The sequence below is a fragment of the Esox lucius genome, chromosome 2 (assembly GCF_011004845.1).
Source record: "Esox lucius isolate fEsoLuc1 chromosome 2, fEsoLuc1.pri, whole genome shotgun sequence".
Classification (NCBI taxonomy): domain Eukaryota; kingdom Metazoa; phylum Chordata; class Actinopteri; order Esociformes; family Esocidae; genus Esox; species Esox lucius.
The window spans coordinates 12,965,772-13,254,129 of record NC_047570.1 but is presented as its reverse complement, the minus strand read 5'-3'; the positions used below and the strand labels follow the sequence as shown (position 1 = coordinate 13,254,129).

Sequence of the window (288,358 nt, the reverse complement as noted above, 5' to 3'; positions counted from 1 at the left end):
CATATATGCATCATATATCCATAGCTGAAACAAATGCTGCATGGACAGTTTTCCCTGTCCGATGGTGCACTCATGTAGACAAAGTGAATGAAATGAATTTAATTAATGACCCTCAGGTACTATATTTTCAGTGCTAATATTGGCACACTTGCCAAATACCCTTGCTGTTTTTCATTCAAATTATTCGCAAAAAACAAACCTTTAATTGAAGTAAAATTATTGAACAAAATAAATGTGAAATGAATTAAATATTCAAAGCAAAATGTGCCACAATAATTGGCACTCCAAGAAATTGGCACCCTAGAAAGGGTATTCTAATTCATATTTTAGGATGTTAAGTTAACCTGAGTGATTAGGAATATGTAAGGGGTAAGCTATGCCTTCTTGTTTCTCTGGGGTATGAATATAACGTCACACAGTGGTGAAGTTCCCAGAGAATGCAGTAATAAAATAAAAGCTACAAAATCTGTTGAGCTGCAGAAAATCAGGAAATGGCTATAAGAAAATAGCTCAATGGTTGAAAATGCCCATTTCCACTACCAGGGCAATAATTAAGGATTTTAAAGCAACTGGAGATGTTCAAAATCGGCCTGGAAGAGGAAATGTGTCTATATTGACCCCACAAACATTGAAGAGGATAGTTTGAGTGGCCAGCGAATCTCCAAGGATCACAGCTGAATAATTCTTGATTTGGTCCTGTGGTCTGTCATTATTTATGAGTCCTGAGTTGTCACAGGTCAGTATCACAGACAGCGCACTTTGTGCACAACTCCTCCCAGTCAGCTCAAAAGAAGTTGGAACTTTATCTGTGAAATTATGAAGTATAAAAAATAAATAAGTTACCCGCCAGAATAGCGTCTGCAGTGTTCATCAAAAGAACATGCTACAAATCTTGGTGCTTTAACTCGGGATTTTGAGAGGAAACTTTGTACACAAGTTGAAAATCACAAGTCTAATATAAAATCACCCACCTCGTCCAGACGTTTAGAAAGGATGCATTCAATCAAGGAGAACAATGGAAGAAGCGGTGGGGAAATCCAGAAGAAAAAGAGGTATAGTTCAAATCTCATTCACTAAACTGATGTCAAAGATTGACGATGTCCCACAGAGTGCTGTTCCATATTTTGATATACTTGAGGAGCACTGGGACATAATTGCAGAAAAGGAAAAGCATTTCTGTGGAACTGGACCAAGAAGTTGAGGCTTACATGAAGAGATGCAAGAGGTTATGGATTATATGGATGAAATTAAACTTTGGAATACAAGAATGAGAAGGATCCTGAATAAAATATCTAGAGAAGATGAGGCCAGATGGAAGAATTTGGTCGTTTTTAGTACAGATGCCATCTGCAATAGTGGTAATAAAACGTATTATATAATCTTGAATTGGTCTGATTGGTCTGAACATTGAGAAACCAGGTTCATCGGGCCAGAGTTTGTTGTTATTTATGAGTCCTCATTTGTCACAGGCCAGAACCTCGGACAGCGCACTTTGCACACAGCAACTCTCAGCCCACATCAGCTCAAAGGAAATTGGAACTTTCCTTTGAGCTGATGTGGAGGAATAGATGCAAGAGAAATGGTGTATCAGAAAGATTTGGCGTGGGTGGATGTCTGTCTGCCTTGCACTATGAACCAAAGGCCTATTATTGTTTCTCTGTGAAATTATAAGTATAAAAAACAAATAAGTTGGCCACATTTTTCATTCAAAAGAACATACCACAAAGTCTCCAAAACTACGATCAGACGCCACCTACATAACCACAAGTTGTTTGGGAAGGTTGTCAAAAAACTAACCATTTGCTAAACGTTGCTAGAAATTTCAATGGTACCAGATTCTATGGACAGATGATGCCAAATAAGAGCATTTTGGAAACAAACACCAGAGGTGGGTTTGGCGTAGACAGAAAGCCATACACAAAAGTACCTCATCCCCAATGTGAAGTATGGTGGTGGATCTTTGATGTTGTAGAGCTGTTTTTTTTCCAATGGCCCTGGACAAATTGTTAGGATACATGATATCATGGACTCAATCAAGTAACAACAGATATTAAATCAAAACCTGACTGCCTCTGCCAGGAAGATTGAACTATGGTCATGGCTTTATCTTCCAGCAGGACAATGATCCAAAGCACACCTCAAAATCAATACAAAAATGGTTCACTAACAACAGAATCAAGGTTTTGCCCTGCCCATCCCAGTTGCCTGACTTAAACCCCATAAAAAACCTGTGGGATGAGCTGAAGAAGAGAGTCCAAAAGCGTGGATCTCGGAAGAGTTTCTGTATTGAGGGATGGATGGTCTCAGATCCCTTACCATGGGGTCTCCATCCTCATTGCTCATTATACTATAGGAGAAGATGCTGTTATCTGGGAAAAAGGAAGTTGCACAACGTTACAAATGTTACATTTGAGAATTTTTGTTTTGTTTTAGGATAATAATGTATTTTTTCTCGGTCAAATCGGGTGGTCGTAGTGAGCTTCCAAATTTGGCCACTTTGGAGGCTTATTACAGCGCCACCGTGAAACTGATGTGTATGGCTTTACGTCAGAAGTTGTGACTCTTGGGTGCCTAACATAAAAACCGGACATTGCTGCTATTATAGTTATTCAAGACTTTTTCTATCAAAAATTGTCACTATTCAAAAATTGTCACTATTCAAAAATTGTCACTCACTATTCAACAATGGCAAAAAATTTACTTTTTTGCTTCGGTAGGAAGCAATAATTTCCTCAGTACTCATCATAAATTTGCTGTAACTGGGAAAATATCACACTAATAAGCAAAGAATATCAACAAATATACAAACACAGATATACATGCATTTGTGCTTTGATCTGAAATTAAGCTTTTTTATCATTTTGTCTTGTTCTCTGTTATCATAATGGTATGGGAATAATAATGCATCTTATTTAACGTTTTTGAATGCCTGGTCAATGAACAGCTAACCCAAGTTGAAAGTGTTTTAACTGCAGTTCAGTCTGGTAATGAATGTATGTTAGCATTCCTAAATATTCCCCTCATTGATTTCAGTGTAATATAATCCTCTTCCAAGGCAATCTGGATTAAAAAAAAAAATCACGGACTATGTAAAATTGTACTGTTACAGCATCTAATTGATTAAAGAGGCTAATTATATTTTTGGCTAATTTCCCCAAGTAGGGGACACATTGAGGGTGTATACTAATGGGGCAAACTTCCAAAAAAATTATAGATGATGCATCCCTGCATGTGCTGTTATTTCTTCATCCTAGCAGCCCTGGGAGAGTTGTGCAGCTGCGCACATAGGATAGAAACTTGCTCACAATTATTTTCAAACATGCTGAATATATGCAGCCTCAAATCGGCCATTAAAGCCCCATCAGTATGAAATACAGTAAAGTCCTAAAGTATTTTGACATTGACAAACAGACCAGAGGTAGCAGAACAAAGTGCTTGTGTATGGATGTAGGGTAAAGCATTGCCTGAAGGTGGGTTGGGACAATTCCCTTGCTGCTCCGTAGGCAGACACCATGGTCTGGTTGTGGATAGAGCATCAAGGTTGCTTTTTTACATTCATTATACACAAACATCAAAATTGCCAGTGGAGTCATATATTTAAGTCCCTTTATTTCCAAATGTTATTTAGCCAACAATTGTTTTACAATGTCCTTACTTTTTTTGCAATTTCAATTGCTATTTGATAACACCTGCATGTATAAAAACAATACTTAATAATAAAACCTTTTTGGCCTTCACTGCTATTTCCCAATTAGATTTTAGAAAGCGTTTGTAAAAAAATTTAAGTAGATTATATGAAAAACCTGTCTTAATTTTTAAGGAATGCATACCGAGAATATTTAAGGATTGGGCAAAATCTATGGACAGACAATAAATATTGTTGGCAATCATTGCTTGTTTTGTGCCAAGGCCCTGTTTCCCGAACCTGCTGTGGATGCCAGGCCAGATCATGACAGTGTGGATGGGATTACAGAGTATGGTAGTTTAGTAGTAATGTTAAGCCTAGCCTTATTACCTGATCCATTGGGTTTCTCACCCTTACAATGCAGGGTCTAGCCAGATTTAATTCAGTACCCAACTGCAAACTTTGTTTCGCTCAAAACTGAAGCAAGCTCACTGCCACATAGTCGGTTACTATGGAAACATTTGTCAGTGGCTTAAAATTTGAATTTGTCTGAAGGTCAAAAAGTTTGGCTCAGTGGCACACAATTTAATTCAAGAGCTTTTCTTTGCTTCTTTGAAAGTATAGTTTTGCTTTGTGCGTAGTTGGTTTTAAAGAACCCCAACATTTTTCATAATCAAAGTCATGTAAAATCCCATACCAGTGATCAAAGGCCCCTGACAGTGAAGATATTGCATCGTCTTTGTCATGGGAGGGCTGGGCTGGGAGGGCATTACTTATCTTATAACACTCTAGCAACTTGTGACAGGCCATGTGTGAATCTGTAAGCTGACCGAGGTGGACCGTTGAACCGGCATTTTCTTCAATACATTGGATGTGTTTATTCCCTGGTTAAGCAAGCAAGAAGCCATGTGGTTTGGTGGAGCATGTTATGAAGGAAGCATGTCATAATCTTCACCTTTCCCAAGCCTGCTGGAAGATGTCTGGATTTTTAGGTGAACTGAAACTTGAATTGTTTGTTGATTATATGGAACATTTTATAAGCATTACATATAGGCTTGCCATTGTTTTTTTATTCACACTGATGACTGTGTTGTGTAATAAAAGCACAAAATATATTTGATCATTAATTCCATACCATTACGGTTTGTGAGACAAAAATGCTACCCTCTGCCTGTTGGGTCCTTAGCTAATTCAAGCTTTTCTTTTCACAAAACATTATCATGCTGGCATGAAAAGCTATTTACCTAACTCACTTTTCAGCAAGGGCTAGAAATGGCTAGTAAACCAATTTGTGCTTGTTCTATAATTACATTTTTAACAGAAGTAATCAGCTTTAACTAGGTTAATAACTCACCATTCAGCTTTGATTTTAAAATAAGCATAACTATTCACAAACGCTTGTGCCTGTCAATGCAATAGATTTAACCTCTGAGTGGTTTTAACAACCCTGGGTTTTTTCAAAATGCCATCATATTCTTAGAAGGGCTAGGTGATTTTACTCTGGATTTATCTTAATGTAGATACTGAACTATATTTGGAACTGCAAAATACAGTATGTGGTAGTAAAATAGCCTATATATTACAGCTATGCCAAGACAAAATGAGAACGGCCAGAGAGCGGCCTGTCCACTGGTCAAAGAAGTGTGTGTATTAGAGCATTGCCTGGAAGCTTCCTCTACTCTCCCAAGCCCTTAGTATATACTGCCCAGTGAACCTCAGACTAGTTTGGCTTGATTTCCAAGGCCAGCAGCTTAATCCCCGGACCCTCCAGTCCAGAAACGGACATGAGCAGCATTATGGTGGACTGCTGATCCTTATTAGTGCATCGCACAGACATGTGGTGAAAATCAGGTAATTTAAGAAAGATTACTTTTTTAAGCCTTTGGTTTTTCATTATTTTCTCTGGGATTCACAGTGCAAGTGTGGAGTGCATTTCTTTTCCCCTTCTTCGGGCACAATGTCCCCCAAAAGCTCCTCATTCAGCTCAGCTGCAGCTACTAATCCACATCTTTATTTTTGTTTATCTGTCTTTTTCTTTAAATGTGAAAAAGATCTTGTCTCATGCATTTATAATTTCTTTCCAAGCCTTCAGAAGTTCCAAATGAGGGCAGAGTATTTTTTTTCCACTGTGATCATTTGCATAACTAATCTGGTATTTACATTCATCAATTGGTTCATTAATTAGGTCAGTGATCAAAGCTGTAGTTCTCTATCACTGTGCAAAAAACCCACAAAAAACATTTTGCTGGCACAATGATTTGGCTCTGCACATGAATAAAGTAAAAAAAAGGGACTTTCACCCAAGAAGACCTAATGTGTAATCTTGTATGGTGAGCCAGTGTGGTGAGCGAGATGCTGCACTCTAATGTAATTCAACAACATCATTATAAAATTAAAGCTGCAAGCAACATTTAGTGGGTATCAGCATTGAAGCTACTATTAGCCAGATTACACATTTCTTTAAATTTATATCCATAGTTGCAAGCAATATGACATTTATGTTTTTTCCTTTCCTATAGTACCACCATGTGGCCAACTTGAAGCATCATTTACACAAAGCAAAATCAAAACCCTGATCATGTGTACCAAATGTAATCTCACTGAGTGACAAAGATCAATAGGTATTGTGTTCTACCTATTATACCACCACTGTTTGGCCAAACTGAATGTACTTGCACGTCCTGAAAACTACTGCAGTGTAACATTTACCTCCAATGGTATTATAATACAATTATAATTACAAGTCTTCCCCAGCACAGAGCATATTAATGAATTCAACGATCAGCTTGTTGTAAGATAATGATGAGGTCAGAAGGGATAGTCATTATCATTTTCAAAAGGTATGTTTAATTCAGTATGTGTAATAACACCAATCAATAAGCAAACTATTTCTCTTAGAATTGTCAAATGTTTATGATCAAAAGACTATTACAGGTGGCACCAATAATACCAATATCTTTCCATATTTCCATTTTTTTGGAACATATCCCCCCTATACGTACTGTAAAAATATGTTGACTTTGGTAGGGCATGGGCATATTGCCTACGTACCCATGTGTTATTGTTTTTAGATTTCATATTAATTAAACTGCCATGTCTACAATTTAAAGGTATAATTGATAAATTTAGCCCTCAGTTAGAAGTGGAACTGTAGAAATTAAATGAAAAAAGAGAAATGAAAACAGAGAAATTACTTAATTACTGAGAATGGATTATCTACTGAGGCTTGAACACCCAACACCCTCTCTATCAAAGGCACATTTTTAAAAGCTAAAGCATTTGTTAAAATTTGAATGTTACAAGAATTATTTAAGGCCAACTAACGCTAGCATAGACTGAGGCACTTCAAGCTATTATTTTCAAATAAATAATCATGGCAGCGTTGCATTTCACTAAATATTTGCTTATATTAGCAAGTCATGGTACAAATGAAAACACAGAATAAACTTAACAACATGAGCATACATTAGCTAGGCTTGAAAGCATGACACTATCTCCACAAGGTCAAGTTATTATTAGCTAAACCATATGTCATAATGTTCATGTCAACAGAATGATTTTAGATGGACTAACGTTATCTTAAACTGAGGTTAAACATATTTCTGTTAGCTAACGTTACTACTTTATATTAGATAATGTTCTCTATATTAAATGAAGCTCTAACCATTTATCAAAATAGGAATTTAGTTTCATCTATAATTTCCCCCACATAGTTTTCCCTTTGAAAATGTCTCATCTCATCTCTCATCTCATCTTCATCCGCTTATCCGGTATCGGGTCGCGGGGACAGCAGCTCCAGCAGGGGACCCCAAACTTCCCTTTCCAGAGCCACATTTGCCAGCTCTGACTGGGGGATACCGAGGCGTTCCCAGGCCAGTGTCAAAATATAATCTCTCCATCTACTCCTGGGCCTACCCCGAGGTCTCCTCCCAGCTGGACGTTCCTGGAACACCTCCCTAGGGAGACGTCCTGGGGGCATCCTTACCAGATGCCCGAACAACCTCAACTGGCTCCTTTCGATGCAAAGGAGCAGTGACTCTACTCTGAGTTCCTCACGAATGGCTGAGCTTCTCACCTTAACCCTAAAGGAGAAGCCAGCCACCCTTCTGAGAAAACCCATTTCAGCCGCTTGTACTCGTGATCTAGTTCTTTCGGTCATGACCCAGGCTTCATGACCATAGGTGAGGGTAGGAACGAAAATTGACCGGTATATCGAGAGCTTTGCCTTCCGGCTCAGCTCTCTTTTCGTCACAACGGTGCGGTAAAGCGAATGCAATATCGCCCCCGCTGCTCCGATTCTCTGGCCAATCTCCCACTCCATTGTCCCCTCACTCGCGAACAAGACCCCGAGATACCTGAACTCCTTTACTTGGGGTAACGTCTCATTCCCTACCCGGAGGAGGCACTCCATCGGTTTCCTGCTGAGAACCATTGCCTCAGATTTAGAGGTGCTAATTTTCATCCCAACCGCTTCGCACTCGGCTGCGAACCGGTCCAGTGAGTGCTGAAGGTCACAGACCGATGATGCCATCAGGACCACATCATCCGCAAAAAGCAGCAATGAGATCCCCAGCCCACCGAACTGCAACCTCTCCCCACCCCGACTACGCCTCGATATCCTGTCCATAAAAGTTACAAACAGGATTGGTGACAATGTAGCCTACACAATCCAAACTATAAACACACTGCAGACCTTTATTCTGAAGGCAACATATGAAAATCGGAAGTCTTATTGTTGCTGCCAAGTGTAGATAACTAAGTCCATATACCATAGATTAATCCCCTCTTGAAAGTCATTAGCCCCTGACCAACTTATGTACATCTAAATGGCCGCTACATTCATCTACTACCTTGCTGGTTAAAACAAACAATTACCTGGTTACAGTCCTAACTTGCTTACCTGTCAAGTAGGTAAGTAGTAACCAAAACAAACGTGTTGGACAGGCATTAGATTTCCAAAGTGGGTCACTTTATCCTACTTAACAATAACAATTAGTAACTTGATCATGATTGATGTAAAGCTAATAATTCTAGCATGTATCTAATCCTATGGGCTATAAGGCTATTGTCATTCGACGTAACCATCCCATATTCACAGTGACAGTGGAATGAAGCAATTTAACAAGAGGCTTACAACACTAGTAATTACAGAAACATGAATACATGGCGAATGAAACCATCAAGGATGTACTGTACCGTTATTCAGTATGACAGGATGCAGCAACACAAATAGACTTCGCAAAGCCCAAATCAATGACATTACAGGTACCAAAGAAATAAGAACGTACTCACAACAACAATGTTCCTTTGACGCTGTAAGCCAGGTGTACATTTACGTGATCGATTGAAAGTGGAACACAAATACATTTCTTCTCCTCCATTGTGTGTTAAAAAGACAACAGGGCTTCGTACAAATCTAAACAACAAATCTAACAGAAGGCACTGCATCTAACAATTTAAACCTCACTAAAGAAAGTTAAAATAAATCATTGTCCTAACTAGTTTTATCTCAGTTAGATAGCTGGCTCTCTGATAACACCACCTGAAAAATGTGCACTTAGGCAAGCTAGAAGACTGCTACATGCCAAACGACAGGCTCATTATGGCAAACTCAAAATCTGATTGGTTGAAGAATATGACAATCAACAAACTCCTCCACATTTGCTTCAACAAAAGATGGGATTAACTCGAAATTCTATAGGTCCCACCCGGAGATTTTCACCCGAAGACAGCACATGTGCAAAATCTGATTGGATAAAAGCTCTGATTTATCTGAGCTGCACTGGAAACAGCACAACCGAGGGAGAGAATTTTCTGATTCTGATATCACTAGGCCACCAAAAAAGGCCTCTGGTCAGCAGCAGTTTCGAAAAATATCTTACTCTATACCAAATAATAACTTTATCAAGTCGTCAATGTTTTGTAATTATTAACTAGCGTGTCATTAATGACCATTTCTGAAATTTCCAACGTAGTTAAAAAATACAACCCCATTCCCAATTGTCGTCTACCTTACTATTTAGTTCAATTGCATTATATTTCTTATATATTTTTTATTGATGTTGTTTACCTTCCGGTAAAGAAAAAAGACTGATCAACATAACATTACATGATGTCTGGTCTGCCGTACATATGGTATTTCACGATTTGCAACTTGTCTGATGAAGATGACAAGATGAGTGACTCAGAGACGGGAATCAAGATTTGAACTTCCGGACAGATTGGTGAATCATCTTGTCCAACCATCTTTGATCGCAGAGACATTTGGTCCCAGAATTGGTAATGAAAACAAAAATGGCTGGGCATGTAAAAAGTAATTAGCCAAACAAGCTCAACATAACCAACATAAATCATGTAAATAAAGGCATTATTAACACACAAACCATTGTCTGCTGGTTACCATATGTTTTATTGATAAGACAAGTGGAGTGATCCTCAGGAAAATAACACATCTTAGAAGGTTGCTCAATAAATATTCAGTATACTCTTTAACAGTAATTCTGCCCTAAATAGTTTCAAAATATAATTTTAACCAGTTGAAATCAGAATACTGATCCATGTCTTATAAGCAACATGGTGTTTATGGGTTGCTGCGGTGGCAATTTATGTTGTTATAATATACAATTCTGGAATTGTCAGTGCATACTGAAATAATAAGCATTAAGAAATCACAGGGGGGCCTTCAGCGATATTTCAAAATGTACTTGTGAAAAGGTTTAAATATGTCATTTGATGCTATAGTAGCGTTTGAAGCATTTTTCACAAATTCAGAATTGCTGGAAAAACCATTAAGCCTGACTTAATGGGTCCCAATTGAAAATATGTTCCTTTAGAGGAGATGGACTTATACACCTCTTTTCAATATGTTATTTTAAACATGGTGAGCGTGGTGAGCTTGCAAATGTGGGGAACCTCAAAAGCGCAACCATGTGGTTGATAAAAACATCTTTGCAGTCATTATTGTTGTATTATCTTTGTTAACATACGTACCAAGAAGAATCATTATAGAATCATTATAATTATAATGAGTCACATGACATTGGGGAGGGAAAATGGCTAATTGGGCCCAATTTGGACATTTTCACTTAGGGGTGTACTCACTTTTGTTGCCAGCGGTTTAGACATTAATAGCTGTGTGTTGTGTTATTTTGAGGGGACAGCAAATTTGCACTGTTATACAAGCTGTACACTCACTACTTTACATTGTAGCAAAGTCTCATTTGTTCAGTGTTGTCAGATGAAAAAATATACTCAAACATTTACAAAAATGTGAGGGGTGTACTCACTTTTGTGAGATACTGGACAAACCAAGTAGAATTATTATACCATAATTCTTGTAGAAGATGTGTCTATATATGTGCAAAACCACGCCCCCTCACATGTTCATTAGTCAATAGCATCCATGTTTTTTGTCATAGTGGTCTGGCAGATATAACTTTTGAAGACCATGGTCCCTAGATGCCAAAGTACATTGGACATTTGCTGCCAGAGTATTTTTTTTTTGTGTTTTTCAAAATATCCAAAATGGCGGTAAATCCATCAAGGCAGACTTTATGGGTCTCAATGGCAAAAAAAATTATCAGGAGGAAATTTTCAAGACTCTAGGTCATAAGGGGTGGGCGTAGTGAGCTTGCAAAAAGTGCAACTTTGGAGGCTTGTGACAGCGCCACCATTAAGCCGACATGCAGGCCACTGCACCAGAAGTTGCAGCCCTTGGCCCTTTACTACCATAAACATTTGGGCATCTTTAAGCCCTTTTATCTCACAGGAATTTGCAAAAACCAACCTTTTTTGCCGGAATAATAATAATAATAATAACAATAATAATAATGAACCGGAACAAACACAATAGGGTTTCACCAGGGAACTGCGGAAACCTTAACTAGTTTTAAAGAAGTAAGGAATGAAAAAAGGTAAAAACCTCCTCTCTCCCCGAGCCATCTCTGGGATGGCGGCAGCAGAGTTGGGTCACCCACGCCATCTACTGGTGAAGATAAGACGACGTTTTAACCGTCAGTAATGACCCCCTTTGGGAGCACCAGGGGGCCTGGGAAACCGACTCTCCTCTAACAGACTGGATTTCAGTCCTCTGGTTCACACTTACAGTAGGTATGATCCACCAGCACTGGGCCTAACTCCATTACTCATCTGAGACAAATCCAGGCCCTGGGAGGGACCCACTATACACCATCCCACTCTCCAAACCCTTTGTCAGGGGGGATGTGTCATTTGTCTGGCTTCCGCATTCAGCTGACCTCTTTTCTGACAGAATGTGTGTGTGCCTTTGTGTTTTACTGCTGACTCTCGTATTGTACACCATGGAGCAGATAGGGAAACCGGGGCCTCTATCCAGCCCGCTCGCTCCCCAGCCACCGCTTTCTCCTCCACTAGCTTTGGTACATCTTAGTATGCTTCGCTCAAGAGGAACAAACCCAGTTGAAAAGGATTGGGGGAAAAAAGATGCTGACCATATGGTTTCCTTCCCCCCCTCTGAGCAATTTAGAATCCGCAGCTGAAGAAGTGTGATCAGTTTGATAGGCATGAGTGCATTGAATGTTGTCCTGCTTTATTGCAACCATTGAAATGTGTTGTGCCCCAGTGAGTTCAGTGTTCTACTACAGCAGCATGTTCACTGTCAACACGCCACATACACGCCTCAAGATAAAGGCCCCGTAAACAAATACATCGTCTACGCTTGTTTTGTGGAGTCCCCGTGGTAGTCAATCCATAATAGATGTAAAACTTTCATACTCCGTTTCTACCAGTAACTTACACGCGCACCACAAAAACAGCTACCACCGCTAGAAGTCTATCTCCACATTTTTCAATGCACATAATGACATCTGCTTGTGAATGATTCCTGATCCATACATACACTCCGATCCTTTTGTATGATTCATGTCATGTCGATACAGTCCAATCCTTTTGTATATGATTCATGATGTCTTCATACACTCCAATCCTTTTGTATATGATTCATGATGTCTCCATACACTCCAATCCTTTTGTATATGATTCCTGATCTGCCCATACACTACAGTCTTTAGCATGAGAACGTTTGCATACAGAGCTTTATGTTGGGTCAGTAGTGCTGGGAACATTTTACTGCTTGTTTATTAGCCATGCTCAAGGTCTCTATTGTGTCCCCTATTAGCTAAAACATTCCCCACCTACCTTCCATCTCCAGAGTGAATATGGAGCCACTGGCCCTGAGCAGCAGTATGCAACAGACTCCCAATTAATCAACTTTGACTCCTAGAATTCCTCAAGCCTCCTGCTTGTCCCCAGGGACCCAGGCAAGGAGCGTTAGCTTGTGGTCGCCCGCTCCCCATCCCTGCTCCGCTCTCCATCCCTGCTCCGCTCCCCATCCCTGCTCCGCTCCCCATCCCTGCTCCGCTCCCCATCCCTGCTCCGCTCCCCATCCCTGCTCCGCTCCCCATCCATGCTCCGCTCCCCATCCCTGCTCCGCTCCCCATCCCTGCTCCGCTCCCGTCCTCAGCACCAACCATGATTCATCTCCAGAACAGAGGCCGTTTCTCACAGCAGACATCGTTCATAACGGCACTGATACATGCATCACACGGTTACAGATGTTACAAACGCCTCAGCGCTGAATGGGATTTCATTTACTGCACAGTCATCCTACCCACCGATTGACACGACTTAGCCCCTGTGATGCTAGTGTGACACAGCACAGCATGGGGGTTGGATTACTCAGAGCCAGAGTTGAGCCTATACATTTTATTCATAGCAGTCACCCTAAATATGAAGGGCCAATCCAGACATAACGAAGCATGACTTTACATTGCTTTCAGAAGCAAAGAGGGCCTTGTTAATGGGCGTCTCCGCTTATTGCTCCCCTCTCCCAGAACCACCTGCTCTTCTCTGGGCTCAGCCTCCATTGTCCCAGGTGGCAAACACAGATTATTAACAGTCTGAGACAGTCTAACTGACAGCACAGTGAGGACAGTATCCACGCCCGAATCTCTGAAGTTGGCGAAAAGAGACCAGTCTTGTTTAGGTTTGAACATCCACGCAAATCTGAACTCCATTTCCTTATCTGGGACCGTATGTTTTTGACAGATGAATTGTGCAACCCCATATAGATGTCACCCACATGCAATGGATATCATCCATTACCAAATTAACACATATAGAGTATATGTAATGTATTTATGATTATAAAAGCTTTAGGAAGAGGTATTAGATTAATTAATGACAAACGGGATCAAAAGGCCAAAGGATTGCGAGTTGACCATGTTAAATTGTGTAACTCTGCTTTTACATGTCATGGTCTCTTCATCCGGCATTGTGTGGTTTTGGGGTAAGAGCCAGCAGGCATGACAGGAAAAGGCAAGTACTGCCCTGTGTTGGTCCAAAGAGCCAGACAGACAGGCCGTGTCATCACAGAGCCAGACAGACCAGCCATGTGATCACAGAGCCAGACAGACCAGCCGTGTGATCACACAGCCAGACAGACCAACCGTGTGATCACAGAGCCAGACAGACAGGCAGTGTGATCACAGACCCAGACAGACCAGCTGTGTGATCACAGAGCCAGACAGACCAGCCATGTGATCACAGAGCCAGACAGACCAGCCGTGTGATCACAGATCCAGACAGACAGGCTGTGTGATCACAGAGCAGCAGGGTCTGTTTTCTCTCTCCGGAGGCTTAATTATGACCATGTCACTGCACAAGGTTGTGCCCTCTCATTCTTATGTGGGCAGCTGCAGTGTAATTGCCTGGTGTTGCTTTTATCAACTTGTTTCGGATCTGTCCTTGGTTGCTTCTGCTCTGTGTTACGAGACGAGAGAGGGACGAGAGTGTATCCTCTTCTTTTTTTTTTGCTCCTCTTCCAGGTTTGCAACACTGATGCAGCTGTTAATGGCCACAATAAGTGCTGCGCTGCTGGTTTTGTGGATGAAGCAGGAAGAGTCCTCTGAGAGCCAGGTTATGTCAAGCTATGTCACTTGAGGCCCTTTCCTAGAACAATTGATATTCTGTCTAGTGCTTTGAGCACTGTAAGTATGCTATTGGCTTGTCGAAAATTGGTTTTCGGGAACAATAATCTTCGTCTGATACTTTGATCAGGTCCTCTACTAGAAATAAGGTCCTGTTTTAGGATGGGGCCTGTGTGGTTGTTTCTGAGTGCTGTCTATTGATTATTTTAGAGGCTTATTTCATTTCTTGGAAGAGGCCTTTCGATTTACAACACAGGAGCACCACGTAACTATCTGTAAGGCTATTTTAGTGTCCAGTACATTTTTATGGGACTGTATCATGTTATGAAAAGGTGCATGTGTGTGTCTATATCAGAGAGATGGAGCAGCAGCGTGGCTGGATATCTGGGGGTGTATAGGAGTTGTAAATAAGAGCAAAGGATGACAGCGATGCACCTCACTGTAATAAGTAAACAGATCACAGGGCCATATGATTTATTGCCGGGTTGGGATGACATTTCTTGCCGTGGCAGGCAGGATGAGGAGTCAGAGTCGTGTGTTGTGTTTAGGTTTTTATGGTAGGGATGAAAGCTGCATTCTTATTCTTCCATTCTTCAGGGGACAAAGGTCACTCCTCGTATCTCTCCAGTGGAGAATCCTGCCGCTTGGGTTGAGAGGCCTGGGAGTGAATACAACTGGAGAATCAGGTGGGGTGTGGGGGCGGTCTAGATTAAGATCAGAGAAGTTGGGGTGGCTGGGGAAGGGCAGCTTCATTAACACCTGAGATTTGGGGCAGCAGCTTGGTGAAGAATGTAGACTGTTTATTTAGATTTTTTTCTTCAGATTATCAGTAAAATGTCATTTCATGTCGTACCTTTGGTATACAGCCTATTACTACACTGTGCAGCCAATAAGCATTAAATATTCAAATTACCATCTGAGTAAGCAATACAACACTAGGGGATGTGGTGTGTGGCCAATATACCACTGCTAAGACTTGCTGATAGGCATGGTGCATCACGGAATGCCTGGACACAAGGCTTAGCCTTATATTGGCAATACTTTTACAAACCACTGAGATGCCTTAACTGCTTATAAACTGAATTAGATTGGTGACCAACTGAAGTAGGTCAGTGAAAACTGATGGCAACCCTGTGTTATATGGCTTTAAAATTGAGTGCAGTTTGACTGATAGCTGTGGTTTTTGAGACTGACATCACATCACTTTGTACTGCTCTAGTTGTTTTGGTAACCAGTTTACAAGTACATAATAAAAATTGAGGAAACCGAAAAATGACAAGGATGTCGAAATGTACTGCATGTCAAAGCCACAAACAGCGTTCTTATTTCAATTAAACAAATCCCGGCGGGGGGGATGAAATCAATAGGTCAATAGCAAAGCCAATCACAATGCTGGCTTTGGCCATCATTCAACTAAGGTGGAGTTATTTTAGATAATTATTTTTGTAGGATTTCCACTCTGATGCCCTGCTTGAAGGGAAGACTACAGCAGTTTCCTCATTGGAGCCTCAGAAAAGAGAACAGATATGAGTGGGCTGAGCAGGAACTGCCCTCCTGACAGCAAAATGACCAGAGGTGGCTAAACGCAGACCTTGGATAGAGCTGTTGGGTTTGAGTGTTGCCTGAAGTTCTCTCTTCGCTGCTCAGTTGGCAAACCCCATGATCTTGTAGTAGATGTGGGCATCATCTGGGTCAAGCCAAGGTTCTTTGCACTCTGGGATGGAGACACCATTGAACGATCAAGACTAATTGAGCACTGTGGAAATCTTGACAAACATGAGCTTGAGGTGATGTGCTGACATCCAAGCAGAGATGTCATCCAGGCCTGCGGAGAAATAGTTGACTGTGAGGATACAAACGCGCCGAGTGACTTAGTGTAGACAGAAAAGAAAGAAGAGGGGATATACAACCAAGCCCTGGGTGACATCAGCAGTGATCACCCTGCACGGATACATGTTTCTCTCCACTTCACCTTGTAGGAGCAGACTGCCAGGCCAGATGCAATCCAAGAGTATACAGAGCCTGAGATGTCTAACACTGAGTGGTTGGATGTAATATTTGGCGATTCAGTCCATGACCCTGGCTGGTCTTGCTGTCACAAAAAGCATGCGGTCATCCTAACCTTCTCATCTAATCCTAAGGTCCTCATTATCATTTCTTTTAGGCCAACACCACCCTTAGTTGTTCTTCAAATTGAGTGGAACTCATGTCTTTTACAGTTGGGTAGTGTGGACTATAATAAATATGAATCACTTGTTCATCAGCGTCCAGTGACTGAGGCAGTATAATCTGGATGCCCTTAGGGTCACTCAGTCAAACATTCAGCCGGATGCGGACTAATAGGATTGGCCATTACATGATTTTGGAGCCTAAGTGAGTCATTGTGCTGTTACTCATTCTGTTACTCATTCTGTTACTCATTCTCAGGCCATGTTCTCCAACCTATTCCGGTAGCGTTACATAGTCATGCGAGATGCAGTGCAGCACGCCGCAAGATTGGAACTATAGCATAGTCATATAGCATAGTCATATAGCACAGTCATATAGCACAGACATATAGCATAGTCATATAGCATAGATGCCTGTAGGTTGCGTGTGTCTGTGAGGTAGTATTTTGCAGTTTGCGAACTATTTCCCCTTTTGGAACAAGTCTTTTCAGTGAACTAAGTGTACTGAAATATCTCTCAAAAATGTTAAAAAGTGAATAATTTAGTGTGCAACAGGATGTCACGTGATTCAGGCTGCTGGTGAAGTAATTTTTTATTTATTTTTAATAATATTTTATTACAAATGTACAAAGGTTGTCAGATTTTGCCTTTATTATTTCCCATTCCTCCCTCCCTCCTTTTCGTAATAATTCAGCTACATTAGATTCATAATACACCTTTAAATTACATTACAATGTTTAAGTGTTCTCATTACTTATACCTTTTGATAAGAATAAAATGTAATTTGGAAACATGTATTTACTGTCACAAGCACCTTCTGTAGGATAATATTTTCACTGTAGCCCAGCTGAAGTGCCTATAGACCTACACCAGCATTACGGAGTGGTTATGAGGTGTGCCGTGAGTTTAGTTCTTTAGGTTCATTCCATTGAGATAATGTTTTGGAGTGGAAACCGCCTTTTGTGTGCTATTACCGACATTTTGGAAGTCACAATATCACTAAAGAGATGGAATTAACCAATTAGAAGAAGAAGAAGAAAAACATGCTAAACAAACCATTAAGTTAGATTGAAATCTGAAAAAAGAACTGAACTGAATGGTACTAACGATTTTGCAGATTTGGAATGGCCATCACTGCTGTGAAGGTGTCCGATGAGAAGGAGAGAAAGGACGGAGAATCATCCTACTGGAGGACTGTCTGATTCACAACGGAGAATGTTAGTATGCAGACAGCATCTAATGCCGCAGCAGAGCTACAGTGTCATACTCTCCCCTCGCTCAGTCATATTACTCTATATTTTATTGAAGAGAAATGGAAACGCACCACTTCCATATGATTGAAGTATACCGGCAGCCAGCAAGCACTCTAATGCTGTAGAGAAGTGAATTCAAAGTGGGTTAACCAGTGGTTATATGTATATCCAAAATATTGTTCACTGCAGTACATAGATGAACACTGGTCTATATATGAGTGCATTGATGGGTGGGGTAAAGTGCGTATGAGTGCATTGATGGGTGGGGTACAGGACTTCAGTGCATTGATGGGTGGGGTACAGGACTTCAGTGCATTGATGGGTGGGGTACAGGACTTATGAGTGCCCTGATGGGTGGGGTACAAGATGTATGATAGCATTGATCGGAGGGGTACAAGATGTATGACAGCATTGATGGGTGGGGTACAAGACTATGAGTATAGACCTAATGCCTTTTTCAGAGCAGCTGATTAACGGCCAATACATTAATTGCTGGTCAACTTTCCGACTATTACAGTGTCTTGCATTAAACCTTTACCTACATGGGCTGCCACTAGGTGGCACCAATGTGTAGGTTTCTCCTTTTTGTAATTGTAAGGTTAATGCCAATATAAGAGTCCATTGTCCTGATGATTAACAAAAACAAACAATATAAATGTGGCTGTTAGAGAACAATTTGCATTGTTGATCATCTGATTCTGGGTCAATGGATGAAATTCTTTCTCAGCTTGGTGAAAGAATTGAATGTGAAACTGTCTCTAAAGCCCTCCACAGACATGAGCAAACAAATGTGTTTCCTAATAGAGCCACTAGTCAGTGTAAAGTACTGTTAAGTACTGTTAAGCACTGCCATTACTGTTGTGCCTCCAAAGACTGATACACACTCTGCTATTCTTTATCTTCATATGCATTTGCTGTAATGAATAATGGTAACAGACAGGACTATCTGATGATGGTGCTGAATTGAATGTCAGCTTCTCCGGTAAAGTTCTGTGTGATACATTTGTTACAATAAGTCAGTCAAACATTTGTGTGCGAGTCACATTTGTGACTCACTAAAAATATATCACAGCACAGCAAAACAAATACCCCTCAGAAAACGCCCCCACCGTAATAGCAATATGTTATTCTGTTACAACATAATATGATCTTCCATTGGCCTGTTGCCATCCCTGTGAATTCTACTGTATGTACGCCTTCAGGGATAATGATAATATAGTAAACAGGGTTACTGTATTGTGGTGTAGAAGAATAGAAAAGGAGTGTGCAGACTCTCCATTGGCCATTGTGTTTGACTGGACCCAGCGCGACCTCCAAGCCTCTCCTCAGATCAGGTCGGAAATGGAGAAAGGACATGGCCCCTGTCTGCTCTCTGTGTGTATGTCTGGTGAAGTGGAAATGCAGCCAGGCTTTATCCGTGTTCCATGTGCTGTCAGGAAATGCCTGGGAAGTGTTTTAACCTGCCCATCTTAATCCCAACCTGCCCATCTTAATGCCAGACCTCAATCAGACGGCCAAGAACAAATATTCCAGCCGCTTTGGCTTCACATAGCATGTGGGTTTGCACATTTCCCTTCAACACCCTCCCAGGCATACTAACTGCTGTACATCATTGACAAATACAGAGCTATGGTATTTAGTCTCTAAAGAACATTTAGGTATTTATTGGTGTAATCAATTTTCTTATCATGCCGACACTGTTTTGTTAGGTGACATTAGACATTGATGAAAAGTCCAATCTCAGGATATTCATAACTTGCTGCCTGAAGTACAGTGTGTAAATGCAGTCTCAGTGTATGATATGAAATACATGCATCATTGCTGTGAGTGAAAGTGAGGGGTCTGTGTGGATGTTTATGAGCCAATGGACTTCTTTGTCCATACAGCAATTTGGGATTGGGGGTTTTGCTGAGGGGGTGAGTGAAGGGCGTGAGGTTTCTTAGTTTCTGTGCTCACACTCCTGATCCCTGACCTTAAAGGAGACTGAGTTTAAAGTGGGAATTTCAGGAAGAAGCTCCACATTCAACACATGACTTAAATAAATAAAATGTTTCAAATATCCAAAGGGAAAGCAGCCAATTCTGCTTCTAGTTTAACTGGAATTTTGTCAAATGTATGTGGTTTAATATCTTTTAGGAAAGAAGAAGCGATATTTGTTGCTTATTTCTTGTTATTTCCATATTTCTGAGCCAATACTGTAGGCTAGTTTGAGTAATAATGGGCTGAACTCTGCAAACCAAATGAATAATTATAATTAGTCAGGGTGTATAGAAGGCTTTGTAGCAACACCACCCCACTGAAGATAAAGAGAAAGAAAATAGTTGTATAGCTGTTCTCTTATCAGTGAAAACCCCCTAATGAAGTTTGAACCAGGGCTGTATTAGATCAATCACTGTCACAAACGACTGCTCAATATGTGTGTGTGTGTGTGTGTGTTTCCATGTGTGCGAATATGTGCATGTCTGTGGGTTTGTGTGTGACCAAGTCAGAGCATATATCTGTGTCTACAACTACAAACCCTTAATGCTGTCCCTGACAAGTAGACATTCCTGTGTTATGTCATAATGAAATAAGAGAGTGATGCCATTTCTGCTTTTGAACATGAACAAGGCGACACCTTATCTTAACCCCTCCTCCACGTTTACTGAATTGGTTCAACAGTTCCAAAGAGCACCTCCCCCTACAGCTTTTTAAAGTCTAGACAAGACCCCAGTTTGGAAGATTACGGTGTGTTCTTTAGAAAGCCTCCAATGGTACGATTTTGTCCACATAGGAGAAGACTCTGTCCATCCGTAGGTTCATGTGTCTGTCTCTCCCTGGTTATTCTGATAATAGACTCAACAAGGATCTTGTTAGTGATCCATTTACAAGGCACCGTCTCTTTGTTGTTGAGCAGAATCAACCTGCAGCAATCTCAGGTTCCAAATTCACATGATAAGTGTCTACTAGCTCTTCATAACCCTTCAGTCAGCCTGGACTTTGTTGTGTTATTGTCTGGAGAGTGTAATGGAAGAGGAGGAGAGGGAGCCAGTGGGAGAGGAGGGTGTCTCGGGGGTTTGCAGACAACAGCACACCAAACATCTGCAAGGATGACTCCCTGGGGAAGGGCTGTGGATGTCTGGAGCTAATTGAACCGGCTGCTTCATCAAATTTACAGGCTCCACTTGCTTTCAGAAACACATGACAACGGAATTCTCCTTTAGTCTATTTTCTCTCTCTCTCTCTCCCTTCCTCCTTTGTCACGTTTTCTCCTCTGTGTTCTGTGTGATTTAGATTACATGGCAAGTCATCATAGCAAGTGTTGGCTAACTGTGCAGGTGTTGAGCGTTTGAGCGTCGCATTGAGGCGAGGAACCACTTGCTATGCCAGTCACTCTCCTGGACATTTCCCCCGTCCATGACACCGCTTATTAGTATTCCAGTGTGGAGCCGGAGTCCGGGGCTCACCTTAGTCATTAGAGAGACCCGTGGGGCTGTATGCATTCTAATCTTTGATTTTGATTTGCTGTTGTGCCCGTTTCCTTCCCTTGAGCCCATACCACACGTACGAAAGGTCACCATCCGACGGAACCCTATCTCAAATTAGAAAATGACATCGGAGGCAGGGGGCTGCGGGTCACAATATCTCAAGGAGAGGGCCAGAAAAACACAGGCGATAAACCCGGCTTTGGGTTCATTCACAACTGGTGAGGGGAGGACCACCAGTGTACTCCTCTATTCATCTGTCCAGAGAATGGTTCCACTGGGACATGTGTGCGGCACGCGGGGAAGCACATCGGGGGTTGCAACCGATGGGACACGTCGAGTTCATGTGAAGTGCTCTGGTGGAAAGCAGAAGGTCAGGGACCTTCGCACAAACATGGCGGACCTAATTGCTTGAGGGCATATGGACCTGCGTGTGTTTCCCGCGTGTCTCCGTCAGTACCTCGCAGATGCCTTCGTAGCACAGGAACACCCTCAACAGCCTCTGCCATCGAACGATATTTAACGTACGATAATTATACTTCTGAGCTGCTGCGAACTGTCCATCACCGGGATCTCCGGAATCAGCCAAACTCTGAAAACAAAAATGCAATGACACCTGCACTTCTAGTGTAAGAGCAGCTCTACCCTTCACTGATTCAGGTGACGTGTTCTGCATTCCTAGGGCTCCCCGCTCCCCCTGCCTGTAAGTCTGAAAGCTCCACTTTCCTCTGAGAGATTCCTGCCTGGGCTACAGGTAGGTTTCATGTGGTTTGCGTCAGTTCAGAGGAGAAGGTCACATGATAATCTAATAGAAACAGCCTCTCGACTGTTCTCTGGGTGCAGTTTCTTACAGCCAGGGAACAACAAGCACCGGGGCCAGTGTTTCAGGTGGATACAACCATGCAGTGATTATTGTACACCTGGAGCACAAGTCAATCCAAACTGATAACCAGATTGTCCGTATTGATTGAACTGGGCCTGAGGCCTCGCTCATTAGTTCAACTAAGAGATGCGGACCAGCAGATGAAAAAAGGGCTAGCTTGATTGGTTGGTTTCTACATCCAACCGCTAATCAGATGTTACAAGCAGAACAAAGATAATGTAAAGTACAAACAGACCAACACATGCGTCTTGACAGACAGGCAATCTTCAAAGTATCATTTTGTTAATCTTGTGTAACGTTGCCGAGCTGATCTTTGTGAGTATTGACAAAACCAAAAGTAAACAGTCTGATGGCGGTGGGCGTTTGTTTGTTCACCGTTGTGCTTCATGTAGAGACAGGAAAACATTCTGCATGTGCCTCACGCCTTGTCACTGAATGCCATAGGAATGTAATGGAAAACAAGTGGGTTCACTTCAAAGACGACCGCCTCTCACCCAGTACTGTATGAGCATATTATCTTCCAGCAGCCAGCCTTCCTCAGCTGCAGTATTGCCACAGTGGACATGGAGAAGTTAAAGTTCGGATTAGAAGTGGAAGTATCTAAACAAAGCTGTTCTTTCTTCTGAGCTGGCTACAAACAAATGGACAGCAATATTTATCACTGAAGGAGTCTTCAAATCAGCTGTACAACAATAAGTACTGCAGCTTCTTGTTACAAAATTTTTGTCAATAAACTAACTGGAGTTTTCATTACATAGCGACAATTTTACAAATGGTTAATGTTCTCAGTTCAACTTCCAGGAGGGACAGGACGAAAGAGATGCAGGAGGAGAAGGAAACATAATTTTAACAAAACTGTACTGTTACAGTTTCTTTACACATTTGTACTGGAATGACTAGGATAAAATTGTGAGCCCACACTGAGCAAATAGCGTACTTGAAGAGAGGCCAATAAAATATAACACTCGTAATTAATTTAGTGTAGACTAATGAAATAGAGCCATAAAACAATGGCTCACCCAGGTCATACTTCAAGAAAGTAAATATACTGTACATCTGAAATCCAGAATATATTTATATATGTATATACAGGTTTGATTATACAGAGGCTCTCAAAATACGCCCCCCTTGAATTTTCTACCTTACACATTACACAAAATTTTATCAAAAAGGATTTAATGAGGTGTTTCTGAAACTGATCAACACAAAAAAAGTCTATAATGTAAAAAAGAAAATTAAATCTCTTCAAATTGCTGTAAATTACATATATAAAACAGTTACATTTTTATTACACATATTGAACATTCAGTCAATATGTGGTACATTTGGCAGCAACTGCAGCCATGAATCCATTTGCTGAATCACTACCCGCTTTGTACAACTGGACACAGCAATTTCTGTCCATTTCTCTTTGCAAAATTGCTCAAGCTCCATCAAGCTGGATGAGGACCTACGGTGAACAGCAATTCTCAACGCTTTTTTTAAGGACATATCTGTATTTTGCTTGGTTCATCCTTCATCCTCAGTTCTGACCAGTCTCCCGGTCCCTGGTGTTGAAAAGCCCCATAAGGCTGCCTGCACCATGTTTTATAGTAGTGATGGTGTGCAAGGCTGATATATGCAGCTTTAGGATTGTGCCAAACATAGTGCTTAGCAATGAGGCCAAAAACCTCTATTTGGGTCTCATCAGAGTATACAATCTTCTTTCACTTGGTCTCAGTCTCCCACATGCCTTCTGTCCAACTCTAGCCAAGTTTGTTTCAAAAACAGCCCTCTTTTTGCCACTATCCCATGAAGACCACATTTGTGAAACACCCAGGCTATAATTGCAGTATGCACAGTGTCTCCCAGCTCAGTCGTGGAAGACCTTAACTCCTTTAGAGTTGCCAGAGGCCTCTTGCCTACCTCTCTGACTAGAGTCCTTCTCATATGGATACTCCATTTTTGAGAGTGGCCTGTTCTAGACAGATTCTCAGTGCGCCATATTCTCTCCATTTCTTAATAAGGGACTTTACTGTACTCCAATTCAATGCCTAAATCCTATCCCCGATTGGTGCATTTAATTAACCTGATTCTGGATTTGCTTTGAATGTTCCTTTGTCTTCATGGTGTAGTTTTTGTATGATTTGTACTTAGAGCAGGACCTCCCAAAGACATTTGAGTATATTTAACCTCATGTGAAACATCTAAACTGTACATAGGGAGACTCAATTCAAGTAATTACATGTTTTATAAAGGCAATTGGTTACACAATGGCTGATTCACGTTTATCATAGCGAAAGGGTTTGGAATTTTATGCCATCAGTTATATTCAGTTTTAAATTTATAATACATTTCTATCAATTTTCAGAAAATATTTGGCACTTTGGCACTCTGGACATTTTCAGTTGACCAGTTGCAAATCTCCTAATTAAATATTGTTGATTTCCTGTCTCAATACATTTGAGGAGCACTGTACCTGTGTCCTGTTGAACTTCCCAGGGTTCTCCTTTCTCAGTGGGGCAACAGCTCCCTCAGGTTTTCCCAGCACACAGCCACACCGTCCCCTTAGATCAATGCTTTCTTTCACTGTTCTTCACAAAGTACACAGTGTTTCCACGAGACATGACACAGCCGGTGCAAAGCAAGCCACCTCTTTCTGTCTCTGTTGCTATAGCTCAAACCAAATCTCCACGGAATGTTTCAAAGATGGGATTTTAGGGCACTCGCTCTGTCTCCTGGGTTCGCTATTGAAACACAACAATTGAAGTGAATCTCCTGGGATAATTCTATAAAGAAAAATAGAGGGGTAGAAAACATCAAGCTGAATTCAAACTGTAATGATATGAAATAAAACTGTGGAAGCAAAAGGACAAAATCAAGCCAATGTACATGGGGCAACTGCCTATGTTTTAAACAAGAAACCAGGCAAGCCTAGTTCAGCCGGCCGCAATAGAAAGTGTCGCCGTCTCGAGATTCAAACCCAGGTCACCCACATGAAAGGCTGTGTCGTTAACCACTACACCACAGAGCTGCATGTTTGCACAGTATCAGTACAGCCTCTTGTGTCTATCCTGAACAAATGCTCTTTTGCCACCTGCTGTTTTAACAGTAATATGGCCATTCGGGAAGGACATATATAGTATATATATGAAGGATATAGTTAAACTAACTAACATTTCTCACTAAGTTTACCTCCACCACAAATAGCTTCTGTGTATGCCGTTTGCCACTGGCCGCTTGAACAGCATATTAGCCATTAATAAGCTTTACCGGTATCTACTAACTTACTGGAATAGTCATAAGAATTGAGCAATTGCTAGCGAGTCTGCCAAAGCTATTTCATTTCATGGCATAAGAACATATTTTTTTCTTTCATGGCAAAATTACTTTTTTCTTTCATTCGTGAATGACATTGATACAATAACTATCAATAAAGGTGACGATAACTAACTTTTTCATCAAGTGAAAAGACTAAAGAATTGTAAAATCTACCAGAGATAATTAATAAATGTTGTTGCTCTCAATACATTCGAACTAAGGACTACCACATGAGATGCACTCTCTTTAACCACTATGTCACGGCATTACATGTTTCAGCAGTCACTAGACTCCATTGAGGATTGAGTTAAACTAACTAAGGTTTCTTATTAAGTTTACTTCCAGTATAGCGTCTATGAACTGTGTGGCTTTTTGCAATTGCTAGTGAGACTGAAGAACTTTTCCATGCCAGAAACAGTCGCAATATAACCATCAGTCACTCACTCACTCAGTAAAAGACATTCGCTCTTCTTGGCCGGCGGTCCGGCAAAAACACAAGCTATAGTGCTAGCATGTTGAGGCAGTGGCATGGAGTCTGTCAATACAGGAACATTGCACTATTTACGGAGTGTTGGTTGTGAATTTTTTTTTTATCATATCCCAACCATCCTTTGGATTACAGGTCAAAAATGAACAACTGTTTCGTAAAGAATCATAAAATGAAAGATAAAAAAAACAAAAAAACATAAGATTTACTTCATAAAATTCATTGTAAAAAGGTATTATTCAGAATATTCAATGCACCTTCCTTTCACATAAAATGGAGCACAAACATTTTCCCCATAGGTGCATTTCTGAAATTAAATAAGCAGAGAATTAGTAGTACTAAACACTCTAGAAGAAAACAGCAGAGATTTGGCAGAAATCGTAAGTACTGCAGTTTTAACAGCGAACATATAACCAGATGCGTTCTGCCTCTCAACTTGGCCATAAATGAGCGTTTGTGTCAGCAGCAGCACAGCAGTTTCGCCGGCTGTTAACTAACAAGGACTAAATTGAGGGTAATTGCCTCCAAACCTGTAATACCTTTTTCAGTGACTGAAAGGTAGTTGACATTTCAGCAACCTACGATACACTAGCTGCACAGTAAATAATAAACCACTCATATCAAACTATTAGAGATCAACTGTGATGCACCCCAGAGCGGGGAGAGCAGCACGGCGGCTGTGCTCCATGTTCCGCACTGTTCAGCAGTTTATCCACATCCAAATGGGGAGCATGCCTGCCTGTGTACTCCCTCTTGACTCTTGACCACTTGCCATTGAAAGCAACATCAGTGTGCTGCTAAAAGCTTCCTCTACTCACTGACTGGGCTCTAACAGTGATCCTCTGACTGCAACACACAGGAATATCTTACAATATTCCTGTACTTAACAATGCTTCAACAGTTTGAGCCAATCAAAATGCTTGCGTGGTCCCATCTATGGCATTTAAAGGTTGCCGTGGAGAGAGCCAATGGTAAGTTTCTTAATTATGTGACTCTCACCCCCAGGGACATCGCAAGGTATCCTGGGCCCCCTAAACAGAATTGCAATGCTTGGCCGTCTGCTCACACCGCGAGCATCACACAGACGACAGCAGGACAGGCCTCAACCTGTGACCACCTAGTTGCTGGTCAAGTCAATGGTAACATTTGGAGACGGTTTAGATTACATTTAGTTTATATTTCCAATCTAAGACACATTTCAGGGTAATCAATTTTCTTTTTTTAACTAGAACAAGCTTTAGGGAGGAGTGAGGTTCTCTTAGCTATTCCTTTTGATTAGTTAGCTTTTCAGAACAATTGGATTACATGCCATGTAGAAGAGTTAGACAATATGAACAAATATTAGCAGCTAGCCTAGCTAAAAAACCACAACATATGTAGCAGTAACGTGGTACAAGATTGCTGTTCGTCTGCAGTTCTCTCTAAAGCCCTTTGTAATATCAACGAAATTCTTTAAAAAACACTGCTTGCACCTTTCAATATTCTGCTCTGGTAAATGATGATACATTATGAGATGTTGCATTCTAAATAATATCACAGCCGACTATGAAACTCATTGTTATAGTGATTTTAGGAAATAGCCTACAATGTTTACGGATAACAAAACATAATTTGCCTATTAACAAACTGAACAAATCGTTATCTGCAAGGTCACACACTGACCTGAGACAAAACCACACCCATCTAGTTTTAGACGGGTCCTACTCACACATTATTTTTGTCTTCTCAGAAATCAGTCAAAAATGTTTAGGCCTTCTTCAACCACATCCATTCATAATGAGCTTGTTCTTCACTGCTATTCCCTAGATTAACTGGCCTTGGCTCATTCCCCATAATATTCTACTATAGATTCCTTTAAAACATGTTCAAGTTTAAATTGATTTGCCTACAATCAATTTTCAAACAGCATCTGTGCTGTCTACATCTATCCTACAAGCCCTTGTCCTCAATTTGGTGATATTGCTCATTGGTCACCACTGATATTAAATATTTTTTCCCTATTGTCTCTCCTAAGTTTGCACTAGTTGCTATACAGGCTAGTGCTGAGTAAAACCAAGTGGCACCTGGGATTGTGCTGTATACAGTACAGTACCACATTAATGCTCTTTACAGGAACCTTGTGGCCCACCCAATCCCAGGAGGAGCTCCTCCTACATTTCCTCATCCTCTAAATCATTACCAGAATGCTGCTTTTTGCTAGGCTTGTCCCAGATATCTGTGTGCTGTCTTGCCAACTCCTCATTGGCATTGACCGGAGCATATGGATAGACAACAAAAACCAATCAGGAACTAGGCTAGCTCTTCACAGATTGTTGGCCTGACTTTCAGAAAATACTAAAAACATGAATTTGAAAAACTAAACAATACATCAGCTTTTTCCTGGGTCCTGTTTCAGAGATGAGGGGAGTTCGCTGATCCCAGCTGGTTAATTTAAACCTATGATCCTGTCTATGGAGGAATGTTGTTCTTTCTTTGGTCTGTGGCACATTCTGACCGCTGCCCACAACAGCACTTGCCAACACAAACACCTTTGAAAAAGCAGATTTTGATGACAGAAACTTTTTCATATTTCTCTCTCACTAGGTTTCATCCTAACTGATGACAGATTTTCATGGAAGTATTCAAAAATTTTCCTGAAGAAAATATTAGCATTTTCCCACCAGAGATATGTTTCTACCAAACTGAACGTGTGTGATGATATATTGCACTTAAAAATAAAGCTTCTGCTTATGTTTTAATGTGCTTTATAAGCATGTAAATGTCAACAACATGGAATCGTTTACTGTATGTAATGTAAATGTAACATTAGCAGATGTAATGCAGTAGTACTCTATTTCACCACTAGAGAACAAGATCGAATTAACACCAAAAAATGATATCTGAATTAGACAGGTGTCACGTCCTGGCTATGCCCCTAGCCATCTCTGCGCTGGGCTCGGGGCATAGTCAGGACAGGACAGGAGGTGGCACATCTAGCCACCTCCAATCCTTTTGGTCTCCCCAATTGGAGGCAGGTGTCGGTCGTTGCCTCCAATGCGCCTGTGTCCTTCCACACCCCAGCACATGACACCAGGGTTTCCTCAAGTTGACCATGAAGGACTTTCAATTTATACGTTTGTTGGTAGCCTATGTACAGGAAGAGGGAACTATGAGAAGAACATCAAGCTTATCACAGTGCACTTTCCCCACCTAGTTAAGTTTATCATAACCTCTTTCATCTGTTTAGGGTTAGGTTAATCTTCTTAAATTGTATTGAAAGGACAACACAACATCACCATTAAGATATTTCCTTGTCCCAGTTAACTAGTTTCAATGATAATAAAGTATCGCACCATAGAAAATTGTCTACATTCATGAAATTGTATTGACATTTCCTGTTTACATCAGACCGGTCATGACATGTTCAATGCATCAGGTTATTAATCTGCTTGAAATAGTTGGATGGAAATCTTGATTCTCTCTCTCATTTCAGAAGCAGATCAGAGCAATGTTCATCCACATGTTTGTAATGGGTTTAACGATTATTTCTCTTAGAAACAGGTTGTGTTAGTTTGATTACAACCTTAGTACAAACATACAAAGGAACATGCCTTTTTATTCACAACTTTGTCTATATTGTTTCTCTACAATATAATTCAGTGGGGGTAGTGTCAGACCAGCACCCCCAGTTTGATATGTGAGCTCTGTGTGGGTGTATTGTGCATTATACTGGTCATTGGGGAGGTGTTGGGTCAAGTGGGGTTGGGAGGGGAGCTATAAGAAAGAACCCTGTTGCTAATTGACCTCAGTTTGATTGCATAGTTTTTCACTGGGTGGCACTTCTTTCCAATAATGAGTACAACCACATGTACTGTGAGAGGATTGTTTGTAAATACAAAAATACTTTATAACCTGAAGGATAATCCCACCATACCAGGAACAATATATACAGAATACTGTAAAGGGATTGCTAACAATAACTGGTCTCCCATCGACTATTGAATCAGAATTGCAGAATATTGTCTTGTTTTTATGCACCCTACTACCCATTTCAGTAGAGGGGAATTCTGATAAAAGGGATGGGTTTAACCCCTTAACCGGGTCTATTTAGTTACTTAACCCAGCATTGAGTAATCTTTAGGACCATTAACAAAAGCATAAATAACAATAAATGAATAAATAATATACTGATTTTTTAGTCTTAGTCATTCTCTTTTATCTAGTGGTGATAGTATTTTGATAGTACAGCCGGTCATACCTTAAACTGTAGTAGCTGTTGTTGATACACTTCACAGATTATCAAAACTAGCATTGCATAGAAACATTTTAATCTACTACAGACTGACAAACTAAGCAATATTTTTATGTCAACAGATATAGAGGTAGAGTAGCTAACTTGTGTAGCTTAGTAGCTAGCTACTATAGCATTTCACTGTTGCATCTGGCACATTTGACAAATAACATTCGATCTGCTAGCTACATTGAACATAATAAGGCAAACTGACAGCCAGCCATTCCAAACACTTAGTGTTGACTGTTAACATTCGTCACAGTGTTGTGCAAGTGCAATCAGCTAATATTGACAGCCTCTTAACATTGGCCAATGTTGTAGTACCTACACGCTAACATATGTTGGTTTTCATTTAGCATTTTCTATACAGTTGAGTATTAACTGCTTTTTAGAAGTAAGCATGAGGAACAATACAGTATACAGCTTCTCAGCTAGTTCTTCTAAATTATAAAATGGCACATTGTTGTCCTTACCCTGCCAGTAAAATGCGCAAATATTGCTAATGGATGGGATTTGTGGGAAGTACCAGGGAAACTCAATGCATGGATTTCTGTCAAAACTTGCAATATAGACTGCTGACAGTGTAAGGTAACCAATGTACCATTTTGTATTTTTACTCTCCCTTTAAAACCTGGGAACAATTGGTATGTGATCCACCAAGATAGCTCCAGCATAACTCGCTAAACCTGGTTGCCAATTACTTTCTCAAATATGATTTGTTCCCTGTTTGAACAAAGTTTTCATGTTTAAACGCCTTTTAAAAAGAAAGGAAAAAAGTCTAGACACCTGTGTGTATGAACCCAGGCCTTGTTACATGCATCTCTATTTCTTCAGAATAATTAGAAGAATTTGGGCAAAAGAAAGTGAGTGCGATATAAATCTAAGTGCTTTGCAGATGGAGATGTTGACTCTGGAAGCCATACGGAGCAAGTCCTGGCTCCAGCAGCCAGTCCAAACAGATCTAGCACTAGGGCCATGTGGGACCTCTCCTTTAAAAAAAGAAAGTTTGAGTGCTTTTTTTTCACAGTCTATTGTAAGCAATCAGAGAAGCAAATAGAAGGCTGCAGTTGAGACGCACAGACAGGCACTCCTCTCCAGAAGGCTGAGTGAGTGCAATGTTCATTCCACTGACAGTCACAGAGCAGCCAAACATCCAGGAAGACGGGGCATTTTCTCACAGGACTAACAGATACAAGCACCACCAGCAGGGCCTCTGAAGCCCACTCTCTACAAGCCCAGTATGACTGCTCCTGGACTCAGACTCAGCCTCTAGCCCGCTATAAGGACCTGTGAATGGAAAGAACCACTGGCTACCCTCCTGCTATCCTGTTATCTAGACACTCACACCTCGTGTTTCTACACACCCCCTGAAGAGGACTCAGGCTACAGGTGGTTGGTTGTTTTTGAGCTGCTCTCGTTTGGCTTCTCCATTTGGCGGTGGGTTTGAGGCATTTTTAGAGCCATGATGATGCTCCCTTTTGTTGTGGGGAGTTTGGTTTGGGTGCTACTGGGCTCTGGATGGGCTCAGGTTCAGGATCAGACTCAGGCTTCCACCCCCTGGAGACAGATGATACAGTGGGAGAACAACGGCCGGAGGTTCAGCTTGCTCAACAGTGGGGCAGAGTACGTACCTGCCGGATCTCAGGACCAAGAGAGAAGTCACCGGGTGGTGGTGGCAGACTCTCGTTCCCGTACCCCTCGCAGACCACAGGGAGGGAACGTACGCAGGCAGGCCCCCTCCAGAGGTGGATCAGAGACCGTAAGGGGACAGACCAGACATCCCTTTGGCTTCGGGCAGGTGCCTGACAACTGGCGACAGGGCTCGGTGGGGACAGGCTCCACCAGCACCCGCTTCAGGCCATCCACGGGGTCGTCTTCATCGTCCTCATCGTCTTCATCCTTCTCATCAAGCTACAACATCCCCGTCCAACCCTACCCGCAGTTTCCTTTCCCTCAGCAGCCCTCCTACCAGTTACCCTATGACCCCAGTGTGGTTGAGGGAGCAGGTCGGGGCTACGCAGAACCACCCTTCCAGAGAGCCACAGGCGGAGGCTACAGTGCTGGTGCTGGAGGATATGTCGGTGGCGGCGGGGGATATGCTGGAGTCAGTTATGGAGCCGGTGCTGGCCTGGCACCTGTGGTTCCGCGCTCCCCCCAGGACTATGGCGAGGACGGCTATCGTTACTACCCGCCCTATGGCTACGGGCCCAACCCTGGTGCCCCTGTCCAACCAGCTGTGCCAGCCCGGGCTGCCCAGCCACCCTTCTCAGACGGCCTGGACCGCAGATACACACACAGTCTGTACAATGGAGGAGAGGACTCCGCTGCCGCCGCAGACACTGCGCCCGCTGCCCAGGACAGGACAGGAGCCGTGGCTCAGGCTCCAGTGCGAAGCCCCCAGTACGAGCAGTTCCCTCCGTTTGGAAGACCCCAGGTTCAGCCACAACCTGCGGCGCCAGTGAGAAACCCCAACACAGCAGTGGAGAACCCCAGTGTGAATGTCGGAAGTGTCTACCGGCCAGAACAGAGAGGTATGCTAACGTGTCTCATGTGTTCTAATGTGGTTCTTTGTCCATCCTTTGTCAATCCAAATGTTCATGGCATGTATTTAATGAATGTCACTCTTTTTGGTCCAAGGTAAACTAAAGAGAGTTGTACCCTTCTGTGTACAATAGTCTCCTTTATTAGCCAGTTTGATGTGGGAAGTGAAACACACTCATGTTAAGCACAAAGAAACCCTGTATGCCACCACAACCATATCCTAATGTTAGTTCTGTGGGGTCAGATCCAACCTTTCCCTTCAGTTGAATGACAGGAAACGAGAAGGGAATCTGGCTCCTCTCCTCTGCTCTTCTCCTGTGTGTTTCCTGGCAGTGGAGGACAGAACCCTCACCACCTGACTCCTCAGCTATGTGGCTCTGCAGCTGGATAATACTGGTTCCCAGAGGTTTTTCATTACCTCTCAGATTAAAAATAAGTAAAGGCAAATCCCGTTAACTATCCAGAACAGTATTATTATTTAGTCACTCAACGTTTTACTTTTGAATTTATCAAACAAAAGGAAACTACATCGAAGGATGGTCGTTCTTTTCCCATTCCCTCTCAGGAATTATTGAAACCAGGTGCTGAGAAAGTCTTGCCAATGTTGTAAGCACACAGTGCTCACTGTGTTATAGCGTGGGGAGTAGTATTCTGCTGGAAAAGGATTGGCTCTTGGGAAGGCCTGGGTGTAGAACCTGGGAATAGAGGTGACCTCAGTGTAGAAGCTGGCTGGAGGAGGGCTACTCAGGCCTGGGTGAGTCGATGTTATAGAGTGGGGGGATGTCTATCCCACTCCCAGAGAGAAAGCACCAGAAAGGGGGTGGAGTGGAAAGTCCCTGTAACACATGGGGTCCATTGCCTCAGGAAATAATAAAAAAAGAAAAATTAGTATGCGCTTGGGGAGGGAGGGAGCATCAATGAGCAATTTAAAACACACTGTTTCGTTAAATCCACAAGTAATTGATGGACTCAGTTCTGGAAGCCAGTCACATGATTGGGGGTTGGGATTAGGGGCGGAGGTAGAGAGTGGATTCTGACTTCAATATAGGATCCCAAAATTATCATTGTGAAAAATATGTATTTAGAATAATACAAGCTGTGTGTCAAAAGGTGACACAATCATCAACACTTGTGTGGAAGTTTTCCTCTGTTTCTTTGAGCTGCTAGGAGCTTCTATGGCCTAGGGCTGTAGTGTTATAATATTTACTTATGGGACTATATTATATACATCACATGCAACCCACCTGACACCATAACTGTTATTTTGCTATATGCAAATGGGTGTAAAAACCTGGTTGAACCATGTATTGTAAACATTATGGTTATTATAGTTTTTGGTGTATTTTGTAATAAAGACTGTACTTGACAGAACATGACTTCACAGAAATACCATGTCAATCATGTGTCATTCATAGTTGGTTGAATTATCTGTGTATACTGGAGGAATACCATTTCACTATTGGTGATATGGTTTAATTTTGCAGATGTGGGCTTTCCCTTTGTTATTTCCTTTGATGCTAGTGTATTTAGTGGCATATTTGAGTGTAAAGTACGGGGGTTGATTGGATTTTCTCTTGAGAGTGGCTTCACACAGTGCTATTTTACTAAGTGATGTGCTTATTTAAGTGACACACTAACAACAATCAAGCCTTCAGTAATATCAAATCTTTTGGTGCTCATATTTCTCTAGATAAAAGCAGGAGGTCTTGGTTGATAAAGTATGCACACCGCTCAGAAAAATTATGGGAATACACAAATCACACATCGGGTCTCGATAAAGGAAATATATTTAAGATCAAAATCTTCACTGTACATTGTGTAATTCGTTGTGAACAAAATGATGTAACAATGGTCAGTGGAAACCTAAATCACCACCCAATTGAGGGCTGGATTCTAACTCCCACTGAAAATCAAAGTAAACAATTTAAATCACAGTCTGTTCCAACTTGCGTGAATTTCATCACGACAACTCACAATGTAACTCAGTAGAGTGTATGACCCCCACGTGCCTGAATGCACTCCAGCCAATGTCTGGGCATGCTCCTGATGAGACGGCGGATGGCGTCCTGGGGAAACTCCTCCCAGACCTGGATCAGGGAGCTCCTGGACAGTCTGTGCTACTTGGCGGTGTTGGATGCATGATACATAACGTCCCAGAGGTTCTCAATTGGATTCAGGTCTGGGGAACGTAAGGGCCAGTCAATGGCATCAATGCCTTCATCATCCAGGAATTGCCTACACACTCTGGCCACATGAGGTCGGGCATTGTCCTGCACCACGAGGAAACCAGGGCCCGCTGCACCAGAGTAACGTCTGATGATGGTTCTGAGGATTTCATCCCAGTACCCAACAGCAGTCAGGGTACTATTGGCTCACATTTGGAGGTCTGTGCGACCCTCCAAGGATATGCCTCCCAAGACCATCACCGACCCACCGCCTAACCGGTCATGCTTGATGATGTTGCAGGCAAAACTTCTTGCGACGGCATGTATGGATGTGCCATCCTGGAGGAGCTGGACTACCTGTGCAACCTGAATGGGCTGCAAGTACCGCCTCATGATACCAGTAATGACAAGGACACTAACAAAATGCAAAACTGGAGAAGAATCAGTCATGAAGGATAAAGAGAGAGACATTTTCTGTGGCCACCACCTGCAAAACCATTCCCTTTTTCGGGGTTGTTTTGCTGTTGCATCTCCAGTGCACCTTCATTTGCACCAAAACCAGTGACATTGATTCACAATCACTTATGCTAACTGATCTGATTGATGTCCCTGAGGTTTAATTGACTTGGTGTTATACTGTGATGATTACGTGTTCCCTGAATTATTTTGAGCAGTGTAGTATGACCTACCTAACATAAAATTACCAGATGTTGTAGGGACACCTGAAGAGGTTGGTCACTGGCCACTCAGTCCATTGTTACATTACATGCGGCATCTCCTGTTGACGGGGAATATGTTCCATGAATGCTACTGTCATTTTTAAGGAATGAAGGGATGACTTGCTGAAAAAAGCACAAGTCCCTCTCCTGCTGTGGACTTAACACTAAGATAGATAGCGCCATTCATTTATGCGGAGAAATGTTGGCGTTCCTACTGATATGCAAGGTTACAGCAAGCTATGCATGTTCTGTGGTGTGAAACATCCCATTGCATAAATGGGGTGTGATGTATGGACTTAACAGACTTGCTGAATGAATAGCAGTGTACTGATCATGTGAAAGTGCAGACAATTGTTAAAAGTCAAAAGAGTCTTGAAGATTGAAAATCCCAAAGTGAGTGCTATTGATTGTCATGACAGATCTTTAAACTGCATAAGAACCACAGAGAGAAAATATGATTAGAAACAAAGGTTCAGAAACATATTCCAGAAGAGGGAGGCAAGCTTTTTGCATATCTGCTGAGATGGACAAACTGCTGCATAGTCGCTTTCACAAAGGGTTCTGAGATGAATCAGAAACTTATTGAAGAAGTAAGGAGAGGTACACTAGCACATAACATGGTTGCTCTTCACATATGAATGACCTACTGATCCCGCTTCTCCGAAGTGCTTTATTAGGTAAGGGAAGAGTAAGATACATTTTAAGACAGGCTGTTCCCTCGAGTGTTCTGATGTCATCAGCTGTCACTCCAGTTGATGCTGCAACCTTAGAAGCTAACAGTGAAATGTATATTGGGAAAAAAGGAGTGAATGGTTTGAAAACTGAGATGAATTGTCAGAGGTTTGCTGATGTCACCACAGGTAAGCCTGACATGCCCACTCAGAAATCTGTTTCCGTTGTCAAAGGCAGAAGAAAGAACTCTGATTTAGCTCAAGGTCCTACCAACGATGAAAGCAGATTAAGTATTTTGTTATAAATGCAGGGAGGATTAACACTTGGAAGAGAAAGAGGAGACAAAGAAAACCTGTGGAAAAAAGTAATGAGGTTTCTTTCAGAAGTCCTCTAATGAGGTTTCTTTTCAGAAGTTCTCATTTCTACCTGAGAACTTCTGTCTGTCTGTCAACTCTTGTCTCTTGGCAACCTTGCCCCTATGGTTGGGGCATGTCCTGCTCAGCCCAGTTGCTCTTCTGTCCTGGGAACCCAATGGTGAAACCCGGTTTCCCCCTGAAGCTAGGACAAATGAGTCACTGCCAATTTTCAGAACATTTCAGAAAACTACCTTTTAAAAAAAGTATCTAAAATAGATTTGCTGCCCCCAACTGTCTATAGCAGAAGTACTTAAGTAATGTGAACTTACTACTACTGGGTTTTGTGGTTTTCTAACCTAGCTGTCTTGAATGAATGCTATGAGTATAAATCGCTCTAGATTCGATTTTACTGCTAGATTAGATTGACTGCTAATTTACTAAAACATTTTTTTTTATAAATGTGCTCCATACCAGTAAATACCTCCTGATAAAACAGGCATTGCAATAAAAAGCAAAGCAGTTTGGAAAAATTAGCTAACATTATCCCCTTTTCACTCTTGTTCCAAAACTGCTTAATTCCTTTTGATGCTGTGTAATAGATCATCATTGACTTTGATTGTGGGACATTAAATGACTGATCTCACAAGTTTAGCCATTTTACAATCTAACTTTTATGGGATAAACTAGATCAAGGATCATCAGCTAGATTCAGCAACCTAAAGATTTTACTTAATCTCAGATAAGCCCAAAATAATTAAATAATTAAAAAAATATATACAGTTCCAGTGATCCAGTGAAAGGAATGTGATGTACAATTTCAAGAAAATACATTAGGAAGGAACTGGCAAGATACAGCATATTTGCTCTAGTGCCCCACTTAGAATATGATACTGCTTGAAATGCTTTCAAGAACTGATCAGCTTTTGGTTCAGACACACTTTATCCCCCTCAAAGAGAACCAATTTCGAGTTTCTGAAGATTAGGAGGCCAGAGAACAACAAAGGCTTTGCCGGGTGACGAGCAGAAAACAGGAGAAGGATGAGGGAGTAGAATCTGCCTCTGCGTTTCACACAGGCCTTAAAGTTTTGACAGGGTCTGCCACAGGAAGCTTCCAGTGGCCTGTAAGTCTGCCTCAAAAAGACAAGACAAATAGGATGTGTACACTGTGCTGGGAAAGGCAGTCTCATCTCCCTGTTAAATAGGCAGAAGGGATAGGAAGCTTCCGCTGTAGAATTCCTATAAACAACTCGTAATGAAGGCCTCGTAGGCAACATGAAGTGTGGAAATAAAAAACCCAACATAGTGAGTACCACTTCCTCAAAATGAAATATATTTTATGTTATGTTTAAGGAGACCGTAGTCATGTAAAATTTATCTGTAAGATATTTGGTATTGTAATTTTGTCCAGCAAACTCTCTGGGCATTCTGGCAGAAGTGTCTGGGAATTAAACTAGTGCTGCCGTTGATTGCTGTCAGGAGTCAAATGAACAAAGGAGAATCAACAATTACCTTTTCCAAAGATAATGCTTTGGGCATTTATGCTCTATTAGATAGACAATGGGCAAAGATAGAGGAGATTTTTGCTGAAAAATAGTTTTTGCTGAAATAGCAGTGGGTTGGATTTAAACACTTACTGCCCAATACATGAGCACTGGAAGCAGTGGCTAAGACTGACATTGGCCATGAAAACATGTCTACAATATGACTGACAAATTAGGTTTCAAAGTGATGGTTTTGTAGCGTGGCCAATCTTAAAACAATTTTTTTAAAGAAATTGGGGGCTGTGATGGGTTTGGTTTAAATGTAAAATTGTTGCAGCAATTTTCCTAGCTTCCGCATGGACAATATATTGAAAATACACACCTGTCATGAAAGATGATAATTTCTCACACAAAACACTATTGAGTAATATGGTTTTATTCTGCAAAACATTTCAAAAGTTTCAAAAGTATCCTACAATCATTATTTCTCGGCAATGATCCTTTTTCTGTTATGTGACAATGTTGGCACAAACCTTTTGAAGGATCTTGGATCATTCCTCCATGCAGTGAGATCAAGATCCTTGATAGTCTAAGGTTTGCACTGGTAAAATGCCCTCTTCAACCACCTTACCATTTGTATTCAAGCAGGATACTGGGACGGTCTTTATGAAACATTGATATTGTGGTCCTGCAACCTTTTTCTGTGGGGAGATTTTGATGTTTGTTGGGATCATTAACTTGTTCGAACGTTCATCCATTACCATGTCTCAATCTCCTTGTAGAGGCAACCATGTTTGTCATTCTCCTGGTAGAAGCAACCATGTTTTGGGGTAAAATATCCTGGTAAATAGGCATTGATCATAACAAGAGTCACTTGCCCACCAATAGCAAAACAGTCCCAAAGTATCAATGGCCTGTGAGTATCAGGTGCTTTTCCTTGGATGCTGTCCCCTTTTTTCACCAAACATGCCGTTGGTGAAACATTTTGTTTTGAAGAAATTATTGTGTTGAAGTAAAAGTATATGCCCCCCCTGTTAAAATATGGCTAACTGTTCGTGTTTGCCTTGACTTTGCTCAGTTTCATGAAGGTGCTAATACTTTTTGAGTTGACTGTAACAGGAATGCCACCCATAAATCTGGCTGGCGCCACTATCCTAGGACACATATTAAAAAACGCATCAGGATAAGATAAACAAATGGGAGTTCTGAACCACACATTGTGTGACATTATACAGAATTCCAAGCTAGCTTGCTGTTACCTTTTTAATACCTGAGAATAAATCAATGGCACTAATGGTCTGTCCTGCACCACTAACCTAGGACACAGGGTAAATAAGGGTTGGTTGAATATGTTATACTGCATGCAGGATATGCAATAGAAATGTGAATTGCAAACTACATGTTGCTTAATGTTAGGTAGACTTCCATGCAAGCGAGTTGTTATCTAGTTTGCTGCTAAGGCTTATTCCTGCTATTTCCCTGGAGGGCTGAAACCAGCTAGAATGTATTAGCTAAAATACAAGCGGTATGTAATATGTAAGCCTTTAAGCTTTACCTAATGGGTAAGATATGTTATAGGGAATATGTTTCATGGTAATAATTTAGCTGTCTAAAAATGTTTTAATTTATGTACTGTAAACTGTACAGTGGTATAGCTAATAAATCAAGCTGTCAAGCTAAACTGCTTCTTATATAAAATTTGTCACTGCAAGTATACACTTCTATATACCTGGTTATGCAAATTAGATGACATTATTCTGGTGATTTAAAAACAGGCAGACTTGACAAAAAAGAAGTTTGGAAAATAAATGTTGATACATTATATGTAATGGCATCTGACGTACCGTAACATATTATACTAATTGGGGTGTCTCAGATTTACATACTATGTTTCATCTAATCCTGAGACCCCTGGGTTGCATTGGGCAAACAGAATCCATCTGTTTCCTAGTTGCTCAAATTCTACATAGTTCACTCTGTATTGAATAATTATGTCATTTAAATTGCTGTGAAATATGTTTCAAATATGAAAAATAAAGCTTTAATAAGCTGGTTGTCCAAAAAGAAACTTAAACATAATGGGTCACTATTATAATAGACATTGCTGAATATTCAGTTTCTCTTGTCAATTTCCATATGTAGAAGAACCGAATATTCTTTGAATGTCCATTATAAAACATACTTACAACTTATCCTTGCTGGATGACAGTTGGTTTAAATGCAAACTTGCTGCAGCAATTAATCTACCTGTAGAATGTATTCTACATACTGATCCCTTTTATTGCTGCGCCAAGAACATATTGAAATTGAAAACCTGTCATGACAGATGATAGAAATGTTACATTGGTGAATATCTTTTAGAAACTGAATAATCCTTATGCTGCATGGTATACTACAGTCCAGGCTTTGATGTGATATCATGACTCATGGAGAAATGTTATGTAGTAAAAAAAGACATTTATATTTTGGTAGCAGTGTTTGATATTTGATATTTTAGTGTTTTCAAATGAGTACACTTTAATTGGAGAAGTCATTATTTGCATTCTGATGCTCTTTAAGTGCATGTGTGGCCTTTAAGGTGGGGGGAAGGGTAAGCAATTCTAGTGACCCGTTCTGGCATGCCCTTTACTAAAAATGGGACAGACATTAGCTCAGACATTTCAATACTACTTTTTTGTTTATTCCTCTGTTTTTCTAACAGAGTTGGACTCCAGCTCAGTTTAGGAGCAGCAGGGGGGATGGGATTGTTGTTGTTTTATCTCAGCGTGTTGCTCTCTCATTTCCTCTCCCTCGCTGGCTTGTATGAATAAATGTTGATTATCAGAGTACTACCTGCAACAAATATTCAGTATATAAACTTTGCATTCTGTGGCAAAAAAAGCTCAGTATTCTGTTTAACATGATTTAATGCTTAGCATTATCCCCTCCAGAAATGAAGTCTGAATGCATTTTTCATGCCGAAGGTTAACATGGAGTGACAGGTTCATATAAGGATTAGTGTCATAAAACATCACATCATAGAAAGAGACCACAGAGTTTTTACATAATTATGTCCCTGTGTATATCACCCATGTTTTCACTTTCAGATTCAGGTTGGGGGGAGAATATTTGTAATAATATATGAACAATTTCTCTATACTGGATTTCATGTTCTTTGGCATTATTCAGGTTTTTTGTATACACTGATACACAAATCAGAATCCACCCAGCATAACAGTTCCCTAATGACTTATCAGTAGGGAGGTAGAACTAATTCCTCTAATTGGTGATTTCTGACCACAGAATAATGTCCCACCTGTCTGAATATGTCACGATTTATATTGTAACATGTGGTCAACTCTACGACACTACAAAGAGGTCAAATGTTACTCTATGAGCTCAGAAGCCTGCTGGTTTAATCTTTCACCTGATCTTTCGTCTCACACACCCGCTGTCCCAGGTCTAAAGCAGTCATTGATTAGACTGGTTCAAGGAAAATGCATTGCAGCTGGTTTCAAGGTCCATATATAAATGTGAGGGTTATACTGCATTTGTATCAAAGCGCTGATAATTAAACAATGCAGAGGAATTAGAAATAGCTGATACAGTGGATATGAAACTTCTACACACCCCTGTGATGCAAAAGAATGAGGCAAAGCTAAATCATGTCAGATCTTTTTCCAGTTTTAATGTAACCTATAATGTGAACAATTCAATTGAAAAACAAACTGAAATCTTCGAGGGGTAAAAATTAAAAATAAACACCTTAAAATAACCTGGTTGCATAAGTGTGCACACCCTCTTATAACTGGGGAAGTGGCTGTGTTCAGAATTAACCAATCACATTCACAATTCATGTTCAATAGAAGTCATTACACACTTGCCATCATTTAAAGTTACTATAACTAATCACAAATAAAGTTCAGCTGTTTTCCTGACATTTTCTTAGTTGCATCTCAGAGCAAAAGCCATGGTCCGCAAAGAGCATCAGAGGGATCTCACTGTTGAAAGATATCAGTCAGGAGAAGGGTACAAAATGGTTTCCAAAGCATTAGCTATACAATGGAACACAGTAAAGACAGTCATCATCAAGTGGAGAAAATATGGCACAACAGAGACATTACCAAGAACTGGACGTCCCTCCAAAATTGATGAAAAGACAAGAATAAAACTTGTCAGGGAGGCTTACAAGAGGCCTACAGCAACATTAAAGGAACTGCAGGAATTTATGGCAAGTACTGGCTGTGTGCTACATCTGACAACAATCTCCCTTATTCTTCATATGAATGGGCTATGGGGTAGGGTGGCAAGACGGAAGCCTTTTCTTACAAAGAAAAACATCCAAGCCTGGCTGAAGTTTGCAAAAACAAACAAAGTCCCCCAAAAGCACGTGGGAAACTGAGTTATGATCTGATGAAACCAAGGTTGAACTTTTTGGCCATTATTCCAAAAGGTATGTTTGGCGCAAAAACAACTCTGCACATCACCCAAAGAACACCATACCCACCGTGAAGCATGGTGGTGGCAGCATCATGCTTTGGGGCTGTTTTTCTTCAGCTGGAACTGGGTCCTTATTCAGGGTGGAGGGAATTATGAACTGTTTCAAATACCAGGCAATTTTGGCACAAATCCTTTAGCCGTCCATTAGAAAGCTGAAGATGAAGAGGAAGTTCACCTTACAGCACGACATCGACCCAAAGCACACGTCCAAATCCACAAAAGCCTGGCTTCACCAGAAGAAGATTAATGTTTTGGAATGGCTCAGCCAGAGCCCAGACCTGAATCCAACTGAACATCTGTGGGGTGATCTGAAGAGGGCTGTGCACAGGAGATGTCCTCGCAATCTGAAAGATTTGAAGCGATTTGGCAAAGAGGAGTCAAGATGTGCCATGCTAATAGACCCCTACCCAAAAAGACTGAGTGTTGTAATAAAATCAAAAGGTGCTTTAACAAAGTATTTGTTTAAGGGTGTGCACACTTATGTAACCAGGTTATTGTGAGTTTTTTATTATTCCCCCTCAAAGATTTCAGTTTGTTTTTCAATTGAATTGTTAATGTTAAAGGTCACATTAAAGGTGGAAAAAGTTCTGACATGAGTTATCTTTGTTTCATTCTTTTACATCACAAGAACCTGGCATTTTAACAGGGAGTGAATACTTTTTATATCCACTGTAAATAGACGAAAAGCTGTGCAGTTTTATTTGATGAATGACTTCACTGACTGGTGCTCCACAGCAATGCTCTATATTCTGTCCAAAGGAGGAAGCAGACCTCCAAAAGTTGACATTGGCTTCAAGGTACTGTACTGACATGATTGAATAAATTGCTGCTGAAGGATACAATGTGTTGAGCCAAGTGTATTGTTCTAGGTTTGCCAGACCTGGTTCCTGATCCAAACTATGTGCAGGCATCCACGTACATCCAGAGGGCTCACATGTACTCTCTCCGCTGTGCTGCAGAGGAGAAATGCTTGGCAAGGTAAGAGATAACTGTCTGTTTTTGCTTTGAATCACAAGATCATATAATAATGTTACTCATAGCCACTCTGCATACCTTCATGACATGAAAGATTATCACCACTTTTTTTAAGCCAGTACACACATTCTGAAGAACAGTCTGTCTCTTCCAGTTAGAACAGATTGAAAGATTCCATTTACCAGGGCTGCCCAACCCTTTTCCAGCAGAACAACCAACCTGTAGGATTTGTCTTCAAGCCCAGTTGTGACTAACCTGATTTAGCCTTTTATCTAGCTAATTATCAGAATCAATGTCTAGACAGGGGTTGGAGAGAAAATTCACAAGAACAGTGTTGTGCAGCCCTGGAATGTGCCATATTAGGGAATTTTCAGCCTAAATGTCTAAGCTGTTGATATTTCCCATATCAGACTGTTTTAGCCATCGGCTTGGTAAATTTAAAGAGATTATGTAAGTAGCGTATTGGGTGGAGTAACTGACCAGTAGCCGAAAAGTTGCTAGAATAAATAAAGCCAGCAAAGTGAAAATGGTGTTTTACTCTCCATTGGCAGGGCAGTTAACCCTAACGGCTTCCCAGGTCTTTATGTAAATGTCTTAATAATAAAAAATATATAATAATTCTGATGCTCATTATGAATAATGCAATTTCTGTTTTGGCAGTGTGGTTTGAAGTGGTATTTACAAATGTTTGTCCTCAATTTCCCCTTTTCATATAAATAAATCGAAAATGGGTTTTTACCGACATGTGTCTGGCCACATTTCCAAGAAGAGGCTTTGAAACACTTTATTTGAAGGGGTGTGCATAAGAGTCACATGACTCTGGCAAGATACTGTCTTAGCCATGACATGACACATGAAGGAATCATTATGAACATTTATGAATGTTGTCATTGGGTGTCATTCGGTTGATTATGTCATTTTTTATGCAAGGTTGACTTTGTTTGGGATGTCTTCCTTATGACAACTTGACATTAACTGAGACAACATCACCTGTCAATGTCTTTGTTATGACAACTTGATATTAACCACGACAACATTAGATTAGATTCAACTTTATTGTAATTGAACAAGTACAGTACAATGAAATTGAAGGAGTAGGGTAGCATGTGCAACTGAAATGTAGGGATAGCAGCAATGAGGTTCCCGAGGTAGACATGTACCTGTAACAGCTGGAAACTTTGCAAGGCAGTGTCCGAGTCCAGTAGTACAAAGGGTGGGTGTGGTTAGTGATGGGTCACCTAGCTCAGCAGGGTTACAGCAGATGGAAAGAAAGTGTTCCTGAGCCTGCTGGTGCGGGAATGAAGAGACCTGTACCACCTGCCTGATGGAAGGAGGGCAAACAGTTTGTGGCATGGATGTGAAGGGTCTCTGATGATGCTGCACACCCTGTGCAGACACCGCTTGTGCTGGAGGTCTACGATGGCCGGGAGCTGGGTACCAGTGATGTGCTGGGCGGTTTACACCACCCGTTGCAGGGCCTTCCAGTCGGCTACGGCGCAACAGCCAAACCATGCTGTGGCGTAGTTAGTCAGAAACATAACCTGTCATGAACATGTCATCGCAGGCCTGATTATCAAACTTGAAGAAACTATTCTGATTTATGTGTTAGCATTAAATACAAATGTCATATGTGGTTGGTTTTGACATTGATTGTCATGAGACCATTATAATTGTGTCATGAATATTTTCCTTGACCTCAACTACAGTGGTACAATTTGGACTTGTCATAAAGATGTCATGACATGTTATAACACTGTCAAATGCATTCATAACAGTGTCATGAACATTTTTCTTGACCTCAAGTTAAGTGGTACAAATTGGACTTGTCATTAAGATGTCATGACGTGTTATAACACTGTCAAAGGCATTCATAACAGTGACATGAATATTTGTCTTGATCTCAGGTACATTGATACAATTTGGACTTGTCATTAAGATGTAATTAAATCTGTCAAATGCTTTTAAATACCTTAACAAAAGCAAGACATTTCCTTTATTGTTCTTGCACAACTAATGTTTCCTAAAAATAAATACTTTCAACAATCCTACTTTGGTAACACTTTGCGTGTACATGAACAACCATTAACAAATGCAGTAGTTATCTTGAATGAACATTGATGAACAATGATGAACAAGACATGAACAAACAATGATAACCCTTACTTTATTAATGGTTTAAAAATGCATTAAATAATAGAGTGTAGTGTCATTTGTTCATGTCTTGGACACAGGAACATTTTTTGTAAGAACACACAGTTTGTACTGTAAATTTTTAAGGTTGATACAGGACATCCATTCATGTACAGTACTTAGTTCTTTGCATGAACAATAGCCTAAGTAATATAAACTATTCTAAATATGATTAGATTAAAAACATTATTTATAAAGTAGGCTAGATTGTGATAATTCGAACAAATTTCCTTCATGTTAACACAAATAGAACATGGCTGAGCAAGTTAGCAAAGTGCTACCCGGAACTGATAAACACTTGAATGGAGCTAGCATACAGCTAACTGGAGCCAGTTAATAATCAACCAAAGCCAGCTAAAAACAAGGAATTAGCTAATCGTCAATGATCCAAACACCTGCGTGTTCTGGATATTATCTCTTGAATAATGTATATTACTTAGCCTATTGTTCATGCAAACCACTAGTTACATGTATGGATGTCCTGCATTAACATTAACAAAATTACAGTACAAAATATGTTCCTGCAAAAAACTTTGATATTAACTTGACTTATTTTTTCACATCATGGAAAAGTCTGCTCAAGACATTATTATAATGGTGTATGGCTAACCAGTGGTGCCACTCCATCATTTTGAGGTGAATCTTCAGTGACTCACGTGTGCAATTCTCTATTTACTGTCATGTTGTCATAAAAAGACACTGACAGTCTCAGTTGTCTCAGTTAAGGTCAAGTTTTCATAACAAAGACATTGACAGGATATTTTGTCTCAGTTAATGTCAAGTTGTCTTAACAAAGACATCCCAAACAATGTCAACCTTGCATAAAAAATTACATAATCAACAAAATGACACCTAATTACAACATTCATAAACATTCAAAATTATTCCTTCATGTGTCATGTCATGGTTATGACAGTATCATGACTGTTTCATGTCACTCTTATGCACAAATAAAGTGTTACCAAGGTTTTTAAATTTTTATTCAGTTAAGCTGCATTATTTCCCATTTGGGACTCAATACACAGTAAAACAATAATAACCTAAAAATCTCCTTGGGAACTGTCCGTAAATGGTTCTCTGAGAGGCTAAGTCAACGGCCACAGAACACACCTCGGCACTGACCCAGGATGGGACGGGTACAGTAGAGTTACCCAGAGTGCCAAAAGGCATAGCATGAGTGTTACGGCAGTGGACTGTGTTGTCCCAATGGCTCTGTTGTTGTTACAGTATGCCTTCCCATCTCAAGCACAACCATTCCTCGAAGCCCTCTGTTATTTCCTCTCAGTGTTCACAGCAATCATGGATTTTTTTTGTGAAATGTGCCTGCGATACACTCTGATGTCAACAATAGTCATAAGATGAATACCCAAGGTCTTTCCTGATACTTTGAAGTGCATGTTATTATTTTCATTTTTTTAATATTAGATGTGTTGGATCTCTCTGCACATAATATGCCTGTCCGCTACAAAGCTGTCTTTGCTATAAGATTTGTAACATGTGCGCTAAGCTATGTACAATAATCACTGTACTCTGTAGTTTGAATTATTTATCAACATGCTCCTTCCCTCCAGCTTTTTTCAAGCCTGCTCAATTCTGTCTAGTTCCAGGAACACACTGTGAGACCGTGGTATTAAAAACTGACTGGAACAACCCTTGGGAGACTAGTTCTCTGTAGCCATCTGTACTTTCCTTCGCTCACTGCTGTTCCTTACTTTGTTTTCGTCTCCCCACAGCACTGCCTACAGCGCTGAGACTACAGACTATGACGTCAGAGTATTGCTTCGATTCCCACAGAGGGTTAAGAACCAGGGGACAGCCGACTTCCTGCCCAACCGACCCCGACACACCTGGGAGTGGCATAGCTGCCATCAGTGAGTAACCAGATTCTCCCTTATAATAAACAACTGGTTGATATTCTAGGAGGAACAAGAGTCTTCCCTAAAACAAACAACTGGTTGATATTCTAGGAGGAACCAGAGTCTTCCCTAAAACAAACAACTGGTTGATATTCTAGAAGTGATCTAGTTTCTCCCCTATAATAAAGTACTTGTTGATATTCATCTTTAATATCCATCTTTGTATGCTAAACTGTAAGATATTTGCTTTTGAGGATGAATCATTTTTGTGTTCAAGTAACACTTAATGCTTGCTGGATAGTATATTTGGGTTGAAATACTTTGGTTAAGAGAGGTCAACACGTTCACATTCACTTTTTTAGGCGGGTGACATCATGGCTTTACTTCATACAGTCTGTCATGACATCATTGATATGTTTGGACGCCTTCTGCCCAGCATTTCTGTATGACCTCACATTCCACAACGACTTCTGGGTTCCAACAAGTGTCTTGCTTTCCTTACAAATCCTCAGCTCTGTGGAATGCTGCCTGCCCATTAGCAAATTGGCAAGGCCTCTATATGCCTGGCCAGTGGTAATAGACTAGATCCATTTTCCTGTCAATCTGTGCTGTTGCATCATGGGCCTGGTTCTTGGTACCTCATACAGTATGTATTTGGGTTAGTGGAACAGCACAGATCACAGTTACAAAGGATGCTTGTGTAGAAAAAAGAACAACTTTGGCCCAGATTCTCACAATAAATATTATTAAATTTTGCCTCGCAAGTAAATACTTCAAGGGCTGTCAGAGTTGAATCATCAACTCCAATGTGCACAAATATGTTTCATAACATTGTCTAACATTTTTGAAAATCCACAGACAATTTCCAGAATAATCATCTATACACCAAACATACAATGCTTTGTAACTGTGAGGTTAATAATGAAGTGTACTTTTAAGTTTGCTAATTTGTGCTAACCATTCCTTGACAAAACCCAGTCAATGTCATTATTCTTGTAAGGATGAAAAACGTCTTGTAGCCTATTTTGAATCCTGTAGGTTACAGTAACGTTTGTTGACAAAGTGACTTTGGAGTGGTTATGGACTGGTTCTGATCAACATTTGTGGGTCCAGTTGTTGCCAGGAACCGCTCAGCATTAATACCTGTCCTCTCCCATATTTATCCTGGATTCACCTTGCTCTGTCTGTGATGTGCTAGGAGGTAATTTGACAAATCTGTGACATCATTTGAATAGAGAAATAGAGCTCAGATATCCTGGTTGTTTATAGATGTCAAATAAAGATGTATAGATGTAAAATAAAGTATCAGAGTCTACCTTGCTGGTAATGATAGAGAACGTCACGTAATATAATCTTTAGAAGTTGTGTAGCACTCGAGTCCATGACTCTGACTTGACCTTGAGATGTAATTCTCAAGACTTGTGAGTCGACTGGCTCATGACGAGCGGAGACTCTGACTTGGACTCTGACTGATCTCATACCCGCATGCAGACAGATACTTGAAACCACCGAGCCTGTCAAACATATGGTGAGGAGATTCACTGATGAAGCCATTGGGGAGCTTAAGCACTGTTATTAGACCACAGCTTGGGACATATTCAAGGAAATCAATCGCGACATTCTCAGCTACACTGACAGGGTCATATTCTACATCGAGGTTTTGAGAAAATTTGCATCCCATCCCAAATCTTTGTATCCTGCAGCAACAACAAGCCATGGTCCACTGGAAAGCTTATAGGCCTCTGTGTCAAAAAGGAGGAACTCAAAAGCGGTATTCTTCATAGTGAAGCCCACAGGCATCTGGCCACTCCTGGAGGCCTTCAGCTGGGTCATTGCATTAAGGATTTTGTAATTTAGTCTTGTGGCGGCCCTCAGAATGACGTCTCGTCTATCGAAGTGGGCCCCGTCCGAAAATTAGTGAAGAACACTGGCCTATAGGGAGTCCAAGGAAAAGCTTCAATCAGGAATTAATGGAGCCAAACACATGTTTAGAATCAGGCTGCTCATCTGTCTGGAAAAGCATTGGGCAGATTATCAATTACCCATCCCCTCCATCAATGTCTGATTTGGGCCTGAGTCTTACCAAAGCAGCTGCAAACTGCAACACATTTTGCGACCCATATCAGCTGCCACCTGCCCTTCATCAAGGTCCCACATGACTCCAAGGCAAGGCAGCTCGCAGAAATAATCTTCACTGACCCCTCATGCACAAGTCACTCACTATTCCCGAAATGATCCTCTGGCAGGTTGAGGGCAGGCAGGCAGGCAGTACAGGTCACCACCAAGACATCCTGCCACCTGGACAGATTCTTTTTCCTGTGGCCCTCCACAACCAGCCATTATTCCCATAGAAACTAATCAGACGGCGCTTAACATTTACATGTTAAAGTGACATTTCGGTCCACTTGCACCGACGAGTTCTCACCCTTACTCTTGTCTAATGATCAGACAGTAGCCTACAAATGTCTGTGGTTGGACTTCTGATGATGCACATGCTGAAGTTCACGCCATTTTCCTTCTCTTTATCTCTATGTAACACAAGTGTACAGTGACCCCTGACTTGAGTTGAAAGACCATGGCTACTGTTTGTCTAGGTGCTATGTGATAAGTTGCTGGGCTTCCTGTAGTTTGGTTTGGAACGAAAATGCCAGGAATCCACTAAATATCACATTCTCCTGCCTGGATGCATGGTAAAATCCCACACTGGGCTGCAATATATTCTATCCCTAGAATAATTTCTGTTGCATTGCGACATCAGTTATAATGAGTATAATGGGTATAAAGTGCAAAGTGGGTTTGGAATGTTTTGTGTATTAGGATATTCCAAGGACCAACCACCAAGAACGTGTTGTTCAATAACCCCGAAAAGTTTCAACAACTTTGCTTTGATAACGTTGTTCTTAGATTCAATACTGTGGGAGTCAATTCTTTTTTTGAAGTTGTTAATTACATTTTTATCTTAATGAAAGGGACTAAAGTTAGCATCAAACATTCTGACAGTATGTTTCACCTTACTTTTGTTTTTTAATTGCTGTGCCCTCTGTGTTTGTTCTTGCGTCAGTTCAAGCAACACATTATGTTTATTTTGATTGTACTGTAGTTTCACAGTGAACAAAGAAATGTTGACAGCCCTGTTAAGCCTAAATGGTAATGTCCTTACTCTTGCCTGCTAGCTACTAAAGACTGCTAACTTTACTTAACGCATATCTCGTTCCAGGGACTCAAAACGACAAGAGGCAATCTACCAATCACTTTGTATCATGAATATTAACATATTATTATTTGGGGTGGGTTTTTTGGGGGAATCCTCCGGTCTGGTACATGTTTGGCTTTTGACAAAGGAACGTGTAGCAATTATAACTAGGATATACAGTAATTGGGCTAGAGGTAATTACCTCATGTTCTATGACTAGGAGATTGTAACATTTATTTATGATATTACAATACAAGTTGTAGATCCCACAAAATTAAGTTGAATCCTGAATCCTGCCTGTAATGTTTTAAAACTACATTTAAAATAATGTCTCCTCCTGCCTTTCCTATAAGGAACAATATCGGAATATTAACAGCTAGTCCGTTTGGGGTGGGGGGAACACTACTGAGTGAGTATGAGGACACTACCCATCAATGCAAACTGATAGACAGAGCATTCAGGATGTTTAAATTGGGACATTTTCAGGCACTCTGAACAAGTTTGTAGAAAAACTAAATTGAAACATTAACTTGGCAGATGTCTTCTGGTCATTTATTATTGTATTTATGCTATTAGTACAGTGGAAATCTTATATTCGGAACCTTTTTCTCAAAAACCTTGCCTAAAATGAAATATGTTCTGTTGCCCTGGTCACTGAACAGCTTTTCAGAAGCATTTTTCAGTTTGGTCACAGTTGGACTGAGATTAAAAGCCATTCTTTAGACTATTCACTGTATTTCGGCCCTCTCACTTATTTCCTCCTTCTACATTCTCTCTTCCAAAAGTACATTTTCTCTAGTTGACATAGTCACAGGGGAAATCCAGGATTCAAACGGTGAGTGAAGGAACCCTCCAATCCAGACAGCTCTAGACCCATTGACTCCTTGTCTGTCTCCCTCTCTGTCTGTTCCCATGTCTGTCTCCCTCTCTGTCTGTTCCAATGTCTGTTCCCATGTTTGTTCCCATGTCTGTCTCCCTCTCTGTCTGTTCCAATGTCTGTTCCCATGTCTGTCTCCCTGTCTGTCTCCCTGTCTGTCTCCCTGTCTGTCTCCCTGTCTGTTCCCATGTCTGTTCCCATGTCTGTTCCCCTGTCTGTCACCCTGACTGTCACCCTGTCTGTCACCCTGTCTGTCACCCTGTCTGTTCCCATGTCTGTTCCCATGTCTGTTCCCATGTCTGTCTCCCTGTCTCTCACCCTCTCTGTCTCCCTGTCTGTCTCCCTGTCTGTTCCCATGTCTGTTCCCATGTCTGTTCCCATGTCTGTCTCCCTGTCTGTCTCCCTGTCTGTTCCCATGTCTGTTCCCATGTCTGTCACCCTGTCTGTTCCCCTGTCTGTCTCCCTGTCTGTCACCCTGTCTGTTCCCATGTCTGTCACCCTGTCTGTCACCCTGTCTGTCACCCTGTCTGTTCCCATGTCTGTCTCCCTGTCTGTCACCCTGTCTGTCACCCTCTCTGTCTCCCTGTCTGTCTCCCTGTCTGTCTCCCTGTCTGTTCCCCTGTCTGTCTCCCTGTCTGTCACCCTCTCATCAAGAGATAACAATTGCAAGGCTTCAATCTAATTTCAAACCCATAGACAGAAAGTGCACCAAACTCCGGCCTCAAAACCCCTTCCCATGACATATACCCATCCTTGCCCGCAGGCACACATACTGTATACACACACACACACTGTATACACACACACACCAGATACAGTTTTGCAGGGAGCTGCCTTCTCAGAATACAGTGGGAAGGGTGTAGCCATGTGAATTCCTTTGAATTTTTTTGGCAAATTCCTTGTTTAATTGGTGCACATTCACATTGGGGAATATTATGGTGTAGCTTTTAGCCTGCGGAAACACACTATTCCTCACTGGAGTCGAGCTGTTTACCATCTCCAGCTGCTATGGAAATAATTATTTCTTCTTTCAATTGTCACTTGCTCCATTGGTGGAAATTACCTGTCTGTGTTTCCTTCCAAGCATCCATTCAATATTTAACCACAAAGCCTGTAAAAAGTAGTAGCTATGGTAAAACAAGGAAATGATTATTAGTTAAACAGACTCCTACTGACTGAACTTGATCCAGCTCTTACCCCACTTGAATTAAGTTTTTAATAAAACACAGACAAACAAAAAACAAACAAACGCTTAGTGTCCGGCTTCTGGAACTGGTGAATTTCAGTAAAAATAGTTAAAAAGGGTGATTCATTCTGTCAATTAGCAATAGGACACAAAGTGCCGGTGAGATGAATTGCCAGGTTGACAACACACTCCAGTTTTTTAGCTATTAGATGCTGTGTTTGCAGTTCAGATGATGACTGTAATGGGAAATTTAACTTGGCTGAAATACAAGGCCATTACTGCATCTGGGTATCGAGATACAATACGTTTTATCTGCCACACTGACATTTTTTCCAAATGGCAGTAGACAAAATGAGCCTTCTTTTTCACAATGTGATAATGTATGTAATGTATATGTAAAACTATACCTTGTTTCCCACTTGTATTCTCAGTCTGAAAAGCATGCTTAAGGTTAAAAGCATCAGTATGTGTGTCATTTGTTTGTGTAAATAGGATATTCACATGCTGGTGTTCAGAGTGCAACAGTTAGTGGCCAGCCCTCTCAGGTCACTTCCGGGCACTTACTCTTTGTCCACTTTCCAGCTACAACTGGTGCTAAGTTATCACTGTGAATTATTTGAGACGAACCAGTACAAGCGGCACGCTGGGCTCAGAGTGGTGAACCTCATTTCACATTCTGATGACATGATTTGTTCTAATGGGTTTCTAGGCTAGTGGTAGCGAACGCAGCCATTCCAAAGCTGTAGAAGCTGTGTAAACAACCACAATGCACTTAGGTCATTCCAACAAATGTGGTTGCTTTGACAAAGTTGACGGTGAATAGTATTTATCCAATGCAATTAGTGACACATTTATGTCTGTGCCTTGTTTTTCGTCTGTCTTGTTGGACAAACAATGTTTCTGATTAAACTAGTAAAAATCTGAGCATAATCTGTTGTGTTATTCATTTTTTATATTCCTGCATGTATTTTAGATGTGTCCTGTATGGTTTCATGCAGTTTGTTGCTGTCCATCAAACATATTGAAGAAATAACATTATCCCTCTGCTGAGCCTGCTCACAGCTATTTGATGTTGCCAGAGTTAAAGAATGCTACTTTGAATCTCCTTTGACCATATAGGCAGATTATTGTTTTTTATGTTGGTTAAATACTTGCTGTGTTTTTATGACTCAGATGTTTTTAAACTCAGATGTTCAGAAGCATGAGGCAGAGATGCAGACTACACCATCAGTCCAATCAAATTCGACCATTGTGTGAGAAGTATAAAGGGAGGAAGCACTTTAGCAGCAGATAAGATATAAAAGTTAGTGTGGACAAGCTGCGAAGCCCACTCTGTAAAGTGCATATAGACACCAGATAAATGTGCACACCATGAGCGGACGTGTGGAAGCTTCTGGGACTGTAACGAAAGCGAATGTTATTCCTCTAAAGGTCAGAGAAAATACAGATGATTTATTTATACCCAGCTATATAGTATGTTCCACAAAGCATGACTTTGGCAGTTCATTATAAAGAAGGCTGAATTTCCAGCACAGCTTGCAAACTGTGATGAGCATGAGCATGATTACCAGAGAAACACAAAATTAAACAAATACCCCATCTAATGTTCCTTTGAAAGACTAGTGATAGTATCTAACCTTTTTGTAGCATTCACTATCTAAGATCTCTAATAGGTGGCAATCTGATGGAGAATTACTTTGACCTGTACAGCTTGGGAAAACATTTCTGACAAAAACTCCTCAGTTCTTTTTTTCAGTGGTTGTATTTTTAAGGTGTGGCCGGCCTCTGAGTATGTAGTGTAGTTAGAATCTAAGCCGATCATGACGGCCCTCATCTGAACTCTGTAATGCCTGATCCTGCTTTTCAGTGAGGAAAAAATGCCACACAGTAACAGCATACTCCATCTCAGGGTGAATGTGTTACATTAATTCCGAGACATATCGAACAAGATTCGAGACTAGCGTTTTATTTTCTCTCTCGTAATGTAAATATGCGCAATGTCTCATATACAGTATGTTTGTTGTTTTGACAAGGAACATGCCCCTCAATTTAAAATAATGGAATATCCCCACAAATTTTATGATTCATAACAGGGCAAGTCATTTGGGACTTTTGAATAGCATGTTGAAAGAAAGTAGACTTCTTTTTTGGCTCAATTCATGTTAAGAAAAGTTGTTGTATCATTTGCATATTTAGACACATGGATATTTTTGCTAAATTCCATACACTTTCAATGATAAACACTTTCAATTGACCCAATATCACGTAAAAAAAAACATAATTGGTTTGCTCTTCACCATATGGATGTGTGGTCGCACGTCATACCAAGATCAAGATTCCTATCCAAGAAAGATTATTTATAGCAATGGGTGTGTAAGGGATTAGAAATCAATTTCCAAGCAATTCAAAGTACATCATTCCACTGTCATAAAAATTATCTACAAATGGAGAAAATTCCAGATCACTGGCAATCTGCATAATAACTGCATACCAACTGTAAAGCATTAAGGCAGTAGTATTATAGTTGCTTTGCGGCATCTGAAACTTGCCATCATCAACCATGAATTCTATACTGTACCAGAGAAGTCTTGAGAATGTGAGGTTATCAGTTACAAAGCCAACCGAAACAAGGGACAATGATCCAAAATCCACAAGCAAAGTTACAGAATGGCTCACAAAGAACAATTGGAAGGTTATGGAATGGTTGAGTCAAAGCCCAGAACTCAATCGTATTGAAGTGCTGTGGGGGGATATGAAGCCCAAGAACATGACACAGTTGAACAAGTGCTGTTAAAAAGATTTGGCAAAAATTCCTCCCAGTCAATTTATGAGACTGACTGACAGTTACAAGAAATGGCTATATGATGCTATTTCTGCCAAAGAGGGCAACGGCACCTGTTGAATCTAGGTGTTTGAATGTTTCTGCACTATGAAAATGCATTTCTGGAGTTGAAGTGAAGATTACATATCATAACACAAATGTGTTAAAAAAGGCAACTTTCCCTATGGGTGTACTGATGTTTTCACATGACTGTATGCTTACTCCCTATTTTCCAGAACAGTGCTCCCATGCTCTTTACCCTATGTTAAGAAATGGCCATTCTTCACCTCAAACCTAAATCATGTAGATGTGCAATGGTAACAGGATTGATATACACATACTCAAAATATGTTATATCAGCATTATTCTACAGTGCAGTGGTGTTGCATTTTTGTTTTTAGGGTATGCTCATTGGTAAAAGTAAATACACTACCATTCAAAAGTTTGGGGTCACTTAGAAATGTCCTTGTTTTCAAAAGAAAAGCTATTTTTGTCCCTTAAAACAATATTAATATGTTCAGAAATAAACTGTATACATTGTTAATGTTGCAAATGACTTTTGCAGCTGGAAACTGACCATTTGTAATGGAAAATCTACATAGGTGTACAGAGCCCCATTATCACAACCATCAGTCCTGTGTTCCAATGGCACGTTGTGTTTGCTAATCCAAGTTTATCATTTTGAAAGGGTTATTGATAATTTGAAAACCCTTTTGAAATTATATTAGCATAGTTGAAAGCTGTTGTGATGAATAAAGAAGCAATAAAACTGGTCTTCTTTAGACTAATTGAGTATCTTGAGCATCAACAATTGAGGGTTCGATTACAGGCTCAAAATGGCCAGAAACAAAGAACTTCTGAAACTTGTCAGTCTATTATTGTTCTGAATAATTAAGGCTATTCCATGGGAGAAATTGCTAAAAAAGTGAAGATCTTGTACAAAACTGTGTACCACCCCTTCACAGAACAGTGCAAACTGGCTCTAACCAGAATAGAAAGATGAGTGGGAGGCCCCAGTGCACAACTGAGCAAAGGGACAAATACATTAGTGTCTAGTTTGAGAAACAGATGCGTCACAGGTCCTCAACTGGCAGCTTCATTAAATAGTACTGTACCCCCAAAACACCAATCTCAATATCAACAGTGAAGAGACAACTCGGAGATGCTGCCCTTCTAGGCAGAGTTGCAAAGAGAAAGCCATATCCCAGAAAACCAACGATTAAGATGGGCAAATGAACACAGACACTGAAAAAAGGAAGATTGGAAAAAAGTGTTATAGACCTGGACGCCATCTTTTAAGCATGGTGGAGGCAATGTGATGGACTGGGATTGCTTTGGTGGTGGTGAAGTGGGAGATTTGCAAAGGGATAAAGGGATCTTGAAGAAGGAAGGCTATCACTCCATTTTGCAACACCATACCATACTCTGTGGGCACTGCTTTATTGGAACCAATTTCCTCCTAAAACACGACAATGAACAAAAGTCCAGCTGCAAACTACGAAAGAACAATTTAGGGAAGAAGCAGTCAGCTGGCATTCTGTCAATAATGGAGTGGCCAGCACAGTCACTGGATCTCAACCCTATTTAGCTGATGTGGGCGCTGATTTTCTGTATGGTACGTAAGAAGTGCCCACTAAGCCAATACAACTTGTGGGAGGGGCTTTAGGAAGCATGGGGTGAAATCTCTTCAGATTACCTCAATAGATTGACAGCTAGAATGCCAAAGGTCTGCCAGGTTGTAATTGCTGCAAATTGACAATTATTTGACGAAAGCAAAGTTTGAAAGACTCAGTCATTATTTCAGTTATAAATCATGATTTCTAACCTTGTCAGGTGCTATATTTCCTTTCCTTTTTCCATTTATTTTCTGTATTCGTATTTCATGTATATTTTCATGGGAAAAAGTACATTTCTAAGTGACTCAAACTTTTGAACGGTACTATAAGACAAAAACAAACATAATATCAATGTTCCTTATATTCTTATACTTGTGTTTTTAGTAGTTATTTTTGTAGCAGAATTTCAGAAAGTACACAGATGACATGATAACATACACTGTGTTTTGCCATCAACCAGGTTATTGAATATTCTACCCAGTGCCAACTCGATCAGTTTTTAATCTGTTTTTTATGTTGGTTTATATAAAGAAAATGTTTAATAATATATAGTTAAATTGTAGCTAGGCAGTTGCATAAGTGTCCATTATAGGGTGTAGATAAGTGTAGATAGTATTTTCTTAGTTCATAGAATGTTCATAGTGAATATATTCCCTAGACTAAACATATCCGATATGCTATTGATCATTGATAATATATATAGTTTAAATTGCATGTCTTTAAAGTTAATATTTTCAAAAGGCCCACATGTCAGAAAATATCCCTCAACAGCTACTCAACAAATGACACACAGAACACACTCAATAATTGACTCTTGCAGTAGTGATTCAATCTTTGCAGATTTATATGAAGTAATTATCAAGCTCTCATTCATCATTAGATTGTTAATGTCTTGCTTCGCCAGTGCATTTTATTTGCTATTAGATTCTACTCTCATCTGACACTCTATGATACGCTCAGTCAAGCCGCGCCATCACTGTCAGTTTAAGTGTTGTCATATCAGGGCAACAGGCTGTTCAAATAGATCTAGCACATCTTATTTAAATATAAACACAGATTGACTCTGGATGGTCGTTTGCAGTTAGTGGTTTGCTTGGTGTTGATTTACTGATGATCTTCAAATCATATATGAGCACATCTAGTATTTTTTGTTTTACCAGTTCCTACCTGAATTGGCATGTAAAATTTTGCAACGTTTCTTTTTTTCTTTTTTTTTTTCTTTTCTCAAAACATCATCCTGGAATGTGGTTGAAAAAAATATTACAATCACAGGACATTATGTATTTTTCAGTACGTCGCATTCCGTGGAAAAATATTGATATCACATTCATGTTTTTTCCTCATTGCAGTACAATGGGAAAAGACCTGGTCTGTATCATGGTTGATGTTTTCCTCAGTACAGACATACGGAATGAAAAGTCACTGGTTCAAATCCATTAGGAAACATGCAACAAAAAATCTTATCGCAGTGCAAGACATTTAATCCTAATTGCTCCTGTAAGTCATTGTAGATAAAATAATCACATTGAAATAGGAAAAGATAAAAATCGGATGGTTTAAATTTTGGTCCAACATGATGTAATTAAAAAGCTTCAGTCTAGTAACATGACATGAGGCATTCGTAAATACAGCTCTGGAAAACATTAAGAGACCACCGCACCTTTTTCTTTCCTTTCCAAAAAAGTTGAAAAGGAAGGTTTTGAGAGAGGAACAGAATGGTTAAAATTAGGAGACCACTGCAAATTGAATGCTTCTGTTCCTCACTCAAAACTTTCCTTTTTAACTTTTTTGGAAAGGAAAGAAAAAGGTGCAGTGGTCTCTCAATATTTTATGGAGCTGTACATTGCAGTCTGTAAGGGTATTATTATTAATGGATAGAGAAATAGATTTATATAAATCGAAAAGAGAAATAATAGTAAATTGGTATAACACTAAAGTTAACACAACAAATTTAATAGAGGGAAGATTATTGTCACATTATTGATGCACAGAGAAAAGCATCAAAGATATAAGGCTTAGGTAAATACATTGCATTCAATGAGCAACAGATTACTCTCACAGTATTGATGCTGGAAGAAAGGAGTCAAAGACATGATTGCTAAGGGAATACATTGCATTAAATGAAGGAAAGATTAGTGTTACACTAGTGAAGCCAAGGGAAATGAATCAGGAACATGACTCCTAAGTCAATGCATTGCATTCAGTAGGGAGATATTTACCTGTAGCGGCCGGCAATGTATTGTCTTATATGTCAGTGTCCTTGGCACATCTTTACAAGTCCATATACTGTCTGTGAAGATGTGAGAAAGGTCAGAGGTGGAGCAGAGAGAGAATGGAGAGGGAGAGAGAATGGAGCTGGGGGAGATAATGGAGAGAAGGAGAGAGGATGGAGACTGAGAGAGTGACAGATGATAGGGTTTGGGGGGTGAAGAAGGAGGAGGAGAGAATGGGGAGGCATAGAGAGAGGAGGAGAGTGAATGAGGGAAAGGGATTAAAGAGGGAAAAGGTAAAGAAGGGAGGGAGGGGAAAGAGAAATAAGAGTGAGAAAGAGTAACAGAAGACAAAGGAAGGGAGAAGAAGCGATAGAGAGGAGGGAGGGAGGGAGTCAACAGAGAGGCTATTTACTGTGTGGGGAGGTGGGAGAGATGAGGGGAACAGATGGATATAAAAAAGTGCTAGGAAAGAGGGAAGTAGTGGGAGAGAGAGATAGGGAGGCAGAAGAGAGACTAAAGGAGGCAAGAGGAGTATGAGAAGATGATCAAAAGAGAAGAGAATGGTGGTCATAAAGGAGCTGGACTGAGACATGGGTAAGGAGAGAGAGAAGATGGAGGGACAAAAAGAAGAGAAAAGGATATAGTGCCATATTCAAATTGAGAGAGATGTCTATCTTTGAGTTTATATCTGCCTGCACTAGGTGTCCGTAGTGTGATATTAATCATACCCCCCTACAAAATGTATTCACTTAGGGCTCATGTCCATGACACATTTATCTAGGCATCAATAATGTGAGGCTAATCTTCCCCCTATTAAATGTAGTGTATTTACTAAGGGCTCATGTCCGTGACACATTTCTCTAGGCATCAACATTGTGAAGCTAATCTTCCCTTCATTGAAAGCTATGTATTCACTTGAGTCGTGTCTTTGATGCCTTTCTTTACATGTCAATATTTTGAGTCTAATCTTCCTCCTATTGAATTCAATGTATTCACTTAAGCTTAATGTCCTCTATGCATTTCTCAAGGCATACTGTAAAACATTGTGAGACAATTTTTGCCTTTATTGAATGCAATGTACTCTTTTAGGAGTCATGTCTGAGATTCATTTATGTAGCACCCACCCCCCTCCCACCCACCAATTGAATGCAATGTTGTGACATTTTTCTCCCCGAAAAAACATTCCAGGATGACATTTTTCCGTTATACCATATTGCTTCCTTCCTGCCCTACACACATTTTTAGTGTTTACTACAATGTTATTGTACTACCACCTATGTATGTGTCATTTTGTCTATTTACAGACACTACCACAGCATGGATGAGTTCAGCCACTATGACCTGTTGGAGGTCACTACAGGAAGGAAGGTGGCGGAGGGACACAAGGCCAGCTTCTGTCTTGAGGACACCACCTGTGACTTTGGCCACCTGAAGCGTTACGCCTGCACATCTCACACTCAGGTAGATACAACAGCACATCTCTCTTTCAGGTAGATACAGTGACTCTCAAAAGTATTCACCTTTTATCAAAAAATGTGGCAGAATTGTGAATAAGTCTGGCGAGAAGGGCATTTTTTCCAGGAGCTGGAGGTGGGGGTGTGGGGGGGGCACTATCCTTACCATAAAGCATAATTGTATCAGCATCATGATATGGGGATGCTTATTTACATCACACCCTGTAAAGCTTGTGACTATAAATGGTAAAATGGATGCAGCAAAGTATATGGAAAGCCTTGAATAAAACCAGCTGAAATCTGAAAGAGACCTGGGATTTGGGAGAATGATTTTCTAACATGACGTTAACCTTTAACATACCGCCAAAGTCACATTGGAGTGGCTTAAAAACAAAAAGGTAAATGTCCCAGAGTGGCTTAGTCATAGCTCAGGCCTCAGTCTGGTTGAGAATATGTGAAAAAGAAAATTGCTGTTCACCAAAGGTCCCCATCCAACTTGACTGGGCTTATCTCTGTGCATTATCTCTTGTTGCTTGTTCTTTTGAGTTTCAGGCAGGGTATCTGTAAAACCTCTTTAGAACAATGCGGCTCTAAAAAGGGCTTTATAAAATGCATTTGATTGATTTGATTGATTGATTGATCAGGCAATTTTGCAAAGACAAATGGATAAAAATTTGTCCAGAGACATATCCAGCAAAGTCTCCATTTTGATTTCATTTCTATCACGATGATGTGTAGAAAAGGTCAAAGGGGCTCAACACTGTACATGAACACATCTCACACTAACATCACTGTACATACACCAACAATTCTTAGACCCAGGTAGACACTTAGGCTCATAAACTGTGGTCTGAAACATCTGTTTCTGGTTATTATGTGAGGATAGTGAGTGCATAAGGGAAAGGCAAAAAACAAAGTAACAAAACGGCACTGACACGAAGGCTCCCATTTTGGTCTTTGACCCCAAAACGGATCAGCAGCACACCGCCACAACACGAGTGACCTACGTCACAATAGCTCACTTACTAAGCACATTTTTAGTGGGTCAGTTCAACAGCCACAGTTTGTTTAGCAGGAAGCAATGCACAACATCAACAGAATGAACTTACCTATTTGCCAACATTGACCACTCAAAACTATTGTGGTCCAATTTCAATTACTAAAAAATAATTCAATCCATTTTGGAAACTGCTTCATCAGGATAGCACCAGGAGAAAGCTTGGGTTCAGTATCACCATGTGAGGTCACTTGCAAAAATGTTATGCTTCAAATCATGATGACATGCCCTTGTGTTATGTAATATATTCAACAGCTCAAACACCTCCTTACCAAAGCAATTAGTCTTGGAGACTGGTCCTATTACTGACAAGAACACTATTGGTGATGCTCTTTATAGCCACTTTATTAGAGCCAGCAACCTCTCTGAAAAACATTCTACAACTGCCTCCCATGATAATTGGATATTTATGCAGAAAACTTTGTGATAGTCAAGATTGGTTTTAGGGAACATTCTCAGAAAATAAGGAGTTAAATGCTTTAATACCTATAAATGCTAGGAAACCAACTGGTCCTGATTAATCTATGCCTGCTGGGCAGGGCAGCAATGTTTATCTCAGGGGCACTAATCTTTATCAACTGGGATCATTCCAATTATTTGGAAAATTGCACATATGCTGCCTCTACATAAAGGTGAAGACACTAGTGTCCTTGATAATGATCAACCTATTTCTTAATTGTCTTGTCCTGCTAAGATATTGGAGTCACTAGTAAGCATATAGCTGTGTTATTTCTTTAATTAAAAATGGGATATTGAAAAATTTCAGTCTGGTTTTAGACCAGGGCACCGTCCTATTACTGCAACCACGTTGGTTGTAGATGATATTGCTAAGGCTTAGGATGCAAACTAAGTTAATTAATCTGTCCAAGGCATTTGACACTGTTGACCACTCCGTCTTGTTGGACAAATTGTCCTCATTGGGCATGAAAATTGTTTTTAATGTTAGTCTTATAAACAGGACTCAAGCGGTTGTTACGTAAGTTTATCGCAGTTCATAAAGGAGTTCTCCAGGGTTCAATATTGGGCATGTTACTGTTTACCATATACACTGATCAGCCATAACTTTATGACAACTGACAGGTGAAGTGATTAACACTGATAATCTCGTTATCATGGCATCTGCCAGTGGGTGGGATATATTAGGCAGCAAGTGAACATTCTGTCCTCAAAATATATTTTTTAGAAGCAGGAAAAATGGGCAAGCGTAAGGATCTGAGGGACTCATTGAGGTACATGGGGAGCAAAGGCTGGCCCGTGTGGTCCAATCCAACAGACGAGCTACTGTAGCTCAAATTGCTGAGAAGGTGTCAGAATACACAGTGCATCGCAGTTTGTTGCGTATGGGTCTGCTTAGCCGACCAGTCAGTGTGCCCATGCTGACCCATATCCACTGCCGAAAGCACCTACAATGGCATGTGAGCATCAGAACTGGACCACGGAGCAATGGAAGAAGGTGGCCTGGTCTGATGAATCACATCTTTTACATCACCTGGATGGCCTGGTGTGTGTGTGTCGCTTACTTTGAGAACTCATGGCACCAGAAGCACTAAGGGAAGAAGGCAAGCCGGCGGAGACAGTGTGATGCTTTGGGCAAGGTTCTGCTGGGAAACCTTGGGTCCTGCCATTCATGCGGATGTTACTTTGACACATACCACCAACCTGAGCATTTTTGCAGACCATGTGCACCCTTTCATGACAATGGTATTCCCTGATGGCATTGGCCTCTTTCAGCAGGATAATGCTCCCTGCCACAAAACAAAAATGGTTCAGGAATAGTTTGAGGTGTTGACTTGGCCTCCAAATTCCTCATATCTCAAGCCAATCAAGCATCTGTGGGATGTGCTGGAGAAACAAGTCTGATCTATGGAGGCTCCACCTTGCAACTTACAGGACTTTAAGGATCTGCTGCTAACGCCTTGGTGCCAGATACCACAGCACACCTTCAGAGGTCTAGTGGAGCCCATGCCTCGATGGGTCAGGACTGTTTTGGCGGCAAAAGGTGGACCTACACAATATTAGGCAGGAGATCATAATGTTATGGCTAATCAATGTATATAAAAAATGAAGATCAGAACTGGGTTCTTTTATAGAAACTAAGCATGCTTGTTATCTTGACATTAAAATGAAAATGTTCAGGCCACTTTTCTGTCGGTGTTAAGATTATGGTGATACTGTACATGCATGCCTCCGCTTCTGTTTTAAAAAGCCTGGACTCTGTTTACATGCTGCTTTAAGTTTTATTACTGGTGAAAGCTTTTATACACACCACTGTCTTTTATATGCTGCTGTTTGTTGGGATTCCTTGTTTTCCAGAAAGGCAAGACACTTTATATTTTCTGTTGATAAAGCCATCCTACAGAAACTTCCAAATTATCTTGCCTCTAAAATTATATTGAAAAACAGCCCTTATCAAACACAATCACAAGATTGGATAGCTCTCAAGGTTCCCCGGGCTCAGTCTAAGATAAGTACAACATCGTTTACCTTCTGTGCCCCACAGACTTGGAATGATGACCTTAGGTTGAAGGATACTCTGTCCACAGCACATTTGAAAAAGTGTCTGACTGAACATTTTACAGTTAATTGTACTTGCTTTTTTAAAATGTGTTTTATATCATTTTGTTGTTTTATTCATGTTTTTATTGTTTGTTGTTGTAATACAGGACACCACTGTAAATAAGACCTCAGTCTCAGCTGGTTTTCCCTGTATAAATAAAGTAAATAAATAAAATGTAAAGTAAGTTAGCTAGCTAACATTACCCAGACAGTCTACTGGGATGATGTTTAGAGGTCCCACCGAGGGAAGGGGGGGTCCAAGGACAAACAGAAAGTACTGTTCCCCCAGAGTATTAGTCTTTTAGACAGAGGAAAATGTTTGGCACTTCACAGATATGAATATTACTGAAAGACATCATGAGTTCAGAACATCTGCAACTACACAAAAATTGACTTTGCATAGCATGAAGAGTAGAACATGGTATAACACGGAGGCTTTGCAAAATGAAAGAAAACATGACTACATTAATTTTTAAGATCTTATTATTCCTTCAGTTCACATTCTGATGTCTTATGTGTGTGTTGGTTAGCACGCAAATCCCATTCCTGAACTCTTTCTGGACAGTTATGAGTGAAACAAATCCCTTGAAATCTAGAAACCTAGAAATCTCTCAAACATGATGGAAATCTTTTAAAGTTTCAATGGGTAAAATGTCCCTTTAATATTGTAGACCTGGTTCTGCACCAATCTGAGTTTTTAATGGTCAAGGACGAAATTTCTGTAGTTTAATAGTTCTTCCAACTCAGTCAGTGAGAGTCTTACTAGGAGTCAAAGATGGGGCTGATTTGTTTCTATGGTGATGAGAAATATGCATGGTCTGTTTGTGTTCCACATGTTCCTTTAGGGCCTGAGTCCGGGATGCTACGATACGTACAACGCTGATATTGATTGCCAGTGGATTGATATAACAGACATCCAACCTGGGAACTACATACTAAAGGTAAGAAAAGATATAGAGGAAAGTTCTTGAGTGTAATTGGAAGGTTCAATGAAGCAAGCGAACATTCTATATGAAAAAGGTTCACCTGACCAGATTACTGGAACAAATTGATCGGAAAGTTATACAACATTTGGAATTTGTCTTAACCTGCAAATCATTTCCTAGGTCTTTCAGTGAGTTTCAAATCCCAATCTGGGTTGCACACCCATTGCAATATATATTCCTTATTGCCCTATTCCCTCCCCAGAGTTTCACTGACACACTGGTTTACATACTGTGTAAGATTGTTGTTTCATTCCTACCTCCTTAGCTTCAGCAGTATCATCTTGTTTGTTAATTTGTTTGTTTCGATCCCTGTTAGCTTTTGCATTAGCAACAGCTACTCTTCCTACACTGAAAAACAGAGTCACACACAAAATAAAATATAAAAAAACGGTGTTCTCCTCTGCCTCTCAGCTCCAGGTCAACCCAAAATACCTTATCTTGGAGTCTGACTTCACCAACAATGTGGTGAGGTGTAATATCCACTACACAGGACGTTTTGTCACAACAAACAACTGCAAGATATCACAGTAAGTACAGCAACGCCTCTTTAATGAAACTATTCAAAAGAGATTCTCTCATCGTTATGCCAAATGACCTGCTAGAACTAATGGCTTTTAGTTTATTACCTAATGATTTTGTAAATCATATTCATCAAAGTCAGTATAATTTACGATTATTAAACGTTTTATATCACCTCTCAAAAGAAGCTGCAAGGCTATTCAAACGTCCATTGGGTCGATTAAGAAGTGTATTATTACACTGATTTACTGCTAAATCATCATCATTTTATGAAAGACACTCAACTTTAGAGCATACTATATCTGAGCAATGAAACATTAGTTTCAAGTGAGCTGGCAAATCACCTCTCATCCCATGAGGAAGTACACAAATAATAATCAGATGAGTGGGCTAGTCGGAAGTTTCAGGAAACCATTTAACCATATGATCCAACAGTGAGTTTGACATTGGAATGATATAGAAGTTTGAATTCTCTCTGTGAATGAGCCTAGCTATGGATTATGCAGCTCTACACTGTCCCTTCTGATACCTCTGTCAGCAGAAAAGGGCCTTCAATAAGAATGTGTGGACAGGTACACTAACCTCTCTGTCTCTGTTTGTGATATGAACACCAGCCTCATTGTTTTCTTTGTATCATCCTGAAGGTCCTGAGTGGATGTGTAAAGCCTGCACTGCCAGGGTGAGTCCTTCAGGGGAGTGCTGTTCCATTTAAATGTGAATGGAACTGTTTTTGTTGTTGTCGATGTAGTTATTGTTCTATTTGTTTTTTAGTTTTTGTTCCCTGGACCCGTAGTGAACCAGGGTTCCAGTGGCACTGAAGAGAACATGTTTTTTTTACACAAGCACAAACACTGAAAATAAAATAGAACTCAACACTCCAGTCTGCCTCCTGCAGCCTCGCTGGCTGTCCCTTCTATATCATCCAGAACTTTCTCTCCATCCCCACTGCTCTTATTCCTGTTCCGCTTGTGTACACAAAATCCTAAACATCTGGGACATTGTAAATCCATTGCTCACTGTAACCCTCTGTGTATTGTGAATAGTAGCTCAGTTTGGTTTTAAAGAAGGTGTGAAATGGAGTTGGTCCTGAAATTTGTGGTCCCAGACAAGTTAGGGAGCAGACACAATCCAACAAAAAGTGTGGAGAAGTGTTTGTGCGTGCATTCATCCATGCTGTCTGGTTGGAAGGCATGGCAGCCCAGCCAATGACTCAGAGTGACCATTAAAGAGTGGTTTCCTCCTCCTCTTCATGCCAGTTTGAAAATATTTAGATTCTAAGCACATCTACACAGTGTTATCCAGTGACTAGAGAGAGTAGAGAAGCTAGGTCTTGTTTGTTTGCATGTGCTAGTCTCAAAGCAGTTACTCAACATAAAGAGGCCGTCGGAACCCAAAGCTTTACTTCTTCTAAAATCTCCTCAAAGTCAGCTTTTATTCTTGTCCTTCATTTTCTTATTTGTCTTAAAAGCAAACGTAAAGCTTAGCTGGCAGAACTGCCATTTATTTTCAAATATATGCTTTCCAGAGAGCAAGACATTCACAGTGTAGACCATTTGTTTACATTGGATCTGTGTTTCTTTTTCAACTGGCAACACTGGTCAGATGCCAATTAGGTTATCTGGAGCTTTTTAAGAGGAATGTACATGACAATTACCCACTGATGCATGATTTGACCTATGGAAAACTGTACCTGGTTAAATTGATTGTAGTTAGTTTCTTTTTATGAAAAGGTCTTAAATACTGTGTTTGAACCATTGCTGTATTTGTAATTCCACTAACTCATATCTTTTTCTAATCCAAATCATACTTTTGATTAGTTTGAGTGTGTTGCGGCAGAGTGACTGTAAAAACGAAACTACTGTTGTTAAAACCTATCCTTCCAGTGCCATTAGAATAGTAGGTTTGGTTTGGTGTTACAGACAGGGCTGAGGTGCCGTCTCTACCTACCTCTAAAAGAGTGACCTATTGTTTCCAGTTGAGAGTAAGGTTTCCATTATACATCCCTGTGATGATGGCCCACTATGGTCTCCGATCCACTCCGTTGCAACACACAATTACAGTAAAAAAACTTTTAAGATTTGAACAAATGCAAATAAAGGCATAGTCTGTTATATTCTGTTTGTGGCATATTACAAATTACAATTTTAACACTGTACATAGTGGTCTACCTATGTATGGAATTAAATTACCATATTATATTTGTTGAATATTGCAAGTATCATTAAATATATTGATTTGCTTGAATGTTTCTGTTCTTGAACAATTGTTAAATATGGCATATCCAATAAAGACATACATTTACACCACTTTTAGGTCTTTGGACTGAAATTATTATCGTCTTCATCATATTGTCCCAATGTGTAAAGATTTAGGTTCAGGCAGTTAATGGACTAATAGGCCATATATACAAAGAAACTGTTTGGTTGATTCAGAAACATCCTGAGATTTGAAAGGTAAAAAAGTTATTTACATTTTCCTACTCTGAAAATGTCATGTGTGGAATGTTTAATGCATTAGGACATTTACTGTAGGTAGAACTCTGTGGTTGTGTACATTTATCATTTATCATTCACCATCCAGGCTGAAATGCAAATTAGACCTTTTCAGATTCACAAACACATACAGTGAATACAAATATCCAGCATGGTCTGGAAATAGGCAGACTTGTTTCATTTTTATCATGTATTTATAATAGGATATTGTTCAACTATCATGTATAAATGTAATCTATAGACATTCATTTGAGTCTCTGAACTGGTTTAGTGATGATCAGTCTCTCTTTATGTTTCTCCTGTCCAGAGATAAGTTGCTTTTCATTTGAATATCCTTATGCCAATTCCACAACATCCATAAAAGGATGCACAGTTCTAACAGTTCTTTCCATGAAGGTAAACACATAGGTGTGTACTTTTTCAAATAGGTAATGCATATGGATACTAAAAAGTAAAAAAAAATGTATAATTATAGTTTACAACATTGGGTGAAGGGCTAAGTCTTATTTCAATGAACAGTCCTGATAGCACAGTCTGAGTCAATCCAAGTCTAGACCACAAATGTAACACAAGATACACACTCAAAGCAATGAGATTACAGAAATTCCTGTGCAGGGGATATAGAAAATATCACCAACAATATATGCCCTTTTGAAATCTTTCCAAAAGGAGGAATCACCTTCAATAGACACGGTTATTAGATGGTTCTCCAAACAAAGAGGAGTTGATTTGGTTTCTTTGAAGAACCCCATGGAAGTGTATGAAAGGAGAACAGAACAGAGACAACCCACCTTGACACAAACACACACAAACCTACACACATACACATATACGCACGCTCTCACATACAAAGAAATAAGAGGATGCCGAGTGAATACTTCACAGGCTTGTCTCACCAGGAGAGTGGAGCACCCCAGATGCATACTGTGAAGGAGAGACTGTTTGCCTGTGTCTGACTGATGCTTTTCCTGTATTACTAATGCAGCAGGAAAATCTTTTAAAAACATTGATTTTGGTACTTTTGTCCTCTGGGTGACCTGACTGCTTTTGTCCCACAACACTGTAAAACTTCAACTACAAATGCTGTAATATCTGAAAGTAATTCCCCTACAGGCATAAAGTGCATCATTTATTAAAGAACATGTGTCATTTATAACTGTGAAAAGAAGAATGATTGAAACATGTTTAATAAAGTAATAGTCAATGGTGTTAAAGTATTGTCATCGTTAGAAATGAACATATTTTCCAACTCCAGAGAACAGATTATCTAATATTTCCTGTGTCATCACAGTTATGTTCTTCCTGTTTGTCCCAGTATTAACATGGCCATCGTGGTGGGGCTTCCTCTCTGGGATGGCTGTTTGTTCAGGCTGCTCAGGCCTTTTCCTTACAGTACAGAGACAGTTCCAATAGTACCAGAAAATGTGAGTTCTGCTGATTATTGTGTGCTTGCATGCATGTGTGGGTACGAATACTTGATATAGAGGATACAATAACAGAATACATGGCAGAAAGTTACTACACTACACACTATAGGGCTGCAGCAATCGTTAATGTTGATAAATTATTTAATGTATTAAAGGAACCATATGTAGGATTGTGGCCAGAACTGGTACTGCAATCACTTTAAAAATACTGTAGAGCGGTCTATCTTTTCTGTTAATTATGTTTATGCTTAATTAACAGATAGAGATATTTTGCGAAGTAAGTATGTATTGCAAAAATGTACTAATTGTCATTAGTCAAATATAATCGTAAAGATGTATGCTCGTATGTGAGACAGTACATTGTCAGTAGCTGTTAGTCAAACTTGTAACGTTAGGTATCTGTCATTAACGTAAGTACTAGCACAAGCCTATGTCACTATGTGTAACCGATATCAAAGATAAAGCTATTCATTTAGCTGACGCTATAAGTGAAAGCGGCCAGCTGTATTTTTTTACTTACCCTGCAGCACACGTCCATAACGTTAAAATATGTGATGTGAAAGATTACATGACATTCTACTATTTTTGGCTGTAGAACTTGCATGAAAAACAAGTAGGCTCCAAACGTTCCAAGTGGGCCAACTTTTTTTTTACATCATAGGCTACACTGCGCTTTTCATTAGTGTTATGGACATTAGAAAAAGTTATTTTACCTTGGAATTGCGCCTAGTGCTTCCAAACCAACACTAACATAGTGCATAGCCCAAAAGGTAGATCATGTTTATTTTGAGTTAGGCTTTTGTCTCAATTACGTTTCAAATTGCCATAATTGGCGTGCTAATGTTGTTTTCCTCAGCGTCTCAGCATAAGGACAGAGAAACAGGCTCTGGTAATGCATTGCTAATGTTAGCATATGTCCATATGAGCTAACGTAACGTTACTTTGCACAAACATGTATAACTTTGTTCGACTGTCATGAATATATGAAATGTCCATTGACATCAAGTACAAGTTAGTCAAACATAGATTCATCTTACCTGTCCAGGAGAAAATTAGCAACGTTGGCGTCTGTCTTCAAATTCTTCTCCGTTTTCAGCCATCTCCATCTTTCAAAGGCATCTCCTATACAAATTATTGTTTTATTTTGGACTTTGTCACGACGTATTTCGGAATTATAACAAGGTCTTTTAGATTTCATAACGTTAGACATTATTTATCCGACTAGAGTTAGGGTAGGTTAGAGCAGAGCTGGCAAACCGGATCCCGAAACACTACTGACTTTGTGATAGGTAGATAGGTGGAGGGTGGCGCATCAGGCCAAAACACAACATGACAACGTCAACATCAGTTGAGGGCTGCAACTCTCACTTTTAAATGACAATATCCTGGCCAGACTACTGTTGTCAGTGATATAAGTATTTGAAATGAACATGATTTCTTAATGTCTAGTGACACATCAGGGCCATTTTATGATTAATTGAAATAGATTTCTTACATATGGTTCCTTTAAATCCTCAACAGTTTAAATAATCTAAATATATTTAAAAAACTTGTCTCACAGTCTGTGGTGTCCCTTTTACGTTGAATTAAAATAAACAACATGTAAAGTCATGGTCCAATCTTACATGAGTTAAAATTATAGATCCCAGACATTTTAATACAGACATCTTTTACCAGACCAGCAGCCACTGAGTGTGAGGATTCATGGTAGTGCTGTGCCAATACTAAGATTTAATATAAAATCACGATTCTTTTTTTTCACAATATTGTATCGATATTCTGATCTCTAGAATCAATGTTTATTTATTTATTATGCTGTCGAAAGCCATCTTTTAAATGACTGTAGCGGTCGCAGAACGGGCGTGTTTCTGTTGTGTATATTATCACAAAATCTACCTGATAAACCCTGTTACTGTATTCCTATGGATGTCATCATTAATAAGAAACCAGAGGGTATTGTCATTTTACTTTTTTGTTTTATTAATTTCCTTACTCAAAATGCTCGCGCCAAAGCGGCCACTACTTTTAAGTTAGAATAGATTGTTTCTGTGTTGTTTGGTGATACGAGGTGATGTCGAGGAGAGTAAGAAATAAACTGTGGCTATAGGTTTTGTGTTGTCCATACTTTATGCTGTGAAATGTTGATAATATATTTTAGAGGACAACAGCATCCCTGTCGTGATAACTTGATAGACCAGCACATCAGCTGTGGAACTCTAATGGTTGCTTGCTCAGTCTTGTAATGGAAAGCGTTGTAGTTTTTTCTGATTTCATTCAAATATGGAAAGTGCCATTGCTAACTAGACAACTAATTGTCCGGTTTGTTTCGTCTGTCAGACTAAAATAAAGTTGTCTGCCCGCAGATGTTTCGCTTGTGCATCAAGTTCTTATTCATGGGCAAGCCTAAGCAGCATTGTTGTGCTTCGCTGACGACGTTGTCACTTGATCGCGATGATGTCCTGCATCTGCCAAATGATTTACGCCACATACTTCCCCTTTTCATTTATGAAAAATCGTATGTCTTGAGATTTGCCTTGTGCTTACTTTATTATGATCATATCTGCTGTACTTTTATTAGCTGTACTTTGACTGCTGGCGACTTAGACTTGTTCTTTCAATTGACTGTTAATGGAAGAAAACAAATTATATTATTCCAAGTTACATTAATGTGTTGTCAAATTATGTTTGGTTCTAAAGGGTTAAATTTAGAAGTTTTTTCAAATTGAGTGGTTCTTTTTTATTAGGGGTTGTTAATGGAGATTAGCTAAAGATTGTCCTTTCAAGTATATAGCCTAATATTATTTGAGGTTTGCTTTAGCACTTCGGAAAGTATTGTGATTCAGTTGTGATTTTGTGATGAATCGTGATGTATTGAATCGTAACATGTGTATCGTGATATATATTGTATCGCAAGGTACTTGCCAATATCCAACCCTAATTCATGGTGGGTCTGCCTTTCCATACAGCTGAGTTTGCAAGATTTTACTTTATCGGCATCATAATGAATATGAATGAAACATAAATTACCATTAAGGTCTACTTAAAAAAAAAAGTATGTATTACATTAAGTGACGCAAGCAGTAATATTTGAATCATGATTGGTCAATAACCATATTTTATGTGTTAAATAGTTATATTTGAAATAAATATGTGTAGATACGTGGAGCCCAAACAGCGTTCAATACCACTTTGCTCTCCTTTTGCGATTCCCATTTTTTTCTAATCTGTCACTTTAGATTATTTTGCCCCGCCTGTTGGGTCAATGTGTAGGCTCACTGCTGTCTGCAGGCACAGAAATATTTCAGGTACTCCTCACACAGTTGCCAAAAATATATGCAAATATGGGCAACATGTAAGTGACATGTATACCACTGATGAAATGGAAGTCGACAGATTGTACCAATTAAATAAAAAGCAATTTAGGCAAATAGTCATTGCAGCCCTAGCATACACACGGTTAAGCAGACTACTTGAAAAAGTTATCCGTTGCTGATTACAAATATGATAAACAAAGTAATCTGAATTGTAAACTCTTGGTATATTTAAAATATTTTTTTCTTTTATTTCTGACACTTAAATGTACTTGGAAAAAATGTAGTATTAACATGACATAACCAGAGTGCAAGCATGATACACTTGATATTCTATGTAGGCAAGGATTGTATGCTCTAATTATAAAACATACATTATTTGTTAACCAATTCATTCAACTTGTAACAATCAAGGGTGCCAGAGTGTGAACAGATTCAAGGGAATGATTCAAAACATAAATAAATCTAGCCAGTAATATGTCTAAAAAGGATGATTTAAAACATTTTATTTGAGACCTAAAACAGTGACTATATCCTATCATCATGCAATTGTTGGTATTTGTTACTGTCCTAATAAGGTTACAGAGTGTTTCTCTGTTTGGAAGATCCATAGATAGATATGGTAAGGAGATTAATCACTGTCAACCAAGACAATGGAAATACAATGCCCTCCCCAGAGGAGAGATTTAGGATCTCCTCTGTCTTCCCCATAGACATTATTAGACCTTGGAACTTGAAGGTTATACTTTATCTTACAGTTTAGACACAATTTGTTATTTTAGCAATCTTTGCAGATAGAACCTTATTTACATTATAGTAATTTAACAGACATTCTTATCCAGAGCAATTTACAGTAAGTGCACACATTTAAAAAAAAACTACACAGCTTAGTATTGAGTACATTCAAATCAGTTAATTAGTTAGCAGTTCAGTTATCAAAGTCAGTGCTGGAAAGAAGACCATATGAATAATAAACATATTAAGCAAAGTTTACACAAAAGCACAGATTGATGAATCCAAATTGCCATTTTACAGCCATAAGGTTCTATCTGTAATTGTATTGAACATCAACATAAAAAGACAGGAAATTCACATGAGCATGGTAATTCCATATTAGACCAATGCTTTACCAAGGTTTTCCAGCTCATAGCTTTGACTTAATACTGTCACTATTGAACTATTCTATTTCAAACAACTTTCTAAAGAGCCTAAGTCATAATTTTCAGAAATATAATTTAATATGTTCTTCCGTAAAAATGATGTCTATAGCTTGTATGTATTTCATGTATAGACCTATTGTAAATAGGTATTTTTTATAGTATTGCCCTATAATAAAATACAACATACAGAAGATACATTTTAAGAAATCCTCTGAAAATTACATAAATATTGGAAGTAGTTGGCTAGACACCAAGCAGATCTGTCTGGTGTCTAGCCAACTACTTCCAATATTTATGGTTACTCCTCTCTAATTTTACAAACCATTTGCCACTAGTCTTTCAAGAAGCTAAAATGACAATATATGTTCATAATTTCACACTCTACATGTCAGCATCCGAAGTCGTTGAGCACATTAAGATTCTAAACAACGAGCTCCAGTCAGTATGAGAATGGGTGATTTACAACAAGCTGTTCTTAAACACAACTTTGTCAATTTATACTGACAAAGCTACTGTGCAGATGGGGAGAAGTACCCCATGTCTCTTTATAAAGACTTTGTGAGCTACTAGTTCTTCAGGCTCTGGTCTTACCACATCTGCTGTCCTGTAGTATGGTCAGGAGCAGTAAAGAAACACCTAGCACATCTGCATCTGTGTCAGAGCTGCATGCTTTGCCCTTAACTAGATGCACAAAACTGATATCAACAGCATTTATGTTAGTCTTACTAAGTTGATGGTTTCACTGATTAATTTAATTAATTTTGTATTAATTAAATGTTACTTTCATTCATAAAAAATGCCAGATGTCTTTATAGTGAAATGACATAATGCCCAGACAGTCATACCCCAGACACACCATGAGCCCAAAACCAATCAACAGCAAAGCATAGTGTTGAAGACTGACTGTGGAGAAACAAACGCACACTGAACGCAATCTACACACAACAACAGATGTGTCTTCTTTAAATTGTATTTCTTTATAATCCTTCATACTATTTGTATTATTTAAGGTGAAAATGAGAATTCCCCTCCTACATTGACTAGGTATCATTGAATTTTGATATCAAGGTGTGGTGGCAGACAGCCCCACTTTGATTCATTATTATTATTTGGATGGTGCTCGAGTATTGTGTTAAATACCCACAGCCATTAGATGGTCAGACTGTTAGAGTCATCGTAATGTTAGATGGTCAGACTGTTAGACCCATCGTAATGTTAGATGGTCAGACTGTTAGACCCATCGTAATGTTGGACGTCAGACTGTTAGACCCATCGTAATGTTGTACGGTCAGACTGTTAGACCCATCGTAATGTTAGATGGTCAGACTGTTAGACCCATCGTAATGTTGTACGGTCAGACTGTTAGACCCATCGTAATGTTGGGCGGTGAGATGGTTAGACCCATCATAATGTTCCTCACTGTGGCTGAAAGGTATATCACTGACACAAAATAAAACTAAAAACACAAAACTTACACAAAAATAAAAGCGTTACAATACAGTGTTCATGGACCCCTCATGAAGACACGTTTCATCCAGCCATTTACTATTAACATTCAAGAGATTCAAGTTCCTTTCTAAAAGTGTCTTCTTCCAGTTTTGTATGTTGTGTGTATCCTAGGAAAAACAGCTGCTACTTCAGCAAAAGGTAAAAATAATCTTAATTAACAATAAATACAAAACATAGTGTCCCGGTCGTAAACTGACAGGGCGTGGCTCACTGAGGACCCCGAGGTCTTTTACTTCTCAGACTGTAGGACACGAAGCAGTGGATAAGAGGAGGATAATGAAGAATGATGTCCAAAAACATGATGTACGTTGAGTGAAATCTGACAACATCCTTATTGTGAACGCGTGACTCGCTGTCACTTAGGACAAAAGGTCCGTTCATGCTCAGGATAGGTACAGGACAGTTTATGGTCCTGCAGATGAATTTATAAAACACCCACTAGGCTAGATGTAGACAGTGGACAGAAAGATGATGTATCTTATGGAATACGGAACACCTCATGTCCAAGCAAAATTCATCTTCATTCCATGACCTGTCCATCTATCTCTGCCTGTCAGCCTCTTTCTCTCCATCAATATTAATCGCTTAGTTAGTCTACCTTTGATCTCGGTAGAATTGAGACTGACTGAGCCTGTGGAGTCCAAGCCTCATTCACCAGTTCACTTCCTCTGGCATACAGTAGTTACAAAGCTTCTAGCGTTCTGACTCAGCCTTTTTATTGTTCCCTTACTTACTCTGGGATCAATGATCCTAACTAACTACCTACAAGGTCTCTAAAAACTCCAAAATAATTTGAACAGCTGGCTCATAATGACACAAGGCTTGAAGACTCAACATGAGACTTTCATCCTCCCCACTAAAGCTTTCTCTAGTTGAGGATAATTGAATTTAGAGGAAGGAGAGAAGGGGAACTATTATGCAACCAGACAGTAAAAAAAAAAAAAAAAACAGCCTCTACACTTGAGGTCTCATTCGGCAGAGCCGAGGTTGCCTGCCTGCTGCACACATTCTCTGGCACAACATCAAGGCCACAGGTAATTCATCTTCAGGCTGAAACTTTGCTTTGCAACTTAATTAAATGAACAAAGCCTCACTTTCATTTTCAAGGAGAATAAACACATTGCACTGTGGTTGAAGAGGAAGCAGAGGTTGTACTTAGGAAAGGAGGGAAGAGAGAGCAGGAAAGAGAGAGAAAAGGAGCAGTTACCGAATAAGTGTGAGCAAAGATGAAAAACTGTTGCCATTATTTGAACAGGGAGAAAAAATAATGTTCTGCTTTACATACAACTGAATTCACTGGCTCATTTGTTTTGATAATGGCTCATCCTGCCTCATCCTGCACATAATTTATGCAAAGCGAGTGTGCCATATATATCTGAGTTAACAAACATCTCACTTTTTGTGTAACGCTCTGCATCGAAAGCGATGCGCGTTATATGATGCAGGGAAGCAGCTTGCGTAGTAGACTCACGACACACTTGAGTGCACTGCCTGACAGTTTAAATGCCTCCTGTCTCATTTCTGAAACATCTGGCCCCGGCTTTGATGTCTGCGGCGAAGATGTGTTCCTCCAACAACTTCGGTTGTCTCCTTTTCTCCACTCATCAATTTTAAGGAGCATGCAAATGACTCGTTCCATCAGCATCCCTGGGAGTCCGAGAGACTGCACGACTGCAACAACAGGGCGATAAATTCTCATTAAGACCCTTCTTGAAAGGGGAAGAAATTGAAGTTGGGATATTTGTGTCTATAGTCCCAGACAATTTGAACAAATGAGCGACGGTATGCGAAGTAGGCTTTCTGCTGTCTGTTTGCCGGTCGGTCTGTAGATATCATGCTCCCTGGTGCATTCCATAGGTAAAGCTGATGAAGTCAGCCACTGGGAGCGATGGGGCCTTGGATGCGGCCTGGCTGCAACACTCTGCTCAGTGGCTCTAGTACTCTGACTGCACCTTATTTCACTGAACTTATTCTACACTAAAGGATGTACCATAACCATGGGAAGTAGGAGTGCTGCAACCCCCCAACGTATCCTCAACAATCCCTGAGGGTATTCCAGTGGTATTCCATGAGGCACGCATCATTTACCCACCGCCGGGATGCCTCCCATTTTCAGAAGGGTAACAGAAATCTTTGCTGTTGCTGAGTAACATGGCCCACCTTGTACACATCTTGGTGACCCCTCCTAAGTAACTGGCTGGCTAATCTGATCCATCTTGTGACGTGTGTGAGAGGTCGATTTGGTTGCAATTTCTCATCACACTGATGCCTGCTACTCTTGTACCGTGCTAATGGGTCTCTGTGTCTCTGAATGGTCCAGCGCCCGAGGGCACCTCAGTGGGGTTGCCCTGCAACCTCAGTCACAGTCGTTAGCCACAGAAGTGTTCTCCAGGCATTCTTCTTATTCTGGTTGATCAAGCGGTGTATTATAAGAAGCAGAGAGACCTGGCGTAATGTGCATCAGAGGACAGATGTCCCCATCTTCGAGACCATTGGTAAGCGGTGTGTGTGTGTGTGTATACATGTGTGGGTGGTTGCGTAGGTGTGTCCAAATAAAACAGTACTGTATATACAGTAAGTTACGCTCAAAGAACGGAGTATCCCTGTTGGTTTGCCATAATGCCTTTTAGTGCCTTATATTGCTTATACTAACCATGAATCACTCTGTTAGTTTACCGCTAAGCTGGTGATGAATTCATCCTACTGAGTCACTAGACGAGAGAGACAGAAGCCTAGGGTGCCAGAAGGCCTGGTCTACAAAGCCTGCATATACCAGGCCAGATCCAATCCAACCCGACCAGACCCTGGTTCAGCTGACTAACCACACGCCTGAGTGGTCTAAGAGAGAGAGCATGACGTCTGGGTTTGGTTTAGTTAAGTGACCGCAGACACTCACCTCATAGAGCACGGTGTAGCCTTCAGACCATGTCCCTGTGTCTGTGTTATTAACAGCACAAACGGGAAGTGTCTGTCTGCTGAATGGTAGCATATAAAGGCCCTCTGTGTTTAGCCTGCTCCAGGTCATACAGAATGGCATGTGTCTAGGCCCCCTTCCCTCCCAGTGCCCCACGTCTCTTTCTCTCATGTTTAGCTTGACCTATCACAGGGAACAGGTCAGTTTACTGGATGAACACTTCACCACAATTGATGTTGAAAGAGAAGGGAAATACCCAGCTAGCTGAAAAGTTATATCCAACACATTTCAAGGAATGGCTGTTGCCTTTACAATGAAGTTATTGTGCTGTAGTTTAGATGACTTCATGGTGTAATGGCTTAATTTATTTAATATTCTTTTGTTGTGGATTTTCAGGATGCCCATCCTATCATCAAATAACACATTTTAAACTCTGAGGTCAGAGCCATTCATTTTCAATTCTGGTTAGTGCAAAGTTAGCATATACTGTAATTGTTTTAAGAACTTTGTTCCGATCTTTACCTTTTTTTTGCTCTAATTGCCCTAATTTCCTATTACCGACAAATCCCAACACTCATCACTCACCTGGATCTGGACTATGACAACATCTGTGATGACTCATAAGCCCAAGACACTGTGCTTACTCTAGACCAGGCCAAGACAGAATCCTGACCAGACTATTCTGGCAAGCAAATAATCCACCACTGGCGCCTCTGTTATTAGCAAACATGCAGATGCTAAGAGAATGAACTTGATGAGCTATGTTCAAGATTGTCCTAACAATAAGTCCCTGAAGAACTATAATATTCTATGGTTTACAGAGTGATGGCTGAACAAGGAAATTAAATTGCTGGTCTGTCTCCACATATAAGACATAAAAGATAGGGGTATATCTGAGCTCTTTGTCCATCTTTGCCTTTCATCTACATTGCTGATAACATAGGAAATGCTCTAAGGTGGTCTTACCATGGATGATTTGCAATGAAAAAAGTATTTTGGTTACAGGCAAAAAAATCACTCAGCTGACAGCCAAAACTGCAGTTTATGAGTAGCGGGACACAAATCCAGATGCTTATAAGAAAGCTCTGACGAGACATCAAACAGGCAGAGCATCAATACAGGACAAAGATCGAATGCTACTGCTCCCGCTCTGATGCTTATCGGATTGGAAAGGGCTTGCAAACAATCATGGACTACAAAGGTAAACCCAGCCATGAGCTGTCCGGCAATATAAGCCTACCGGACGAGGTAAATGACTTTTATATTTGCTTCCCCGCGGTACATTGTGAGGGTAGGCAACAACATATCCAGCCTTCTAATCCACAACACGGGAGCCCCTCAAGGGTGCGTTCTCGGTCCCCTCCTGTACTCCCAGTTCACCCACAACCGTGGCTGCACTCAACTCCGACACCGTCATCAAGTTTGCAGACACAGCATCGGTCCGATCACCGATGATGATGAGATATTTCACCCTAAACATCAGGAGGATTGACCACAGGAAACGGAGGGAGCACACCCCAAGTTTCAAGGTAATTTTTTTCCATATACCTAAGGAATTAACACGTCCCCCCCACACACACACATACAGTTATGAAGAAAACACGTCAGCATGTTTTCCCCGTTAGAATGGTGAATAGATTTGGCATGGCCCCTAAGATCCTCAAAATGTTCTATAGCTGCACAGTTGAGAGGATGTTGACTGGCTGAATCATCACTTGATATGGCAACTGCACCAGCCTCGATCACAAGTGGATTAGCCAATGACCTCAACCACCAGAGCCATAGGCTGTTATCTATACTAGCGCATAGTAGGAAGGACACGAGGTGTCAGTACCTCAACTCTAGGACCAACCAAGCTTTGTTCAGCTTCTACCCCCAATTTGTAAGACTGTCAAAAAATACTGCCATATTCCTAATCACATGGCTACCTGGTCTCTCCACATTGTTTCCTTCCTTCACTATACCATTGGTACTGAGTACGTACTAACATGCACCATATGTACATACGTACACAAATGCTGAACACACATACACATAACTCAGAAAGGTATACACACACATGCACAGCACATGCACACATACTGATGCTGCACACACACACATGAACACACTTTGACAATTTCCCATGTACATAATCCTACCTAATCTCATGCTCTTACACATTGAATCAGTACCAGCTCTCACTGTATGCATCGTATAGACAATGCTTATTATTCATTATTAATTAAGTACATATTCCCTGTGTTAATCACTCAATTTTGTATTCATTTCTACCATTTCTTAAGCATTACTGGGTAAGGGCCCATAAGTCAGCATTTTACTGTCAGTCTACATGTTTTCTTTGCAGACAAATGCAATTTTATGTTATTTGATGCAATGCCATAGCCACCTGCCAGAGCTATTTCCTATTAACCAGAAGGTATATTTGACGTATTCTTTCATAAGACATGGACCCAACAGAAAGCATTTTATGTTTCTGCCTATAGCGAGGCTTGGGCCTTGGCTGCTGCTGTGTCCTCTGGGTGCCTATATCACAGTGTCATTTCATCTCCAGCTCCTCTGAGTGATTCTATCACTCTCAACACAGGGACAGGCAGACAGCGGGGACGGCAAGGGAACATCCACAGATAAATCCATTTAAAGTGCTTTTGAATCTAATCTATGATGAGGCACCTTCTCAGTGGATGTCCAGGGTGAAATCATGCTGGGTAAATTTGAGTTTACCAAGAGTAAAGTTATTAGCCAGACAAGTAAACGCCATATCGGCTCTATCACCTTCACTATCTGGTATTTCTTTATGTTCATGTTCAGGGCTTCGTATCTGGGGAAATCAATGTCTGGCACAGACAGAGAGCAAAACTAGTTATATACTGCCCCCAGTGGACAAATGGCTGAATACCCAACAGCTTTCTCCACACTCAACCACCATCACGTTGGATCAACACTGCCACCTATAAGCAGACCTGGTCACTGTCATCTATAATCACAGAGGCTCACAACTAGGTTTTTAGTGATGGCTGAAAGTGTCTCAATAGCTAGGGATTTAATTTATCTTGGCTCCATTTGCTGTGTTTAATGTTTTGGAAAGTATTTCAAAATCACATTTTAATGACGGAATGCAACTTCTTGATTAAAATGTAGAAAAGTTAAGTCTATAACAAATGCAACAAATACTAGGTGCCATACATTGTGAGATGCTTGAGTGAATGCAGATGAATGATCTGCAAAGAGAGTAAGCAAGAGACATGAAAAGAAAACAGGAAGCAAAACAGAAAACAAGTTAACTGTCTGATTCAATCTCAGCATGGGACTCGAGAAATATTACAGTGACCAGAAAAACAACTAATGGTCCCACTTGCACTCAGTATGGCCTAACTTCCCAACAGTACACATATTAAAAAATAAAGCAAGGAAATATATCTTAAGATCAAATACAGTTTATTTCTGTATGAAGGGAAACCAAAACAGAAAGTGACAATGACAAGACAACATTTAAAAACTTGGATAAACAATCAAATCAAAGACATTTACATTTCAGAATAAAGTTTCCCATCCCAGTGTGAGGTAGACTACCAACACGCCCAAACAATCTCACATGATCAGCAAAAGGAGAATATACTTGTGGTTGAGCGATGTCTCATTAAATTACATGGAATTTACAAAGAACAGCATCTGCCTGTTTGAGCTGTGGTGCTGCAGCTCGCTGCCCCGTCCAGCTCTTTAAGGTTCAAGATCAAAGACAAGTTATTCTATTCTACTCTCTGTACCAGGGGAACATTTTGATCAATGTTTGTGCTTGATTAGCGCAGAGGCGAAGCTCATTGAATACTGATGACATTACAGTTTAGGTTCACTGTGCTCTACACATCTTTACATCATTTGCAGGCTTATCTAAAGCCCAAACAATTATGCTCACAAAATCATCTCCTCCATAGTGAAGGTTAACTGCACAGAATACATCCCAGTCCCGACACTACAGTAGGTAAACACAGGATATAAAGTCAATTTAGAAATAGTGGAGAAAAGGAGCTTCGGTCTGTGGGATTCTCTAATGTACTGTGAATAATCATTTTGCATAAGTCTCCTTGAAGGCCAAATAGGCCTTGGCATATGCCAGTGTAGTGATCCAGCTATTGCATGAACTACATAAGAGCTAGGATTCTGCCCACTGCTTTCCACTGCTATCGGTTTCCCCTTTCCGCAACACGAGGTCATTCAACAAAAAAAACTACCACCATAGGGTAAGTGGTATCCATATTGTACCATGCAATTTTTTATTTGCCCTGCAGCACACTGCTATGTGTTCACAGGGACTGCCTGCTCTGCCATCTGCCCCCTGAGACCAGGATGAGGCCAGAGAAAAGTATGACACAGGGACCAACCGTCTAACTCCACCTTCCTACTCAGCCATCTGGAGGACAGTATGAGAGGCGGACGCTTACTGGAACCAACTGTCTAACTCCACCTTCCTGCTCAGCCATCTGCCCTGTGAGACCAGGATGAGGCTGGAGGACAGTATGAGAGGCGGACGCTTACTGGAACCAACCGTCTAACTCCACCTTCCTGCTCAGCCATCTGCCCGTGAGACCTGGATGAGGCTGGAGGACAGTATGACAGGCGGACACTTATTGGACCCAACCGTCTTAGAATGGGCCACCTCCACCTTCCTGCTCACATTACCTGGGAACAAGGAATCAGCGGACTGCAGAATGAATACTGACCAACCTATTGGCCTATATTTTACTGGATGAGTAAAAGTAGCTTGTCGGTCAGGGATTTTCTCTGATACAAACACAAGGAACCATCAGTGCTCCTCTGTGGTCAAACAACCATACAGCAAGCCCTACAGTTCAGCACAAACAATGCTTTTTTGTCTAATGTTGACTACCAAAGACAATACATTAAGTACACAGAGGTTTCGAAAAAAGCACCATCTACGACATGTAGACATTCAATACAAAACAAGAACGATCACACCACTTAATTCATGTTGCAGCTTACATTAATGAATTTCCTTTAAATGTTACAAGTTTTAAATGTTACATATTTTAAGACATATTTATGGCTACAATTGTCCCCTTTATAGAGGTATGAATTCATTACTTCTCTGACTGTTCAAAGACAGTCTTGTTACCATGACTATGGGAAATTAAATTGCTGCTGGCCTTTAATCTTTCAGCTCAGGCCTTAGAACTGCTGTCTGCCGACTTTTACAGATTCATTTAACAAGTGAATTCCTGCCCTTACATTTTATATTCAAAGGATATAAAACAATATTTTATAAATAGGAAAACATGTTTTCTCATGTTACATTATGAATCAAATAAAACAAACCATAATATTATATTATATGAGCTCAAAAAACATAAAACATACAAATAGGAAAAAGGTGTACAGTTTGTGTTGAGCTTTCATTGATTTGATATACCTGAGAATCAAGAAACACCCTGATGGCTCAAACAATAGCCCTTTATGTTAAATCAACTGGAATTCACAGTTATACATTCATAAACATATCAACTTATTACCAAGTATCTCATTTCTAAAAAAGATCCTACTATATAAATACTCCTCGTAAAGTATTAAAGTGCTACATTCTCTGATTCAGTAATATGAAATGTATTCAGCTGATAAAATGTATATATAAATAGAAATGCACTCAATCACACGTGTGTCTCTTCATGCATTCATTTAAGTTATTCACAAAAGCTCTATATCATAGCATGTCTTTGCAAGTAACGAGCCATTGAGGAGAGGACGCTGGTGAGCTGAATGCTGCATGCATACTGTATGGCCACAGGACCCTGCCAGCACAATGCCATAAAATAGACATGTCCCAACTAAGCAGCAGAAGCAGGAACATTTTATCCTGCTATACATCAGAAACCACATGCTATAATACAGAGTACATAGATGCTGAAAACATGAAATGAAACATTTCTTTATGGGTCACTGGAGTCAGCTGGTGCAGTGTGGTAGTGTAGTGTAATAGAGTTGTGTGGTAGTGTAGTGTAATAGAGTTGTGTGGTAGTGTAATGTAATAGAGTTGTGTAATGTAATAGAGTTGTGTGGTAGTGTAGTGTAATATTGTACTAGATTTGTGTGGTAGTGTAATGTAATAGAGTTGTGTGGTAGTGTAATGTAATAGAGTTGTGTGGTAGTGTAGTGTAATAGAGTTGTGTGGTAGTGTAGTGTAATAGAGTTGGGTGGTAGTGTAATGTAATAGAGTTGTGTGGTAGTGTAGTGTAATATTGTACTAGATTTGTGTGGTAGTGTAATGTAATAGAGTTGTGTGGTAGTGTAATGTAATAGAGTTGTGTGGTAGTGTAGTGTAATAGAGTTGTGTGGTAGTGTAGTGTAATAGAGTTGTGTGGTAGTGTAATGTAATAGAGTTGTGTGGTAGTGTAGTGTAATAGAGTTGGGTGGTAGTGTACTGTAATAGAGTTGTGTGGTCGTGTAGTGTAATATTGTACTAGATTTGTGTGGTAGTGTAATGTAATAGAGTTGTGTGGTAGTGTAGTGTAATAGAGTTGTGTGGTAGTGTAGTGTAATAGAGTTGTGTGGTAGTGTAATGTAATAGAGTTGTGTGGTAGTGTAGTGTAATAGAGTTGGGTGGTAGTGTAATGTAATAGAGTTGTGTGGTAGTGTAATATAGTAGAGTTGTGTGGTAGTGTATTATAATATTGTACTACATTTGTGTGTTACTGTGAGTGTAGTATGGTAATATAGTAGGGTGGTGGGTTAGTGTAGTGTACTAGAGTTGTGTGGTAGTATAGTGCAATATTGTAGTAGAGTTGTGTGTTACTGTGGGTGTAGTATGGTAATATAGTAGAGGTGTGTGTTAGTGTAGTGTAATATTGTTGTAGAGGTGTGTGTTACTGTGGGTGTAGTATGGTAATATAGTAGAGTTTTGTGTTAGTGTAGTGTACTAGAGTTGTGTGGTAGTATAGTGCGATATTGTAGTAGAATTGTTTGTTTCTGTGGGTGTAGTATGGTAATATAGTAGAGTTTTGTGGAAGTGTAATGTAATAGAGTTGTGTGTTAGTTTAGTGTAATATTGTAGTAGAGTTGTGTGTTTCTGTGGGTGTAGTATGGTAATATAGTAGAGTTGTGTGGAAGTGGAATGTAATAGAGTTATGTGTTAGTGTAGTGTAATATTGTAGTAGAGTTGTGTGGTACTGTCGGTGTGTAGTATAGTAATATAGTAGAGTTGTGTGGTAGTGTAGTGCAATAGAGTTGTGTGGTAGTATAGTGCAATATTGTAGTAGAGTTGTGTGTTACTGTGGGTGTAGTATGGTAATATAGTAGAGTTGTGTGTTGGTGTAGTGTAATATTGTTGTAGAGTTGTGTGGTACTGTGGGTGTGTAGTATGGTAATATAGTAGAGTTGTGTGGTAGTATAGTGCAATAGAGCTGTGTGGTAGTATAGTGCAATATTGTAGTAGAGTTGTGTGTTACTGTGGGTGTGTAGTATTGTAATATAGTAGAGTTGTGTGGTAGTGTAGTGTAATAGTGTGTCAGTGTAGTGTAATAGTGTGGTAGTGTAGTGTAGTGTGGTAGCATAGTGCGGTAGTGTGGTGCGGTGGTAGTGTAGTGCGGTAGTGTAATATGGTAGTGTAGTGCGGTAGTATAGTGTAGTGTGGTAGTGTGGTGTAGTGTGGTAGCATAGTGTGGTGCGGTGGTAGTGTAGTGCGGTAGTGTAGTGTGGCAGTGTAGTGCGGTAGTGTAGTGTGGTAGCATAGTGCGGTAGTGTAGTGCGGTAGTGTAGTGTGGCAGTGTAGTGCGGTAGTGTAGTGTGGTAGCATAGTGCGGTAGTGTAGTGCGGTAGTGTGGTACGGTGGTAGTGTAGTGCGGTAGTGTAGTTTGGTTGTGTAGTGCAGTAATGTTGTGTGGTAGTGTAGTGTGATAGTGTTGTGTAATGTAGTGTGGTAGCGTTGTGTGGTAGCGTTGTGTAGTGTAGTGTGGAAGCGTAGTGTGGTTGAGTAGTGCGGTGGTAGTGTAGTGTGGTGGCATATTGTGGTGGTAGTGTAGTGCTGTAGTGTGGTGTGGTAGTGTAGTAGTGCTGTGTATTGTAGTGCTGTAGTGTAGTGCAGTAGTGTAGCGTGGTAGTATAGTGTAGTGCAGTAGTGTAGCGTGGTAGTGTAGTGTAGTGTGGTAGTGTGGTGTAGTGTAGTGTGGTAGTGTAGTGCAGTAGTGTAGCGTGGTAGTGTAGTGTAGTGTGGTAGTGTTGTGTAGTGTAGTGTGGTAGTGTAGTGCAGTAGTGTAGCGTGGTAGTGTAGTGTAGTGTGGTAGTGTTGTGTAGTGTAGTGTGGTAGTGTTGTGTAGTGTAGCGTGGTAGTGTAGTGTAGTGTGGTAGTGTTGTGTAGTGTAGTGTGGTAGTGTTGTGTAATGTAGTGTGGTAGTGTTGTGTAATCTAGTGTGGTGGTGTTGTGTAATGTAGTGTGGTAGTGCTGTGTAGTGTAGTGTGGTAGTGTTGTGTAATGTAGTGTGGTAGTGTTGTGTAGTGTAGTGTGGTAGTGTTGTGTAATGTAGTGTGGTAGTGTTGTGTAGTGTAGTGTGATAGTGTAGTGTAGTGTGGTAGTGTAGTGTAGACACTTATTAGAGATGGGATAAACAGATAGCAACTCCTGCTTGTGCTTTCACGTGTCCCCTGCCCCCCCCCCCCCCTCGTCCCTTACATCTGGTTGTCATTGTACTGTGGGGAGTTCGAGTACTGTTGGTCAGGCATCATGGCCCCCGTGGCTGCCCCCATAGCAGCCTGCTGCGCTGCCTGCTGGACGTGGGGGTTCTTCCAGGCCCCTGTAGCCCACTCCTCCTGGGCCTTGCTCATGCTGGCCCCACTGCCACGGTAGAAGTTATGGACCTGGAGACGGGGAACAGAGGGACCAGGCTGCACATAAAGATGACGAAGAGGCTGCCCATAAAGATGACAGAGAGCAATGGAGACCTTTAGTTGCTACCCTAATCACCAGCCAGCCCAGTGGAGTTTATGGAGAGAGACATAAAGATCTCCACTTCTGTGGAACCATAAACACACTTCTGCTCTAGGTTGCCCATGTGTCCTTCGGCTGGGACATATCACGGAGGACACACACTTGCCTTGGTGAGGGCGATGAAGGACAGTGTTGCCGTCACAGTGAAGAAGGAAGTTGGGATGAGCATCAGAAGAGCAATCCATAGGTTGTAGCTGAAGAACGAGATGGTAGCCAGCCAGCCACTGACAGATGGAGGAAAAAAAGACAGTTACCAGTTGTGTAATGTCGGTCTACTGGGAGCAGGCTTTGGGGCGGCAAGTAGCTTGGCTTTGACAGCACCTCGCCAATAACCAAAAGGTTCTATTATCAAACCTAAGCAATTGGAGCAATGATATTGAGGAACTTAATGGAAGCTGCCAATATCCATTACATGCCAGTCAAAAGGAATTCAAGTGACACAGAGACCTCAAAAGCCACAGGTGGCATCGATACATGACACGACGCGAGTATCAGTCAAGATGGAAATCTGACATTTCCTTATATCGCCAAGTTCATGACACGAGTGAGTATGAGAATGTGGGAGGTCACATTGCAGCTGTTTAAAGAGATAAATGTAATGGCTGAAGAAAATCAATGAGATTGTTGGCAACACAATGACTATTATAATACCAAGTTTCTAAGCATTTGGACATGTCTTTCAAAGTAGGTTTAATGAAGGTTATAAAGTGTAAGCAGGTTATCTTACCAGTTTCCCCAGCCTGGGATCCCAATGCACTGTATAATACTGATGCCCACCTGGGCCATGAATACAAAGAAGAACGCCATGAAGTTGAACGAGCTGTCAGTCCTGGGAGAACAACAAAAGGAATTGTAACTAAACACCGGGACAAAACCCATTTGGCAGTGTGTTGAAGTAAATCTATTTTCAAAACTTCTCTTGGCAGTAACTGACGTCTCTTGATTACTCTGGCAGTACATCGCCGGGAACAAGCCGAATGGTGTCATTGTAGGAAACTGGGTTTTTCTTGAACAAATAAATAGACGGGCGGAGGAAATAACGCTAGGCCCTTATTTGTTGTTGGACACCTACATGTGTGAGTGGAATCCACTTACTTGAAGGCCTTGTAGATTGGCCTGAACCAGCACACGTAGGAGCAGGGCGTGAAGAGAATGAACCATATGATGGCCATGCCGAAGTTAGTCACGCCCCCTCCACCCAGCATCCACACGAAACAGCCAACCAGATTCACAGCCAGGGTGATAGCGTGCACTGTAAAACGGAACCGCCAATCACATTGATTCACGCAGCGACCAAACCAAAAAAAAACACCAGAAAAATAATACCAGAACAACACACAAAACCAGTCTGTCAGGGACCAATGGCCATATTACGATAAGACAGCCAATGGGAGGCTGAACTCAACAAGCTTAGATAAATTAAGCCTTTCCACCCCGGCAGGTGTCCACATCTCTTCTCTGTCTGTTCTCTGTCTCAGACATAAAACCAATCTCCACCTCTTTACTTCTAATTGGTTGTAATTAGAGCACTCTGTTAGCCAGCCGTTCACTCCCAACCTGCTTCACAGATCTGCCATAGGCAGCCAATAAGGTTCAATTGCTGGTGTACAGAGAGAAGACATGGACCTATATGTTAGCTACAAAGTAAAGCTGTAACAAAATCAATCAATCAATCAAATGTATTTATAAAGCCTTTTTTACATCAGCACAGTGCTTTTACAAAGCACTCGGCCTTAAACTCCAAGGAGCAAAGAACAGCAGTGTTGATTTCCAGTGGCTAGGAAAAACTCCCTAAGAATGCCAAAATGTATGATGAAACCTAGAGAGGACCCAGGCTCAGAGGGGTGACCAGTCCTCTTCTGGCTGTGCCGGGTGAACATATTAAGATTACAATTGTAATAATTAATAAATGCATATGGGCCAGAGTCTATTTCAACTTTGTCCAGGACGGAAGCATGACCAGATGGAAAAGAACAGGGACAACACGGGTTAGGGGAGAAGTGGCAGCACAGTGGCAGCTGAAATCAACAGGTATCGTCTTGATCTGCAACACAACCAGGAGGACTTTGGACAGGGACAGCAACAGGTCTTTCAAGCCAGGTACTCCGCAAGGATTTATAGTGGAGAAGGAGAACTTAGTGGAGAAGGAAAACACTTGCTTTCAAACTGAGGTATGGTAATGATTCTGCTTAAAGATTAGGCATATATGAACAACATATTACACAACCAGAACCAAAATGTGAAGTAAAGAAAGTTCCATCTTTAATGGGGATAAGGGATCTGCAGAAAGAAAGAATGTGAAAATAAGCTGTGAGAAGAAGGGCTAGTGTATGTACTCTATCCCAGGCCGGCTTGACAGATACATGTACAGTATTTAGCTACTGCTGAACAACCTCTGTCATGTCTTTTTTTCTGCTTTGCAGAGTGCAAATTTCGCTGCAGTAGAAAAAGAAAGCTTGGCATGGGAGAGGGTAACTGTCTGCACTGGTGTTTTAACCACAGTGATCGGATCTTGCATTCCACTGGACTGCAAAAAGACCTAGATTGAACCACTGAACAGAGTTAAAAGAATTTTGAAGCTTCCTGAACTATTCTGGCCCAGTTTTATTCCATTTGCGTTGTCTTTTCCAAGACAGGTCCAGCAATAATGACTGATGCCTAATTGGGGCAGCACAGTATAGCTTCCTTATACTTGGTTTGGCACAGTTTCAGAAGTATGAAAGGGACTCCAGTGCATTGTAGTCCCTATGTATATGAAAATGATCGCAGAGTGGTTGACTAACGTTGTAGTATGGCCAGTGGGTGGTTGTCACTCACAGATCCACAGGTGGTAGAGTCTCTTGCACATGGTGCGATGTTGTTCAGGGATGTCCTCATCAAAGTCCTGGTAGAAACATGGCTGTAAGGGGATGAACCCTGGGATTGGAGGGAAGTTATTCTCTGTAGGAGAAACAGTAAGAGTGTTTGTTTCACCGATGAGAGACCAAACAACCGTTTCAGTTAATTACTTTCGTTGAACAACATAAACTATCAAACAAAACATGATGCATGTGGTGTGAATTTAAATTAATGCAAATCCTTACCAGCCATGAGCTTTTCTGTTCAGAATGTTCTGGTCTTCAAATTCTCCCAACCCTAGGAATCAAGAATGTGTAGTTCTGCAAATGAAAAATATCAAAATACAGTAATAACACCAGACCTTGCTTTCTGACCAAAAGTTAGGACTGTGAAATGTTCATCATTTTCTTTACTTCCCATGTTTTACAGAAATCCTTCTTTGTGAATTGTTGGAACAAGTGGAGGATTGCCTACACATGTCCAAAAGTAAACAAAAACTATTGAAACCGTTCCAAATGTATAAAGACACCAAATAAATAATAATGATAATAACTATAATAATAATGATAATAACTAATTATTAATATGTCATAATATCTTCACATACTCAATTATATTTTGTTGAATTATATCTCTTTATAACACTTTTGTTGGTCAAATTCAAACTTACTGCCCATAAAACAATATTTCACTTTCTTTCCAAAATCATGTTGGAAGATTCCTGACCCTGAAAGATCTATGGGCCAAGAGGAACTTAAAAATCCTTTACTCCTTTTTTTTTTACACAGCCATAATATCATTAAACAATATCACTAAGTAGCTAAATATCTATGCAAGTAATCAAGCTGTGTGAGAATGTTTAAAAAACATCCCTGGTGGCACGCTAGCACCCTCTAGTGAGAAGGTAAAACCACTGTTTGTTGTTTCTGCGCCAGGCCTCCGTCTGGCTTTGCAGAAACAAGGCCACCAAAGGTTTAAGAAGCTACTGCTGTGTCGTTCTTTTTTTCCAATTGGTTCTGAGGAGTATCAGCTTAAGTGTTTTTTGCTGTCTTACTAATGTCTTATTCATGTTGTAGCTACATTTTAGTCTTTGCTGCCTCCTCGACTATACAGGTGCTACACTGTTCACCATTTACACATGTTTAACACTGGGGTGTTGGGGTTGAGGAATACAGTTAACAGAATAAGAATATATAGCTCCGGAATAAATAAAGAGACCACTGCATCTTATTCTTTCCTTTCCAAAAAAGTCAAAAAAAAAATTTGAGTGAGGAACAGAAGGGTCAAAATTAAGAGACCACTGAAAATGTAACACTGTTCCTCACTTAAAACTTTCCTTTTCAACTTTTTTGGAAAGGAAGGAAAAAGGTGCAGTGGTCTCTTCATTTTTTTCCGAAGCTGTATACATACACAGTATATTATTTTTTAACTAGTAGATAGCCTGATTTTACACCTGTTTTGGAATTCTGAGCTTAAACTCGAGATATTCAACCTTCTCCTGAGGCACCCCTTGACATTTCACAGTCTTGTAGCAGCCCTGAACAGGCACAGCTGATTCACTAATCAAGTGCTTGATGATTAGCTGACAAGTCTAATCAGGTTAGCTACTATAGATCTAGAATAGCTAAAATACATGGAACGGCTGGTGGTCCCTGATGCCCTGTGAAGAGAGCTGAATACCTCTGGCTTAAAGACAGTGGATAGGCTATTAAAAGCCTTAACTAGACTATTCCAAAACTGCAGCTAGTGGTAAGAACCCCAATTCCAGCAACGGGGGCATTTAGGCTGCAATGCCCCCTTAAATTGGGTTTTGCCTAAAAGATAAAATGACAGTTTTAAATTATTTACATACTGACTCATATTGATTTGACATAGTAAATACATTTCTGAGTGGAAAAATAAAAATTACAATAATAGCCAGAATACCCTTCTATGCCCTTTTGGCACTTTGAACGGCAAATTAATATTTGAAAGGTGCGGATTTACAACGTATGTTGCTGACATCATCACACAGAGACCTTACAACCGAGCATCACACACAGAGTGAAACGAGCGTCTAGGTATAAAACAAGTTCGTTTGTCTTGAGATACAGGCGTAAGTACATCGGCAATCACTTAGCTCAAGCGTTAATAGTGGTAGCTTATAATAGTAAGTAAATCTACGCATATGCATATTCATACTGTATATGCATATGCATATACACTGTAAAATCTATTCGAAGTTTGTTCAGCAGAGACGACACCAGACTTTCACCACGTGCGGGGCCAAAAATGTCTTTTGCGCGAAACTTTCCAATAGTAAAATCAAGTTGTCCATTTTGATTTAGTAATGTAACTGTCATAATATAGCAAATAAGGTAGCTAATGTAACGGTTTTGTCTGTATATCCCATCATATTCTTCATTTTTATGGGCAGAAATTCATTTAGGACTATAATGAGCTCAGGAGCGCCCCATTCTTTAGGGAGAACCCTGAGCTGCAGTGACTACTATTTCTTGTTTTTTCTCTTCGGTTAGGCCACTGATCACATTAGGAGTTGTAGGGTATTTCTCTTTTAGCCCTGAAATACATTATGAAGGCAATATTTTACTCGTGATTATAATATCGCCCAGGTATAATGTAATGCATGGATTTTCAGAATCTACAATCTCAACGTTCGACTCAAGAGAATTACTGACAGCCGTGATGGACCCATGCTCAAAGACGGCTCTGTAGGTTTTAAGAACTGTTGATCCTTCCGGTGAGAATAAGTGCAATACCTTAGCAATAAATCTGACAGATATGCACGAATACCCCAGTCAATAAAATTCGTGCTGTTTGAATTTGACTTTGCTGAATAAACCCATAAGCTACCTCATGTCATGTCAAACCGCTATCTTTCAAATTAGGCTACTGCTATGCTGACATGGTGATCCTTACGGCCGGGTATTACGGACTTCCATTTGAAACATAATCTGCTTACCTCGTTCTGTCCTGAGCGACTGTCTATTTACAATATGCTGTCCCTTGGCTGCATGTTCTCAGTAAGACGTAATCGAATATGAGGAGTAACAAAGATAGACTAATATTAAAGCGATCAAGTGAAATAAGAGTACTTTTACTTTTTAAACGATATCGTGGAACTAGTAACTCTCCAATGACGTAGCTATCCTATCATTGTCTACAAGCCTGATGGTCTGACCAATAGGCACACTGCTCCTTACAATATAATGGTCCAATCGCAGTCATTCCAGGGCGGCGGCTGTCCGTGGTGCTGATATTGAAAGTAGAGAGCCATTGGCCTACACTGGTGATAGTGGTCGACTTCGATTACTTTTTTTCATGAAGATCCACAAATTAAAATTAGATTATGAAATTAATCAAATGCTGGATTATTCATCGATAACTGTCTAAATTGCAGGTCTCATTGTGGTTATAATAAAGTAACAATACCAACAAATAATTTAATGGTTGATATTAATTAATATGCAGTTCTGATCTGTTAAGTTCTGATCTACATTGTTAAATAGGGTCGGGGTTATCATCAGAAGGACTACCAGTTTTTACTATATTGACATGTATTCGCTTCATAATGTGCAGATCAGGAGAGGATTTTAACCAGCAGATGGCAGTATTAGTATATGTTTGATTTATGCTTGCAAGCGAGGGAGTTGGTTCACTTCAGTTCAGCCTTACCTATTGTAGTTACAAGATAGATCTATTCCCTTGACATACTCATCTTATATACAGTACATAAGGCCAATATGAATCACCAATTAATGTTCCTTATTTTACAGTGTAATATGAAATTAATGTTATCATGATTTATGATGGATGAATGTAGCCCATTCTGACCTTTCCAATATGCTTGTATGGTTAATAGTATTGCCTTAACCTTTGTTTCAACCTTGGTTAGACATGCTACACATCTATCTTAAGAATAAAGACTAACTGACCCCAGTTGTACTGTCTGGTATAGGCCTTTGTTACTTAGCGTTACACATTAGGATGTTCTGACCAAAATGCCTCTCCAACCCATCAACCACAGAACTATTTTATTTAATAAATCATATTCACAACATGGATAATCCATACATACTTTGACCCCAATCTTTAATTGCAATATATGTCTCTATATCTACAGTGTTTTATTTTTTTCACTGCTTATTTATAGGTGATAGTTTGACCTACATCAATATTCTGTAGTGGAAGCCTGAAGTTCAGTTCACATGAGGACAGAGGCAGTCATTTGGTAAGGCTCGCTATGAGGCATCCTACGATTTATTTCCTTGAGTGTCTCCACATTCACATGGCCCTGGGTATTTCATTATGGTGTCTGGTGGGATGGTACGGGCTGGAGGTCAGCCTGTAATACAGGGGTAAGGATCCTGTGTTCATCAGACATGGTGACATGAGCAAAGGTTAGACCTGATGTGTGGCTGCCATGGACATTAGTCTTAAAATGTTACAGAAAACAAGTATGTTTATGTGCTTAAGCTTCCCAGGCTCTACCTGTCCAAATCCAGAATGAGCAAGAGAGTCACAAGAGGGTAACCAGTTTTTTATTGTGGCGTTAATCTGCTCAATCCAGAATCTTTTCCAACATGAACGGAGTTGAAATGTAAGTGAATGTATTGGCTGGATAGGAACACGCTGTTACAGCAGCATGCAGGAACTCAGGTGATTCCTGGATCAAAATGCGGAGGAGCTTCACCTTGTGGTGCACCACGTGATATGTTGATACGCTGTCATTCCATTTCCACCACCCTATTCTGCTTAACTAATGCCTTGAAGTAAAGCAGGCAGGGGCTCTGCTTTAAACCAACACAGCGGAGGATGCCCAGTGGCCAACAGTATGGAAGTCAACGGAACAGCACAGGGCCACACGGCATCCTGCCGTAGCACTTCTGCCAAAACACTGTGATCGCAACCTGGGTGAGCTAGGCCAGTAAGCAACTGCTGCGGCTGAAGTAATTTAAACGGGCTCGGCGTCCAACAGTGAATCCACATGACAGGAAATATTTCAGAAACCACTGTTCCGATGGTTAGGAATCTAGGAAGGAGTGATGCGTCTTAAGGCGTGAGGCATCCTGCCTTAGTCTGACTAGAAGTTAATCTGTCCATTCTGGAATGGCCATAAAGTCTCTGAAAAATAGCGCAAGCGCAGCATATTTTGCAATTTATAACCCAATGTAAACATTTAAACCCCTATTCAAAAATGTCTTAAATGATTTGACCTCTCATATCTGTAAACTTTTAGCGAGGCAGCAATATTTCGGGGCCCTTGGGCAGAAGCGCCACTAAAATAATAAATCTGGAATTATATTAACATGTTCTTGGTATTGTTAGAAATTGGCCGTTTCGTATAGTGGTTGTAATAATTAGAGAAAGTATATTATTTATTGCAGCATTAGAAAGTCTTGTTCATGAGGTTACGGACCTGGTCTTCCTTACACAACCTCAATCTCATCTCAGTCAATCTCTTCTCCCTGTAATGTTGGTTACCCGCTAGCCTATACATTAAGGGCGTTTCTAACTTTTTAGAAGTCAACCCCCATGCCATATGGCCATCGTAAACATTCCTGTCATTAGAGCGCTACCTACTGAGAGATAATCTAAACAGAGAGGTTTCTGTTGTTCTCATTATCTAGGCACATTCACTTCCAATGAAACGTACATTCATATTGTAATTGTTAATGCTCAGATTCTACAGTATTTTCAGAAATGCCTCAAACCTTTAAAATTTGAAGAAAGCTTTGTAGGATTTCTTGAACTGTGTGTTGCGGAGGAAAATATAAATGTTGTTAGTATTTGTGTATATCTGTAGAATAGTTGTAAATCATCTAGTTAATGCCATAGATTCCAATATATCATGTTTTGCCTTGTTTATTGACCTACCAAAGGCATTTGGTACAGTAGATCATTCCATTCTGCTACATAAGTCTGTGAGGGGATGCCTGTTTATGGTTTAAGTGTTATCTGAGTGACAGAACTCAGGCTGTCATGTCTGAATTTACATAAAGGGGTCCCACAGGGCTCAATTCCCGTACCCATGCTGTTTTTCACTATAGATAAACCACATTGGTAGTTCTTTGGAGCAATGTGGTATGCAGGACGATATAGTGTTTTCCCCTGTTGCACCAACCGTAACACAACCGTAGCTGTTTCTCACTTACAGTCTGACTTCCAAGCATTGCAGAAGTTGTCTGGATGTTCGGTGGGTTCGGTGGGTCCCCATTGAGCTCAGAATGTCTGTTTTTACATTTCATGCCCCTGACTTATGGGATACCCTCCAGGCCTCCTTCAAATTAGATTTGCAGATGTTCCTTAATCCATTTAGATCATTGGTGGAGGGGGTCATCTGAGATGATTGTACATGTTTTTTAAATAAATTCTGTGTATTTTTATTGTTGTGTTTTCATTTGTATTTATTTTGTGAATTCTGTTCCCAGGGCTCCCTTGTTAATGGTACCACAGTCTCAATGCTGATATACCTGTAGAAATAAAAGTTACAATAAAAAATTCCTTCCAGCAGGTTATCTTGGCCTGTCACACACATTCACCCTGTAGATTTACTCCTTTTGTGTGTGTGTGTGTGTGTGTGTGTGTGTGTTGTATTCATTTCCATGTCAGTTACTTTTTTGTTGATTTATACTGAATATGTCATTGTTCATTAAACATGTTTCGCAATAGAGACAACCATTCAGGACTGTGGGAGTGTGGTCTGCTATATTTTGTTTTCTGTCTCTGTCAATCTCTGTCTTTATCTGTCCCTGTCTCTATGTCTGCCTCTGTCTCTATCTCTGCCTCTATCCCAGTCTCTACCTGCCTCTATCTCTGCCTCAGTCTCTACCTGTCTCTACAGTATCTCTGCCTCTGCCCCTGTCTCTATTTCTGCCTCTGTCCCATTCTCTACCTATCTCTGCCTCTGCTCTATCTCTACCTGTCTCTATCTTTGCCTCTGTCCCTGTTTTTGTCTTTTAATTCACTTTCACAAAGAGAGACACCGTTTCAAGGTGATGAAATACAGTGGCTCCCAAAAGTATTTAAGCTGGTGGAGACATATTCAAATAGACTCATTATTGTAATAGCTGCCAAAGATGCCGCTACCAAATACTGACTAAATGGGGTGAATGCAATCAAATATTATTGCATACGTTTCTAATGTATTGTTTTGACATTCTGGATATTATGTGTTGATCTGGACCCAAAACCCCTAATTAAATCCAATTTGCTTCCGTGTTGTAATACTATAAAACGTGGGAAAGTAAATACTTTTCAGAGACACTATTGCAGTAGTCCGCACACTGTTAGGGGATCTAGTACAACCTATTATAGTTTATAACAAAGACATCTGCATATGCCAGAAACCATCAGATTCAGAGGTCAATGCATCATTTGTGTAAATATGGGTCAAGTGTATTGGATCTTAGATGCATGACCTCATTCGGAATTTCTCTCTGATGAATGTTACTTATTTGTCTATTTCTAGACCATAGGTATGGGACAAGATTGTTGTTTGGATAGGCTCATTTGTCACCAAGTTCTCTTATTTGTCTGTTTGCTTTTTTGATTAGTGTACCTCTTCAATGTCATTAAGTCTATTTGTTCAGCCCTTGAAGCTGCCAGAATGGATTTCTTTCACCTCCATGACTGCTTATTGAAGACCCTCAAGGTCTGGACCCCTGTGTATTATACTGTTGCATACATACTGAATGATGAAGTCTGCTCTATAAGAATGCACATACACATAAACAGTTTATGCTACAGCTTAGCAAGTATATTACCTGTTCCTCCACTCTTAGTCTGCCCCACACTGGTCTCAGACTAGTGGCCCTCTGCTTGATAATTACAATACACAAACACCCTCCTTGACGATGTTGGTTGGGCCATCCAAAAGGTACTTCTTGGATGGCTCCATTCATGACATTTTAATTTACTGTATCTCTGGAGTGATCTTACGGTACGTTCTGGACTTGTTTTATCGCCTGTGACCAAAGCATAGACACAAATTAGGAGTTCAAGTCTGTAGAAAAATGTTTCTGGAACCATGTGTGGTAAAAAAAACTGAAATATAATTAAAAAAAAGAAAACATCAAAATCACAGGCAGGTAATGGAAAATAGTGAAAAATCTATTTTAACAATTAAGTAGTTAAACAAATTTTGTAGTTTTTTTATGGATGGGTAACATTGTAGGGTAACGCTATTTTGAGAGTCCTAAATGTGTGCCTGTAGATGCCCTACAGATTGTCTACTGACTATCGGTTAAATTTTAACTAATTATCTACTAACCCTAACCCTTATCTATATCCTAACCCAAACCTTCATCCTATGCCTTACCTTAACCCTTACCCTAAACCTAATTATAAACCTAACCTTAGCAAGCAGTTGTTTATCAGACAATGGTTTGTTGATGATATTACTATCTATAGAACATGTACAAACATAAATTGGGACTCTCAAAATGAAATGCAACACATTGTAGTAATATTTGGTAGTCCTTTCTGGCTTAAATTCTGTCTTAATTTTTAGAGCTAACCCGCTAAGTTGCTTCTTTACCGTTAAATGAATGGCTGTCAGGAGCAGTAAACTAAATGTTAAATTTTTTTGCAACACCCACAAAATTACTTACAACTTTGTCTTAGAATGATTGTTTTGAGGCTGATGACCCTATAACTATAGTAACAAACAACAAATACTGCCACAGGAAATACATGTACAAATGTTGCTGCAGGATATGCAACTACAGTAGCCTTGTATCTTACACTTTTGTAAGTTAGGAATCCAATGCACATCCTACATCCCGGATTGGGAACAGATTTACCAATTAACCACAAAAAGGTTTTTGTGGTTATGTTTACCTTTTGGCATATGTTGTTCTAAAAGCAATTTTTCTGTTGGAAGATTAGTGTACACAGGACATAATATCAAATACCATTTGACTGATTGACTGATTTTTTTAATGAACCTGTCCAGGAATATTAAATGCATCTGGTAAGGTTCCAAACTAGTTGGTCTAAGCTCCCCTCAGTGATGATTTAATGAGCATAAATGACTTTGTTTTTAATTGATTATCATCAACTGTTATAATCTTCAGCAACAACCACACAAACATGCTGGTGTTTCCAGAGGAATTAATGTAATGAAACAAATCCATGTAATTAAATGGAATTATGCTAAATGTAGGCTATAAAACTGAAGGTATTTTACAGTAGATTAGCTGTTGATTATGTGTGGTAATTTGGTTTACTCGTGGCTTTTACCGATAGAAGTAATATTAAACATGAGAGAAATTGGGAATGGAAAATGTTGGGGTATAAAAACATTGGATAATGCTTAATTTAATGTTGGCATAACTATTATTGCATAGTGCTTTGTACAGTCTTTTTGGCTTGGATTTCCCAATTCCATCTATTCAAGATAAAAGGCTATACAGTACAACATTTTATTAAGTCACTGTGGAAAACTTACCATGTTTCAGTTTGCTGCCATATGACAGTTTGTCGTTGGTCTCCAGCAATCAGTAAAACAAATCCTATCCAATAGACCTAAAACAATTGTCAGTAATACTTACAATCCAATTATCTAAATGGATTACTCATTTGTTTATAAGCTCAAAACTTATCAAATTCAAATTTCAGTACATAGAGAAAGGTATTTTATCTATAATAAAATGATATAAAACATAGTAAATGTTATGCCATTTGGAACTGGCGGGTTCATTCTGTCTTTTTCATTAAGTCAACTGGCATACAGTTGAAATGAGACATTTCTCATGAGAGAATGTATTTCTTTACTACAAACAAATAGCTGGCTGAAACATACATTCATTTATGTTAAGTTCAAAGCCACCATACAAGATAGTGAATAGAATTGGAATATACACTGCTTCAATTGACGGAACACGTAATCATCACAGTATAACACCAAGTCAATTAAACTTAAATCTGTCCAGTTAGGAAGCATAAGCAATTGTGAATGTCACCTGTTTTGGTGCAAATAAAAGTGACAATAGGTGCACTGGAGAGGCAACAGCAAGACAACCCCCAAAAAGGGAATTGTTTTGCAGGTGGTGGCCACAGACAATTGCTCTCTCATTCTCCTTCCTGATACCATTGACTGACCCTTATGTTCCCCAGACCTGAATCCAATTGAGAACCTCTGGGACGTTATGTATCGGTGCATCTGACGCTGCCAAGTAACGCCACAGACTGTTCAGGAGCTTGCTGACGCCCTGATCCAGGTCTGGGAGGAGATCCCCCAGGACACCATCTGCTGTCTCATCAGGAGCATGCCCAGACATTGTCGGGAGTGCATACAGGCACGTGGGGGCCATACACACTGCTGAGACACATTATGAGTTGCTGTGATGAAACTCACATAAGTTGGAACAGCCTCTGATTTCAACTGTTTACTTAGATTTTTGGTGTGAGTTTGAATCCAGCCCTCAATCGGTTGGTCATTTTGGCTTCCAATGAGCATTGTTACATCATTTTGTTCTCAACGAATGACACAATGTACACTCAAGATCATCATCATCATCATTTTCTTCCGCTTATCCGGGGCCGGGTCAGCAAGCAGAGATGCCCAGACTTCCCTCTCCCTAGACACTTCTTCCAGCTCTTCCGGGGGGACACCGAGGCGTTCCCAGGCCAGCCGGGAGAAACAGTCCCTCCAGCGTGTCCTAGGTCTTCTCCGGGGTCTCCTCCCGGTGGGATGGGACCGGAACACCTTCCCAGGAACAGATGCCCAAGCCACCTCAGCTGACCCCTCTCGATGTGGAGGAGCAGCGGCTCTACTCTGAGCTCCTCCCGGGTGACCGAGCTTCATCTCTAAGGGATTGCCCAGCCACCCTGCGGAGAAAGCTCATTTCGGCCGCCTGTATCCGGGATCTTGTCCTTTCAGTCATGACCCAAAGCTCATGACCATAGGTGAGAGTAGGAATGTAGATTGTCCGGTAAATCAAGAGCTTCGCCTTGCGGCTCAGCTCTTTCTTCACCACGACAGACCGATACATCGACCGCATTACTGCAGAAGCTGCACCGATCCGTCTGTCAATCTCCCGTTCCATCCTTCCCTCACTCGTGAACAAGACCCCTAGATACTTAAACTCCTCCACTTGAGGCAGGCACTCTCCACCAACCTGAAGTGGGCAAGCCACCCTTTTCCGACTGATGACCATGGCCTCGGATTTGGAGGTACTGATTCTCATCCCCACCGCTTCACACTCAGCTGCAAACCATCCCAGTGCATGCTGAAGGTCCTGGTTTGAAGGGGCCAACACGACAACATCATCCCCAAAGAGCAGAGATGAAATTGTGTGGTCCCCATACCTGACACCCTCCGACCCATGGCTGCGCCTAGAAATTCTGTCCATAAAAATTACGAACAGAACCGGCGACAAAGGGCAGCCCTGCCGGAGTCCAACATGCACTGGGAACAAGTCTGACTTACTGCCGGCAATTGGGACCAAGCTCCTGCTTCGGTCGTACAGGGACCTGACAGCCCTTAGCAAAGGACCCAGGACCCCATATTCCCGAAGCACTCTCCACAGGATGCCGCAAGGGACACAGTCAAATGCCTTCTCCAAATCCACAAAACACATGTGGATTGGTTGGGTCAAACACCCATGAACCCTCCAGCACCCCGTAGAGGGTATAGAGCTGGTCCAGTGTTCGACGGCCAGGACGAAAACCACACTGTTCCTCCTGAATCCGAGGTTCTACTATCGGCCGTATTCTCCTCTCCAGGACCCTGGCATAGACTTTCCCGGGGAGGCTGAGAAGTGTGATCCCCCTATAGTTGGAACACACCCTCCGGTCCCCCTTCTTAAAAAGAGGGACCATCACCCCGGTCTGCCATCCCAGAGGCACTGTCCCCGACCGCCACGCGATGTTGCACAGGCGTGTCAACCAAGACAGCCCCACAACATCCAGAGACTTGAGGTACTCAGGGTGGATCTCATCCACCCCCGGTGCCTTGCCACTGAGGAGTTTCTTGACTACCTCTGTGACTTCAGCCCGGGTGATGGACGAGTCCACCTCTGAGCCCTCATCCTCTGCTTCCTCAATGGAAGACGTGGCGGCGGGATTGAGGAGATCCTCGAAGTACTCCTTCCACCGCCCAACGACATCCCCAGTTGAGGTCAACAGCTGCCCACCTCTACTGTAAACAGCATTGGTAGGGCACTGTTTCCCTCTCCTGAGGCACCGGATGGTTTGCCAGAATCTCTTCGAGGCCAGCCAATAGTCCTTCTCCATGGCCTCACCGAACTCCTCCCAGGCCTGAGTTTTTGCCTCCACAACCACCCGGGCTTCCGTCTGCCTGTACCCATCAGCTGCAAGATTTTGATCTTTAATACATTTTGTTTCATTGAATTTTTTTAGTTGGCGAATGAGCAAAATTTGGATCAGAAGGGGACTGTCCACTTTCCTTGATATATAGTTCCTTGATGAAATAATAAACCCACACGCATAAATTAATGTGGTTTAATGGTAGGTTTTAGTACCTCATATTGTAGCTTATAGAGACCTCAACTAATGTTCTGAACAGTCTTAAAATTATCTTACTTTGGCTTAGATTCAAGCAATAAAATAAATGTTTTGTAAAAATTTGTTTGTGGACAAAATGTGTTTTCTTTCTTCACACTCTGTGACATTATGACCTCATTCTACATATTTGGTCACATGACTCAATGGTGGCTTAGCTAATCGTTTAGCTTCACTTACTCAACCACTCCCTAAACCAGAAAAAGAACAATGGAAAGCCTAGTTCAGCTGGCCCACGATTAGAAAGGGTGAATGTTGTTGTCCCTGGCTGGTTGTGATCCACAGTTTCCTTTGTGGCAGACTTTAACCATTACGCTTTTAAAACAGCAGGAATACAACTTTTATCTCAGCCATTACGTTTTTGCTGAAATAATGTGGAATGTTTATGTTTAATGGAACTAAAGTGTCATCTTGTACAAAGATTATTTTAGATGGCTAGCTAATATCTATACAGTACCTATAATGAAACCAATGACTCCAAACTCTACATGGCTGGCCCCTTTTTTGAAAACAATAACAGCATAAAAGGGTGATGTAATACAATTATTCTCTTAAATATATGAGATTCATGGTATTACAGAGTGTATATATATATATATATATATATATATATATATATATATATATATATATATATATATATATATATATATATATATAGTGTGTGACAGCTAAAAAGTACAGAGCGGATAAAGATTTCTAAAAGAGACAAAAATTTGAACGTGTGAGAGGGGAATTGAACACATTAGACATCAATGACCTGTATGGATTTTATTAGCCAGTGATAGGCCTACTAGTATGTACTCATTACTTGGAATAGTCATAAGAATTGAGCAATTGCTAGCAAGACAGAAGAGGAACTTTACACTTCCAAAGCAATTTCATTTCATGGCACAATGTTAGTTTTTCTTTCATTTCTGAATAACATTGATACAATAATTACACTGGGGAACAATTTTGAACTTAATTTCTGTTGAGTTGGATATTTCACTTCATTTAGACAAAATTTGGCATGGTGATTTAAAAAATAGAGTCAGTTTTCTTCTAGCTCGTCAAGTTTGTTATTTACAGTTTACCCTCTGAATAAGCAAAATTGTATTGTTTGTCCGTAAAAGGGGTTATGTACATTTTTTGTTTTGTTTTTCTAAGCTTGTGACTGTTCAACTTATTTTGTATTCACATACTTATTTCCTTTCATTCAGATCATGGCTGCCTCTATTAGCTCTCATCGTAAGTGCCTAAACAGCCCTGATATGTTTTGCAATATCTGTGGCAGTTTCACCATTCCCAGTGAAAGGGCAAATATCAGTGCATTTGTCAAGCAAGTCTATTTTGCATATTTTTAAGTAAAACCTGTTGATCAAGAAAAGTATTGGCCCCTCACAAGGTGTGCAAGCAGTGTGTTGAGAGTTTACGGATGTGGAACAAGGGAACACGTGATAAGTTGGCATTTGGCATACCTATGGATTGGCGAGAGCCAAAAGATCATTGCACAGACTGTTACTTTGGTTTAGTGAATACTCAAGGATTTAACAAGAAAATCAAATGTAAGATCGAGCGTCCTGGTCTACCATCAGCTATACGTCCAGGGCCTCATTCAGCTGAAATCCCAGTGCCAGTTTTTGTTCAGCTACCCTCTCTTAAACATCTGGATTATGATGAAGAACTCAGTGACAGCAATGATACAGATTTTGAAATTGAAGGTGACTCAGTTCGTAAAGGATTTGAACAGCATGAGATCAATTATTTTCCTAGTTTTTGAGACAAAGCGAGGGTATCCTGGAGCTCAAAAAGTTGCTGTGAAAAATCTGGATTCAGAGGCCAAAAGTTAGTCAAATACAAGTGTCAGATTTAATTCAGCGAAAATTGTGTTCCCCAGTCTTATCAATATAGGTGAAGATAACTGACTATTTCATCAAGTGAAAAGAGAATAATGGAAATCCCAAATCTTTTACTGCGCAAGGGGTTGTGATCTATAGGCTATTACCCCAAAAAGCATGCACGGGATGCGTACTTTGAAAACCTACCAGAAATAGTCACAATATAACCGTAAACAGTTTTATTTTGGGCTTACTATAGCGTAGCTACTGAATGTTGTAGCCAGCAAAGTCTTGGTCTATCCTGAACAAATCCTAAGGCGTAATTTCTTATGAGTGTGGTAAGATTCAGACACCAGTCGCTTGCGTGGAAGGTCACATCTCTAACCACTACTCATCACTAACCATTACGCTATATAACAAGGGGTAGGCTGTCTGTCTGTCATGTCACTCAGTCACTCACTCAGTAAAATACATTTGCTCTTCTTGGCCGGCTCCGCTTACGAAGTCCGGCAAAAAGACTCCTCCAACCAGTCTGCACTAAAAGGCTATTTGGATAAGAAGCTGACAACAAAAAATATATATAAAAACTCCTTCATTCACTTGGCACATTTTCCCTATCAAACTGGTTTGACGTGGCAATAACTGTTAGTGATAACATCATCAAATATAGCACTGCTGGTATCTCCATGGATATACAATAACATCTCTCACTCCTCTAGTGATAACACCAGAGACATGATGTATGATGTAGTCAGCGACAAACTGGCAGTACCAAAGATTTCTGAGAAATGAATAAACGAGCATCAGGAATCAAAGGTCCTGTTTGCCTGTCTGCAGGGGAATGGGTGGGCATCTGTACACATGTCCCCATTAGAGATGGGGGAGGGCTGATCAGACCTTGGACAGCAGACAAATCAAAACCCCAGCTGGTATCACAGTCCTCCAACTATACGTTTAGTCAAACCCTCCTATTGATCGGTACTTGACAACTGAAAATATCCCTATTTATCCTGTCCCTCATCAAACCACATGATGAAGTATATGTTTTGATCTAGGTGGATTTTTTGTTTCTCAAACAAATTCATAAATTTGTGTTAATATTCCCTTGTCTTTTACTGAGTGAGTGAATGACTGACTGACTGAGCGACTCTTGTTAAATAGCGTAGTGGTTAGGGACGCTGCCCCTCATGCAACCAACTGGTGTTTGAGTCTCACTGCAGACATAGGAAATTGCATCTTAGAGTTTGCTCGGAATAGACAGAAACTTCACTGGCTACAACCTTGGGTAACTACATTAAAGTAAGCCTAAAATAAAACTGTTTGCAGTTAAATTATGACTATTTCTGGTGGATATTCGAAGTACACATCCATGCATTCTATTTGGGGTAATAGCCTACAGATCACAACCCCTTGTGCAGTAAAAGAGCTCTTTTAAAGAGGAGGGGTTTGCAGGATTCACTCTTTTCACTTGACGAAATAGTTGTCTTCACCAATCTATAATGTTATTCACTAATGAAAGAAAAACAAACGTTGTGCTATGAAATGAAAGACCTTTGACAGTGTAAAGTCCAACTTCAGATTTGCTAGCAATTGCTAAATTCTTATGACAATTCCAAGTAATAAGTACTAGCAGGCCTATCACTGGCTAATAAAAGCCATACAGTTCATAGGTGCCCATGTTATTTCAGCAAGAATGCAATGGCTGGGGTAGAAGTTGAATTTAGAGATAATACAGAGATGAGCTATGTAACAGCAAGTTGTGTTGTCTTGTGGGGTTATCTCTACCAATGTTGTTTGACCCTGGTTCAATTTCCCTCTCAGATGTTCTAGTTTTTGTCTCTCAGAAATATTTATCCACTCAGTACTTTTCAGCCGTCACACGGAATTAAGATTCTCTGCTTTTACTATTCATAGGTATGTGTTTGAGTAAAATGAACAGTTTTATTCTATAAACTACTTGCAACATTACTCCCAAATTCCAAATACAAATATTGTCATTTAGAGTATTTATTTGTAGAAAATAACTGGTCAAAATAATAAATGCATTGTTTTCAGACCTCAAGTAATGCAAAGAAAACAAATTCATATTTATTTTTCAACAAAAAAATACTAATGTTTTAATTTAGGAAGAGTTCATAAATCAATATTTGGTGGAATAACGCAGATTTTTTATCACAGCTTTCATGCGTCTTGGCATGCTCTCCACCAGTCTGTCACATTGCTGTTGGGTGACTTTATGCCACTCCTGACACAGAAATTCAAGTAGCTCGGCTTTGTTTGATGGCTTGTGACAATCCATCTTCCTCTTATCAAATTCCAGAGGTTTTCAATGGGGTTCAGGTCTGGTGATTGGGCTGGCCATGACAGAGTCTTGATCTGGTGGTCCTCCATCAACACCTTCATTGATCTCACTGTGTGGCATGGAACATTGTCCTGCTGGAAAAAACTATTCTCAGAGTTGGGGAACATTGTACTTGGCTTGATTCATGTGTCCTTCACAAAGAGAAATCGGCCCGATTCCAGCCTAGCTGAAGTATCCACAGATCATCACCGATCCTCCACCAAATTTCACAGTGGGTGCGAGACACTGTGGCTTGTAGGTCTCTCCAGGACTCTGTTTAACCATTAGACGACCAGGTGTTGGGCAAAGCTGAAAATTTGACTTGTCAGAAAAGATGACCTTACATTCCTCTATGGTCCAATCCTTATGGTCTTTTGCAAACTTCAGCCTGGCTCTTCTTTGCTTCTCATTGATAAAGGGCTTTTTTCTAGCTTTGCACAACTTCAGCCCTGCCCCTAGGAGCCTGTTTCGAACCGTCCACGCCGTGCACTTCAGCCCAGCTGCTGTTTGCCATTCATTTTGTAGGTCAGTTGATGTCATCCTACGGTTGTTGAGTGACATTTGAATGAGTTGACATCATATGTGGGGATCTAACATCATATGTGGGGATCTAACAAGATCAACACATATGATGTTAGATCATATGTGGTATGTATGCGTCCTTACACACATAGATGGAAAGCAAACAGTTGGCAGGAGTAGACAGGAAAAGAGTAGAAGGGAATATGAGAAAGAAGGGGGAGACTTATCGACTTCTGGGAAAGCTCTGAAATGGCCAGCCAGATGATGGCGTCACAGTGAGGGTCAAAAGCCAAAGGGACCTCCTGAATCACTGTTGGGGATTCAAGGAGAAATATGGGGATTAATAGGTCATAAGAAACAGCCACAACATGTCATAGCCAAATCACATAAACAATTGGTTACATATAAGTACATTATGAACTGAAATCTACTATAATGACTAGACCCAATTGGCAGTAAGATGCTCAGAAACTATATGACATAGCCTAACATAGCCTAATATGCTAATGCTAATATATTGTACGTCTTGGGTAATCTATCTTATTGTACTCATCAAGTTGCTTGACTCAAAGTCCATGATTTCTTCCAAAAATCTATTCCAAATTGGTCTCCTATGTTGCTTTTCCACATAGGAGTAGCCATTTAAACTTTAAAGGCTGAGTATAGTTTCGTGAGCAGAGACAGCTATTCGTCTTGCGCAATAGTCAGTTTGGTTGAAGATTTGTTGGGGTTGTGTGTCCTGTGTGTGCATCTGACTGTGATCGTTCAACAATTGCCGTAAAGGGTGGCTCGTGTGCTCTCAACCTAGCTAGTTTCAAATCCATTGGTCGTCATTTGGTCGTCATTTGAGGAAGGTAAATGCTTTACACTCACATAAAGGATTATTAGGAACACCATACTAATACTGTGTTTGACCCCCTTTCGCCTTCAGAACTGCCTTAATTCTACTTGGCATTGATTCAACAAGGTGCTGAAAGCATTTTTTAGAAATGTTGGCCCATATTGATAGGATAGCATCTTGCAGTTGATGGAGATTTGTGGGATGCACATCCAGGGCACGAAGCTCCCGTTCCACCACATCCCAAAGATGCTCTATTGGGTTGAGATTTGGTGACTGTGGGGGCCATTTCAGTACAGTGAACTCATTGTCATGTTCAAGAAACCAATTTGAAATGATTCGAGCTTTGTGACATGGTGCATTATCCTGCTTTTAGAGATTGGTGCAAATCCCTAATATTTAATACTCCTCCCAATGCATACTTAATATATAAATCTGCCATATTACTTAATCTGGTTTAACATTGTAAATTAACTCAAATATTATTTTAGGTACAAAGGTGTATTCTCCTGGCGTAGGTACAGTAGTACCATGAATAAGTGAATTGTGACATCACCAGGAAAGTGAACAAGGCAGAATTACCATGAAGAGATTGATGCATTCCTTTCAGTAGCCAATTTACTTTGTCAGTTTTATTACCAAAGGCAATAGAAAAAAGATCTTTAAACTTTCCTGCTATGTTTAGACCGAAGGCATCCACTTCATCATCTGCCCATTTGACAGTGAGACCACATGGCGATTTGAAGCTCTTACCTGTTAAGGATCCAATGCATAATACAATGCATTGATCATCATTGGGTTTTCATCCAGAGAGATTGGAAAGTTTATCTTGGTCTTCAATGAGACAGCACAGTGAATCCACTTCTGGACTCATGAGAAAATGGAGTCTTCTGCAATCGCGGAGACCTTTTTTATAGCCCCTGGACTTCTAAACCATTGGTACTCATATTGGTTTGTGATTTTAATGGCTGGTATTTCAATGATTAGGGTCAATGGACATCCTTGTTTTACAAAAAAAAAAATATATATATAAAATCTAGTTGCACTTTATCAAAGGAATTTTCAAAACTCACTATGAAGATTTAGCCAATTATATTAGACTTATTGCTCTATTATTTCCAGTTATTGACACATGTTGTCTCCAGTGTATAGATACAACCTCCTCTACACACCTCCAGTGTATAGATAAAACCTGTCTGGTATGCATCCAGTATATCCTTTTTAAAAGTGCTATCATTTTGCAAGAATTTTTGTACATCACAATACTTAAGAGTAAAAGGCCTATACTTTATATGGAATCGGATCTTTATATTCCCCATCTGTGTTTCAATAATAAGTAAATGAAACCTGCTTGCTGTAATCTTCCTTTTTGATAATAGTTAAAACAAGCTAAAAAGGGTAAAAAAAATAAAAAAGATACACTCCTGTTGGTATTGCCATTGATTCTTTTCCAGTCTGAGATGACAGAAAAGTTCCTCTACTGATTTTAGCCTTTACCCTAAACAGGCCATACTGAAGTTTGGTTGAACCACCTGGAATTGAGAAATGTCTTTGTACAGTAATTGAGATGAGGTACTTAAGTCCAAATGGATGATGCCATGTTTGAAACCTCTGACCTATTCTTCCCAGGCAGAGAACGTGTCTACCCAGTTCATCAGGTCTGTGTATGTTGAAAAGGCTCTGAAGCCTTTCAGAACTAAGAAGGAGCCACTCGAGGTCAGCACATCTCCGGCAGAGATCCATCCTGCTTACAGCAGACAATGTACGGTCATAATTTCCATTTGATTTATATGCAGAGTGAGAATATTACATGTTACTTGTAAACCACATAAGAGGTTGAATATCTTTAGAAAGTAACTGGCTTTCAGGAGTTTATTTTCACGAGGCTATTGCAACTATCTCTTTCCTTCCCACCTTCCCCCATCCCTCCTTCTTTCTCTTTCCCCATGTCTTACTCCGGTTCCTCTGTTCCACCCTGACCCTCTCCGTTCCTCTCTAACCATTAATATTCAGCAGCGGCAGGCCCAGTCTGGACGGGCTCTCGACAGAGCTTGTTAACGCCATCTCTAATGACATGCACCTTCAATAGAAAGGCCAAACACAGATAAGATTGCTGGTGGAGGGGTCTCTCACTCTCTCTCCCCTAACAAGGGCTCCATTGATGGGACACTTGAGACTACAACACGTTCAGACCAGGACCGAACTTTCCTTTCACAACCACACAGCCTTTCACCAAGATTTAAAATCTACTTTTAAGCTAATTAGGATAAGAGCCGCTTCTTTCACAGGGTATTGGTTGTGGCCTGTGTTTGGAGCGCTTTGGCCCACCCGGTTTCCCTTCCGCCACAGCTACGCTTCTCTTTGCCCCTCTGGGCAGAGAGGATTAGGATGGGAAAGTCAGCTTTGCCTCATCAGCTTGACTAACACCACATTGATGAAGCACAATGAGCCATTTCTTGTTCTTGTTTATTCTTATTCCTTGATATGTCTCCCCCTGGACATGGGGCACAAACTATATAAAATGAAGACTTGATGATGAGATGTTGAATTGGTGATATTAGTGGATGTCTGCCCCCTGGTGGACAGTGCAAGCTAAAGAGAACAGGTCCAGAGGGGAGGAATGTATTCCAGTAACGAAGGAATACATTAAAATGGACAGAGGCCAAGTTTTATCACAGAAGGTTTTTTCTTGCCCTCGTCCATCTCCTCGACCCATACCTCTCTCTCTCTCTCTCTAGCAGGGTGGTGGGAGTGGGCGAGAGGCTGGGCTTTGTGCCTTTCCCCATCATAACCCAGAATGTGCTCAGAATAATAAAAAGAGGGAGGCATTACATCATGGACACAACACACACAAGCGCACACAGACACACACACACACACAAACTCATTGAATCATCTACCAGCCACATGTGTGTGTGTGTGTGTGTGTGTGTGTGTGTGTGTGTGTGTGTGTGTGTGTGTGTGAGGTAAGTACATGTTTGTCTTGTTAAACTCTGAATATGCATGTCCTCCTCCTCCAGCCCGCCGTCTCCCTATCAACGCTCCAGGGTTGGGCATTCTGCCAGGACACCCTGGTGGTGTTGTAGTACTGAAGTAAACCATTTGCCCAGTCACCCTCTATGCCCATGTGCCACCCCTAGGTCTTGGTTTCTATGGAGACCCCTTCCTCCTCACCAAGCATGCAGTCGGCACCCCTCCAGCAGAAGGGGGTGGGATAACACCGAACCAGCCAATCACATACACTTACTTAATTTACATATGCAAACATGGACCATGAACTTCACCATTGAGCACAGTTTGCTCCCCAAATCATTCTACTTGTGTTGGCTGAATGGATGTCCAGGAAAAAAGGGGGCTTGTAAAAAAAACAATTAATTTCACCCAAAGTACTTTTGTTTGAACTATTAACACATCATCTGACATGTAAATAAAAAAAGACAAGATTGTTCTTTTGTCTTTTTGTTGTTTTGGTATTTTGTGTCCCCTGTAGCATGTTGTTGTACATGTTTGTCTGCATTAAACATTTCCTCAGCATAGCTGCTCTATCAGAGGGCAATGTTCTCATCTCCTAAAGACACTATGTCATAGGCACAATACAAAACAAAAAGAAACTCAATACATCTATTGAGCACAAACACTTAAACAACACTGTGACCTGTATAGAGCACAAACAATGCTATAGACCATAAACACTTAAACAACATTGTGACACAAACAATAAGCATAGAGTCCAGGCAAGAATCCACAGCAGCAAGAAGGCCAGAAGAGATTGGGGACAGTTCAGGAGGGGAGGGAAGACACGAAAATGGATGCTTCTCTCAACTAATTGGCATGGCCTTTTTAACAACTCCACATCATTAAAAGTGTACAGAATGGACAGTGTTCAGGCCTGTATTTTTTCTGTTTTTGCAGTTCCTCTGCCCCAGGCTTTCCTCTTCAGCACAGTCATGCTATCAACTACTGCCATCCATTATCCAAGCTGTAAAATCCAATACAACAATTTCTGTTTTAAAAAAAAAAATCCCCCAGGACGAGATAAAAAATGATTCACAAACACAAAAACGCAAATGTTCAGTATTGTAAAAAATTTCTAAAAGCTATTGGAACCTTTCCCTGTTGACTCAAGTCTGACAACTTTACTATCTTAATTGGCCTCCTTGGGTAAAAGCTCAAAGTGTGTAAATAATTTGTCTGCAATAAGCTTTTTCTATCTTTAGCTCACTCTCTTTGGCTTGTTTTCGTTTTAAAGAGAAAGGCGGCCCAAAGTAAAAATAGCAGCCCATAATTCTTGTACAACATACTGTGTTATCCTGTGACTAAAAAAGCCTTTGATGTGGTAATGAGAGACCAGTGCAGAATCATAGTGCCACAGATCTCTATACACATTCCATTTGAACATAGTGTATGGCAAGGCATGTTTCTATAGGGGCAACAAATCATAGATGGGCTTGTCTAGTTGTTCTGGCAGGTTCTAGTAGTCTGCGGTTTGTCAGGATAGAGTTACCCTTAATTAAGATCAGAGCTGAGCTGCTCAGGATCATATCTCCTCCGCTGTCAACTCTATGGCACTCGAAGGACACATCACGTCTCATCAATCACCTTGTCAACTTGCATGCCTGAAGCAACAGGACTTCGTTTTTACCACAACATCCATGTAGTGTGCCCTAAGAGTCCGCCAACTCTGAAGAATAGAAAGAGTTTCTCCTGTTCAAATGATATGAGTCTACTGGTTCTACTGTAATGACCCAGCTCTCTCTGACATATGTTCATGTGTCAAGGGAACACTTGCACTCAGTATTTTATGCCATCTAGGGAAAGAAAGCACTGTCAGATCACAAGCACTCAGGTCCCAACTAGACCTGGTATAACACTGAAAAGGAACATTACTAAACCAATATTAACCGATCCAGAAAACAATACAAAGGATTTGCTTCTTCACATGGTATTACAATTTTTCGCACCTGGTTTATAACATCCCATCTCAATTAATCTGGGTAGGGCAGATTAAGAATACTGGGTAGGGCATTAAAATGGAGATGGGAGGAGTTCCTCCTACCTATTCACCACACTGACAGGTCGGATTCAGATCAACCCATAAGACTCTAGACCCTAAAAACACAGGATATGGTCCATGGGACAAAGCAGAGGATGGATAATGCTTTATTTTCCAAGTCTGTTTGGTAAACAGGCTGCAAAGAAAGGCGCCTGAAATTTCTCAGCCCCCTCTTCCAGCAGGCTGTAATGTTCTGCTGTGTTATGTCTTCCTGTAGGCAGTACTGTTCCCATGTCATCTCTTCCTGTAGACTCTACTGTTCCCATGTCATCTCTTCCTGTAGACTCTACTGTTCCCATGTCATCTCTTCCTGTAGACAGTACTGTTCCCATGTCATCTCTTCCTGTAGACTCTACTGTTCCCATGTCATCTCTTCCTGTAGACAGTACTGTTCCCATGTCATCTCTTCCTGTAGACACTACTGTTCCCATGTCATCTCTTTCTGTAGGCAGTACTGTTCCCATGTAATCTCTTCCTGTAGACTCTACTGTTCCCATGTCATCTCTTTCTGTAGGCAGTATTGTTCCCATGTCATCTCTTCCTGTAGACAGTACTGTTCCCATGTCATCTCTTCCTGTAGACTCTACTGTTCCCATGTCATCTCTTCCTGTAGACAGTACTGTTCCCATGTCATCTCTTCCTGTAGACACTACTGTTCCCATGTCATCTCTTCCTGTAGACAGTACTGTTCCCATGTCATCTCTTCCTGTAGACTCTACTGTTCCCATGTCATCTCTTCCTGTAGACAGTACTGTTCCCATGTCATCTCTTCCTGTAGACACTACTGTTCCCATGTCATCTCTTTCTGTAGGCAGTACTGTTCCCATGTAATCTCTTCCTGTAGACTCTACTGTTCCCATGTCATCTCTTTCTGTAGGCAGTATTGTTCCCATGTCATCTCTTCCTGTAGACTCTACTGTTCCTTTTTCTGCAGAGTGCTAAAAAGGTACATGGGACTTTTTCTTTGAGGGCTGGGGTCCAGCTTCCTCCTGTCAAAGTGTTAGCATATGAAAAACAACACCCTACACACATGGTGCATCGCAGACCAGGTCACGACTGTCTGTGCCTAGATTGGTGATTGGGATGCCCCTTGACTCAGAGCCCCTTGACTCAAGAACATTTCTCATTTCTTTCTCTCACTCCTCTTTTTCTATTTGTTCTTCCTCCCTTGCCTCTTATTCTCTCCCTCTCAGTACTCTGGATCCCAGAGAGTGAACACCACCAGCGTTAATGTATTATGTTGGCTATCCTAAAACGTATCTGGGATTAAACTGGCTACATAAGTACCACATGTGCATATTTAACATCTATAGCAGGTGCACCTAACCTCCATTTTTTATGAATGTAATCTGTTCACTCACCTGTATATGCACCGTGTCTTCATAGGACATTACAGAAAAAAATCGTTTAAAAGGCAGTGATTCGCTAAGTTGATGAAAGCCTGACACATGCAAGTACTAGGTTTGTGCCGCTGTAAGCCCCGACTGCCTCGCATATCAGTCTACTCGAAAGCAGCATGGAGCTCAACAACGAAGAACGGGTGTGTGAAATTATTGGCAACGTTTCAGGCGACTCCAGTGGACACCTAAATCGGGACTTGCCAGTGTTTGAGTGTCTGTTTAAGTGTGCACGAGTTCGTGCGTGTGAATATGTGTGTGTGTGTGTGTGTGCGTGTGTGTGTGCAGAGAGAGAGAGTGATAGAGTGAGAGTGGGCGAGAGAGAGTGTGTGTGAGTGTATGTGTGTGTAGCAGCAACGCACACTCACAACATGGCGATGAAGCGCCGAGAGACACGACGGCTCTCCCCCGAAATGCGACCCTGTTCTGAGTGATAACAGGGGAGTATGACGAAGGAATATACATAAACTAATAGCCAACTAATATTTCAAAGAAGAGATTATTGCGGATCCCATTGTATGCATGTAGCTAGTGGTGTAACTGGCTGTAGAGACCCACGCTGCTTTCCTCTGCTGGAAATCAAAGGCTTTAGGCTACATGGCGGTGGAGACTATCTGTTTTTTCTGTCTACTTTCTTTGGGGTTCTGCGGTCCATCTGTTCAAGGTAAAACGCTTATCTTAATATAAATGTTATTGACTTGGGAATGAATTTGAATTAAATAGTTAATTCTATCACAGGATTTATTAGAACATGGAGGTGTGATAAAAAAGAATAGATACTGAGCAATGTTGCACCTTGTTTGTTATAACGTTTGAATAAATGTTAATTATATAGCAAGTTACGCAGTACTATGGGTATGTAGACACATTCTGTAGCGTTCTTACTTTTTAGGTTTTATTTAATCGCACGCGCTTGGTTTTCAGCGTACACAATACTGGACTGCCTTTTACAAAGTTGCACATATGTTTATGCACATTTTTTGCATATAACATGTAGCATGCGTTCTTAGAATATATAAGTGCGGCTGAGTTGAGTTTGTGGAATGTGGGGTGTATTTCAAGATGTTAAAGACTGCGTGCATAAATGTAGCTTGTGGATTTTGCTATGCTAAAATTATTTTTCTCAATGAAAAACGTTGCCGGTGGGAAAACCCAATTGTTTTGACTTTGCGATTTAGGAATCCTACTCCAAAATGTAGCTTATATACAATAGCCTATTGCTAGGACTAGTATTTGTATCATGTATCATGCAAATAAAACAGTTATTACAATGATTTACACTTGCTGGTGCAGACCTGGTAAAACATATCTATATTCAAATAACGTTTCATACTATGTCACACATTTGAAATTATGTTTGTGTTTGAATCGAAACCACATAAAACACTTATTTTTCATGATATTTCAATTTATATATCGACATAATACCATATGTGGCTTATGTTGTTTCGGCTTGTACGATAATGCACTGTGCTACACGGTCACTGCGATTCAGAGATTGCGGTGGCCTTTAGATCCTGACGGGAAGCGCTTATTAAGACCCAGGGAGCCGCTCAGCCGGTAGGCGGCGAGGGAGGGGAGAATAAGCGGGACAGGCAGGCGTGCACTGAGCAGAAGAGAACCAGCTATCCACAGCATTATGACAAAGACCAGTGAAAAAGCACGGGAGTTGAAACATGAAATAGGTTCCTGAGATTTTGTTTTTCTGTTGCATATCTGACATTGCTCAAGTTTGAGGGATGCCAAAAGAATAGTTGCTTTGAAAAACGTGAAGGGTCGAGTGGTGTCTATGCTTTCCTGTTCATCAAGATAAGCATGGATCAGCTTCCTTGTTCTAGCTTCACTTACAGCGTTTTGAGGTTTAGTAGGATAACCAAGGCAATATCACGCATAGCTCACCTACCATTGGCTATTGTATTTAGTTGATATGCTCGTGGATTAGGTTTTGGCCTAATGTTTTACTTGCCATACATCAATCTGACTATATTTGCATGACATCCAGCCGTAGGCTTATAACGTGTTCCTGTGCCTCAATGTTGTTTTAAATATGCCATCCTACATCTCATAGTTTCAGAAACACCTGTATGATCTTTATATACAGAACGTTGCTACTGGCTCGTAAAGTTTGAGCTTACTCACTCAAAGCATGGATCCAATGCAACAAAAAAGTTTTAACAAATGTGTATTTGTGACTACCCATGCAACGCTATGTCAGTCTTTATTCATTTCACCCTGTGCTAAAATCACCAGTGACTATAAATTGCATTCATCTGTACATCAGGTAGTTATTAATGTGTTTTCAGTGTTTAAGAAAATGAATTGTGTTCTTTTTAAAACTGCATTTATTATCCATTCTGCCCTTATTTTCACAAGGTGGTTTAAGATGTGGACATACAAACTGCATTTCTTTGAAAGTGTGTGTGCATGTGTGTGTGTGGTTGGGCGTGGGTGTGTGTGGTTGGACGTGGGTGTGTGTGGTTGGGCGTGTGTGTGTGTGTATGTGTGTGTATGTGTGTGTGTGGTTACGCGTGTGTGTGCATGTGTATGTGTGTGTGTGGTTGGGCGTGTGTGTGCATGTGTGTGTGTGTGGTTGGGCGTGTGTATGTGTGTATATGTGTGCATGTACGGTTATGGTGCATATGAAGTCTTGCTTCTCTGGGCTGTACTGCTGACCCCTCTTCCACATTTGGCAAGGACATTACCACCTTTACTGTTAAGGTGACTTTTCATGTTCTACCAATGTAATCCAATGGCAGTCTTTTGCTCGTCTTGTTAATAATTGGACTTATACATTGCTAAACATAACTGCCTTTGTCGACCGGGTAGCTTCTGAGGTGAGACAGGTGGTGTAAACAATGGAGCACATTTACAGTTTCCAGGCAATTCTGAAATCTCTGTACGGCCTTGGTGTCAAGAGCCTTTGCATTGTGAGTTATTCCTCAGATTCCTCAGGACCTCAGACTCGGGCGTGTGCTTGTGTGTGTTTTTCTGTTTGTCGGTTTGTGGGGCAAGCAACGGTGACGTGGTTGTTATAATGTCTACACTACTGTGTTTGAGCGTATCTGTTAGCCTACATACAGGGCTGAAGTATTTCAGACCCCTTCTACTTCTCTGCATTTTGTTGCATTATGGGCATTATTTGTCATTTATTAAATATTTACATTGTTGCCATCAGTCTACACAAACCACCTGACATGACAAAGCAAAGACACATTTTGGAAATGTGTGCCGGTTTATTGCCAATGAAAAACTGTAATTTCTTATGTCCATGGGTATTCTGACCCTTTGCAATGATGCTATAAATTGAGGTCATATGCATCCCGTGTCTGTGGTTCATAATGGAGATTTCTCTAGAGCTTACCAATTATGGTAAATTAAACTAATTGGACATGATTTAGAGTTCACACCGGTCTACAGTATGTACTGTCCAACACTTCACAGGGCATGTCAGAGAAGTAACTAAACCAGAAAGTACAAGGAACTGTCCATAGGCCTCAGAGAGTGCGGTGAGGGACACAATGAAAGCTAATGCCTTCCCTACAGTGGAGCATGGTGGTGGGGGCATCATGCTTTGGGGATGGTTCTCAGCAACAGGGACTGGGAGACTGGTCAGGATTGAGGGAAGGATAAAAAGAGCAAAATACAGAGAGGTCCTTAAAGAATGATCCGGGGCTTACAGCGTGTAAATTGATGGCCACATTTTTTTTATTATAAATTAAGTCTATAACTTATTGTTGGGAAAGGGAAGGGGACTGAATGATTTCAGAAGGCACTGTATATACACGGGATTAGTTCCCATGAAGAGCACTGTAGAGCCCTAACTTGACTAGTAGAAGCATTCCTGTGTGTGTGTGTGTGTGTGTGTGTGTGTATGCGTGCCGCAGGTTTAGAGAGAGTTCGAGGAATGTTGTGGGTGTGTGGGTCGGGTTGGTGTTGTGGGAACTGAAGCTGGCAAATGCAGTGGTTACTGGGTGGGGGTGGGATAGGGATGAATCGACCAGAGAGAGTTTTGGGAGCGTCACTACATCACATCCTCAAACAAAGAGCTTGTTTTTTTCCAAACGAAAGATCAAATGAAAATAATGTCAACTCCGCTGAACTCATCAAGCAACGACGGAATGCCGTGAGAGTTCGTTATTGAGCGTCCGAGTGCTTAGACAAGCTCCCCCGCTATCTGTTTCTGTCTCTCTCGCTCAATTTAAAATGGACCGTGCACAACATGTGAATGATGAAACACTGCAGCTGAACACATGTGAGCTGGCCTGGACTTTACTGTCCAGCATTCCTACAGGAATTACTGTCAAGTTCATCCCGGTGCCCAGTTGCCTTTTGTACATGAAAGAAATAAGGGCTGACGGAAGTGGGGTGAAGGTTAGGGAATGGGGAAAAAAGAAAGGAGGGAGGGAGGTGAGTGTGTCACATGGTTGCTCCCCTCTTCTTCCTGACCCTGTGACTCCTGCTGGGACAGTCACATGCACACCGGCCAAATCATAGGGATTGGATTGAGGCTTGCCTGTCTATCTCAGCTGAACTCCAAGGAGGCCTCCTCTTCTTGGTCTACTCTTTTCATCTTACTCTACAATCATGACTCCCCTTCGCCATTCCAGCTCATCTGAGGGCCATGATCTAGTGGTCAGAGATGATTAGCCCACTTCACTTTGCTGACCTCCGTCTTGGTATGTCATCAGTAATTTCCACCCAAATTCTCGGAAGGTCTGGTCTAGCACTTTGACCAATGTGGCCTGCATTTGCAGATAAGAAAGTTGTGAGAAATTCCCACGGCAGTAGGCATTGGTTTAAACAGCTTAGTCGACCAACCAATCATCTGCCACAACACATTGTAACATTGCTGTTGGATAGCTGGGCTGTCTCACTAACACTGCCTTCCAGTACAACAAAACTTCTTTTTAAACACTATTATAATTAAAATATGTTTATTATGCTATTAGTATTATGTAAATGCCTGGCTGAGGCTAGACTGGATGTAATAGTAATCATCAGTGGCCCTGATTCATGCCCTCCATTCCTACATGATCTCAGATGTACACAGCTTCCTGTCTACAGCCACCAAACTCAGGCCCCATCTGCTGCCTCTTACCTCAGGCCCCATCTGCTGCCTCTTACCTCAGGCCCCATCTGCTGCCTCTTACCTCAGGCCCCATCTGCTGCCTCTTACCTCAGGCCCCATCTGCTGCCTCTTACCTCAGGCCCCATCTGCTGCCTCATTCCTCAGGGCCCTGTCTGCAGCCTCCTACCTCATCCTGCTACCTCAGCCTCCTTCCTCAGCCCCCATCTGCAGTCTATTACCTCAGGCCCCTGTTTGCAGCCTCCTTCCTCAGCCCCCATCTACAGTCTCTTACCTCAGGCTCCTGTCTGCAGCCTCCTACCTCAGCCTGCTACCTCAGCCTACTACCTCAGCTCTGGTCTGCAATTGCCCTGGACAGAGATTGCTTTCCCCAGCCTCTGGAGGATGTCAAACAGTCATGCGCAATGGCTTATTCATATAGTTAATTGGATTTCTTTGTCTTTATTAACGTTATATGAACTTTGTCTGGAAAAACTCTGATTGTAATCCAAGGTTTCCTAATTTAGTTGTTTTGCCCATAGTTCATCCCTTGGGGCTTTGTGGGATTCCTGAGTGCCTGACAGCCCTGCGGGTGGAAAAGACATGTGACTGCAGCCACATGTGGTCCTCTCCAGGGCATCTTAAACCCTCGTATAGAAACCATCTGAACTAAGACACTTTTTGTAGAGGCCCTGTATTGAATTTAAGATGCATATTTTTGTCCAGGGAATAAGTTGGTTTGTATGGCCAGTTGATAGTGTCAGAGAACAAGTCCTACCACTGAAGGACACTTCAGTGGTAGAGATCTTGTCTAGCTTGAACGAGACAGGAAGTCTGTCACCTTTACTGATGGGCTCTTTATTGTGGCCATTTTTAGGTTTAGGATTTCTAAATGAAAGGTTCAGAACATTTTGGCTTTAACCACATCACTGGGATGATGGAGAGCTCACAATGCAGAGGTAGCGGTTGGGCTTCTAAAACTTGACTTAATGTGAATTATTTTTGCTAGTCCAAATGTTCACCCAACTTCACGATGATCATCGTAAATAATAAATACAATCCAGTGTCTGGGAGTGTTTGTCACGATATGCTGTATTCATACTGACATGCATGTGTAGTTACATCATGGTACAGTGGGGAGAACAAGTATTTGATATACTGCCGATTTTGCAGGTATTCACAATGAAAGCTAATACCTCTACAAAGCATGTAGAGGTCTGTAATTTTTATCAGAGGCACACTTCAACTTTGAGAGACGGAATCTAAAACAAAAATCCAGAAAATCGCATTGTATGATTTTTAAGTAATTCATTAGCATTTTATTGCATGGCATAAGTATTTGATACATCAGAAAAGCAGAACCTAATATTTGGTACCGAAACCTTTGTTTGCAATTACAGAGATCATATGTTTCCTGTAGTTCTTGACCAGGTTTGCACACACTGCAGCAGGGATTTTGGCCCACTCCTCCATACAGACCTTCTCCAGATCCTTCAGGTTTCGGTGCTTTCGCTACAGACTTTCAGCTCCCTCCAAAGATTTTCTATTGGGTTCAGGTCTGGAGACTGGCTAGGCCACTCCAGGAACTTGAGATGCTTCTTACGGAGCCACTCCTAAGGGGAGGATGGATGGGGCACAATGCAAAGGTACTTGTTCTTCCCACTGTAGTAACACTGGGTAGTTAGTACAGCTTTCCCTATTGCCACTGTGACTCGTTCCAGGCTTAGAAAAGTTAAACAATGTAGTGCAACAAAAACAACCTTATTAAGATAAAGCCTTCCTCTACCTCGGTCACAAATTAAATTAAAAATGACTATCTCCTCGCATCTCAAAATGGGACTCTTAAATGTTAGATCCCTTGCTACAAAAGGAAGTTGCAGTAAATGAATTAATCTCTGATCGTAAACTAGATGTTACTGGTTTATGTGAAACGTGGCTAAAGCCTGATGAATTCATTGCTTTAAATGAAGCCTCTCCTCCTGGCTATATTTGTCATCATATCCCTCGTGCATCCCAAAAAGGAGGGGGTGTTGCAAATATTTATGACAGTAAATATATATTTACTCTCAAACACATCACTGATTTTTATTCTTTTGAAGTTTTACTCGTGAAAGTTAACCAGACCGATAAATCGTTTTACATAACTACTATTTATAGGCCCCCCGGGCCATACACAATGTTCCTCAATGAGTTTACAGAATTATTGTCTAACCTTGTAGTCATGGCAGATAGTTTTCAAATTTTTATGAAAAGTCCAATGATCCACTTCAAAAAGCTTTTGAAGCCATAATTGACTCAATGGGTTTTATTCAACATGTCTCAGGTCCAACACATTGCCACAATCACACCTTAGATTTAGTCCTGTCATGAGAAATTGATATTGTAGATCTAATAATTTCCCCCCCAAATCCTGGATTATCGGATCACTGTCTTATTACAAGAAATCCACTTGCTCCGCAAAAAATTAGTTTCAAAAGCCGTACTATAAAATCTTGGACTACATATAAATTCCTTGATTCTACTACAAATAAGTTCGCTCATTAACGATTAGTAAATAAATCTGTAACACTGTGAAATACATTAGACACGGTTGCAGAACAAAAAACAAAAGAAATATGCAACAAGAAACTTGCTCCCTGGTACACAGACAGTACTAGAGCACTTAAGCAAGCCTCCAGAAAATTGAAGCCTGGATAGAAAATACACTACAATACCGAAAATCACTCACGTCTGCTCGATCAGCTTATTTCTTCAACCTGATTGAGGTGAACAATAACAATCCAAAATTTCTCTTTGATACATTTGCAAAGTTAACAAAAAAGCAAAGCTCAACAAGTGAAGTGGGTCTTCACTTTAGTTGTAATGTCACATGAACTACTTTGATGAAAAGACTATCACCATTTGAAAACAAATAAATGGCTCCTCCTTAAGTAGTTATGGTCCTCAAAACCTCGGTCCTAATGTCCTGAACCTCCCTGACCAGGTGTCAATGGGGACACTTGAATTATTTTATACCGTATCGCTCGACACATTCACTAAATTTGTAATGAGTTCTAAACCCACAAACTGTCACCTAGACTCGATTGCAACAAAATTACTTAAGGAGCTATTTCCTGTGCTAGGTCAGCCAATGTTGAACATAATAAATTGCTGTGTACCAAACTCACCCAAACTCACCCCAAAAAATCCACAATTATAGGACAATATCGAACTTCCCGTTCCTCTCAAAAATCTTAGAAAAATGTATTTCCCAACAACTGAATGCCTTCCTGAAGACAAATAACATGAAATGCTCCAGTCCGGTTTCAGATCTCATCATAGTACTGAGACTGCACTGGTGAAGGTAACAAATGACCTTCTAATGGCCTCAGACAAAGGTTCCGCATCCGTCATGTTGCTTCTTGATCTTAGTGCTGCTTTTGACACTATTGATCACTCCGTTCTCGTAGAGAGACTGGAAACCCATATTGGGCTACGTGGACATGTTCTTGCCTGGTTTAAATTGTATTTATCTGAAAGATATCAGTTTGTTTGTGTGGATTGCATATCCTCTGACAAGTCAAAGTTATGCTTTGGTGTTCCTCAAGGCTCTGTTCTGGGCCCATTATTGTTTTCACTATATACAGTGGGGCAAAAAAGTATTTAGTCAGCCACCAATTGTGCAAGTTCTCCCACTTAAAAAGATGAGAGAGGCCTGCAATTTTCACCATAGGTACACTTTAAATAAACTCTGGAATTAGCCCTGAGAAATGTATTTATTATTCTAATTGGACTCTTAATATCTCACCCGGCACAGCCAGAAGAGGACTGGTCACCCCTCTGAGCCTGGGTCCTCACTAGGTTTCTTCCTAAAATTCGGCCTTCTTAGGGAGTTTTTTCTAGCCACTGAAATTCAACACTACTGTTGTTTGCTCCTTGGGGTTTAAGGCCGGGTGTTTCTGTAAAGCACTTTGTGACAACTGCTGTTGTAAAAAGGGCTTTATAAATACATTTGATTGATTGATTGAATGCATTATCTTTGGATTGGGGTATTTTTATTGTCCTAAATGGAGCTTCATTTTTGACTTTTCTGTGTTATTCTGTGGTGATCTGTATCAGACAGTTTGTGTGTGTAACATACAAATGTTGACGTCCTTTAACTTCTTTTAACATGTGAATGTAAACTTGTTGTCCTCTGTTTGCACAACTTTTAGCTGGCCTGTATATTCTCTTTTCATGCACTGATTGCTCCTCACTGTTATCTGAGCACATATCATTTTATTCACTAGATTATACAAAAATGTCTATAGACTCATGTCTGGACTCTTCTATTAGATTGTCAAAACAACCTTTACAATAAGGGAAATGTACCTTTTTACAAAGGCTTAGGTTTTACAGTGATATGTTACTTCTTATTTGCTATTGCAATTGGTTTGGAATGATTAGAATCAACCACACGTAGACGAACGCAGTTTGACCAGACTACCTTCTCCAGTCCGTTTCTATGTACAGGCTCTGGTTAATTTAATGTCCTCCAGAAATCCGTATGTTACAGTGGGCTGTAAATGTACAGTTTTGGCTGTACATTTACAGCCCAGGGTCAAAAGTGCTAGATCAATATGCTATGTGATAAGTTTGTTACAAGCTCAGGGTTAAAGCCAGTCAGGTGTTCCCCAGAGTATTACAGCACAGTATTTATACTGCAAGAGGAAAAAAAAAAGTCATTTAGGTAAGAAAGTGTTGTGATTTCAAAAATAATCTATTTTCAGGCTTAGCTTTGTTGAATTTGCAGTGTACAAATATCTTTTTGGAACTATTTCTGGCCCACAACCATCCGGCCTGCAACTAAATGTGGTTGCATACCCCTGTGATAGAGTCAGGGATAAATGTGTCTCATACTGACTATTACTAATTATCCTTATCTTGAAGATACTGGAATATTAAAGGATCATGTTTACATAATTTAATGGGTTCCTTTTCATATTGTATAGCACGTTAATACCATCAATATATTTATTTTACATGGTTGTATTTATGTATGGCCCATTTTGGTATGTTTAAGAAATGTTTTGTTCCTAACACTAGTGTGTACTATGTGTGTGCTTTAGGCATAGATGGTGATTTTGACGTGTGTTTGTGTGTGTGTGTGTGTCTGTCCGTGTGTGTGTCAGCAGGGTCTCTTCCTCACGGCGCTGGTTGGGTAAACAGTCATGCGATCACATTCCTTCCATTCCGCACTGCTGTCCACTCGGTCACATGACCAAGGAGGAGTAGCATGGGGCTTCCAGTGGGAGGGAGGCAGGGGGAGGGGCTGCTGCGCGAGGGGAGCATACCCTGAGTGAATGGGCAAGGTGCAGAGAAGGGCTCAGTTCCAAATCAAAAACATAAGAAGAGTGAAAACAATACAGTACTGATGTACTACCATCAGGTTGGATTTTTGTACCGTGTTATGGCTTACTTCGGCCAAGTGACTGGGCAGACTCAGTAGAAGTAAAACCTAGTGATTTGTATGGGACTGAGCCGAAGAGGTTCACAAAGTACACAACATGTGAATACAGGATACACACAGAGAGCTGTAGCCTATGACCCATCCTCTCACATAGAAATTTAACCACTGTGTTTAATGTGTGGCACAAGGTCAAGAAAACCCCCCAAATATTAACAAAAACACTTATTTTTGCCTGAAAACTAAATAACTGACCTAGACTTATTCATTTGGAGGCAAGTGATTCCATCACACAATTAGTATTTTACAGGAGTGAGAAAGTACCAATTTGCACATGTATGCTATAGTATGTATGCAGTGTTTGATCATAATTGTACATACCGCGCCTTTGGAGTGGCTAAAGTGAAGGGCTGTGAATAGTTTCTGAAGGCACTGTATGTACTACAGACGTAGACAATAGATGTCTTTGTGTATGTCTGTGACATCAACACTGATAGTAACAGTGGGTCATATCATCAACGAGCAGTATTCATAACCCATCAGCACTTCCTCTGATTCATGTGATAACATCAAGTGTTATCCACAGGTTCTGGCCTTTAAATGCTCTTTTTCACCCTCTGGCTTTACTCTGTACTCAGGCTTTTTGATGGCTTCACAGGCCTTTCCCTCCTGCAGCCTCTCATCCGTCCCGTGTTAGTTTTGTTGCTGGCATTGTTGACCCATTGATGTAGCTGCATGGAGGCCCCCCCGGCCCCACGCTGCTGCGAGGCCCTTTGTCAGGTCTATAGGAACGCAGGGCTGTGATTGGAGCCACCCTGGATGTGCATGAATGAATACTGTACCTGGGGTGAGTACACCAGCCAGCATGGAGGACAGGAACAAGCGGGGTCTGAGGCCCTCTTCTGTGTGGTTCCTCTCTCCCTCCATGCTCTCCCTCTCTCTCTTTATTGCTCGCTGTCTGCCTCCCATGGTCAGTATGATGCAGACAGTTTGTGTGTGCATTTAGAAATGAGTGGGGAAGAGCGCTGCTCCCGGGATTTCTGCCGCATCTCCGGAAACTGCATTGTCATTCATCATTTCACTCTAGGCCTAAACGATGTACGGTATAAATGTGACAGACTATATCAATCCTGTTTGCGGCCAAGTGAGGTTGGTATAAAACCTCTGGTGGGGGTGACAGTGCCGGAGCTGAGCTACGCCAGCGGGTACAACCGGAACGGCCGGCAACTGGAGCCGCAGCTGCTGCTGGGGACGTGAGCTTGTCTCCACTCAGTCCGTGACTCACCCTCTGGGGCCAGCGTGTGGATATTACTCACTGGAGTCAGTCTGTGAAAACAAAGGCCACGGTGAGGATGTTGTCCTCCCTGCCAATGATCCCGCCAGTTGGGTCTGAGATGGCACGGGTTAGCGAGACACACGTCCCTGAGTGTGTGTCCCAAACGTCCGAGGCAAACGGATGCAGAAACATAAGCGTGCGCCTGTAGTTGTGCCACTTTGTGGTGGATATGAGTGGTCTCTCGTTTTGAATTTGGACAGTGTTTGCAACGTTTATGCTAATGTCTTTGACTGATTTATGCGCATTTGCTTCCTAGACAGTGCCCCACGTGGATGTTTACTGCTCAGTTGTCCATTTTGGTTTTGGTACTAAAGGGGTAAATTGGCAGGAATAATGAAATGTATAATACAATGGTTCATTTGTTAAAAACGCAGCAGACAGTGTAAGCGTCTTTAATATCTTTCATATACAGTATCTGAGAAATGATATTGCCTCAAAGACGGTAATAAACTTTTCAGCAATTTAACCAAGAGGCAATTCAAGTTGAACTTACCTTAACTGTATTTACCGAAGCCTGTGGTTAAGTTTAGTTTGACCAGAACTGACAGTAGTTTAACCTCCCTATTCCTATTCATGCATTTGACAGCCAATCATGAAAGGAGAGGGAACAATATGCATACACATTTTGTTCTGGTAATTTTTCTACCCTTTTGCATTTCCTACAACCTTTAATTTCCCTTGCATTAGGTTAATAGTTTAACTAGCACATACTGTATGTTGATCATTTTACATGTTGCCCTGCTTGCCACTCATTGAGCTACATGCTTGTGAGATGGCAGACAGCCCTACACAAAATGTTTTTGCACTTTTTGTGGTGAAAGCTTGAATTGGAGTAAGAGACCACTTAAAAAAAAAAACATCTCATGTTAATCATTTTTATGACCAATATTCACCCACATCATTATGTGCTTGGGGCGTACCGCAATCATCTGTAAACACTGGGCAGTTACTGGTGATTTACACAAAATTAAAAAATGTATCATGGCAATGTATCATGGTTTCTTGAGGCACATGTGTACCTTCTGATGAAAGCCTATTAGAGATTTACAGTATAAAACAGATCCCTGTCAGTCAGAGTGAGGGTGCCACTTTGCCAGGTTTGTATTTTCTGTTGATCGTTCTATCACCCCAGTCACGCTAACCAGTGTAATTATGACATTCCCGGATAGCTATAAAATTCCAATCGCTCATCCACTTGTTGTCAGTCTTAACAGTTTAGCATCCTAAGGGATGTTCAGTGTCTGTGTGTTGATAACAATTGCAAAGAGGGAACCGGATGGCAGAGAAGAAGAAAAAAAAGGTAACAGCAAGTACAAAACGAGGTCTTACACCTCTGCTTGGCATCATCATGAATTCGTTTTTTGCAGTGGAATCGAGCATCTCACAACTATACAACCCTGGTCTGCACCTGAGTGCCGTGTTGAGGGTATGTTTTGCGGTCTCATTTGCTTTCGTTGTGATGGTTCTTGATCTTTATATTCTGTTGGTTTTTAGCTGTAGGTTTGTTTGTTAGTGTCGCTGTCCTGACCTCATTCTGAATGACCTGCTATTTATAAAAATTAGAGAACAATCACCACAGTGTGACATCATTACGTGAGGCCAATCACTGAGTTTGGCCATTTGTAAGCACACCCGCCAGTCTCTTTGGTTCATGTCACTACCAGCTATCAACAGTGGCCCAAATATCCAGCCTGGTTCCAGAACCATGTGTGGGCGATGGGCAAATGGAGATGAAATTAGGACTGTGATATGGAAGGGCGAGCATGTCATAGCCCTGCAGTGGAAAAACGCCAAAACAAGATCCTAGCCAAAATGTGTGCTATCTGGGGAATCCCCCTGCCGACCTAACAGTTATCCATTTTTCTCCAGGAAGAATTGGATCTGATAACGCTACACTCCCACTTCAGCAGGCTGTAGGCGGTGCAAATAAAATCTATTTGGGTAAATGTTTAGACAATTAAGAGGTATGTTCGGTTGTATGAATTTGGTGGCATGTAAATGTTATTCTACAGAGTGCGTGGTGAAACTGGGGCGTGGAGTCTTTATCTGTCTGTCTATCTTGCTTTATGGTTTCCTGGGACTTTCCTTCTCATTGCTGCAGTACCTGCCCAGAGATTTTTATAATACCTACCAGTAATTTAGATACCATATCTGGTGTTTGTGGAGTAAATACTATAAAGATATGGACTTGGAAGTGGCATGGGTTCCAAAGCCACTCATGTTAGTCACAGCATACTGTATGCTTTCAATAAGCCAACCTTATATTTTTGGGTTCAACTTAACAACACGATTTGGGTCATTTAGCCCGCCACAATGTTGAACGAAGCAAGGCAATGCAAATAATTACATTTCGGTCAAAATTGCCGCTAGAGCCTTTTTGCGTCAACAAGCTATCCATATGTTGATAGGTTGTCTTTGTGGGTAGAAAGTCGGCTGCTTTTTCTGCTGCCGTGAACACACAGGGGCATGTTCATGTTCTAGCGTCCTGCTGATCACCACTCTGTATATTCCACAGTACTAGCAATCAGCCCATCTGTCTTAGTCCGCCCATTCTGTAGTGCTTCTTGGCGCAGTGCACATTACGTTCCCGGCTGCTGTGGGCACACACATGCACACGTATAAACACACACACTCTGCATACATTTACAGATTAGTGGGACAGCAGCCCTTGTCTAAAAGATGCCAGTATTCTGTGCTCCACTGAAATATGTCCCATATTCATCGATTAAAATCATCAGGTTCATCGATTTTAATGAACAGATGTGGTCATTTGGTGCCCTTTACATCAGCCACCTGTGTACCGTTATTCTCCCTCTCAGATGAAGGGAACGGAGCGTTTCGCTCTTCCCCCTCTCCCCTATACCCCAGTCACAGTGGTGCGCAGAGATAGTTGTGTCCTTTGACCCTTATAGTTTAGTAGAAGGGCAGAGTATTGGATAACTAAAGAACAAGCATGGAAACATTAGCCAGTGTGTGCGCGCGTGTGTGTGTGTGTGTGTCTCCCATGTGTAATTGTGGATTGCCCTGTTAGGTGACAGGTGAACCATTGGTCAAGCCTCTAGCTGCTGCACATGTACTGAATAAATGAACTCTTAACAGAAACAGTGTCAGGATGCGTGCGCGTGTACAGTATATGCGTGTGTTTCGGCCAAGTAAAACCTCTGGCGATGAACGGTTTGATGACTTAATGAGACCTAATGAATGTGAATGGGGGAGAGGAGAGAGAAGAACCCGAGCTGGGGCAAGTGTGTCAGGACTACTGCAGCCCCAGCAGTCTCTTTTATTAGCTGATGAAAACCAGGCCAGCTCCTCTGATGGGTTTTCTATCCCAGGAACACCTCTGGATACCAGCACTCTGCTGCTTCAGGCTCACACACAATGCGCCCACAATGAGGATGGCGTTTAGCGGGGAGGCGTGTACGTGTGTGTGGCAGGTGGTCTGGTTGGTAGTGTGTAGTAGGGGCTTGGAGAGCCTTTGAGATGGGGGTGCTGGAGGGTCAGTCCTCATTTAATCAAGGAAATAATTCCTTCTCCCATTAACTTAATTAATCCCAGGCCTCACTTGAAACAGGAGCATAGGGAAACACACCCGGAACGTATCTCTCTGCCCAGTGTGTGTGTGTGTGTGTGTGTGTGTGTGTGTGATAGATGTGCATGTTCAGTTGCACTTCTGTATAGAAAGCTACTTCCTTTGATTTGGGTCTTTTGTATGAAATATATTCATTAGGAAACAGCTCTATTCCGTACATTGATTCTGGCCTTTTAGAAAAACAGAAACTCGCCCGTTAATAATCAGTATGAGTCCTTGCTTCACGTAGCTTTCAATATGCTATATTTTTAGAGCACTGTGAATACTCTTCAAATCGGAGGGTTTGCAGATGTTGCATGTTGTTAACCCTGTCCAACACATTGTAGACCTGCTACTGAACAACAAGCCTGCTGAACGCTCATGCAATAATAGTACACGCAGCTAGAAAAAAAAGCTATGCCAGTGAAAAAAGGATAGGTTAATTCTGGTGACACCCTTATCCAGAGCAACTTACAGTAGAGATTGCAGAGATTTCCAACATGGTCCCCCTCTGGCGTTCCAAGCGCCATGCTCTACCAGTGTTATCATTATTAGTCTGACCATTGTTTTATTGGGTTACTTTGTCAATGTACGCATTTGAACTTGCCATATCAGTTATGTGTATTGATTTGAATAGTAAAATTTTCTCTTTGGGAATTGTACCCAGAAACTCTGGCATTGCAAGCGCCTTCCTCTACCGACTGAGCTATACAGAAATAAGAATACGTTTTGATTTCAACGAAGATGAGCTGCTGAATGTACAAACTACACAGCTTTCAAAACATATCGATTTGAGTGTTTGGTATTTTCAGTGGGAATTGACTTTTCCAGTTTTTGGCTCCTATATTCTTTTATATCCTCCTTAATCCGCCACACTAACCTGTCCCCTCATGCTCCCTAATCCCTAACTCTGTCTCTGCCCCTCCTCCAGAGAAGCCAGTGTCAGTGGAGCTCAGCTGTGGGGCGGGGCCCGTCCTCGTGGCTCTGGAGCCGGGACAGCCCCTGTTGCTTGACTGTCACCTGGGTGCCGCACCCCTGGACACGCCCCTCAACATCACCTGGCTGCAGGATGGACACTCTGTGCTGGAGGGGGAAGGGGACTTCCTCAGGACTCTGCTCAATGGCTCTCTTCTGGTGCTGCCCACCTCCGTGGACGGCCGGACCCCTCACGGGGTGGAGGGGGGCTACAGCTGCGTGGGCTCTGGTCCCTTTGGGGCCCTGACCAGCCGCACCGTCTCCGTTCAACTGGCCAGTGAGTTCCACTATGAGTCAGACAGACTAGAGCTGGGCCCACTCATCTGCACCAAGGACAGACTGGCATGACAGGCTGGTGTCCCCATAACAACAGCCCGTGTCAATACACACACACACACAGACACACACACTGACTCAAACGTGCATACAGATATACACCCAACACAGATACGAATATAGGTACACATAAGCGGACACACACACCCAGAAGCAGACGCACTAGGGCATAGTGACATTTCTCTGGGGAATTTTTGTGTTTGGTTGGAGATTAACTCGTTCCTCTGTCTAAGACAAGGGTTTGATTGTGTGACTGGTCGACCGGACTGCTTTTGTCCTGGGAACAGGTAGGCTCCACACCGATTGTCAGAGCAAAGGAGAGGACAGAGAGGGGAAAAGAGAAGGAAGACAGACACAGGGCAGATAAGTAGAGGACAGACGAGGAGAGGACAGACAGGAAAGTGAGGGAAAGAGGACAGACAGAAAGAGGACAGGCAGTTGGAGAACAGACAGTTAGAGGACAGGCAGGGAGAGGAAAGACAGGGAGAGGACAGACTGTTAGAGGACAGGCAGAGAGCGGTCAGACAGTTAGAGGACAGGCAGGGAGCGGACAGACAGTTAGAGGACAGACAGTTAGAGGACAGGCAGGGAGCGGACAGACAGTTAGAGGACAGGCAGGGAGCGGACAGACAGTTAGAGGACAGGCAGTTAGAGGACAGACAGTTAGAGGACAGGCAGGGAGCGGACAGACAGTTAGAGGACAGACAGTTAGAGGACAGGCAGTTAGAGGACAGGCAGGGAGTGGACAGACAGTTAGAGGACAGGCAGGGAGTGGACAAACAATTAGAGGACAGGCAGTTAGAGGACAGGCAGTTAGAGGACAGGCAGTTAGAGGATAGGCAGGGAGCGGACAGACAGTTAGAGGACAGACAGTTAGAGGACAGGCAGTTAGAGGACAGGCAGGGAGTGGACAGACAGTTAGTGGACAGGCAGGGAGCGGACAGACAGTTAGAGGACAGGCAGGGAGCGGACAGGCGGTTAGAGGACAGGCAGTTATAGGACAGACAGTTAGAGGACAGGCAGTTAGAGTACAGGCAGGGAGCGGACAGACAGTTAGAGGACAGGCAGTTATAGGACAGGCAGTTAGAGGACAGGCAGTTATAGGACAGACAGTTAGAGGACAGGCAGGGAGCGGACAGACAGTTAGAGGACAGGCAGTTATAGGACAGGCAGTTAGAGGACAGGCAGGGAGCGGACAGACAGTTAGAGGACAGGCAGTTAGAGGACAGACAGTTAGAGGACAGGCAGTTAAAGGACAGACAGGTAGAGGACAGGCAGTTAGAGGACAGACAGTTAGAGGACAGACAGTTAGAGGACAGACAGTGTTCCCCTCCCTCTTTCCTATTCTCCCATAGAGCTGCTTTAATTATCCTTTGTAAAAGTGTGAGTCTTTACTCAGTCATTAGCTTTGTGTGAATGGGACAGTATCCTCTATGGATGTTCCTCCTTTTGTCAGCTGTCACATGCCTATTTATGCGGATCCTTTGTTTGGGGGAACGAAAGGACAATGACAGAGGGAGTTAGGTGACAGAGGACTTTGAGAGGGATGGAGAGAGTCTGGCTGAGGAGGACTGGTGAAAGGGGAGGACAGGAGGACTTTGAGAGGGATGGAGAGAGGCTGGCTGTGGAGGACTGGTGAAAGGGGAGGACAGGAGGATGGAAGGAGAGACTATGGGAGGAGAGAGGACTGTAAGGGAGGTGACTGAGGAGTTGGGCACGGTGAAGCGACAGGCGCTGTTCTGAGAGAGACTATTAAGTGTGCCCTTCAGAAGGTTTCTGTGACGGGCAATGTTAAATCTAATGTGCTGTGTATAGGCTGCTACAGCTGGGAGATGGATGAGCTGGGATCCAGGGGGTTGGGGTCTAGGGGGCTGGGGTTCAGGGGGTGGAGGTCCAGGGGGTGGAGGTCCAGGGGGCTGGGGTCCAGGGGGTGGGGGTCCAGGGGGCTGGTGTCTAGGCGGTTGTGGTCTAGGGGGTGGGGGTCCAAAGGGGTTGGGGTCCAGGGGGTGGGGGTCCAGGGGATTGGGGTCCAGGGGGTAGGAGTCCAGGAGGTGGGGGTCCAGGGGGTGGGGGTCCAGGGGATTGGGGGCCAAACTCAATGGCCAAACTCACAATAACAGCAGAAGCCACCGTCCGACAGTAGGTCTGTCTTTCAAGTGACTTTGTCCAAAGAAAGAGTGAGTCTGTGTGTGAATAAAATATTAAGTGGTTGAAGGGAGGAGAAAAAGTAGAGGACAGTGGACATGCCCTCAGACAGAGAGCAATGAATCCAGAGGTTGTGACTAGAGAGTTCAAGAGGAGAGGAAGAAAGCTGCTATCTGATCACCCAGGGGCCAAAATATGGGGTAGGGACAAAGTGAGGGAGGAGATAGAGAAGTTAGAGAGTGGGGGGGGGGGGCAAAAATGACAGGAGAGATGAAAAAGTGACCCAAACATAAGAGAATGAAGACAAATGTACGATGAGCTGCTGAACTCATATTAAACAGATTCATTGTACAGTTTCCTATTTCATCAGATTCAGTAGATACAGTTTCCTATATCATCAGATTCAGTTTATTCAGTTTCCTATTTAATCAGATTCAGTTTTTACAGTTTCCTATTTCATCAGATTCAGTGTATACGGTTTCCTGTTTCATCAGATTTAGTCTATACAGTTTCCTATTTCATCAGATTTAGTGTATACAGTTTCCTATATCATCAGATTTAGTATATACAGTTTCCTATTTCATCAGATTTAGTATATACAGTTTACTATTTCATCAGATTTAGTTTATACAGTTTCCTATATCATCAGATTTAGTATATACAGTTTCCTATATCATCAGATTTAGTGTATACAGTTTCCTATATCATCAGATTTAGTATATACAGTTTCCTATATCATCAGATTTAGTATATACAGTTTCCTATATCATCAGATTTAGTATATACAGTTTCCTATATCATCAGATTTAGTATATGCAGTTTCCTATTTCATCAGATTTAGTGTATACAGTATTTTATTTCATCATTACATTTAGTACATCGTTTTTTTTGGTTTAAACAGACATTAGAGTCTTCATTTAATCAGATTAAATAGGTGGTTTTCTATTTCATCAAATGTATTTAATCAGATTTAGTAGATTCCACCGAATGTAAAACTATAAAAGATTAAGATACATATAAAAGATTGAGTAAATACAATATTTATTACGAGGACAAATTGTGGCCTCCTGCCAAAACAGCTAGTGGAAAGGGCAACAATAGCGTTTGCCATTTCATACTACGGCATGTTGCTTTTCATGCAGTTCATACAATCCTTTGGCGATTATTATTTTAATTATCATCACTATTGTTGTTAATATTTATATCATTACCACTTCCACTAGGCCCATTATTTTCATCATTATTATTATTAATGCATTATAATTGATTGTCTGACCATTGTTGTTGTATGTTTACTTTGAAAATATATTTGAACTTGCCATGTCAGTTAGTTCTACCGATTTGAATGGAGGTGAATGGTGAGAGTTCTGAGGTCTACTGATTTGAATGGTAAGAGTTCTGAGGTCTACTGATTTGAATGGAGGTGAATTGTGAGAGTTCTGAGGTCTACTGATTTGAATGGTAAGAGTTCTGAGGTCTACTGATTTGAATGGTGAGAGTTCTGAGGTCTACTGATTTGAATGGTGAGAGTTCTGAGGTCTACTGATTTGAATGGAGGTTAATGGTGAGAGTTCTGAGTTTTACTGATTTGAATGGAGGTGAATGGGGGGAGTTCTGAGGTCTACTGATTTGACTGTAGGTGAATGGAGAGAGTTCTGAGGTCTACTGATTTGAATGGAGGTGAATGGAGAGAGTTCTGAGGTCCACTGATTTGAATGGAGGTGAATGGAGAGAGTTCTGAGGTCTACTGATTTGAATGGAGGTGAATGGAGAGAGTTCTGAGGTCTACTGATTTGAATGGAGGTGAATGGTGAGAGTTCTGAGTTCTATTGATTTGTATGGAGGTGAATGGAGAGAGTTCTGAGGTCTATTGATTTGAATTGAGGTGAATGGTGAGAGTTCTGAGGTCTACTGATTTGAATGGAGGTGAATGGAGAGAGTTCTGAGGTCTATTGATTTGAATTGAGGTGAATGGTGAGAGTTCTGAGGTGGCTGCTCTGTGTGCACGCAAAGCACACAGAGCCTACCCAATCGTACAGTTACAGAAACACACAGACACATGTAAACGCAGATACACTGGGCCTGGCATGGTGCTTTAGGGGTCGCATTTAGAAGAATGCCGCATGAATGCATTTGAACTGTCTGGATGACCTGTTATCTACCTCTGTGTAGCCCTGCTTTGTGTGTGCTCACTGAGAAACTTTGCTCGGATTGGGATTTGTGCACACAGTGTTTGTTTGTTTGTGTGTGTGTGTGTGTGTGTGTGTGTGTGTGTGCGTGCATATCAGTATATTGCCCTGACAGTTGTTCAGCTTGTTTGTGCTGTTGTATTGTTGTGTGAGAATTAACTGGGAAATATGTATGTTGGGTTGCCAGGTATGATTAGTCTGTACATGTTTTATGATTCATGGTTAATGCCTGACATCATTTTCAAATGAATTATTTTTAATTGCGTCTTTTGGTAGAGGAAATAAGAAACAAAGGGTTAAAGATTATAGGAGTGAGTTTGATATTGAGGGGACACATTTCATGGTCTTCACAAAGTGATATCATTTTTTGGGGGAGGGGGGGGTCAACGTCTAATACAGTATATGTACCCTCTTATTTTAGGCCCTTGTAAAGGTACAATTAAGAACTGAATTCTAGGTCAAGGCTTTCTATTTTTGGATGGTGGGGGATCCTTTTTTTGATATTAAATTAAATATCTGCTCATAATCAGAAAACCCTGTAGCAGTGTGGTAAAAATAACATCAATATATTTTTCCTATGTCTGCTGGACAAACCAACATTTATAAGGCCAGCCTCTGTGAACCAAAGAGAAATGCTGTTTTCCAGTTAATTTCCGGCTATACTTTTTTTTACTGGAGGGCAAAACCTTTTATTTAGCTCTTTTTTATTTTCAAGTGTTGTGGAGGCAGCATCATAATATTGCCTGTATGCTTGTCACAGACATTGATTTTGTTGTGGTTTCTTAGGATCATAATAATTCTGAAAGAGCACAGCCTGTGTTAAAAGATCTTATGGAGTCTTATTAAACTTAACACTGGGACGCAATTTAATATTTTGTACCTATAAGTGGACACATTTTTATAACAAAGATACAACAGAAGGGCTTTACAATGGATGTTGAGTTTTCATGAATGGTCTGACCTTTAAAATGTTTAGGATGGTTTATTTCTTTGATACTACACATACTTTAGATACTATGATAGTCTTTACATGAACCCAAAACATTTAAGTAGCCACAAACTAAAATTAGAAATCAGAAAATTACTATGAGGTAAAAATGTAGATCTTAATCTTTTATTTCAGGGTATTTATATGTTGGTTTCACCATTATAAACGACATAGTCCTCCTATAGTTCCCATAATTCATTAAGTGGGGTCAATAGGTCACAGACTTTAGGCAGTTATAGTATGCTAAGGATCTGTGACTAAATTCTAAACATGGATGTTTAATTTGGACAATATATAATTATTGCCCCAAATTGTGAAACCGGTATGTACACAAATACCCTAAAATAAATGCTGAGAATATACATTTTAACATCATAGCAATTGTCAAATCAACTCTTCAAAGTAAAGCACCAAAAGATGAAAAATGCTTCTCTTTCTCCGTAATTACAGAGGCACTTTGAAAAGTCCATCAAATATACTAAAATAAATAAATGTTCTGTCACAGCTAATCTTTTTCTGGAAGATTGTGAAATTGGACATGTATTTTATGTGATAAATATTAGTTGAGTTGGCACAATTTTACAGCTCTGCCAAGAAACAGGTCTTAGTACATTTACAAACGTTTGAAATGGACCAAATCTCAACTTTAACATATAGTCAGTGTCTGTAGTAGAGAGAAAGACATTAAAGAAAGAAACAGCTTTTCAAAATAAGCCTACTGTAGTAAAAGGTGTTATTTTGGGCGATGTGTCTGATGCATTCTGAAAGCTGCCTGTTTGTTTTTGTGAGCAGTTTGATCAGTCATGTGTTGTCGCACACAAGTGAGTTCAATGCGTAGCTCCTAGAAGAAATTGTGAGTGGGGAGGGGTGGATAACTGACAAAGCATGTGCTGCCGCTTTACCTTCTTTATTGTGAGTGAGGTGCGTCTTTTGAGAGTAGATACATCATGAATTATCAAGGTTATTGTATCCTCATAGATTTCAAAGGTGGAATGTGGGCTTATGCATTCAAAACAAAACTCAGAATATTTAAACCACTGCTAGCTGTATAAGCACCTTATAAAATGTTTTGATTTTATCCTAAGGCAGCAGTACATAATACATAACATTTGTTTATGTGTGGTTTTCAGACTTGCCTGATCGACCTGGCTTTGTTTGGCGATATTGCCTGGTGAGACTAGATTTGTTGACTGCATCTCTTCTTCTCCCTCTCTTTTTCTCTATCGGTATCTGTCGCTTTGGCTTTCTCTCTTGGTCCACACCTCCAGCTCTGTCTCGTTTCCATAAGGACCCAGAGGCCCATGTGGTGCCCCTTGGGGGCGCTGCCCGGTTTGAGTGCCGGATAGAAGGAGTGCCCACACCAAGGATCACCTGGGAGAAGGACCAGGAACCCATCCTCAGCCAGCCTAGGTGAGAGACACACCCTGATAGTAAGTTGTCTGTTCTACCTGGTCCCCTGGTAGTGGGTCTCTATTGACGTCCATGATGGAGTGGGGCTGTGCACCTTTCCCTATTCTAATGCAAAACTATCTGGCTAACAGTGTGGAAGCATCAGGTCTCAGACTTTCAGATTCAGAGACACCTAAACCCAGTTGTCTCTCCGCTCAGTCCTGCACCACACAGGCAAGTGCACCAATAACTTATCACATATCCAAACCTTACACACATACAAACACAATCATTTGTAAAAAAAAAAATAAGAAAAATAATAAAACCAGCCCAAAGCAACTGCTCTGAGGGACACCACACTCTACATATCAGATGTGTGAGAAGCACTGAAGAACATTCTACCGGATAAGATATTCTTTAACAATGTGACGGCAGGTCATGTAAAGTCATGTAAAGTCATGTAAAGTCAAAACTAGTGACATACGCTAAACCATACAGCTCCAACTATCATCTTATGATCAATTTCCTTGTCAGTGCAGTATATTTTAAGGCTCTTCTGCATGCATGTACTTTGCCTGTGGTGCACAGCTCTGTTCCATTCAACCAGTCCTCTGTCCTCTGTAACTTCCAACCCCACTGCCTCTCCCATGCTAGGTTCCAGGCTAGTCCTGTCCTCCAGTCCTGTCCACTACCTAGGAACTAATGTGCTTTGGATCAAATTGAGTGGAAAGATGCCCATAATCTACTGCACATGACCCCCCTCCCACCCTTCTTCTCCATGGCCTGTCCTCCTTCATCACTCCCTTACTGTTCCCCATGGGAGAGATTTGCCTCACAAACACGCACACACACACATTTATTCAGTTTACAGTATGTACAGAATTAATAACCATGGCTTGCTGTGGAGTGATCCTCTGCTGAGCTGACAGTTCTATTCCCGTTCTTCTCGAAGGCCTTCATTACCACGGCAAACTGTCCATTAACCTATTATAACTGTGACAACAAGTCTTCGGTCCTTGGCGCCTCGGAGTCCCTGAACACTCTCGTCACAGGGTGGACCAGCACGCGGAGGGAACCGAGAGAGAGGGGGCCTGTGTGCCAACAATTCCAAGCATTGACAGCCAGGTCTGAACTCTAGAGAATCATGTAGCGCTACTTTTAGAATCCCCCAATTAAAGCATTCCCGTCCGCCTGAAAACTCAAATGCACACTCACACCCCCACCCCCCACATGCACTCACTGGCCACCAGAAACGCTTGCGGTCTCATTCGCTCATTTACCCAAGCACTTAACACTATTGACGTTACTGCCTCAGCTCTGCGGTTGGCTCTCCATGTGTGCCTGGCTGACATGGTGTGTACGTTGGTATATATGAGGCATTTCAGTCAGCCCCTGCTCCTGTCCCTGTGTGACCCCGTATCCCACAGTGGTGGTGGGCTGACAGACAGTGGTATTAATTGGCGGCAGAAGATATGACACCCAGACCAGAGGCCGATGGTTTACGGTCTCTGTGTTACCGAGGGGCTGTCTGTCTCCCTGCCTGCCTGCCTTCCCACCTGCCTGTCTGTCTGTCACAGGATTAGAAGTCCATCATCATAGAGCTAAAAAGGAGGTTGGATAGGAGCTGAATAGCTGAAAGCCTAGGCCTCAGGCTCAGAAGAACCATCCAGACTTGTGTGTGTGTGTGTGTGTGTCTCCGTGTATGTGTGTATGTCTGTGTGTGTGTGTTTGTGGTAACTTGACCTGTCTTCCATGGCAGCCGCGGGGGAGGGGGGTCCGGTGGGTTAAAGGGAGATAAATATTGACAAGAATAGGCAGAACCAGCAGCTATGCCTGCCTTTAGATTCTGTTTTATAAGGCAGTGACGAGCGAATATCTCTCTGACCTTTCTTGTTTCTTTCTAGTTTTTTCGTCCCGCCATCTTCAATTCTTATTTTTCATTAGGACGGAGTTTTGTGACCTTCTTCTGTCTTTTATTTTAGACAGTTTTATGCTAAATAGTTGTCAGATGTACATGTATTGTGAGATAATGGCTGTTTCTGAAGACCGGCTCCATGTACATCTGCATGGATGTAAGAGCAGAATAGAGACCAACACATGGCCAGTACGGCGTTGTCATCCCACTGCTAAAATCCAAGCACTCCACTTACTGCTAAGATTTAAGCACTCCACTCTCTTTTCTTTTTCTACCTCTCTCAGGTTTATCTCTCTCCCGAATGGTGTGCTCCAGATCTTGGGTGTGGTGAAAGAGGATGGGGGAGCGTACCGCTGTGTCGCCACCAACTCCGCCCGGAAACGCTTCAGTCAGGACGCCGTCCTGACTGTCACTACAGGTATATTATGTCTCTGTCAGGCAGTTTCTGTCTCTCTCTCTGTCTATCTTTCTCATTGTATCTCTTTTTAGCTCTCTCCATTTCTGTTTCTCTTGCTCTCTCTCTGTCTTTCTCTGTCTCTCTACACGGATACCTTTTGTCTCTCTACACTGATACCTTTTGAAGGGCTAAAAGCATTTTGAATGTTATCTGATTTACTGTGTTGTAATACTTTGCAAATACTTATAAGAATGACAAGTGAAAATAAATTGAGCGCTATTGAAGAAGATTCAGATGAATGTTTCTCTTAGCAACATGCAGAAACACAGATTTAGACAGATTTGTGAACAATATTTGAAATAGGCATTTTGTGTATATAGAGAAAGTCTTAGATCTTTGAGTTCAGCTCATGATAAATGGGGGCAAAAACAAAAGTGTTGTGTTTATAATTTTGTTCAGTGTATATTGGGGTTTATCATTGTTTGACTTTAATGTGGATCTGTATGTGCTGAGGAAAAAATATGTCTCACCAGACTAAAACATAAAAGACCATGGAGCAAACAGGGTAAGGGGGTGTTAGTCCTCCCCATTTGTTTCATACTACTCTGTGCAATTGAAACAGCATGCATGACTATAAAACTAATCGCCGGTCAGCCCTCATTGTGCACATTTCATTGACCCCATCCCCGCTACATTAATGTCAGCCTACCAAAAACGTCCATGGCTAAGGCCCAGAAAGCCCACGTCTGGTGACTTCATGGTCTCTAATGTTGTCATATATTTGGCAGGAGGTGAGGGAGTGCAGCTCTGTTTCCAACTAATTTTGTGGAAAGTGTGCACATATTTCATCTTCCTCTCGAGACCCAATTCACTTTGCTGTGAGGCAGTGAGTGACAGTATAAGTTGTTCAGGTGATTGGAGACTACTTGCGAAACAAAGTACAATGACACCCCCCTGCTATGCTCCTTTTGCACTGTGGCAGTGATGTATTTAGGGTGGTTAGCACCACTGCTGGCAGGGGCAGAGGGGACAGCAGTACAGGAGAATAGAGTACAGGAGAAAGGAGTGGGAGTAGACTTGGCGCCATAGTAAACAAACTCCTGAGCTGGCATCTTCGCACCTCTGAATGGCCGGGCAGGGGATTGTGAGGAGCCAAAGAGCCATAGAGGTAAGAGTCTAAGAATCGGTTCCATTGGTAGAGGGAGTGGGCGTTGGAGGACTTGTGAATGTGGCCATCCCTTGATCATCTGAATGATCAGTTACTTCCACTATTGGGGATAAAAATAAAAAAATCAGTTAGAAGTGTCTATAATGAGTGAGCTTCAGAACTGGACCACGGAGCAATGGAAGGTGGCCTGGTCTGATGAATCACGTTTCCTTTTACATCATGGGGATGGCTAGATGCATGTGCGTCGCTTGCCTGGAGAACACATGGCACCAGGATGCACTATGGGAAGAAGGCAAGCTGGCAGAGGCAGTGTGATGCTTTGGGCAATGTTCTGCTGGGAAACTTTGGATCCTGCCATTCATGTGAATGTTACTTTGACACTTACTACATACCTCAGCATTGTTGCAGACCACTTGCACCCTTTCATGGCAACAGTATTTCCTGATGGCATTGCCCCCTTTCAGCAGGATAATGTACCCTGCCACAAAGAAAAAAGGGTTCTGGAATGATATGAGGATCACAGGTGTTGACTTGAGTTTAAGGTGTTGACTTGGTCTCCAAATTCCCCAGATCTCAATCCAATTGAGCATCTGTGGGATGTGCTGGACAAAGTCCGATCCATGGAGGCGCCACCTCACAACTTACAGGACTTAAAGCATCTGCTGCTAACGTCTTGGTGCCGGATACCACAGCACAGCTTCAGAGGTCTAGTGGAGTCCATGCCTCAACAGGTCAGGGATGTTTTGGCGACAAAAGGAGGACCTACACAGTATTAGGCAGGTGGTCATAATGTTATGGCTAATCGGTGTGTGTCTCCTGAATCTATGTCTGTGTCCAACCTTGCATTCCCTAGGTTACATCATGGTGGCAACTATTCCTAATATACACATTCAGCAAGAACTATTGGCGTCATCTGTACAGTTGGGAAGGAATATAAGGAATAAAATGTTTACGTTTGACAATGTGAAATCAGAACAACTGTCAAGACACTTCTCTGTGTTGGTCTCTACTTGTACTCTGTGTTTGTCATATTTGTTCCCGTATATATACGATAAGACCTGAAGTAATAAATTGCTATTCTAATGACTGAAGAGTATTTACTGGATAAATTGTGAACCCTTTTCCATCTTCCACAGAAGAATATTAAAGACTAGGGGTGTAACGATTCATTTAACCACGATTCGATCCGTATCACGATTCGTGGTTGTCGATACGATTCAAGGCCGATAATGGTTCATTTAGAACGATACGATCCAAAACGATTCAGTGACTTGAAATCGATTCAGTATCTTTTCAGCCAAAAATTCAACCCGTTGGACTGAAATAAATACCTGGATACTGGACAGTGCAGGTTTCTGTAATAAAATGTGAATGCATTTGCCATTAATTGTTGTTTACTTGTTTGTTGTTTCTTGTAAGGGAATCAGGTATCAATTAATTATGGATATAAACAAACAAGTAAACAACAATTAATGGCAAATGCATTCACATTTTATTTGAATAAAGTGCAACCAACACTTTAGGTTGAATTAACAGGAAGTTAAAATGTTCAATACATTTTCAATAAAAGTACAGTAAGTGCAACCCACATTTCAACAGTAGGTTTACCTGCTACTTGTGCTTTTTTTTTCAACATAAAAATACTACTATATTAATATCAAAAATAAAGTGCAACCAACATCTCTTTAGGTTGAATTAACAGTAGGTTTACCTGCTACTTTTGCTGTTGTTTTTCCACATAGAAATAATACAAATACAGTATTAATATCAAAAATGAAGTGCAACCAACACTTTCCACACACTGGACCGCAATGGTGGCTTGATAATTTCTCGCTCGTCGGCTTCTCCTCTGCCATCTGCCATGCTATGTTTTGTTGTCTTTGCGCTGCTGCTGGCCCGGGGCGATGACATCACGGATAGGCAGACTGAATCGAGTAACGTTAATCGCCTTTATCATTAAAAGTGCTAAGAAAAAACATTCCTATAAAGTCTGACGTGCTTAAATCCAATGGGTTATTTCCTAGTATCGATATAATCGATTGATTGCATTTTAAAACGATGTTAGATCGATATATGTCGTCCGGAAGGCCAACTTGCTGAGCACAGATCGATGTAGTTGGATCATAGGAATATAAATCGATACATCGATGTAGTAGATGGATCGTTACACCCCTAGTAAAGACATTAAAACTATCACATAACACAGATAGAAACGTGTAGCAAGTTCATATTGGAAATTCTTCAGTAGCCTCCCTTTGCCTTGATGACAGCTTTGCACATTGTTTGCATTCTCTCAAGCAGCTTTACGAGGTAGTCACCTGGAATTCTTTATAAAAGTCTTCACACATATGGTGAGCACCTGTTGGCTGCTTTTCTTTCACTCAGTGGTTCAGTTCGTCCCAAACCATCTCAATAGAGATGAGGACGGGTGATTGTGGAGGCCAGGACATCTGAGGCACCACTGATGACATAGTATACCCTCTTGGCCAAACATTCAAATGTGCTAAAGAAAATTGCAACACATGGAAGCTGTTTTTCCTGCTGTGATGTTTGGGATTGATGCATCTTTGTTGGCACTTTTATTTTTTTTTTGTTTTTTTTTTTTACTTTTATTTGATTGGGACAGTGCATGTTAATGAACAAAACATGGAGTACATGCATGTAAAAATGCCGGATTATAGCCAAGGGCTAATTTCCATCCGTAGTCCCACGAGCTAAGATCACACAGCTCACAAAAACATTGCAAAATAAAATTTACATCTACAGTCAGTTCATAAATTTGCTAAATCCTATATACAATATTCACACAAAACTACATTCAACTTCACAAACACTAATCCATATACACATTACAAAGTAAAACAATTTAAAAAAGGATAAAACATATACTAATGTGTGCAACTTTGATTTTCCCATAGCCATTTCTTCAACTGGACTTTAAAAGAGCTATATGTAGTACATTCTTTCAATGTTAGAGGAAGACTATTCCACAGGTTCCCACCCCGGACAGACAGGACCGTCTGACCGAAGGTGGTGCGCCTGTGAGGTATTATCAAGTCTCCTCTGGTAGAGGCTCGCGTGCTCCTCAAAGAATTTTCTTTAGATTTAATAAAGTCCTTCAGAGGTGGCGGAGCGAGGGAGTGAAGGACCTTGTATATCAAACAGATCCAATAAGCGATCAATATTGAAATAGAGCAGGCATGGAGTGGTCTGGATAAAAAAATGTCACTCCCAATAAAATTTGGTTGAGTATGTTTAAATTATAGTTGTGCCCCTCTCAAGTAGTAAATGTAGGGTATAATGTGTCAGAATGGTGATTTATGGCCCTGGAGGGCAGAACATCCATATTGATGTGACAGGTGGGCGGGTCATCCGGTTTGTAGGGTGGGACTTCCATTGTGACGTGTGTTAGGGTGGGACTTCCTGTATGACGTGTGTTTGGGCAGGACTTCAGGAGTGAAATATGCATGTCCGGTGACTTTGTAATTTATGATTACATTGATGTGTCCGTGTTTGATGTTTTGCAATGCGTGATGAGCAAACCAGACTAGTGTTATAACAGGTGGGTTATGTTTGATGATTAACAAATGGGCGTTAGGGTTCCGGAATGTTAAATTCCCAGGCAATAAATAAGTGTTGTGTCAGCGGTAAGGTGTTTGGTGTTTAACAAATCGTGTTCGGCAAATCTATAACCCTGGGATTTTATCTTCTGACAAGTGCTACAACAGATGGCCTACAACTGGTGGTTGTTAAACTTTCATGTTTTATGGGATGATTGGCGTGGTGTGTGTATTTAAACCACACAGACATCGGTGATGGTCACTCAGTCTTGCCTGAGTGAACTTACCTACACAATACAAAATGGAGGATTGTGCGGCGAAACACCGTTGAAAGCTAACAAATTAAACGCAGCTCAGCAATTTGGTAAGCAATTACAAATGGACCGCAGAGATGCAATCAACATGCCAGCCCCGAAGAAACCGATGCAGAGTTTTACCCGAATCCATCAACTACACCAGGATATGTTGGTACGGGAATGGAAATTGGGCGCCAAAACAAGGCCCACATAATACGGTAGATGTACTGTTTAAAGTTGTCGAGGGGCTGAAAGAGTAGGACTCTGTTAGATTGGAACTATTTCTGGAAAATATCAGCGGGGTAGATTGTGACTGCGGACTGGTCGACTGACGTAAGACCCTAAAGCCCGCCTTATGTTAACACCGTCCTCAACACAGCATAAAAACAGACAGACCGCCTGTGACTATCAAGTAGTCGGAAGAAATCTGAATGTTTGTGTAAATTTTCCAAACAGACAAGGGGAAGGAGTTTTTTAATTCACATTTTTAAATGTTAATGAAGATGTACAACGTGAAACATTTTGCTACAGGAAATGATTTCAAAGCGAGTATCGTTGAGAGATTTACATTTTTTTTCAATTGTTTACACACAATTTTGAAAACAGAGTTCTTTTTGTCAAAATATAATCACAATTATCCAAACACCACAATCAATTAGCAAAATTCCTAGATTGTTTGCAAAATGACACAGTTCAGTCAAAACATACACAGTTCAGTCAAAACATATACACATATTTGTGAAAATGCTATTTGTTTTCATTTAACCAACACAGTCATCAATGATCATACACTATTGCAGCCAGTTTCACACTGCTGTGATAAATAAAAAACACATTTGTAAAAAAAAAAAAAGATTTTTGGCCAGACATTCTTAAGAGATAATTTAGGTGACAAAAAATAGTGAGAAACTCACAACATTATTCATGATTTGTTTTGAGATATAAGGAGAATGTAGACAAATACTGTAGGCCTACTATAACCTTACCAAGCACTGCACAACACTTGATGCTGCAGACTGAATATTTCAAGTATTTATTTCAATACTTACAGTATTTCTTACCATAATCAGTTACAGTAATCAACCAACAATGATATAAATTACTGTAAACAAATAAAATCCGTAGACAAATAAAAATGACTGCATGAATTACAGTACATACACTTTGACTCTGAAGAAAAGTAAAGTAAAAGTAAACAGAAATGAAAGAAAACTACTGTAAAAGCAACAAGAATACTGTAACTATCCGTCTCTTCGTCTGGCTGGATCAGGCCATAAGATTTCATCCACATCACAGGCTATGTCTTCATTGTCAAGGCACCGTTGGAAGAATCGCCTTGTGTGACGAAACCACCCCTGCACTGAAGCTGCTTCAAGGACCCCATTTTGTGTGATAGCAGCGCAAAGGGTGATGTTACCCCCTCGCTGCCCTGGCACATTGGTGATTGCCCTGTGCCCAATTACATTTCTCACTCTTCTTCTTGTTTTTGCAAGGTTAAATCCAGCCTCATCCACATATATAAATTCATGTTGAATTTCAGCAGCATCCATTTGCAAGACTCTCTGAAACACATTAAAGAAAATAGGATGCTATTCAATATCTATAGCACAGTGTTTTTTTTGTGACAGAACATTATGAGCAGTGCATGATACCACACCATAGTCAGATGAACAATGCATACCTCCACATACTCATTGAGCAGATGTTTCACTCTCTCTGAATTTCTGTCAAATGGTACCCGATACAGTTGCTTCATGTATATTAGATTTTTCTTTAGGATTCGACCTAATGTTGACAGAGAGACTCGTTGGATGTCCTCGACCCTCAATCCTATGTAAAAACAAAATAAGATAAAAATAAATAAATATATATATATATATTTATTTATTATATAACTCTTCAAGTCTTTCTCTACCTCTTCCTCTACCTAGGTGTCTTCCTCTACCTCCTTCTCTTCCTCTACCTTCTTCTCCTCTACCTATGCCTCTTCCTCTACCTCCTTCTCCTCTTCCTCTACCGCCTTCATCTCCTCTTTGAGCTCCCCCTCTCATTCTCACTCTTCTTCTTCTTCTAACTCCTTCCATTTTTGTTGAAGACAGGTGAACTCACCTGCTGCCTTTTATAGCACACCTGAGTGCTGCGTTTTCAAATTAGCACATGTGTGCTTCCACACCTGGTAGATGTGTTTATCCAATTCCTTCATTAGTGTGGTCATTGGCAATCCGGTGCTTTGTAATGACAAGGAAGTAACCTCACGATCCTTATCTGTGTCTAAGGTGTGAAAATGTGTGTAGAGTTTTACAAATCACTGTGTGTAATGTTTTGCAAAAAGGGTGAAGCGGACATTGTGTGTAATGTTGTGCAAATCTGTGGAGGTGTTTTGCTCATTGGAGTAAAATTTTGCTAATTGTGTGGAAATTTTAATTTTAGTGTGTAAACAATCGTAAAAAACTGTAATAAAACAATTAAATCACGAATGTGGCGGTATCTCACAGCTGCCAACACTCATCGCTATGTTGAGGTTATTCAATATTTAGTTCATGGATACAACCATAGCTACCATCGGTCTATTAAGATGAAGCCAGCTGACGTTTGTGAAGAAATCTGTATGGTACAACAATAATGAGAAATAGTTATCAAAGATACAAGTTCCAGGTTGAGGATACTGTGAGACTCTCAAAGCTGAGAGGTGCGTTTACAAAAGGCTATGAAAAAGGGTACACAGATGAATATTTTACAATAACAGAATGTACCTCCTGTATACAGAATAAAAGATTGCGATGGTGATGGTGATATAACATCGTTATACTGAATCGTTATCTCCCCTTCTCGAACCGTAAACCTCTGATGAATTGCATTAGTACGACCGCCAAAAAGTGCATCCTGAGGGTCAAGGGGCTCTGGAGCATCAAAGGTCTTCAAGAAAGCTTTAACATCTGCGGATGTGTTTTTAAGCTGATTCCACTCACACTCCCATATGTATTGAACATGTACGCTGTGTTGTTCTTTTAAAGCCTCTAGCTTTGTCAGCCATTGCTGGTGCATCAACCCGTACTGAATCTTTGTCACTGGATTGATGCTGGCTGAACAATGACACTTTGGGTGACCGTGCCAGAAACAGCATAGAAATTCATAGACCGTGCTCAACCCATCGCGTTCAGCATATCCATCAATGTAGTAGGCACCGATTTTCAGTTCACCCCTGTTCAGGGCGTGCTGTATTGATATATTCTCATCAGAGGCCACATATTCAAGCCACTGAATTGAGCTGTTTGAAAATGTCTTCTGACAACGGTTGTAGTTGTCTGAGGGGACCAATGCAATGGTGTCCTTGGTGAAGAATCTGTTGCAAAAGACTTTCATGCAAGCCGAAGCAATCATAATTGACCGGAATGGGTCAACACCACCACACTCCAGGAACTCGAGTCTGTAGTGCATAAAACCCTGTCTCAAGATGACCACATCATGCCTTTATTTCATCCTGCATGACAAAGGGGTCTCCGGAAACAGTTGCATACCATTGCAAAAACTCATCTTTTTCTTTAGCCATCATGGTATACACAGCGTAGTAATGCGGTTCCGGATGGGGGCCAACATAGTTCTCACTCTCCTTGATGTTAAACTTGTAAGGAAAGTAGCCTTTTTTCAAATCCTTAAAACCCATATCACGTGGCAAGGCCGACAGCTTCATCGGTAGGAAGCAATGACTATCAATGTATCTCTGATTGAATGTGCTGTCTGTAAAAATCATGAGCTTGCTACCATTAGCAATAAGTGTCATGCCTATGCCATTGTTAGCAAGGTACTGCATCAAGATGTAACCATCAAAACCTTTAGAGTTGTGTGCCTAAAATGTGTAGTCATTATATTTCGGTTGCCTAAACCTTTGGAAAAAAGCAGCGACACAACCATCTCTGGCTGAACATCACGTCTCGTTATCAAAGCTTATTGCGCACACAGAATTTGCAGTGTGTACACCATTCACCGAATTGGCAATTTTCTCAAAATCATAAAATATGTAGCGCTCACTGGGGTCATCAGGCTTACATGGTTTTATAAAACACTGATGATTAATTTCAACCGACAGATCCAGTTTACTTTCGGGACACATGTTAACCGTGCACCTGTGCGCTTTATAGTTGGTAATACTAACATTGTAATGACGGCCGCAATCAACACAGTATTTCTTCTGGTCACACCTGCTAACCCAACGATCCATACTTTTATGGTGCTTCAAACGTTAAAATATTCTTACTCAAACATACATTTATATACAGTGCAGTTTTGATGAGTTGACGGTATTACCTTCAGCTTTCAAGCATGAAAGAAAACAATGAAACAAAAATCCCCTCACGCTGTGCAGCCATAAGGTAGGGTGACCGTAACTGAATCCATTATGGTAATGTACTCTGTATCATCACAGGGCTGTCCTCAATCTGTTTGAATAAAAGATGGAGTGCCAAGGTTCAGCTCTATGCATATTGTCGTAATTGTTAATAACACTTTAGTGCAAGACAAAAAAATTCTGTAAATAATTCAACTTTAAAAGTAAATGCTCAGGTTGTGTAAGATCACAACCGCCCAGTCCAACTGACACAGATGCTGGTCACTTGGTCTAAATACAATGAGGATTAATAAGCGTATACAGGTAATTAAAGCTGATTAACAATAATGTCAAAAGTCTACTTACCAAGATTTGAAGGCCCAAAAAGGTGTTTACCAAACAAGGCTGGTGTTTAATTCCGCTCAACCTAAACCGGAGATTTAAACATGCAGTATGAAAGACAGCTAAAAATGCATGGATTGCGCAATCATAACATTTATTTACACATTCTTACAGTTTTTCTGATGGCTTAGGCAATTTTTTTGTAACTATTGGCAATTTTGCTAAACTCTACACACAAATAAGAAAACCTTTCACCAAATCAGCAAAAAATTGTAGTTCTCTTGCAGAAGCTAATAAAACTTTCTTAACTCTTCAAACCTTCGTAAAAAAATTATTTTCGTATCAAACGTCTACATCACATGCAGTGTCCTCTAGTCCAAGGCACCAGGGAAAATATCTTCTGGAATGCCGTATCCAGCCCTGACATGAAGCCTGGTCAATATCTCCACATGCCTCCTCCATTGCCTATGAAAGGGCTATGCATTGATGGGGATAACGTTCATAGACCTTCCAGAGAAGGCAGAGAAAAACTCTTCAATTGGATTCAAGAATGGAGAGTATGCAGGGAGGTTGAGTACAGTGAAGAGTGGGTGATCTGTAAACCAGTTGCGGACCTAAGCAGCCCTATGTAAACTAACATTGTCCCATATGATGACGTATCTGGTCTGCTCTGGTCTCTGAACATTAGTGAGCCTGTCATGTAAGGTGTCCAGGAAAGAAATTATGTTTGCAGTGTTATATGGGCCTAGGGTTGCATGATGGTGAACAACACCATTTGACTTATAGCTGCACACATAGTTATGTTACCACCTCGTTGTCCTGGGACATTGATTATGGCACGGTGTCCAATAATGTTCCTGCCACGTCTCGTTGTTTTAGTGAGGTTAAATCCTGCCTCATCCACAAAAAGCAGCTCATGACCCATGGCATCTGCCTCTAGCTCCATCACTCTCTGGACAAGACAAATCAAAAGCAGCACAGCAGGCCCATGCACAGCACTACAGTATGCACTTCCAGATTCAGTACCAATGATACTATAGCTTACCTGCATAGTAATATCGCAGTTGTTTCACACGTTCACTGTTTCTTTCAAAAGGAACTCTGAAGATTTGTTTCATTTGGATTCTGTTGCGGGCAAGTACATGACAGAAATGCTCACATTGTGTATGTTTTGGAAGGTGGTGTCATCCTCAATTATGCGCTGCTGTATTTCTCGTAGCCTTATGGAATTATTATTGACTATATGGGTCTCTTGTTCTGCAGTGAACATTCTTCCTCTGCCCCCAGCATGTGGATGTCTAGCAATTCTGTAAAGTAACAATTTCACTATACACTTTACGTGTATGGTATTGTTGTGTTTCTCATTAGAGTATGGCAAGGCTACAAAACTTAGTGCAAAGTGACTGTACTAACCAATTCTCATTTCGAAAATGTCCTTATGATGCTTGCTACAGTGTAGCGGCTCAAGTTCGGCTGAACCCTTTGGCCAGCTTCCCTCAGGGTCATTCCATGGTTGGTTACATGGTCCACTATTGTAGCTCTGATGTCATCAGTAATTCTATTCCTTACTCTTCTTAGTCTTCCTCCTCGTCCTCCTTGTCCTCCTCCTTGTCCTATTCTTCTAAGTTAACCTCCTTGTCCTTGTCATCCTCTCCCTCTCGCTTCTTCACCTCCACATCCTCTTCCTCCTCCTCCTCCTACTTCTTCACCTCCACATCCTCTTCCTCCTCCTCTTCCTCCTACTTCTTCACCTCCACATCCTCTTCCTCCTCCTCTTCCTCCTACTTCTTCACCTCAACGTCCTCTTCCTCGGCCTCCTCTAATTCTCACTTTTCTCACTCTTCCTGCTCCCTTGATTGTTCTCCACATGGACAGCTCACCTGTGGCTTCTTTAAAGTGCTTAGGCTGATTGAACTAATTATCTAAAACAGTTTTCACGTGTGACAGTGTGCCAGACAGTTGGCAAAATAGTGTAAATAATGGCCATACATGTGTATAGTTTTGCTGGGAGTGTGTTGATCATTTGGAAAATTAGTGTAAAGCAGTGAGTTGTGTTTACATTTCCGCAGAAAGAGTGCTGTGCACTGGATTGTTACAAAATTGCAAACTGAGTGCAAAGCAGTGTTTGTGCTTTTAGTTTTGCGAACTCAGTGAGTGGTTTTGCTATAAGTATTAATAGTTTTAGAAATTGTGCTATGACAATCACGGTTAGGGTTTAAGCATTCTGAAAAAACTGTAAAAAGTTCAAATGTCTCGTTTGTTAGCGTTTGTAATTGCAACACAATTCAAATCAATTATTTCAAATAAAATAACTTGTACTTACCACAGAAACGATATACTCCGCGCTTGAAACACCAGCTGTCTTCTGTGCATGCGGCAGGGTTTCATACTGTCTTTACATCGCAGCCGGGGCGCCTCCAGCAAGTCACGCCTCTTAACTTTGTCATTGGTTACATGTCATTGTTCTTCACGTTAGATAAAAATTGTGTTAGAACTATACAGGCTGCAATTATAAAAATTCTGGATAAAACTTAACTATTTAGTTCTGATGATTGTTGACGTTTGACAACCAAATATATTGGTACTTCCTGTCTGGTAGAAACACCATTCTCGTTAGTTATCGGGGCTCAGTCGTGGGATGATTTTCAACCTGCATGGTGTAATGTAATGGTTTGTAATGGTGGTCATTAAGGGACCATTACTACAGGGCAGATCTGATCTTAAGGCCCATCTTTTATTAAAATGAAAAAGGGCTGAAACTCTCCAAATCGTAAGTCCCACTAGTCTGGTTTGCTCATCAGACGTTGTAAAACATCAAACACGGATTAAACGTCAATGTAATCATAAATTACAAAGTCATGCATACGTCACTCCTGAAGTCCCGCCCGAACACACGTCATACAGGAAGTCCCACCCTAACACACGTCACAACGGAAGTCCCACCATACAAACCGGATGTCCCGCCCACCTGTCACATCAATCTGGAAGTCCCACCCTCCAGGGACATAAATCACCATTCTGACACATTATACCCTACATTTACTCCTCTCTCAATTTCTGCTGTCGACATCTTAATGGGACTAGTAGGCTATATAATTGAAAAAGTTTCTCTAACCCCCAGGCAGTATACTCAGGCAGTATGCAAGAGTTAGCAACAATTTTGTTAGCTGATTTAGCTTTATTAAAACACCTACAGGAATTTAGTTGTTAGACACTAGCTCAGCACCGAGATTAAAAACTAGGTTTGTTTTAATGCCAAGTTAAACAACAGCAGCCTACATAGCTTTCTTGCCATCTCTGCAGTCTGCAATGTTAGATATAAGTTACTGTTCGTCCATGCTCCATCCCTGCTACCTGTAAACATTGTCCCTGCACTTTGAGTCAGTCGGCATTGTATTATAGCCAGCTGTTGATAATGCTACATTCTTAATAGCTTTTAATTTGGGATGGAATTTAAAGGAATTGTGGGCTGTTTTAGATGTTAGTGTTGAGTAAATGTTAAGTGAATCTTAAGTCAATCAGAGCAATGCAATGTAATGTCATCTTTAATTATAATTTAAATACTGCTACTTCACTGGGATTACTCAGGCATTTTCAGTCTGTTTAAAAAACGGGGTCTTTATGTTTATTTAAATTTAGTTTACTTTTGATTTGTAACTTAACATTCACTTGCAAAGCTTGTAATCATTGATTCGATTTTTTCTCTTCACACAAACCTTCTCAGCCATGATATGTTAAACAATACAAAAATATACAATTATATATGCAATAAGTGTCAGCAGGCACTGGGATTTTTTTTTAATTGCCCCTCTGGAGTGTCACCTGGCGGGTTATGAACTGGGGGACAGCGGCTGGGCTTTGGTAAGATAGTGGCACATCATTTGTAGGCGCTTAGCTGACACTTTGTAAAAGCACCTGTCGCTGGCGTGCGGTCAGTAAAACGTTTTACAATCCCACTAGCAAGCTAGCATGCAGCCCTCAATGCCTACGGAGGGCCATGGGTCTACAAGTACTTCTATCTTGGAAGTTGCGCTCAGCTTATGTGATGTGACAGTTTGTCCACATTCATCATTCAAACATCCCTGGACAGCCCTGCTCATTGGCTGTACTGTCCATCATGTTATTATCGCTCCTTCTCAGTGGTGCTCATATTATTGTGCTGGGTGATATGAGGAATGCACTTTCTAACTTTTCTCAGTCTCCTCCAGTTTTACATTTTAGGAGATGTCCTGGTCCACACCTGTGGATTACCTGGTTTGGGGGGCCCGTTGCTGTCCCTATTCTTGTCCACCTGGTCATACTTTTGACCTAGTCTAGAATCAAATAGACTCTGGATTTAGCCCAGAGAAATGTATTTATTATTCTAATTGGACTCTTAATATCTCACCCGGCACAGCCAGAAGAGGACTGGTCACCCCTCTGAGCCTGGGTCCTCTCTAGGTTTCTTCCTAAAATTCGGCCTTCTTAGGGAGTTTTTCCTAGCCACTGAAATCCAACACTACTGTTGTTTTCTCCTTGGGGTTTAAGGCTCTGTAAAGCACTTTGTGACAACTGCTTTTGTAAAAAGGGCTTTATAAATACATTTGATTGATTGATTGTTGTATAAGGATGAAACACGATTGTCATCTAGAGTGTCTGAATTTTGCAGAGATACCAAACTTGACAGGACATTTATTTTATTTTTATGAAGTGTTTTCTGCAGATTATTTGTGTGAAGTTTCATTCTACAACACTGTATTGAACATGGATCGTTTTAGGTTATCAAAGTTTTATCTCTCTGTGGTGTACATGCTGGTTTTGTACTGAATATTTATATAAAACTGTGAATAACAACACAATGGGAAAACAACACAATTAGGAATAAAATACTTGTCTTTTTTAAACACAAAAAACACTGCAGCACACAGTCCAAACCAAATGACAGAGAGCATGCGGAGCAACTGTCACAATAACCCCCCCAGGCTCCTGACGACGCCACATGCCGACAACCCGGGCAGCCTATTGGGTGGTGAACAGGGGGGAGGGGCTCAACTGCAGGACCGGGTCCCCCCTGCAGACCAGGGACAACAACAGTTGGAGTTCAAATGTGAAGTCATTTACCTTCCAGAGGCCCTTGAACGGCCCCACATACCGAGGTCCCAGCTTATGACAGGGCAGACGGAGCGGGAAACTCTGGTGCAGACTGCCTCCTGTAGTTGGACATGGGCAGCGGTCCAGACCTCGTCGGTTTTCCTGAACCTTTCCTCCACGGCCTGGACGTTGCTGAAACCCCCTAGACAGGGGCACAACGGAGGTCCGAGGACCACCTGGAAGGGGGTGAGACCTGTGGTGGTATAGTGCAGGGAGTTCTGAGCGGGAGGGGAGAAAACGGGCCCACTCACATGGTCTATCGAGGTAGTTAGACCAGGGGAACCTCTCAATTTCTTGGTTGGTACGCTCTGCCTGCCTGTCGCTCTGTGTGTGGCACATGAAGGTTGAATCTAATCTAGTGTGTGCATAGGTCACCAGCCGTCCCCCCACTCTCCGGGGCACATAGCTCTTGTCCGGGGGCACTTTGGTAGCACGCCCGGTGAGACGCTGCCCCATCTCCATATCTGCGTCAATGTTCCAGGAGACAGGACCCACAATGCTTTGTGTGTGTCGTTAAGTAGTTCTGCCCCTCATGTAGACGGGAGAGTGCGTCCACCCTGACATTCTTTGTACCTGGTCAGTATGTCAGGGTGAACTGGAAGCACTCGAAGAACAGGGTCCATCTTTCCCGGCAGGAGTTGAGGCGCTGCGCAGCCCTGACGTGTTCTAAGTTCCTGTGGTCTGTCAGGACTGTGAATGGCTCCTGGGCGCCCTCGAGCCAATGTTTCCGCTCCTCCAGTGCCAACTTCACTGCCAGTAGCTCACGGTCAACCACGTCGTAGTTACTCTGCACAGCATTCAGTTTCCTGGAGAAGTACTCACAGGGGTGGAGTCTGAGAGGAGTCCCGTGCAGCTGGGAGACCTCGGACGCATCCACCTCGACCGTGAGGGGCTTGAGCCGGTTGACGCTGCAGGGGAGCGTGGTGAGGACGGCCTTCTCTGCCTCCAGGGTCCAGTGGAAGGAGATGGTGTGCTGGTGGAAAGAGACGGTGTGCTGGTGGAAGGAGACGGTGTGCTGTTGGAAGGAGACGGTGTGCTGGTGGAAGGAGACGGTGTGCTGTTGGAAGGAGACGGTGTGCTGGTGGAAGGAGACGGTGTGCTGGTGGAAGGAGACGGTGGTCTGGTGGAAGGAGACGGTGTGCGGTTGGAAGGAGACGGTGTGCTGGTGGAAGGAGACGGTGTGCTGGTGGAAGGAGACGGTGTGCTGGTGGAAGGAGACGGTGTGCTGGTGGAAGGAGACGGTGGTCTGGTGGAAGGAGACGGTGTGATGTTGGAAGGAGACGGTGTGCTGTTGGAAGGAGACGGTGTGCTGGTGGAAGGAGACGGTGTGCTGGTGCAAGGAGCACTTTTCACCTTTGACATAGAGCTGAGGGTCTAGCAGACGTTGTAGAACAGTGCGGGCCTGGGCCACATACTCCAGGTATGTTGGGGAGTACACCAGGATGTCGCCGATGTAAACTCCCACATACCTCCCGAACATGTCCCGGAACTGCTGGTTGAGGAAGGACTGGAACATAGCAGGGGTGTTTGCCAGACCGTGTGGCATGACCAAATGTTCATAGTGGCCCGACGCCGTGCTGAATGCTGTCTTCCACTCGCCCCCTCCCGGGTTATAAGCACTCCGGAGGTCGAGTTTAGTGAAGAGGTGTGCCCCCCTCAGCTGCTCCATGGCCAGTGGGACGAGGGCCACAATTATGAGCTTTGAGTTGATTGTTCAATAAGTCAAATATAAAGCTGAATGTGCTTGAAACCCTATCAAAAGGACATGTGAACTGTTTTTGTATCCTATTGCAAATCGCAATGGCTTGCTGAAATAACACAACATGACTTTTTTGTCCATATAATCTGTTAGCAACACATGGCCTGTCTCCACTCACCACAGCCACGCTGCCCCCCCCCCCCCCCCCATATACACACATATATAAACATCAGTAACAAGCTTTAATACCTGTTGGAGATGAATCACCTCTCTGAAACTTTTAGGATATTCACACAACCACATTCAGTTCTAAAGGCAAAGACACCCAGGCAGACATTCACAAAATATTCCCATTGACATGGATAGGAATCAGGCATGGCGTCAATAAAAATATTACCTCCTTCAAGTCTTGCTGTGTCCCCCTCATGCCAATCGGTGTCTTTGGGCCAGTATATGTTCTACAATATCTGATTTTGAACAGTGAAGGGTGAAACACAATAACAGCAGCTGTCTATACAGCTCTGGATAAAATTAAGAGACCACTCTTAATTTTTCTTAAATCAGCATCTCTACATGTACGGCAGCCATTCCATTCCAGTGTCTTTGAAATTCCAACATAAGCACACCTCATTTCACTTAATGAGGTACTGAATAGGTGATTACCCGAACCAAATCTAATTTAACGAGGAAAAGTATAAAAACCACTGCTGTGGTCATCACTATCCTCTTGAAATAGGACCAGCTGGATGGCAAAAACAGTGCAAGTAGAACCTCAAAGGTAATTTGAATAAAAAAAAATAACTATTCAGCATGACAGAAGAGTTGAAAAGAAAAGCTTTGAGTGAGGAAAAGAAGGGTTCAATTCTGGCTTTACTTGCAGTGGAATACAGTGAGCGTCAGGTTGCTTCCATCCTGAAAATCAAAGCAACAGGTCAAGCAACAGACATTGGGGACAACAAAGCTACAGACTGGCAGAGGGCAAAACTGACTGTCAACTGAACGAGATGACGTCAACTCATTCGAATGTCACTCAACAACCGTAGGATGACATCAAGTGACCTACAAAAAGAATGTCAAAGTGCAGCTGGGGTGAAGTAGACAGCGAGGACTCTGACAAGTCTAATTTTTAACAGCTGGTTGTCTAATGGTTAGACGGAGACCTGGAGAGGCCTACAAGCCACAGTATCTCACCCACTGTGGGTCGATGATGATCTGGGGATGCTTCAGCAAGGCTGGAATCGGGCAGATTTGTCTTTGTGAAGGACGCGTGAATCAAGCCAAGTACAAAGTTATCCTGGAAGAACACCTGCTTCCTTCTGATCTGACAATGTTTCCCAACTCAGATTTTTCTTTTCCCAGCAGGACAATGTTCCATGCCACACAGCCAGGTCAATCAAGGTGTGGATGGAGGACCACCAGATCAAGACCCTGTCATGGCCAGCCCAATCTCCAGACCTGAATCCCATTGAAAACTTTTGGAATTTGATCAAGAGGAAGATGGATGATCACAAGCCATTAAACAAATACGAGCTACTTGACATTTTGTGCCAGGAGTGGCATAAAGTCACCCAACAGCAATGTGACAGACTGGTGGAGAGCATGCCAAGACGCATGAAAGCTGTGATTAAAAATCAGGGTTATTCCACCAAATATTGATTTCTCGTCCAAAGTTAAAACATTTGTATTTTGTTGTTGGAATTTGTTTTCATTATTTTAGGTCTGAAAACAATGCATCTTTTTTTGGTTATTTTGACCAGTAATTTTCTATAAATAAATACTCTAAATGACAATTATCTTTTTTTGAATTTGGGAGTAATGTTGTCAATAGTCTATAGAATAAAATAAAACTGTTAATTTTACTCAAACACATACCTATGAATAGTAAAACCAGAGAAACGTATCATTTTGCAGTGGTCTCTTAATTTTTTCCAGAGCTGTGTATGGAGTTGCCGTGTCCACAGGTAGTTTGTGTCCACAGGTAGTTTGTGTCCACAGGTAGTTTGTGTCCATAGGTAGTTTGTGTCCACAGGTAGTTTGTGTCCACAGGTAGTTTGTGTCCACAGGTAGTTTGTGTCCATAGGTAGTGTACACAACATGCCCACCTTTTTGAATGGTTGCAGCCAACTGGAAAATGCGTTGCTCTTTAGGAGATGCATATAATATCAGCCCTGTAGCTCTGAAAGGACAAAAGATACTCTTGTTTGGAACTTGACATTTCTGGTGATTACCCTAGGCCCGCTTTTGATTACTATAATGTCATTTTGTAAATGCCAGATCCATGGCACGACTAATCACCCACCCAAGTTGAATTAACATTGAGTCAGTGGTCAGCAGGATTTGCACGTGTGACTAACCTGCACACACATGTACACACACAGCAACACATATTAAATACACACAAATATATTTGCACACTCTGACAGTCAAACCCGTAGCTGGGGCATGAATTAAGTGAGGAATGTAGAGCATCCCTCTCTTTTTGACACCTCCCAGCATCCAGCGGGTTGTGTGAAGAGATGCTACTTACGGTAGCAGGTCTTTAGTGTGACACTTAGCCTGCTGTCAAAGAGTGCTGGTGGTTGGAAAAGAAAGCACAGTCTTTTCATGAGCTATTGGTAAAACACGGGTCAAATCTAATGCCATTAGATCTCTTTCCTTCAATTTCAAAATTATCTATGCATGTATAGAATGCCTGAACTTTAATATAATTGTTATGACGTTAACTCCACCTATTCAACTGCGCATTATGTAGATACCGTTACTCCCTCTTGCTCTGTCACACACGAACACACACACACACACTCACAGAGCACCATAAAGCCCTCTAGGGACACATTTTGCAATCCTAGGAGAACTTGACTGACCCATTTAAAACCTGGAGCCCTCATGCATAACCAGGTAGTGCTGTATGTAATCTCAATGATTCATTTATAATGTGCTTACAGTATCCAAGGAAGCATGCTGGAGATCAGTATCATAAAGTAGGCTCCAGGCCGACAGACCGGACGAGCAGGATCAGTCAGTGTGATACCATGATTAACCCTTACGCCTACAAAGAATAACAAAATAGGGACCTCATCTATTCCGCTAATGCACTGCTCCTAGACGAATGCATTTGTTATTAGGGTTTATGGGAGGCTTACTTCAGCATGCCCTCCTTTCTCTGCCTCTCCTCTAATATCTGACTCACCCGTCTCCCTTAAATGTTCTCCCTCTTCCTCCTTTAATCTTTCCCTTGTTTGCTTTCTTTGCTAGTCTGTTTTCACAATAAGCGACTTCAAAGTGGTTTAGCATAAATAGAGCCTGTGTTCCTCTCTCGAAGTCTATTGGGTTTGCTGGCTGCCTAGCCTGGTGGCTCAGTATTTGTTCGGTTTTAACCAGGGTAGAAACACTCCCTGACACAGCAGCTAGCTGTCCTACCTAACTGAGAAGCCCTTAATCTAAGTAGTTCACGCTGAAGGCTGCTGCTGTGATGTGGTAGTGATGGAGTCTGCTCTCAACCTGCGGTCCGCGGTCCACTGGAGGTTCGCAGCTGTTCTGATATAATACACATGTTCTTACATTTTGCCTTAAAATTTATGTTATTATAAATAATTGTGCATCAGTTTTAAAAAATAAATATATTTTTTATAATAATATGCTTTGATTAGTTACATTCATTGCTGAAATGTACAATATATTTTATACAAAAAAGAGAATCTGCTACTCCAAATATATGTGGTCATACTACTGATGCTCTACTGTCCCTTGCTGCTTCTGTCTTACAAAGGACGCATCACTCTGCCTACGTTTGTCAGAGGTGGCATTATCCGGAATATAAAATAGCTGCGGATTCCTGTGTCTCTCTGTGATGTCTGTCTCTGCCTGTGATGTGTATCCCTGACGTGTCTGTGACATGCCTGTGATGTGTGTCCGTGGCGTGTCTGTGATGTGTGTCCCTGACATTCCTGTGAGGTGTCTGTGACATGTCTGTGATGTGTCCCTGATGTTCCTGTGATGTGCCTGTGACATGTCTGTGACGTTCCTGTGACGTGCCTGTGACGTGTCTGTGATGTGCCTTTGTACCCAGGTCCTGTGATGTGTGTCCCTGACGTGTCTGTGACGTGCCTGTGATGTGTCTGTGACGTTCCTGTGATGTGTCTGTGACGTGTCTGTGAAGTGCCTGTGATGTGTCTGTGATGTGCCTGTGACGTGTCTGTGATGTGTCTGTGACATGCCTGTGACGTGTCTGTGATGTGCCTGTGACGTGTCTGTGAGGTGTCTGTGACATGTCTGTGATGTGTCCCTGATGTTCCTGTGATGTGTCTGTGACGTGTCTGTGACGTTCCTGTGACGTGCCTGTGACGTGTCTGTGATGTGCCTTTGTACCCAGGTCCTGTGATGTGTGTCCCTGACGTGTCTGTGACATGCCTGTGATGTGTGTCCGTGGCGTGTCTGTGATGTGTGTCCCTGACATTCCTGTGAGGTGTCTGTGACATGTCTGTGATGTGTCCCTGATGTTCCTGTGATGTGCCTGTGACATGTCTGTGACGTTCCTGTGACGTGCCTGTGACGTGTCTGTGATGTGCCTTTGTACCCAGGTCCTGTGATGTGTGTCCCTGACGTGTCTGTGACGTGCCTGTGATGTGTCTGTGACGTTCCTGTGATGTGTCTGTGACGTGTCTGTGAAGTGCCTGTGATGTGTCTGTGATGTGCCTGTGACGTGTCTGTGATGTGTCTGTGACATGCCTGTGACGTGTCTGTGATGTGCCTGTGACGTGTCTGTGAGGTGTCTGTGACATGTCTGTGATGTGTCCCTGATGTTCCTGTGATGTGTCTGTGACGTGTCTGTGACGTTCCTGTGACGTGCCTGTGACGTGTCTGTGATGTGCCTTTGTACCCAGGTCCTGTGATGTGTGTCCCTGACGTGTCTGTGACGTGCCTGTGATGTGTCTGTGACGTTCCTGTGATGTGTCTGTGACGTGTCTGTGAAGTGCCTGTGATGTGTCTGTGATGTTTCTGTGACGTGTCTGTGATGTGTCTGTGACATGCCTGTGACGTGTCTGTGATGTGCCTGTGACGTGTCTGTGATGTGTCTGTGATGTGCCTGTGACATGTCTGTGATGTGTGTCCCTGACGTTCCTGTGACGTGTCTGTGACGTGTCTGTGATGCGTGTCCCTGACGTTCCTGTGACGTGTCTGTGACGTGTCTGTGATGCGTGTCCCTGATGTTCCTGTGACGTGCCTGTGACATGTCTGTGATGTGCCTTTGTACCCAGGTCCTGGTCCTGCCCAGAGAGAGGTGGTGATCGTTGCTCCTCCTCAGAATGTCACAGTGGTTCAGGGGCATCCAGCGGTGATGGAGTGCCTGGCCAGAGGAGGGCAGCCCAAGCCCCTGGTGTCCTGGAGCAGGCAGGGTAAGACTCTCAGTCCCCCCCCCCATCACTTCCACCATGTCAAGACGAAAGCCTCATTCAGACGATGGCACTAGTGTCCTATGTTGCTCCTGGAATATCCACACTTCATTTCATGTTCCATCTTGTTGAGGCAATATCAGTGTGCTTCCAGTTCCAGTCCCTTTATTATTGTTACTAGTGCGGCATAATCTTGGTTCCAAGGACGGGTATTTAAAAAGCCTCTGAGGAAACAGGTAGACATACATAGTAAGAGTGAGAATGAATGACCCTGAGAAGGTGTAAGTAGTCTTTCCTCCTGATTGATCTGCAGCCTCCAGCCATGGAAAGGATGCGTCAGAGCCACAACTACACCCCTACCATAACAGAGGTCTCTCAGGGCCACCTAGTGACTGGGTGTACTCACTACAGATTTTAATGACTGGTACTTAACTCTAGGGCTGCCTTGAAGCTACAGCGCCTCGTGGTTTTTGGTGCTTAAGTTCGGTATTCTCTCATCTTTCTTTCTCCAATGTGGCCTGTCTGCTCTCTCGACTGGGCACAGATGGGAAGCCCATAGCCACCGACGTGGTTGTCCTGGAAACAAACCTGGTGATCCCCAACGCACAACGCTACCACGCCGGAGTGTATGTTTGCCGCGCCAACAAACCCAAGACACGCGAGTTTGTCATCGCCGCGGCCGAACTGCATGTCCCAGGTAAGAGCGTGGGTACATACGACACACTGCGGTTAGCTATTTGACCCTCTCAACAAACGTTGCGTGTGTGCACCGCTCTGAGCGCTCGCCGTTCCTGCTCTCCCAGCCCCTCCGGTGATCCTGCAGCCCCCGCAGACGGTGTCCCTCTCCCGGGGAAACACGGCCAGGTTTGTGTGCAACAGCTCCGGGGAGCCTCCCCCAGTGCTGCACTGGCTGAAGAACGGCCAGCCGGTCAGATCCAATGGGCGGGTGAAGACCCAGAGCCCTGGGGTGCTGCTCATCAACCAGCTGGGTCTGGACGACGCCGGCTACTACCAGTGCATCGCTGGGAATGCCCTGGGGATGGCCTGCGCTACAGCCAAGCTGTCCGTTATCGTGAGGGAGGGTCTACCCAGTCCCCCGCGACACCTGACGGCCATGCCTCAGTCCAGCACCACCGCCCTTCTGACCTGGGAACGGCCCGAACACAACAGTGACCAGATCATAGGCTTCTCTGTGCACTACCAGCGCACTTCAGGTGTGTGTGTTTAGTTTGATAGGCCAACATAGAATAGAAAAGGGCTGTGCACCTCTGGTCCTGGGTGGCTGAAAACCATCTGTCTCTCCTGCTGTAGGCCAATCCAACGGCCACGTTAGTTTCCACACACAAGGATGCTAGCTAGTTTGAAATGTTTTAATGAAGTAATGTCTGCCTAAATGTGTGTTACCCTGGGAGCGTGGCGCGGTAGGACAGTGTCAGGACAAGCTGAGCGGGTCCTGTGCTCCTCCACAGGGTCTGATAACATGGAGTACCAGCTTGCTGTGAACAATGACACAACAGAGTACCATGTGAAGGAGCTGCTGCCCCACACGACCTACACCTTCTACGTGGTGGCCTACTCCCCCATGGGAGCCAGCCGCCCCTCACTCCCCATCAGCGTGGAAATGCTGGAGGACGGTATGTTTACCACAGACTACACTATACTGCAGATCATACTTTACTATACCGCAGACCATACTTTATCGCAGAACATACTTTACCAAAGACTACACTTTACCACAGATGTTACTTTACCGCAGACCATACTTTACCACATACTACACTTTAACTGATAATGTGATTACTAAATTACTTGAACCAGACGAATGTATAGCCTCATGTATATGGTTCATGAATAGAAGGGGTAGCCAACTAAATTCAGCTGCAGGCACATTTTTGTCAGAGTGGTGGGTAATGGGGATGTACCATAATAATTATACAAATAAATGTTTACAACGCAGATTGATCACACATAAGCCCTAAAACAGATCTCAAGTTATTATTACCAGTTAAAAAAATGACAACACTTACTGATCCCTGTTACGTGTTACTGACCCCTGTTACTTGTTTTCGACCCCTGATGGATACTGTACTGATAACTTCCTGACACACTTGCACCACACAGTACCCAGTGCCCCTCCCCAGCTGTCCCTGCTCAGCACCTCCCCTACAGACATCAGAGTGATGTGGCTGCCCCTGTCCTCCCAGCACAGCAGAGGAGCTGTCACCCGCTACCGAGTTGACTACTGCACATTAGAGCAAGGTGGGCACAGCACCCTCTACTGGCACGGAGGCCACATAATAGCACTGCTGTCCTGTATTCTTACGATGTGGTTGTACGTGAGTTCATATATCAGTAAGGCTCAAATCAATGGCAGATTTGTAAGCAAATATAGAGCTGCAATTCTAAAATGAAAATGATGAAAATTGTCAAATTTGAAAGGTTGTTTAAGACGCTGTTTAGCAGACACTGTCACTCAGAATGAGGGCATATATTTCACTGTTTCATTTCTCAAATTATTTTAACATAAACTGACAGAAATCTGGTTATTTTCACATTTCCTGGTCCCCATAACCCAATCCTGCCATTCCAAATGACATTCTGACACACTGAGCCCTGTGTTTCAGTATTCTAAGGCAGAAACAGGCAGATGTTCTCGTGCTGAATGACTATAAAAGATTGTTCCACTCAGTTCACTGAATGAACAATTGTGGATTATAGGCATTAAGGAATGAAGAGTGGCTTGAGATACAAGCCCGTGTTTAACTAAGCAGAACGTCTTCTATGTTCTGTCTCGTATACAATTAGTAGTTGGCTTTTGCATAACAGGCAGCATGAGTGGCTTTGCATGACAATGGGCTGCATGGAACGTGTGTGTGTGTTTCCTGCAGTGGACCAGGTGTTCTCTGTGGAGGTGGGTGGAAATGAGACTCAGCTGACCTTACGGGAGCTGCAGCCCAACCAGGCCTACCGTCTGCGGATGGCGGCGGGGACGGGTGCTGGTTTTGGTGTGCCATCAGAGTGGGCTCAGCACCACACGCCGGCGTCCTTCAACCACAGCATGGGTTAGACTTCTTCCTCTCACACACACACACACACACACACACACACAGAACATAAAGTAATACTGCAGCCTTCCATTCAAGACTGACTGTTCAGGACTGGACCATGTCAGCTTGTGAATAGCTTCCTCTACGCATTTGCGTGGGCCACAAAATTGCGTTCGCGGAAATGGACCGTGTAAAAGAAAACAGTTTCTGTGCCTTTCCAGACAATGAATAAGCGTCACACACAGGAGAATGTAATCGTATAATCTAACTGAATGGGAAATAATTGTTAGTTCATGTGAATATACGGATATAGATTTATTGAATAACACGCTTAAATATCATTGCTAGAATACTGTCAAATTTATTTGGTAAAATAAATAAATGTTATGACGTTGTTTTCTTTAATCGTGTTATAAAACTCCTTTTGCCCTTATCTTTTCCAGTGATTTTCGCACCCACAGAGCTGAAGGTTAGGGCCAAAATGAACTCCCTCCATGTCACTTGGCAGCCGCCGCCCAATCACGCACAGATCTCTGGCTACAAGCTTTTCTGCCGGGAGGTAGTCAGTGAGGACATGAGCAACGAGAGGGCTTCTCCTGACAGAGAGAGGGTAAGAAGAATGGAGGCCCACACAATCAAGCTCCGGAAGAGGGTCAAACATCATGAAGTCACTAGTCTAGGTGGGTTTTTTACATGTTGTTATAACACATTTTCTATTGCCTCAGGTGATTATTATTACTTGTCAAAAATTATTAAAAGAGTCAAAAATTGACTATTAATATCAAATTCAAAATTATAATGAAATAGTGGTTGTTTAAATGCTGTGGTATATTTTTGTTGAGGTATATTTTCTTTCTATATTTTTGTGTGCCTTTCAGTCCCTGACAGACTCTATGAGGTGAAGGTATGGGCCTTCAATAAGCAGACAGATGGCTATGCTGCTGGATGGAAGGGCAGAACGGAGAAACCACATGACAAAGGTGTGGCGGTTTGTTGTCTGTGTGTGTGTGTGCATGTGCGCACTCATGGTTGTGCTTATGCATAATGTACTGTACTCTATATACACTGCAGTCCATAACTATTTGGACACAAGTTTTTGCTCCAGCACATTGGAAAGCCTCTGAGGAAACTCCAGCACATTGGATTTGAAAATAAAAAAATTCTCAGCTTTAATTTGAGTGTATTTACATCTACAGCTCCGGAAAAAATTAAGAGACCACTGCACAAAAAGGTTGTGAAGGAAAGTTTTGAGTAAGGAACAGAAGTGTTCAATTTGCAGTGGTCTCTTAATTTTAATCCTTCTGTTCCTCACTCAAAACCTTCCTTTTTGACTTTTTTGGAAAGGAAAGAAAAAGGTGCAGTGGTCTCTTAATTCTTTCCGGAGCTGTATAATAAGTATAAGAATTAATGCCCTTTTCATGCACACTTTTGCCATTTTATTTTATTTATTTTAACCAACACAGCTCCAAGGTGGTAGTTCTTAAAGTTTGTTTTTGTATGTGTGTCTACCTGCGATTTACCAGTGTACCAGTTTTACCATTCTCTAACATTGTATTCCGAGAGCTAGCTAACATCATACCTTCATCTAAAAGTTGTCTGAAGCATGATTATGCTTGTTGCAATTTATAGCCCACAAAGAAAATCTGCCATAGCTGTTTTCAAAGTATTTCTGTTGTTTGTTTAATAACTGTGTTTTATTTTATTCAACCGTGACATCCAGGCTGCTGTAGGCTACAAGAGGAGAGGTGATAATTTTTTTAAGCCCTGCACTGGATGATGGTTCCTGTTTTGTCTTCAGAAAGTTAAATGCATACTCAATTGGATTCAGGTTGGATGATTTACTTGTCAAGTACATTAAAGATCATTTCATTTTTTGTCCCTTAAAAATCCCTTGGTTGCTTTAGCAGTATGTTTAGGGTCAGTGTCCTGCTGTAAGATGAAGGTGCTATCCAGTGAGTTTTTTTTTTTGGCAGTTAGTTGGATCTGAGCAGATTACAATTCAGAATTCATCCCAGTGCTGTCGTCAGCATTCCCATCATAAATATCAACAAGTGAGCCAGCTCCAGAGGCAACCATACATGCACAAGCCGTAAAACAGTTGGAGAACAGCAAATGTAAAACCTATACTCCATTCTAGACCTTTTGTTAGCTTTCTTCTGCATGAACTAACAATAAAACGACACACGGGCCAAGGAACAGCTGAGCAGGCAATTGTCCAATTTATTTTGATCCCCTAAATGGGGGTAACTGTGAATAAAAAGGTCTCTAATTCCTACACGGTTCACAGGTTATTGATGTAAATATAATCAAATGAAAGCTGATAGTCTATACTTTAACCTCTTTGTCATTATTTACTTTCAAATCCAATGCACCGGAGCTAAAACAACAAAATCTGTCTCTCTGTGCAAATACGCATTGTGCCTTTGTACATCCGTCTTTCTGTCTGAGGAAAAAACATTGTATAGAATGACCCTATTTGGGTATAAATTGCCTGTGTCTGTGCTTGTTAATGGTCAAAGGCCAAATAAAGACTTGTACATTACTAGATATGTCCAAATCATCTCAAAACTGTTTAAATGGTGTGTGTGTTGTTGTAGTGTCCCCTAAGGGAAACCCACCTCCCCTGCCCCCCGGCAGTGTCAAGGCCACAGCCAACAGCTCCACAGCCATCTGGCTCCGCTGGGAGAAACCTCGATTCAGCAATGTCCGTATCATCAACTACACCGTACGGTGCAGCCCGGCTGGCCTCCGAAACGCCTCCCTCGTCTCCTACTACAGCAGGTAGCGTCGGGTACCGCTCCGCCGCCACCGTTCCAAGATCTTCAAGACTTCCTTAAAAAATCTCAGTTAAGGATTTAAATGTGGTGTATATTCCAAGATGTCTAAATCCATGTCGCCCGTTTCGTTTCTCCCAAAATGTGTTCTGCAGCTCTGCTCAGGAGATCCTCTTGGGGTCACTAAAACCCTACACTCGCTATGAGCTGGCTGTCCAGTCCAATGGAGTAGATGTGGTCGGACCCTACAGCAGCACTGTGGAAGAGTCCACTCTCACTGACAGTCAGTCTCTGCTGGTCTCACCAGCTTATATGTCACTAACACACTCATTGTGGGAAGTTTACTTTCTTACACTAGTTTTTATTTGGTGTGTGGGTGTTTGTAAATGTGTGTATGTTTTTGTGCGTGATAGATAGAGAAGGGATTCATCTTTGATGGCGTAGGGAGATAATTGGCTGTAATTAAATGCCCAGATGGAAGTGGCTCTTTTGCTGGCCAAGAGCTCTCTAGAACCAGGGCCTGTCAATAGGTTCAGCCAAGTGGTGCCAGAGCAGAGCTAGGGAGGGGCCAGGGAGGGACCAGGGAGGGACCAGGGAGGGGCCATGAAGAGGCCAGGGAGGGGCCAGTGCAGGACCTGAGAGGGAACAAGGAAAATGTACCTTTGTCCAAATAATGTTATCCATGATGATGTAAAAGGTAAAACTGATCCTAGACACTAAATACTGTCCAGAGAGGCAAGCCGGTAGGGGGATTTATTACCAAGGCAACAAAGTCGTTATTTGGTTTGACACAGCAGGAGTATCTGCCTGCCTGCCAGGTCCCATCCTGCCCTCCCACCCCCCGTCACCAGAGCCATAGCCACAGTCTTTCTCCCTCCCCTGTCAAGTACAAACTAACACACCTGTCCCAGCCAGCCAGGCACACACGGCTTGTGTAAACAGCCTAGCATGGTGCTGTGTTCGGGGGGGGGGTGTAATCGGCAACCTCCCTCCCTGTGTTTCCAGGGCCCTCCACCCCCCCAGCGGACCTGCAGCTCACGGCCTTGGACTCCTCCTCTGTGTTGGTGAGCTGGCACCCTCCCAGGCAGCCCAACGGCGTCATCGTCAGCTACAAGATCCTCTACGGCAGCAACCTCAGCCAGCCCGACCACCTGTGGAACAACCTCACCCGAGACGGTGGGTGTGAGCCAAGCCTCTTCCACAAACCGCGTGGGCGGCCAATCTTAGTGGCTTGCATTCTCACTGTTGTGTTTCTCGGTCTGCATCCTTGGTTGCCCACCCAGGTTCCGCCATGAGTGCTGAGGTATCGGGGCTTTCCAGCGGGTCGCGGTACTTCTTTAAGATGAGGGCGTCGACGGAGGTGGGGGTGGGGCCTTATTCCCCTGTGAAGGATGTCTACACTCCTTCCAAGAACTACGGTGGGTCCAGTCTGGATTTATATAAGGATTGACACACACACACACACACACAACACGCACACACACAACACGCACATACACACACGCACACACACACACGCACACACAGACACACTAACAAAACAAATGCATGCACACACGCTTTAAATCGGTTCATCCATCCCTGCCAATGGGATGGAGAGATGGCTGCAGGAGGCTGTCACTTTGGAGAGCCTGTGTCATTTCTCTTCCTGCTCTCTGGCCTTCTGAGGTGAAAATTAAAGGGGAGTGTTAAAGGGGTGGCCATAACAGCTGCTGCTCCCAGGCTGCTCTCTGAATCGACTCCATATTTGACTGAGCGGCAGAAGAGCTGTGGATGACACGTACTCTACATCCACAATGAAATGCCCCGGGACGGACAGCTGCTCCATCAGCGGGAGCTTGGCAGGGAGAAAGAAAGATGCCTGCTCATTGTTGAATGCTCCTGCAGTTTCATTGGGATTGTTTTCGGTCAGACATCCATCGGTGAACAACGTTTTGTAATCCAATTCAGCTGTTTGCACAAAGTCATTCATCAGAACATAACGCAACAGCTCACAACAACTTGAGTGTCCAGAAGAGAGTCGGAAGAGGATGTTAAAGAGCAAAGCTCCCTTAGGACCAAAGTGTATCCCGTGGTCGTCCATTACCCGCTGACCGTCATGGCGTCAGCTGAAACTCCCGAGAGAACAGCAAGACCCAGTAGGACGGTTTATTTTGAGCCTGCAGAGTTGTTCCACAGTTGCTCCACATTCAGCTTCATGCATCAGTCTTGCCAGTAGTGAACTCAGTGTGACTGGAGGCGAGGTGCTTGGTGGGCTGGCGAGAACGGAGGGGGCACCATCTGTCCTCTGGTCGCTCCGTTGCCAGGTAGTCGTTGCCCGGGCTCAATTAACGCCCCCTCCCGGCGAGTGTGAATTGGTTCTTTCATGGCCCGCTGAATTGATTGATAGTTGACAGAATGGGTCCCGTACATTAACACACATCCTTACCTCCATAACCGTGGCGTGAGCCGACAGCTTTAGACTCATCCGGTGTCTGGTGTGTGTTCTGTTCCCTGCACAGAGCTGGACGTCCACGCTGTGACGGGCATCATCGTGGGCGTGAGCCTGGGTCTTCTCTGCATCCTCCTCTGCCTGTGCGTCAGCCTCCACAATGGAAAGGCCAGGTAGGAAGAGACCTTTGATGTCGGTTTAATACGCACGGTCAGGATAATAGGATCATAAACGTGTGTGCGCCCACGCGCGCACGCGCAGCAGATGGGACATGCGGACAGATGTTGGGGAGTGTGTTCTCTGAGTGACAGCACCAAGGACAGCCACTCCTGCTCCATTATGAAACCCTGTGGTTAATGAGCAGGAAATAATATGAAACCTAAGCCATGTTCCCCTGCTTTAGGTTAGGCAGGGTGAGCCGTAAACTGCTTTAAGCAGTGGAGGATTTGGAGATATTTAACACGGGGAGGACTGTCGTGTCTCAGCCAATGGGGGTCTATGCACATTATGCACATTTGACATTTAGAATTTGAATAATTTGGAATAATTTAGCATTAATATAGACAATGATTATTATATCTATGTTGATATTTAGAGCAACTGATTTCCATTGTGCCGCCGGGAATAGAGTGATCCATCTCAACTGAACTGAGATGTAGTGACAATATTTCGTTCTTCCGAGACCCCTTTACACTTCTGGGAATTGCCTAAGAGCATTTGGGCTAAATTGAAATGCACATGCATACCCACAGGAAGGAAAGAGTTTGGACAGCATAGGGATAAAAAACAAAATCTGAGAATGCTCTGGATACATGTAATAACATAATAAGAATGTGTAGAAAATGTAACTTGAACATGTTCGCGACCGATGTCTCCAAGAGGCCAAACACCTCTCCAAGATTGACAGTCATTTCAATGCATTTTTATCAATCAAAGAAGAATCTTTTAAGCTCTCCACTGAGGAGCTGGAACAAACCCATTGGAAGATATTTGGTTTGAAACAACATCCTACTTTCCACCATCACACAGTAATTGCCATTTACGTCATCGGCGAACAGCTCATTATACATCCTCCTCTGGGACAGGTGGGCATCATCTGAAAGCTCTGTCCGATGTCAACATGACGTTACAGGCCGGCCAAAAGGCCAGTCATGGAAATGAATTGTTGTTTGCTCAGATCGATCAGAACCATCAATGCATTCAGGTGCTTGTTCAACTGCAAAGGGTCAACTTCAAAAACATACACTGACACTATAGCATGACATTTGTTTTATGATACTTAATTGTGAAGTGCACACCTTTCTTGCCTGTATTACATCAAAACAGTGCTTATTACAAATCTCAATGGCTCATCTTTCCAAATACATCAAGGCCATTTAATATGCAGCTTTCTGCGCAGATAACTAAACAGATGCAGAATTGCCCTAATTAGCAGGAGGAATGGGGACAACCTCTTGCGCTTGGTGCTCAAGTTCAGACCGGCTGTCAGCCAGCCCCATACAGCACCGTGAAGAGCCTGAGCTCTGTCATCATTTACAGCATGCTACCGCAAACCTACCGGGTAACAACTTAGGAGCTTATCGGTTTCTGACACCGCCGTTTGCATCTCGTAAACAGGTGTTAATGTAAAGATGGGCTACTGACTGCCAATGTCAAAACATTCATCTTGTTTGACTTCATGAACCAAAGTAGTCTGACAAACCAAAGTAGTTTCATCGTTCTCAGTGTACTCGGCATTGAGCTGGGACCATGTGCCACGACTTAACCTCTGGTGGGTTAACCCCTGTTCTGTGTGACCAGGGAGGTGTCTGGAGGGCTGGACTCTACACCTCTGCCCCTTCAGTACCTTCGAGGGGGACGGCCTGCACCCGCTACTCCTCCAGATTGCAGTGACTGCCATGAGCTGGAGACCCTGATGCCCCTGGGCAGCAAGGAACATGAATCTACCCAGCCCCTCTCAGAGCCCACAGAGAAGCACAGCCTCATGGGTCATGTTGGATTAGAGGACGATGGCCTAGGATCTGGGACAAAGGTGAGTAGTGAGGAGACTGGAGACAACACTAATCGGAACTACAAACAGCACATGTACTTTCCATTCCACTACAAACAGCACATACACTTTATTTTCAACTCCAAACAGCACACACTTTATTTTCAACTCCAAACAGCACATACACTTTATTTTCAACTCCAAACAGCAAATACACATTATTTTCAACTACAAACAGCACATACACAATATTTTCTACTCCAAACAGCACATACACTTTATTTTCAACTACAAACAGCACAAACACAATATTTTCTACTCCAAACAGCACATACACTTTATTTTCTACTCCAAACAGCACATACACTTTCCATTCATTTAGATACTTGTGGAAGTAAGTGATATGGTATGTTGCATACTTCACATTTGTTGTTTGGTTGTTGTGTTGTTGTTTTTTTACCTTTTCTTTGTTCAGGGTCCTTGGAATGGGTCAGTAAGTCGTAACTGGGCCAACCGGATCACCAGATACAGGGACACCTTCCCAGAGGACACTCCAACTGTCCTCAATGGAACTCTGGACATGGTCAATATGGAAAAGGACAAGGTGTGTGAGGGTAGCATAGGTTTGTATGTGTTGTGCCTGTCTGGGTGTAGCTGTGTGTGTGTGTGTTTGTGTGTCTGTATATGTATATCTTTGTTTTTACGTGTGAGAGTCCTGTGGTTTCTGAGGTAGTGTAGTTTGTTTGTGTGTAGTTTGTGTGTGTTGCGAAACCTCTCACAACCATTAATAGGTGGATGGTTGCGAGAGGTTTCGGTGAACACAGAGTAATTAAATAGGGAACCAGGTGTCAGGATGACTTAACAGCTAATTACAACGTGAAACACTGGCTGGAAGCTAAATGAGCCGCTTGATCACGCATCTAATAAAGGAATTACTTTGCCACTGTTCAGGGGTCTTGCATGCTCTTAAAAGTGTGGGAGGGCAGAGTTTTAATGAATCCCTCATTCATTATATGCTGTCACATCACATCACATACCACCACTGCTCTATTTTGCTTGTGACATTTAACTTTCCTTATTTTATTCTTAATTACTTCATTTAGAGAATGATATGTGGATTAGATGGTTGTATAAAATAACAAGGAATAATTGCCATCTCATCCTTGTGCTGTGGCTGCCCTCCTGTTATGATTGACACCACGTGTGTAAGGTTCTTTATACAAATACAAAATGCACTGCCTTGTGGGACCCTGCCATTACATGACCTGCTAACTTTGTGTGTGTGTGTGTGTGTGTCAGGGTGACCCTGATGACCTGCTGAGCTCCTCTCTGTGCAGCAGTAATCAGGTGGAGGCGGAGGTCATAGTTCACTCAGAGCTGTATGACTTGGAGAAGGAGCAGCAGGAGGTGCACACTGACCGGAAGGAGGCCTCTCAGATCACAGGGTGTCCCTCACTGTCCGAGGAATCTTGCTCGCCGGTCAGACAGTCTGTCCATGCACCGCAACATCCATCACCAGAGGCGGAGTCTCTAGAGACCCAACCCCTGCTCAAAGTCCCAACTGGGCGTGACCTGGAGCCAGTGTCCAATCACAATGGGCAGCCAGAGGTCACGGCTGGGGCCGTTGTGGGCGTGGTGGCCCAGTTGACTGTGGACGGGTGTCAGCACCCGGGAACAGGGCTCACCAACGGCTTCCACTCCCCCAAGCTTCTGCGGCCGGTGCCAGAGGCCCTGGGGAATGGGGATTCTAGACAATGCCCCACTCCCCCAGGGAAGGGAGTACACTCCGGGGCTCCTTTCGTCAGCTCCGGCCGTGTCCACTCTACCTCCACAGCGCATGAGTACGTGTGCCCGTAGCCTCTGCTAGAAGAGGGACAGACTCCCAGACCGGCTGAACTCATTTCTTTTTCTCATCCATGATGAATGAAAGGATTCTTTTAAAGCACCTCAGTATCTTGTATTCCTCTTCCTGGCTCAGCTCACTTTTATTGGGATTTTGAATCCATTCTAAGTGTATATATAAAGTCTATATTTTTTAGTGCTAGTATGTATGGGTATGCATTTTGTTGCGTAGCAGCAGGATGTTGTTCGGGCCTTGCTCTGTTCTTCGCTACAGGCTCCTGTGTGTGACGAATAATGACAGGAGCATGTTGACCGAAAAAGACTTTGGTAAGACACGTTGACCCACTGCACCTGTTGAATGAGCATGGGTGTGTTGGAAACTGGGCGTCTGCATAACTGTGGTCAGCTGACATTGGAGAGGCTCTTGGTTCGACACTGCGGATGTCCGTCTTTCAAGGGGTGGACCTTGATCACGTGGCCCCTGCCTATCACTCTTCCTATAGGCTTCACCACATGGATGCTGCCTGTCACTCTTCCTATAGGCTTCACCACATGGATGCTGCCTGTCTAAGCACCTGGAACCAAGCCTTATATTTACACACTCTGAGAGTGCAGACCACCTGTCTCTCTCTCCATCCTCCTTCTGTCTCAGGGTCCACACACGCACACGCACATACACACTCACACACACACACATACCCAAGACATGCAAGACATCCATTAATTCCCTGACTGGAGCTTGGGGGTCTCAGGTGCCTAATATTTTAGGCGCATTTATAACCTCTGTATGTTTATATAGATGATTATATTCTATACAAATAGGACAATATGATGAAAATGAAGGAAAATGGAAAAAAGAGAAAGCATTTGAAGAGGAAAAGATGAAGGAGCCAAATACAGTATGTGTTTTGGATATAGGTTGCATTATTCTGAGGGGAGGATTTGATGACACATGTGGGCGTGTGACAGAATAACACATCTGACAGCAACCGTCTCCTGGTTTTCGCTCCTAGTCAACAGCACTACCTCATTTCTTTGCAGGATGGTTTGTCGGTGTGATTTCATTAGTGTTGTGCAGATGGGCGCACCTTTAAGTATCTGTTTTTTAACTGTCTGATTCAAAGCCTTTAACACATTCTGAAATAACTGCCTGATCCCTTCTCTTTGTGTGCAAAAATATGTAAGACCTACAGAAAAAGACTAGATAACAATCTGGCTCGGATGGGTTTGTTTTTAATTCCCTCTGATCCGTTGTTCCATTCGTGCTGGGTTTTCCTACTCTTCATGGGAGCAGGCATTCATTGTTAATTTAACGGTTACCTTAAATCACGAACAGGCCTCCATCAGAAGCCCTAACCCTTGGTGATCATCTCTCTCATTGTCAGCTGGGTCAGACCTCATCACTCTCAGAGGCAGGTTGAAAAATAGGTTTCCACCACCCGTCTGTCTTTGTATATGCTTAGTGTCCCCATCCTGAGGTCTTTCACAATACCATATGTAAATATTCCATCTTTTGTATTGCTGCTGTGGAGAGCGGGAGTTTAGACCACCCTCTTGCCCCTCATCTTTTAATTTCTTCCTTGCCTTTATAGCATTTTTAAACAAGCATTATTTATGTTTTGTATTCTTTTGTCAAGCATAATGCATTCTTATACTTCGTATACTGATCTTTGTATACCATAGCAGAAGATATTTTAATTTTTTTTTTTAAAGTCGAAATGCAAGAATGTCCAGTAATATCTTGTGTGGCATTTCGGCTAAATTAGTGTGTCTATTTCAGAGGCTGTGAAGGTTCAATGGGCCTGTTGTACACATTGAGACCCAGACGTTGTTGAGTCTAGAATAGTCCCATAACTGAAGCATTCCAGTTTAATACTTTTATTGTACCTTACTCAGGATCAGGCATGCTCAAACTTTAAGCAAAATAATATCATTTTAGTCTTGTCATCTTACAGTAGAGCCTTTAAACGTGTTGAAGACACCTGTCAATTATCAGTGTTGTACACTACAAGCTCCTCTTGAGAAACGTATCCTTCTGGTCTGTGTGGCACTTAATTCCTCTGCAGCTCAGTCTTCCGCAAAACTTTGTCAATCCATGTATAATCTACGTATACTACGTATAAACTAATTGAGACATTGTGGATGAAAAGCTCCTTTTAGAAAAGATAGATTGTGCTCTGATTAACTCTTCCTGAATGGTTATGTCACCCAATACGATATTTAGTAGGAATGTACTGTATAACTACCAATATATATATACACTCACCTAAAGGATTATTAGGAACACCATACTAATACTGTGTTTGACTCCCTTTCGCCTTCAGAACTGCCTTAATTCTACATGGCATTGATTCAACAAGGTGCTGAAAGCATTCTTTAGAAATGTTGGCCCATATTGATGGGATAGCATCTTGGAGTTGATGGAGATTTGTGCGATGCACATCCAGGGCACGAAGCTCCCGTTCCACCACATCCCAAAGATGCTCTATTGGGTTGAGATCTGGTGACTGTGGGGGCCATTTCAGTACAATCATTGTCATGTTCAAGAAACCAATTTGAAATGATTCGAGCTTTGTGACATGGTGCATTATCCTGCTGGAAGTAGCCATCAGAGGATGTGTACATGGTGGTCATAAAGGGATAGACATGGTCAGAAACAATGCTCAGTTAGGCCGTGGCATTTAAACGATGCCCAATTGGCACTAAGGGGCCTAAAGTGTGCCAAGAAAACATCCCCCACACCATTACACCACCACCAGCAGCCTGCACAGTGGTAACAAGGCATGATGGATCCAAACATTCTGTTTACGCCAAATTCTGACTCTACCATCTGAATGTCTCAACAGAAATCGAGACTCATCAGACCAGGCAACATTCTTCCAGTCTTGAACTGTCCAATTTTGGTGAGCTCGTGCAAATTGTAGCCTCTTTTTCCTATTTGTAGTGGAGATGAGTGATACCCGGTGGGGTCTTCTGCTGTTGTAGCCCATCCGCCTCAAGGTTGTGCATGTTGTGGCTTCACAAATGCTTTGCTGCATACCTCGGTTGTAACGAGTGGTTATTTCAGTCAAAGTTGCTCTTCTATCAGCTTGAATCAGTCGGCCCATTCTCCTCTGACCTCTAGCATCAACAAGGCATTTTCGCCCACAGGACTGCCGCATACTGGATGTTTTTCCCAACATTCTTTGTAAACCCTAGAAATGGTTGTGCGTGAAAATCCCAGTAACTGAGCAGATTGTGAAATACTCAGACCGGCCCGTCTGGCACCAACAACCATGTCACACTCAAAATTGCTTAAATCACCTTTCTTTCAGGAGTTCAGGAGATTGTCTTGACCAGGACCACACCCCTAAATGCATTGAAGCAACTGCCATGTGATTGGTTGATTAGATAATTGCATTAATGAGAAATTGAACAGGTGTTCCTAATAATCCTTTAGGTGAGTGTATATATATATATTGTTAGATTATGACGCTGTGAAAAGGTGATTGTTTACAGTTAATTCTAGATTTCACAAGCATATTTATTATTTGCAACATAAGAGCAACTGTTATGTGTTCTTAACTTACATTTCTACACACGTGTCTGTTTTTAATTTACACATCTTGTAGTGCCAGTCTTAGCTCTGTTGAAGTCTTACTCAATGGGCACTTTCTGCAGTGGCATTATGTGTCCTGTTGAAAACGTTCACGAAAATATTGCTTTGTTCACACTGCAGGCCTTAATGCTCAAATCAGTTTGATGTTTTAAATTATGTGTGTATGTTCCAACATCACTCAAGAAATGTCTGGGAGTGTCTACATTGTAGTTTATCGATTGGTTTGGGTGCTCAACTAATCAGTTGGGTAGGAATTTGTTTTTAGTGGGATGTCCGTGTTTCAAATTAGTGTTAATGAATAAAGACCTGCCATTTACCTGTCACACAGTAGTACCTTTGGATGTCAAGATGTTTCCTTCCAATGGTCAAACAATATTAAAAGGTTAATTTCGCACGTACATCCAAAACCATTCCACGTCTGAACTGTACACTGTGCACCCGGCAACTTCAAATTCCTAGTGGCTGAATTTATCTAACAGGAAAAAGCATCAGAGCGAATAGTGCCTCCATGTAGCCCATATATTTGATGCTGTCTGGTTAAAAAGAGCTACACGTACTGAGCTACATCAGCATCATATACTGAGACAGACTGGCGCTCTTTCCCTCGCTCAGGTGCTGAGTTGTATGTCTCTTAAATTTGGTGAATATTGAAACGTTTGATTTGGATGGGCAGAGTAGGAATGGCTAGAGCCCCTAAGGCCCTCCCAAGGTACCTGGTCTGCTGGTGCTTTGTCTCACTCTGAACTGTCTAGCTAAGGTGACTACAAAATATGCCAGTGTTTGGCAGTTATAAATCATAGTCCAAGTCAACCTTTAAAGCTTTGATAAGATGAAACAAGTTTCAGAAGGTATCATTTTTAGCTCATCCACAACAGTCAAGCAGCTTGCCAGCTACTTAGTTTGCTGGCGCTAATTTGTTTGCAATTACCAAGCTAGTTAATTCCCATATGTTATTGTCAGAATGTCATCAGATTAGATAGCAATCAGAATATACCAAAAAACTGTCTGAGAAAATGGTTTGACTTTTGAGACAGTCACATAGCTAGGATTTGTATCTTATTTTAAATTACATGTGGATGTGTTTTGAAATGTAGCTTGGAATATCAGTTTCAGATTCAAATCTTTGCCTGTTCAAATGAGAAAAAAGAAAATGTCATAAATATGACATGAGTCACTTAAAACTGCCAGTGTGAACAAGGCTTGATAATATTTGCATAAAATGTGCCTCCAGCATAAGGAATGTGTTCTCTCACTGAAGGATTAGGTAATTACTTTTGACTATTTTATTCTAACTAAATACCTTACACTTCATAGTGTCCAGAGTATAAGCTGGTACTTATGTAATAATATCATAATGGAATTTGATTAAATATGCACATTATTTGAATAACGTCATCCTCCCTTTTTCTTAAACAACACGTTTATCAATAGAATACCTCATTTTGATAGTTACTTGTTAATTATATGAAGATCATTTTTAATGCTGCACATTTATGTTAATGAAATAAAATAAAAATTATGAGAATTATCTGTGTGGGACCCAAGCTGGCAGGATTCCATAATGCATTAAAATGATGGTCTGGTTTCACCTCAGCTCACCTCAAATATCACTTATTGTACAGGATTATTTTTTTTATTCTATCAATTATCCATTGAGTGGTGATGTACTGTAGGCATGGGGCAGAAAGGTAATGAGGGCAGGATGGTGAGGGAGGACAGGATGAGGGCAGAAAGGTGAGGGAGGACAGGATGAGGGCAGAAAGGTGAGGGAGGAGGGTAGGAAGGTGAGGGTGGAGGAAGATGAGGGCAGGAAGGTGTGGGAAGAGAGTGATGAGGGCAGGAAGGTGTGGAAGGAGAGGATGAGGGCAGGAAGGTGTGGAAGGAGAGGATGAGGGCAGGAAGGTGTGGGAGGAGAGGGATGAGGGCAGCAAAGGTGAGGGAGGAGAGGGATGAAGGCAAAAAGGTGAGGGAGGAGAGAGGTGAGGGCAGGAAGGTGAAACCAAGGAAGGCAAGGGATGAAGGAGGGAAAATAGAATACGGAAAGACCTTTGATACCAGTGCCAAGAACAATGAAGATGTTCAGCTGTGATTGACCCTACTGGTCTTACCTCTACTGCAGACATTTCTGCAGAATACTTTCTACTGTTCTCTATTTAGGTGACCTGTTTTGAACATAGAACTGACTGATGCATGTCATCAAACGTTGGTGGAAAAACATGAAGGAAAAAACATTTGCACCGATATTGCTTTTCGTATTGTAAATATATATCCACCATATTTGGGGTGTGTCCTCACATGCTTTTCAATGAGATTGCTTGGACATTGATATCACATTTGTGCTTCTCCCTGCTTCCTTCTTTCCGCTTTATCTAGAATGTCCAAGCAAAGAGACCCTGTTCTTGTGCCACAAAGCAGAATTTAGCTGTCTTTTATTTTTTTACAGTCAATCTTTTAAAATGTCCTGTATGTTTGCAACTTTAGTCACATCATACATGCATGCAATAACATAAGCTGCTGTTGTTGTAGCATCTATAAAAAATATATTTTGTTGGTATGTGTGCTGTTTTGAGAAAGCTTTTGCAGTGTTACAAGTAGGAATAACATGTTGGTGTAGCAACGTGAGACAGGCAGTATACCAGGGTAGGCAACTACATTCAGATGCGGCCAATTATTGTGGGGTCGGACTTTCAGCCTGTTGCAACAATTATTATAACTTGCAAATTGACTGCACCTAAACAATTAGTTGAAAACGAATCAAAGTTATTTAAAATAACTATAATTTCACACTCAGATTACATTTAAACACTATCACAAAATTTATATTATTTTATTTCTGCTTGAGAAAGGATATCCTAAATTATACTGAGCAGAAATGTTTTGACTTTTGATCTCTACCAAAAATAGGTTTACTGTGGTGTAGCCCAGACAAATGCCAGTAGCAGAATTCAGAATTAGACGAGTGGGCGGTAGATTACCAATGTCAGGTTGTGCTCCGGTGCCCTTCTTTCCGTCACAACCACCTACAATGGCTAACACACCTGTCCAACACACACTTTTCCTCTACAGTGCCTGATGATGGCATCAGGTTTGCCCTGATATATCAGCTAGTGCAGCGGATGTATTAATCTGGTGCATCAGGCTGTCAGCTTCTATAATGCTCCAGTAGAAGCCTATGGAGCATGATAGAACTGGGCTGACATTCTGCCTATTTTCCAAATGATTAAATATCTGATCTCAATACAGTTTTCTGTTACTAAAAGTAGAATGTTTTGAAGAGAGTGGACTACTTTTTTCAAAAAAAATTAAGTCAGAATGTACATTGTAGAGTACAGGATGAACTGATTTATTGCACATGCGCACATCACAGAGCAGGGGCAAATAGAAAAATTCTCTAACATGGCAATACTGACCAAAATTATCTTTCAAGCTTGTCTGGCTCTGTCTATGTCCTGTCCAAGGTTCTGCCCACCTTCTGTCCGAGGATCTGCCCAGTCAGTTTCACGAGCTTCTCATTGGAAACGACAACCTGAGGACAACCTTTGGTAGCACGTCTTCCAGTATTGATTTGATTCAAGTGTGGTGGACGTCGAGGCCACGGGCCAGTTGAGACTGTCACTCTGAATTTGGTCTTAAGAAATGTGTTGTTTTCATATTTGGGTTGTGAGTTAGACAAGAATCCATGAAAAAACCTTAAGAAGGTTGATGGTTATAATATATACATGTGGCTTGCACAGAGTGGTGGTTGGGGGCATAGATGACGATTTTCTTTTCTGTATATTATTTGTGTATCCACACTGTGTTACCATCCGTGACCTTGCCAAACTCATAGCAACTCAAGATGTCTGTGCAAACTCATTTTGTGTAAATAAAATATCTTATTAAAGGGGTGAGGATAACTGCCACGTCTGACTGTTTATGTTGTTTGCCTTGATAATCTTTGTTCTTGATGTATCAAATGTGTCATTTAGCAGAAGTTCTTATCCAAAACCCATTTTTTACAATCACCCATGAACAACCATGCAAGGATACTTGTGGACATGGAAAGTTCTTCCTTGACTGTTGTTTGTACCTGATGTTTTGTACCTGTTTTGTACCCCAGCCACCTGCAACTCAAGATCAAATCATCTTCAATCAGCCATAACATATTGACCACTGACAGGTGAAGTGAAAAACACTGATAGTCTTGTTATCAAGGCACCTGTCAGTGGGTGGGATGTACAATGGGGAGAAGTGTTTGATACACTGCTGATTTTGCAGGTTTTCTTACTTACAAAGCATGTAGAAGTCTATCATTTTTATCATAGGTACACTTCAACTGTGAGAGACGGAATCTAAAACAAAAATCCAGAAAATCACATTGTATGGTTTTTAAATAATTAATTAGCATTTAATTGCATGACATAAGTATTTGATCACCTACCAACCAGTAAGAATTCCGTCTCTCACAGACCTGTTAGTTTTTCTTTAAGAAGCCCTCCTGTTCTCCACTCATTACCTGTATTAACTGCACCTATTTGAACTTGTTACCTGTATAAAAGACACCTGTCCACACACTCAATCAAGCAGACTCCAACCTCTCTACAATGGCCAAGCCCAGAGAGCTGTGTAAGGACATCAGGGATAAAACTGTAGACCTGCACAAGGCTGGGATGGGCTACAGGACAATAGGCAAGCAGCTTGGTGAGAAGGCAACAACTGTTGGCGCAATTATTAGAAAAAGGAAGAAGTTGAAGATGACGGTCAATCTCCCTCGGTCTGGGGCTCCATGCAAGATCTCACCTCGTGGGGCATCAATGATCATGAGGGAGGTGAGGGATCAGCCCAGAACTACACGGCAGGACCTGGTTGTCAGGACTCAGCCCTCCTGAGCTGTTTGTCTGTCTGTTTGTCTGTCATTACATCTCCCCAAGTACCAGTCTCCTGGTTCCCGGCACTCCACGAAGGCACCCGTAATCACCACTGATCCTGAGCACCTGCACCAGTCTACACACCTGGGGGGCTGATTGCCACTCTCCCTATAAATAGGAGAGTTCTGCTTTCAGTCCCTGCCGGATTATTGTACAGCCACGTAATTATAACAGTGTTCTCTACCTAATTAAGCAAGCTATCCGAATTCCCAGAGTATCCTGTTTTTGTTATCTTCTGCTCACCGTGTTTTTTTCCTGCTGGTTTCCAGACCCTTGTTCCTGAGACCCGTCCTGTACCTCCCTCCCAACTACCTGGGTCACCTATCTGCCTTCCTGTTATCGACCTTCGTCTGGACTGACTCCCCGATCTGTTGACCGAATCCTGCCTGACCTTCTGACCATTCTTGCCTCCCGGACTTCGTACCACTGCTACCCACTATCCACCCTCCAACAATATATTCATACCCGTAATTCTTACGTATCTCCACTGTCATCTCAGACTACTGCGATAAATATCATCATTGTCCTTTTACCCCGGTGTCTGTATCTGCTTCTGGATCCTACCTCTGTCCTGAGTCCCGGGAGTCGTGACACTGGTCAATGACCTGAAGAGAGCTGGGACCACAGTCTCAAAGATAACCATTAGTAACACACTACGCTGTCATGGATTAAAATCCTGCAGCGTACGCAAGGTCCCCCTGCTCAAGCCAGCGCATGTCCAGGCCCGTCTGAAGTTTGCCAGTGACCATCTGGATGATTCTGAGGAGGAAAGGGAGAAGGTCATGTGGTCTGATGAGACAAAAATAGAGCTTTTTGGTCTAAACTCCACTCGCCGTGTTTGGAGGAAGAAGAACGATGAGTACAACCCCAAGAACACCATCCCACCTGTGAAGCATGGAGGTGGAAACATCATTGTTTGAGGATGCTTTTCTGCAAAGGGGACAGGACGACTGCACCGTATTGAGGGGAGGATGGATGGGGCCATGTATCGCGAAATCTTGGCCAACAACCTCGTTCCCTCAGTAAGAGCATTGAAGCTGGGTCGTGGCTGGGTCTTCCAGCATGACGACCCGAAACACACAACCAGGGCAACTAAGGAGTGGCTCCATATGAAGCATCTCAAGGTCCTGGAGTGGCCTAGCCAGTCTCCAGACGTGAACCCAATAGAAAATCTTTGGAGGGAGCTGAAAGTCCATATTGCCCAGCGACAGCCCCGAAACCTGAAGGATCTGGAGAAGGTCTGTATGGAGGGCCAAAATCCCTGGTCCCATGTGCAAACCTGGTCAAGAACTACAGGAAATGTATGATCTCTGTAATTGCAAACAAAGGTTTCTGTACCAAATATTAAGTTCTGCTTTTCTGATGTATCAAATACTTACATCATGCAATAAAATGCAAATTAATTACTTAAAAATCATACAATGTGATTTTCTTGATTTTTGTTTTAGATTCCATCACTCACAGTGGAAGAGTACATATGATAAAAAATTACAGACTTCTACATGTTTTGTAAGTGGGAAAACCTGCAAAATCAGCAGTGTATCAAATACTAGTTCTCCCCACTGTATTAGGCAGCAAGTGAACATTCTGTCCTCAAAGTTGATGTGTTAGAAGCAGGAAAAATGGGCAAGTGTAAGAATCTAAGCGACTTTGACAAAGGCCAAATTGTGATGGCTAGACGACAGGGTCGCGGCATCTCCAAAACTGCAGCCCTTGTGGGGTGTTCCCGGTCCCCTTGTGGGGGACCGGGAACCTGTTTCAAACCGTCCTCGTCGTGCACTTCAGCCCAGATGCACTTTGACATTCTTTCAGCCCAGCTGTACTTTGACATTCTTTTTGTAGGTCACTTGATGTCATCCTACGGTTGTTGAGTGACATTCAAATGAGTTGACAGTCATCTCGGTCAGTGGACAGTAGTTTTCGCCCTCTGCCAGTCTGTAGCTTTGTTGTCCCCAATGTCTGTTGCTTGATCTTGTTCTTGTGTCTTTTACATTTTCAGGATGGAAGCAACCTGATGCTCACTGTATCCCTCTGCCAGTAAAGCCAGAATTGAACCCTTCTTTTCCTCACTAAAAGCATTTATTTTAAACTCTTTTGTCATGCTGAATAGTTTCTTAATTTTTTTTAATTACCTTTGAGGTACTACTTGCAATGTTTTTGCCATCCAGCTGGTCCTATTGCAAGAGGATAGTAATGACCACATCAGTGGTTTCTATACTTTTCCTCATTAAATTAGATTTGGTTCAGGTAATCACTTAATCAGTACCTCATTAAGTAAAATGTGTTGGAATTTAACAGACACTGGAATGGAATGGCTGCCATACATGTAGAGACACTGATTAAAGAAAAGTTAGGAGGGGTCTCTTAATTTTTTTCCAGAGCTGTATACACTCACCTAAAGGATTATTAGGAACACCTGTTCAATTTCTCATTAATGCAATTATCTAATCAACCAATCACATGGCAAGTGCTTCAATGCATTTAGGGGTGTGGTCCTGGTCAAGACAATTTCCTGAACTCCAAACTGAATGTCAGAATGGGAAAGAAAGGTGATTTAAGCAATTTTGAGCGTGGCATGGTTGTTGGTGCCAGACGGGCCGGTCTGAGTATTTCACAATCTGCTCAGTTATTGGGATTTTCACACACAACCATTTCTAGGGTTTACAAAGAATGGTTTGAAAAGGGAAAAACATCCAGTATGCGGCAGTCCTGTGGGCGAAAATGCCTTGTTGATGCTAGAGGTCAGAGGAGAATGGGCCGACTGATTCAAGCTGATAGAAGAGCAACTTTGACTGAAATAACCACTCGTCACAACCGAGGTATGCAGCAAAGCATTTGTGAAGCCACAACACGCACAACTTTGAGGCGGATGGGCTACAACAGCAAAAGACCCCACCGGGTACCACTCATCTCCAGTACAAATAGGAAAAAGAGGCTACAATTTGCACGAGCTCACCGAAATTGGACAGTTCAAGACTGGAAGAATGTTGCCTGGTCTGATGAGTCTCGATTTCTGTTGAGACATTCAGATGGTAGAGTCAGAATTTGGCGTAAACAGAATGAGAACATGGATCCATCATGCAGGTACAGGTGCTGGTCATAAAATTAGAATATCATCAAAAAGTTGATTTATTTCAGTAATTCCATTCAAAAAGTGAAACTTGTATAATGTATACATTCATTCCACACAGACTGATATATTTGAAGTGTTTATTTCTTTTAAATTTGATGATTATAACAGACAACTAATGAAAACCCCAAATTCAGTATCTCAGAAAATGTTAATATTGTGAAAAGGTTCAATATTGAAGACATCTGGTGCCACACTGTAATCAGCTAATTAACCCAAAACACCTGCAAAGGCCTTTAAATGGTCTCTCAGTCTAGATCTGTAGGTAACACAATCATGGGGAAGACTGCTGACTTGACAGCTGTCCAAAAGACGACCATTGACACCTTGCACAAGGAGGGCAAGACACAAAAGGTCATAGCTAAAGAAGCTGGCTGTTCACAGAGCTCTGTGTCCAAGCACATTAATAGAGAAGCAAAGGGAAGGAAAAGATGTGGTAGAAAGAAAGTGTACAAACAATAGGGATAACCGTACCCTGGAGAGGATTGTGAAACAAAAGCTGTCTACCAGGAAGTTTTAGAGCACTTCATGTTTCCTGCTGCTGACCAACTTTATGGAGATGCAGATTTCATTTTCCAACATGACTTGACTCCTGCACACAGTGCCAAAGCTATCAGTACCTGGTTTAAGGACCATGGTATCCCTGTTCTTAATTGCCCAGAAAACTCGCCTGACCTTAACCCTATAGAAAATCTATGGGGTATTGTGAAGAGGAAGGGCCAGACCCAACAATGCAAAAGAGCTGAAGGCCACTATCAGTGCAACCTAAGTATTGAGTGCTGCACATGCTCATACTTTTCATGTTCATATTTTTCAGTTGGCCAACATTTCTAAAAATCCTTTTTTTGTATTGGTCTTAAGTAATATTCACATTTTTTGAGATACTGAATTTGGGATTTTCATTAGTTGTCAGTTATAAGCATCACAGTTAAAAGAAATAAACATTTGAAATATATCAGTATGGATTTAATGAATGAACATAATATATAAGTTTCACTTTTTGAATGGAATTACTGAAATAAATCAACTTTTTGATGATATTCTAATTTTATGACCAGCACCCGTATATGACTGCACAGTTGGTGTATCCAGGGGTTAAATTGGGCAGGAGCCAGGAGCTGAGCTCCTGCACTTCCATTGTCCAGCAGTTTAACATTTTAGAAACAACTGGAAAGTAGAAATTAGGTCTCCCTCACTTCCGAAATCCTAATTTAACCCATCTGTGTACCCCAAATGTTCTAAGTCCATTACACCTTCGTAGTGGACCACAGACCTTAGAGTAGGACAGCCATTATGCACAATTGTAATGATATATCAGTTACACACTAAAAACCATCCCTACGTGTTTGAAGACCTAATTGGATGTATTTGGAGTGGTTCTGTAATTACAATAGTTCAGTGACAAAAACACTATAAATCCTTCAACATCTCCCCCTGCTAAACACGTGACACTCAGTCAGCCTTGCAGAGCTCCAGTATCTCTTACTTTAAGCTGAAGCACCAGGCTCATGGAAGGAGAAAGGGGGGTTAATAAGATGTAAATTAGAACTTCCAAGATTGCAATCACACCATAAGAGGTGGACCTATTAAGTCAATTAAAACTGTCTTTCTAAGTATAACTAATGATCATGTCAGGTTTTTCGTATTAATTATTAACACTGTATGCATAATAAAATAACGGAATGGGATAACCCTTATATATTTTTTTAAATATCCGAATTTTGGGAAGAAATTAAATGTACATGAGGTAATGATATCTCAATATTGTCATGCAAATAGTAGGTTGTACATGAATACAGACAGTTGAAAATTAAAGGAAATCCTGAATAAATGATTGGAGGAACATAACGAATCCAGATGCTTCCACACTGCATGATACATCTAAGAAATTAACATCATATCATGCCCTGTGGCATGCATAGCCGTCTGAAGTAAGTGTGTTGGAGTTCCTGCGAGCACCTCACCACGCGATCAACCATTATCAACACCCCCTGCTCAAAAGTTATTCCTGTGGCCATTCTTCCCTATAAGTTATAGACGTTACGACGGTGCGATGCCCGTACCCTCTCGCGACGTCTCTGATCTAGTTTTGATCTAGTTTTGGTGTGGATCCTAGAACTGGAACCTTGATTATGGCATTTGAAAACGTATTTAATAATCACAATTTTTGTCTTATAATTAAATAATAAGATTGCCGCAATCTAGTTAGGAAATGCAGAACATTCCTCGCGAGGCGTTCAAATGGGAGTCCCGTAGGGATAAACATGCATGCAGTCATTGCAAAGTGCGCATTTCTTTATGCAGTCGAGGGAACATTCACATTCAAAAGCTCATTATGGTCATTGAGATAAGCGGAGGATAATCTTGTGACAGTAGCCTACATCCAGTTCTCATGCAACTCCCAAAAAGCTGAAGTGCTGCGCCATTTATGAGTTTTATCTGCAGAATAGTTTTCATTCGTCATTAGCGCTAACGACGTTGAATGCCAGGGGACACCGATGCTGTACACCCAAATCAATATCCACATCACATTAAGATGTTGCCATTTATAATCCAGCTAATAATTATTCATAGGCTATGTGATATCCCCCCACCCACTGGGACAGCTGAATTTGAATGGAACAGTTTAAGTGTTAGCCGTTATGCTGGTTCTATCACATGTAGGCTAATGATGCTTATGGAATATCAGAATTAGAGTTAGGCTACAGTGCTACTCTATAGGGAAATTCACTATGCCGTGCTTTACACCTACAGAGAAACGGTGTTCTTTGGCAGTACCTTTCAGTGAACGCTTTAATTAACGCTTTCCTGATTATTCGTCGTATATTTTCGGCAAATAGGTATACCTGGAACCGAACATTTTTATTCTATTGAAAAAGCTGAACCTTTTTTTTCTGAGAAAGTGCAACATTGGTATTCACCATTAGATGTCACTCATCTCCTCTTGGTCGAACATAAAGATAGCCTATCAGGGCAATATCGTTCTCTACATATTTCTTTGCGGAGAAATAACCTCCGCGGGCGTGGCGTTTAATTGAAGTAAGGAGTTTGCGTTGCCAGGCAATCATCTAACACGATTTGTTCCACAGATACACAATAAATCACTGAAAATGTCCAACAACATACCGGCTGATGTGCGTCCACTTAGATATGGTTGTTTTTATTCCACATGTTAACACCTTCTCGAAAATACATCGTTCAGTTATTTGTCTGTGACTAACATTATTATTTCATATTTAGACATACATACCTTTTGCGTTAATGTAATAAAACTCAAGATAATAGCATTGTTAGTAGCTAGCCTATAGTTGATTATTCATGACGAAGTATTTGTGTTGTAGTGTTATTCTTACCCTACACAAGCTACAAAACATAAACAAATTATGTTATTATCCCAGGTTTATAAATGTAGTCTTCAAACACTGTAGACTACATTAACATAAGCTTAATTGGCAATTCAATGACGGTTGATATTTTTAATACATAATCCACTATCAAATATAAAACCTGCTTTGCTATAGCCTATGCTTGTTATTACAGTGGTCTGGTCTCTTTTGTTCCTTCCCAGAGTCCCCCCTCCCATCCCCAAAAAAAGATTCAGCGAATACGGTAGAGGGAGGGGAGGTGAGCTGAAAGAATTGGAGTTAGTGTAAAGGCTACAATGTGGATATGAGCGTGAGACACCGGCTCTGGGATACAGAGGAATAGAGGAGGGGAGCGCGAGATGCTGACAGATTCCTGATAGATGTGCAAAATGGCGCAAGCATGTTCGACCCTTACGAGCCACCAATTGTGGTAGCTCGGAACACGAAGAGCTAGCTGGATAGCCCTATCTGTTTTCATCTGATCGCCTTGCGGTGTTTTCTAAGTATCTTACAATTGTTCTTAGTGATTAGCCTAAATGTCTCCCAAAAAGCGCTGCCTTGTTCCATGCTTTTTTGGAATACTCCTCAACGCTTTATTAGGTAAGTGCTGGTATCCCTTTACTATACCACGGCTGCACACCTTTTTGGAAGGAAGCCTCCTTTTACTCCTATCAATATTGAGAATGGTAGAGCGAAACTAGGCGCACTGACCATCTCGGTTGGCAGTGAACTTGGACTTATTTTTATATTACCTTGTGTGTTTAACCCTAATTAATTTGGGGAGTTCAGTTCTATGCAACATTTATTACTGTTTGTGCGTATCTGTCTGTGTGTGCGTGTGTATGTGTGTGTGTGTGTAAGAGCCTAGGTAATTTAGAAACAAATTTGTAAATCAGGGAACACACATGACGTTTAGCTGGTACGAACTTGTTTGACCCGCGTTATAAATTGTCATAGAGACGAGTAAAGAAAACAATTTTGAATCCATGCATGCGCTCTGTGAATTTATTATTGTACAGTAGCCACGTGTAGTAAGATTACACTACGTCCTCAGCATAGGTTACAAAGGTATGTTGCATGATAATAACGGTAAATTAATCTCGCCCAGAAAATAATATAAACCAATCATAATGGTGATGATAGTCTCATGCCATCGCTTTAGCTGGCAGGATAGTAATTGTTGTTTTATGATCATATTATAGTAATTGGTTATTAAACATTTGTAATGCAATGTTGTTTTGGTCCTATTAATTGAATGTATTAAAAATAAGAATGATTATGTTTTTTTAATGGTCAATGGTCTATATGGTTCGTAGGTGTGTGTGCGTGTGCGCTAGTGGGCGTTCTGTTGTGATGGTGTGTGCCAAAGAGTGTCCGAAAGGCAAGCCTATCTATTTCATTCTTTGCCTTCTTAACTGTGGTTGCTATGAATTCTCACCACGGTTGGATCCAAACCAGCCTGTTATAATGGAATGGTGTTCAGGAATGTATTGCAGTATATTTGCAAACTATTGATGTATCTAATGTACTAGATTTTGTAATATTTGCTTAATGAACGTTGACTTATGTTTTGCATATAGAAAAACATGGCAAAGGAAGTCGGAGTATTATTTAGCTATGTAAAAGATGTGTATTACATACAACATTTTAATTATCTTGTTACAGTTAAACAAGGCCTTTAATATATTGTTTAACAATAAGTGCCTTGTACCGTGTCTGATAGTAAGTTCCGTTTTTTGAAAATCCAATACCAATAGATCAGATTTTCTTTACATGGTGTTATAGCGGATTATTTGGACTCTAGTTTGAAAGACCAAATGGGAATATTAAAATGTGTCTAAAAATATATATTGTTCAACTTTCAAGGATCCCTGTATTGCTATTGTTTTATTGGCATTCTTGTAGTCCTCCCTTTCCCATCCTTGCCCACTGTTTATGAAAAGTTCATTTCAAAATTGTGTCTCTTGTTTTATTAGATTTGTATCTAAAACAATGCAAATATTAAATATTTGACAAAGCAATGTTCGGACAGTTCATACTTTCAGTTATCTGCATAGTGCAAATCACAAATCAGAGCACTGAACAGTTTGCTACACTTATCATTTGTCATAGTTGGAGGGAGCTCTGATTGACTGACTCTTTGTATAACCAATGTATTGCTCTGAGAATGGATATAAAGACAGAGGTTATTGCCCACTGAGGACAATATTTGTACAGATGAAATGTCAAGGCTGTCCCTCTCCGTTTTTTAAAATGTTCTGTGGTCCTTTGTTCAGTATGATTGACAGTTTTTAGTCTCTGAATGTGAGGCCCCCTTTCCCAGCATGGACTGAGGATGGAGGGATGCTTTTAGGATCTGCATCATGCCATAGAGAACCACAGGAGCTCACTACCCATGTAATCACACTTCCAGTAAAGACCAGAGGAGTATGAAATGGAGGGAACGGAAGGAGGAGTGGAAACATGAAACAGGATTGCAAACAGTATTAATTGGAGTCCTTTGAGTTCTTTGTGTGTGGACAGTGACAGACTTATGACTAATGAATGGGTTGTGGTGATGTCCACCACATTTGAGAGAAATACTATAGCTTCAATAATTGATTTAAACACACACCACAGTGCTTTGGTCACATGCTTTATAAACAGTAGGTGCAGACCAGTGGTTTTCAACCTGTGGCCTTTGGAATATCACAGGTGGTCTGGATTTTGTAAATGTTTAGCAAATATTTTCCTTCCAGTAATAATCAGTATTGCTGATATCATTAACATTTTAAATAAATGCTGACATACACTTTACAATAATACAAATAATACTTCTATTGATTAAATGTAACTTTAATGTGAAAAGAAAATCAGCTACTCCACAAATGCATGCTTTTGACTAGGATTTGGTAGGCTAACAGTAAAAAGCCTACTAACAGATCATCTTAACTATACAACAATGTATAGTTAAGATGATCAAGGGAAAGAGATAGATACACTACCGTTGAAAAGTTTGGGGTCACTTAGAAATGTACTTGTTTTCCATGAAAACATACATGAAATTAGTTTCAGAAGGAATTATAGCAAAATGAATAGAACATTTAGTCATTGACAAGGTTAGAAATAATGATTTTTTATTAAAATAATAATGTTTTCTTTAAACAATTCTCCATTTGTAGTAATTACAGCCTTGCAGACCTTTGGCATTGTAATTGTCAATCTGTTGAGGTTACCTGAAGAGATTTCACCCCATGCTTCCTGAAGCACCTCCCACAAGATGGATTGGCTTGATGGGCACTTCTTATGAACCATATGGTCAAGCTGCTCCCACAACAGTTCAACAGGGTTGAGATCCAGTGACTGCGCCATTATAGACAGAATACCAGCTGACTGCTTCTTTGCTAAATAGTTCTTGCATAGTTTGCAGCTGGGCTTTTGTTCATTGTCCTGTTTTAGGAGGAAATTGGCTCCAATCAAGCAGCATCCACAGGGTATGGCATGCTGTGGCAAAATGTACAAATCTCCCACTTTACCACAACCAAAGTACCCCCAGACCATCACATTGCCTCCACCATGCTTGGCAGATAGTGTGAAGCACTCCTCCAGCATCTTTTCATTTGATCTGCATCTCACGAATATTCTTCTTTGTGATCCAAATACCTCAAACTTAGATTTGTCTGTCCATAACACTTTTTTCCAATCTTCCTCAGACCAGTATCTGTGTTCTTTTGCCCACCTTTATCTTTTATTTTTATTGGCCAGTCTGAGATATGGCTTTTTCTTTGCAACTCTGCCAAGAAAGCCATTATCCTAGAGTCACCTCGGGGCCTCCCACTCCTCTTTTATTCTGGTTACAGTCAGTTTGCGCTGTTCTGTAAAGGTAGTAGTACACAGCATTGTGCAAGAATTTCAGTTCCTTGGCAGTTTTTCGTAAATAAAGTCAGTACTAATGTGTAAATAAAGTCAGTACTAATGTATACATGAAGTCAGTACTAATGTATATATAAAGTCAGTACTAATGTATACATAAAGTCAGTACTAATGTATACATAAAGTCAGTACTAACATATACATGAAGTCAGTACTAATGTATACATGAAGTCAGTACTAACATATACATGAAGTCAGTACTAATGTATACATGAAGTCAGTACTAATGTATACATGAAGTCAGTACTAATATATACATGAAGTCAGTACTAACGTATACATGAAGTCAGTACTAATGTATACATGAAGTCAGTACTAACGTATACATGAATACATAAAGTCAGTACTAATGGGTTATTGCAAAAAGGGGACCCTGTGGATTGTCCGGATAGTCAATGTGTAATCATTTTGTAGTCATCATTAACAGTTTTGTGGATTTGTTTCACTAATCCTGCAGAAGTTTAAATCCTGCAAAGATTAAATAATTTTTTGTGCCATTGTCTGAGTGAGCATGAGGAAAACAACAGCACCAGAGGGCGTTGATGGTTAGAAGCTGTAGTGAAGCTAGCAAAGACAGACTTTTGGTTTCAATTCAGCGATGGATGGCCAAAGAGATCTGCATGGTTAGTTCTTTATTCAAAACAGCAATGTCTCTAAATTAAACACTGGTTTGGATTGAATTTGAAATATGTTTGCAGGTCGATACATTTTTTGTGAAACTGATGTCTCCATATTACCCAGGTCTATGATAAAAGCCACTGATGAATCGTCTACATGGTGATGCCCCATATTAGATATTGGGAGATTGCCTCCCCTCCACAATGTTATGCCAGACCACCAACCACCTTTGGCATTTGGAGGGAACTAGGCAGATATAGTTCATTCAAAAAGAAATGAACCATTTAGCCATGTTGTTAGTCTCTATAGCTTATATTAGAGCATAGTGATTACAGTAAATCAGCTTATTGTTTTAAGAATTCAAGGTGGAATGAGTGTGTGAGTGTGTGTGTGCGCACCTGCTTGTGTGTGTGAGTGTGTACATTATGAAGTTCAAATGGAAGGTTGTCGATTAATAATTAACATGAGTAAATGCCTGTGGATAGGTAAACAAACTAATTATACCCTAGAAATAAAGATGATGTATTAATCTCCCTTTACAGCAAAGTGCTTTTGAAAAATAGAAAGAAGCTATCGGAGGTGTTGAGGTGTGCTACGTTTCCCTACAGTGGGGGCTGCTTTCAGAGAGAGTATGTGCTTCTATAGTGTGTATCTGTCAGAGCAGTTTAGTTAGGGCATGCAGAAAGATTATGGTGTTGATATTATAAGTCATAAAGACACTTGTTTTGTATATATTATCTTTAATTAAGATCTGAATCTTGATTGCACAGCAATGAAATGAACCAGATCAGTGAATGTGTGTGTCTGGTTGAGCAACAATATAGCAGTGCCTGCTAAAATGGAAGTGTCTTGTGTGAAAATCGTCAAATGACCTAGGAGCAGTTTTTGAGAGGAAGGAAACTTGGGAGCATTAAGTTTTGCTTGATGACTGAAAAATAAATAAACTGCTGCACATCTGATAATTTATTTCAGTCTGAAGAAACCTTCCATTGTGGTGGTTTAGGTGACATTAAAATAAGTGGTTTAGAAAACAACGTAATCAGCTATTGGAATATCTCTAACAAATCTGTGTTTCAAAGCCAATTATTAACTCTCAACATTTTTCTTTAATTATGTCTTTGGCTCAATTAATTTCTCAGATCAACCAGACAAAACCAATCAGATGGTTCACATATTTTTTGCAGCAGGGGTGTCTGTTCAAACTGAGACTCTACATTGTACAGGTTTGTGATTGATTTAACCAAACCTTTTATGAGTTTGCGACAGAATGTGAATTGATGCATTTCATATATTCTCTCTCAGTTTGTGACCATACTTAGAGATACGTATAGATCCTAATACAGGTTTTTTGGTTTACAAAATGATTCAAAAGCATGACACTTAATTTGACTGCAATCTGTGAACAAATGTAAAAGTGTTTTTTGAAATATATATCCTATCCCCTCCCGTTTAGGGTTCTACCCTTGGGTTCTTAAATCTTTGCACTGGCTTTTTAAAACGTTTTTAAAGTGGTGCTTTTAGTCTGTAAATCACTGAATTGTTTAGACCCCTGAATACATTTCTGATATGTTTGATTATAAAACAAGCAGGGCTCTTAGATCCATGAACTCTGGTCAGCTAGTAGAGCCCAGAGTCCAAACTAAACATGGTGAAGCTGCGTTAAGCAGTTATGCTGCATACAACTGGAATAAACTACCAGAAGATCTTAAACGTGCCCCAAACTTATACATTTTTAAATCCAGGTTAAAAACACTTCTCTTTTCACGCGCCTATGACAGAGCACTTAAACTTAACCACACTGTAAGCCTTACAGCTTTTATAGCTTCCTCATGGAATCTACTAAGGAATCTACAAGTTATCTTTTTATTTTGTTTTTATTCTATTTCTATTTTCTTATTCTATGTAAAGCATATTGAATTGCCTATTTGATGTTTTTATTCTAGTATTTGTTTTTATTCAATTGTATTTTTATATTTGTATATTTCTTTGTAAAGCACATTGATTTGCTTCTATGTATGTATTGTGCTATATGAATAAACTTGCTGGCTATACAATCCAGTACCATTTGTGAGCGTATGTATGTGTAAGTGAGTTTGCATCTGCCCATGCTTTCAACGACAGGATAGGGGTGACAGTGGCATGTAGGATGGTTAAAGATCTCTCCACAAACCAAACCTACGCATTTCACTGTCACACTGGAGAAGTATGTGTCTCACTGAGTTTCCACTGAAATTGTTGCATGTTTATTGTTTTCTGACTTTGCCTTTGAGGTGGTGGCAGTGCATCAGTACAGAGTCACGGTGGGCTTTACTCAAATGTAGCATTAAGCCAGATACCAAGCTACACTTAGCCAGTACTCTCAGCCTGGCAGTCTCAGCCTCCCTCCCTTCCTCTCTTTCACAATCTCACCTCTTCTCTGAATCTCTCCTGTCAGTATATGAGGTCACATCTAAATGATTACTAAAGAACTGGACAAGCAAGAATCTGACAGCATGGTTCTGTTCTGACCGCTGGCATCTACCGCTGTGCGGGTCTCTCTACTCCCATCCACACAGCACAGCTCCAGCCTGCCCATGGGCAGCCAGCCACCAAGGCAGCCTCCCTTCCCCCTCCTCATCCAAAAGCCTAATCAATAGCTTAGCTAGCTGGTCGCCATTGCTGATGTGCTGGCAATGCACTGTCCATCTGTGTTTCTGTGTTTCTCTCCTATTTCTCCCATCTCTCCCGCACTTCTGACCATCTGTTAATGTCCCTGCTCTTCGCTTTTGTTTCCTACATGTTTATCGCAAAGACAGAGTTAGAACCATTCATGAATGTTCCATGTGTACATCAATTGTTAATGTCTTGGAGGCAATCATCAGGGCTTTGTGAGATTCCACAGACCTCTACGTAAATCTGATGACCTTGATGAGTCAATCAGTACTGCTATCATTTGAAAACCTCCAGCACTTTGCACTCGCTCCATGCTTTATACATTTAAAACCAATGAATTCCCCCACTTAACCAATCATGCTGTTCATCTTGACAGGCCATATTGTGCCTAATGGGCAATTCCATGGTAACAGAATGATACCGACGCTCAGATTTTTCACCTCACTAAATGTATGCCAAACATAAACAATGATTGCAAAGGTAAACACAATACATTTCTATGGAAAGGACTACATTCAAAGGTTTCCATAGCAGATTGTATGAAATGAAGACAGCATTTCGAAATAGAACACAGGAATGCATAGTCATGGTTATGTTATGTTCACATTGTGATGTTTCCTGTATCGCTACCCAAAGATAGAACGATATAATAACCTAATTTGCATGTCCATTATTCTCCTCATGAGGTATATGAAAACCTCATAAAGATATGTGGGTTTTTCTAGGAGAATGATGACATAAGGCAATATTTCTTGTGCTTACAGAAGTGAAAATAAATAAAGATATATAAATCTTACTATTTGTTGGCAAGACTTGTAACATAAATATGATTATGTTATTCAGTGTTCCAAACTATTTTGAAGATACCATTTCCATGTTTTATTCATTCATTATTTTTACCATAAATCAAAGCATTTGCTCATATCTAATTTGAGAATAGAAGTATATAACACATGCATTAATGTCTTAACAACATAGGCTCTCAGCTTACAAAACTGAATTGATGGGCTCTAATGAACTTCAGATTTAGGGGACCATACTGTAATTCATTGCTGATGTAAATTGCATAATGGCCTTAATGAATGTCTCCTCATCTCTGAGCAGTCCATAAATAAGGTCATTTAAGGCTTTTCTTGAAATTTCTTCACAGGATAATAACCGATTCAGTTTATAGATGTTTAGATAGTGCAACACACAGTACTTGCATTGAACTCTTATCTTGCTTTCAGTTTCTTTATAATTGATGAATGCCTGTGAGACTTTTAAAACTGGGCATGAAAAGCCCTTCCATAATCAGAGGTCAGAAACAGAACCCCTTTGTCTCCTACGTAAAGGTTTAATAGAACACTACTGGTATGTTCTAATGCCTCACTTGTGTCCAGAAGCATTAAGTGTATCATAGGTGTGTTTTTTTCCTTCTTCTTTCAATCATTGTTTTGCTCATAACATGAAGCGTGACTGATTGCCTGTGTACCCCCAGGCTCATTGTGTGCTGTTAATAGTTTGTAGTGTGAGCTGTGCTGACTGCGCTTGCTTCCTGTGTGTGTGGAACACGCTTTGTTCCGGCAGTGGAGCAGGGAGCTCCGTGAGGGCACGCAGGCCCTGCTGTAGTGCTCCGCACATGCGGGCGTCAGCACTGCGAACCCGGGGAAGCGGCACGGTGCAGCGCGGCCGCCGAGGGGTTAAATGTTTCACCACCCCCACCCGGTAGCGCTGACTTCTCTTTGGTGCTGTTGCGGATATACCTCGCGGAGAAAATACGTAGGAATAGGGCGAGGTTGGAGAGATAGCAGGTGGCGGGAGAGACATATTTCTCCTCCTCTGCGTTTGTTACGAGATCTTCAGGGGATGAGCGTGTCAATGCATTCCTTGTCTGCACCTAATGGGGAGCACTGCTGGCTGGAATGTTTTTGAGGGATAACGCCGGAGGTGCCCTGTACTGACCCCTGCGCTGCCCGCTCCCGCCCATAACCCCTCCCCCTGGTTTTAGCCAGATTCCTGGGCCCGAGGCAGTGACTGTTAATGCTTAAGTCCTTCAGCGGCTGAAACTTGATACTGAGAGCACAGAGGTGCAGCAGAGTCTGCTAAGCACCACTTTAATCACACAAAATCAGGTCAGCCTGTTTATGTCCTTTATCTGTTGTTCTCTCCCCTTTACGAACCGCACCACTAAAGATCTCACTCCGGAGTCATCTGCAAGCTAAACTGTTAATTGACAGAGTCGGCTTAACAGTAACTCAGTAGTAACTGAAGTAGAGAAATATGTGCGTCAGGGTAGAAAAGCATTTCTGTGTTCACTAACGCAAGGTAGAGGGGAGAATGTCTCGTTCTAGTCAAGAAAATAGCTACATACCAGCGCTGCCTTTTCCTGCCTCGAGGCCATGTTTTATTTCGTGGCCACTGGCGCTCAGATTAGAGACGCAGAAAACTTATCATTGGTGGAAACATGAAATAAACGGAAAATATAAACGAGCTGCAAGAGACTTAAATTGAAAGACTGCATTAGATGACTTTGGGGTAATAACCCTATTTGTACAGTTGTAGGATGAGCATCATGGTAGTTTTGGTTTGTTTATATGCTAGGCCTGATCCTTCTCAGAGGGGTTTTCTTTTTTAAGAAATGGTGATTTGCAACAATAGGCATTTTAATCTTAGACATTTTCCAAAAATAACAGCTGTAATATGAGAAATAGGGATAGACTGATAGATGTTCATTCAACACACAAACAGTATACCTGTCATTGCGATGTAAATAAATGACGGGTATACTGGTTGCTCATCAATCAGCATTCTCCTGATTGATGAGCACCCTTGTCTCCTGTCTCTACATTTCAGCACCAGCACAAACATTTCCAGTTTGCTAGGGCTGGCCTGTAACTATAGCCCACTATAGGCAATTGGTTGAGGTATTGACAGCAGAAAGGCTAAGGCCATTTCAATAAATCCATAACTAGACTAATAAATAGTTTAAAAAGAGATAGCCTACCCTTTGCTGCCTGTCATGTTCTATTAGGCATAAATGAGTTGATTACTTTTTCAACAGTGATTATTATCCAACAATATAGGTAAGGTTATGGCCAACAATTTAGCTCCCAAATTTGAATGCATTGAATCATTACTGTTTCAAATGTGAAGCGTCAGCCACAGAATTGATAATAGGATTGTTACATGTGGATATAAGGAACAGATTTAATTTTAGATACTGATAGAAATGAAGAGGCAAGTTCATGTTCATTCTAGTAGTAGGCGTTTGACTAGCGCTTTAATAAACTGTCCAACTGTCAACTCAGTGGCCTCTTCTGCCATTGGGGATGTGCTGCCAAAACGGGGATGTGCTGCCAAAATGTTTTAAAGGTGCCCTATGCAAATTAACACCACATAACGGCAGTGAGTTGTATATCAGTTCCATAACTATAACTATTAGGATCTGACATTACTAACTACAAACATCCTGACCGGTTTGAAGCAGTGTCACCTCCAACCGTTGACGCTGGCACAATGAGCACAGACTTTTCTTTCAGATGGGGTACAAGTGGATGGGCCATTTCCATAACTACAGAACACAGAATAAACAAAGTGGATTTATGCTTCTGCACTTGGCAGAATAATATAAACAATTTGTCCAAGTAAAATACTGCATATTTTCCCTCAATTTGTGGGTTGCATATATAATACGTAGGGAACTCCCAACACTCATAGAGATTCTGCACGCTCGAAAGACTCGTACCAAACTTTGAATACATAAACATCAAAGTCGAGTATGATATTTGTATGATATTTATTAGCCAGACTTTACACTGTGCTGGATTTGTATAAATAAAGTGGACATAACCAACAATGGAATGATATGCCACCCTTGCATTTCAACTTGCCACCCTTCTGCCACCCCCTCTATGGCTTTTGATAGTACTTTTTTGAGTTATTACTTGAAATATTGAGCACATAATGAAATGTATTTCACTAGCTCAATTGTAAACTGTAGTCCTTGCCTTTCATAAAGTTTTGGTTGTGCCAAGCAACGAAAAGCAACGCACAAGTTGAAATGATTAAACTCAAGCAGAACTCCAAATGCACAGGAGCTGAGTACTGCAACGCAAACGTAACTGGACTTTTGCTCTGTTGGCGCCTCGTTCACAAATAGAGCATCAATCCATAAATGTTTATGCATGCATCGTCAAATGGTCTTTTTGCTACAGAAGTTCATATTTGACGCTTTGCTGCTTCAAAATTGAAGCATACATTTGATCAATTCAACACACAGAACACACATATGCAATGCATGCTGCAATGCATGCTGCAAGGCAAGCGCAGCGTTCCTCCAGAGATAAATGAACCTCCAGTGTTTCAGAGCACATTGATGCTGCAGATGTGATCGAGGCTTAGGAATTTCATCGTAATAACATAGCCAAATCAAACCCTGCTTTAGATGAACTGATGAGACTGACGAAGGTGGATCACCAATAGAGTGATTTTATTTACACTGCCCTGCTCTACACTGCCTGAACACACACACACATATACACACACACACACACACACACACACACACACACACACACACACACACACACTGAACTTCACTGATACTAGGCTTGACGAATATCTAGAGGAGTGTCTTCAATCAAATGCTTTGATGTGTGATCTTCCGCTGTCTCTCTACCTCTCTTCTCTCCAGAAGTCAAATGTCACCAGGTCAGGGGAAGAGGAAAGCTCTCCAGTTATGTTGCTGCGAGAGCACGAAAATTAAAGAGAGCAGCAGATAGAATGATGAAAAACCAACAGCCTCTCGGGACCTTGGACATGATGTTCACTCTCTTTTACTCTCCAACTTCAAAAGGCAACGCGCGTGTCCCTGAAAGGCGGACATTCCCGAACATTGCTTGTTGCATTTTTCTATTGATAATGAGAGTCTTTGTTTTGAAGCTATTCAAGGTGATGCCGTTGAGTTGGTGAGCTGTGTCGGTGTCTTTACTTACCTTTCTGTGCTAGCAGCCTTTGGGGCACAGGCGAGACACATAGTCAGAATTTCATTGAATCTCTGGCAGGTCACAGGGACTTTCTGGGTGACAGTCACGTACATCGCTGTCTCCCAGCCCTTGGCACCGATGACTGAACTTGTAGAAGGCAACAAGTACCGTTTCTAACAAAGGCAGAACGAGGTGTTATTGGATGCGTCTTTATCTCAAGAAAAATGGCGATGCGGATTGTCAGCAGCATAGCCAGGCAGTGAAGTGGCTTATAGTGGGGCTTGAAGTAATCCGTCAGTGCCTGAGTGTCTCATTGGATGGAAGTCTAAGTTTATTGCATCGATAGTAGCAATGGTAGCTACGTTTATTGAAAAGATTGACCAGGCTTCCGCCTCGACATTCACATGGCTGTCAATTCTCTGGTGTGTGTGGATAGTTTCTTTTCTCTGCATGCGGTTGAATGTTAAAGAATGCTCAGGAGACATTGCTCTAACCCAGGGTTGTTTGCTCATTAGCACTGTGTGTATTTTCTGTCTAGTTGTTTGCTCACTCGTGAGTAATGTGGGCATTTGTGTTTGTTTCTGTAGGTGTAACGTGTGTGTTTTTGTGTCGTTCGTGCAGGTGTGACATCTGGAGCCGAGCTCTCCTTCACCCTGGAGCCCAGTGACATCATTGCGGTGCAGGAGCAGCCCCTCATGCTCCACTGTCAGGTGGACGGAATCCCACCAATCACCACGCAGTGGAGGAGGAACGGAATTCCCCTGGCGGACAACCAATACTACACCATGTTCTACAATGGTTCTCTGCTGATCAGACGCTTCCAGAAGACCAAGTCCAACAGCTCCACCGACGAGGGAGACTATGAGTGCATGGCCCAGAATTCCTTTGGTCTGGTGGTGAGCCGCAAGGCCAGGGTGCAGGCTGCCAGTAAGTGTCCCTGTAATCACCTTTCTACAAGGCTTGTTTTTGCCGTGGTATTAGCGTTTTATTTCAAAGCGTCCTTACCGACGTTGGGGAATAGAGTTGTTTATGGATTGTTAGAAAGGAGGACACAGTGAATACAATGTTGGTTCAGATTGCGTTGTTTTTTGCCATCGTTGTCGTGAGGTGGTGAACTCTGACATTGGGCTTGTCAACCCGTGTCTTCATTTCTTATGTAACCAGCCCTTGCCGTATAACAAGTACCTTCACAGTGAGAAAAAACAGCATGCCGCTCCATTTACCAAGATTTAATATTGGAGCCAAATTATTTTTGGATGAGCCAAATATGGGGGACTTAGGCAGCCAAGGAGATGGATGGTTTGACAAAGGAGTCTTTTTTCCTCAGGTACATTAGCATATTGGATTTTCCCTTCCCTTTGTGTAATGTTGCATGCCCCTAGTAATAATTCAGACTTAATCTGCGCCTTTCTCTGGATTTTACTTTTTGCCAGCCTTCATGCTGGGCGTACACATTGCAATAAGCTCAACGCATTGCACTCTAGCTGGTTGCCGGCACCAAGCTACATGTTCTGCGGTCTGCTCTAGCCTCAAAGCTCTTACTGGAATTCACTGGAGTTCCACATCAAGTGCTAAGCGGGGAACCGTGACATAGTGATAACATTCTTATAATCAGACTCTTTGGTCGAGAGTCACTCAGGGCAGCTTCTCTCTCATTTAGTTTCTTTTTCTCAACATTTCTATTTTTTCCCTCCTGTTCTTTATCTCTCCCTGGCGTTCGCCATCCCCACGTCCTATAAGCCCCCCTACAGGACCAGACGTTGCTGGTGTTTGGAGAGAGACATAACACAGCAGTCTGCTGAACAATGCCCCATCCAGTCCCTCCACATTCTGATAGTGTAGCTACGTTGACTGCACACAGCATGTACGGATAACGCTCTAAACAGACGGATATTGAAGTGTCAAGACAGCATTTGAAATGGAGGAGGAACAAGGAGGCCATGGTCAGTTGAATAAATACAGGCCAGGGAAAGTACGGCCTACATGGTTTTGTTATGCTCAATGTGAATTTGTGCTGCGAGTCATTTGTTGCTTTCATTTTTTGCCTCTTTCTTTTCTTTGGTTCCAAAGAAGCTCAGGACATGGCTCATTGTAATTTGTCAGTGACATGAGCTATAAGAGAACTGATTGTGTCTAAAGTAGCATAGGTGCAGTAATTAATGAGGTCTCAATGCTTGTCTTACAGTCAGTGGCCTTACAGTCAGAATAATCTATGTATGGAACTCTGTACTTATATAGTTAATTATGGTGTTCCAGTGCTCTTTTGCTGTACAGCGATTGAGAACAATAGGCAAACCCATGTGTGTGGAGAAAAAAGCTTCCTTTATCAGCAACCTTATACTAAAAAACAATAGGTGAAGTGAATGGGCAATATAAAAAATATGTTGTGTATGCACACAAACACGCATACATCCACACAGGCCCTTGCCAACCAAACAGTATATCAAATGCCCCGACAGACACTCCCTCCAGAGGTCATGTGGAGATGTGGAAGCAGGCAGAGCCTTTTGTTATACTGTAAAGTTAAGTATTTCTGAACGCTCATTTGGCCTGTGTTGAGTTACACACAAACAGACAAAGGCTGGCAGAGGGCTGAGATTCCTGCTCTGTGTGTAGACAGCTCTCTGCTGGGCTGTTGTGTCCACGCCGCCTCACCTCTCGCTGGGACCAAGGTGGCTGAGTGGTCTGGGGAGGCCCTCGCATCTCGCAGACCGCAGGGAAAGAAAACATCCTCGCACATTGGCGCCGCCAGACACAAGAAACCTTTTAAAACCTCCTCAGGGAGCCTTTCTTTCAAAGGTCAGCCCATAGTTACCGTTTTAGCACCTCTGCTTTTACATGAGGCAAAATCCTGGAAATGGCTATTCATTGAATTATTATTTGAGAATTAATGTTCTGAGGGTGGAGAATGGAAAACCAGAGGGATTGAAAATCTATACCGGTTAATAAGGTGACTGATTGCTCCGCTCATGAAGAGTGTGCCTTTAGCAGGTAGAAATATGGAATAATTTATTTCAACAGTGTTGTATATTAGTGTAGAATGCAATAGACATGTTTTGATTTTCAATGTTATTTTTACCGATCTGATTAGTTAAAATTCTGTAGCAATACAGTTTCATTTAATTGCATTAAGTGTGAGTTTGACCCTGCTGATTTTGTGTATAGATAAAGTCTTTGAAAAGAGAACACGTCTAAATGTGATTTTTCATTGCTGAGTAGGTTTACCGTTATTAGGTCTACAGGTGTGATTACAAGGACTGTTTCATATCCAGCGATACAATGAATGAATGCCACAATACATCTACTCATGAGTAGATCCATGCCTGGTCAGTCCTGTTCTCGCTGAATGTGCTTCACAAAACTCTGAGAATTGTATTGTTGACAGGTTCTTTGTTTTTCTCTGTCTCAAGTTCAAGCTCATTGCCACGGGGGGTGGAGATTTCTTCGGCCACCGGCTGCTCCTAAAAAGATAATAGGGTGTTCTTCTCTCCCTTTTGATTCTTCAGGGTCACTTCAGTGGATGACCTTTGCCTCGTGACTCATTGATTAAAGCTTAAGGATTAATGATGGCATGGAGGTCACATTCTGACCCCATGGTCTTTGACCTCTCAGGAAGGGGGTGTTGAGTGTGGGCCCTGTTTTAATGAAGCATGTGGTATTTATTTGCTTCTGCTGGGGAAAACCTGCATGCCTATATAGCCTAGCATACGAGAGTAAATATGGCCCCTTCTCTGGTCTGACGAATCAGGTCTGGTCTATCCTGGCCTCCAAAACCTATATGTCTGTGCGTGTGTGTGTGTGTTTGATTGTTGGGGGGGTTGACGTGAGGATTTTGGGCTCAGGGGATGTATGTGTAGAGTGACATAAAGGTGCTCAGGGCACAGCCTCCCCCTTAATGAATGGTGTCTTTGTTAACCGAGCAGTCTGCCGCAGAGGAGGAAGCCATCCCGATGAACAAGGACATCTAGTGAACGGTCCAATGGGCACCTCAGGAATGGTTTTAAGTCTCATGTTGCCCATTGTGGTGTGCTTGGACCTTTTTGTTTCCTTGGGAAAATAGTGGTTAAAGCATAATCCTGTCTTATCTTTAACCTGGCGTCTGTAAAAGTATCTGGGTGGACTGTCACACGGAGGGGCTTGGAAACCCGAATCAACGGTCCTGTGACAGCATTGATGACCCGCTGGAGATGGAGTTTGATCTGAGTCACAAACAGTCCACACTGGCTGTTGTTATCACATAAAGCAAAATCCATATTTCAATCTTCAGAAGGCCTAGTCCTTGTTTTATTTTTAGACCATCCTGTAGTCGCCTTTGTTCTTTTCTTCTTTAGAAAGAGGCTGTGATGGGCTTAAGTGATTCACTGCTGGATCTAGAGCAGTAGGCATCAAGCCCGGCTCACCCCTACTGAGGAGGAGTAAATGAGATATGAAGACAACTCCGCTTTCGTCCAGGAACAGGAGAGAGGTGACGGAGGCGAGTCAACTCTCACAGCTTCCTTCTCTCAGAGTTGGAACCAGATATTGGATGAGCTGTGGGCTCGCTGTTATGGCCTGTCAGTGTGTACTCCTCTCACCAACCCAGAGGGGAACTGTGGATGGAATGATCATAGGTGGAGTGATACTATGATCACATGTTTCACTTACATTTTAATGCCTGTACTTGAGTTTCTAGGCTGCACTTTTTGTAACGGCCATCAAAACTGATGGAAGGTCAAAAATACAGTTAGGATAAATGTAATAGTTGTGCAGTTGAGTAAGATGATGAACTCGATATTGACACAAAAAAACATTCTGTAAGAAGAGAAATTAATGAAAAAGATTCAATTGAACGTCAGATTTATAATATTTTCTTCTTTGAAATGACACACCCCAACACTTTAAACCCATATTTTAAACCCTTTTGTATGTTTTGTTATTATTTTGAGTTAAAAATGTTTCAAATAAACATCTATTGTTCATATAATGTATATAAATAGTCAACATGTAATAAATTTGCAGGAATTGACTAGCCCTTCTATGGTGCTACCCCAAAGGGAATTTGGAAATGCCATCTAAATTATTCCATGATTGACCATGGTTTGTACCCAAAGACGTGCAACATTATTATTTATGACTCATACTAAACACAAGGCAGAAACGTCTTATACTATAAAAACACCCAAACATTGTGAAAATCAACTAACAATGTCGTTTTAGAATAAATTAATAAATACTGTATTTCCTAATAGAGGAAAGATGAAAAAAACAGTAAAATTGCAGAACATTTTGGATTTTCCTTGAGGGTTTTGATTTTGTGACTGGCGAGTTTGTCTACATTATTATCTAATCAAGCATCAATAGTTTTCTATCCCACAAAGGAGAACACTTACTGTAAGAAGCCAACTTTTTCTCCTTTATTTTCATTAGGTTCTGTTTAATCCCCATTGATATATTGTATTGGTTCCGATTAACACAGGGCTCTAATCTTTGAATATTTTTGAAATCGCTTTAAATTGTTTTCCCAATGGGAATGTTAAGAGAAAAGGGCGTCCTTTATTGTGTGAATATCGTCCGTTTCTATTCTGAAAGCAATCATTGAAGGAGAAACTGTTTGACCAATGATCCACTTCTGAAATACAGCCAACTGATGGCAACAAATGTGTTCATTTTCTGATGGCTTGTCTAAGTACTTGAAGGTAATCTGAAGGTAAAAAGAATATGTGTGAAAGTTAAGTGGCTATGAAGGAACACCAAATGGCAGGGAGTGCTGGGTAATGCAGGCCTCTCGTAGGGAAAGTGCTAATAGACAAACTCCAGAAGGGGCGTTTAAACAGAGTAGAGAAGCTCCATCCATTCAGCTCTCCTTTTATCCTTTTAGAGCCCACCAGTAGAGAAGTACATTTGGGACTGGAAGGGAACAGAGCCCTTTTTTGCTTCTCCTTTAAAGAGTGATGGCGTAGATCTGTTGCTCAAGACTACTGAAGATCAAAGGCTATTTCTTTTTTTTTGTCTCATGTGTTTGTCTGCTTCAGGGCTCATGCTCAATTTGTACCAACAGGCTAATTTGTGCCGCTGTTACAGCCTCCTTCCCTGCACCCCGGCAGGCCCGGTGGCAGGCAGGCAGGCCCGGTGGCAGGCAGGCAGGCCCGGTGGCAGGCAGGCCCGGTGGCAAGCAGGCAGGCCCGGTGGCAGGCAGGCAGGCCCGGTGGCAGGCAGGCCCGGTGGCAAGCAGGCAGGCCCGGTGACAGGCAGGCAGGCCCGGTGACAGGCAGGCAGGCCCGGTGACAGGCAGGCAGGCCCGGTGACAGGCAGGCAGGCCCGGTGGCAAGCAGGCAGGCCCGGTGACAGGCAGGCAGGCCCGGTGACAGGCAGGCAGGCCCGGTGACAGGCAGGCAGGCCCGGTGACAGGCAGGCAGGCCCGGTGACAGGCAGGCAGGCACTGCTGCCATGCAAATGGTTGGGTGATTAGTGAAAGCCTCTTTATAGGCCTCTTTGGATAAAATCCCCCTCCCGCCCAGTCCTCCAGCCCGTCCTCCATAAATGTCTTTTTTGCGTGTCTGCTCTGTGTGTGTGGGGTCTCTGCCGGGAGCTGGGGCAGCGTGGGCTCCCCGTTGGTCTGCTCAATCGGCACGCTGTCCAGGAAACACTTATTTTTCTAAATGTTATCTCTTTGATGGCTTTGCTTCTCTGCCTCACCCTCTCTACCTCATGGCTCTCATGGAGTTCCTCATTAGCTTGAGCTCTGGAAAGCTTCTCATCCTTTGAATGAATTACGTTGCCCAGTACAGTGGACTGGCCAGGCCAACCGTTTACTGACTGGTCTGTCTTTCTTGCCCTGCAAGGCCGTCACTAGGCAACTGGTCATAAAAGCCCCTGGTTACAAAATAGCTTTTAGGATCAATAGAAATGACAGGCTTTTGTCCCCTTTCTTATGCATTAATTGGAAGGAGTTTAAGCTTTGTTAAGTTCTAATGTATTTTTTCTGGAGCCCATTCAGGCTCTGAGTCTGTAATTGACCTGGGTAACCCTGAGGGATCAAGAGAAGCTTGGTGGAGTGTTGGGTGGAGACAAGAAGAGGCCAAACGTGAAGAGGGAATGTGAAAACAGACAATACTGTAGGTACAACTACATTAGGATGACTTGCGTGTGTGTTTTCTCTAACAGCATCCAAGACAGAACCATTGTGGAGAACCTCCACTTCTACCTGGTTTAGTGCTGCGTTTTCATTCTGTGATTTGCCATGGTGAACCAGGACACCAGCCCAACGCTTGGATGTTGAATGAGAGTTTAATAAAAGAGAAGATTGCAGGGGGCTGTCAAGGATAACGAGGACCAGAGAGCAGAGAGAGAGAGTGTGTATGGCTGGATGGTCGGCCCCTTGCTTGCCCAGTCTCCTGGCTGCTGTGAGCCAGTCGAGGCGGGAAGCAGAAAATCCAGCGCAAGGTTTGGCAGTGCAGGTATTTATGTAAAAATCATCTAACATCATGCTGTACCAGAGTCAGAGTAAATATTAAACTGATAAAAAAAACGAGGATAACCGAGCTGTGAAAACATACGAAGATGCCTACCTTCAGGACTCTGATTAAACTAAATCAGGGATTACGCAATATGACTGATAAAGTCTTATCAGCTTGGATGTGCTCATACAGTAGTCACTGATGTCCTTATCCCAAGTCGGTCATCATGTCATAACCCCAGGACACGGATGCTCACGTTAACCCCTAAGAGCAGGCAGTGATTTTGAGTTCAATCTACCAGAAAGCTCTATCTATCTACATATATATATATATATATATATATATAAGAGAGAGATTAATAAATTGGATTGTTTTTACTGCACTCATGTCTTCTGTAATTCCTATTCAGTATACAGAGAGGATTAATCTCTGATTAAATAGGTGACACACTTAACCAAAATGAAAGTCGTTTATTGATGTGGCCAAGCCATTACATCATTATTTATAGTGTGAAGCAAAGAGTTAGCTCTCTCTCACAGAAGCTGCTTGTGAAAAACTAGCAGTTTCTAAGCGGTGCTGTCATTTGTGTGAACTTCACTATCTCCTTCTCTCCGGAGGAGTGGTTTATGTAAGGAAGACTGGCATGCTAGGCAGCCACAGAGGTAAACGGAAAAAAATGTAATTACACAGTCAGAGACATCTAGGTAGGGGCGCTGTGGAGAGTGGTGGGTGTGTTGACACATTCTATTAGCTTTAAAGGGTTTTTCCAGGTATTGAGCGATGGTGTGTGTCTGTGTGTGGGTTTTCAGGCTTTGGACGGTGATTTGTGTGGGTGTAAGTGTTTTTATGTTTGCCAGGGTTTGTGTGCGTGCATGTGCGTGTGCGTGTGTGAATGGGGTTGTAACTAGTATGTGGAGATAATACTCTGTGCCAAAACCCCGCCACTTCACCCTGGCCTCCTGACTTGGCGAACGCTGAAGCACCAGCCTTCCATCACCGTCAGGTTTCCTTTGTCTGTAGGCTAAGCCCTACCCATAACCCATAACCCCCGAGTACCCCTCCATTCCCCCCACCCTTCCCCCAGGTCTTTGAGGCTACGCTGTTGCTACACTTCCCACTGACACCCAGCTCAGTGCCCGGGCTGAACAGGTCAGGAGGTGCGGCTCCATACACTGGGATTCCCTCTCTATGGATCTGCAGGGAAATCGCAGGGAAATCATTTTTGTTTCGTTTTTTTCACTTTTATTGGAAGCCTATTGACATTGGCATTCTATTGGCAGTGTTGCCAGATGGGGAGGTTACTAGCCTATAGTTAGACTACATACTTTTTTTAAAGAGTTTACAAGAAAAATTAAAATGACTGGTGAAACAATCAGATTAGGGTATGTACTGTCATCAAAAACATTATATACTAACAATATAAATATACTAACAATATAAATATATGAAAGTGAAAGCGCTCGATCATCGCAAGCAACAGAGCCAAGTACAGCTGAAGGAAGTCGAGAGAGGGAGATTAACGATGTGGCGTTAAGGCAAGGATGGAAAAAAACAAAACAACAAGGTTGTAATAAAGTGGATATAAAAAGTCTACACAGCCATGTGAAAATGTGAGGTTTTTGTAATGTAAAAGAATGAGACAAAGATAAATCAGGTCAGAACTTTTTCCACTTTTAATGTGACCTACAGTGGATATAAAATGTCTACACATCCCTGTTAAAATGCCAGGTTCTTGTGATGTAAAAGAATGAGACAAAGATAAATCATGTGAGACCTTTTTCCACTTTAACCTATAACGTGAACAATTCAATTGAAAAACAAACTGAAATCTTTGAGGGGGAAAAATATAAAATAAAAAACTGACAATAAACTGGTTGCATCAAGTGTGCACACCCTCTGGGGATGACTGTGGATGTGGCTGTGTTCAGAATTAACCAATCACATTCAAACTCATGTTAAATAGAAGTCACTACACACCTGCCATCATTTAAAGTGACTGATTAATCACAAATAAAGTTCAGCTGTTCTAGTAGGATATTCCTGACATTTTCTTAGTTGCATCTCAGGGCAAAAGCCTTGGTCCGCAGAGAGCTTCCAAAGCATCAGAGGGATCTCATTGTTGAAAGATATCAGTCAGGAGAAGGTTACAAAATACCTTTCAAAGCATTAGATATACCATGGAACACTGAAGACAGAAAATATGGCACAGCAGAGTCATTACCAAGAACTGGACGTCCCTCCAAAATTGATGAAAAGACAAGAAGAAAACTGGTCATGGAGGCTTCCAAGAGGCCTACAGCAACATTAAAGGAACTGCAGGAATTTCTGGCAAGTACTGGCTGTGTGCTACATGTGACATCAATGTCCCGTATTCTTCATATGAATGGGGTAGGGTGGCAAGACGGAAGCTTTTTCTTACAAAGAAAAACATCCAAGCACATCACCCAAAGAACACCATACCCACAGTGAAGCATGGTGGTGGCAGCATCATGCTTTGGGGCTGTTTTTCTTCAGCTGGGTCTTAGGGTGGAGGGAATTATGAACAGTTCCAAATAACAGGCAATTTTGGTACAAAACCTCCAGGCGTTCGTTAGAAAGCTTAGGATGAAGAGGAAGTTCACCTTTCAGCACGACAACGACCCAAAGTACACATCCAAATCCACAAAAGCATGGCTTCACCAGAAGAAGATTAATGTTTTGCAATGGCCCAGCCAGAGCCCAGACCTGAATCCAATTGAACATCTGTGGGGTGATCTGAAGAGGGCTGTGCACAGGAGATGTGCCATGCTAATAGACTCCTACCCTAAAATCAGGTGCTTTTATTACAATCAGGTGCTTCAACACAGTATTAGTTTAAGGGTGTGCACACTTATGCAACCAGGTTATTGTGAGTTTTTTATTTTTCCCCCTCAAAGATTTCAGTTTGTTTTTCAATTGAATTGTTAATGTTATAGGTCACATTAAAGGTGGAAACAAGTCTGACATGATTTATCTTTGTCTCATTCTTTTACATCACAAGAACCTGGCATTTTAACAGGGGTGTGTAGACTTTTTATATCCACTGTATATCTGTTGCGTTGTTTTATGCAAGTCGGATAAACAGAAACATAGCATAACAACCAAAATAGACAACAATAATATTGACTGTGATATATTATAAAACTGATGAGTGATTTTCATTTGTTCACGTTTCATGCTCTATGGAAAACAAATACCATTGTTAACGTGCAGAGTTAATTTCTCTGATAAATGGGATTAAACTGATGAAAACCATCTCACTGGCTAACAGACTTTCCTGTGGGATTTTCATTCAGTTGTTTGCTATACATTTATCTAAAGCCATTCCTTTAAATCTGGTGTAACTTCAATTAAATTTGTGTGGTTAGACTCATTAGCAAGTATGGAAAAAGGGTTCAGGATATTAGCATTAATGAAAGAAATACAGCTAAATGTAGGTGTGCATTTTTGTTCTCTGAACCAATTCGTAGATAAATACAATTCTCTGGCTTTGTGCATTACTTTAAAGTTTGAAAATGAAAACATAATTTTTAGGAATTATTTTTGGGAATCATTGATACCGCGTCCTCCTGGCTAAAGAGGAGAGGGACCATCCGGCTTGTTATCAGTACACAGTTCAAAAGCCAACATCTGTGATGGTATGGGGGTGCATTAGCGCATATGGAATGAGTGACTTGCACATCTGTGAAGGCACCATTAATGCTGAACAATATATACAGGTTTTGGAGCAACATATGCTGCCATCCAGACAACGTAATTTTCAGGAAAGACAATGTCAAACCACATTCTGCATATATTACAACAGCATAGCTCCGGGTGCTAAACTGGCCTGCCTGCAGTCCAGACCTGTCACCCTAATGAAAACATTTGCCCCTTTATGAAACGTAAAATATGACAAAGGAGACATTGTGTTGAGCAGCTGAAATTTTTTTCAAGCAAGAATGGGAATACATTTCCCTTTACATTTCCCCAAAACTAGAACAACTGCTCTCCTTAATTCCCAAACGCTTACAGGGTATTGTTAAAAGAAGAGGTGATGCAACACAGTGCCCACTTCTTTGAAATGTGTTGTTGGCATCAAATTCAAAATGGGCATGTGTTTTTCCAAAAACAATAACATTCCTCAGTGTCCACATTTGATGTGTTGTCTTTGTACTATTTTCTATTAAATATAGCGATAAATGATTTGTACAACATTACATTCTGTTTTTATTAGCATTTTATGCAGCGTCCCAACTTTTTTGGAAACAGGGTTGTAAATTCAAGAAATTACCAATCTATAGTAATGTGGGAAGAATATTCTATATAGAATTATAATATGGACAATACTGTACAATACCCTAGTCTCTTGCCTGCAGTGAACATAATGGAATGTGTGATCACACGGTCAAGTATTCCATGATTCGTCAGGTAGCCCTAAGGTTCAAGCTGCTTGGTCTCGCTCCTTAATGATTTAATGGGTTTACATGCAATTTATTACATAGCACGTTATGAACTGTTAGTGGCCCTTTGAAACAACCACACGCCCTGACAGCGTTTACAGATGAAGCAAGGGAAGTTAACGACAATGTAATAAAATGGAATGATACGACATGCACATTATATATGAAGGCAGTTGGCCTATTGACGGTCGATTATAATAGTGCCTATATGTAACATAGAAATAAGGAACAGAGAATAGCCTGAAATGAAAATAAAGTGCCCAAAGGTAGATTTGGTCAAGTGAAACCAGACTAGACACCATAGAAATGTACAAAATGTGTTCTACTTGTCATGTTGTTCAAGTACCATTGGTAACACATCCAGGGCCATTTCAAAAAGCCTTTTGATTGAGGATGGAATGGTCAACAGTGTCGAAAGCCTCAGAAAAGTGTCTTAATTAGGCAGCTCAAGGATGACCAGATGTAGCCTTGAAGTAGAAGATAGAGGGATAAAGAGAGAACCCTTCAGAAAATGCGAGGTTTACATTTAGAAGAAAATGGAGACTGCACTGTAAATCTATCAATGTTGGTACATACAGTAGATGACATAGATTCTAGACACATTGTACTGCCTACGTGTAACATGTCAAACTGAGTCGTATGTGAGTTTGGTTTAAGAGGAGGAATTTGAGAGCGGAGCATAGTTCTCCTAATGGACCTAGCTACTGAGTGCTTGAAGTGTGTCCCTCTCATTTCTCATCTGATTGCACTTATTCGTTCCTTCGCTTATTTAAATAAAGATGCATGTTAATATAACCCGGCCACACACACACACACACACACACCCTAACATTCTATTACCCTGTGTTACCCCCATACCACCGCGCCAACACCCCCTGCCGAGCCTCCTCTCCTCCCTTCTCCTCTCCCCAGGCATGAGGAGAGAGGTGCTACTAAGAGCTCCAGTCTCCACCTCAGTTATTCTCTTCAGTGCAGAAATGCAACATGACATGCCACCATTTTCTTCTTTACCCCAGGCCTACTGTTTTCAGGAAAGTGACGTGCACGACAGTTTGAGAATCATTGCGGTTAGTAATTGAATATATTAAAAATTCGCCTCAGCTTATTAAAAGGACCTGCGGTTACATCACAGGCTGTGGGGCTGTGTTAAAGTGCATTTTATTTGACACAGATTCTGTCTTTACCCGGCTGTGCATGGTCAGCTCTCCCACACACACTGTCTCTATGACTGGCTCACTTCCTTTCTCTCTTGGCTCTTGAGGGATTGAATTATAATAGGATTTTTTCGGACCGGTAAGCTGAGCTAGGCTCGAGGGCTTAAGACGCCTGCTGAGTGATTATGAGTCGTCAGGTGTCCATCGAATCTACCTCCTTGATGGAGAACTCTGATCTGATTTACAGTTTTCTTCAATTGCTTAAAGCATAATATTGAAAACAGGGCCCGGTTTTCCAAACCCCTTCACACAATTAGCACAACACTACACCAAAGTAGCACAACACCTCAGAACATTTGCAAAATGGAACACTTTTGTCAAAACTATACAATGTCATATAAGAACATTATTTTGTGGTCATAACATAAACCCAACCATCATATGGTCTGATTTTGTCTGAATCAGTCAAACACTCCTGTGCTCAACCTAAAACACTTTTAGCATTTACAGAGAGAAAGTGGAAAAATAAATTCACCAGCACCACATGACACCAATTGTGCAGACTACAATGAAAATATTTATTTTCATGTACTCAAGTCAGTCAATACTGAACATTTCAACAAAACATTCATAACACAACATTTTCCAGTTTTCATACAGTATTACTGAACATACCATGTAGGCCTACAGTAATACTGTAACAAATTACATATCCAGTTCAGTATCGGAAAAAAATAACTATCCTAAACATCTCTCCGCCTAGCAGGATCTGGCCACAGGGCCTCGTCAGCATCACAGGCTATATTTTCATTTGCAAGGCAATGTGGGAAGAATCTTTTGGAGTGACGAATCCACGCTTTTATGGATGCTGCTTCAATTTGATCACACGCTCCCTCCATAGCTTGAATGAGGGCCATCTGGACATCGGGCCGGAGATCATAAACCTTCCACCGCCATGCTGAGAAGAACTCCTCGATGGGGTTTAGGAAGGGGGAGTATGGTGGAAGGTATTGAACTGTAAATTGTGGGTGTTGATGAAACCAGGTTTTGACCAGAACAGAACGATGGAAAGCTACATTGTCCCAGATGACAATGTATTGCATCTGGTCCCTTTGGTTTGCTGCTGTTATAATATTGTGTAATCAGTGTAAAAATTTAAGAAGGTCAGTGTTGTTGTAAAGACCTAAGTTGGCATGGTGGTGGAGGACCCCATTCTGTGTAATGGCAGCATAATTATGTTTCTGCCCCTTCTCACTGTTGTCAGGTTAAATCCAGCCTCATCAATGTATATATACTCATGCAGGACTTCCTCCACATCCATTTGCAAAACTCTGAAATACAGCAAAAGATCATTGTGTAGATACATTTACTGTAGGTCTGCTACACAGTAAAATTAAATGTACAGTGAAAAGGTTATGTGTGCATTACACAATACCACAGTCAGTGAACAGAACGTACCACCACATATTCACGCCACAGGTCTTTCACACTGTCTGAATTTCTTTCAAATTCTTTCAAATTTGATGCCACCGTGTCACTGCTTATGTTAGGCTGTACTCTCAGTCCAGCATCCTTCACTGTTAGTCCGTGGTTTATTACATGGTCCACAATTTTATCACGAATATCATTACACAGATTTGGTTGTCTTCTTCTTTGTGCATGTCCTGCCCCTCCTCCAGGTCTGCCTCGGCCTCTTCCTCCACTTTGTTCTCTCCGGATGACCCCTCTCATCCACACTCTCCCTCTTCCTCTGACACCGTCCATTTACCTGTTGCCTTTTTATGGTGCTTAAACCTGATTGGTGTGTCTACAATTAATCACCTGGTGGGTGTGTTTGACCAGTTGGTTCATGGGTGTGTTCATTTGAAAGCCTTTCCTTTTTTAATTGCAAGGAAATGCATACAAGTGTGTTTAGTGTTTTGCAAATCACTGTGTGTAATGTTTTGCAAAAAAGTGTGAAGCTGACAATGTGCTTACAGTTGTGTAAATCGAGGCCGGTGTTTTGCTTCTTGAGTTTAAGGTTTTGCTAATTGTTTGAAAGATTGAATTTGAGTGTGTAAGCAATTGAAAAAAAAAACTATAAATGACTGCCATTGTGGTCAAGATTAGTTGGATCGTTTCCTTATTTAGCATCCTGAGTTAATGTACCAACATAATTTTTTTTTTTTACCCTTTTGATAAATGTCTGAGTGTAAGCAACTGTGAGAAGTAAATATAATGTATACCTTCTACCTTCAAAGCTCAACCACTGCACCCCGCGAACCTTTTTTTTCCTTCTTATCACATAAAATACATAAAATACAGAGCATGGGAAGGAAGTCAACGAGGGGTGAACCCGACAGAAATAGAAGGGTGCCGCGGTAACACAGACAGGCACAGTGACTCATCCACCAATATGCCTCGATGTGTGTTAAGCAGGAAATTCCAGATATGTAAGTGCACCCTCCTCTCTCCTCATGGCTTTATTGGACATGTTGTTTGCCTTGTCTCCAGTGTGTGACATGTCTGCTGTGCTGTTGCTGAAGGCCAAACAAACAGCCATGTAAAATTAGCCCTAGGAAATACACCGCATTAGTATTTAAGGAAGCCTCGGTTTGCCTCAGAACCCCACAGGGATCAGGAAGTGTGAATTTTATATTATTTCTTTAAGCTGACACATTGCATATCTGGAAGCTTCTGGAATTGTGCTATCTTTCTTCCCAGTGGCTGGCAGTATAAAGTATTATCCCTTTACCAGTTTATTTCCTGCATTACCTGGTGCTCATGTGATGTGTGTCAGTCTTGGAGCAGATTGTGTTGGAATTAGCTCCACCTCAGCTGACAAGCCACCGGGAACATTAAATAAAGGATCTGCCTCTCCATCTCAGTGTCACTTTGGGACAGTTAATAATTTTTTTGGAACAATATCCTATATTTTATATCAATCTTTAACAGCATGTAAATTGGCTACGATCTAAAACCAAGCTGTAACAATCCAGCTGAAGATGCACCAATGACATTCAGTTACAAGCGCCGATCAAAAGGTCAAATACACTGTGGATTTACATATTTATAATACATTGGCCCTTTCTTGGGAAGTCATGTTAATGTGTGATATTCACTACTAATTGAAAAAGACAATATACTGTAGATAATTGAATAAAATAAATGATCCTAAAACATATTTGGTTGTGGAATAACATTTAGGGAAATCTATTATTATTATAATTATTATTAAAGAGACCAACATAAAATGTAGTGTCTTGTTAAACTAAATATTATTATTATCATGATCAAATATTATCATGTTATGAGGAGCTACAGAACCACAGAATGACAATTTAATAAAAATTATTTAATAAAAATTGTACTGTGTTGTCTAACCCATCATGACGCACAGCCTGGGAACTTCACAGAACTACTACAACACTGTTGAGCTTCAAGAAGCCATAATGTTTGGACCGGCAGGCTACTAAAGCAGCACTGCTCGATTAGTAAGGCTGGTGGCTTTGACTTGACTGTCTCCGGCTTAATATATATCTGCTTGTGTACTGTGAACAAGGAGCTTAAAAGAGGAAGGATATGATGTATTTCTAAAGACCTAAATGCATTGATTTTACTACGTTGGCTGAGCGATTGGTGCCTGGGATATTTAACTGCTCATACAAGGATCCTTCATGTTCACGCTTAAAGTCCTCATCGTAACTGTTTCCAGGATTGGTGTTTTCACAAGTGTCATTACTTTTTATATGTTTGCGGATCATATTCAGAACTGGAAAATGTAGGCTTCCTGGTTGCATATTGATTTATTTTCTCCCCTGCTTGTTTGCAAAGATGATGAAAAAAAACACAAAGCAGCAGTTGCATCAATAGCTGAAATGAAGAGTGGGAGTCTTTATTCCAGAACGGAGCAGAGACAGATGCCTGGCCAATGCAATATCTAGAAGTTCTCTTAGGACAGCCTCGCCGTCCTCTCCAGTCACCTTGACCACAGTACTGTTGTTACGGCCTGTGAAGCTCAACCGCAAGACGTTTCACCGAGAGCTGCCTGGCGTGGCCGCTTGCCAGGGGACACGAGCGGAAACAGGTTTAGTCGATGTCTCTCACCCGCAATCTGTAAATCAGAGATGAAGGAGGCAACAGCTGTCGCACAATGACAAGCGCGAGGAGGGGAACAGCATCAGACACCGACAGCTAAGAGTGTCACCTCTCTCATTGTCATCTCTGTTTCTCTGTCTTCATGCTTCTGCTCTAACAAGTTCCATAGCAGAGGTGGGAAGTGGAATGTGGCTGATTAATGTGAGATGGGTTGTGGAAGAAAAACAGCTGTCACTCAAGCCTCAGTCTCCATCTCAAGGCTAGTAGAAAAGTCTCTAATGGTTCGGAAGTTAATATTTAGGGCTTTTACGGATCGAATACGCCCAATTCCTTAATCCGCTGTGTAGCACAGAGTGCTCTTATCGTTGGGATTTCTTTAGAAAAGTGACCTAGATTTTTCTTCTGCCATTAAGAAATTTTTGCCAGATTTCTGATATGTTTTTCAATTTCTGATAATGTTGTAAATGTGCACGCTGTAAGACAATGAAACCAGTCAAATGGCTGTGCCGTGACAGTAATCCTTTCTGGATGTTTCTTTTTATGACAGGCTTTAACCTTGAACATCATCTGAATGTCTGCACACAGCAGCTATTGTAGGTCTTGGTTGGTATACTACTGGTTAAATGCAGGTCCATTGTGGTGAGGATGTGGGGGTGGGGAGGTGGGGTATTTGAAAGGTCGTGGGAGGCACATGGAGGGGTGGTGTCCTGTTAATGAATTCTGTCTTGGTAGGGATATCTCCGGACCACCCTAGCCTTTCTCAAACAAACAAATGAAAAGGGGGCCTAATTCCTCCTCCCTGCTTTTAGGGCTCATCGGGGGAATTCCTCAGTAATAGAGGTCAGAGGTTAGGGAAGAGTGCTGAGGAGGGGTCAGAGGTAAGACAGAGGCGGGACAGGGCTGAAGTCTGGCCCAGTGTTTTACCAGGTTTGCACAGTGGGTTTTTATTGCGACGGCCTGTCGGTCGGCTTGAAATGTTGACATCTGTTTATTTGGGAATCTGCTCAGTGTGTGTGTGTGTGTGTGTGTGTGTGATTTGTGTGTGTGTGTGTTTGTGTGTGTATGCGTGCGTGCATGCGTGTGCGTATGTGTCTGTGCATCCGTGTGGACGTGTCTGTGCATCTGTGTGCATGTATGTTTTGATGACTGCAAAAGGTTCAGGTCCATGCCTCACCAACACGGACTCTGTTACCGTCCCAGTGTCAACTTCTTGGTGTGTTCCTGTGATGTAATGTCCCACTAAGGGGCCCTGCCAACTCACTGTGGCAGTGCAGGAGGCCCCTGCCAACTGCCCCATCACCGTGCTTGACTACACTTAACAGTGTTTTTACGTCCAAATATGGCTGTTAATAAGCTTTACAGGGCCAGCACCATCCACCAATAAAAGCTCACTCTTCCTGTCCTCCCCATGGGCAGACATTTTGTACAGCCTATGAGATTGGCACAGACATATTTAAGAGTGAACCAGGGAGGATGTGTCTGGTCAGGCACTGTCTGTTTGTATGTAGGGAGGCCTGTGCTGGAAAGGCCTGCTGCATGTTTATTGTCCAGTCTGTCTGTGGCCCTGGCCATTCTCCCCATCAGTCTACAGTGTACCAGAACCAGGAAGTGGTTCCACTACTCAGAAAGCCATCCTGAAGCCAGAGTGACGGACAGGCAGGAAACAGCTTTCACCTGACTCCGAGAGGACAGCCACCTCCTCCTCCCCAGGGGCTCTGCCTCTTTATGTTGGCCACCTCTGAGGGAGAACTACGAAGGGTGAACTGAGGTCTGTGGGGTGTCTGGGAACATGGTGAACTGAGGTCTGTGGGGTGTCTGGGAACAGGGTGAACTGAGGTCTGTGGGGTGTCTAGGAACAGGGTGAGATGAAGTCTGTGGGGTGTCTAGGAACAGGGTGAACTGAAGTCTGTGGGGTGTCTAGGAACAGGGTGAACTGAGGTCTGTGGGGTGTCTAGGAACAGGGTGAACTGAAGTCTGTGGGGTGTCTAGGAACAGGGTGAACTGAGGTCTGTGGGGTGTCTAGGAACAGGGTGAACTGAAGTCTGTGGGGTGTCTAGGAACAGGGTGAACTGAGGTCTGTGGGGTGTCTGGGAACAGGGTGAACTGAGGTCTGTGGGGTGTCTAGGAACAGGGTGAACTGAGGTCTGTGGGGTGTCTGGGAACAGGGTGAACTGAGGTCTGTGGGGTGTCTGGGAACAGGGTGAACTGAGGTCTGTGGGGTGTCTAGGAACAGGGTGAACTGAGGTCTGTGGGGTGTCTAGGAACAGGGTGAACTGAAGTCTGTGGGGTGTCTAGGAACAGGGTGAACTGAAGTAAGTGGGGTGTCTAGGAACAGGGTGAACTGAAGTAAGTGGGGTGTCTAGGAACAGGGTGAGATGAAGTCTGTGGGGTGTCTGGGAACAGGGTGAGATGAAGTCTTTGGGGTGTCTGGGAACAGGGTGAGATGAAGTCTTTGGGGTGTCTGGGAACAGGGTGAGATGAAGTCTTTGGGGTGTCTGGGAACAGGGTGAGATGAAGTCTTTGGGGTGTCTGGGAACAGGGTGAGATGAAGTCTGCAGGGTGTCTAGGAACAGGGTGAGATGAAGTCTTTGGGGTGTCTGGGAACAGGGTGAGATGAAGTCTGCGGGGTGTCTGGGAACAGGATGAACTGAAGTCTGCGGGGTGTCTAGGAACAGGGTGAGATGAAGTCTGTGGGGTGTCTAGGAACAGGGTGAGAGGAAGTCTTTGGGGTGTCTGGGAACAGGGTGAGAGGAAGTCTTTGGGGTGTCTGGGAACAGGGTGAACTGAAGCCTGTGGGGTATCTGGGAACAGGGTGAGATGCTGTTCAGAACAAATGACTGGCAGACTTGCTGACTGAGGCCCCCTTTTGTTGTTCCTGAATGTTCTCTGCCCTGCTCCTTTTCTGTCCCCTCCCATTCTGCCTCTGCATTGACTCCGAAAATGGGGAGGTCAGAGATCAGGGGGAGACGGCGAAGGGGAGGGGTCAGCTGGGAAGCGATGACCTCCATGTGTTCACTGGGGCAGAACGGGGGGGCCCTTCCCCCTCCCGTGGCCCCGGGGCGGCTGCTGTGACCTTGGCTTTGGCAGGGAATGAAGTGGCCCTAACCTGCCACGGTCTACAACCCCGTCCCCAAACGCCAACTCTGTGGGCTCCGTTTGGAATTGTAAAAGGCCAGAGTAAAACAAACACACTCTCATACTCGGAGAAAAAACATTGATTTGTCACGCTGTCACCAGAGATCTGTTTCAACTGTTTAATGTTTCTCCAGGCCGGCTCAACAGTTAGTCAGTGTGAATAAATTGCTTTTCATGTTCAAAGGCAGTTGGTCAGTCCTCAGTACTGCTATTGTTTTTATACTTGTTAGGGGGAAGGACGAAATCAAAGCTTGCATTTTAGCGGTCGTGTTTGATCAGGCAATAGCACAATATTGTGCCCATATCTATGAGGATTCTAATGAATTTTGATGACTTTGGCGATGACAGCCTAAAATGAAATGCAGCATCATTACTTCCCTGGTACAGTTGCTGGCTGTGTTCTGTGGGAACAGAATGTGTGTCTGACAGGGTGGCAACAGCAGGTGAGGAGAGATAGCAGGTCAGGGATTTCCTTTTTCTCTCTTTAGGTATCTGTCACGCAGGGACACTGCAGGTTAAAAAGCCAGTCTTACTGCAGTGTGGATCAGGTCGCCCAAGGCTGGAATGGAATTCCACAGGAACCAATTAACGTAAGTTGCCGGTTGGAATGTGAGTGGAGGATTCTGGGTAGAAGGGCATCACTGGCCCCGGTTCTCCATTACCAGCGGCTCTATGTGTGTGTGGGTTTTGTGTGTGGGTTTTGTGTGTGGGCACTCGGGGGCTTTCATACCATTCAGCTTCCAGACCCCATCCGATCTCTAACTGTGGTTCCGAATGTATGTTCAGATACACGTTTTCTCGTTTCATCTAACTGCTTTTCTGTCAAGGGAGGAATTTGCCTGACAGTTATATATCATTATCTGTTACCTACTACAGGTAAAGTGACAGCGGGGATTTAAACAGAGCAGTTATGCCCCAGTCAAATAAACAGCCTTGAGTATAACGGCTGAAAGAAGATGAAAGTAAAAGAGTGATTAAAATGAAACACGCATGTGTTGGGGGTCTCAAATGATCTCCGGGCCCCTCTGGGTCTGGAGGCTGGACCTTGAACCAGGAAGGAACATTCCATTCCAATGCGGTACCGCGACCCCGGCAGCTTTGTTTTAAGGGTAGCCTTCCACATGCTACAGGCAGGATGCTGTCAGGGAGAGAGAGGGAGAGGGCCCCAGTGACCCACAGCTGAATGAGCGTGCTTCACAACATGACTGCCTCTCTCTGGCCTTAAATTACACGCTCACACTAGCCTTCAGCATGCATTTACCGGTGCATAGTACCCTCAAGGGTGAAAGTCAAGGTCATAACATTCTATAGGAAATGGATAACAGTACACAATAAACTGGGACCCGTTCTGGCCCCAGCATCCCTTTCAAAACTCCTGACTGAAAATATACCAGAAACTCTGGAGTGCTTCTTTGATATCCGCTTGGTATGTATGTCAAATATAGGTCAACAGGGACCTGGGGATTCTGTGTCACATCGACTAAACCGTATTGAAATGTTGCATCTTACAGACACAGTTAAATCCTGCACTGAGCCCTGCAGTCCGAAATAACTGAGCCATCATTATAAGTGCCTCTTGTGGTTTCCTTATGTACTAGGGGTTGTGATATTCTCAGTTCTGCTATCACATAAAGAATTGATGTCCCCCTCCCATTGAGGGGCCTTCATCATATTTATGTATGTGGCTTAGGCGTTTTTGTTCATAATGTCGATATGAATGTATGTTAGTCATAAGGTCAACTCTTATCACCAGAACTGCCAAGTGATAACATCCCGTAGCTTTATAGGCCACTGAATTTGCCTGTGGAGGCATCCTTTGAGATTAAAAAGGCAGTTTTAGTGGGATGGCTCCCATCTATCTGGCAAGGACTAGCACATAATTGTGGAGTCTTTGGTCTTTTGTAGAACAATTAGTTGAGCATGTGTAAAATGTGTTCATGCATGACTGTTTGATGCTTAGGATAAGAGTATCTGGTGAATTGCATCAATAATTGCATATATGATACATTATATGAGTTCAGTGGTGACAGCTGTTTATACCCGTCGCTGAGAGAAAGATATGGGGTATGGAGACATCTTGGAAGAGGTTTTCTGTCATAGTATTTACTTAGTGTTTTCTGTCATAGTATCTACTCAGTGTTTTCTGTCATAGTATCTACTCAGTGTTTTCTGTCATAGTATCTACTCAGTGTTTTCTGTCATAATATCGACTCAGGGCATTCTGCCATTTCACTGCCATTATTTTTCCTTGCTCTTTTAGTGCTAGGCTACCTAGCTGAGCCTTTATTTAGCTTCCACCATGAGGCTATGGGCATTGCTGAGCAGGATGAGAAGAAGGGAATGTTTGCGTGTGTGTGTGTGTGTGTGTGTGTGTGTGTGTGTGTGTGTGTGAGTGTGTGTGCACATAAGTTTGTTTGTTTGACATCTTACCTTACAAGGAGCTGAAATGAGAAATGCTGAAGAGGGTTGACCAGTCTGATAGGAAGGGCAGAGAGAACTAGACCAGGCATGTTTTGAGTGATTGAAGAGGAGTGTGATACGTCCGTCGTGTTCCACACTTTACTCAAAGAGTGCCTAACAGGTAAAAGCACAGCCCTCCTTGCAGGGAACACATACACTATACCAAGGACACCAGCTACAGTGCCTTTGGAAACTATTAAGACCCTTTCTCCACATTCTGTTGTGTTATAGAAATGCACCAATCTATAAAAGAAAATAAACTGAAATATCTTGTGCATTTTTGTGTCCAAACTTTTGTCTGGTACTGTGAGTATACAGATCCCTTAATCACTACTTTGTAGAAGCATCCTTTGCATCTTCCAAGGCAAGCCTCTACCAGCTTTGCACACCTGGGTTCGGGCTGTTTTTCCTGTTCTTCCTGGCAGATACTCTCAAGATCTGTCAGGGAACTGCAATCCTCAGGTCTCCCCACTGATGTTCAAGGTCGTTGTCGCCCTGGAAAATGAATATTTGCCCGTATCTGAGGATTTGTTTCTGATCTGACACACACTGTGAGGTGTGGGACTTTTATATGAACAGGTGTGTGCCTTTCTAATGCATGTCTCTAGAACTCAAATGATTGGCCATCTCAAGTATGATCAAAGGACAGAGGATTCATATGACCTAGATTGATATTTAATCAATTAAATATTAAGTCTATAACAATAGAAAATGTGGAGGAACGGAAGGGGTCTGAATTCTTTCCAAAAGCAATATAGCTAAAGATTCTGGATGTAGAGCCACAATGAAACTAATCCTGTGTGATCCTGGATTTAGAGTGACATTAGGCTATTGGAATGCCTGTTGTTTACAATCACACAGATACGTAGGTGTTTATGGGTGGGATTTGTTTGAGACACAGCTCATTGAGAATAATAGTTGCCTGTACTGTTAGCTTTTTGTACTGTTACTCCACTCTATATAGAATTGACAAGGTTCAATTTCAGTTCAGTCTGGTCTGCCGTCTCTAACAAACAGAGAGTAAAAGCTGTGCTGATTTACTCTATGCAGTGCTGTCAGACAGCGTTCAGATGCTTCCCTTTCTCCACATTTTATTTATTTATAAACTTAATTAATAATTGATTAAACATATTTTTTATATTTCCAACATTAATCTAATCACATGTTTTAAAATCTGGTCCAAATTTTCAAAAATGGAGAAATGAATTATCATATGTACATAAGTATTCAGACCATTTGCCATAAACTTTCAAATGGTGCTCTGATGCATCCTGTGTCATTGATTGGAGTCCACCTGTGGCAAAATCAACTCTTTGTAAGGTCCCCCACTTGACAGTTCGTGTTAAAGACAAAACAAGTCCAAGTCCAAGGAACTCTTCATAGACCTCTGAAATAAAATTGTGTCAAAGCACAGATCTGTGGATGGTCATCATATTTTTTGCGAAAGCATTAAAATGTCCAAGGAGCACAGTTCCTACATCTTGGTGAAAAGTTAGGAACCACCAAGACTCTTGCTAGTTCAGTCTGTCTGGCCAAACTAAGTGGACGGACATTAAGGTTGTTGTCAGGGAGGACCAAGAAGTCAGAGAAGTAGAGCTGTAAAGCTTCTATTCAGAGACAGGAGAACTTGGAAAAACTTAAGAGGAGAAAGATTCTCTTTTCTGATGTGACCAAAATATAAATATTAAGCCAGAATGCCAAGTGCTACATCTGCCAAAAACAAGTTACCCGCTTCTCAGTGGCAGGGACTGGTGACTGAATTGTGGGAAAGATGAACTGAGCAAATTACATAGAGTTCCTTGAAGAAAACCTGATCCAGAGCACACAGGACCTGAGAATGAGGCAAAGATTTTTCTTTCAGAACAACTCCCTGAAGCACACTGCTAAGGCAACACTGGCAACACTGGCATCTATTAAGACATCTATAAGACTGTGACTGAGAAACCCAGCCAATGCCTAGATCCCACTGAACATCTGCTGGGAGACCTGGAGATCTGAATCTGGGGTATTGTTTGACGACTTATGGCAAAATAAATGAATAAATGTAATCAGTTATAAATTAAGTCTATTACTCAACGAAATGGGGAAAAGTGAAGAGTTCTGAATACCTTCTGAAAGGCCCTGTATATAATGAAATATCACATTGTTTCACGAAAACCCTGTAATGAAACATAACATCTTGGTCTTTGTCCACGAGAGGAGGAGGAGCGGGCGAAGGGCAGGCTAAACACTAAGTGATTGTGGCAGGGCCTATATTTGTCTTTTTTGATTTCTTTTCTCTCTGCATTATTCTCCGCCCCTCCCTCCTGCTGTTATTGTGCTGCATGGTGCTGACCCAGGCCTGGACCCCACGCTGATATTCTGGTTGTGTGTGTGTGTGTTTATGGGTATATGGTGAAACACACACACACAAATGGACACACCCACACAGAAAAACAGAGAAAAGCTGGAGGTGCGGCCGCATCGTATTAGCATGAATTCATATGGATTAGCCTGCTCTGGAGGGGCGGGGTCTGCTGATCAACGGGAGGGGTCATTTCCCTGGTGACTCTGGTCAGATGGCAGCGTGGGGGCCTCCCTGGAGAACAATGGGAGGGAGGAAGATGGGAAAGGATGAATGAAGGAATGAAGGAAGGAAGGACAGAAGGAAGGAAAGAAGGAAGGAAGGGGAAATGATTGCATACCGTCTGCCTGTCTTACGATGCTCATGTTGACCACGTCTATGTGTCATAAAGGCACAGATTTAAGATGGCCGCTCTAACCGGTTGGTTGAACGCACGGTACAGTGCAGACCAGAGTCGACCGCTTGCAGACCGCTTGTCTCTCTGTCTCCTGGCTGTCTGTCCCTTCCTCCATCATACCGGACAACCTAGACACTAGCTGGCTGTTCTATCAAGTGTTTCACTCTTGGGGGTGTGTGTGTGTGTGTGTGTGTGCGCGCGTGTGTGTGTATGCATGTTGCTTAACGCTTCCTCCTCTCTGTCTCTGTCGTTTTGCCTGGCTTGTTGGCTGTGATTGATGCAACGGGGGCTCTCTGTAATTGAGCTCATATACACAGAGTGTGACATCTGGGCTTTTTGTTTTGCTTATGTCCTTATCCTGTAGTTAGTTTAATGTGTCAGACCAAAACCCCACCACTGTACTGTAACAACTACACAGGGTTTACCAGTAAGGCAGTTTTGTGGAATTGAGCATCATAACTGTACCCTTTTTTCTCTCTCCCTCCTTCCACTGTCTCTCTGCCAACCTCCTCCTCGTACGCTGTGTTTCTGCCTCTCTCCTCACCCCCCGCTCCCCCTTTGTCTTGTATTTCCCCGTAAAAGCATCTCTGCTTGCCACACACGTGACAGCACAGTGTTGCCCTAGATTGTGATTAATGGATGCAATTCAGCCTCAAAAATTCCCTTGAGTGGGTGCCAGTTGGCTTAGACAGAGGAGAAAGGAGAAAAAAACTCATTACTGCTGTCAGTTGAGCTGACGGAGTAGGGAGGGGTTTTCGCGCATGTGTGTGTGTGTGTGTCCACGCACTTGAGTGCATCATGCGTGTGTTTGCGCACTTGAGAGCACCGTTAATGTATGTGCACAAGTTTATGCTTTCATGTTTGCATGAGTGTGCACGTGTGTTCTAGAGATTTGGACAGTGTGACAGTGCACAGATTATCTGGGCACCTTGTCTCTAAGGTAACAGGGCTAATTTCCTGGAAATGTGTTTCTAAGATCCTCGCAAACGAGCTCTGAAATTTGCTTCATAACGGATAATGAACGTCCTAAGCACATTGATCCCACTGTTTTATGAGCTTTACACCCAGCCTCTACCTTTTTCTTTTATGTTTGGAACACATGGATTGTTGTTTGTGTATTTCTAGACAAATCTATCCCCTTTATAGAAGGGCCCTGACTTTTATCAGCTTTTAGGTAAATACTGAGGCGCTGCTAAATTTGCCTTTGATGTGGGAGCCCTTTCATGTTCGATCGATGTGAAGGCTTTCATTTTAAAGCCATAATTGCTTGTCCATCGTTTCAAAAGAGCAAGGCAGATCTGGTAGGGGGAGAACAGGGCAGAGAGCGCATGTAGAAGGAGTGAAAGTAGGTGGAGAGATAGAAAGCAAGTAGAGGGAGAGAGAACAGATAGAATGAGCGGATGACTAGAGAGTGAAACTGAGAAGAAAGAGAGAGGGAGCGTGAGGGAGCGTGAGGGAGCGTGAGGGAGCGTGAGGGAGCGTGAGGGAGCGTGAGGGAGCGTGAGGGAGCGTGAGGGAGCGTGAGGGAGCGTGAGGGAGCTGGGGGTTTTCTGCTCAGATTCACGATAAAGGACATCCAAAAGAGGATTTAGAACAATCATTCTGTATCCAGTGCAGATTTGGAGTCCACATGTATATGTAGCATTGAGTACTGTGGCTCTGACAGCCTAGCCCTGACTACTGTGGCTCTGACAGCCTAGCCCTGACTACTGTGGCTCTGACAGCCTAGCCATGACTACTGTGGCTCTGACAGCCTAGCCCTGACTACTGTGGCTCTGACAGCCTAGCCCTGACTACTGTGGCTCTGACAGCCTAACCCTGACTACTGTGGCTCTGACAGCCTAGCCCTGACTACTGTGGCTCTGACAGCCTAGCCCTGACTACTGTGGCTCTGACAGCCTAGCCCTGACTACTGTGGCTCTGACAGCCTAGCCCTGACTACTGTGGCTCTGACAGCCTAACCCTGACTACTGTGGCTCTGACAGCCTAGCCCTGACTACTGTGGCTCTGACAGCCTAGCCCTGACTACTGTGGCTCTGACAGCCTAGCCCTGACTACTGTGGCTCTGACAGCCTAACCCTGACTACTGTGGCTCTGACAGCCTAGCCCTGACCACTGCGGCTTTGCTATCTTCCCTGCCCATGTCAGAATGCTTTTTGCCAATCGCGGTTGGTATAGATTTTCCTCATGGGTAAAGAGAGTTGTAGCTAGCAATATTTCTGCATAATGGCTTTTTAAAAACAGCTGTCATCAATATAATGTTGAAATGAGCTAGGTGGACTGCTTACATAAATCCTGAAGAGTTGTGGATTGACAGATTTAGTACAGGTATGTAGGTATGTGTAATGTGTTCAAACTGCCGACATGGCCCTAGAGATTACTTAGGGTGTGCCCATTTCAAAATATGTCCACTCCTCACCTACTTATTTATTCCCCTGCCTCTGTTTCTTCTTCATCCTTCACTCCCTACCTCCATTCTATCTGTGTGTCTTCTACCTTGGGGCGGGGATCTCTATGAATCAAATTCTGCTTTAACATTGACATAACATACAGGATCATAGAGTCATCCCGGATTAGTCACAGCGTCATGTAGGATGATGGTCAAAGTGTCATCCAGGGATTATGATCATAGTGTCCTCCAGGTTGATGGTCAAAGTGTCACCCAGAGGTTATAGTCACAGTGCCCTCCAGGGTTGGTGGTCACAGTGTCGTCCAGGGTTGGTGGTCACAGTGCCCTCCAGGGTTGGTGGTCACAGTGCCCTCCAGGGTTGGTGGTCACAGTGCCCTCCAGGGTTGGTGGTCACAGTGCCCTCCAGGGTTGGTGGTCACAGTGCCCTCCAGGGTTGGTGGTCACAGTGCCCTCCAGGGTTGGTGGTCACAGTGTCGTCCATGGTTGGTGGTCACAGTGTCATCTAGCATTGATGGTCACGGTGTGATCGAGGGTGATGGTAACAGTGTCATCCAGGGTGATTGACACTGTCATCCAGGGATGGTAGTCCCCCGTCAATTTCCATGGTAACAGGCAGCGTCCCAGCTTCAAATACCTAGGTGTCAACATATCCGAGGACCTATCCTGGACCCTCAACACCTCAACCCTGGTCAAAAAGACACAGCAGCATCTGTACTTTTTCAAAAAGCTAAAGAAGGCTGTCTGTCTCCCAAGTTCCTTGCAAGATTTTACTGCTGCACAATCGAGAGCATTCTGACTAATTGTGCCTCAGTGTGGTTTGGCGGATGCTCCGTGAGCGCCCAGGAGGCCCTGCAACAGGTGGTGAAAACCCCCCAGCACATCACTGGTGTCCAGCTCCCAACTATCGCAGACTTCAAGCGCAAGCGGTGTCTGCATAGGGCCCGCGGTATCGTCAGGAACACTTCACATCCGTGCCTCAAACTGTTTGCCCTCCTACCATCAGGCAGGTGGTAGGGATCTCTTTGTTCCCACACCAGCAGACTCAGGAAGAGTTTCTTCCCAGCTACTGTAACGCTGCTGAACACTGTACCCAACACTATCCATACCCACCCACCCACCCACCACTTAGTACTGCCTCTCAGGAACCTTGTTGCACTACTCTCCTTGTACTACTGCACTCTGGCATTGCTTTGGAAAGTCTGATGAGGATGTTTTCAGCTGTTACATGTACATGTCTGCCTCGGGAACCTCATTGCTGTTATCCCTGCATTTCATTTGCACATGCCACCCTGCACCTTAAATTTGCTTTCATTGCACCTTTAAAATTGCCATTTGTACTTGCATTTTCCTTTTGCACATTTACACAACCCCCCTATAAGTTATAACATACATTGTTCTTAATTGTATATTTTCTACAATTTTCAATTTGCACTTCTGGTTAGATGCTAACTGCATTTCATTGTACTGTACTTGGACTTGTTCAGTGACAATAAAGTTGAATCTAATCTAAGACCTGCTTCAGTCAGCTTTTTATATATTACATTATTGACACACATAAGTTAACTAGGCGGCTGGCTAGCAATATCAATCCTCTCTGAGACAAACAGCTTGCATAGCTTGTTTCCTAATGTTTTAAAAACAATTCCCTAAAGTAAGAGTGACTTTCCCACCTTTTATGTGTGCTGGACTGGTTATCTGCATCCCGACTCCTATTCTCTTTTGTTTATATGAAGTGTGACAGGGGGGCTCAGCAACATTAGCTATCTTAATAGACGTTATCCAGCTTCAGTATTGTGGATGAATATAAATTCAGAAATACTGATCATTGCAAATCATATCAACCTTGTGTGCTACAGTGGTTTGCAGCACCTTTGCTCCTTATGAATTTTGAATGGTCGGGCTCAGCTAAATTTGATGGTTAAGATGACGTTCACTAGCTAAGCAGACATTAGCTAGCTTACTAATCTCGGAAACATCAGGGCATGCCATTTTTCAGTCAAACCTTCACTGTCAAACTTAGGAAATGCCCAAAGCTTCACAAAATAACTTAGATGTAAAATGGTTCACAGATGCAAAGATCTGATATATTTTTTCTGACTATATGTTGGCGAGTGCTAGGCACTGAGCGAGTATGCGTTGGGCCTATCACCAAGCTCTCTCTACAAGATATGTTCCCATCACAACTGTGTATAGAAAAGTGTCTCTATCTATCTCTATATTATTTAAATGTTATTTGAAATGTCCTCCTGATAACTCTTGGTAATGTGAATTGGTCCTTAGATTTGGTGCCATCTATTGTATTTGTGTGTCTGTGTGTGTGTGTGTGTTTGTGTGTTATGGCGGGCGTGCATGTGTTGGTTGGGGGCAGTGATTTACTCCACCATGTTGGGGTCCCAAATATGCAGAATCCTGTGAAGGTCCATTGGAGCGCACTGAGGCCGTCCCGCCCAGGCCTGGGCTCCTTTCATAGGGGACGTGGGAGTGCCAGATGTGGGGTTATCCATCACCTCCTGTTCACACTCCCATCACGGTGTCAACATCAAGTTCACTGCCACCCCACCAACGCTGGAACACAAGCCTTGTGACAGAAAGTTACAAACATACGCCGGGATTTCATTCCTGTTTTAGAAACTCTGTTGGTGGTGTCCTCCGTACAGTTTGAAACCAGGCTGTGTTCAGACTGACCTGGTGACCGTGAACTTGAGACATTGAGGACAAGGGATTCTGAGATTTATTCCGTCTGTGGCCGTCAACAGTTTCCCTCTAATGAGGGGGAAATAATGGCTCAATTGGCTGGGGAGCCAAATGTCCATCCACTTTGTTATTCAATACTGGGCCTGTATAGCCAGCACCAAATTCAGCTCTTTAATTTCTGGGGTGACTAAACAAGAGTGTGAAAAAAGCCTAGGGAAGAACGTATGGCATTTCCATTTGAATAAATGGTATTTAACCCCAGATGTCTTTTAAGCGTTTTATGGCTTCCCTATATTCCAAACTCACACATGGTGTAAAATATGAAAGAAAACAGTACTTTTAGAGGGTGGTTATTTCTTCACAAAATGTTGGTTTAAAGGAAATAACAAGAATACATTTCTGCTGGGAACATATGTAAAATTTTATTCAAAAATCATGCACAACTGGACAGTTTCCACAACCTAGTGAACGTTTTCCCCTTTTGATTCATCTAGCCTGTTAAGTCAGCACTTCCCAACCGCTCCTGGAGAGATACAGATTGCGGCATGGCTTTCTCCATTCACACCAAGTCATTCTGTGTTTTTTTAACCAGGAAGTCAGCCAGATTACTACATTTGAAGATTAACTCATATAACTGTCTACCTCAGTTTGGATGCAGGTGACCAACTAACCTGATGGAGTAGCTGTAGCATGGTGATTCAAGGAAATCCCTGCTGACAATGCCACCCCTAACCCAGGCGATGCTGTGCCATGTAGCTCAAACCTATTTCGAACCTAGATGGTGGTGGATGAGCTCCTGAGACCACTGCGCCCTTAGACCTTTGAGCCGTCTAGGAGAATGCTCTAGGACCTTTCAGAGAACACATTTTGTTTAGCTGGGAATCTTGCTTGTCGAGTTCCTTCATAATCATTTAGACATGACCTCATATGCTGACATTAAGATAAAGAGGTAGAGAGACAAAGGAGGAGAGAAAGCGAGAGATGTAGAGAAAGAGAGAGAGAGGGAGGAGAGTTAAAGGGAGAGGGCGAATCTCATTTAAATGATAAAGCAGCCAGTTGCATCCACTGTTATTGAGGATATTAATTAGATATGTGGCCCTAGGCAACAGGAGAATGGCAGTATGGATTCATGGTATCTCTCCCTACCAACAATCAGGTGCTGAAATTATTTTCTGTCCATAAGACCAGATAGTGGAAATCTATTTTTAGGTACATTGATATTTCTCTGTATAGACCGCTGTGAATGACTGCCTGCCATTCCAGAGGTAGATTATTCTCGTGTGGACTATGTAAAGGGGAAAATATGACGTGTGTTATGAGCAAAGTAACTAATTGAAAACCGCTTTGAAGGTTAAGAGAGATGGATGGCATGCTGAGCCTATTGTATTACCAGGAGGATGCATGATAATTCATACTGTGGAAAAACAGACCTAAAAAGAAGGCAGTGCATTATATAGTCCCATGATGAAACTGTCCATGTGAAAATGTTTGCTTTTCATCAAGCTTTGTAAAAGGTTTCTCTCTCTACCTCAGCCACTGTTTCCCTCCGTACCCCCTTCCCCTCTGTGATCCTCCCTCCATCGGTACCCCTTCCCCTCTGTGATCCTCCCTCCATCGGTACCCCTTCCCCTCTGTGATCCTCCCTCCATCGGTACCCCTTCCCCTCTGTGATCCTCCCTCCATCGGTACCCCTTCCCCTCTGTGATCCTCCCTCCATCGGTACCCCCTCCCCTCTGTGATCCTCCCTCCATCGTTACCCCTTCCCCTCTGTGATCCTCCCTCCATCGTTACCCCTTCCCCTCTGTGATCCTCCCTACATCGGTACCCCTTCCCCTCTGTGATCCTCCCTCCATCGGTACCCCTTCCCCTCTGTGATCCTCCCTCCATCGGTACCCCTTCCCCTCTGTGATCCTCCCTCCATCGGTACCCCCTCCCCTCTGTGATCCTCCCTCCATCGTTACCCCTTCCCCTCTGTGATCCTCCCTCCATCGGTACCCCTTCCTCTCTGTGATCCTCCCTCCATCGGTACCCCTTCCCCTCTGTGATCCTCCCTCCATCGGTACCCCTTCCCCTCTGCGATCCTCCCTCCATTGGTACCCCTTCCCCTCTGTGATCCTCCCTCCATCGGTACCCCTTCCCCTCTGTGATCCTCCCTCCATCGGTACCCCTTCCCCTCTGTGATCCTCCCTCCATCGGTACCCCTTCCCCTCTGTGATCCTCCCTCCATCGGTACCCCCTCCTACCCTTCTGTCTTTACGCTTCCCTCCTTGTCTTTCTCCCACAGTTGCCTCTCCATCTTCACCCCCTCTTGCCATCGTTCCTTTCTCTCTCACACTCGTCTGCTCCCTCCCTTCCCTCCCCTCAATCCCCTCCCTCTCCTCCTCGTTCTGCCACTTCCTGGCTCCTCATTCTCCGGCTACCGCCCATCTCCCCCGCCCCCGTCCCCGTCCCTCCACCTCTCCTGTTTTATTTCTCCAGGGACGCTGTAGTGTTTCAGCTCGCTGTGCTCTGCATCATTCAGCCAGGGATTGTTTCCCTCCGCTGCTGCTTTAATGAGTCCTGGGCCTGGCCTAGCCACACCTCGCCGCACCCCAGCCATATTCCTCCCCGGGAAAAGCCCATTAACACCAGAGTGTTGTTGCTGAGAGGGAGAAGGTGATTTGAAAGTACAAGCTGATGAGACTGTGGGTCATCAAAGCCAGATTGGCATGCTGCATCCGGAGCGATCCCCAGTGCAAAGCCTTTAATGAGAGGGTAATTTAGCGGGGGGGGGGGGGGGGGGTACACTGGGAGGGGGCAGATTAAGAGGAGATCAGACTCCTTCAACTAGAGAATTCCAGGCCCCAATAGAATGGGAGTAAACTGGGTTTGCCTGTGCGTCCCGGCCGAAAGACCTCGTGGTTCTTTCTTAGCGTCCAGGCCCAGAACAATAAATAGGCTCTGAATGAGCCGCGTTCTGTCACACTTTAGGCTACAGTCCGCAGAAAGAAATGTTTATGGTGTAGATACTGTGTAAGAAAACAGCGTTAACCCAACACAACAGTGTTGTGACTAGATGCTGGCTATACACTCCCGAACAGCAAGTTCTAGGCCTCGGATTTGGAGGACTTTTGTGATTTTGAAAGATGCTTCTCCATTCTGTCACTGCACCGAGGCATTCACAGGGAAACTGTGTGATTTATTTATTTAACAAAGCCTGAATGTGAATACAAACAAGTCTTTCCTCTGAAGCCCATGGTGGGGAGGTGAGACCTTGTGTGATGCAAAGCTAATGTGGTATTAATTGAGCGTCGGTGGCAGATGCCTAGTGTTCTGAGAGCTATTGAGGCCCTGCTCTGCTCCAGTCTATTCTGTTGTATTCTGCTGGACGGTGTTGTATTGTGGACGGCAGACAGACAGACAGGGTGAGAGGGTCTAGCCTGGGAACCCAGGGGCTCCTGTTCACCAATCCCCCCCCCCCCACACACACGCACACACACACACACACACCATGTTTGTGATTATTAGAGGCAGTGTTTGAAGTGCCTTAATGAGCATGCAGATCTCTGGCCAGTCCATCATTAAAACAAACAAAAGGTCCTCTGTTTTTTTTTATTTTCACACATCAAGGCTCTGCTTTGTTAGGTTTTGTGCATCCGCGCCTGCTAACGCTTTGTAATGCTTTTTTAAATGGAAAAAATATGAATGACCACACTAACTGCAGGAACCACCCTGCTAATTAATTTTGAAATAATATGCAACTTTGTATGCAACCGCCCGCCTGCATTCTTTCTTCCCTTCCTTTTTTTCCTCTTCGACCTCTCTCCCTCAGTTTCTCCTTTCTCCTCTGTCCCCTGTCATTCCTACGGACGTCCTTTCAATAATCACTTAATTTTCAGCTTCTGTTGTATTATAATGGGCCCCACTTTAATTAGGCCGCTGTGCTGATCTGAGTGGCTCAGTGTTGGAGGAGAGCGATACAGAGAGAACGCCGTTCTCTTCTCTTCTGCTGGAAGCCAGAGGCCAGGGCTGTTGTGGGGGCCATGGCTGTTGTGGGGGCCATGGCTGTTGTGGGGGCCAGGGCTGTTGTGGGGGCCATGGCTGTTGTGGGGGCCATGGCTGTTGTGGGGCCCAGGGATGTTGTGGGAGCCATGGCTGTTGTGGGAGCCAGGGCTGTTGTGGGGGCCAGGGCTGTTGTGGGGGCCAGGGCTGTTGTGGGGGCCAGGGATGTTGTGGGAGCCATGGCTGTTGTTGGGGCCAGGGCTGTTGTGGGGGCCAGGGCTGTTGTGGGGGCCACGGCTGTTGTGGGGGCCAGGGCTGTTGTGGGGGCCAGGGCTGTTGTGGGAGCCACAAGTTGAGGTAGCTCTGCTTTTTGTCTCTGGGGTGCATAGGTTGGGGGGCCAGCGAACTCACTTTACTACAACAGGCAGATTACATAATGAATGACGGGCTTTCCCATCAGCCTCTCTGGCTGACATTTCATCAGAATAAAGCGTATGTTATATTTAGTCTCTTAATTACCTCTGTAATACAGCCCTTCTACTGAGCACATTGAGGCTTCACGGTTTCACTATTATTTTATGACCAGTCAAAAATACTATTTAGTCTATATCAATTGTCAGTCGTGAACACATTTTCATTTAAATAACATTAACATAAAATGCAAACATCATTTCAAATCCAAAGAAGTTACTCTCGCTGCACCGTAAGGCAAAACACATGAGCACACCGAGCTTTGGCCAGACCACTGAGCTGGTGTATCAACTCACTGACACTGTTGTTTACCTAGTAACATGGTGCTTTACGTCAAACAAATACAGTACCAGGTGATTCCACTGTACCAGTGTGAGATGTTTTTAGTTGCTTCCCAACCACCATTCATTTTTCCTGATTCTGCATATGGAGCTGGAAGAAGTTCCTACATCCCCGTTTCTTTCCACCCTAAAACACGTTGAGTGAGACATTGTCTTTAGACGCCAGTTCCCACAGGGAGTATCGGCCTGGAAAAGTGTCCCACGTTACCTTGGAAGGTGCTGGGCAATTATTAATATTTTCGTAAGTTTTTTTTTATCTCCTACAAATGTTATTTTTAAATAAAACTGTCATTGTGTAAAAGCCCTCAAAATCATGTGGTTCCAATACGGCTCATCGTGATGTGCCCTTAGTTTTCTGTCCTTTATGTTTACATAAAACTGACACCAGAGATCCTTACAAGGGAGATGCGTCGCTGGCTTCTTCTGTTGAGCCGGGCCTATGAAAGGACAAAGAAGACACAGAAACCCTTCACACACAAACACAAAGCCTTTGGAGTTCATACCCACGGCTATGTGTGGCTGTAGAGATGCCTTTCATGAAGAGGCCTAATCATCTCATATTCTCTGTTGAAATAGACCAGCAGAAACAAACTTGCCTTCGTACTAGATCGACTCCCTCTCAGTCTTCCAGTCAACAGCTATGTAATGACACTACGGAAGATGTCTGGTGTTTTGGTGGCCTTGCCCTTGTCAGTGGTGAAGGCGCGAGCTGCTGCCCGCATCGTGTCCCCGTAGGACAGCTTTAATGACACCCATCCATCTGACTTGATTTTGCAAAGTGTGCATTGCTCCTGCTTCAGCCGATCCATCAATACAACTGTATTTAGGACCGACAGGCGGCAGGAGCACCGAGGAAACGCTGTTAAGACGGGTCGCATACAGCAAGGAGCCAAATCCAATTGGAAAACCTATTACAGATCCTGTAGGGAAATGGCTTGTTCTTGAGACAGGTTTTCATTTTTTTTTTAGCACTCGGTGACAGGGTCTTGTAGACCCTTAAGACAGACAGGATGTGAGGAACCCAACAAATGGACAGACTCTCCAGTTTGAGACGAAGAAGTCATTACTGCGGTGACCATCCCAATCGGGAAGGTCAAGTCACGGTCCTAGATGAACGCCGATGCCCCAGACCTGAGACCCGCCACTAGGCCGGGGTAGTATACGTGGCCGTGTGTGTGCACGTTTCCGCTCTTGGTCCTCCTCCCTCCCGCCCCTCGGCACGCGGAGCTCGGCAGAGCCAGCAGGCAGATGACGAGTTACATCTACGGAGCCAGGTGCCGCCGTTTACGGGCTAATAGAAAAAGAAGTCGACAAAAGTACCACACGGACCATCAACTAACGGTCTCTCCTGGTGACATCGACATCCACCACCGACCAGTAGACGAATCAAAGAGGCAAAGGCCGATAAAACAGCACATCAACATGATCGTACTGCCTCCGGGTTCCCTGCACCCAATATGCTATTCCAGGGTGTCTATTTAAAGCCCGCCGAAGCAGTGAGTCTTCACGCCGGGAAAGGCGTCATTTCACCTCTGCATTATTTATGGTCTTTATAATGGTTTACCGGGAGGAGGATGGGGGGGGGGGCGAGGTAGAGGAGGCGGACGAGGAAGAAGCCCATGAGGGGGTGGCAGGGGGGCCGAAATGGACAGTGACGGCATAACAAAGGGGGTTCAGTGGGGCCTCACCACACGGTGAGCTTGGGGCGTCTCTGGTACCGTCAAATCGGTCGTATCAATGAACCCCGCTGATCCAGGCCGGTTGCACAACTCACGGGGATACAGGTCAGCCAGCGACAGGCCTTACCGCGCACCGGTGGCGCCCCCCCCCCCCCACCCCCACCTGTCTGCATTCGCCTTGGTGTCTGTCCCTCAGAGATCCCATCGATGTTGAGCGGGTTTTGGGGTTATCACCGTGGCACTCCGTAGCAAGAGAGTTTGGGATGCGAGGAGAGGTGTGGAGTGGCCAGAGGGGGCGTTCCCTGGCTGAGATTAAACGAGAGCTTTGACCCAGTCTGCAGCTGTGGCATATTAAAGGGCCTGTGGGAGCTCACTGATAGGTCTGAGACCACTACCTGACTCCGTAAATCACCATTAGGTGGGGTCAACGTTTTGATTTCCTCCTAATGTATGGATCTCTGACGTCTCCGTCCCTGTAATTAGACCTGCTTCATTTAACCTGGCAGACCGTGGTGGGAAACGGCCAAACGCAATCATGTCGGAGTGTTTCTGAACACATGGCAGAGTGAGACTGTGAAGAATAATGCAGAAGAAATATTCTGGTACTTAATGCTGATTGCGTTTGGCTATTCTTTGTTGAGACACAGGAGCATGAGGTGGTAATATACCCCGTGACCATCTATGCTTGGCCCCCCAGGAATGTTGTGCTGTGTTTCGGTGTTTTGTGGGTGTGTGGACGGATGGATGCGTAACGCATTAAGGCAAACAGCCACATTTAGACGAAGGTTTTTCATCCAGAACATGCAACTCCTTTACTGAAGGAACCAATAAAGCCTACATTTTCAAAATGTTCTAAAAATACAACACAATTTCATTTGACAGACTTTAAAGTTGGAAGCATGATTGTCCGGTTTCGCAGACACAGATTATGCAGAGACTATAAAACAAATAATCAAGCTCAATGTTCTCCATATTGCCTTAATCCGTGTCCTCAAAATATGCTTTCATGACTAGAAATGTGCCTTTGGCTTCAGGACAATTAAAACAATTTGATTTGAAACCCAATAAAACAGAGGAGAAAAGCTGCTTTAGTGTTTATAGAATAATTGCCTCTACATTTGTTTGGTCGGATTTTGACTTGGCTACTTTGTAGCTAATGCCTCAGAACATGAAGTCCAACGTTCGGATTTCAAGTATGTTTCCATCTGTGAGTGACGCAATGAGTGACGCTGGCCTACCGCTGAATCTGCGGCAAAAGCAAGGCATGTCAAATACCAGTTAGGAAATACAAATAGTGGCTCTTTTTATTGTGGCCATCGTAATTGTTTTACAGCGCGGCTACATTTACAATCGTTGCACAGTGACTTGTCTTATGAAAGCCAGTTCCCTTGGAGCTCAGCTCTCAGCGATCTGACCGGGTACTGTCCACTCAAGCTCAAAGGATACATAAGACAAGCGTACATGACGGCAAACAAAACAAAAAAAAACACATACATCAATAAAGTCCATCTGTTATGCAACATGTAGACTAGCATTTCCATCTATTATGTTGTTTTTCTTCTCACTGGAAAACATAAAAAAAAAAGAAAGAAAACGTCTTAACATTTAAGCCGCAATTACCGGCTAACAGAGACCCTGGTGTGCGTGTGCGTGTGTGTGTGTGAGAGAATGTATGTCTCTCTGCGTATCCATGCTGGCCTGTGTGTGTGGCAGCTCAGCTGGACTGTGTGTGTGTCAGTGTGGATTTGCAGCAGCCTGTGCTCTTGTGATGGCAGCGGGCCGTGTGCAGCAGGGGACTGGGCCTCTCGCTCCATGTTTTATGCATAAGGGCCGGGGGCCCCTGGGGTAGGGGGGCGTGTCTGCGGACACACAACAACCAGATCAGGGGACATGACGACTACTTGGCACAGATGAAACAGAAAATAAAAGCTCTTTTAGGAGGAGCTCTTCCTTCTTTTGGTCTCTTTGTTCTTCGTTCATTCATGCCACTTTCCTTTTTCCTCACTGTCCTCTGTGAGCCAGTGACAGAGTTGGACATGGACTGCCCACCAACAGCAGTGTGTGTGTGTGTGTGTGTGTGTGTGTGCGCGCGCTCTGCTCAGTCCTCTCTGCGTGTGCTCCCTAGGCAAACTGTTCTTACAGACCCCCGTAGCCCCCCCGCAGCCCCCAGGCTTCCCTTTAAATCATGGCTCTACGCCGTAGCTCCGCTGACACCAGTCCAACCCCACGCCCTGGTGCGTTTCTGTAGCCACGTTGGCTGGTAATAAGGACACGGTACTGTTGCTAGTTAGCTGAGGCGCTCTGCTCAGAGCTGTGCCGTTAGTTGTGCCGTTACAGCCACGGCGGGTCAGGGTTGACTGGGGCCAAAGCCCGTCCGTCACTGCCAACTGATTCCCCATGGCTACCAGTAGAGCTACTATGAAACTCCACACGGCTTCCCAAGAGACGCCGGCCAGCTGAAAGAGGATAGTGTGTCGGCCCCGCGTCTTCTACTTCCTGAAGTCGCCACCATCTAACTGGAGGCAGTCAGCCAGTGGGCTCCAAGTGGGTGACTGCAGTGTTTAGGTGTTTAACTTTGTCCTAGACCTGAGCCTGCCATACATTATATGTGGAAGGGTTAGGCAAATCTCTATATAGCCGCAAGCTTCCAAGTCCCAGGTGGGCCATTGAGAGAGGCACTTCCCCGAGACTGCCAGTTAAAGATCCAGCTTTTTAAACGTGTGTTATTTGACTGGAGAAACCAAACAGAAGCTGGCTTCCTGGACCGTATATTTGTCAGGCTGAGTAACAGTGTGAGTGGCGAAGTAACAATAACTTTTCTATTACTGGTTGTCAGAAGAAAAGATATTAGGCTGCTGAATGTATGTGTACGGCATTGGTTTCCCCCCGGTCCTTCATTGGCTGTAACCTCTGCAGAGCACCGTGTCAAGGTTGGGGAATTCTAAATGAGATTGGTTCAACTTTAATCAGAACGATGGTCCCCATACATCCGATCGGAGAATTTAAGGTTAAGCCGTGTCAGGGAATTCAGCGGTTCTCATTAAAGCTTGAAATGAAATAGCGCCGGTTTATTAATGTCCATTGATGACAAAGTGCGGAGCAGGCTTACAGTGTCCGTCACCATTTTAGTATCCCTTTGACTTCATCACCATTCTCCTCATCCTCACTCCCGCGTGTTTCCAGCGGAAAGGGTTTTCCCTCCCTGGGCATTACTTCTACATTCAGACCTTTTTGTCTTCCCACCCTTTCTCATTTGATTCGGGGAGGGAAATTGGGCTAACAAAAAAACGACAGGCTACAAAAACGTCTGTGAATGCTGATCCGCTCCGGATGTGGTGAGGGTTCTGTAGGGTCCCATAGAGCCACGCAGGGTTCTAGCTTAGCTTGAATACATGTACCAGTTGGAACAGAACAGAGAAAGAGAACAGGGGGGGTCCGGGGGCCTGTTGTTATGCTAAGAGTGTTCGGATAAGTCCTGCTCGGTCCAAGTTAATTACGGTTGACATTTAAATAAGTGCACTTGTCTTGAAGATGGTGGGAGAGCTGTGAAAAAGACAGGCCTCTCTCTAATTGAGTTTGTGTTGCATGCCCCACCCCCAGACCACGGCACCCAGCCCACGAGCTGGAGTGAAATGTAGCTGAATGAGCAGAAACAGCTTACTGACTGTGTATCAGTCGTTTTCTGTCCATGTTCTTTCCCTGAGAGGACATTTCCCGGGCATGTTCTGCTATTTCGCGCCGGAAAAGCAAGACGATTCAACAGTCATTTCACGCTAATGGAAAATGAACAACACATTCACTGTGGCTATATACATGTGTGTCGTTATTCTGGTTAGGGCTGCATTGGTAGGGGTGTGAGCCGGAGTGGGCTGTCATTTCCTCCAAGCAAGGTTGCATTGTGCTCTTTGAAGCTCCAGAGGACACAAGAGACCCTGTAAGGTTTTGATGTTTAATCTCACCCTGCAGCAGCATCTATAAAGGCACTGTACAGACAATATGACATGGTATGCCACCACTGTATAATTTGATTCGGTAGGATGGAGAAAGGATCTTATATAATCTGGGCTGTATACGGTATGCATACTAGTTTTCTGTTATTATGTGAAAAGTCCTCAGGAGAGTAGGTCTTTCTTTCCCACGTCTCTGTCTCCCACCTGGACACTTCCTCGGCCTACCGTGTAAATCAGTGGAAGGTGGGCTCTGGTTGACCTCCTTTATCCAGCCCAGGAAGTCTAGTGGCCTGTCCGTCGCCCTGTCCCTTGGCAACGTCGCTACAATATGTCAGCCTTGCCCGACATCTCCAGGGCCCTGTACCAACGTCTCCCCCTTGACGGGGCTCTGTGTTTACTGTTGACCTCCCGTAGAGCTGCGCGCCGGGGCTGGTCTTCCGTCCGATCCCGGCTGTGAGCATTACCGCGGCAAACTGAACGAGCAGGGAATGTCTGAGCAGCGGGGCAGCCTCCCGTTTCCAGTGTCACTGACGAGGGCCAGATTATCCAAACACAGGCTTTCCTGTGGAACCAGGGTTAAGGAGCAGCAGGGCTCCCGGCACGGTAGGACACAGGTAACGGCCTAATTACATGGCAGCTCAGCACCTCGGTCGGCCTGCGGTCTCTGCCCCCACCGCTCATTTGGTTCATTTTATCACAATGTGTCTCCTCAAGGTTAAGAGCCTAGCAACATTGCTTAAGGTGCGGCTACGGGATTATGAGTCATTCCATTGAAAGATGGTGCTATTATCATTTACTTACTATCATTTTTCCCTCCGTAATAAGTGAACTGCATTCCAGTGCAAGAATGGTCATAGGAGAATATTGTCTCTTATAAAAAGACTTATCATCGTTAAGTAATGCCATGCTCCCATTGATGAGCTGGGCTGATGTTCCACTCCCTTCCCGGGCAGCAGTGTGCTGATAGTCTCCATGGATGTCGTATTAACTGTCTGGGAAGGACACTTTGACTTAGTGCTGCGTAGGCTTTTCCAAGAATGATCTGACCTCCTCATTTCCCCTCTCTCTGCAGCCATGGCGGAGTTCAATGTCCAGCCGGTGGCGGTGCAGGCGGAGGAGGCCGGCGTGGGTCGCTTCCAGTGCCAGATTCACGGCCTGCCCGAGCCTGTCATCAGCTGGGAGAAGGACGGCCGCCCTGTGGACACTAAGGATGAGAGGTACGGCACGCCTCGGAGCTCTGAGTGTTGACCCCCCCCCCCCCCACTACCCCCGCCAGCCGAGTCGGCTGAACCTGTCCGTCTGAAAGCCAGCTGTCCAAACATCATGTCACACCCATCGAGACGGACAGATTCCCTTAAAGGTCATTCAGCCCGACCCGAGTCAGGCCCGATGAACGGCGCACGTTGGACCCGCGCTGTCTGTCTGTTTCATAGGGAGTTTATGCTGTGTGTGTAAACGCGCTTAACCGAGCCAACGATACCCAACGGTCCTCCTCTCTCTCTGTCTCTCCTCATCTCTCTGTCCCCCTGTCTCCCCCTGTCTCCCCCTGCCCTCCTCCCCCAGGTACACCTTGCTTCCCACCGGGGTGCTGCAGATTACAGGTCTGTGTCAGGGGGATGCCGGTGTGTTCTGCTGTGTGGCCCACAACAGCGCAGGAGTGAAGTACAGCGCTGGGGCCCGCCTCACCGTTTCAGGTCGGCATACCCGTACACACCGCCCGAACACACACTCACCTTCATACACACCGCCCGAACACACACTCACCTTCATACACACCGCCCGAACACACACTCGCCTTCATACACACCGCCCGAACACACACTCGCCTTCATACACACCGCCCCAACACACACTCGCCTTCATACACATCGCCCGAACACACACTCGCCTTCATACACACCGCCCGAACACACACTCGCCTTCATACACACCGCCCGAACACACACTCGCCTTCATACACACCGCCCCAACACACACTCGCCTTCATACACACCGCCCGAACACACACTCGCCTTCATACACACCGCCCGAACACACACTCGCCTTCATACACACCGCCCGAACACACACTCGCCTTCATACACACCGCCCGAACACACACTCGCCTTCATACACACCGCCCGAACACACATTCGCCTTCATACACACCGCCCGAACACACACTCGCCTTCATACACACCGCCCCAACACACACTCGCCTTCATACACATCGCCCGAACACACACTCGCCTTCATACACACCGCCCGAACACACACTCGCCTTCATACACACCGCCCGAACACACACTCGCCTTCATACACACCGCCCGAACACACACTCGCCTTCATACACACCGCCCGAACACACACTCGCCTTCATACACACCGCCCGAACACACACTCGCCTTCATACACACCGCCCGAACACACACTCGCCTTCATACACACCGCCCGAACACACACTCGCCTTCATACACACCGCCCGAACACACACTCGCCTTCATACACACCGCCCGAACACACACTCGCCTTCATACACACCGCCCGAACACACACTCGCCTTCATACACACCGCCCGAACACACACTCGCCTTCATACACACCGCCCCAACACACACTCGCCTTCATACACACCGCCCCAACACACACTCGCCTTCATAAACACCGCCCGAACACACACTCGCCTTCATACACACCGCCCGAACACACACTCGCCTTCATACACACCGCCCCAACACACACTCGCCTTCATACACACCGCCCGAACACACACTCGCCTTCATACACACCGCCCCAACACACACTCGCCTTCATAAACACCGCCCCAACACACACTCGCCTTCATACACACCGCCCGAACACACACTCGCCTTCATACACACCGCCCGAACACACACTCGCCTTCATACACACCACCCCAACACACACTCGCCTTCATACACACCGCCCGAACACACACTCGCCTTCATACACACCGCCCCAACACACACTCGCCTTCATACACACCGCCCGAACACACACTCGCCTTCATACACACCGCCCGAACACACACTCGCCTTCATACACACCGCCCGAACACACACTCGCCTTCATACACACCGCCCGAACACACACTCGCCTTCATACACACCGCCCGAACACACACTCGCCTTCATACACACCGCCCGAACACACACTCGCCTTCATACACACCGCCCGAACACACACTCGCCTTCATACACACCGCCCGAACACACACTCGCCTTCATACACACCGCCCGAACACACACTCGCCTTCATACACACCGCCCGAACACACACTCGCCTTCATACACACCGCCCCAACACACACTCGCCTTCATACACACCGCCCCAACACACACTCGCCTTCATACACACCGCCCCAACACACACTCGCCTTCATAAACACCGCCCGAACACACACTCGCCTTCATACACACCGCCCCAACACACACTCGCCTTCATACACACCGCCCGAACACACACTCGCCTTCATACACACCGCCCCAACACACACTCGCCTTCATAAACACCGCCCGAACACACACTCGCCTTCATACACACCGCCCCAACACACACTCGCCTTCATACACACCGCCCGAACACACACTCGCCTTCATACACACCGCCCGAACACACACTCGCCTTCATAAACACCGCTCCGAACACACACTCGCCTTCATACACACCGCCCGAACACACCCTCGCCTTCATACACACCGCCCGAACACACTCTCGCCTTCATAAACACCGGCCGAACACACACTCGCCTTCATACACACCGCCCCAACACACACTCGCCTTCATACACACCGCCCGAACACACACTCGCCTTCATAAACACCGCCCGAACACACACTCGCCTTCATAAACACCGGCCGAACACACACTCGCCTTCATACACACCGCCCGAACACACACTCGCCTTCATACACACCGCCCCAACACACACTCGCCTTCATAAACTCCGCCCGAACACACACTCGCCTTCATAAACACCGGCCGAACACACACTCGCCTTCATACACACCGCCCGAACACACACTCGCCTTCATACACACCGCCCGAACACACTCTCGCCTTCATAAACACCGGCCGAACACACACTCGCCTTCATACACACCGCCCGAACACACACTCGCCTTCATACACACCGCCCGAACACACACTCGCCTTCATACACACCGCCCGAACACACACTCGCCTTCATACACACCGCCCGAACACACACTCGCCTTCATACACACCGCCCGAACACACACTCGCCTTCATACACACCGCCCGAACACACACTCGCCTTCATACACACCGCCCCAACACACACTCGCCTTCATACACACCGCCCCAACACACACTCGCCTTCATAAACACCGCCCGAACACACACTCGCCTTCATACACACCGCCCCAACACACACTCGCCTTCATACACACCGCCCCAACACACACTCGCCTTCATACACACCGCCCCAACACACACTCGCCTTCATAAACACCGCTCCGAACACACACTCGCCTTCATACACACCGCCCGAACACACACTCGCCTTCATAAACACCGGCCGAACACACACTCGCCTTCATACACACCGCCCGAACACACACTCGCCTTCATACACACCGCCCAAACACACACTCGCCTTCATAAACACCGCCCGAACACACACTCGCCTTCATAAACACCGGCCGAACACACACTCGCCTTCATACACACCGCCCGAACACACACTCGGTCATCATTCGTGGAGCCTCACCGTAGAGGTTCTTCGCTGGAGGTGATACACATGTTGAATCCATCAAGCCCTCACATATTTACCCTCCCTTCTCTCCCCCCCCCCCCCTCCCCACAGGCTCCCAGTCGTCTGTTTACAAAGAGCCCATGATCCTGGTTGGTCCTGAAAACCTCACTCTCACCGTTCACCAGACGGCCATCTTGGAATGTGTTGCCACAGGATATCCCCGGCCCATCGTGTCATGGAGCAGGCTTGGTACGACAAAACCCTGACTCGTCTTTTTCATTCAAAGCTGTAGCCTCCAAGGGGCTTTAAACTTTCTGCCTATCACTCTGTGAGGGGGCTATAAAACCCTTATATCTTCATAGAAGGTTCCATGTTAGTCACAGATGGCTTGTCTAGTTTGCAGTCATCCCACGAAAGGCTTGAAATACATCTCCATTACACCTGATATAAAAACCATCATAGCGCTATAGCTCAAACATACTGTATATTCATGTTCCCCCACCAGAGCACACAGTCAACATACTGAGATTCAAGAGGATACTCTGTTAAATGGGAAATTGTTTTACAATAAGACAGTGGCTTTGTGTGTGAAATTGGTCATGGCCTGGTGCCTTGAGAGCCCACACGGGGACTGTTTTTTCCCAGATGGTTCAAGATGATTTGGAGTGTTGAAAGCCTATTTACCAGACATTTGTCTTGCTGACCTTGATATGAATTTAAGATGGGAAAAGCAGTGTCCATTGACTGCTACTATTAAGGAGGTATATCACCGTGATTAAGCTGCTGTCCAATGTGTTTGTATGTTTATGTGGGCACATATAATATTTAAGTGCATTCCTGTGTATTCGCAGGGTTATGTACAGTGAGGAGAACAAGTATTTGATTCACTGCCAAATTTGCAGGTTTTCCCACTTACAAAGCATGTAGAAGTCTATCATTTTTATCATAGGTACACTTCAACTGTGAGACGGAATCTAAAACAAAAATCCAGAAAATCACATTGTATGATTTTTAAATAGTTACATTTTATTGCATGACATAAGTACTTGATCACCTACCCACCAGTAATAATTCCGTCTCTCACAGACCTGTTAGTTGTTCTTTAAGAAGCCCTCCTGTTCTCCACTCATTAACTGTATTAACTGCACCTGTTTGAACTCGTTACCTGTGTAAAAGACACCTGTCCACACACTCAATCAAACAGACTCCAACCTCTCCACAATGGCCAAGACCAGAGAGCTGTGTAAGGACATCAGGGATAAAATTGTAGACCTGCACAAGGCTGGGATGGGCTACAGGACAATAGGCAAGCAGCTTGCTGAGAAGGCAACAGCTGTTGGCGCAATTATTAGAAAATGGAAGAGGTTCAAGATGACGGTCAATCTCCCTCTGTCTTTGGCTCCATGCAAGATCTCACCTCATGGGGCATCATTGATCATGAGGAAGGTGAGAGATCAGCCCAGAACTACACGGCAGGACCTGGTCAATGACCTGAAGAGAGCTGGGAGCACAGTCTCAAAGACAACCATTAGTAACACATTACGCCGTCACGGATTAAAATCCTGCAGCGCACGCGTGGTCCCCCCGCTCAAGCCAGCGAGTGTCCAGGCCCGTCTGAAGTTTGACCAATGACCATCTAGATGATCCAGAGGAGGAATGGGAGAAGGTCATGTGGTCTGATGAGACAAAAATTTTAGCTTTTTGGTCTAAACTCCACTCGCCGTGTTTGGAGGAAGAAGGAGGATGAGTACAACCCCAAGAACACCATCCCAACCGTGAAGCATGGAGGTGGAAACGACTGCACCGTATTGAGGGGAGGATGGATGGGGCCATGTATCGCAAGATCTTGGCCAACAACCTCTTTCCCTCAGTAATAGTATTGAAGATGGGTCGTAGCTGGGTCTTCCAGCATGACAACGACCCGAAACACAAAGCCAGGGCAACTAAGGAGTGGCTCCTTAAGAAGCATCTCAAGGTCCTGGAGTGGCCTAGCCAGTCTCCAGCCCTGAACCCAATATAAAATCTTTGGAGGGAGCTGAAAGTCCGTAATGCCCAGTGACAGCTCCGAAACCTGAAGGATCTGGAGAAAGTCTGTATGGAGGAGTGGGCCAAAATCCCTGCTGCAGTGTGTGCAAACCTGGTCAAGAACTACAGGAAACGCATGATCTCTGTAATTGCAAACAAAGGTTTCTGTACCAAATATTATGTTCTGCTTTTCTGATGTATCAAATACTGACATCATGCAATAAAATGCAAATTCATTACTCAAAAATCATATAATGTGATTTTCTGGATGTTTTAAATTATGTCACTCACAGTTAAATTACAGACTTCTACATGCTTTGTAAGTGGGAAAACCTGCAAAACCTGCAAAACTGTCAGTGTATCAAATACTTGTTCTCCCCACTGTGTGTGTGTGTGTGTGTGTGTGTGTATGTGGTACGGTTTGTGTGGGAAAGTTTCTACACTCAGTGGCCAGTTTTGTTGATGCACCACAGAGTATGAAATAAATACTTTTCCGGTTCTACTCCTGTCAGGTAAAAACAAGAAGAGACAGTTTCAGTGGGCAAGTGATATCCAAGACTGGATAATTGAGGATAAGAAAAATATTACCTGGTCAAACAAATCCGTGTTCCTGTTGAGCTGTGTCACAAAGCATGTCTCAGAATAACTCATGGAACATTGACAGAGAGCAGGGGGATTGCAGCCAATCTTAGTCCTTAACATCTAAACGCAATCTTCTTCTCCTAGTAGGGATGAGATTTTAAATCAGTCAATCAATCACTCAATAAAATGTATTTATAAAGCCCTTTTTACATTAGCAGTTGTCACAAAGTGCATTTACAAAACACCCAGCCTGAAACCCCAAGGAGCAAGCAACAACAATGTTGAAGGACAGTGGCTAGGAAAAACTCCCTAAGAGGGGTAGAAATTTAGGTAGAAACCTAGAGGAACATAGCTCGGCAGAGTGACCAGTTCTCTTCTGGCTGTGCCGCGTGAACTTTTTAAGAGCACAAGTTGTACTAATTAATAAATACATGTGGACTGTATCCAGAGTCTATAAAACATAATCCAGGTCAGAAGAATGACCAGATGGACAAGGACAGGGACAACCCAGTGGACACATACATTTGGAACCCCATATTAATTGCTTATAGGTGTCAAGCCTGGGCAGGATTCAGTCCCCATCACTCGATGCATTCATCTTGGCTATCAGTCAAGCTCTGCCACTACCAATTCTGCAATCTGATGTTTTTCAAAGCTGTTGGCCAATCTGATCTACTGTTCAAAATGTAAATGACGCCCCACCCCCGGCAGAGGAAAGCCATAATCAGGTTGTGGATATTGCCTTGCACAATGTTGCTGGAATTAAATGCTAACACAATGGGATTTCAGTGTATTAGATTACAGGGAAGGAGGGCCTGGGATAAGCTGCATAATGAATCTGATAGATTCACATCAGTCAGTCCTTAATGCCAGAGTTTGTTTGGTGCTTTTCATTCATCAGCACCAGTGCTCTCCGGGCTGCTCTGACACTAACTCAATTATAGCCCGACACAGAGACCGCAGTATCCATTCAGACACCAGAGAAAGAGAAAGATATCAAGTTTCTGTGGACCCGGGGGGGGGGGGGGTTCTGGCCAAAGAGGTACGAAGTAGCCATGGAGAAACTGCAAGTTGTATCCAACCCAGAGTGTACAGATCACTCAGCAGCTAGCCCGATATGCGCCGCTCTTCACTGCAGGCGCGTAATAACAGATATTACAGTTCACAGTTGTTACGCCACTGTTAGCCATTGAGTCATCTCCTTAGTTACTGGGGCTGGGAGTGGGACAGCAAAGCTGAGAGGCCTGGGGCTTGTCATTGCATTTTTAAATTTTCACTGAAATAGGTCCTACTACAGAAATCCCTTTGGCTGACAGCTGACCGGGCTGTATTGGTTGAGTTGTAAATTCACCATGTCTAAATAATGAATTTGATTTTTGCTGTGGCTATGTGAGCACAGACAGGGCTGAGGTTTGAGTTTTTCTCTTAATGCCCTTGGGCACAAGGCACTGCATTTACTAGAGTTCCATGTTCCTGGAGCTCTTCCAAACAGTCCACACGTTCCCTGTCGTGGATCTGCTCAGATGCACCAAATGGTCATGGAAGAGGGTCATGTGTGTGTGCAAGTTGCCCTGCCGTTAGAGGCCCCTGCCAGGCCATATGGCCCACTGGATGGCTGGCTGGATGGGTGGTTGGTTGGCTGAGAGGATGAGGGCCAGTCTGCTGTCTCTCCAGGACCTATGCACAGCCTTTTAACATGTCTGAAGAGGGGACCAGCAAGATGCAGATGTTACAGATATGAAGAGGGGCTGCTATACCTTGGGCTGTGCCTCTTCTTTCTGGCCCCTGGCCCCTGTGTGAAGCCATTGTAATAGGTCGAGATGGAGGAAAGGACAGGGTATTTGATAGAGGCACAGTGGAACTGATAGCCTTGTTGATCTGAGCGTTTCCGCCTTTTCCCCATTTTCAAAGCATGATGTGCCGGAGGCGGTAGAGGTTTTTGACCAAGCGGGAGATCCACGTGGGTGTTATAAATGTCACTAGCCTGTCAATGAGCTGGCTGGGGAGGGAGAAACAGACACCCACACACACTGACGCAGAACGGCGCCACTGCAACACAGTTCACGTGCGTCACAGGGCTGTGTCGGTTGGAGCTCGGCTCACGTCGCCGCAGCCCTCTCCCAGAACACTCAACGTGTTTGTCGCATTTCTTCTGAATATCGTCATTCCCACAAGACATGCTCTGTCACACTTTCAAGAAATGCTCATACTTACTGTGAAATGTGCTTTGCACCACGAAGGGGTGGACTAAAGCAGCATCTTATCCTGCTTTGGTTAGTACATTACGGCATGCTCAATCTTTCCTCTCCCTTGGTGTTTTTCTAGCCTTTTTGAGTTGATCTATATTTAAAGGGCATATGTGGAATATTCTTAGCCAACTCAGCAAATCTTCCATCTCCCGTCTCATTCTCCCCTCCACTTCCCGCTCCGCCTCCCCTCCTCAGATGGCCGGCCGATTGGTGTTGAGGGCATTCAGGTTCTGGGAACGGGGAACCTGATGATCTCAGATGTCGGAGTCCAACACTCTGGCGTCTACGTCTGTGCTGCCAACAAGCCAGGGACCCGCGTACGCAGAACCGCTCAGGGACGCCTGGTGGTCCAGGGTGAGTCTTTACTGTAAACACGTATTCATGTGTGTGTTACTTACTGTATACACGTATTCATGTGTGTGTTATTTACTGCATACACCTATTCATGTGTGTGTTACTTCCTGTATACACCTGTTCATGTGTGTGTTACTTACTGTATACACGTATTCATGTGTGTGTTACTTACTGTATACACGTATTCATGTGTGTGTTACTTCCTGTATACACCTATTCATGTGTGTGTTACTTACTGTATACACCTATTCATGTGTGTGTTACTTACTGTATACACCTATTCATGTGTGTGTTACTTACTGTATACACCTATTCATATGTGTGTGTGTGTGTGTGTTACTTACTGTATACACCTATTCATGTGTGTGTTACTTACTGTATTCACCTATTCATGTGTGTGTGTGTGTGTGTGTGTGTGTGTGTGTGTGTGTGTGTGTGTGTGTGTGTGTGTGTGTGTGTTACTTACTGTATACACCTATTCATGTGTGTGTTACTTACTGTATACACCTATTCATGTGTGTGTTACTTACTGTATACACCTATTCATGTGTGTGTTACTTACTGTATACACCTATTCATGTGTTTGTGTGTTACTTATACACATATTCATTTGTGTGTGTGTGTTACTTAATATATACACCTATTTGTTTATGTGTATGTGAATGCGTTACTTATACACCTATACATTTTTGTGTGTGTGTGTTCTTGTTTTATCATTCTTGTGAGTACCTAAATAATTTGCAAGTATAAGACCTGAGTGGAAACATGAGTGAGGTTTGGCTGAACCTCACATATGAAAAAGGTTATTGTAGGCTTACGTGTTATGGTCAGATATGGGTCGGTTTGGGTGGTAGGTGTAGGAGTTAAGCTTAGATTGGGGGTTTAATGATAATTTCTTGGGGGTGGGGGTTAAGGTTATGTGCATGTTCAATGTGTTTGTTGGGGTGTAGCTTTTCATCCATGAAATCTTGGATTATTGTCACTGAGCAGGAAGCATTCATTGTCTGCTTCACACTTTCATCGACCAAAGGGCCCTGTACTTGGCCCCAGCCAATAGCAAACTGCTCTGAGTCAATATTTAATTTAATCTTCCTGTCCGTTGTTAGACAAGACCTTGCTAGAAGGATCTGGGAGAAAGACACACCATTAATTATCTGTCAATATCTTTGGTTTCTTTATTGATCAGTGAAAACTAGAACTCGTCCTTAGCTACTGTTCAGAGTCTAAATCCGTTTTTTTGATGATGAATAATAGACTTGCTTGGACACAGACTTTTCTTTCTTCAAATGTAAACACGTTTTCCTCTTAATTTCTAGTTAATAGTTACCAGGGCTTTTTTCCCCCAAAAACCAGATAAGAGGAAGCTTTCTTTAAATGAGTAAAAAAGGCGCTGGTATTTGCTGCTGCTGTGCTGCACTCAGCACATAGCTTGTGACGCTAACCTTGTGAGGTTGTCGAACCTCACAACATAATAAACTTCATCGATTGCCATAGTTCTTTTCATGTTGAATCCATTAATATAACTGTTTCACCTTGGAAAACATTGGCTGAGTTAGCTGTCACCACTTAGTTGAACCAATTTTTTGCTAGCTATTATGTTCTGTAACTGGGATGTGAAGCGAGTTGTGCCATACAGTTATTTTTTACTTGTGGCTTAGATTTCTTAAAGTCATCAAATCTGTTTTAGGAACTGTGTGGACAAAATGAAGGTGAGGAAAACTAGAGTACAAAACAACTAATTTTATTTGTCTTTGTTTTCAAATGAGAGTATCATATTGAAAAATGCCACTGATTGCAATATGGTCTGCCCATGTTTTGTAATAATTTAGCAGTCATGCTTAGCACTTGTATGGGTTGGGGAGGAGCTGCACAGGGTCCTGTCAAACTATGCACAGTACCATTTGCCAGGTCTAAGTTAATATTAACACTCAGACCTCCCATGGCATAATGTGTAGAATTTCAGAAACATTTCAAATGTATTCTCTATACAGTGGTGTTTCTATATTTAAAAAAATGGTGGGGCACAAACCATTTCAAAATATAGGATACATAGTAGTAAAGCTACAAAACTCCCTCTTGCTACTGATGTGTTTATTTAACACATCAACAAACAGTTGATTGCTCCACAAAACACTTTTAACGACAGAGCAGCTTGCTTCTACCAGGCGTTGTAGTACCCATACTGGAGAGAGAGAGAGAAACCTTCTTGTGTAATTGCTCTCCTTCTCCCTTACACACATGTAAAATCACCACTGTCACATTTACAAACCTAAATTAGGAATGCAACCAAGCTCAGAACCAATGTGCCTACAGGGCCATACGCGAACAGCAATGAGCTCAACACCACTGAAGGCCACAACGAAGCGGAAAGACAACTTTTTAGGGATACTGGTCCATTCTATGACAACATCCTTAATAGATAAGCATGGACACAATGACACTCATCACCATCTATATCAATCGATCCAGCACCAAAATATGACCAACGCACGGACCAGCACCACAAAGGCAGGATGATAAAATATGCTTTCACTCACCAAGGCTGAGGGCTCACTTGAAGAGAAAGGTGGGATCGCGGTTCTTCCTCAGGGCAAACTTTTCGATTACTTTGGGTTTTGGCTTTCGATGGACAACATGGCCAATGCGTTGAGTTGAAGCTGTCCCAGGGTATTGCGAGTGAAGGTTTTTACCCTCTTCAAGGTGGAAAAGTTCATCTCTGGCATATTAATATTTTCACACGTACAATGTACATTGCATTGTGAGAGAGGGGCTAGCCCCACATTCACGCTTAGCCTATGGCCTACTACTGAGAACTCGAATCAGCAGAACGCAGTCTGAAGCAGCAAGACAGGGACCAATGAAAATGAACACAATGATATACAATTTAGGAAGATGCTATATTCATAGATAATATATTATAGGAAGTAATCTTCAAGAAATAAAAATAACCATATTTTGTTGCAGTTATTTCTGTTGTGCCACACATGCCTCATGGCAAAATAAATAGACATGCATGAAGGATTATTTGTGCCATATTACAAAATGTTTAATGTAAAATTTGTACTGCAGAAAACTCATTTTATGTTTTTAACTTACACAACCAGAGAAGGACTTCTTTCTGGTCTCTGCCCGGGACAATGTTAGGCCAATTCCAAGATGCAACAAAGCCTCCTTGCAATCAATCTGGCCATTCATGGTCACGGCCTCAGTGACTGTACAAACAGCATATAGGCAACTGCCACCGTCCGTCCGGCTGTTTTCATCAATGTTAGGCAAGCTGTTGCTGAAGAGAAATGATTTGCTTTTCCTGGCCAGATGGTGGACACAGCAGCCCTCTCCTCACTGCAGTATACCTAATTTTCCTCAGAGAGAGGGCAAGAGAAGACAAGGGAGTGGAAGAGAGAAACTGGAGGATAGTGAAAGAGGGGGAGCAGTATGCCTAACACACTGTACAGTACAAATTGCAGTTTGAGGGTCATATTTTGGTAAATGTTTGGTACAGCAGATAAATTAATTGTCAACCGCTACTGGAAATTATTTGGCAAAGGATGCAACACTAATCCAGGAAGGAAAAACAATGCCTGATGTGAGCACAATCTAAAATACAAAAAAAGTGCAATATGGCACAATCCTTGTATTGTGGGCACTGCCCGTTTGGTATGTTTATGAATGCGTGTACAGTTCCAACACTACGTGAGGGCGACAGAGGGTGCTGATCAGACCCACACCACAGTGTCACATCCATACTCCCCTGACCTAACATCCCCACGCCCCCCTCCAACCCTTTCCATTAGCCCTGCTCACACACAGCCTCGACAGAGCAAACACAGGAAGAGAGATTGTCAGGAGGATACAGCCATCCTAAATCCTCATCCTACAACATTTAGGTATCTAGAACAGGGTGAATCCCGGTACATTAACTGATAGGGAAACATCTAGAAATAAAGATCAGAGACAACAGACTGCAATTTCAGAGCCAGTTTGATGATCTGGAAGGAGAGATTACAAACAGAGGGATTGCTGACAGGCCAACAGGCTGACATGAGAAAGGGAGCAGCCTATCATAAAGTAGCTGCCGATTGTAGGAGGGATGTCATTGTTAATTAGAGGATCCCTCAGTGTGGTCTATTGTATTCCCACTTGGAAGTTATTAGAAAAATGAGTCATCCTTCCATGAATGGTGATATCAATGTGACAGTTACTATGGGTAGCTATGAATAATGGGTAGTGATCATTACGACAGCAGAAATTGCAAGCAGCAATATCAAGCGACAGCAGATCTCATCCAGAAAGAGCGTTGTCACACATTTTGGGGCGAAACTAAACACTGCATGATTAAGAGGTAGTAGCTGGTTGCATTACCTGCAGCTCTGTGTTAATTGGAGTCTCTGTTTTTAATTCTGAAAAAGGAGGGTAGGATGAACTATGTGAGAGGGGGTGGGGGGAAGCTTTGCCTTTAACTCTGTGTTGGTGAACAAATTCCCTGTTCCTCTTCTCCTCCTCTTCCACTCTTTCTGTGTTTTTAGATCTGCTTCTTCTCATCTGTAATCATGTTAATCTGACTCGTTGATAATAATGTTGTCACTAAATACCCCCTCAGTCTCGAGTCCTGATAATGTGATTAGACTGGATTAAGCCCAGGATAATACGCCTTTTCCCTTCCCTCTGGAAGGCTCTAAGACGTTCCAGCTTTTTCAGAGCACACTGGGATCTAAAAGTATGGGGAATGAGAAAGCCCCAGTTAGGAGTGGAACGTAGGTACTAGCTCACTGTCTGTCTCTCGGTTTCCTCAGCTCCAGCAGAATTTGTTCTGCCTCCCCAGTCCATCTCTCGGCCAGTGGGCACCACTGCCATCTTTACCTGTCAGGCGCAGGGTGACCCGGCGCCACAGCTCACCTGGCTGAAGAATGGGCAGATCCTAGAGGCCGGAGGGAATGTCAAACTCAGGAACAACAACAGGTGAGCGAACTTCCAGCCATAGAGATACGTGTGGAATGTTCTATTGAACTGTGCTTAGAACTAGAACCTGACTAATGGTGTTTGGTTTATGGTGGATACCGAGTCACTGGGGTCGAGGAGGGAAATGGCCGATATACATATTTAACATATTTAATGTACATATTTATCATATTTAATGTACATATTTAACATATTTAATGTACATATTTTACATACATATTTAATGTTCATACTTAACATATTTAATGTACATATTTAACAAAGTTATGTATGTATTTAACATATTTAATGCACATATTTAACATATATAATGTACATATTTAACACATTTTATGTACATATTTAATATAGTTATGTATGTATTTAACATATTCTATGTGCATTTTAAATATATTTATGTACATATTTAACATATTTAAAGTCATTTTCCGCATTTGGGAAAGTAATTTTTTCAGCTACCTGGACATTTTTAAACAACTCAACTTCCAGGACGAAATTCTGGACGCCTACATTGGCTGGTTGAGCTGCCTGATAAGAAATTGTTTAATGCACGTACATCAGCTACTGAATGCACGTACATCAGCTGGTATTCTCCATTAGTGGGTGAAGAGTCATATCTGTTTAGTTTTTTTTATTGTTAGTTACTGTTGCCAGTAACGTAGTAGTAGGATCATGGCTGAATATGAACCAGTCAGGCAGGGCATTTGCCCAATCAGCAAGTCACTGTACGTATGTAGGCAGGCACTTGATAATGGAACAGCTGGCAAAGATTTGTCTGCCAAGAGATACTCTGACTCTGTTTTGGATTGTAGCTATAACATGTCGCTACGAGGCTATCTATTAACAAACTGATGGACCAGCTCCCAAGGCTGCGCAGTGACTCCCGGTTTGTGAGTCAGTTAACATTCTCAGTACGAAAGACGATGAGGCAGACTTATTGTGTAAAGTAACATGATAGCCGGCTGAGTTGAGGCAGAGAGAGCCTTGCTCTAGAGCTGGGACTGGCCTAGCTCCAGGTCCACCCGCGTGGCTCTGTGTAACCGCAACGATAATGAGCCGCTAGCATCTTCGAAGCATTGCTGTTCTATTGTCCTGAGGGGTTGTCGCCATCACAGTGTCTCTCCTGAACCACTAGGCACGGAGCCAGAGAGACTGGTGGCCAGTGTCAGAACGCTTCTCGTTCAGAGCAAATTCCAATCACAGCCCAAGGCACGTGGAGGAGCTGGTAGGAGTCATCGCTCAGTACCACCTCCCATGAGTGGATGCTCGGATGCCATGTCATGCGTGTGTGTGGATGTTTTCCAGTTGAGGAATAGACAGTGGCTATAGCGGGTCATTCATACCTTGTTTGCTTTTGATTCAGCCAGACACCAGACCGTATTTGGCGTACATTTGAACACCCGTCATTTGGAACATTTATCAGACGGATCGTTTTTTTGGCTGTTAAAATTAAAACAAATAATCTGTTCTATATACATGCATATTATACATGCTCAGTTCATCCCTGTACACCAGTTTGTGTTTTGCATGAGTGAGAATCCATCTATGTGTGTTAATATTTATAAGGAAAAAGGACATTGAAGTGATTACATTTCATATGCACCAAAAAGAAATCTATAAACCGAGACAGTGAATTAAATGAAGCATGTGTCCTAGACCTCAGACACTGCTCTCCTCTACCAGTCACAGATAAAGATAGATGGCTGGGCAGGGTTGAGGAAGAGTAAATAAAAAGAGTGAGGGAGCTAATGAGCAAGAGAAAGAGGGACACTGAGGTAAATGAAGCATCTTAGACCAGCTGCGGTGGGGGAAGAGAGGTTCCTGCCATCACCCAGACCAGAGGTGTCAAAACGGTTCCACGGAGGGCCGAGTGTCTGCAGGTTATTCTCTCACCTTGTACTTGGTTCATTAATAAGGTCACTAATTGGTTAGTTTCTACCCGCACCTGGTTGTTTAGGTCTGAACTGGGAACTAAATTATAGGAAAAACCCAAAACACTCTGCCCTCCGTGGAACTGTTTTGACACCCCTGACCCAGACACTGCTCTCCTCTAGATACAGAAAATGGCTGAGCATAGGTGAAGAAGAAAGACACAAAGAGACAGTGAGAGAGAGTAGAGGGCTTAGAGGGCAGCCTTGGCATAGACCTCCACCTGAAACCTCCCTGCATCTCTCTTGTCATACAGAACCGCCTCAACACTGGGCCGGGCTGCTGGGGATTCAGCCTTACCTTCAGCTAATTGGTGTTAGCCAACTAAGAAAGGGTGCCTGCCCTGTTGTTTATGTTTTTCAGTTGTGTGGCATCCTAACTTAGTAGGACTACAGTATTTGCTGACTTTAGTGTTGCTGAGGTATGTGTTTTTGTGCGTGGCTGCTAATCTGTAATATTCAGACAGAATATCTGACATCTCTATCTAGTGCATACCGTATCATACAATACTATACATTAACATACAGTATGATATAGTTTCATAAAATCTCATACATTACCATACTGAATTATATTATTCCATACATTACCATACATAACATACATTACCATACATTATCATAAAGTACCATACAATACTATATAGTAGCATATAATACCATACATTACCAGTACGATACTTTAACGTACAGTATTATACAGAAACATACAGTGCCATGTAATGTCATGTACAGTATTATAGTGTATAACAATTTACAGAACAGTCTTTGTCAGATCTTATTTAATCAAGCAATGCAAACCCATTTGAAGCCCAGGTAGCTGTTCTGTTGTCCTCCCAGCAGATCATGCTGACTCCTTTGCTGTGACTCCCTGAGGTTAGTACATTCCATTGAACAGAGCCCAGTATCTCTATAGGCTCCAGGCACACTGAGGCGGTCGTACAGTCCTGCACCACACTGCTCCTGCTCTTGTATAGACTGTTGTATGCATACCCTCTATCTGATATCAGATGCCTCCCTCTCTATGAGCAAGATTACCTCAGAGTGTGAGATTGTAATTAGAATGTTCCCCCATCACCAGCAGAGTATGGGCATGTGTGTGTGTATACGTAAGTGTTTTCGTGTGTGTGTGTGTGTGTACTGTGAATGGAGAGGACAACATGCAAGACATAAGCACATCCACATTTCTCCCTTCTGACGTGGTCCTTCAACAGAGGGCCGACGGGAAAGAAGGGGATCGATTGAGAATTTCAGTCACGCACATGCACACATATTACCCAAGGAACACACACACACACACACAATCTAAAATGCAAATGAACTGTTGCCCTTTAGCCTCTGGCTCCTTGCAGTAGCCTACACACCGTATACAACCCACAACGTGTGTCACAGATGTGAACGCTTTGTGAGCCATGATGGTGTCACAATAAGTTCAGACTGGCAGCAAATGCAAATTCAGCAGTGGGATTATATTGTTTTCAGCTGTTGATTTGTCAGACTTCCACCACTGTTTCCTGAGGCCACTGCCGGAATGCTAATGAAATGTGAACTTATACCAGTAATTTTCCATAGACACAGTTAACGAATAATGCTTAGAAAAAGCACACACATGAACGGGAACTAGTTACAAAAACTGACAAGAGAGCACCTAAAGTTCTACAAGTATACAATCGGGAGGAGCTGTCATTTTTGGGGAGTCAAGGGAAAGTGAAATAGAGACATGGTACAATTGAATGTAATGAAGCAACGTATGCTGATTATGAGGTTGTTTTGTGTAAGACAACTCTAACAGGGGAATTATCCAGAACTCTTTCACTTCTCTCACAAGACCGATATATGCCCTGTCTCCTAATTCAGTCTGCCACTTATTTAGCTAACTAACCAAATGACTCAACAGTATATTAAGAAATACTTTGGAAATGTTTTTAATTAGCGTGTTATATGCCAGGCTTAACTGTTCCGGAGACCTATGTAAGCTTTGTAATTAAATGACGTGACATTTGAAATAAAGCAGGCAATCTGCTTTAGCTTGCATCAATCCTATTTCAAAAGTTGACTGTAGGAATTTACTTTTAGTAGCATGTATCTACAATATTCAGTAATTCTACCAAATGGCTGCTAGTTTACATTGATATGTAAATTACTGCCATACCTATAATGTTCAATAATACTACCCAGATTGCTGCAAATGTACATGACTCTTCTGCTGCTAGTGTACAGTGTTATGTATAGTGTTGCTTTATATACAAATAATTGTCTAGCCATATTTTTGCTTATATACTATTTTGCTTAACTCTCACTACGTAGGTGTCGGGTGTCATGTCACAAGTATTTAATTGTGCAGGATGCCGCTGTGTTGTTGACAAATAAACCTTGAAACTTAAAACTTAGCTACACATATTCAAACATATTGAAGACATTAAATAAATATAGCACAGTATTGACAGCGTGTGTGTGTGTGTGTGTGTGTGTGTGTGTGTGTGTGTGTGTGACCACAGGTTGACTTGGAAGGGCAGTCATTTTATGTTCTTCTTATGCAGTGCACTCGAGGGTGGGGTCACGGGTTGTTCCATAAACATAAAACACCATTATTCCAGTAATGAAAATGCCTGGCTGACCTGCATTAGAATCATGCACGGCCTCTGAATGTGCTGCTCTGGCTGTTTCACAGGTCAGGACCACCCTATTGAATGGACTGCTAATATGAATATCTCAACGGGCCTTGGCATAGTCAGGGGAATCGGAACTTTGTGGGATAATTATCAAACACAGACACATAAGGATCAGAAATGCAAAGTCACATCGTTTCTGGGTAGAATGCCAGCCTAGGTTGTAGAAATGGCCTGATTTGGGTAATAGTCCTGACAGGTGAGGATTACAGAGTGAATTGAAGGCAAGCATAATCTTCTGGTAAGCATGATGTTATTTATGGCAACTGAAACCCTTCTGTGATTTAGTGATGAGGACATTTCAGTAGGGAGATGCCGCCTACTTCCCTCTAGGAATATTCAGCTGGGCCCCTGGTGGCGTTCTGTTCTTATGTGTGTGGTTGGATATATTCATATACAACCATTTTTCAATGTTTCCCTTTTTCCTTTCTGTGGGCTTTTCTGAACCCCTTTCAAAGCTCCATCATGTGATTCCAGCAAGCTGGGACCTGGGCATTGGCCTTGAACTCTCACCCTGCCTGCAATCAGTCATTTCCGTGAGCCAGAGACAGCTCATCCCTCCTCCCTCTCCAAAGCCCCTGTTCCCCGCCCTCTTCCTCTGCCTAGATTCCTCCAGCCCACACTCTTTCTCCTTTAGAGTGCTGAGAATCGGAGAGGCCAACTCTTGCTTTTCGCTGATCTCTGTTCGGTGACAACTTTGCAAACACATAGCCACAGTGGCTGAATAACCGAATCCACCCCCCTGTCCCCTCACCCAGCCCCCTGTCTCCTCCCCACCCCCCTGTCTCCTCCCCAGCCCCATGTCCTCTCATCCAGCTCAGTGAGCCCATCCAGCTTCTTGTCCCCTCACCCAACCCCCTGTCCCCTCACCCAACCCCCTGTCCCCTCACCCAGCCCCCTGTCCCCTCACCCAGTCTGGGGCTGATCCATCAATTGGTGAAGTGGCCTTGAACTGATGAGTAAATGATGGTGTCAACCTGCCTGCCTTTCATGACAGCAAGACCAGGCAGATGGCTCAAACACAGGTCTTTTCTTCCCCACACAGTCAGTCACACACACACACACACACACACACGCACACACAGTCACAAACACTCAGTCACATAGAGACATACACTCAGTCACTCTCACTAGCTACTTTTCTCCATTTTTTTCAGGGATATTCTCTCTTCCCCTCTCATTCTTCCTGCGACGCTCTCTCTCTCACTCTTTTTCTCCAAAGCATTAGTGTGTCAGTGGTCCTTCTCTGTTATGCTATTGTTCCTCAGACTGCAGTAGTTATATTTTATTTCTCTGCCCCTCTGTTACTGATAGTGTGCAGAGACACTCATCTCTAGACTGATTCTTCGTTAAAGTACTTTTCCTCCATTTGAATTATTCCAGCTCAGTGCCTGACGTAAGTTGCCTTCTATCTCTATTGGCAGTGAGTGAATAAGTAAACATGGTATGTTCTGAATAGTGAAGGGCCTCAAGCCTAACCATAGTGCCTGTTCTAGACACAGATTCTGTCTTCCCTGTCAGATGATTGACACATAGAGAAGGCAGCATCTGGTTCCTCAGTCTGTCAGCCAACCCTGGGCTTTATAGTAGCAGCAGTTAAAGAAATTACAGCACAGGGGACACAGTATAAAATTGCCCTGCTCTGGTCTGAAACCATCTTGGTTAACCCAGAATTAACATCTTGCATAATTGATCAGGTTTTTGATGAAGTTCTGCATTCCATAGCTCTTAAATCCCTGATGTAGGGTATTGGCTGAAGCAGGACGAAGCAGGTCTCCAGGGCAGTAAGATACGAGGATTGGAATTGGAACAAAGAGCTTAAGCTCTCGCTTTTTGCAAGTTATGGGCCAGTCTGTCAATGAGAGATTTCTCTCAGACACATCCACCCTCAAAGTTAAAGATGTCTGGGAAGAGGGGCAAGAATGTCCCAGACCGATGTGGAATTTCATAAGCCACGAGTCAACAGCAGGCTTCCGGTGGAGGTGTGTGTGTGTTTGTGGGTGTGTTTGTGTGTGTGTGTATGTGAACAGTGTTGGGGGACGGGGTAGCACAGTAAATTGTCCCTTGGGTCCTCTTTGGTGTGTTTCTATGGCGTCTTGTCAGGTTTCATGCATGGAAATACTCCATCCATCCCTTACTTGAAAGGCTGTCACAAACGGGTCTGTCGAGCACCAAGCTGAGGGTGCTTGACTGCTGCCACCTAAGAGGTCAAAGTTTAGATTGTCCTAGAGAAGAAGGGAGGAGAGCCTCAGAAGAGTGAAACAAGAAACCCTCTGTCCTCATAATTAACTAGAAAGGCCCTGTGAGATTGATTCAACCTGACAGACTCTGGACCAACCAATCCTCTATGGAATAATGGCAGTCTACTCTTTCAGCCCCACCCCCCATAAAACCAAAACCATCTCCTCTATTGTTCTATAACCCAGTGCTAGTTTATAATATACATATTTATAACGAAACATTCAAAACAACACAAATACAGCAGAAAACACTATTATGTGGCCGTTTAGTACAACATACTGCTTCTATATGCTGGTGACACCAACCATGCCAAACTCTGTGGCCAGGCCAAAGGGATTTCATAGATATGGGAAGAGCCCCACCCTACATCCAGGCGGACATGGAAGTGGGCGCATTAACATTGCTCACAATACAAGGAAACGACTTCCACACGTCACGTAGCCCTCTCACCTATGGGCACATCTTTATGTATGTGCGCATTCATCTTTTTTCCAATCCTCTGATGGCCACAGTTCAGCCCATCATTTTCAGTGCAATACCCAGACACGTTTTATTCTTGCAATAAAACCTTCAATTTGGCTGTGATGTCTTACAAGTGTCTTATACCACTCTACAGTATGTATATCATTTCTGCCTTAAATACTTTACCTGAAAGTACAATTGTGTTGCCTATGGATTGATCAACTATATTGTTTTATCTCCAAGCAATATAGTTCGTAAGTCCATCTGAACCGTGATGTTAAGGTTTAATAATCCTTCCTGGACCTGAGTCCAACATCGACCCACCACCAAGTGGCACCAAATTATAGAATGTGTTGATTCTGTTTCATCGTGGATGAGTCAGTATATGTCCGACTGCTCAGTACCCCAAAGGTTTAGCAATCCTTTTACAGCAAGAATTGTATTTACCAGTCTAAATTGAAAGGTGTGAATTGATATATGAATTGTTGTTACAGTACTGTATAAAGGCCGTAGGCAGCTGGAAGTCGAACTTAAGCCATTTATTAAGGTTTTAGTTTTTATTTATCAAAAAAATTATAAACCCTAACTACCCCAATAAATCACTTTAATTCAACTTTCACTTTAAGTGAAACTTTTTTAGGTTTGTACTGATCCTTTGGAAATATACATGTGATTTTTAATTGATGGCAGACAAACTAATTTCTTCTGAGCAATTGCTCTTTCAATTTTTACTGCAAAAGCTGCGATCAGTTTGGAATAGCTTTATATTTAGTATACAATCTATTAATAATAACTCATTTTACCCATCACTCATTCTTGGCAGAACCTCATCCCGCCTCATCTAACCCTTTTCAAACTTTTTGTGTTAAAAACTCTATGACCTTGTCTTTATTCTTTGTTCTTGAATTCCTTGTCATTGGCAACAACTTTGTTGATTTGAGAAGCCCTACAGAACACACCCTGGTTTCCACAGTACATCATCAGCGCAGGCCTTTCACTCCTGGACATTTTCTACCACATTACAATGAATGTCCAGATAGGTGGTGAAGACTGATGTTACTCATCTGTGTGTGTGGACACCTGCTGCCCGTTGAAACAGCTGCAGACTCATTTCAGTTGTCTGGAATCAGAAACCCAGGGATACAGTGGGAGAGAGGAAAGAGATTGAAGTTACTGTCTGGAAAACAGCACCCCTATTCAGCAGGCAGGATGTGACAAATGGATAGAATAAAAGGCATAAAAAAATGAATTTTCCTCCATCTATTTTCAAACAGTGACTGATCTTACAACTCCCACCTTGGAGCAAGCTCTATCTTTGCAGTCAGAACAGAACAGCAGCACTGAATACATTAGCTTGTAGTACTATAGTTCCATGCGCTTTTCAAAAAGGCACTTCTCACTCTAGCTGTCACTAGCTATCTATTTTCCCATTTGTTACAGAGCCACTGTATCACACTTGAAGTGTTTCCTTTTTTGTAACACAAATCGCGTTAAAAATACCATGAAGAAATGCAAGATGCTGGAGGGGTTCATCTCCATATTCTGCACCTCTATGTTAAATGTTTTATTTTCTCATCCCCTCGGGATTTAAAGGAAAAAAGTAGCTGATTATGTATTCAGCTTTTATAATACCCCTCCTTATTCCACCACCACCCCCCACAACACACACACACAAACACATACCGGCGTCACCCCATTTTACACAAACACACACACACACCAAGTCTTCCTCCAGCAACAACAGACAGAGGAAGGAGAGATTGGAAGGGAGGTGGAGGGGAGGAAGTAGGAGAAAGAAAAGGAGAAAACAGCAGAGTGAGGTATGTTCCCCCAGGGGGGCTAGGTATGTGGACAGATGGCAGGGTTCCACTGATGCTGATGGGTGAGGTGGAAGAGAGGAGGGGGGACAGGAGAAGACACAGAGAGACAGTTGGAGGGAGATGCTCTTCTGTGGTCTCTGTGTGTTCTGTGTGTGTTCTCTGTCTACTCATCATGTGCTACCCAAAAAAAAGGGTGTTCTAACTCTAGAACCTAAGTTGGTTCTTCAGCCAACCATGAGGGCAAATGCTCCGTGGAGATGACATTTTTTTATTAACTTTTTTTGGATTTCAGTAAGAACGTGGGTGTAACCAAGAACCAGAGGGTTTTACCAGGAACCGAAATAAGGATTTCCCTTCAGACAGAGAAATCCAAGGACCCTTTTTGTTTTCAGTTAGAACATTTTTAAGGATCATAACTATTTGCAGTGTTCAAAATTAATTGGAGTTACATTTACTCCCAAATATAGGTAGACATTGTAGGTATAAATAATTATCTAAAACCAATGTCTCCAATATCACAGCAGTGATTGAACAGGTTTGAAATGAAATCCCTCCCATCACAAGAAGATTATTGTTTGAACTTCTACAAAGGGGTTCCCTTGAGACCCTTTTCTTTTAAAATATAATTTATTGAAGATAACACAAACGAACAATACAGGAGATTTTACAAAAATATTGAGCGCCTTTCAGAAAAATCCACAATAACCTTTTCAGAGGTTTTTTTCAGGGACCTTACTGACCAGGAAATGTTCTGCCATTTGACAGGATGGATGTGTCAGTTCATAGTGACAGGATGAATGTGTTTGTTTACAGTGACAGGATGAATGTGTCTGTTTATAGTGACAGGATGAATGTGTCTTTTTACAGTGACAGGATGAATGTGTCTGTTTACAGGTACAAGATGAATGTGTCTGTTTATAGTGACAGGATGAATGTGTCTGTTTACAGTGACAAGATGAATGTGTCTGTTTATAGTGACAGGATGAATGTGTCTGTTTACAGTGACAAGATGAATGTGTCTGTTTATAGTGACAGGATGAATGTGTCTGTTTACAGTGACATGATGAATGTGTCTGTTTACAGTGACAGGATGAATGTGTCTGTTTACAGTAAAAGTATGAATGGCGGTTTATAGTGACAGTATGAATGTCTGTTTATAGTGACAGTATGAATGTCTGTTTATAGTGACAGTATGAATGTCTGTTTATAGTGACAGTATGAATGTCTGTTTATAGTGACAGTATGAATGTCTGTTTATCGTGACAGTATGAATGTCTGTTTATCGTGACAGTATGAATGTCTGTTTATCGTGACAGTATGTATGACTGTTTATAGGAACAGTTTGACTGTCTTTTAGTGACAGTGGTAGAAATGTCCTACTACAGTCATATGGAAAAAAGTATTTCATTCAGATTCTACACATGAAGATGAATATTCCATTGTTTGCCTGTCAACATCCTGTGGGAGTTTTAAACACAGCCCTTGTCAGATTCTGCAGCCTTTGTTTTTCTCTTAAAATGCCTACACAATATATTCCTCTTCTAAATCAATAATCATCTCTTGGAGAACTGTTGTCTCTCTCTGTGCTACCCAATAACATCCTTGTCCTTGCTTCAAACTAGAGACTGACGTCTTTCCTATATTTACATGTTTTATCTTCTTTGTCCCTCCTCCTCCCCTCTTACATTTGCATGTTCTGTTCATGGAGCAGATGCACTTCTCCAGAACAACGGGCCGTATGGACTGAATAATTGTGCATACTTTTTGTCCTGTTCTTCCTCCAGCACACTGACCATCTACGGCATCAGTCAAGAGGACGAGGCCATCTACCAGTGCATCGCTGAGAACAGTGCCGGCTCTACACAGGCCAGCGCCCGTCTGACTGTGCTCTGGGCAGACGGGCTTCCAGGGATGCCCGTTCTGGTTCGGGCTGAGGCCCTCTCACCCACATCCATCCAGGTGTCCTGGAAGGAGCCGGCCCAGAACAATCAGGAGATCATCGGCTACGTTCTCCATATCCGCAGGTCCACAGGTTAGTGGTTACAGGTTACTGCACAGTTTCAAAGATCCCTGCGGAACATTCCATGCTTCTCTGATCCAGATTAACTGATGAGTTAGCCTGGTGTCTGGTCGCCTGGCTGGCTTCCCAAACCACTAGTGTGGAGTCTGGTTGCGTGGCTGGCTGCCCAAACCACTAGTGTGGAGTCTGGTTGCGTGGCTGGCTGCCCAAACCACTAGTGTGGAGTCTGGTTGCCTGGCTGGCTGCCCAAACCACTAGTGTGGAGTCTGGTTGCGTGGCTGGCTGCCCAAACCACTAGTGTGGAGTCTTAGTCCATGTGGGTAAAGCGGCATTTTTACTTACTTACTTAATATTTTTGTATGACACCCATTATTTTTACATACAACGAATGTATGTAGCGAATGACAGAGCAAAAGGAGGGGAGGAGAGCTAGAGGCAGACAACTGGGGAGAGGAGGAGAGAGCAGGGGACAGACAACCGGGGAGAGGAGGAGAGAGCAGGAGACAGACAACCGAGGAGAGAGCAGGAGACAGACAGCTGGGTAGAGGAGGAGGACATGTGGTAACAGGACACCTGATTCTCCAGTCACGTCAGGAGGGATGATCACTGCCAACCCCTCCTTCCTCCAGAGGAGGAGCCATAAAACTGGCTTTTAATTGATTATTGAATGAGAAGACATTTTATGGTGGCATGTTAATGTTTATTTGCTGGGGATGGTGAGGTCTGCTAGTGTGGCAATGTCCACGGTTTTGTTGCGTGTGAGGGTAGCTATGTGTATACAAGGAAAATCATGAATTAGGGTTAGGGTTGGGGTTCATTTTTCATGTTATTTGTTAGGTTTATTACTTACAGTTAAATTCAGGTTAGGTTATTCTGGTTATGATTAGGTCAAGGTTGGGGTAAAAGTTATATGTTGACCAAAATGTATCGATAGCACACAAAAATGGGAAACATTGTCCCAACTTGTCAAAATGCTTTTTCATGCTTATCGGACAGATTTAGGCTTAGGCTTAATGTTAGGAATTAAGGTTGGGTTCAAGCATAAAAGTTAGGTTATTGAGGTTAGGGTTAGGTTAGGTGTAGGGGTAGAGGTTCTGGAAAACATGAAAACATGGTGTGTGTGCGTGTGTGTGCGGGTGCACATTGCATTGGGACTGGTCTCCCAGTCCCAGCTGCTGCTCCAGCCTCTGTAGTGCTATTAGATGTCTAATTAAAAGCTTTAGGGACCAGACAACAGGCTCTGCTTTAATTACCTCCAAGTGACAGGCTGGGGCCTCCAGGTACCTTGTTAATTGTTGTCGGTGAGGTACTCTGACCCCCCCCTTAGTTTCCAATTGAACAAGCCCCTCTCCAGAACCACCCAAAGATTCCCCCAACTATGTTACTCTGTCACATTCAACTCTCATCCGTAAAATTCCTGACAGTGAAAACTGTCACATTAAACAGTTGCAATAACCGTTAAAAAATTATTTCACAAAGCGATTATTTTCATTGTGTCCCGGATCCTATTTCCTGTCCATTCTCATCACACCTCCCTCTTCTTCTCCCTCCCTCAGACCCAATTGAGATGGAGTACCAGGAGGCAGTCAGTAAGGTGACTCTTCAGCAGGCAGTGGGTGACCTGGAGCCCTCCACCAGCTACACCTTCTATGTGAAGGCCTACACCTCCCGCGGAGCCAGCAAGCCCTCAGAGAGCACCACCGAGAGCACGCTGGGGGAAGGTCAGCCTGGGGCACACATTTGTATGCAGACGCGCGCGCACGCACACACACACTCACACACACAAACACTTGCAGGAACACAGGTGCACAATGTGCACGGAACAGGGAAGCTTACACACACAGTCGTACATACACACACACACACACTTGCAGGAACACAGGTGCACAATGCGCACGGAACAGGAAAGCTTACACACACAGTCGTACATACACACACACACACACAAACACTTGCAGGAACACAGTTGCACAATGCGCACGGAACAGGGAAGCTTACACACACAGTTGTACATACACACACACACACATAAACGCTGCCATGCTCACTACTAAGATCTAAGATGATGGTAATTACTTGGACCTAAACAGTTTTTCTGAGTTGTATATTTTAATGGTTCTGTAAAACCCAACAGGAGTCTGTGAAATGGTAACACTTGCTGTGGCGGATTGATATTCTGGGAAGGTTCCAGAAGGTGTTTTGTAGACAGTACTGTTGACCCCACAAGGCAGGTCTGTGGTGGACATAACGGTCTGGTCGGGAATAATGGAAGATGTAATGTTGTTTGGCTCGTGTGTGTTTTGGATGTGGATTGATTCCTGACACAGCGTTGCGTGTGTGTGTTTCAGTGCCATCCCCCCCGTCCCTGTTCACTAAGCTGGTGAACAGCAGTGTGGTGCAAGTTGTGTGGGAACCGTCCTCTAAGATGGGTCAAAACCAGGGCTTCAGGCTCTACTACAGGAGGGCCCACGCCCCCCTCTTCACCGGTCCACTCACCTTCCACCGCAACGTCACCCAATACAACATCACCCAGCTGGGTGAGACTGGGGGACATTATCTAGTTCTAGGGGCTGGGGTTGGGTGAGACTGGGGGACATTATCTAGTTCTAGGGGCTGGGGTTGGGTGAGACTGGGGGACATCATCTAGTTCTAGGGGCTGGGGTTGGGTGAGACTGGGGGACATCATCTAGTTCTAGGGGCTGGGGTTGGGTGAGACTGGGGGACATCATCTAGTTCTAGGGGCTGGGGTTGGGTGAGACTGGGGGACATCATCTAGTTCTAGGGGCTGGGGTTGGGTGAGACTGGGGGACATTATCTAGTTCTAGGGGCTGGGGTTGGGTGAGACTGGGGGACATTATCTAGTTCTAGGGGCTGGGGTTGGGTGAGACTGGGGGACATTATCTAGTTCTAGGGGCTGGGGTTGGGTGAGACTGGGGGACATTATCTAGTTCTAGGGGCTGGGGTTGGGTGAGACTGGGGGACATTATCTAGTTCTAGGGGCTGGGGTTGGGTGAGACTGGGGGACATTATCTAGTTCTAGGGGCTGGGGTTGGGTGAGACTGGGGGACATCATCTAGTTCTAGGGGCAGGGGTTGGGTGAGACTGGGGGACATTATCTAGTTCTAGGGGCTGGGGTTGGGTGAGACTGGGGGACATTATCTAGTTCTAGGGGCTGGGGTTGGGTGAGACTGGGGGACATCATCTAGTTCTAGGGGCTGGGGTTGGGTGAGACTGGGGGACATTATCTAGTTCTAGTCTATATGGTGCACATACCTCTTCCTCTCAACTGACCTGTCTCTCTCTCTGTCTCTCTGTCTGTCTCTCTCTCTGTCTCTCTGTCTGTCTCTCTTCCCCCCCTGCTCAGATCCAACCCTAGTATATGAGATAAAGGTTCTGGCATTCAACCAACACGGAGATGGCAACGCAACCGTGCGCTTCGTCTCACTGAAAGAGGCTGTAGAGAAATCAGGTGATTGACTGCTGCCACAAAAACACACACTCTCACACAAGCTCTATCGCACACACTCTCGCACACGCTCTCACACACGCTCTCACTCACACTCTCACACACACTCTCACACACACTCTCACACACTGTCAATGTTGAAGAGGCCTCAGACAGGATGCCCCATTGGTTGTCTGGGAGGCGCCACTGGATTAGATTGTGCTGTTTCTTGGTGTGTGTGTGACTGAATGGCAGCTCTCATCCTCACTGGCATGTGTGTGCGTGTGTCCGTCCGTCCACAGTGCTGAACACCCCCTGTGACTGTGTGAAGGACGAGCAGAGCAAGACGTCTACGACAGGTATCATCATCGGCATCCACATTGGAGTCACCTGCATCGTCTTCTGTGTGCTCTTCCTCATGTTCAGCTACAGGGGCAGGTAAGTTGCACAGCCACAAAGTGACTGTGTGTGTGTGTGTGTTTGGTTTCCTGTTTTACCATCTCAGGTTTCGGAGTTAGGGTTAAGTTAAGTTTAGGTATAGAGTTTGAGGTAATGTAAAGGTTTTTATTTTTTTTAAGTTACTAAATTGTCGGTCCTCATCTTGATAGTAACACGTGTGTGGTTATGCATGCAGGTTGATATGACACAGGGTCTGCATGTGTGTGTTGGGGGGGTCATATGGATAAGTGTGTGTGTTAACCTGACTTGGGGGCTGTGCGTTTTGTGCTCCCCCAGGCTGATGATATGTATGACAGTGCGGGCCACCCCCCAGGTGTGTGTGTGTGTTAACCTGACTTGGGGGCTGTACGTTATGTGCTCCCCCAGGCTGATGATATGTATGACAGTGCGGCCCACCCCCCAGGTGTGTGTGTGTGTTAACCTGACTTAGGGACTGTACGTTATGTGCTCCCCCAGGCTGATGATATGTATGACAGTGCGGCCCACCCCCCAGGTGTGTGTGTGTTAACCTGACTTAGGGACTGTACGTTTTGTGCTCCCCCAGGCTGATGATATGTATGACAGTGCGGGCCACCCCCCAGGTGTGTGTGTGTTAACCTGACTTAGGGACTGTACGTTTTGTGCTCCCCCAGGCTGATGATATGTATGACAGTGCGGGCCACCCCCCATGTGTGTGTGTGTGTTAACCTGACTTAGGGGCTGTACGTTTTGTGCTCCCCCAGGCTGATGATATGTAAGACAGTGCGGGCCACCCCCCAGGCCAGCCGTGGCGTTACCCTGGAGTCTTCCTCCCAGGCAGCCCTGGCGCTAAACGGGCTGGGCAGGACGAGCTCAGAGGAGAACGGCAGTGCTGCTGGGAAAATCACGGGGGACAGCAACGAGCTGGAAAGACTCTTCTCAGGCCCGTCCCACTGTGGAAATGGAGTGGACAGCTCACGCATGGTCAGTAGATGTCAGACCACAGAGGGTGCTCAAACCGAAATGTGTGATGAAATCTGAAGTCCCTGTCGTCACATCATGATGGCCCCCGCCGGCTCAATTGGAAATGATCTGTAATGTTTTAATATCACAGAATTTTTATTTTGAATCAGTAAGGATGTAATAGTCTTTATTTACATTTTCTATGTTACATTTCCATATATGTTTGTGTTCAGTTGGAGAGCTCCCCGTTGTCCAATCCTCTGAATGAGACCCAGTTGTCCACGCTGCCACGGGAAGACTTCAGCCTTGTCATGGAGGGGGACAGAGTGACGCAGTTCCTGGGGCCTGGGTCACCCAGCAGGACCAGTGCTGATAGAAGGCCAAGTCTGAGACACAGTTACAGTGTCACTTCTGACTCTTCTCTCACTCAGGTCCACTGAAGGATTTCCTTTCAAATTAGTTCCCCTTAGTGCAAATATTTTTGTTATTGATCAGTCAAATACGTAGCGTCTGGAAAACGTTCTAGTGGTCTTGGACAAGTTATTGGGGGTGTATCTAAGCTGGGTTTTGGTGCGCTTTTGCGAAGGACGGCTATCTTTTAGCTTTGGCAGTTGAATGAAGTGTTCTCTTATTATTTACTTACTTTTCTGGATGCAGGCAGGACAGAATTTATGCTCAGAATGTCTTTGTTATACATTCATCATTTATCTCAGAGTTTAATATCACAAAGTGGTTATAAGTTATTGGTCTTATTTCTACTTTTTCTTTTGATGTCAAAGACAAACTCCTGCTGCCTACTCTCAGCCTACCAATGATTCCACAAACATCCAATGAAGACCAAGGCCTTCTTCAGTGATTTCATATATTCTCTGTCTCAGGACTTTTTTTCAGTGATATTAATGGTTTTTTTAGTTGTGGGCCTTCATACAGGCTCTAGACTTGGCTATGTGAACCATAGGATTCGACAAAAACCTACCTCAGCCGGAATGAATGTGTTGTGGGAAGCCTTTTGGATATGTGTCTTCCCTTTGTGTTCAGTTACTTTTACATGTAGAGGAATCGGTTACAAAAACACGAAAACAGGTGCCACGCTACCTCAGATGTCAAGAACCGCAGCTCTCCTGCTTGTCGAAGCGAAATGGGAAAACAATATCCTCGACGTAAAGCACTTCCAAACGCTGAAGTCAATGTTCTACCTCAAGATAACAATGTCCTCGTTGTTGTTGTCGTCTGTCGTTCTTTCTTTCATAATGAAACGTGTACTTCTGTCGTGAGAGATCCTGGCTTCCCTTCGTTGATGAATTGCTGTTCGTGGATATGTCAGTACCTCATGCAAGTTGGCAAATTACATTGTTGTATGAATTCTCCTTGTAGAAATGTTTTGTGTTCCATAGTGTTTGTATACCATTATTATATTATTTTTTTTACTTTTCAAGTGTTTTAATTTGAATCTTCATTGCTTTAGTTGATGTACTTTTAGTGATGCACTGCACTGCTTCTTATAATTTCAGGACAATTTGACTGCTAATTGAGATATGCTATATTCTGTTGGGCAGGAGAGGTTTAGTTACGTTCACCCTCAAATGAGACATACAGTACATCATATGTGTATTTATGATCGATTGCTTGATTTAATTGCGTGCGTGCGTGCGCGCATTTGTGTCTGTGTCCGCGCGTATGTTTGCGCCTGTGTGGGTGACAGTGAGTGGCTGTACACACACACACATACATAGACATATATATATATATATATATATATATATATATATATATATGTGTGTGTATGTATGTATGTATGTATGTATGTGATGTATTATGAAAATTAAGCACAAGTTTATCAGAATGTCATTGTAGAGATTGACAACCACATATGTTAATGTAGACCTAATTCTGGAAAACTGGCTTTTCAATTGGCAATAGTGTCGTTGTAATCGCATTTTAAGACTCGGGCTGTCTGTCACACACTCCAACCGGCCGGACTGTGCTCTCTTCAGTAATGTTTAATCAGGACTCAAATCAAATCAATTCATGGCTGTCATAAAGGAATATCCCAGACTGATTCAGTCTGTCCATCAATATTCAATCCAACATATGGGCCTTTCCCCCCATCTCCTTCCCTCCTCCCATCTCCCTCCCTCCTCCCATCTCCCTCCCTCCTCCCATCTCCCTCCCTCCTCCCATCTCCCTCCCTCCTCCCATCTCCCTCCCTCCCCCCATCTCCCTCCCTCCCCCCATCTCCCTCCCTCCCCCCATCTCCCTCCCTCCTCCCATCTCCCTCCCTCCTCCCATCTCCCTCCCTCTTCCCATCTCCCTCCCTCTTCCCATCTCCTTCCCTCCTCCCATCTCCCTCCCCCCATCTCCTTCCCTCCTCCCTGGTGGACCAGACGTATTCATTCACAGGTCTGAGTTCAGTGTGCTCAGCGTGTCATCTCACTGACCAAACCCACACAGTCTTTGGGATGCGAATGGACCATGGTCTGATCCAGAGTCAGATCTGAGAGCATCGTCACCATGTCCCCCCACCGGTTCTCTCACGACCATGCTTGTCGTGAAGTTGTGGTTCCATGAGGCTGAGCCGACCAGAGCCTGCCCAGTTTTGTGACCGTTGCCTGGGTTAGGGGACTGACCGACCCCTCTGTGACTTCCCTCTGTCCAGCTGTACTCTGTCACAGCATGGCCTACGGCATTAGAACTCTGATGAGCTACCTCAACCCTGACATGACAGTCCTCCTCTCAGGTGGCTTCCCTTCACACACCAACACACACTCACACACCAACACACACTCACACACCAACACACACTCACACACCAACACACACTCACACACCAACACACACTCATACACTCCTAGGTATGGAGAAGGATCTCTTCAGGGCCTTTCAGCAGTGCAGTAAAAAACAAAAAAAAATGTGGTTATGTCTTCATGCTTTGTTTTTGCGAATGTATCATATTTGTTATTTTATAAAGAACAATTTATCAGAAGTTTTTTTTTTTTGTGCTTTTTTTTCCTCCAATCAGTCTTGAATGTCTTTGAATGTTTCTGTTATAGACAAACAAAGGCATCAAGCACTCACTGCAAAATCTGTAGAATGGCTGTTAACCACATACTACCAAGACCCTTCCTGTCAGAGGATGTGCATGAGGGTGTGTAACAATAGATATTTGTGGAATGAGGATCATGAACATTAACCCCTGAGAATTTATACAAGGAATGTCTGCCCTAAATCACGCTGAAATCTTTAATGCAGTTACTCCATTAGATATTTGATGCTATACCCTTATAAAACATCTCATATAAAGGCATGCACATCTTTCTCCCGGACTAAAACAAGGATTCCTCCCTCCACTGCAGTAATTAATTGGATTGTATTTATTTATTGGTCCAATATATTTGAGCTAGGTTATTTAGAGCAGCCAGTGCTATCATGCCTTTTTAGTTGGCTGATAAGAGAAAGTGAATTGCGTCCAGTGTTTGGTCCATTATAGATGTAATATGGTAACTCCAGTAAACTTGAGTATTGAATTAAGATCGTTTAACAGGATATTTCATCAGAATTGCAAAAAAGTCACATTAGTTTCCTTACCCTGTAAGCCCTCTATGGACTGAAATGTGCTCTAAGACATGATTTGGTTTAGTTTCCCTGGCTCTGTGACCAATTTGTAATTTTCTTACCATTTGTTGCACAAGTCCAATTCAAGTCAATAAGAGCATTATTAGCATGTTAGCCTATCAAATAAATGAGCATAACGTTCTAATAATCTGTCAGTGACTTTGTGGAACTTCACAATTAAGATAATTTTGGATGATGTGATTATTATGTGAAGTATTAGAATGTGAAGTATTAGCAAGCATTAGCAAAACTTAAGCAAGCATGGATTGCTGTTATACCACGTGTGAATAACATCCAGGGTACGGAAATCAATATGTCATTTTGTAATTTGGACGAACTATTCCCAGGAGATATCAATGGTAAAGCTGTGCTGTAAAACTGTGTTTCTTTGAATGGGACTAATAATTATCTGTTATATTATTATATATATCCAGTTTTAATGCACATTACATTCCAGTGAGATGTCTAAGTGTGTGTTTCTCTAGTAGAGGTTGGACTGTTGTTCTTTTATTGTATTATGCAGTAGAAATCATGTTAATACTCGCAGTATTGTTGTGTTACTCATCTTACATTTTCTAAATGTGGAAACAAAACTCATCCATAGTGATTTTGTACTTTACCATGTTTACTTCCTAACCATGCATTTATTTTATTCTCACCTGTATTCATTAATTATACCTGTATTGTACATTACAGTGTATTTACATTATAAGTTAGAAATCAGTCAGGATAGTTGTTGAATTAGCAGGAAGAAATGCTTCACTTTACACAGCGTCTACATTTGCATTAATTCTCCCATGTCCACATACTTCTAAATCTGAAAATGGGAAGTATGTCTGTGAGGGGTTTTACCCTGGTAGTAGTTGTAGGTTTTTATATCCAGAACCCAGGACCTGTCTGTGAGTTAATGTGACCATTGGGAAATAGAGCGACTGTGTAAATACTGCAATGCAGAATTGATTCAATTGAGCCCTTCATTTTACATACATGTGTTTTTACGAACTGCCAATGTGATATTCTATCTCTGGTGCTTTTAAAACAAGTAATAGATTCTTGCCCGTTTGTGAGGGGGGACACAATGTTGGAAATGGCCCACATCTCATCCCTGATGTGACAGCTTTTAGTGCCCCACAGCACACAACTTATTTCCCCTTCACCAGAATGCAGAGCCGTAAATTGGAGCCTCATGTTTACATGATTGATATGATCATGATTCTGCCAGGCCTCTACACTCCTATAGATCAATGTTAAGAGGTGCCGTCTGTGATCAACTGCTGAAGCTGCTCTAGTCTATAATGACTTATTATCACTCGATTGGTGGTTGAGATGAGATGATCCTGCGATCTAGCCTCGGCCCTGCTTATTCTTCCGCTGGTGAGCTTCCCGTCCCATGAGTTTGGTTCTCTGGACAAGACAGTGGGCTGACCGGGCGCTCAGGGAACTCCTGTCTACTCCCGTTGTGTCGGTCGAGGCAGGAGCGCACGGACCTGGTGCTCCACGTCATCGGTATACCACCATACTCTTCCTCGGCGCTCGGTTCAGTTCGGCGTTCAACCAGTTCGGGGAAGGGACCTCTTTGTTTATCCGCTAAGTAAACACGGGAGATTATCTGTCCATTTGAACACGTACTGAGCAGATGATGACCCTCCAGGCAGGAAGGTGTGCAGCGTTACTGAACCACGTGTAGTGATTTCTGAATAAGGGCCACAATTGAGCTCCTTCCTCAGCCGCATTTTGTCTCCTTTTGTCCTTCTTTCTTACCCCCTTTCCACACACACACACTCACACACACACATGCATCTTTGTAAAGCAATGAGTGTTTGTCAGAATTAGCGCTGTGGCCTGGCTCTCCCCAGAGAAAAGCAGTGAAGAGACGTTAGCTGGCTTATCTATTGCAACACAGGCCTGTTTATAACTGGAGAGAAAAAAAACCCATCAAACTGGGAATCTGTAAAACAAACATTATTTCTGTGAAAATAATGTGACCATTTCAGCTTTCTGAGACTGTTCATGAAAGGGATTAAATGTTCAAGCGTTTCCCCTGTTCTCCACTCCAGCCGTGGGGGGCTCTGAATACATTGCCATAGCATTGTCTTGGTTTGCAGACACTATACATACTAATGTGGACGCCTGGTTAGGAATCATTTTGACTAGTAGTCGCTGATCAGGGGCCACAAACAAAATAGTCATTTATCTACCAAAATTATTATCAAACACTAGTCTTATAGATGTTTTTGATAGAATTCTACATAATGTTACTAGAGGAGCATGTTCACATTATATCATACAGGTCCGGATATTTTAAACAAAGACGGCAACGCCCTCAATCTGGTTGAAATATGGTTGGGGTGACATGAGACAGAACTAGGAATCTGTCCATGTTTTCCACTCTTTCATTTGTGTGCATATTGTAGAAATAAAAGACAGCCAGCTAGTAGCTACATATTACATGATGTTAGCTAAACTGATGACAGTGATATGTCTTTGCTGACATCTCTAAAGCTACGTTGTGTGTAACCAACAAATAGGCACTTTTCAGAGATTTACCTTTTGATCGTGTTGTGAAACTACACAGTTCAGATGTATTGCTCTGTTAATGCCCATGGTAGATACTCCTTACTCAATATTATGTGCTGTATTGATCACTGTGGCACCAAATCACTATACTTTTGATTGTGAATTGATTACATTTCCAATGCTATTATCTCTAAGATATTCTCCCGAGGCCTCAATGACTGTACATCTGAAATAATGCTGATTTGTAGATTCTCAGCTCATTTGTAATCTTGTCAAATGGTGAATTTGTGTAATTGTACCTTTGAGATCAGTATTATACTGTATGTGTACCTCTATCAAGAAACATGTCCAATGTGTTGAAGCATAGCTAGAGGAGAATTCTTTGAACTAGACCAGTCGGAGCTATACACAAATGTGCAGTTTTAGCAGATATTAAGTGTTAGTTTAACATTATTGGATTTGTGATGGAAACACTGTGACATCTGGCCATTAGAATAAGGCCAATATTGTCATGTCAACATGATGGTTATGATGTTGGTTTTCTACAACATTGGTCTGTGTTTTTGATAGTGTGTATTTTGGTCCAAACTGTTCCTATTCAGAAAGATTTGACCGCTTGTTGATCGTCTTCATACCATTTCAATGCTCTCATGTTAGTATAACTCAGCGACTTTGTCTAAGTTTGATCCTTACCCAGCACTTAAATGATGTCACTGGTTCACAGTCCAACCGTAAAATCGTGTTGAAGTTAATTAAATTGTGGAGACAATTAAGCGTTAACCTTTCCGTGCAAACATTTATCAACATGTTTTCATGTTTAAGCTGCGCTTAGAGAAGCTTATGTTCACGGAAACACCGGCAGAATATATGCACAGCTGTATATCTGTAATCTACAATACAAACCTCAGTTCCAACTGCATAAGCAGCGATATTACTGCTGCCTGTATTTCCAGGAAACCGTGTGCAACTTATTTTAGCTCTGTTTATGCTCTTAGGCATCACTGTCATATGTTCATCCATACCCATTGCGGTTGCCAATAAGGACTGCATTCTCGTCACTTCCTCACAAATGTGTGGCGTTATCGCCCGAGTCTCCGTCACTGTACGTGCCACTTGGCACATGACACCGGGCAAGGGGGAAGGCTTTCTCATCCAGTTACTTTACTGCTCACGACTGTCATTGTAATTGTTGCTTCTGCTACGACCGTGTCATTGTGTTATGTTATCGCTGTAGGGTTAGAATGTGGTACTAACCTAAACCAAATGCCAAATACAGTGCCCAGCCAGTTGTTATAGCTTCGCTGTACTTTTAAATGTAGGGGGGGGGGGGGGGCTCTGTTTTTATTGCATGTGTTGGGTTCGATAGAGGGACAGGTGGGGGGTGATGGGAATAACCAGGCAATGGAGATAGAATCGGAGGATTGTCTGTTGATGCTGTTCCATCACACCTGTCTGTCCTGTCTGTCTGTCTGTCTGTCTGTGCCTGCTCAAGTGTCCCACAATCAAATTCAGGTCAAGATGAAATTATTTTAAGAGTTTTCAGATCATTTTCTGTCAGGGATCCCTTTTATGTATCCACAAATGTGTTCTCTATGATATCTGTAGTTCATCCTGACCAAGAGATGGTCGCGAATACTATATTTATACATATGCATAATTCTGTATGTGTGTGTATATGTATATGTGTATAAAGTCAGACTAGGGTTTTTTTAGTGGATTGTATTGTTTTAGAGTTCATTGTGCAACACTGATAAATGAAAATAAATGAAGACATTATGATAATAAACTAGCTCTAGAGAAACAAAAGACTGTGAGTGCTTTTTCTCTGAGTGTGGATGATTGTTTGAAAAGGCATTTCTGTGTTCCTGCAAAATCAAGTAGAAAGAAAATACATTATTGTTTTTAAAGTCAATTTCATTTGTGTTTTATTAACATTTAAGTATATTCCATACATTTTTATCTAAAATGTATTGTAGTTTTCTTTTAGGACCATCCCAATTTTGATAATTATACATTTTTCCAATACACTTAAATGCTATTAAGCAAAATGACATTAAACTGACAATAAAAGCATTCAAGTGTACAGAATATTTAAATATATATATTTTTTCAACTTTTGTATCTTCACATTTCCCCAGATATTGTAATTTACTATTTACCACCTTCATCAAGAGCACAGCCACACTCTTGAAACATTTGACATAGCAGGCAAAAGAAACTCAAGGTCAACCTTACAATAGCTTAACACTGAAGCTGAATCCTGCTATACCTCACATGCCTCCATGATGAACCCCATTCATTGCATTCAATAACATACTGACCAAGGTTGACTGTGAAGTCACTATTGTATGCCATGTGCAGTGTTCCACGTATTAAAAAGAAAGGCTCCTTTGGATCTCTGGGACAATAGAACATGACACACATGGATGGTACGTCCAATGCAAATGGTGCCGGATTTCTAATCACTGCCAATCCATGCAAGATAATCTGGTTTAAAGAAAGAGTACAAATGTATTCCCAACCCAACTCTCGCTACATCCTGTTTATTTGGGCGGTAAATGACAGCCCAGGACTAGTTCCATTATTCGGTTCACATGCATAGAGGATGCAAATCCTAGAGCCAAAAACCTTTTTTAAATTAACATATTCTTTATACTCCACTCCTTAATCCTAACTGTAATTTCTAAATGGGCATTTATTGTTAATGTAATTCTAACCCTTCAGAATCCCTGACTTCAGAACCATGGGGATATCCATCTTATATCGGGTTACGCCACGGATGACCAGTAAAACCGGTTGCTAGTTTTTCCTTTTGAAAAAACACAGGGCAGTAAAAAATGTCCAAAGCGTCAGTCCAAAGCGGTACTATACAACGCCTGTTTGTACGTTCATCCGCTCGTGTGTTGGCTCCCTGAGCCTCCCACCGCCACGCTGACCCTGCAACAAGGTCAATGGGTCTGTTTGTCAACATGGGCTTGCTCAGCTGGCTCCTCTGGGTCCAATGCAGTACGACAGGCCTTTTAATTCCTCTGCTATCTCAGGCACCTCGCTGTCTCTGTCCACCTGATTCCCGGGCTCAGAGGCCCAACATAATGTCCTTGTGGCCTGGGAGGCACCCCTTTATCTTGACTGTCTATTTCAGACTGGGGGAGGGTCTACTCTGGGAAGACTAGCACAGTGCAGATACAGATTGGGGGGATTTCCCATACCACTGGAGGATCCACAGGGCAGCGCAGTGTGTGTGTGTGTGTGTGTGTGTGTTTGTGTGCTCTCTGACTGACTACCTGGTATGTATGTGCATGTATGCGTTTTCCCTTTTGTGCTCGTGTACATGACGACACGTGTGTGTGTGTGAGACAGAAAGGAGTCTCCCACACCTCTGTGGCGCTGGTTTCTTCATTATCTCTTCAGATAGTAAATCAGAGGGACACAGGGAGCAGTGTGCAGAGGACAACCAGCCCCGGCTACAGAACTGAGCATGTAGAGCGGCCCAGACTGGCCGTATAAACCAGTGAAACTAACCCTAACCACCTCTACTTGGGGCACCCGGCCCCCTTGACCCATAATTTAGGCCCGAGCTGAGAGAGGGGGAGCTGAAGAGCTGTAAGAATGGGGGCGCAGCTGTCTTTTGGCTTCTCACACCGCACTCCTTTTAGCAGCTCGAAGGGCGCAGGGGGGTGGGGGTGGGGGGGGTCATAGGCCAGACCAGCTAACTTTCATGCCCGCCTCCCTCTGAAGTTTTCTTCTCTCCATTTTTTTTTTTTTTACTGCTTCCAGATTTCCCAGCCGTAACACGCCGCCCAGGTGACCGTGAGGCGGAAAAAACTCCCCACTCACACGAAGCCAACGATCAAAACCGGCTTGTCAGCTCCTGGTCGCTCTGGAGGCAGGAGCCCACGTGTTTCTCCGCGCGCATGAACGTGCGCGCTTGTCATCCACCTTTGCATGTGTGCACGTCTTCAGTTTGTATGTGGTGATGCTTTGCAAAGTCTGCAACAGCCATGTCCTAAACACAGGCCGTTTGGTTCTGACCACGCCCCCTCCCACCCCCTTCGGAGGGCGCATGGCAGACTACTCTTTTGTCAGGGTTGAAGGCGTGAGGGATTTTAGCGCTGCCTCACATTGTATCATATGTGATGGAGGATGTGTGCATTAACACAGGAAGGCCGTGAGAGATGTGGCTCTGACATCATTAATAGAGCAACTGGTTTTCCCCAGGAAGGAGGGCTGATGTAAATGCTGCGCACGCTGAGGGAATTGCTTTGAGTGTGTAAAATAGCCGCCCCTAAAACACATTCAAATGTGTTTCCCAGACATAAATCTGGTGACCTTTTCATTGGCATTGAGTGAATGGCTGGTGAATGCTTAGATATAGAATTGCTTCTCTGACACATGTACTTCTCCCTCCATTACTCCCTCAATGCTCCCCTCTCCATCCCTAGCTTCACACACATGCACACGCGAAAATGTACACACACATTAGCACCTGAGGATAGAAAGCAACCGAAGAAAGGAAAAAGAAAAACAAAGGCAGGATAGGGGGAGGGGCTGTTGTTTGGCAGGCAGAGATGTCGCATCCCCTGAGCGCCTGATGCCGGAGATGTGCGAAGCAGGAAAGAGAATGGAGAGGGAGAGAGCAGGAAGAGGAGAGGAATGACATCTCTAAACCACCCATCCGTGAGCCCGGGGAGCCCCTCCCTAATCAAACACATGCACACAGAGGGAAAGCCAGCAGCCAGGGCACCAGTAACAGCAGGAAGACAAAGATGGAGCCGCAGTCTGGCCAGGAGGGAGCCAGCCCAAGGATGCCTGCAGCTTTGTCCCTGCAGGAAAATGACAAATATGTGTTTGCCTTGCTTTGGCCTTGGGGATGAAAACAATAGCTGGGGCAAAATAGAAAATATGTAATTCATTGTGTGGTTGATTAACTTGGACATTCTCTGTATTGATTTCTCTTAGTCCATTTACAGTCTTTTGTGTCAAGGTCGACTCACTGCCCTATTCCTTACAGAGAGAGAGAGAGTGAGAGATGAGAGAGATGAGAGAGCGCTGTTGTGTTTCAACAGGGAGAGGAGATGAAGATAGCCCAGCAATACATGCTGCATGGAAAGAGAGATGGAGAACGATGTGGTTCACTGTCTTACTGTCTTCTGGTTAATCACATGTAGCCATATGTGCTCACAGTGTGCTGTATTCATCACACCCTAGAGGGAGGAGCCATATGGGTTCTACTGACCATCACACACTGACACAATGACAAACACTGACACACACTGAAACAATAAAAAACACTGACACACACTGACACAATGACAAACACTGACACACAACACAATAGAAAACACTGACACACACTGACACACACTGAAACAATAAAAAACACTGACACACACTGACACAATGACAAACACTGACACACAACACAATAGAAAACACTGACACACACTGACACACACTGACACAATAAAAAACACTGACACACACTGACACAATGACAAACACTGACACACACTGACACAATAAAAAACACTGACACACACTGACACAATGACAAACACTGACACACACTGACACAATAAAAAACACTGAGACACACTGACACAATGACAAACACTGACACACACTGACACAATAAAAAACACTGAGACACACTGACACAATGACAAACACTGAGACACACTGACACAATGACAAACACTGACACACACTGACACAATAAAAAACACTGAGACACACTGACACAATGACAAACACTGACACACACTGACACAATGACAAACACTGACACACACTGACACAATGACAAACACTGACACACACTGACACAATTACAAACACTGACACACACTGACAGACACTGACACACTGACACACCAACAGACACTAACACGCACTGACACACTGACATACAGCAATGTACATACAGTACATTTGTACAACAATTGGTGGAATTAACAACATTTATAAATTGTCTAATTAAAATAATTATTTTCTTATTACAATAACTTATACTTCTGGTTCAATTACAATAACTGGTACTTCTGGTCTAACTAAAATAACTTATACCTGAAATCAATTTACAATAACCAATTCTTCTAGTCTAAGTACAATAACCTACAGATGTATATTGTATAAAGCTAGTTGAAAACATCAACTGGCCTCAAGGTTATTTTCACAGATTCTCCAGTCTTTCAGTATGTCACTTTGTGTAATAGAGTTAATAGAAATATGTACCAGAGCCTCATGATCTCTGTTGTTTACACATAAGGTCAGTTTCAGATTACATAACAAGCATCGCTCAAATTATCTCATAGGCCAGATCACGCTCAATAATGGGTTTGGATTTGACTTGTGTTATATTGCTCTTGTGTGTCTGTCTAATTAATATAGAAGTGCATAGTACACAGAAGCCGCTGTACACAGAGGCAGATCTAACGTGCAGGACTATTTTTAGCTCTGGCCGGTGGTTGTCAGGTGCTGAGGTCTGGTTGGTCCATTCCCACTGCAGGTCAGTGTCTCTAATGAAACCACTTCCGTGTCTCCTTCAGACTCATCACGGCGCTAGTGGTCCCCGCTGCAGCTGTCAATTAAACGACCTGGCACGCTGGGCGGGCTCCTATCAGCGTTTCCAGATCACTGTAGCTGGGGCAGGTCTTTTTGGTGTCCCCATTCTCTCGCGTTCGAAAAGAGAAACACACGAGGACTCTTCTGCTCGTGACGCATCGGGATTGTTTTTGTTAGGTTGAACCGACGGAGAACTCGTGTATCAATATTATGTATGTAAATGTGTGAGCTACTTCCCAGATTATATAAGCATACAGGCACTGTGCCCGTTATAGCAGTAGCACCACCGGGGAATACAGCAGGGGTGGGCATGGATCTCTATGCGTTTGAATATCTGTGTCAGGGTCTGTGCGTGTTCAGTTTCTGTCTGTGTGCGGCTTTGGGTGTGTTTGTGTGTCTCGGCGCGGGTGTTTGCGTTGCTCTCTTAATGTGTGTACGTGTTTGGGTCCCTGTTAGTCACTGACACAGGAGGCTTTGTTGAGCTCTGCTTAACTGGAGTGAATACTATTAAGCTTGAGCTCTTTGGTCTAACTAGTGTCACTTTACATAATGACTGTTACAGATATAGTACAGCTCAAGTATTAACGCTTCCCCATTTGCCCTTGCAGACCAACAGTCATCCCCCCAATCATTTTCTATGTTCTAAAGTTCTATGTTGTGTTATAATGGTATGTGTATTCGTGAAGGAGTGGGATGGCTAGAGAAGGAAATACTGGAATTTATTGGGATGTGTGGAGAACTGATCATTTAGTATATTAAATTGAGAGAAAGGAGCAACAGAGATAGCTTGGCTTCAACAGAGGAATAGATTGTATAGGATCTGAGGAGAAGAATCAGGGAGGGGTGGTGTGATGTTTTTCCTCTAGTCAGATCTGGCCTGACAAGTCTCAGTCCATTCTTTTGGAGAATTCAGTAGGACATGGCAATTTAGCATCTGCAGGCAACTAATTATGACCTGGGGAAAAATAAGCCATAGGGACTGTCTCCTTGATAGGGTGTTGTTCACTGGTATGCTGGATGGGGGTTTAAAAAAACTGAGATTGTATTGAAATCAGCATGATGTTATCACATTCTGTTATAAAAAATCTCTGTGCATATTTGGTTTGGTTTTCTACAATGTCCACCACTCCCTATTTTAGGGTTAAGGTTTTACATTTTAAAATGTATTATGTTAAATAGGTCATGAGAAACCTTAGGACATTAAACACAAACAATGCAATAATTCAGAAAATCTATTGATTGTTCCAAAAAATCTAAATACCCAAATATGACTGTACTACATTTACAGATTGTCAATATTGCCCATACAAACTACACCGAAGCAATATGAAAAGCAATGTCACACATATTATAACAGAGGTTGACTACAGACACAACCTGAAATACCTAATATGTTACAATATTGCCAATTGTATAAATGAAGTGTGTCGACACGCACTTCATGTATACAATCAAGAATGAAGCTTCCAATATGCAGAATTTTT

At 42.6% G+C, this 288,358-nt stretch overlaps 4 protein-coding genes and 2 long non-coding RNA genes across 9 annotated transcripts; 3 read left to right on the top strand and 3 right to left on the bottom strand.

Moving 5' to 3' along the window:
* Positions 1-31,422: 31,422 nt before the first annotated feature.
* On the top strand, positions 31,423-67,965 carry loxl1 (lysyl oxidase-like 1). 2 transcript variants are annotated; one of them, XM_010878642.5, is made up of 8 exons: positions 31,423-32,945; positions 43,697-43,805; positions 47,726-47,863; positions 61,059-61,215; positions 65,667-65,762; positions 66,219-66,334; positions 66,971-67,005; positions 67,098-67,965. In XM_010878642.5, exons 1-7 carry the CDS (start codon positions 31,877-31,879, stop codon positions 66,975-66,977), a joined length of 1,692 nt encoding a protein of 563 aa, XP_010876944.1. In that variant the 5' UTR covers positions 31,423-31,876; the 3' UTR covers positions 66,978-67,005; positions 67,098-67,965. The 2 variants fall into 2 exon arrangements, with proteins under 2 accessions (XP_010876944.1, XP_019907089.1); XM_020051530.3 differs by having other exon boundaries at positions 66,971-67,965.
* Positions 67,966-82,560: 14,595 nt separating this feature from the next.
* On the bottom strand, positions 82,561-86,655 carry LOC117595385. The gene is made up of 2 exons (XR_004576578.1): positions 83,605-86,655; positions 82,561-83,534 (listed from the first exon to the last, which is right to left on the bottom strand). It is a non-coding gene; the product is annotated as an uncharacterized LOC117595385 (long non-coding RNA).
* A 1,045-nt stretch (positions 86,656-87,700) lies between these two features.
* LOC105015776 (secretory carrier-associated membrane protein 5) lies at positions 87,701-94,122 on the bottom strand. 2 transcript variants are annotated; one of them, XM_029114261.2, is made up of 7 exons: positions 93,932-94,122; positions 91,215-91,289; positions 90,949-91,071; positions 89,227-89,383; positions 88,859-88,960; positions 88,238-88,355; positions 87,701-88,001 (listed from the first exon to the last, which is right to left on the bottom strand). In XM_029114261.2, the coding sequence occupies exons 2-7, from the start codon at positions 91,219-91,221 to the stop codon at positions 87,813-87,815; spliced, it is 696 nt and encodes a 231-aa protein (XP_028970094.1). In that variant the 5' UTR covers positions 91,222-91,289; positions 93,932-94,122; the 3' UTR covers positions 87,701-87,812. The 2 variants fall into 2 exon arrangements, with proteins under 2 accessions (XP_028970094.1, XP_028970096.1); XM_029114263.2 differs by having other exon boundaries at positions 91,215-91,266.
* Positions 94,123-115,727: 21,605 nt separating this feature from the next.
* Positions 115,728-177,510, top strand: igdcc4 (immunoglobulin superfamily, DCC subclass, member 4). The gene is made up of 20 exons (XM_010878630.4): positions 115,728-116,132; positions 131,794-132,114; positions 138,764-138,905; positions 141,084-141,217; positions 162,974-163,111; positions 163,653-163,805; positions 163,912-164,322; positions 164,578-164,742; positions 165,230-165,367; positions 165,997-166,170; positions 166,599-166,835; positions 167,034-167,135; positions 168,753-168,936; positions 169,085-169,212; positions 169,935-170,105; positions 170,213-170,347; positions 171,431-171,533; positions 173,161-173,392; positions 173,826-173,954; positions 174,650-177,510. Exons 1-20 carry the CDS (start codon positions 116,066-116,068, stop codon positions 175,205-175,207), a joined length of 3,822 nt encoding a protein of 1,273 aa, XP_010876932.3. The 5' UTR covers positions 115,728-116,065; the 3' UTR covers positions 175,208-177,510.
* Positions 146,842-151,019, bottom strand: LOC117592937. Its single transcript, XR_004574672.1, has 4 exons — positions 150,911-151,019; positions 150,526-150,656; positions 147,902-148,050; positions 146,842-147,782 (listed from the first exon to the last, which is right to left on the bottom strand). It is a non-coding gene; the product is annotated as an uncharacterized LOC117592937 (long non-coding RNA).
* A 12,948-nt stretch (positions 177,511-190,458) lies between the features above and the next one.
* igdcc3 (immunoglobulin superfamily, DCC subclass, member 3) lies at positions 190,459-275,949 on the top strand. 2 transcript variants are annotated; one of them, XM_029124143.2, is made up of 14 exons: positions 190,459-190,792; positions 202,963-203,268; positions 244,403-244,547; positions 244,894-245,024; positions 248,159-248,296; positions 253,099-253,257; positions 258,051-258,216; positions 269,121-269,368; positions 270,913-271,098; positions 271,705-271,893; positions 272,721-272,825; positions 273,104-273,239; positions 273,983-274,202; positions 274,415-275,949. In XM_029124143.2, exons 1-14 carry the CDS (start codon positions 190,729-190,731, stop codon positions 274,619-274,621), a joined length of 2,400 nt encoding a protein of 799 aa, XP_028979976.2. In that variant the 5' UTR covers positions 190,459-190,728; the 3' UTR covers positions 274,622-275,949. The 2 variants fall into 2 exon arrangements, with proteins under 2 accessions (XP_028979976.2, XP_028979978.2); XM_029124145.2 differs by having other exon boundaries at positions 270,913-271,077; positions 274,415-275,948.
* Positions 275,950-288,358: the final 12,409 nt, after the last annotated feature.

Bases quoted from the DNA above. Each gene is read 5' to 3' on its own strand.
- loxl1 (XM_010878642.5), top strand. From the start codon at position 31,877: ATGATGATGCTCCCTTTTGTTGTGGGGAGTTTGGTTTGGGTGCTACTG. The intron at 32,946-43,696 runs GTATGCTAACGT...GTATTGTTCTAG, and splicing joins CTACCGGCCAGAACAGAGAG to GTTTGCCAGACCTGGTTCCT. The intron at 65,763-66,218 runs GTAAGAAAAGAT...TCTGCCTCTCAG, and splicing joins CTGGGAACTACATACTAAAG to CTCCAGGTCAACCCAAAATA.
- LOC105015776 (XM_029114261.2), bottom strand. The intron at 89,384-90,948 runs GTGAGTGACAAC...TCCGTTTTACAG, and splicing joins ACTCTACCACCTGTGGATCT to TGCACGCTATCACCCTGGCT. The intron at 88,002-88,237 runs GCAAGTGTGTGT...CCCCGTCTCCAG, and splicing joins CCTTCATCGCCCTCACCAAG to GTCCATAACTTCTACCGTGG.
- igdcc4 (XM_010878630.4), top strand. From the start codon at position 116,066: ATGGCGGTGGAGACTATCTGTTTTTTCTGTCTACTTTCTTTGGGGTTC. The intron at 170,106-170,212 runs GTGGGTGTGAGC...TTGCCCACCCAG, and splicing joins GAACAACCTCACCCGAGACG to GTTCCGCCATGAGTGCTGAG. The intron at 173,955-174,649 runs GTGTGTGAGGGT...TGTGTGTGTCAG, and splicing joins TCAATATGGAAAAGGACAAG to GGTGACCCTGATGACCTGCT.
- igdcc3 (XM_029124143.2), top strand. From the start codon at position 190,729: ATGTCTCCCAAAAAGCGCTGCCTTGTTCCATGCTTTTTTGGAATACTC. The intron at 248,297-253,098 runs GTACGACAAAAC...TCCCCTCCTCAG, and splicing joins CGTGTCATGGAGCAGGCTTG to ATGGCCGGCCGATTGGTGTT. The intron at 274,203-274,414 runs GTCAGTAGATGT...GTTTGTGTTCAG, and splicing joins GAGTGGACAGCTCACGCATG to TTGGAGAGCTCCCCGTTGTC.